A 288,358-nucleotide genomic window follows, 5' to 3' on the forward strand; every position below is an offset into this window, starting at 1 on the left:
GTTTCCACCTCCATGCTTCACGGTTGGGATGGTGTTCTTGAGGTTGTACTCATCCTTCTTCTTCCTCCAAACACGGCGAGTGGAGTGTAGACCAAAAACCTCTATTTTTGTCTCATCAGACCACATGACCCTCTCCCATTCCTCCTCTGGATCATTCAGATGGTCATTGGCAAACTTCAGACGGGCCTGGACATGCGCTGGCTTGAGCAGGGGGACCTTGCGTGCGCTGCAGGATTTTAATCCATGACGGCGTAGTGTGTTACTAATGGTTTTCTTTGAGACTGTGGTCCCAGCTCTCTTCAGGTCATTGACCAGGTCCTGCTGTGTAGTTCTGGGCTGATCCCTCACCTTCCTCATGATCATTGATGCCCCACGAGGTGAGATCTTGCATGGAGTCCCAGACCGAGGGTGATTGACCGTCGTCTTGAACTTCTTCCATTTTCTAATAATTGTGCCAACAGTTGTTGCCTTCTCACCAAGCTGCTTGCCTATTGTCCTGTAGCCCATCCCAGCCTTGTGCACGTCTACAATTTTATCCCTGATGTCCTTACACAGCTCTCTGGTCTTGGCCATTGTGGAGAGGTTGGAGTCTGTTTGATTGAGTGTGTGGACAGGTGCAGTTAATACAGTTAATGAGTGGAGAACAGGAGGGCTTCTTAAAGAAAAATTAACAGGTCTGTGAGAGCCGGAATTCTTACTGGTTGGTAGGTGATCAAATACTTATGTCATGGAATAAAATGCAAATTAATTACTTAAAAATCATACAATGTGATTTTCTGGATTTTTGTTTTAGATTCCGTCTCTCACAGTTGAAGTGTACCTATGATAAAAATTACAGACCTCTACATGCTTTGTAAGTAGGAAAACCTGCAAAATCGGCAGTGTATCAAATACTTGTTCTCCCCACTGTAAGTATTCACACCCCTGAGTCAATAAATGTTAGAATCACCTTTGGCAGTGATTACAGCTGCGAGTCTTTCTGGGTAAGTCTCTAAGCGCTTTGCACTCCTGGATTGTACAATATATTTAAATTCTTCAAGCTCTGTGAAGTTGGTTGTTGATCATTGCTAGGCAGCCATTTCCAAGTCCAGCCATAGATTTTCAAGCCGATTTAAGTCAAATCTGTAACTAGGCCACTCAGGAACATTCAATGTCGTCTTTGTAAGCAACTTGAGTGTATATTTGGGCTTGTGGTTTAGGTTATTGTCCTGCTGAAAGGTGAATTTGTCTCCCAGTGTCTGTTGGAAAGAAGACTGAACCAGGTTTTCCTGTAGGATTTTACCTGTGCTTAGCTCAATTCCGTTTCTTTTTATCCTAAAAAACTCACTAGTCCTTGCTGATGACAAGCATACCCATTACATGATGCAGCCTCCACCATGCTTGAAAATATGAAGAGTGGTACTCAGTGACGTGTTGTGTTGGATTTGCCCCAAACATAATGCTTTGTATTCAGGACATAAAGTTTATTTATTTGCCACATTTGTTTGCAGTTTTACTTTAGTGCCTTGTTGCAAACAGGATGCATGTTTTGGAATGTTTTTAGTATGTACAGGCTTCCTTCTTTTCGCTCTCTTTTAGGTTAGCATTGTGGAGTAACTACAATGTTGTTGAGCTATCCTCTGTTTTCTTCCATCACAGCCATTCAACTCTGTAACTGTGTTAAAGTCATTGGCCTCATGGTGAAATCCCTGAGCGGTTTCCTTCCTCTCCGGCAACTGAGCTAGGAAGGACGCCTGCATCCTTGTAGTGACTGGGTGTGTTGATACACCATCCAACGTGTAATTAAATACTTTACCATGCTCAAAGGGATATTCAATGTCTGCTTTTCTTTTTTTTACCCATCTACCAATAGGTTTTCTTCTTTGCAAGGCATTGGAAAACCTCCCTGGTCTTTGTGGTTGAATCTGTGTTTGAAATGCACTGCTCGACTGAGGGACCTTACAGATAATTGGATATGTGTGGGGTACAGAGATGAGGTAGTCATTCAAAAATCATGTTAAACACTATTATTGTCAATGCCACTTATTATGTGACTTGTTAACCCATAAGAGACTAAGCCCTGTCTAAAAAAAATCTAAAGGAAGTTTGTTCTGAATTGTCTGTCCTATATCTGAGAGATCGGGAAACATAAAAAATACATGTATTTAACCCCTTCTTTTTGGCACTAAACTGTCTCCATATATACTTCCATTCATTTTTTCAACTGGTACCTATAGCAAAACAACTGACGCTACAGACGATTGTGTGAGAAGACCGATTCTCGTGATGTCTCATGGTCTGACAACACTACTCTAGCTCTGTCACCTTTCACCGCAGATGCAGAAGTGCGACATAGGCGGATGCGGTGGAATGAGACGCATCCAATGCTAATTAGATTTCCGCGGGGCGCGGACATCAACCTTTTTTTAAAGCACATTTTTACTCCTGAACTTGTTTAAGCATGATATACAAGGGATTTAATACTTATTGACTCAAGACATTTCAGCTTTTTATTTTAATTCATTTCTGGAAAGAGAATTCCACTTTGACATTATGGGGTATTGTGTGTAGGCCAGTGACACAAAATCTCAATTTAATCCATTTTAAATTCAGGCTGTAACACAACAAAATGTGGAAAAAGTCAAGGGGTGTGAATACTCTGTATGCTTTATCTGGAAACTATGTTTCATATATGAAGAAAAATGAGTAAATTATGACTATACCATTACAATACCAAAAGCAAATTGTGGAAGTGATTTTGTAATGCTTCTAGCTAATTCTGGAAATGGTTTAAACCAGCATATAGAGTGTACAAAACATTAGGAACACCTTCCTTGTATTGAGTTGCACTCCCTTTTGCCCTCAGAACAGCTTCAATTTGTTGGTGTCGAAAGCATTACACAGGGATGCTGGCCCATGTTGATTCCAATGCTTCCCACAGCCATTCTTGACACACACAGGAAACTGTTGAGCGTGAAAAACCTTATCCAGAGCGACTTACAGGAGCAATTAGCATTAAGTGCTTTGCTCAAGGGCACAACAACAGATTTTCACCTTGCTAGCTCGAGGATTCGATCCACCGACCTTTCAGTTACCTATAGCAAAAGATATGCTCTTAACCACTAGGCTACCTGCCGCCCATACACAATCCATGTCTCAATTGTCTCAGGGCTTAAAATCCTTCTTTAACCTGTCTCCTCCCCTTAATCTACACTGATTTGAAGTGGATTTAACAACTTAAGGGACTGACCAGGTGAAAGCTATATCATGGAAAAAGCAGGTGTTCCTAATGTTTTGTACACTTAGAATGTCATTAACATAGCTTTAACACATGCATTCCTTATGAAACCTTGTGCCTAAAACTTTCCCTTGTGATTTGCCATACATTTGTTATTAACTACCAGATGAGGAAACCTTAGGAGATATCTGTATTATATTTGGGGTGGGCTTTCGCAGACGAATAAAGAAAATTTATAATTTCACAAATAATGAGCAGTATGACGTAGACAGGGGAATGTCATTATGGAACTACAGTTTTTGAACGTTATCGTTTTCCAAAAGGGCTCCTCAAGCAAGTGTAAATTCTCCAGTAAGACTCAATATATTCATTTTGCAAGTGTTGTTTTCTTTATTTTCTCTTGCCTCTAAGTATTTGTTCCCTCGTGTAATATATGGGACGTTTCTAAGTTTCTCAGGTGTGTGTTATCCACTACTTAAATCCCCTTGAGGTTTCATTTTACATTTTAGTCATTTTAGCAGACGCTCTTATCCAGAGCGCCTTACAGTTAGTGCATTCATCTAAAAATAGCTAGATTGGACAACCACATATCAAAGGCATAGAAAGTACATTTTTCCTCAATAAAGTAGGCATCAGTAGAGTCAGAGCTAGAAAGGGGGGGGGGGTCAAGGTGAGGAGGAGGATTATTTAAGATACTGTTTGAAGATACTGTTTTCGGAAGATGGGCAGGGAGGGACTCTGCTGTCCTAGCTTCAGGGGGAAGCTGGTTCCACCATTGGGGTGCCAGGACAGAGGAGAGCTTGGACTGGGCTGAGCGGGAGCTGCCCTCCCATAGGTGTGGGAGGGCCAAGAGACCTGAGGTGGCAGAATGGAGTGCTCGGGTTGGGATGTAGGGTTTGAGCATAGCCTGAAAGTTCCTCTTGCTGTTCCATAGGTAAGCACCATGGTCATGTAGTTTCCATTTTTATTACTCTTAAATCTCATAAACACATTTACCTTATAAAGTCATTACACAAACACGGATTGTTTTAGTCTTAGACTGTTTTGTTTAGCCAGAGGTTTTACCTAGCCAGGTCAGATATCTGGCAGGACTGCCATTTCTCCCTGCAGTTTTCTGCAACTGTCATGATTTACAATGCCTGAATCTACCAACTTGCCTGGCAAGGTTTCCTATAAGATTCACTGAAGCTGATTCATTTAATTAAACTGGTTATTTAATTAGAGTGAATGGCCACTGCAATCACTGCCAGTTGGCCAAAGGTTTTTATATAAAACTTGCTGGCCAGTGACGTCGAGACGAAGGCAAAGTGGAAAGACCTGCTTGAAATAATGAAGCAGGGGATTTCTGGCTTCCTTACACATTCTGCTGGCATCTTTCCCATTCTCAGTTCTCCCTAAGTCATAACCCTGACATTGCCTCACAACACAAAGAAATTAGAACAATTACTGTCTGCCTATTCTCACAGGGTTGCTGTGTGTCAACAGGGTGCCGTTTATGGGCCTAATTGTGTGAGTGAATATCCCTTATGGCCTTCACATGACCAGACCGGGTAAACAGACAACTTGTACCCATGGTATGGCTATATAAAATGGATGGTCATTATGTAATTCTATCATACTTCCTGTCTGGGTAGTAGGCCTGGGATTGGGGAGAAGGGACTCACATTCCTTTCAATCTTTTACCTAGATTTTAGCAGAGATGCAGAGAAGCATATCATATTTAGTTTCTCAAAAAAAATAACCACCAGTCAGGATACAGACAGCTCAAGATGTATGCTTAGATTTGCTGAAAAATACCAAATAAAATAAAATATACACTACCAGTCAAAAGTTTGGACACACCTACTCATTCAAGGGTTTTTCTTTATTTTTACTATTTTTTACATTGTAGAATAATAGTGAAGACATCAAAACTATGAAATAACACATGGAATCATGTAGTAACCAAAAAAGTGTTTCATATTTGAGATTCTTCAAATAGCCACCCTTTGCCTTGATGACAGCTTTGCACACTCTTGGCATTCTCTCAACCAGCTTCATGAGGTAGTCACCTGGAATGCATTTCAATTAACAGGTGTGCCTTCTTAAAAGTTAATTTGTGGAATTTCTTTCCTTCTTAAGGCGTTTTAGCCAATCAGTTGTGTTGTGACAAGGTAGGGGAGATATACAGAAGATAGCCCTATTTGGTAAAAGACCAAGTCCATATTATGGCAAGAACAGCTCAAATAAGCAAAGAGAAACGACAGTCCATCATTACTTTAAGAGATGGTCAGTCAATCCGAAAACTTTGAACGTTTCTTCAAGTGCAGTCGCAAAAACCATCAAGCGCTATGATGAAACTGGCTCTCATGAGGACCCAGAGTTACCTCTGCTGCAGAGGATAAGTTCATTAGAGTTACCAGCCTCAGAGATTGCAGGCCAAATAAATTCTTCACAGAGTTCAAGTAACAGACACATCTCAACATGTTCAGAGGAGACTGTGCTGCAAAGAAACCACTACTAAAGGACACCAATTAGAAGAAGCGACTTGCTTGGGCCAAGAAACTTGAGCAATGGACATTAGACCGGTGGAAATTTGTCCTTTGGTCTGGAGTCCAAATTTGAGATTTTTGGTTCCAACCGCCGTGTCTTTGTGAGACGTGGTGTGGGTGAACGGATGATCTCCGCATGTGTATTTCCCACCGTAAAGCATAGAGGAGGAGGTGTTATGGTGTGGGGGTGTTTTCTGGTGACACTGTCTGTGATTTATTTAGAATTCAAGGCACACTTAACCAGCATGGCTACCACAGCATTCTGCAGCGATACGCCATCCCATCTGGTTTGGGCTTACTGGGTCTATCATTTGTTTTTCAACAGGACAATGACCCAACACACCACCAGGCTGTGTAAGGGCTATTTTACCAAGACGAAGAGTGATGGAGTGCTGCATCAGATGACCTGTCCTCCACAATCCCCTGACCTCAACCCAATTGAGATGGTTTGGGATGAGTCGGACGGCAGAGTGAAGGAAAAGCAGCCAACAAGTGCTCAGCATATGTGGGAACTCCTTCAAGACTGTTGGAAAAGCATTCCAGGTGAAGCTGGTTGAGAGAATGCCAAGAGTGTGCAAAGCTGTCATCAAGGCAAAGGGTGGCTATTTGAAGAATCTCAAATGTATTTTGATTTGTTTAACACCTTTTTGGCTACTACATGATTCTATATGTGTTATTTCATAGTTTTGATGTCTTCACTATTATTCTACAATGTAGAAAATAGTACAAATAAAGAAAAACCCTTGAATGAGTAGCTGTGTCCAAACTTTTGACTGGTACTGTATATATACAGTGGGGGAAAAAAGTATTTAGTCAGCCACCAATTGTGCAAGTTCTCCCACTTAAAAAGATGAGAGAGGCCTGTAATTTTCATCATAGGTACACATCAACTATGACAGACAAAATGAGAAAAAAAAATCCAGAAAATCACATTGTAGGATTTCTTATGATTTTATTTGCAAATTATGGTGGAAAATAAGTATTTGGTCAATAACAAAAGTTTCTCAATACTTTGTTATATACCCTTTGTTGGCAATGACACAGGTCAAACGTTTTCTGTAAGTCTTCACAAGGTTTTCACACACTGTTGCTGGTATTTTGGCCCATTCCTCCATGCAGATCTCCTCTAGAGCAGTGATGTTTTGGGGCTGTCGCTGGGCAACACGGACTTTCAACTCCCTCCAAAGATTTTCTATGGGGTTGAGATCTGGAGACTGGCTAGGCCACTCCAGGACCTTGAAATGCTTCTTACGAAGCCACTCCTTCGTTGCCCGGGCGGTGTGTTTGGGATCATTGTCATGCTGAAAGACCCAGCCACGTTTCATCTTCAATGCCCTTGCTGATGGAAGGAGGTTTTCACTCAAAATCTCACGATACATGGCCCCATTCATTCTTTCCTTTACACGGATCAGTCGTCCTGGTCCCTTTGCAGAAAAACAGCCCCAAAGCATGATGTTTCCAGCCCCATGCTTCACAGTAGGTATGGTGTTCTTTGGATGCAACTCAGCATTCTTTGTCCTCCAAACACGACGAGTTGAGTTTTTACCAAAAAGTTCTATTTTGGTTTCATCTGACCATATGACATTCTCCCAATCCTCTTCTGGATCATCCAAATGCACTCTAGCAAACTTCAGACGGGCCTGGACATGTACTGGCTTAAGCAGGGGGACACGTCTGGCACTGCAGGATTTGAGTCCCTGGCGGCGTAGTGTGTTACTGATGGTAGGCTTTGTTACTTTGGTCCCAGCTCTCTGCAGGTCATTCACAAGGTCCCCCCGTGTGGTTCTGGGATTTTTGCTCACCGTTCTTGTGATCATTTTGACCCCACGGGGTGAGATCTTGCGTGGAGCCCCAGATCGAGGGAGATTATCAGTGGTCTTGTATGTCTTCCATTTCCTAATAATTGCTCCCACAGTTGATTTCTTCAAACCAAGCTGCTTACCTATTGCAGATTCAGTCTTCCCAGCCTGGTGCAGGTCTACAATTTTGTTTCTGGTGTCCTTTGACAGCTCTTTGGTCTTGGCCATAGTGGAGTTTGGAGTGTGACTGTTTGAGGTTGTGGACAGGTGTCTTTTATACTGATAACAAGTTCAAACAGGTGCCATTAATACAGGTAACGAGTGGAGGACAGAGGAGCCTCTTAAAGAAGAAGTTACAGGTCTGTGAGAGCCAGAAATCTTGCTTGTTTGTAGGTGACCAAATACTTATTTTCCACCATAATTTGCAAATAAATTCATTAAAAATCCTACAATGTGACTTTCTGGATTTTTTTTCTCAATTTGTCTGTCATAGTTGACGTGTACCTATGATGAAAATTACAGGCCTCTATCATCTTTTTAAGTGGGAGAACTTGCACAATTGGTGGCTGACTAAATACTTTTTTCCCCCACTGTATATATATTTCTTTACATAGAATTAAGCATAATGATTATGGCTCTAGATTGCAGGAATATGTTTCAGGTGTTTAAAAAATGCTAAATTCTCCAACTTCACCACCCCCCAGCCATCCTTACATACTTTGTGCCCCCTCAGACTTTTGGGGTGCATGACGCCCCTGAGAAGGGGAGCAGTGTGTGCTGGTCCAGTGAGAGCTCAGAGCCCTTTCCTATATTTCCTGCAGCTGCACAAACTCTGGGGGCTCTGATCTCACTGGTAGACCCCTCGAAGCAGCATGGTGATGTGTGATTGGGTATGAGTGTGTTAGCCATAACATTTCAGATGTCAGGGGATTGGTGGGTGGAGAACCAGGGAGAAGCTAAAGGCTCCATACAATGAGGCAGGCCTTATACAGCCAGGCTGGGGGAATGACATGCATCATTATTACTGTACAGTAAAAATAGTTGGTACTGCCTCCCAACTATAGGTACTACAAATAAAGACGCAGCCTTTCTGAGCAGCGCACTGTCTGAGCAAGGAATGAAGTGCAGTGTTTGTTGGGGTATAGACAGTGTATTGGTGTGGTGTACAGGTACTAGTATTGGCTTGGTGGAATTGACAACGGGTGAGATGGAAAAATGTCAGGAACGATTTCACAATGTGCAACTATGGCCTTTAATAAAGGTGACTCAGGTGTTTTGTATTCTAAAGGAGAGAGAAGTCTTTCACTGAAATATGTTTAACAAAACGCATGGTATTCAGTGAATGTACTAACCTTCCAAGATCTTATTGCATCACTGAAAACCTGTAATTCCTGTCAGTTAAGTATTGAAAAGTTCAGCAGAATAGAATGGCTTGTTGTAGGATGTGAATCACTGAGAACTAACACGTTCAATTAATTCAACTCCATAAGGTAAAGCTAAGTAAACTAATCTATCAACTAATATATAATGAGTTGATTTGATTCTGTCCAACTAACAATTTATATCAAGATTGTTTAGGGAGGTCCCAGAAGAAGCTACAATGGCTACCATTTATGCATGCATTTGTTATAATGATGTTTGCTCAGGGTGGGAAAGTAATGTAGAATTATGGGGCGTATTTCTGTAGAGTTATTGTATGGGGGTAACAATGTTATATAGTTATGATAATACACCAGCCTGCCGTTGTACAGCAGGTCAATCAAGATCTGCATTATTGTGTTTGTCACGCATATGCTGTTATAGGAATAGGAAATTGCTTCAAAATACAGTGCCTTCAGGAAGTATTCACACCCCTTGACTTTTTCCACATTTTGTTGTTACAGCCTGAATTTAAAATTGATTAAATTGAGATTTTTTTGGTCACTGGCCTACAGAGAAAACCCCATAAAATCAAAGTGGAATTATGTTTTACAAATGAAAAGCTGAAATGTCTTGAGTCAAGAAGTATTAAACCCCTTTGTTAAGGCAAGCCTAAATAAGTTCAGGGGTAAAGATTTGCTTAAAAAGTCACATATTAAGTTGCATGGACTCACTCTGTGTGCAATAATAGTGTTTAACATGATTTTTGAATGACTACCTAATTTCTGCTGTACCCCACAAAAACAATTGTCTGTAAGGTCCCTCAGTTGAGCAGTGAATTTCAAACACAGATTCAACCACAAAGACCAGGGAGGTTTTCCAATGCCTCACAAAGAAGGGCACCTATTGGTAGATGGGTAAAAAATAAAAGAGCAGACATTGAATATCCCTTGGAGCATGGTGAAGGTATTACACTTTGGATGGTGTATAAATTCACCCAGTCACTACAAAGATAAAGGCATCCTTCCTAACTCAGTTGCATGGGATTTCACCATGAGGCCAATGGTGACTTTTTGTAATTTTTTATCCCCTTTTTTTCATGATATCCAATTGCGATCCAATTACGGTCTTGTCTCATCGCTGCAACTCCCCAACGGGCTCGGGAGAGGCGAAGGTCGAGTCATGCGTCCTCCGAAACATGACCGCCAAACCACGCTTTTTAACACCCACCTGCTTAACCCGGAAGCCAGCCGCACCAATGTGTCGGAGGAAACACCATTCAACTGACGACTGGGGTCAGCCTGCAGGCGCCCGGCCCGCCACAAGGAGTCGCTAAAGCGCGATGAGCCAAGTAAAGCCCCCGCCCCGGCAAAACTCTCACGACACTGGGCTAATTGTGCGCCGGCCTATCGGACTCCCGGTCACGGCCGGTTGTGACACAGCCCGGGATCGAACCCGGGTCTGTAGTGACGCCTCAAGCACTGTGATGCGCCACTCGGGAGAGGCCAATGGTGACTTTAAAACAGTTAGAGTTTAATGGCTGTGATAGGAGAAAACAGAGGATGATCAACAGTATTATAGTTACTCTACAATACTAACCTAATTGACAAGAAGGAAGCCTGTACAGAATAAAAATATTCCAAAACATGCATCCTGTTTGCAACAAGGCACTAAAGTAATACTGCAAGAAATGTGTCAAAGCAATTAAGTTTTTGTCCTTAATACAAAGTGTTATGTTTGGGGCAAATCCAATACGACACATTACTAAGTACCACACTCCATATTTTCAAGCATAGTGGTGGCTACATCATGTTATGGGTATGCTCGTAATTGTGAACGACTGAGGAGTAAAAAAGAAACGGAATGGAGCTTAGCACAGGCAAAATCCTGGTCCAGGGAAACCTGGTTCAGTCTGCTTTCCACCAGACACTGGGAGATAAATTCACCTTTCAGCAGGACAATAACTTAAAACACAAGGCCAAATCTATGCTGGTATTCAGACCCTTTACTCAGTACTTTGTTGAAGCACCTTTGGCAGCGATTACAGCCTTGAGTCTTCTTGGGTATGACGCTACAAGCTTGGCACACCTGTATTTGGGGAGTTTCTCCAATTCTTCTCTGCAGATCCTCTCAAGCTCTGTCAGGTTGGATGGGGAGCGTCGCTGCACAGCTATTTTCAGATCTCTTCAGAGATGTTCGATAGGGTTCAAGTCCGGGCTCTGGCTGGGCCACTATAGGACATTCAGAGACTTATCCCGAAGCCACTCCTGCATTGTCTTGGCAGTGTGCTTAGGGTCATTGTCCTGTTGGAAGGTGAACCTTCGACCCCTGTCAGGTCCTGAGTGCTCTGGAGCAGGTTTTCATCAAGGATCTCTCTGTTCTTTGCTCCGTTCATCTTTCCCTTGATCCTGACTAGTCTCCCAGTTCCTGCCACTGAAAAACATCCCCACAGCATGATGCTGCCACCTCGCTTCACCGTAGGGATGGTGCCAGGTTTCCTCCAGACGTGACGCTTGGCATTCAGGCCAAAGAGTTCAATCTTGGTTTCATCAGACCAGAGAATCTTGTTTCTCATGGTCTGAGTCCTTTAGGTGCCTTTTGGCAAACTCCAAGTGGGCTGTCATGTGCCTTTTACTGAGGAGTGGCTTCCGTCTGGCCACTCTACCATAAAGGCCTGATTGGTGGAGTGGTGCAGAGATGGTTGTCCTTCTGGAAGGTTCTCCCATCTCCACAGAGGAACTCTGGAGCGCTGTCAGAGTGACCATCGGGTTCTTGGTCACCTCCCTGACCAAGGCCCTTCTCCCCCAATTGCTCAGTTTGGCTGGGCGGCCAGCTTTAGGAAGTCTTGGTGGTTCCAAACTTCTTCCATTTAAGAATGATGGAGGCCACTGTGTTCTTGGGGACCTTCAAAGCTGCAGACATTTTTTGGTACCCTTCCAAAGATCTGTGCCTCGCCACAATCCTGTCTCGGAGCTCTACGGACAATTCCTTCGACCTCATTGCTTGGTTTTTGCTCTGACATGCACTGTCAACTGTGGGACACTATATAGACAGGCGTGTGCCTTTCCAAATAATGTCCAATCAATTGAATTTACCACAGGGGGACTCGAATCAAGTTGTAGAAACAACTCAAGGATGATTCATGGAAACAGTATGCACCTGAGCTCAATTTCGAGTCTCATAGCAAAGGGTCTGAATACTTTATGTAGCTTTTATAAATGTGTAAACATTTCAAAAACCTGTTTTCGCTTTGTCATTATGGGGTATTGTGTGTAGATTGATGAGGAAACATTTTTATTTAATCAATTTTACAATAAGGCTGTAAAGTATCAAAATGTGGAGAAGGGGTCTGAATACTTTCCGAATGCACTGTATACCTTAACTCTGATTCGTTCAGGGGACGTACTTACACAATGTGCATGATGGCAGTGCATATAATCCAATATGATTTTACACAAGTAGTGATACATAAATTATTTGACATCAATTATTACCTGAAGTAGTTCTCTTGTGATTTTAGTGAAACTCATATGATTATTTGGGATAGATGAAGTACCATTGTCTGCATTGTGGATCACCACCTGCTTCATTAGCTTTTCGCTAATTTATCCTCTCCCCTGTTCACCCCATCTTGTTCCCCCCTTGATGTAACAGCTCGACAACCCCTCTGATGTATGAGGAGGTACTGTAATTGCAAGGGTTCATACTGCTGCTCAGAAGTCACTCTAGTCTGGACATCCCTTCAATATTTATTAACCTGTGTCTTTCTAATAGTCCTTGAAGTCCTCCAATAGTCCTTGAAGTCTACTTGACAACCCTCGGTAAGCCCTCTTACTTTAATGAGGGGAACCTACATTTCTGGCAGAACTACCATGCAGCCTCTTGTCAATGGCAATTACAGCTCTGGAACCCTGCTTGTCCTACTTGCTCTGTCTTTGGGAGTGGCTTGGGAATCCTGGGATCAGAGACTCCATCTTCTGTGTTTTAATTGGGAGTTTGGAAGTCCTGCCTAGACATGCAGGCCTCTGTGAGTCAGTAACTCTGTAGTAACAGATACCACCTGTCCATAGGTGTTGATTAATTGCATGGAAAAGCTCTCTGACCCTGCATACAGGTTTGTGGTTTTACAGCAAGGAACCAAAGTAGGCCTACAAAGTAACTTGCAGTATACAGTTTTCGCTGTCTCCATTTCATCTATTGACAAAAAAAGCCCAATTTAATAATGAAATCCATTTTCATGTGGGCTTACCTCTCACTGATGCTCTGATGTTGATTTGTATGGAGCCTAATGGATTCATTAAGCTGTTTGTATGCTAAGCAAAATGCACTGAGATCAATCAGAGGTGTGTTAAACCTTCTATTCTTCCTTTTCATAATAGGAGATGGAGAGAAATACTACTTCACTGTGTGCCCTCAGCACAAGGGAAAGGTTATTTAGAGAGATGCCTTCTCTGATGTCTGGAAAATGGCATGCAAAAATAGATTTTCGTTGATACTGCTAGAATGTATTATGTATACAGTGAGGGAAAAAAGTATTTGATCCCCTGCTGATTTTGTACGTTTGCCCACTGACAAAGACATGATCAGTCTATAATGTTAATGGTAGGTTTATTTGAACAGTGAGAGACAGAATAACACAAATGTCAAAAATGTTATAAATTGATTTGCATTTTAATGAGGGAAATAAGTATTTGACCCCCTCTCAATCAGAAAGATTTCTGGCTCCCAGGTGTCTTTTATACAGATAACGAGCTGAGATTAGGAGCACACTCTTAAAAGGAGTGCTCCTAATCTCAGCTTGTTACCTGTATAAAAGACACCTGTCCACAGAAGCAATCAATCAATCAGATTCCAAACTCTCCACCATGGCCAAGACCAAAGAGCTCTCCAAGGATGTCAGGGACAAGATTGTAGACCTACACAAGGCTGGAATGGGCTACAAGACCATCGCCAAGCAGCTTGGTGAGAAGGTGACAACAGTTGGTGCGATTATTCGCAAATGGAAGAAAAACAAAATAACTGTCAATCTCCCTCGGCCTGGGGCTCCATGCAAGATCTCACGTCGTGGAATTGCAATGATCATGAGAACGGTGAGGAATCAGCCCAGAACTACACGGGAGGATCTTGTCAATGATCTCAAGGCAGCTGGGACCATAGTCACCAAGAAAACAATTGGTAACACACTACGCCGTGAAGGACTGAAATCCTGCAACGCCCGTAAAGTTCCCTTGCTCAAGAAAGCACATATACAGGCCCGTCTGAAGTTTGCCAATGAACATCTGAATGATTCAGAGGAGAACTGGATGACATTGTTGTGGTCAGATGAGACCAAAATCGAGCTCTTTGCCATCAACTCAACTCGCCGTGTTTGGAGGAGGAGGAATACTGCCTATGACCCCAAGAACACCATCCCCACCGTCAAACATGGAGGTGGAAACATTATGCTTTGGGGTGTTTTTCTGCTAAGGGGACAGGACAACTTCACCGCATCAAAGGGACGATGGACGGGGCCATGTACCGTCAAATCTTGGGTGAGAACCTCCTTCCCTCAGCCAGGGCATTGAAAATGGGTCGTGGATAGGTATTCCAGCATGACAATGACCCAAAACACACGGCCAAGGCAACAAAGGAGTGGCTCAAAAAGAAGCACATTAAGGTCCTGGAGCCAGTCTCCAGACCTTAATCCCATAGAAAATCTGTGGAGGGAGCTGAAGGTTCGAGTTGCCAAACGTCAGCCTCGAAACCTTAATGACTTGGAGATCTGCAAAGAGGAGTGGGACAAAATCCCTCCTGAGATGTGTGCAAACCTGGTGGCCAACTACAAGAAACGTCTGACCTCTGTGATTGCCAACAAGGGTTTTGCCACCAAGTACTAAGTCATGTTTTGCAGAGGGGTCAAATACTTATTTCCCTCATTAAAATGCAAATCAATTTATAACATCTTTTACATGCATTTTTCTGGATTTTTTTGGTTGTTATTCTGTCTCTCACTGTTCAAATAAACCTACCATTAAAATTATAGACTGATCATGTCTTTGTCAGTGGGCAAACGTACAAAATCAGCAGGGGATCAAATACTTTTTTCCCTCACTGTATATTAGGAAAAAGGCCTCCTATAAGAGGACAACAGTGTGCTACAATCATTTGTATTCCTTTTTATGTTAACTGAATAGCTGAATACATGTTGTAAAACATTTAATTGGGAAAGACTGGCTATTAGGCAGTGTTGGGCCAAGTATTAGAGATGAGTACCAAGAGATGTTGTGGCTACAAAGCCTTGATGATGAGGAGAATATTAACTATAATTGTGTGAACTTCTATGATCAGTAGCCTAGGCTAGGTTGTGATACTTTGAGAGTGAGACCACATGAATTAGGCCACTATAATTAATTATATTAGTGCCAATGAAGGATTAACACACAACATTTAAGGTTTAAGACATGTCAATCATTATCATGAAATTGCGGGGAAACAAATAAATGACATACTATTCGCTTGTTACATTAGCCAAAATGCTCAATGAGCCTCTTCACTGTGGGTCAACAGTTTGTTGATATGAGAAAACTTGTGAATAAATATTGGAAATAATACAAATAGAATCTCCAGTCACTGAAGACTAATGGATTCAATACCATCTGTCTGTGCTCAACTTATGAAAGGACCACAATGGAAATAAGCCTGCAGGTTTTATTGTGTATCCCAGATCATTTGATGTAGGCCTATTCACTGTTGGGCTGGAGCAGCCTTCTATGTACTTTTAATGATCAAATAAATTAAATAAAAAATATATGAAAACATGGGGTAACCAACAGTGGTCCAATTGGAAAGCCAGTAGGATGCTAGTTGTATTTAAAAACAATAATCTGTACGAAAAAAAAATACAAAATAGAACTATTGTAAAATAGACTGTGTCAGTAAAATGTATATAGTATGTTTTAAGCTGGAAGTAGAAGCCTAAGTGTTGTTGTTCATTAGTTTACTCCAATTAGGGGAGGGGTGGTAGGGTTAGTGGAGAATAATAAAGGAAAATCTATTTAAAAAGATATATACAGTACCAGTCCAAGATTTGGACACACCTACTCATTCCAGGGTTTTTCTTTATTTTTACTATTTTCTACATTGTAGAATAATAGTGAAGACATCAAAACAATGAAATAACACATGGCTTCATGTAGTAACCAAAAAGATGTTAAACAAATCAAAATATATTTTATATTTGAGATTCTTCAAATAGCCACCCTTTGCCTTGATGACAGCTTTGCACACGCTTGGCATTCTCTCAACCAGCTTCATGAGGTAGTCACTTGGAATGCATTTCAATTAACAGGTGTGCCTTGTTAAAAGTTAATTTGTGGAATTTATTTCCTTCTTAATGAGTTTGAGCCAATCAGCTGTGTTGTGACAAGGTAGGGGTGGCATACAGAAGATAGCTCTATTTGGTAAAAGACTAAGTCCATATTATGGCAAGAACAGCTCAAATAAGCAAAGAGAAACGACAGTCCATCATTACTTTAAGACATGAAGGTCAGTCAATACGGAACATTTCTCAACATCAACTGTTCAGAGGAGACTGCGTGAATCAGGCCTTCATGGTCGAATTGCTGCAAAGACACCACTACTAAAGGACACCAATAAGAAGAAGAGACTTGCTTGGGCCAAGAAACACGAGCAATGGACATTAGACCGGTGGAAATCTGTCCTTTTGGTCTGATGCGTCCAAATGTGAGATTTTTGGTTCCAAACGCCATGTCTTTGTGAGACACAGAGTAGGTGAACGGATGATCTCCGCATGTGGGGTTCCCACCGTGAAGCCATTTCCTGGTTGCTAAAATTCTAATAGTTTGCCAAATGTCAGTTTGTGACAAAACAAGCAGAGAATCATTGTATCATCTAAACCGCTGTGAAATATATTTTCAGTAACCACAAATATTGTATTTTCAGCTGTTTTGAAGCTGGTGTAAAAACCTAAAGTAAAAGACACAAAAACTGAACTTCAGAACAGGAAGCATAGAAAGACTTAGTCTTAGACTTGCTTTCAACCAGTGTTGATCAAAGCTCAGAATGCTTATTCTTGATCTGACTGCGTTATAATCGTGCCTGCCTCTTTGCGAACGAGTGGAATCATGAACAGTGGTTTGTTCGCCTGTGTTCCCCGGATTTGCCTTTTTAGCAGCACATTCACCACTCCCTCAAATGTCTAACTCAGCTCTCTCATGACACAGGTAGAGGGCCTGAGACGTGAAATTAACTACCCCAACTCGCAGTCGGCTCAAGTAGGCAACTCGCTGCTGACAATGTGTTTGTGAGGTGCCTCACAAAAGGCCATTTTAAAACTGTCCAGCGACTCCTGCCGCTGGACGGCATCCCCCAAACAAACAAAAACCGACTCTTGGAGAATGAGTGCACAACTGGTAAATATTCACTTATAGATATGTCAATCAGGTGGCCAGCTGCCGGCAGAGACTTCTATTGCAGTAACGTTGAAGGGCTCTGGCTAGTATTACTTAGCCAGCTAGAAGGATGAAGTAAGAAGCTTACGTTAAATGGAGCCTACCTCAGCAGGAATAAAAAATATGCTACTAAGTTCTCATAATAACTTTGCTTTACAGAGAGTAGGCTACTGAGACAGACAGTGACATGGCGCTCAGTGGTGAAGCTGAGGCAGGCTGCAATGTATGCAGGTGGAAGCAGTGGAGACCGAGAGAGAGAGGAAGCAAGCAGAGAGAGGTTAGTACAGTGGTTCCTAAACGTGGGGTCCCCTGAGAAAATCTGTGCTAACTTATCAAACAAGTTAGGGACTTTACTTTTTTTTTTTTTATATATAAACATCTCCACATGGCACATCTTCCATATAGGCCTAGGCTACATCAATGCAAATAGGCTACAGTTAAAAACAATTAATACATTTTCGTTGTCACTGATGCTACCTGTCAGTGTGAATCATATCTCATATTTCCCCTCCTTCAGGGGTATAACATTACAATTGTATAGCTAATAGGCTTTGTGTTTGTAGATGACTGAGGTGCATGAACCAACAGCAGCCAAGGTGATAATGGCTGGCGTAAATTTTCTATAATGGCTGAGCTAGCTTGAGGACGAAAATTGCATTTTACTTAAACTAACAGTCATTCAATCTTCCCAGTGTAGCAGTTGGGATAATGAGCAATTGGGAGTACAACACATTTCTCATTACTGGATTAAGGTACGTTTTCTGAGCAATATTTCGCACCGGTCCGTGGTCTCTTAATATACACAGGAATGCTGTCCGACCCTATTGCAGTTGTAAGAAAGCGGGTCAGATCTGCTGGCTACCACCTCATCGACACTGACCATGGAGGTAGGCTCCGCCTAATCTGTTACACAAACTGCTGGATCGTTTTAAAATCCGCTGCGACAATGTTGCAAACGCTCAAATAATACATTCTCTGATAAATCGCTACAATATTCTAAACAATGTTTATTCTGTCAGTCGAGAATGCATGGAGGAGCGTCTCAACACCCATCACTCCTCCTTCGATGGTGTCTCCACGGAGTGTGATTGGATTAGAGACGGTTACCCTTTCCCCTCTAACCCGGTGATTTTGGCTGTTTCCTGCTCTCTCTACTCGACTGGCGAAGCTGAACTGAACACAGCTCAGATACCGGACGCTTTAATCAAAGCCTATCAGACAATTATTTCACATTCAAACAGACAGCAATGCGAAGGAAATCGAGGATATTACTATGCTTCGCGGTCCTCTGGGTGCTTGGCATAGCATATTATTTCTATTCGGGAACAACGTTGAGTCGAAAGGTAGGTTTCCCCGACTCTTTTCTGATCTTATTGAAAATTCATTAGAGCTCGCTTCCTCGAGAATTCAGTCCAAGGAATGCTTTCAAGACAAAAGCGAAGCATGTTGTGTAGATTTTTAACATGGCTATTTTGATAGTGTGCTAATATTATGGAACGCACATTTTTATTGTATACCGTTCATAAATCTATTGTTTCCATGATCAGCTAGATCTTTTTATTTGCTTGAAAATAGGAATACAGCTATTGCATGCTTTGAACGTTGCTCTGTCTGGTAGCTAATCGTAGCGTAGTTTGATTAATCAGGCTGTAATACAGAATTAATTGGTATATACAGCCTGAAGCTAATGCCTGCAAAATCGTCTAAATGTTCCTAACAAGCAATAATTTTGAATAAAATTACATTTAAAACTTACTCAACGGGTTGTCTTTGTGGTTTGTCCTTCAGTTGCTCGAAATTTGAGACAAAATGTCCCAAGTAAAGTATTGTTTAGCCGACTTCTCAGAGAGCGGGTAGGTAGGCTATATGGTTGGTTCTGCACCGATATAAAATTTGTTTTATATTGGATATTCGGTTTTCTTTCGTCAATAGGTAATGAACCAAGCTTGCCATGAAAATTGTATATTTAAACAGTAAGGCATGTGGTATATGGCCAATATACCAAGGCTAAGGGCTATTCTTATGCAATGCAGAGTGCCTGGATACTGCCCTTAGCTGTGGTATATTTGCCATATATCACAAACCCCCGAGGTGCCTTATGGTTACCAACGTAATTAGAGCAGTAAAAATACATGTTTTGTTATACCCGTGGTATACGGTCTGATATACCACGGCTGTCAGCCAATCAGCATTCAGGGCTCGAACAGCACAGTTTATAATCTGTTTTAGAGGATAGTGGAGAACAATCCACACTTTTATTTTGGGGGATAGTAGATAAAAAAAAATAAAAAGATTGTTCTCCATCATCCCCTGATTCCGGATATTCCATTTTCATGGCATGCTTGGTTCATTAGCTATTGACGAGAGAACCGAATATCCAATATAAAACTAATTTGACCTCAGAACCAAACATATAACCTACCTACCTCTCTAAAAAGTTGGGTAAATAATACTTTCCTGTGGATATTTTGTCTCTTATTTTGAGCAGCTGAATGACAAACCGCACAGACAACCGGTAGAGTAAGTTTAAATGTAATTTTATTCAACATTCTGGCTTGTAAGGAACATTTACACGATTTTGCAGGCATTAGCTTCAGGCTGTACATAGCAATTATTTGTGTATTACAGCCTGACTAATCGTAGCCTATCCCTGCTTATCTATGGTCATATAATTACAAGTGAGGAATAGGCTATTGCATGTAGTTTATAACCTAAGTACTGTATAGCTCTCTCCCAAGCCTTTCACAGTTCTTTCTCTGTTACCGTTAATAAACAGGAATGAGGATGTCAAACATGTCACTTATGGTTAAGTTGTGCATTCAGCAAAGATATTAAAGTGGTGTATCATGTAACCAACCGCTGTGATAACACCTGTCCCTTTTATCATTATTTGCTCTCCTCTTGTCAATGTGTGCTCTGTCATTTGGCCCCTTTCATTTGACATTAGGCTGATAGGTGGTGCAGCTAGATAAGGAAGCTATTGACATTCTGATTTGATTAACAAAGGCCCAGTCTCCACTAAAGGCAGTTATCAGTGAGTAGTTACCCATTTCCCTGGCGAGTACAAGGCAGAGGGACGCCTCAAGGCCAAATCACAAGGTACCGCTCAGGAACGACACCACTGTCATAAGCGCCCACGTTGGACTCAAATAGGGGTGATAGCAATGCTGCTGGTTTCCTGTCTGTGGGAAGGGGGCATCTGATGTAGGAATACCTGGGATAGGATAAAGTAATCCTTCTACCCCTCCCTTACCCCAACCCCCCCCCCCCCCAAAAAAAGAAACACATTGTAAAGTGGTTATCCCACTGGCTATAAGGTGAATGCACCAATTTGTAAGTCGCTCTGGATAAGAGCGTCTGCTAAATTACGTAAATGTAAATGTCTGACTTTTGTTGTGGCGGGAGATGAGCCCACAACAGAATTAGGGCTGGGAATTGCCAGGGACCTCACGATACGATATTATCACGATACTTAGGTGCCGATACAGTGCCTTGCAAAAGTATTCATCCCCCTTCGCGTTTTTCCTATTTTGTTGCATTACAACCTATAATTTAAATGGATTTCTATTTGGATTTCATGTAATGGACATACACAAAATAGTCAAAATTGGTGAAGTGAAATGAAAAAAATAACTTGTTTTCAAGAAATTCCAAAAAATAAAATAACGGAAAAGTGGTACGTGCATATGTATTCACCCCCTTTGCTATGAAGCCCCTAAATAAGATCTGGTGCAACCAATTACCTTCAGAAGTCACATAATTAGTTAAATAAAGTCCACCTGTGTGCAATCTAAGTGTCACATGATCTGTCACATGATCTCAGTGTATATATACACCTGTTCTGAAAGGCCCCAGAGTCTGCAACACCACTAGGCAAGGGGCACCACCAAGCAAGCGGCACCATGAAGACCAAGGGGCTCTCCAAACAGGTCAGGGACAAAGTTGTGGAGAAGTACAGATCAGGGTTGGGTTATAAAAAATTATCCGAAACTTTGAACATCCCACGGAGCACCATTAAATCCATTATTAAAAAATGGAAAGAATATGGCACCACAACAAACCTGCCAAGAGAGGGCCGCCCACCAAAACTCACGGACCAGGCAAGGAGGGCATTAATCAGAGAGAATCAGAGAGGCAACAAAGAGACCAAAGATAACCCTGAAGGAGCTGCAAAGCTCCACAGCGGAGATTGGAGTATCTGTCCATAGGACCAAAAGGCATGTGGGAGACTCCCCAAACATACGGAAGAAGGTGCTCTGGTCAGATGAGACTACAATTGAGCTTTTTGGCCATCAAGGAAAACGCTATGTCTGGCGCAAACCCAACACCTCTCATCATCCCGAGAACACCATCCCCACAGTGAAGCATGGTGGTGGCAGCATCATGCTGTGGGGATGTTTTTCATCGACAGGGACTGGGAAACTGGTCAGAATTGAAGGAATGATGGATGGCGCTAAATACAGGGAAATTCTTGAGTGAAACCTGTTTCAGTCTTCTAGAGATTTGAGACTGGGACGGAGGTTCACCTTCCAGCAGGACAATGACCCTAAGCATACTGCTAAAGCAACACTTGAGTGGTTTAAGGGAAAACATTTCAATGTCTTGGAATGGCCTAGTCAAAGCCCAGACCTCAATCCAATTGAGAATCTGTTGTATGACTTAAAGATTGCTGTACACCAGCGGAACCCATCCAACTTGAAGGAGCTGGAGCAGTTTTGCCTTGAAGAATGGGCAAAATCCCAGTGGCTAGATGTGCCAAGCTTATAGAGACATACCCCAAGATACTTGCAGCTGTAATTGCTGCAAAAGGGGGCTCTACTAAGTATTGCCTTTGGGTGGGGGGGTGTTTCACAAAAAAAAAAATTTTGCATCTTCAAAGTGGTAGGCATGTTGTGTAAATCAAATGATACAAACCCCCCAAAAATCCATTTTAATTCCAGATTGTAAGGCAGCAAAATAGGAAAAATGCCAAGGGAGGTGAATACTTTCGCAAGCCTCTGTATATGATATGTATTACGATTCTATATGTTTAGCGATTCGATACTGTGATTTTATTGTGATTCGATGTTCCAAACATATTTCTCACCATATGTCTGCTGCACAGAGATGAGAGAGCCATGAAAAAACGAGTTTTGATCAGTCATGGAAAGAAAAGTGCTGAAAACAAATTTGCTCCCAATTTTTTTTAAAGAAAATGGAGAACAAGCTATGAAGGAAAAATACTGGAGTTTTGGTGCATGTACAGCAAACTAGCACTACTGTCAAAACGATACAATATATTGTCAAACGTAATATCCCGATATGTACAGGGCCTTCAGAAAGTATTCATACTCCTTGACTTATTCCACATGTTGTGTTACAGCCTGAATTCAAAATTGATTAAATTGATATTTTTTCTCATCCATCTACACACAATACCCCATAATGACAAAGTGAAAACATGTTTTTAGAAATGTTTGCAAATGTATTGAAAATAAATACAGTAATATCTAATTTATTCAACCACCTGAGTCAATGCATGTTAGAATCACCTTTGGCAGGGATTACAGCTGTGAGTCTTTCTGGGTAAAAGGTGCTGCATTGTCAATCCAACATCTGCATTGGCCATGCAGCATTTATGGTGATACGGCCTCTGCAGAAGTCAGGGCATTCATACTTCTTGTGCTTCAAGGAAGGCACATGGCGATGCAGTACGGAGCTCAATTTGGCCTCTGCCTGCCTCCGGAGGCTCGGCAATTGCGTCACACCCTCCATATGGATCCTCCGACCAAATTAACGGATCAAGCATAAATTGGCTTTTAGTCTCTAAGAGCTTTGCACATCTGGATTGTGCAACTTTTGCCCATTTATTCTTTTAGAAATTCTACAAGCTCTGTCAAATTGGTTGTTGATCTTTGCTAGACAACCATTTTCAAGTCTTGCCATAGATTTTCAAGTAGATTTAAGTCAAAACTGTAACTTGGCCACTCAGGAACATTCTCTGTCTTCTTGGTAACCAACTCCAGTGTAGAGTTGGCATTGTGTTTTAGGTTATTGTCCTGCTGGAAGGTGAATTCATCTCCCAGTGTCTGGTGGAAAGCAGACTGAACCAGGTTTTCCTCTAGGATTCTGTCTGTGCTTAGCTCCATTCCGTTTTCTTTTTTATCCCCAGTCCTTAACGATTACAAGCAACCCCATAACATGATGCAGCCACCACTATGCTTGAAAATATGGAGAGTGGTAGTTAGTAATGTGTTGTATTGGATTTGCCCCAAACATTTCTTGCAGTATTACTTTAGTGCCTTGTTGCAAACAGGATGCATGTTTTAAAATTGTTTTATTCTGTACAGGCTTCCTTCTTTTCAGCCTGACAATTAGGTTAGTATTGTGGAGTAACTACAATGTTGTAGATCCATCCTTAGTTTTATACTATCACAGCCATTAAACTCTGTTTTAAAGTCACCATTAGCCTCATGGTGAAATCTCTGAGCAGTTTCCTTCCTCTCCGGCAACTGAGTTAGGAAGGACGCCTTTATCTTTGTAGTGACTGGGTGTATTGATACACCATCCAAAGTGCAATAATAACTTCACCATGCTCAAAGGGATATATTCAATGTCTGCTATTTTTATTTTTACCCATCTACCAATAGGTGCCCTTTTTTGCGAGGCATTGGAAAACCTCCCTGCTCTTTGTGGTTGAATCGGGGTTAGTAATTCACTGCTTGACTGAGGGACCTTACAGATAATTGTCTGTGTGGGGTACAGAGAACACTATTATTGCACACAGTGAGTCCATGCAACTTATTATGCGACTTGTTAACCAAATATTTAATCTTGAACTTATTTAGGCTTGCCAGAACAAAGGAGTTTAATTATTATTGACTCAAGACATTTCAGCTTTTCATTTGTAATGAATTTGTAAAAGAAATTGATAAACAATTCCACTTTGACATTATGGGGTTTTGTATGTAGGCCAGTGACCCAAAAAATCTAAATTCAATCAATTTTAAATTCAGGCTGTAACACAACAAAATGTGGAAAAAGTAAAGGGGAGTGAATACTTTCTGAAGGCACTGTAACTATCAGTTCTTTCCCCCCATCACTAAACAGAATGCACTTTCATTGTATTTCTATCCATATGTAAGACAGGCTAAGTCTGCATCTTAGTTTGAATTTACATACAGTCATGTGTGCATACATTTTTACGTAAGTCGCTTTGGATAAAAGCGTTTGCTAAATGGCTTATTATTATTATTATTATTATAATTTAATTGTGTGATATGGAATATACAGCAGATAGGCTTCTAACTGTATGACAGCTCAAAAGGCCTCTTTAACCATTGTAATTGAATTTTATTTATTGCTCTCCACCGAGGAAATTCTTGTTTACAGACATACATTTTACACAAACAAACATCACCCAGACATTTACAGTTCCAACCCTACAGTTTCACTGTGAAGATGCCAGATAAACTTAACATGGAGAGAGTGGCTGCCTTGAACAGACTGAGGAAACTATACACTGAGAGGCCTAAAATTAGGCCTATGTAGTCATGGCAGGTTTGAGATCCTCAATGTAAGCAGCCATGTCAGCTGATGGATGCGTTCCCCAACCTCCCACTTGATTCTATTGGGAGCTGCTGCGGCTTGGTGAGAATGCGCTCACTGGATGTGTATGGTAACCAGATTGTCAGCTTTTATCTCTTGCTCCGATGTGTTTGATCTGATTTCCGCTCTGCAACACAATTACTGACAAACTGATTGTTCTGCTTTTGCTCAGTGGCCAACAGTGTAGCTGCGCCCACGAGTGTAAAGAAGGGCCATGCTGTCCTTCCTCAGCTTTTGTAATCAAAGTTCTCTTTGGAATTTATTCATTTGCATTAAGAAGTGTAAATTAAAAAGTTCAAGTGTTTTTGAAGCAAAGGTAGAGAATTTCTTAATGTGTACGCGTACGCACAGCAGCGTTCTAGAATATTGGACCGTAGGCTTTCATACTTTTCTCCGCAGCTCATGCAATTTCTCCATCCATCAATACATTAAAATGAAAAGAGGACTCATACCGGAGTCACATTCATTGGGAATGGTGGGAGGTGCGCATTCGGGTTGTGCATCCCCGTCCCCTGCGGATGGTGGTCTGAGCCGCGTAGCTATGTCACATAGTGACGCCGGACTATCGCATCTGTGGACTATGATTTATGCTTCACAGAGAGCATCATAACTGATAATCTTCAGGTAAAAAATAAATCTGCAGTTTTTTTTTACTTTGAACAGGATACTGGATGTTTGATTTGCTAGAATAATTGTCATATCATATTTGCACAAGTATTCAGACCCTTTACTCAGTACTTTGTAAAAGCACCTTTGGCAGCAATTGCAGCCTTGAGTCTTCTTGGGTATGACGCTACAAGCTTGGCACACCTGTATTTGGGGAGTTTCTCCAATTCTTCTCTGCAGATCCTCTCAAGCTCTGTCAGGTTGGATGGGGAGTGTTGATGCACAGCTATTTTCAGGTCTTTCCAGAGATGTTCGATCGGGTTCAAGCCTGGGCTCTGGCTGGGACACTCAAGGACATTCAGAGACTTGTCCCGAAGCCACTCCTGCGTTGTCTTTGCTGTGTGCTTAGGGTTGTTGTCCTGTTGGAAGGTGAACCTTCGCCCCCAGTCTGAGGCTCTAGAGCAGGTTTTCATCAAGGATCTCTCTGTACTTTGCTTAGTTCATCTTTCCCTCGATCCTGACTAGTCTCCCAGTCCCTGCCGCTGAAAAATATCCCCACAGCATGATGCTGCCACCACCATGCTTCACCGTAGGGATGGTGCCAGGTTTCCTCCAGACATGACGCTTGGCATTCAGGCCAAAGAGTTCAATCTTGGTTTCATTAGACCAGATAATCTTGTTTCTCATGGTCTGAGTCTTTAGCTGCCTTTTGGCAAACTCCAAGTGGGCTGTCGTGCCTTTTATTGAGGAATGGCTTCCGTCTGGCCATTCTACCATAAAGGCCTGATTGGTGGAGTGCTGCAGAGATGGGAGAACCTTCCAGAATCACAACCATCTCCACAGAGGAACTCTGGAGCTCTGTCAGAGTGACCATTGGGTTCTTGGTCAACTCCCTGACCAAGGCCCTTCTCCCCCGATTGCTCAGTTTGGCCGGGCGGCCAGCTCTAGGAAGAGTCTTGGTGGTTCCAAACTTCTTCCATTTAAGAATGATTGATGCCACTGTGTTCCTGGGGACCTTCAATGCTGCAGACATTTTTTGATACCCTTCCTCAGATCTGTGCCGCGACACAATCCTGTCTCGGAGCGCTACGGACAATTCCGTTTTAGAGGCTGTATCGTAACAAAATGTGGATAAGGTCAAGGGGCCTGAATACTTTCCGAATGCACTGTATGCATTCCTTTTGCCCAGGTGGGTGAGGGCATTGTGCAGTTCTATGGCGATTGCGTCGTCTGTGGATCTGTTGGGGCAGTATGCGAATTGGAGAGGGTTGAGTGTATTGGAGAGGGAGGAGGTGATATGATCTTTGACTAGCCTGTCGAAGCACTTCATGGTGACGGAAGTGAGTGCTACAGGTCAGTAGTCATTCAGTTCAGTTACTTTCCCTTTCTTGGGCACAGGGATGATAGTGGACATTTTTAAGCAGGTGGGGATAACAGCCTGAGATTGCAAATATCAGGAAACACAACAGCTAGCTGGTCTGCACATGCTCTGACGGCGTGGTTAGGGATGGCGTCTAGGCCTGCAACCTTGCGAGGGTTAACACGCTTGAATAACTTACATACGTCCTCTGTGGAGACCGTAAGCACATAGCCCTCATTGTCCTCATGGGCTCTCTTTGGCAGCTCAGAGTAATTATGCTCCAAGTGTGAGAAACAGCAGTTTAGCTTGTTCGGTAGGGCGGCATTGGTGTCCACGACGTGACTGGCTTTCTTTTTGTAATCCATGATCGTTAGAAGCCCCTGCCACATACACCTCATGTCCGACCCCCGCTGAATTGCTCCTCCACTTTGTCCCTATACTTGTCTCGCCATCTTGATCGATCTGCGTAGGTCTCATTTGTGATGTTTAACCATACAATTGTCCCCAGTCACCTTGCCATGTTTTATAAGCAGCATCTCTCTCCTTCAGTGTCCCGACAAGGCTGCCATCAGTCCATGGTTTTGGATTTGGGTAAGTTTTGAAAGACCCCATCAGTATTACATCATATATGTATTTTTTGATGAATCCGGTGACTGAGTCTGCGTATTCGTTGATGTTATCCCCAGAAGCGCCCCGGAACGTATTCCAGTCCATTTAATCAAAACAGTCTTGGGAGTATGGATTCTGATTGGTCAGACCAGCGTTGTACACACCTGACCACCGGAACTTCCCTCTTGAGTCTTTGTTTGTAGGCGGGGAGGAGCAAAATTAAGTCGTGCTCAGATTTGCCGAAAGGAGGACTGGAGAGGGCCTTATACCCTTGCAGAAAAGGCATGTAGCAGTGGTCAAGAGTGGAATTTCCGCGAGTTGGACAGTCAATGGGTTCATAGTAATTCGGTATCACGGACCTGAAATTACTTTAATTTAAGTCCCCCGCGACATAGAACGCTGCCATACTTATTTGTTTGAAAACTGAACATGTCTTACCAAAGTAGCCTCACCAAAATCCAACCAAATGCGCATGCAGTTATTTTATAAAGACTTCCATATGCCATTGAAACCAGTAGCCTGTTTTTCTCATGTTCTTTTGGTTTTCAAATCAACTTTCTTTCATTGTCCAGTAGCCAAAGGCACACTCCTAGTCATATTAGCAACCCATGCTAGTTGTTGCATATTTTGAGCTCCCCTCTTTCTAAATTTTGAACATATATTTTCATCTCAGTCACATGAAACCGCTCACAATGGTGTTTTTCCCGCTAATTGCATTATGGAACTAACATTCGCTCGTAGCCTATTGCCTTGTGAGCGTTGCTATGCTTATAATGTAAAGAAATACTAGTTTATCAGCATTTTATGCTAAACGTTCTGATCTGTTGCATGAGCCTCATTGCTTTTTAATGTTTTCTTTGGATGCAGCCTAGGCCTACTGGTTGTATGAATTTGGGATCTATTGTCCCACAACTGTCCCAGAGTCTGTTTGGAATAGGCTATTTCGTTCTCTCACAGAACGACAAGCTGACCGATAGAATAGGTAAACTTTTCTACTATGGGGGATAGTAGATTGACATAAGCTAGTGATTTTGCAGTTCGTTACTTGGCTGAGGAAAATAACATGTGGGCAGTTATTCTAACATAGGCAGCGCGTGGATTTCAATTTTGGGGAAACTCATTTTAATAAAGCATTCCATGCATCCTTGTATTTGCAGACTTATGTAAGAGAGCCTACTATTCCTAATGTGATGATTAGATTGGATAGTCATAATTTAGGCTAATAATATAACTCAATCACTGTTCGCAAAAAGTATATTCAATGCAGCACGTAGTGGCTTAGAGGAGGCTATAGGCTATATCAGATAGTCTAAAATGTTTCCCCCTTTCTTTGCACAGGAAAATGTTGGCCTTTTATAAACATATTTCATGCAATTCTACGACACTTTATATGACTGGAGACATTATCAGAATATTTTTCTATATGACAAAAATTACTATGTGGCCTACTCTGCTAACACTGACAAATGTATTAGGCCTACGAAAAGGGGAGGCACAAATACAATATGACGTCCATCTAACCTGGAGGAGGAAATTATTTTCCAAAAACAAACAAAAGTGGCACTGACCCAATGATAAAGACAGTGAATATGCTCACTTACCGGGGATAAGTATAGGATTTTGATAACTAAAAGACGGATTGGAGTCTTTTCATCGTCTTCTCTTTACAGCAATAGCCATTTGTTTTCCAAACTGTTTTTCTGCAATTGTATTTTTAAATATTGCGATATGCCTTGCTGGGTCTCTTTTTGAGTTGCGACTGTTAGTGAATTACAATCATTGATTTGGTATTTGCTGTGTGCTCTGCCCAAATTGTGGGCCGTTCTGACTGTAGGCTATGCGATTTAAAACTATCTAGTTTTATTTTATTTTAATGAATCTAATTATCCTCTGTGGCCAAATCATGCTTTCTGGTGTAGTAGCCTATTTTGAATGATTTTATGCATTTCTGTATAGACAGGAGTAAGCTAATTAGGCTATATAATTTTGGCAATTCAATTTACTTTAGGGAAAGCCTTGCTTCCCCTAGCCTTATGGACGCGTATTCTAACATCTTCAAATTGCTCATCGGAGTTCGGTAAGAATGATGCACGCCGTTGCATCAGAGTTGCTTGTTTAAATGAATTACCATAAACTAAATGTGATTTCTGTCATTCTGAGATCCGTGGGTGGATGCCCTAATCAGGTTACGCAACCAATGCATATGGGTCCGGTAAATTAAAATACTGCCGGTCAAACGGAAACCCTGGGCGGGATATGCACAGTTGTGGTGATAGTCCCTGAGAACTCTCTCGGAAGGTAAAAAGGGCAACATTTGATGACCAAGTATTCCAACTCAGGAGAGCAGAAGCTCGCAAGTTCCTGTACATTTCCCCTATTGCACCGCTTGTTATTGGTCATGAAGCAGGAACCACCGCCTTTGTTCTTGCCTGAGAGAGCCCGCTTCCTATCCGCTTGATGAACTGTAAAACCTGCTGGTTTTATATAATCCGTTTGGATGTCGGAGGAAAGCAAAGTCTCAGAAAAACGGATAACTACTTTGTTGCAGTATGAGTATGTTGTATAATCTGATGTCCCTCTGGAAGGAGATCCTCGAGTTTGTCAAGTTTATTCACTAATGATTGAACATTGGCGAGTAGTATGCTCGCTAATGGAGGATGGGTCGCCCGGCGTCTCAATCTCACAAAGACCCCTCCACGTCTGCCTTTCCGTCGGCATCTTCGTTTCATTCTCTCCGGTAGGACTCCCAGGCTACCCGGCGCCTCACTGAAGAGGCTAGACCATTGTTCCGCCATCTCCGGGAATTCAGGAAGGTCGGTTGGATGGTGAGTACCCAGCGATTCATATTCCAATAGTTCTACCCGGGTGTATGAAGTAATGCACAAAACAAATGGAGTAAGAACATTAGAGTAAAACACAAGAAAAAGTAGAAACCTGCAAAGTTTTGTAGGAGCTCGAGGCGAGGCTACCTTTGTTCGTTGGCGACATCTTGCCAGAACATAATCTAGGACCTCAGCCACCAGAGACAGTGCCTGTTCTCCCCCCTTCTATCATTCAGAAGCGGGCAGTATAGGAGCATCATGGCAAAAACCCTGTCCCCACCCTCCAAAGGACATTTACAGTGTCATTGTTACAGCAACCCTCTTTTTGACCTGCACTGTTGGAGCTTTTCACTGTACCCTGCAATTACATGTGCATGTGACTAATAAAGGGCACACTGGACCACTGTTTTTTGTAGGTTGTTTGTGTACTTTTCTTTATCTGATATGTGTTGCTCTTATCTGCTTATAGGCTAAGCCATACAAATGGACCTGGTTTGGAGCTGCAAAATCTGGACCCCTACAAATCATCTGGGCTAGACAATCTGGACCCTTTCTTTCTAAAACTAGCCGCCGAGATTGTCGCAACCCCTATTACTAGCCTGTTCAACCTCTCTTTCGTAACGTCTGAGATCCCCAGAGATTGGAAAGCTGCTGCGGTCATCCCCCTCTTCAAAGGGGGTGACACTCTAGATCCAACCTGTTACAGACCTATATCCATCCTGCCCTGCCTTTCGAACGTTTTTGAAAGCCAAGTTAACAAACAGATCACCGACCATTTCGAATCCCACCGTACCTTCTCCGCTATGCAATCCGGTTTCCGAGCTGGTCATGCGTGCACCTCAGCCACGCTCAAGGTCCTAAACGATATTATAACCGCGATTGATAATAGACAGCACTGTGCAGCCGTCTTCATCGACCTGGCCAAGGCTTTCGACTCTGTCAACCACCGCATTCTTATTGGCAGACTAAATAGCCTTGGTTTCTCAAATGACTGCCTCGCCTGGTTCACCAACTACTTCTCAGATAGAGTTCAATGTGTCAAATCGGACTGCCTGTTGTCTGGACCTATGGCAGTCTCTATGGGGGTGCCACAGGGTTCAATTCTTGGGCTGACTCTTTTTCTCTGTGTATATCAATGATGTCGCTCTTGCTGCTGGTGACTCTCAGATCCACCTCTACGCAGACGACACCATTTTGTATACATCTGGCCCTTCATTGGACACTGTGTTAACAAACCTCCAAACGAGCTTCAATGCCATACAACACTCCTTCCGTAGCCTCCAACTGCTCTTAAACACTAGTAAAACTAAATGCATGCTCTTCAATCGAACGCTGCTGGCACCCGCCCACCCGACTAGAATCACTACTCTCGACGGGTCTGACCTAGAGTATGTGGACAACTACAAATACCTAGGTGTCTGGTTAGACTGTAAACTCTCCTTCCAGACTCACATTAAGAATCTCCAATCCAAAGTTAAATCTAGAATCGGCTTCCTATTTCGCAACAAAGCCTCCTTCACTCATGCTGCCAAACATGCCCTCGTAAAACTGACTATCCTACCGATCCTTGACTTTGGCGATGTCATTTACAAAATAGCCTCCAACACTCTACTCAGCAAATTGGATGTAGTCTATCACAGTGCCATCTGTTTTGTCACCAAAGCCCCATATACTACCCACCACTGTGACCTGTACGCTCTTGTTGGCTGGTCCTCACTACATATTCGTCGCCAAACCCACTGCCTCCAGGCCATCTATAAATCACTGCTAGGCAAATCCCCGCCTTATCTTAGCACATTGGTCTCCATAGCAACACCCACCTGTAGTATGCGCTCCAGCAGGTATACAGTGGGGAGAACAAGTATTTGATACACTGCCGATTCTGCAGGTTTTCCTACTTACAAAGCATGTAGAGGTCTGTAATTTTAATCATAGGTACACTTCAACTGTGAGAGACGGAATCTAAAACAAAAATCCAGAAAATCACATTGTATGATTTTAAGTAATTCATTTTCATTTTATTGCATGACATAAGTATTTGATACATCAGAAAAGCAGAACGTAATATTTGGTACAGAAACCTTTGTTTGCAATTACAGAGATCATACGTTTCCTGTAGGTCTTGACCAGGTTTGCACACACTGCAGCAGGGATTTTGGCCCACTCCTCCATACAGACCTTCTCCAGATCCTTCAGGTTTCGTGGCTGTCGCTGGGCAATACGGACTTTCAGCTCCCTCCAAAGATTTTCTATTGGGTTCAGGACTGGAGACTGGCTAGGCCACTCCAGGACCTTGAGATGTTTCTTACGGAGCCACTCCTTAGTTGCCCTGGCTGTGTGTTTCGGGTCGTTGTCATGCTGGAAGACCCAGCCACGACCCATCTTCAATGCTCTTACTGAGGGAAGGAAGTTGTTGGCCAAGATCTCGCACAGCTCTCTGGTCTTGGCCATTGTGGCGAGGTTGGAGTCTGTTTGATTGAGTGTGTGGACAGGTGTCTTTTATACAGGTAACGAGTTCAAACAGGTGCAGTTAATACAGGTAATGAGTGGAGAACAGGAGGGCTTCTTAAAGAAAAACTAACAGGTCTGTGAGAGCCGGAATTCTTACTGGTTGGTAGGTGATCAAATACTTATGTCATGGAATAAAATGCAAATTAATTACTTAAAAATCATACAATGTGATTTTCTGGATTTTTGTTTTAGATTCCGTCTCGCACAGTTGAAGTGTACCTATGATAAAAATTACAGACCACTACATGCTTTGTAAGTAGGAAAACCTGCAAAATCGGCAGTGTATCAAATACTTGTTCTCCCCACTGTATATATATATTTTTTTATATCAAGTGAGTGTAAATCAAGTCCAATGTATTATGACTGTAAAGATTAGGCATACCAGTATAAAATATGGTCATAGTAATTTGTAATAAATAAATATCCTCAGTGCTTACTATGAGGTATTAACAAACTATACAAAAAAAAATATATATATGCACTCACTAACTGTAAGTCGCTCTGGATAATAGCGTCTGCAAAATGACTCGAATGTAAATGTATTACAATAATCAGTCTCTCTATAATAGAGGGCAGTAAAACGGCTTGACTTAGACACTGGTGACCCACACATGGTTGTGATACTTGGATAAAAGAGGAGATTGTCTCCCTGACAGTATTACGTCTAACAGGGGGCTCATGTGCAGTAATAGGACTCTGAAGGGACTGGCCAGGGATGGCACTAGCAGGAATGTGTACTTTGGCATGAGAACTTAACACGCAGGCCACCCTCACTACTCCGCTGATAAAACATGTTTTTCCTCCTGGGCTTTCACTGTTTGTGTTAAGAGCTGTGTAGAGAGAGAGAGAGCCACCGCCCTGAAAAGTCTCACTTTTTGTTTGTTCACACTTGACAGAGTGTGAAATACATTGTGAACAGTGTGTCTTTGTTTTGTCATAGCTGAGAATGTGTTTGAGAGTAGACTTTCCAGTAGAGTTTGGGATTGTGTGAAGGCCACAGGCCAGTAGTGTAATAGAGCCTCTTTGTGCTTTTAATGACAGTGCTGCTGCCTTTAGACTTGCCCTAAGACCCCGTTGCAATTTATTTGCCTTAGACTAATCATGCATATTGAAGTTTATGGAACATGGAAAAGGTTTGATCCCATTCCTAGCCTTCTTCAACAATGACGTGCTTTGTTTTAGTGCTGTGTGTGGATGTTTCCCTTCACTGTAAATTGAAAATAATGCACCCATTACATTCTAGCACTCGTGACTTGCTGCTCTCACCCCTTGCCCCTGGCCATATACGCTTCTTACATTTTACATTGACATTTTAGGCATTTAGCAGACTCTCTTATCCAGAGAGACTTACATTAGTGCATTCATCTTAAGATAACTAGGTGAGACAACAACAAATTACAATCGTAGCAAGTACATTTTCACTCAACAAAGTAGTTATCAGCAAAGTCGGTGCTAGTAGAAGTTTGGGGGGTGGTGGTGTGTATTTCTGGATCTACGGTACCTAGCTTACCAGATGTTGAAGATCTATGAGGACCAAAGTCTCTTTTCATATAGCTTGAATTACTTACTTATTACTGTTAATCTTTACAGTATCTAAGATTTTTTTAAATGTATGCAGTTATTGTATGGATGTGGTTTAGAGACAGTGTTGGGTTTTCTTTCCTTCCTTTACAACATTGAAGTATTGTTTTACTACCCCCCCACCGCGCTGCCCAGATCTTAGTTACTGATGGCACTCAAAAATATGCTGGTTGCCTTAGACACAACAAAAGCACTGTTTGAAGAACATGATGGCTTGCAGACAGCCTAAGTGAAGATATGTTGGCTTGTTAGTTGTTCTAGTTTTCCACAGTGGTAAACTAAGGCCATGCAAAAAAGGAACAAATGTGAGAACAAATCAACCGTAACTGTGTGGTGTGTTTTATATTGTCATCTGTGGGAATTCGATATTGAATGACGGTTAAGGCTACTGTTTGGTAGTTCGGTAGAGTTGTTCAGAAGACTAGAAAACTATACTGAACAAAAATATAAACGCAATATGCAACAATTTAAACGATTTTACTGAGTTACGGTTCATATTAGGAAATCAGTCAATTTAAATAAATTCATTAGGCCCTAATCTATGGATGTCACATGACTGGGAATACAGATATGCATCTTATTGCCATCAATAAAATGCAATTGTGTTCATTGTCTGTAGCTTATGCCTGCTGCCCATACCATAACCCCACGTCACCATGGGGCACTCTGTTCATAACGTTGACGTCAGCAAACCGCTCGCCCACACAACGCCATACACATGGTCTGTGGTTGTAAGGCCCGTTGGATGTACTGCCAAATTCTCTAAAACTACGTTGGAGGTGGCTTATGGTAGAGAAATGAACATTAAATTCTCTGGCAACAGCTCTGGTGGACATTCCTGCAGTCAGCATGCCAATTGCACGCTCCCTCAACTTGAGACATCTGTGACATTGTGTTGTGTGACAAAACTGCACATTTTAGAGTGGCTTTTTATTGTCCCCAGCACAAGGTGCACCTGTGTAGTGATCATGCTGTTTAATCAGCTTCTTGATATGCCACACCATTCAGGTGGATGGATTATCTTGGGAAAGGAGGAATGCTCACTAACAGGGATCTAAACATATTTGTACACAAAATTTGAAAGAAATAAGCTTTTTATGCGTCTGGAAAATGTCTGTGAAATTTTATTTCAGCTCATGAAACATGGGACCAACACTTTACATGTTGCGTTTATTTTTGTTCAGTGTAATTTCTAGAGCTGTAGTATCTGTGGCCTCTCTTAATTTTTCTTCATTTAGGTAAAACCTGTTTTTAAGGCTTGAGTCATACCTTGGCCAGATAACTACTTTTTGTGCTGATGGCGTCCTCCTTTGAATTAGTATTACATTTACATTTAAGTCATTTAGCAGACGCTCTTATCCAGAGTGACTTACAAATTGGTGCATTCAACTTAGGATAGCCAGTGGGACAACCACATCTTGATCACAGTAAGTACACTTCTTCAAACAAGCAGCTGTGAGCAAAGTCAGTGCAATCAGGGACAACTACATCTCGATCACAATAAGTACATTTCTTTAAACAAGTCATGCATACTTTACATGTTTGCTGTGTTCGTCCTAGCCAAAACACCAGATAAATTAGAAAGGGTTAGGAAAATGTTTGGTCGGAAAATTTACTTTTACGTAAATTCTCTGTGCAGGCTAGTATTTTATCCACAAAGTGGTCAACCAATGAGAGGAGGGCACATACAGTGCATTCGGAAAGTATTCAGACCCCATGACCTTTTCCACATTTTGTTACGTTACAGCCTTATTCTAAAATGGATTAAATAGCTTTTTTCCCTCATCAATCTACACACAATACCCCATAATGACAAAGCGAAAACACGTTTTTAGAAATGTATTAAAAATAGAAATACCTTATTTACATAAGTATTCAGACCCTTTGATATGAGACTCAAAATTGAGCTCAGGTGCATCCTGTTTCCATTGATCATCCTTGAGATGTTTCTACAACTTGATTAGAGTCCACCTGTGGTAAATTCAATTGATTGGACATGATTTGGAAAGGCACACACCTGTCTATAGAAGGTCCCACAGTTGACAGTGCATGTCAGAGCAGAAATTAAAGCCATGAGGTTGAAGGAATTGTCCGTAGAGCACTGAGACAGGATTGTGTCGAGGCACAGATCTGGGGAAGGGTACCAAAAAATATGTGCAGCATTGAAGGTCCCCAAGAACACAGTGGCCTCCATTCTTAAATGGGAGAAGTTTGGAACCACCAAGACTCTTCCTAGAGCTGGCCGCCCAGCCAAACTGAGCAACCGGTGGAGAAGGGCCTTGGTCAGGGAGGAGACCAACATTTAACATTTAAGTCATTTAGCAGACGCTCTTATCCAGACCGACTTACAAATTGGTGCAACCAGTGGGACAACCACATCTTGATCACAGTAAGTACACTTATTTAAACAAGCAGCTGTGAGCAAAGTCAGTGCAATCAGGGACAACTACATATCGATCACAATTTCCCTGTATTTAGCGCCATTCATCATTCCTTCAATTCTGACCAGTTACCCAGTCCCTGCCGACCAAGAACCCGATGGTCAATCTGACAGTGCTCCAGAGATCCTCTGTGAAGATGGGTGAACCTTCCAGAAGGTCAATCATCTCTGCAGCACTCCACCAATCAGGCGTTTATGGTAGAGTGACCAGACGGAAGCCACTCCTCAGTAAAAGGCACATGACAGCCCGCTTGGAGTTTGCCAAAAGGCACCTAAAGGACTCTGAACATGAGAAACAAGATTTTCTGGTCTGATGAAACCAAGATTTGAACTCTTTGGCCTGAATGCCAAGCATCATGTCTGGAGGAAACCTGGCACCATCCCTACAGTGAAGCATGGTGGTGGCAGCATCATGCTGTGGGGATGTTTATCAGTGGCAGGGACTGCAGATCTTCTCCAAGTCATTAAGGTTTCGAGGCTGACGTTTGGCCACTCGAACCTTCAGCTCCCTCCACAGATTTTCTATGGGATTAAGTTCTGGAGACTGGCTAGGTCACTCCAGGACCTTAATGTGCTTCTTCTTGAGCCACTCCTTTGTTGCCTTGGCCGTGTGTTTTGGGTCATTGTCATGCTGGAATACCCATCCACGACCCATTTTCAATGCCCTGGCTGAGGGAAGGAGGTTCTCACCCAAGATTTGACGGTACATGGCCCCGTCCATCGTCCCTTTGATGCGGTGAAGTTGTCCTGTCCCCTTAGCAGAAAAACACCCCCAAAGCATAATGTTTCCACCTCCATGTTTGACGGTGGGGATGGTGTTCTTGGGGTCATAGGCAGCATTCCTCCTCCTCCAAACAAGGCGAGTTGAGTTGACGCCAAAGAGCTCGATTTTGGTCTCATCTGACCACAACACTTTCACCCAGTTCTCCTCTGAATCATTCAGATGTTCATTGGCAAACTTCAGACGGCCCTGTATATGTGTTTTCTTGAGCAGGGGGACCTTGCGGGCGCTGCAGGATTTCAGTCCTTCACGGCGTAGTGTGTTACCAATTGTTTTCTTGGTGACTATGGTCCCAGCTGCCTTGAGATCATTGACAAGATCCTCTCGTGTAGTTCTGGGCTAATTCCTCACCGTTCTCATGATCATTGCAACTCCACGAGGTGAGATCTTGCATGGAGCCCCAGGCTGAGGGAGATTGACAGTTCTTTTGTGTTTCTTCCATTTGCGAATAATCGCACCAACTGTTGTCACCTTCTCACCAAGCTGCTTGGCCATGGTCTTGTAGCCCATTCCAGCCTTGTGTAGGTCTACAATCTTGTCCCTGACATCCTTGGAGAGCTCTTTGGTCTTGGCCATGGTGGAGAGTTTAGAATCTGATTGATTGATTGCTTCTGTGGACAGGTGTCTTTTATACAGGTAACAAGCTGAGATTAGGAGCACTCCCTTTAAGAGTGTGCTCCTAATCTCAGCTCGTTACCTGTATAAAAGACACCTAGGAGACAGAAATCTTTCTGATTGAGAAGGGGTCAAATACTTATTTCCCTTATTAAAATGCAAATCAATTTATAACAATTTTGACATGCGTTTTTCTGGATTTTCTTGGTGTTATTCTGTCTCTCACTGTTGAAATAAACCTGCCATTAAAATTATAGACTTATCATTTCTTTGTCAGTGGGCAAACGTACAAAATCAGCAGGGGATCAAATACTTTTGTCCCTCACTGTAAATCAATGGATTGTTGTTACAATGCTGTTGTCACAGTTGAGACACAATTCAAATGTAATTTTTTTCTCATTATATGCTAATTGAACAGCAAATGAAAGTTAAGTAATGAAGATGGATGTTTAGGCTAACCAGTGTTCTAGAGGCCATGATTAGATTGAGCAATGAAGATCACAAGCGGAAGTCATACATTTCACCTATCTTTTGCTTGGTGTCCACAAGAACACAAATGCATTAAGGCACAACACAAAAATATTTTTAGACTATCTCAGGCGTGTTGTCAATTAATATCACATCTTCGAGGAGTCCCTTCTTTCCCAAAACAAAACAATAGAAAGTGATGTTGTGTTTGCATTTGGCTTGATGGAAAACGTTTATTTTGTTTCCCTCCGTAGCTGCAACAACACAATGAGGCAAAAGCTCTTGCCCCGTTCTTCCAAAATCATTCTGATTGAAACAAGTAATTCCATTGCAGAGAAAAGGTTGAACAGCCTGTCTCTACTTTACTTGTGCATACAAAATGAATATTAACATAATGTCCGTAATTCCCATCTTATTCTATCGATTACTTTAAGCCTGACTGAACTCTCACTCCTAAAGTAATAGGGCTGGGAATTGCCAGGGACCTCGATACGATATTAGCACGATATTTACAGTAGGTGCCGATACGATATGTATTGCGATTCTCACAATTCAATGCTGTGATATTGTTGCTATTTCATGGTCCAAACATATTGCTCACCATAATATTGTATTTCATGAACATGTGTACATGTCTAGACAATAGTGACCCATCCACTTAGCTGGATTTGGCTGGGGGGTGGTTATAGCATTTCTTTCACATGGCTCATCAATTTAGACAAGTGTGTCTGTCTGGGTAGGCGTCATCTAATAATTATAAAAGATTTGTATCTGGACATGTTCTATTTTTGATATTGCTACTATGCAAATATGCAAGTAAATATTTCACTGTACAGTTTACAATTTCTGTATCCTGTGCATGTGACAAATAAACTTTGATTTTATTTGATATTATGTGTCTTTACCAGAGACCGTAATGTGAACAACAACATGACCTGCACCAAAGTCAAATTAGGATATAGTCCAAGGACTAGATAGTGTATTTTTACCTGGAGTTTTTCCTTATTGTAGGCTGCTACATTCGCAACTTTTAGTCTATCTTTAGTTGTTTACTACACTACCTTACTTACTCTGTTTAGCACATGGCCTCATGTGAATCCTTAAAGAGATGGGTGGGGCTAAGGCTTAAGAGGGTGTGAAAGATGCTGAATAGGTGTAGACGAAGAGCTCTCCAGTAGGTGTAACAAAACATTCAAGGGCCATTTTCTCAAAAGTGGGGTCAACATTCAAGGCATAATTGCTTTCCAATTGCTCCTCAACTGCAGTGTATGATACTACATTTTGTAGCTCTGAGTCTACTTTTATCCTATGTAAAAAAAAAACACAATTTCAAATGTCGAGGTGGTCAGTCGCATATATCTGCTGCAGGGGGACGAGAGAGCCATGAGAAAACGAGTTTTGATCAGTCATGGAAATAAAAGTGCTTAAGTTTTGGTGCAGGTATAGCCAACTAGCACAAAAACAATATTGTCAAAGAGTGAGGTTATTTTGTCAAAAATAATCTCTATACATGAAAAATCTAAAAGATTTTAATTGGCATCTATTTAGAGGGAAAGTTATTCTAACTTGGCTCTGTGTTTTATATATGGGGATGAATAAGAATTAAGATCTTAATTGTATCTCATGGAATTAATACTAAATCAAATCAAATTGTATTTGTCACATGCTTCATAAACAACATGTGTAGACTAACAGTGAAATGCTTACTTATGGGTCCTTTTCCAACAATGCAGAGTTAAAGATAAGCAAATAATCAAAGCATCTGGAGTTTTTATTCAAATTCTATTGTTCATCCAAAATAGTTTTAATTGAATCCTTTTTGGTAGTCATCCTGTGCTCGGAAGGTGTCTAATCACTATCATGTTATGGATATGCTGTACATGCATGCTAACTTCTCATTGGAGTTTATAATCTCTTTTGTTTATTGCTATCAACCAATCTGCCTCTTAAGCGGTGACCTTACCCATCCACAGTCCTCATCTAATTATACTGTCCCTCCAGTGATTTTTCCCTTCTACAGTCCTCAACCAAACTACACTTAGTCACTCCAGTGATTTGGTCTTTGTATCTGAGTTATTTTCCCTTCCACTGAAGTGCCTATTTGTATCCGCCACCACTCATTTGGATACAATCTGGTCTTTCCCAAGACTATCAGCCGGGGAGTGTCTGCTGTATTTTCAGGGCTTATCTGATGCTTGCAGCAGATGTTTGTCGGGAACGGGAGCTGGAGCCAAGCCTGCGACTTCCTTAGTGCTGCCCATGCTTCATCACCTGACAACCCCTTTCCGCCCAAACGTTTCGCTTTCTTCATATAGAGCGTGACCGCTGCCTCCCCCCGTTCCACAGACCCGACTCATCTTCACAGCCTTGGCTGCCAGCACAGAGCTCCTTGCTCCTCACCAATCTACACAAGCTGTTAAGAAATAATCAACAACATGCCGTTACCTTGAGAAGGTGAACAAACGTGCCGTGAATTATTCAGTCATGATTATGAAATACCGCCTTTAAAGAAAATGTTTTAAAAACTATCTACCTACTTGATGGCTCATGACTCCCAATCAGTCCCCTGTGGATTGATTGCACTGTGTCTGCTGGTTCTACCAAAATGATGTGGATATTTTATTTTATTTTATCCCTGATCATCTCCTTTTTGTGATCTTGGTGGAAAATTGGGGGCTTTTATTCAGTGCCATTTTGGATAATGAGAGTTGGCCTTGGTCAATCTAGGCTCTTGCATTCCACAAGTGAGCTCTGCTTCATGCCCATTGCCAATGGCTAGAGTTTAAAGAGAATATTGGCCAATCTCAACCTATTACATTGGATTGAATAAATTATTGGAATCCCAGAAGGCATTGAATCACAAAAGCGGATGCTCTGTGGAGTTGAATTATGAAAACTGAGAAACTCTATTGCTCAAAGTCAACGTGATGAATCACCCCAAATAATATTTTATGTTCTCTGTTAGTTGGTAACGGAGCGCCAAGTCTAGGTCCAAAAGGCTCCTTAACAGTTTCTACCCTCAAGCCATAAGACTGCTGAACAATTAATAAAATGGCCACCCGACTATTTACATTGACACCCCTGCTACTGCTGTTACTCGCTGTTTATTATCTATGCATAGTCACTTTACCCCTACCTACATGTACAAATGACCTCGACTAACCTGTACCCCCACACATTGACTTGGTACCGGTACCCCCTGTATATAGCCTCTATATTGTTATTTTATTGTGTTACTTTAAAAAAGTAACTATTTCTTGAACTGCATTGTTGGTTAAGGGCTTGTAAGTAAGCATTTAACTGTAAGGTCTACACCTGTTGTATTTGGCGCATGTGACAAATACAATTTGATTTGATTTGTTTGAAGTATCCCTTTGCTATCAACATCAGCTTGCTAGACGTGTAAGGATTTTTTTCCCTTTTGAGGCAATCAAGGAATGGAGTAGCCTACTAGTTACAACCTTGATTGAGGTTAGGCCTGTTCCAAAAACCCCATGCCTCTGAATATGTCATCCTTGCTATTTGCAAGGACTTATTTATAGGAATCACTTGCACAGTTAAAGCCTTTGTACCTGCCCTTGCTCTTCTCCATCTCCAGAATATTTTATATTTTTGAACAGTTTGGTTAGAAAGACCTTGTATGAATGAAGTAGTCTCATTGAAATTCAGGTCGTCTTCCCCTCGGCACCACATTTCCTATTCCCTGAGTAATCCACAGCTACACATCAGAGTGCAGGAGATTATTTGGATTTCTGTTAGATGGAGGAAGGACAACACCTTTTGGATCAGCGATCAGAGAGAGTGAGGAAAAGGCCAGGCCTGATTGACACACTGAGGAGGAAGGCCTCCAATTTCCCCTCGTCTCCATTAACAAAATGAATGCCCCACGTGTGCGCCCAATATAAATTCATCCTCCCGCCTGCTTCTCTTTCCTTTCAGAACCAATCTGCCCCTTATCCGTGTTGGCGGGATCCGCTGACAAGGTGTCTGATTCAGTTTGGCGTAATACCACAGTGTGTTTAGCATGTTTCATTTCATCCTGATTTGGTAGTGGCTGCTGACTAATAATTGCTCCAACTGTAGGATTGGAAGAATGTCTTTCATGCTCCACAGGCCCTGGCTTTAACAGAGCATTTAAATCATTCTGATTTACAAGAGACAAGGTGCTCAAAAGCAGAGAAGTTGCTCCCAAGTGCAAGTCTGAAGATAACACTGACTCTGTGTGGCTGGATGTGCAGTGACGAAGCAATTGGCTGTATCTCTGCAGCCATCAACAGCAAAATTAAAATGGCTTCATCAGCATTTAACCTAGCCCCGTTCCTTGCCAACCTTCACAGAGAAGGCAATTTACAATGAAATCTATCATCTTTAATACTGCTGGGCATGAGCCGATGCTCTGATGGATGCTTCCTCTTATTACGTCAACTGTGAGCCTGCCTGTCACTGTGAGTGGGGGGAGACATTGCCTAGATGTGGTTGAATATGGTTTAGGGTGCTGTCAGAGAATTATATAGTTTGATAATAATAGGGAAAAAAGGAGCATATCCTGCTGTCCTTTTACTAATGAAAAAAATAATCCTTACCGATGTGCAAAAAAGGTAAGGCTTGCCTATGTAATGGGAAGTAAGATTTCATTTCTAAAGGTATCCTAGTTTACACAAAAAAGAGCCCCGCTTTCAAAAAGGAAATACTGTACATAACAATAATTGATCAAACGTGGCTATGTCATACATGGCGTTTTCGCCGAAGGCAGGTTCCACAGAGAAATAGTTCTAAAATGGTGTCTGAACCATCCACTTTTCCCCTTGCGTTTCCACTTCAAGTATAGTAGTGAGTGATCCAAACCAAGACGTTCCTCCTTTCCACCTCGTACTGTGTGAGGACTATGAAAACAGTGTTCTTCTGAAGAGGTTGAAGGCTTCCTGATGAGCAGCTAAGGGTCCCAGAAAGTGTTTATTTTCTCCAAGAATATAAAATATCTGACTGTCCCTGTCTTGAAATTTCTATGATCAGTATTCAAAAGAAATTGCTCTGTGAAGCGGACAGAAGTTCCCCCAAATGGCTCATTGTTTTAGTCCTTGGGGAAGAACACTGGCTAATGTAGATAAGAATATCCAGATTTAAAACCATCCTGTTAGTAGTTGGCTTGTATTGCAAATGCTTTACTTGATTTCATAGCAGCATATTGTTATCAACAATGTGCTTACCCATTCAAATTCATAACACATTTTCGAACACAAACACATCCTTCAATGTTAATTTCTGAATAGTCAAGCCAGATGCCGCCATGTCTCCAGATGATCAACCTTTCTTTGGTTGGTTGGGTCTAAGGCTGACACTAATTAGTCGACTGGTCGATAGGCTGTTGGTCGACCAATATTTTTTTTAGTTGAGCAGTAGCAAATATATATATTAATTTTTTATGGCACAAGAGACACCTGTCTTATTCACGGCCATCTCAGTGAATGAATCCATTGCGGAGGCCACAGGGATGGCACAGTGCAAGAAGAATGGGAGTGTGGCTAAGATGCACAATGCATGTCTCTCTCCAGAATGCGCTCTCTCCCACCAATTTGTGTACATTCATTGTTTCATAACTTCATTGTGTGAATTGTTTGTGTTTGATTGTTAGTGTCTCTCAATTCCCCATTACATACAGTGGGGAGAACAAGTATTTGATACACTGCTGATTTTGCAGGTTTTCCTACTTACAAAGCATGTAGAGGTCTGTAATTTTTTATCATAGGTACACTTCAACTGTGAGAGACGGAATCTAAAACAAAAATCCAGAAAATCACATTGTATGATTTTTAAGTAATTAATTTTCATTTTATTGCATGACATAAGTATTTGATACATCAGAAAAGCAGAACTTAATATTTGGTACAGAAACCTTTGTTTGCAATTACAGAGATCATACGTTTCCTGTAGGTCTTGACCAGGATTGCACACACTGCAGCAGGGATTTTGGCCCACTCCTCCATACAGACCTTCTCCAGATCCTTCAGGTTTCGGGGCTGTCGCTGGGCAATACGGACTATCAGCTCCCTCCAAAGATTTTCTATTGGGTTCAGGTCTGGAGACTGGCTAGGCCACTCCAGGACCTTGAGATGCTTCTTACGGAGCCACTCCTTAGTTGCCCTGGCTGTCTGTTTCGGGTTGTTGTCATGCTGGATGACCCAGCCACGACACATCTTCAATGCTCTTACTGAGGGAAGGAGGTTGTTGGCCAAGATCTCGCGATACATGGCCCCATCTATCCTCCCCTCAATACGGTGCAGTCGTCCTGTCCCCTTTGCAGAAAAGCATCCCCAAAGAATGATGTTTCCACCTCCATGCTTCACGGTTGGGATGGTGTTCTTGGGGTTGTACTCATCCTTCTTCTTCCTCCAAACACGGCAAGTGGAGTTTAGACCAAAAAGCTCTATTTTTGTCTCATCAGACCACATGACCTTCTCCCATTCCTCCTCTGGATCATCCAGATGGTCATTGGCAAACTTCAGACAGGCCTGGACATGCGCTGGCTTGAGCAGGGGGATCTTGCGTGCGCTGCAGGATTTTAATCCATGACGGCGTAGTGTGTTACTAATGGTTTTCTTTGAGACTGTGGTCCCAGCTCTCTTCAGGTCATTGACCAGGTCCTGCCGTGTAGTTCTGGGCTGATCCTTCACCTTCCTCATGATCATTGATGCCCCACGAGGTGAGATCTTGCATGGAGCCCCAGACCGAGGGTGATTGACCATCATCTTGAACTTCTTCTATTTTCTAATAATTGCGCCAACAGTTGTTGCCTTCTCACCAAGCTGCTTGCCTATTGTCCTGTAGCCCATCCCTGCCTTGTGCAGATCTACAATTTTATCCTTGATGACCTTACACAGCTCTCTGGTCTTGGCCATTGTGGAGAGGCTGGAGTCTGTTTGATTGAGTGTGTGGACAGGTGTCTTTTATACAGGTAACGAATTCAAACAGGTGCAGTTAATACAGGTAATGAATGGAGAACAGGAGGGCTTCTTAAAGAAAAACTAACAGGTCTGTGAGAGACGAAATTCTTACTGGTTGGTAGGTGATCAAATACTTATGTCATGCAATAAAATGCAAATGAATTACAGTGGGGGAAAAAAGTATTTAGCCACCAATTGTGCAAGTTCTCCCACTTAAAAAGATGAGAGAGGCCTGTAATTTTCATCATAGGTACACGTCAACTATGACAGACAAATTGAGAAATTTTTTCTCCAGAAAATCACATTGTAGGATTTTTAATGAATTTATTTGCAAATTATGGTGGAAAATAAGTATTTGGTCACCTACAAACAAGCAAGATTTCTGGCTCTCACAGATCTGTAACTTCTTCTTTAAGAGGCTCCTCTGTCCTCCACTCGTTACCTGTATTAATGGCACCTGTTTGAACTTGTTATCAGTATAAAAGACACCTGTCCACAACCTCAAACAGTCACACTCCAAACTCCACTATGGCCAAGACCAAAGAGCTGTCAAAGGACACCAGAAACAAAATTGTAGACCTGCACCAGGCTGGGAAGACTGAATCTGCAATAGGTATGCAGCTTGGTTTGAAGAAATCAACTGTGGGAGCAATTATTAGGAAATGGAAGACATACAAGACAACTGATAATCTCCCTCGATCTGGGGCTCCACGCAAGATCTCACCCCGTGGGGTCAAAATGATTACAAGAACGGTGAGCAAAAATCCCAGAACCACACGGGGGGACCTAGTGAATGACCTGCAGAGAGCTGGGACCAAAGTAACAAAGCCTACCATCAGTAACACACTACGCCGCCAGGGACTCAAATCCTGCAGTGCCAGACGTGTCCCCCTGCTTAAGCCAGTACATGTCCAGGCCCGTCTGAAGTTTGCTAGAGTGCATTTGGATGATCCAGAAGAGGATTGGGAGAATGTCATATGGTCAGATGAAACCAAAATATAACTTTTTGGTAAAAACTCAACTCGTCGTGTTTGGAGGACAAAGAATGCTGAGTTGCATCCAAAGAACACCATACCTACTGTGAAGCATGGGTCTGGAAACATCATGCTTTGGGGCTGTTTTTCTGCAAAGGGACCAGGACGACTGATCCGTGTAAAGGAAAGAATGAATGGGGCCATGTATCGTGAGATTTTGAGTGAAAACCTCCTTCCATCAGCAAGGGCATTGAAGATGAAACGTGGCTGGGTCTTTCAGCATGACAATGATCCCAAACACACCGCCCGGGCAACGAAGGAATGGCTTCGTAAGAAGCATTTCAAGGTCCTGGAGTGGCCTAGCCAGTCTCCAGATCTCAACCCCATAGAAAATCTTTGGAGGGAGTTGAAAGTCCGTGTTGCCCAGCGACAGCCCCAAAACATCACTGCTCTAGAGGAGATCTGCATGGAGGAATGGGACAAAATACCAGCAACAGTGTGTGAAAACCTTGTGAAGACTTACAGAAAACGTTTGACCTGTGTCATTGCCAACAAAGGGTATATAACAAAGTATTGAGAAACTTTTGTTATTGACCAAATACTTATTTTCCACCATAATTAGCAAATAAATTCATTAATAATCCTACAATGTGATTTTCTGGATTTTTTTTCCTCATTTTGTCTGTCATAGTTGACCTGTACCTATGATGAAAATTACAGGCCTCTCTCATCTTTTTAAGTGGGAGAACTTGCACAATTGGTGGCTGACTAAATTCTTTTTTTCCCCACTGTACTTAAAAATCATACAATGTGATTTTCTGGATTTTTGTTTTAGATTCTGTCTATCACAGTTGAAGTGTACCTATGATAAATATTACAGACCTCTACATGCTTTGTAAGTAGGAAAACCTGCAAAATCGGCAGTGTATCAAATACTTGTTCTCCCCACTGTATATCACCAATAGTATATTTATCGTTAATTCCTATCATTTCTAATCTACAATGTTTGTTTGGTTACCGTAATTTCTGTTAATGCATTCAATATATTATTATTTCAGTCTGTTACTGTTCTCATTGTCAGAGTGGACATAAATGTGCCCATTTGGGGATCTGATAGTAAGTAATGCTTCTCAAAATAATGTTTTCTTCACCTCAAACAGCATGCAAACAAAGTCTGCTTTTACATCCATTGAGAATGACAATATTTGAAAAATATTCCTTTTCGATAACCATTCAGCGTGAAAGGGAAAAATGTAATGCTCTGATCCAGTGGAACCGTCATAAAATAGGCCTACCTGATTACTTATTATCCCTTGCGCAAATAGGCTACAGCTGTGTCTGTCCCAAGCTCACTAGAGCAGGAAACTCTGAGGGCCCAGAATATTTTATGCAATGTTGCAAGTTTGTTAGCACAAGTTTCACTGGACCCAACTTAATAGTTGATACAATGTTTCAAGTTCGTTGCAGACAGGCCATGCGTAGCCAATGTGATTTATAGGATATTTCTTTTCTACCTGCAGGCTGCAATGTTTTTATTTGTTGGCTTTATAGGCTATTTCTACATAGTTGGCAATGGCAATAGAAGTTACATTTTTTAGGTTTGTATAATTTTCATTTAGATTTTTATAGAATTTTGATTAACCACATGACAATGATTTTGAGATACGAAGACATTATAAATTAAATGAATGTGCATATGAAAACGATAATTGGCAGGCAGATTGGTAGAAATGTTAAGATAAATTGGCATTCCACATGAGAAAGGTTGCCGACTCCCTGTGCAGCCTATTACCGGCAACTTCAGAAAAGTAAAGCCAGAATCTGTGAAAGTCAGTAGGAGCTGGAAGAGGATGGTCGGGTCAGGTTAAGTTTTTTTATTCTGGTTATCTTGATCTCTGGCTCCCTCTTGAGTCATTTGTGTCTTATTTCATCAAACAGTGTGCTTAAAGCATCAGACAAGAATGCATATATAGTTGATTTTATTAAAACACATATAGTGTGTGTTATATATATATATATATATATAGAAAAATACAAGTGTAAACATTTTGACCAATCGATTGGTCGAAAGAACAGACTACTTTCGGTCGACCAAGATTTATTTTAGTCGGGGACAGCCCTAGTTGGGTCACATGTTAACATCATTCAACATTATCATAAATGTAGTCCTCCAGTGTTGAGCCGTATACTTGATGCCAGATGTATGATCAGCATGAGGGGAGGTAGACGGGTAGTCTGGCACAGTGTATGTAGCAGTGTATGTAGCAGTTAGAAATGCTTTGTCAGGCTATATTTCACTGAGAATTGATGTAATAAAAGCTTTAGTTACCCTGAAATGTGCTCTGTGAAAGCTGCTAAAGTTGGTGTGGCAAACCTCGCTGAATGTTATTTTCGGAGCTGCCAGACTTGTGAAAAGAGGAGAAAGAAAGGCCCCAGTTTGGATGCCAGTAATTTTGTGTTTTCTACCTTTAAGAGTTTTTTTGTCATGTGTTACATCATCACTGGCAAGATTGACTTTGTTTCTGAACCAAAATGTCCATCTGCGCTCTGTAGACTTTCAATTGCCCCAACATTGAATACCCTCTCTGTAGGTTGTCTATTTCTGGTCGCAAACAATTTTAAGGCTTCATGGAGTCTTCATAAACCCTTTCATAGATTCTTCACAAGTAATTTATAAGCAAATGTCATGCTAAATGGTAGCAGAAATAGCATTTGCCACATTTTGCAACGAGCCAGATGTAAGGACCTGTTCTAACTAACCCATTTTTTATTATGAATTTGTTCATGAATAACAGTACTCCAGCACATAGGCATTACATCACAGTGCATATGGTCGTTGGTTAGCCACATCACTTTACCGCCTTTTATAGAGGAGGTGCCTTGTTTGAAGCAGTATACTGAAGAGCTGTGTTTTGGGTAGATATTTGCCTCCACAGCCATAGGGCCCATGTGAGAACAGCTGACGGAATGTCGGCTCATTAAGCTAAACCTGATACTGGAGACCGTGCTGTACCCCACAAAAGGGTTTTCCTTTCCTTTTCCAGCTTTTTTGATGTATGTTTGTTTTCCAACCAAAGTTGTTTGGGAGAAGTGGTTCCACCCCCACTTACATAGAATGTGGTAAACGATGATAACTGCTATTATTGTATTTTTCCTTTAGATTGTGTTATGGCTATCTGAAACAAAACAAAAAAACAGTGCAATGCCACAAAAATAGCCGCTCTAGTCAGAGCTGATTGTTTTAAACAGACGACCTCACAGCCTTTTAATTGCAAGATACAGCCTTTTAGTTTTGACAGTGCTTAATAATTTTATGTACTCCATGCCTTTTTTTCACATTATTTGTTCCCTCAAGGACAGTTCAAATGACGAAAGCAGGGGGTGGAATCATGAACTAAATGGCCAAACTATTTGCTCCCTGAAAAGTTCTGCATCAGAGCTCTTGGCACAAGACTCTGCCTTGTCATGACATGGTTGGATTAGTCAAGATGGTGACTCCTGAGGATGGAACTGCAGGCTGGTGTCTGCTATCCACTGAGTCAAGCAAGAACTTGGAATGCTTTATCATAACAGTCTGGCTGTGTGTGTGAGTTATTGTTAACAACAGCTTGGGTTAGTCTAAACTGTTATAATTGAAAAGGAAAAGGTGCACCATTAAAAACATATTATTGTATTTAAGAAAATATTAAAAGCTGGGCTCATTCTACCGCTCCTGACAGGACATCTGGTGACAGGGTCATTCTTCAACCATAGATCCAGTTTACTCCTTACCTAACATGTGAGCCTTTGAAAAGTTTACTTCTTCAGGAGACTTTTACTTTGAGGAAAGTGCTCTGGCATACTTCCATCTCCCTACCCTGCTACCCTGCCTGGGCCTAGCTGAAGCAGGTTTGCTCACTGACCTTCAGGGACTGCCTGCCTGCTTGCCTTGCCTTGCCTTCCCTAGAGGAGGTAGCCCTCAGGGGCTGAACTGTGGGTGTAACATTCACACTCCACTGCACATGTCTGAGTGACTCCCACACAGCCGGAGCCACTGACTGGGGAGACAGACAGACAGACAGACTGCTCTTTCTTCCTCTCTCCTTCTGTTCCCTCTGTGAGAGTCTCAGCAGAAGCTTCTAAAAGGTGTGGCGGGAGGCAGCTAAATGTCTGTCTGTCTCAATTGTCACACTTCCTTTTTTTCTCCTCCATTTGGGCAGAGCAAGAGATGGGGAGTGTGACATTAGATTACTGTACGGCTGAATTGGGCACCTGAATTACTACTTTTTGGGGCTTATCTCGGGCTATCACTTCCTGTCACTGTGATCATGGCTGGAATATTAATTAGATGGCCCTTTGGGCACAGGGGTGTGAAATATTCAATTGGGCAATGATCTGTCTCTCAAAACAATCTGCTGTATGATATGTTGTGTAATATTAATATGTATTTATTGCTAAATGGATGTTCACAATATACATGGTCAGATTCCAGAGAAAAGACTGTTCCACTGCCATATGGATGAGGTGGGGTGGGGATAAGTGTTGCAATGATCACAATATGGATGATACATTTTTGTCCATGGATATTGAACAGCGCTAACAGTATGTCAACTTGTAAAAAACCATTGATTTAAAGTAAATTCATGTACCGGTATGTTTGTAGCCAGTTAAGTGGATGCTTTTCCAGGCTTCCAGAGCCATTGACATTTGACACTAAAGGGCAAATGTCACTCTCCTCTAATCTGGTCAGTCCAAATGGTTGAACATCAAAGAGCTAAGTGCCATTTCATCAGCACCATTGGCACCTATGACTCCAGCCACACATATGTAAATAAAGATTTGTTCTGCTGAACAATTAGCAAGTGCCACTTTATACAGCATCGTACACAGCTGCCAGAAGGAATCAAAGAAAATTAGAAGCAAAGTACAGTGGGGGGACCTACCCCTCCATTCCCCACCCTCACCATGACCTACTTTCTCTCTATGCTGACACATAAATGATTCATCTCTCTCTCTCTCTCTGCCTGTCTCTCTGCCTCTCTCTCTCTCTCTCTCTCTATCTCTCTCTGTCTCTTTCTCTCTCTCTGCCTCTTTCTTCATTGTGATGTGGTTGCACTGTGAAACATTCATTACACCATGTTGTGTCTCCAGCCCTGTTGCCACCTGTCACATTGTGTCAGTGGTGAGGATTGTTCCCGTGGGGACCTTCTTTCTCTCCCCAGTGCTGGTGGGAGTAGTGACAGGGATGAGATGTTCGTACCATTCCCTGGCGGGTTGAGAAGGTGCCAGAATGCGCTGGGAGAACTCTGACCTGCTGATTCAGTCCAGTTCATTACTCACTGTGTGTGCTTTTGGTGAAGAATCAGTTTTTTGGGTGCATGGAAACATTGCCCAATAATCAGATCATTTTGCAACTGGAACTAGTAGTGTCACGATCGTCGGATATAGAGGACCAAGGCGCAGCGTGGAAGGTGAACATACTTATTTATTAAATGATACACGAACAAAACAACAAATCGATACGTGACGTCCACAGGTGTAAAACACGGAACAAGATCCCACAAACACTGTGGGAAAACCACCTGACTAAATATGGTTCCCAATCAGAGACAACCAGCAACAGCTGATACTCGTTGCCTCTGATTGAGAACCACTCTGGCCAACATAGATATACAAAAAAACTAGACTAGACACAACGAGCACAAAACATAAACTCTACACACCCTGGCTCAACTTAAAAGAGTCCCTAGAGCCAGGGCGTGACAAGTAGGCTATATTTGCCATAGCTTTTTTTCAGGGCTTGGTGTCAGTTCAGGAAATTAAGCAATCTCCATCCCCGAGTTTCAAAAGCATATTTTCTGCAGCAAGTGAGTTTTGTGTTTGATACTAATAAATAAGAAAAGGAACTACATTTTACCTGTAAAGGAAGGATTAGTCAGACAGAACATGTTATTTTCTATGTAGGCCGGTCCCAGGCTGGCTGTGGGAATGAGAGCGAAGCCAAGCTCTTCAATGACAGGCTGTCATTAAATGTCCTTGGGTTTCCGCTTGCCGGCTGTAATGACGAGGGGCCTGATTGTCAGTGACTGTCCTTAGGACTCTTGTATTTCTGTCTGCAGAAATGTTGTCTGAAATTCCAGTTCCTCTGACCTGCTACATCTCTCATTCAGGCCACTCATAGACAGGCATGGTGAAAGATCTGCTTTTACTTTGTGCCTCGCTGAACATAAAACGATGTCTGTGTCGGTTGGGAAGAAGCGAGGATATGGATGCATCTAACAATGGCCGTAATGTAAGCCTCTTGTAAATCAGCTCAGTTTTTTAGTTAGCTCTTCGTTTGCTGAAGATGTATCTAATATTTGGTAATTTAGTAAGTGCCTGGCTGTGCTTCTATGGTGTTCCTAGTCAATTGCGTCTGGTAGGCCTAGACATTACGTGAGCCTTCAAAGGACAATACTCATTCGATCTTCCAAAAGGTGAGGCTCCAGCGAACACACGGCTATTCTTGTGCCACACAAATCTTCCCCCAAGTCTTGCTGTGTGCAAAGCAGGGTGGTATTGATGGTTAGTTTGGGTTGCCATATGTTTTGCCTCAGTCTTGGTTCCACTTGTACTCCCTTGACTCTGCAGTCTGGTTTCCTCACGCAGATGGGGGTCCGGGCGGTGGGCCAGCACACACAATTGCCCCATTGAGTTGCCTCACTCCTAGCTTTGCACGCCAGCATGACATCTCACAGTTTGCTCTGCAGAGTCTTGAGTTTCAGCAGGGCGTTATGAAGTGCTACACTACGCTGTGGGCTCCCAGCTCTGCTACACCTTGATAGGGGAAGGCCATTCACTGCACTGTTAGGGCTCCCCTATTTTATGACCCTCCATTGTGTATTTGAAACGCAGAGAAGCAATTTGAAATGCAGAGAAAAAATGATAATTTGTAATCCCTGCCTGGCTGGGTCTGGGGTTTGTCCAGGCAGTGTGTGTCGGTGCCCTGCCCTGAAGGTAGAGCTGTAATGGTCTTCCATTGCAGGGATTCCAAGATAGCCCAGGCTGCTCTCAGATCATCTCGCTACTGAGTATCCAAATGGCTGTGCTGCTGAGATCTCTCTTGATCAATTTCATGCCCAACTGAGCAACATATTGGAGCTATTTTGTGTCCTAAGTATTTACAATTGCACTGAATGTTTGTCTTGAATTGCTCAGGGTGTAATAAAGGCGTATTAGTATAGGCCTAGTTGGAATTTACGTGCAATGAGATCATTTTGCGCTTTTTCACCCATTCTAAAACTTTAGTTATGATGATATAGTCCAACATTTGGCATTTGTTTTGCAGTATCACTGCGAGTCAAGCGAGAAAACTATTATTACTTTTGTGATCTGAAAATACACTATATATACAAAGGTATGTGGAAACCCTTCAAATTAGTGGATTGGGCTATTTCAGCCACACCCGTTGCTGACAGGTGTATAAAATGGAGCACACAGACATGCAATATCCATAGACAAACATTGGCAGTAGAATGGCCTTACTGAAGAGCTCAGTGACTTTCAATGTGGTACCGTCATAGGATGCCACCTTGCCAAGTCAGTTCATAAAATTTCTGCTCAGCTAGAGCTGCCCTGGTCAACTATAAGTGCTGTTATTGTGAAGTGTAAAGTCTAGGAGCAACAACGGCTCAGCCGTGAAGTGGTAGGCCACACAAGCTCATAGAACGGGACCGCCAAGTGCTGAAGCATGTAGCGTGGATAAATCGCCTGTCCTCGGTTGCAATACTCACTACCGAGTTCCAAACTGCCTCTGGAAGCAAGGTCAGCACAAGAACTGTTCGTCGGCAGCTTCATGAAATGTGTTTCCATGGCCGTGCAGCCGCACACAAGCCTAAGATCAATGGAGTGGTGTAAAGCTTGCCACCATTGGACTCTGGAGCAGTGGAAACGTGTTCTCTGGAGTGATGAATCACGTTTCACCATCTGGCAGTCCGACAGACGAATCTGGGTTTGGCGGATGCCAGGAGAACGCTACCTGCCCCAATGCATAGTGCCAACTGTAAAGTTTGGTGGAGGAGGAATAATTGTCTGGGGCTGTTTTTCATGGTTCGGGCTAGGCCCCTTAGTTCCAGTGAGGGGAAATCTTAACGCTACAGCATACAATGACATTCTCAATGATTATGTTGCTTCCAACAGTTTGGGGAAGGCCCATTCCTGTTTCAACATGACAATGCCCCCGTGCACAAAGCGAGGTCCATACAGAAATGGTTTGTCGAGATCGGTGTGGAAGAACTTGACTGGCCTGCACAGAGCCCTGACCTCAACCCCATCGAACACCTTTGGGATGAATTGGAACTCCGAATGCGAGCCAGGCCTAATCGCCCAACATCTGTGGCCGAACTCACTAATGCTCTTGTGGCTGAATGGAACCAAGTCCCAACATCTAGTGGAAAGCCTTCCCACAAGAGTGGAGGCTTTTATAGCAGCAAAGGGGGGACCACCTCCATATTAATGCCCATGAGTTTGGAATGAGATGTTCGATGAGCAGGTGTCCACATACCTTTGGTCATGTAATGTATTTCCCGGAGTGCATTTTTGACCTTCTGAATAGCCGTAGTAGATGTTATGTGGTGTTTTTGTTGAGTGGGGAGTAGTTTTCTATTGAAATGTATGCAGCTGAGCTGATTACACACAATATAACATGCAGCCTCAAAATGCCCATTTGATGGGCTGGTACAGTGAACTGTGTTGGAATTTATCCTCCCGTTTTCTATAAATCAGGTATCAATGGGCTGTTTTTACTCCTAAAGGGTGTGAAGGATGTACCTCACCCATTAATGCGGCCATTAAACTTAACAACATCATGTTGTGTGTTAAGTGAAGATGACAGCGAACAAGGGCTGGAAGCATCTTTATTTAATTGTTCATTTTTTGGCTGCCATTCCAGATCGACATTAGATTGATGTCTGCTCTTCGGCTGGCGGGTGACCGCTTGACATGCACCATCACTCCAAAGCACTGTGACTCATTTGATGTCTTTTAAGATGTCACTCTTGAGGCACATTTTCATAAGTGTGGCAGCCTCTATTCACCCTGTATAATATGATAAAAGCAGTGATGAAGCCTTAGTGGAGCCCCTACGCGCTTGCGCTTGCAATGTTAAAAGCGTTAGTTAAATACAAGCATCTGGTACGCTCTGTGTGTTTTCTTCCCACTAATCCTTTGAAAAAACCTGACAAAGACTTTAATTCAGAAAGTATTGGTCAAGCTAATCAAAGGCTATAAACAGACTAAGCTGGAAAATGCACAAGTGTAACTTCTTGTTTCATTGATAATTTCAGTCAGTGAGGCAAGACATTTTAACTTGAAATGCCAGGCCTTTGGTTTTGACTGCCACTCACTGAGCTGTAGCCTTCAGTAGCAGCCCATGCATCCTGCACATCTGAAATAACCATGAGGGCAGTGGAAAGATCGCTTTCATTAGACCTGTAGAAAATGACAGGCTTTTGAGATCCTCTCAGTGGGACTATACTTTTGGATGTTTCAGTCAAATTAGACCGTCTGTCACCCACTCGATGTGTAGCTTACTTAACTCAACATAGTATTTTTAACTTTGATCTGTCCTCACACCTGACGTGTGTCCCATGTATTGACCTGCCAATAATGATTACTGTCCATCAGTACTTCCTTCCTTTTCCCTGTAAACCAACATAACACAAGCAGCTCTGCTGTCTCTGCGCTTTAGTGAGCAGCCAATCTGCTCTAATGGCTCCAATGGGAGGAGGTGAGGAGAGGCAGGAAGAGGGACAGAAGACTTTGTACCCACTCTAAGAAAAAGAGTTGTCCGTTATACAGCTGCCATATTTCAACAAGGGAAATTACCCCGCTGTTATCACCAAAATGGTAAGTGGAGTGAGCTTTAGGGTTAGTGGAGTGGGGGACTGGGGATTGAGCTCTCTCCTAAGTCCTGTGAGGAAAAGGAAGAGGGAGATTTCCCCGTTAAGCTGCTGTAATCAAGCACAAAAACAGCATTACTGGGCAGAGCTTTGAACAGGTGGGCACTGCAGTCCCAGCAGAGTTACAAAGAAAAAGCCATATCTCAGACTGGCCAATAAAAAGAAAATATTAAGATGGGCAGTCTGAGATATGGCTTTTTCTTTGCAACTCTGCCTAGAAGATCAGCATCCTGGTGTCGCCTCTTCACTGTTGACGTTGAGGCTGGTGTTTTGCGGGTACTATTTAATGAAGCTGCCAGTTGAGGACCTGTGAGGCGCCTGTTTCTCAAACTAGACACTAATGTATTTGTCCTCTTGCTCAGTTGTGCACCGGGGCCTCCCACTACTCTTTCTATTCTGGTTAGAGCAAGTTTGCGCTGTTCTGTGAAGGGAGTAGTACACAGCGTTGTACGAGATCTTCAGTTTCTTGGCAATTTCTCGTATGGAATAGCCTTCATTTCTCAGAACAAGAATAGACTGATGAGTTTCAGAATAAAGTAATTTGTTTCTGGCCATTTTGAGCCTGTAATCGAACCCACAATTGCTGATGCTCCAGATACTCAACTAGTCTCAAGAAGGCTAGTTTTATTGCTTCTTTAATCAGCACAACAGTTTTCAGCTGTGCTAACATAATTGCAAAAGGGTTTTCTAATGATCAATTAGCGTTTTCTAATGATAAACTTGGATTAGCAAACACAACGTGCCATTGGAACACAGCACTGATGGTTGCTGATAATGGCCTCTGTACGCCTATGTAGATATTCCATTAAAAATCAGCCGTTTCCAGCTACAATAGCCATTTACAGCATTAACAATGTCTACACTGTATTTCTGAACAATTTGATATTATTTTAATGGACAAGAAAATAGCTTTTTCTTTCAAAAACAAGGACATTTCTAAGTGACCCCAAACTTTTGAACGGTGGTGTAGGTTTACTGTAAGGCAGGGACGTATCCCAATTGGTACCTCTGAAAATGCGAGGTTACGTTATTTGTTACCTACCATTTACTATCGTCAAGGTGGTGCCTTGGAAATAATCTATAGGTATAGAAGCCTACTCAAGCTCGGTCATTCAACCATTTCTCTGAAGTGTAAATGTAGACTTCAACTTGGGTATTATTAGCGTGATCTGTTCTCACATTCACACGCATGATGGGATTCTGATGTGATGAGGACAAGGTAGGAGCAGAAAAAGTAGACTCCTCAAAAAGCAATTTTTGTTGAAATGAAATCCCAGTAGGTTTGGTATTTCTGAAGAGGTAATGGGGTACCTGGCACCCTGATGTGCAGCTGATGGTGGCAGCTCTTCCTGGTTCCTTAGGCCTCCCGACTCCTGATTTGGTTGTTAAATTAAGTGAAGTCGACCTCTCAGGCAGCTCATTTTTAACTGCCCCCAGCTCCAACTGTGTTCAAAGGCCTCAAGGGTCCCATTGAAAATGCCTTTAGTGATAAATTAGAAACAGCAGGGGGCTTGAAGGAATATCTCTGTGTTTATTCCAAAGCGGCGGATGTCGAAACATGAGGTGGAGTTGGTAACCATAGTTACAAGACTTCTCAGTGAGCTTTGTGTGGACCCTGAGGTGCAGTGTATGCTTTGACGATTTCCCCTGCACGAAACATGCACCACATCTCCGAGATTATAGCTTTACATGCAAAATATGAAACACCAATGATGAGGCTACATTTTAGATGTTCATTTCACTCTCCATCTCTAACATCTGTTTCTATTGCACTTTGACATGAAGAGTTTGATATGGTAAAAAAAAAAAAACATATCAAACTATTATTTATTATTACAAAATGATTAATTGCATCAGACTCTTATTTGTATAAAGGGTTTGTAATACCTATGTTTTATGAACCTAAGCATGTCATGGGTAGGCTATATAAGTATATTAGGCTGATGCCATAGCCCTGATCATCATTTTGACTAGTGTTATTTTTTCTGTAACATCCAGGGAAGAGTCCTCCGTTTTAACAGGCACTTGCAGGTTGTCATAGCTCAATCCATTCTTGGTTTCTGTGAAATGTCATTACCGCTATTATTGTAGTGGGGTGACAGGTAATTTTCTGCTGTGGTTTTTAACTGCAATTCACATAGGAATTACGCTTCAGTAATCTCACTGACTTGGAAGGACATGAAAGAATCGGAGGAGACGAATTAAAATTAAAAGTGATAGCCTTATTACTTTTTAAAGTACTTTTTCAGCACTATACTGTTTAGCGGTTGTTATCCTTTTTTAAATATTAAAAACATAGAAATTCATTAATAACAGTTATCATTATGGGTATTATTCAAATAGTTCAACAGGATTAGGATGCTGTAGTTTAATATTTTACCATAAAGTGCTTCAAAAGACTATAAAATCCTATTCATAAAGATGGTGCTGTTCTGTCTCCCACATGGTAACAAACTGTCAGTCAGCCGCTTGCCCTCCAGCAGTAATATTTACATTTACGTCATTTAGCAGACGCTCTTATCCAGAGCGACTTACAAATTGGTGCATTCACCTTATAGCCAGTGGGATAACCACTTTACAATATGTTTATTTTTTCTTTCTTTCTTTGGGGTGGGGTAAGGGGGGGTAGAAGGATTAATTTATCCTATCCCAGGAATTCCTTAAAGAGGTGGGGTTTCAAGTGTCTCCGGAAGGTGGTGAGTGACTCCGCTGTCCTGGCGTCGTGAGGGAGCTTGTTCCACCATTGGGGTGCCAGAGCAGCGAACAGTTTTGACTGGGCTGAGCGGAAACTGTGCTTCCGCAGAGGTAGGGGGGCCAGCAGGCCAGAGGTGGATGAACGCAATGCCCTAGTTTGGGTGTAGGGACTGATGAGAGCCTGAAGGTACGGAGGTGCCGTTCCCCTCACAGCTCCGTAGGCAAGCACCATGGTTTTGTAGCAGATGCGAGCTTCAACTGGAAGAACAGCATCTAGTAAAGATGAGGTCAAGCGTATTGCCTGCCTTGTGAGTAGGGGGGGACGTTGAGAGGGTGAGATCAAAAGAGGAGAGGAGTGGAAAGAAGGAGGCAGAGAGAAATGAGTCAAAGGTAGACGTAGGGAGGTTAAAGTCACCCAGAACTGTGAGGGGTGAGCCATCCTCAGGAAAGGAACTTATCAAGGCATCAAGCTCATTGATGAACTCTCCAAGGGAACCTGGAGGGCGATAAATGACAAGGATGTTAAGCTTGAATGGGCTAGTGACTGTGACAGCATGGAATTCAAATGAGATAGACAGATGGGTCAGGGGAAAAAGAGAGAATGTCCACTTGGGAGAGATGAGGATTCCTGTGCCACCACCCCGCTGACCAGATGCTCTCGGGGTATGCGAGAACACATGGTCAGACGAGGAGAGAGCAGTAGGAGTAGCAATGTTTTCAGTGGTAATCCATGTTTCCGTCAGCGCCAAGAAGTCGAGGGACTGGAGGGTAGCATAGGCTGAGATGAACTCTGCCATGTTGGCCGCAGAACGGCAGTTCCAGAGGCTGCCGGAGACCTGGAACTCCACGTGGGTCATGCGTGCAGGAACCACCAGGTTAGAGAGGCAGCAGCCACGCTGTGTGAGGCGTTTGTATAGCTTGTGAGGAGAGGAGAGAACAGGGATAGACAGAGGCATAGTTGACAGGCTACAGAAAATGGCTACAATAATGCAAAGGAGATCGGAATGAAATGAACTAAACATCTGGGAAAGCGAGAGAGCGGGGCCTCCCTCACTTACGTTTCACTGAAACACCCAAATATAACTCTCCCAACTTCCACCTCAGAAACTATAATTGTTGTAAACTACAGTGGTTCAATGTTTTCTAGGAATAGACTAACTTAGTTTATTCAGCTAGCTAACTTGGTACAGTATTCTTCCGTGAAAACCGTCCAGGGCACCTAGTCCTATGACGCCACAGCCAACTAGCATGCCAGCCTCCAACAACATGGTTTAGCACCAATACTCGGTCACAACAAACCACCAGTGTGTCAACACGCCAAGCAGATCATTTGTGTCCGTGTCTAACGTTGTGGGTTAGTCCCGACAGCTTGAGCGAGTCCGTCGTCAACTTATTCAGCCAGTTAGTTAGCTAGAATAGTTAGCATACTAGCTAGCCATTTCTTTCTGCCAACGAAAAAACCCCTCCACCCACGGCACGAACACACAGAGAGAGCCAAGCTAACGTTAACTAGTCACCCATGTCCCAAATTCCCTTGAACGACTCTGGCTACCAGTATGTAAAAACAAAACACAAATGTAGGTTATAACTTACCCCTAGCAGCTACTGTTAGCTAGCCAAGTGCAAAGCTAGCCACTGAATCGACTCAGCCAGTTCGCGTCTGTTCGCTAGGTCGTTCCAGCTATTGTTTAGTTAGCTATCCAGGTAGCAACAAGCTAGCTACATTTCGAGCACAGTAGCTACTTAACGTTAACGCTTCAGACAATGAGGTTAGAAAAACAGCTGAATGGTAGGCATTATTGTATGTAATTATTGTAGGCAGCTAGCTGGCGTAATTACAGGCACTCTTAAGCGTGAAACAACTATCCACAGTTGCTAATAGTTACCAGTAGCTACCCGCTAGCTAGTCCAGGTAGTGGGTTAGCTAGCCCCGTGCTTCACCGGGCTAAGCCGAATACAATACTTACCTACAATAATTACATACAATAACCCACGATAACTACCTACAATACCTAACTACAATCTAACTACATAGTTTAAGCTTTACTCGACACCATATAAGCCAAGCTTACCTCCCGCCAGAGAGAGACACAACCTCACCCAAGGAAACTTTAATACACTTAATACGTCATGTTGGTGACTGACTGACTGTCAATCCAGACAACAATAGTGCTTTGACAGAGACTGCTTCTAATAAAGTATAACCTAAAGAACGTGTAATAGTCATGTGAATAAAAGGTGTGGTGTTAACACCTGCCCACTCCCCCTATGCCCCTCCTCCAATCCGTGACTCAAAAAAAACAAAACACTTACTCATCAGCAAAACATAATGGGTAGGTTTTTGCTCAGTTTTGTCTCATGGTTTGTTTAAGGTGTTGATGGCCAATATGACACGTCAGTCTGTTTTCTGGCTCTAAAGCCGTGAAAGAGTCCACCTCAAATGCTTCCCAGAAATTAGATTTAGTGCAGAATTCTATCCAAAATCATTTTCTTTAGCTACTGCACTGGACTACTTTCTTTCATCTTCTTATTACAAGGTTCTGATCACATTACGACATCCTTGGTACTAAAGTAACTAGCAAATTTTACTCATTTAACATTGATTTGTACTTCAAAATGATACATTGCTTGGGATTTTGTTGGGCTCTATGATAACATCTTGGTTTAAGACACTAAAGCCTTGTTTATCTCCTAACAATAGAACATCTATTGCGCTAAATTCCTAATCTGAGTAAAAAATAAAGCTTGTTTTGTCCACAGCGTATTTGCTGCACTCACTTTTCTGCCACATGTAGGTTCATTTGAGGGTCAGAGTCCTAATTCAACATCAGCCTGTGTGACTGTGCATGCAGCCCAGACCGCTAAAAACTATGTTCATACGTTCAACTGAGATCCAACTGAAGATGCTTTCAGTTTCAATTCTGTGAAAATTCATTAAACATGTGCCAGTACTAAGCACACAGTTAGTTGACGTTGTCGTAAGCAACTTACAAAAAAAAACACCCTATACTTGGTCGTGTTGGCTCAAATCTAATTTCATGAGCATAGTCGACAGTCAATAAGCTAGCTAGACATCAAATGCAATTATGTCTGGTTACAACATGCAATACAATCCCCACAAGCAATCCCGCGGTCTCGTGTTTTATGGCGTAATCAGTGTGTAAAGTCTCTGTTGCATTCCAGAGATGAGGCGACATCATGTTGAAGCTCAAGGTAGGGAGGCCTTTGTGATGACATACAGGAATCACTGTGATTCCAGAGGTCAAGCTGAACTGACTCAGTGGGTCGTCACATGAGAACGGATCCTTCCATTACTCAAGATTATAGGCTAGCGGTTTTAGAACCCTACGAAGTAAAAGCTCTCAAGAAAGAACCGTGACTGATTTTAAGTCCTGTCCCCTGGTGATATACTGTAACTGTATGGCAGCTTCATATTCACACTCATCCTGTACTGTATTGGTTTGACCATGAGTGGTGGGATTGTTTGTGTATGTGTGTGTCATCTGGACAAAGTCTCTGAAGGATACGGATGGGGTTTGTGTTCCAGGTTGGCTCTTAAACTGTAAATGGAACAGACTGGATGCCAGGCGTTAATCTCTGAGAAAGATTGACTGCAAGAAGATTTAGAGTGGCTTATTCATTTAGTCTCTGTCTGCCCCTGAGCTAGGACTAAATTGAGGGGAGACTCTTTGTGTTCTGTGTTTTTTTCACGTCTGCATGTGGTCTTGATGTGGTGACACTACACTCCTGAATCCTGCTGGCCCCAGAGGCTCCTCTGTTGTTTTCTGGTTTTGGTGTTTAAATGGGATGGTATCGGTTTCTCTCAATGGGAAAGTTGCCCTCCTCCCCTTGTGCATTAGTGATAGTCTGCTAATGGACAACTCCAATTTTTTACTCATGAACAGCGAGTCTGTGGCAATGCACCGAGCACAGATCCAAACTGACAGGGAAGCGGCCTCCTACCACAGACTGTTATCACCCAGGTTAATAAGAACTCAGAGAAAGTCATTACACCAGCCAACACACCAATCTGCTCCGAACAGAGCCTTAAGGAACAGAATGGAGTATAACAGCTTCAGATTGTTTCATTACAAAAGATGCAGATTTACAAAAGGGTGAACAAAACGTCTACTATTATCATGGGTGTTGCATTTGCAAACTTCAAGTGAGTCTTTACAATATGGAAATGAGTGTCTCTGTTTACCATTCTAGCTCTTAATTAGAATAGCAAAAATGTGAATCCTATTTGCATCGATCGAGGGTACGAAACTCACTTGACAGGCCAGAGCATTCCATTTTAATTAGTACTGTATCTTCGGGTCACAGCCGCCGCCTCCATTGTCATCCCGGCTGACATTCTCAGGTCAAGCCGGACTCTGGCGGCTCAACACAGGGCTTAAGTGGCTTTCAGCCAGAGCGAGTTGGGAAGTGAGAGCATTGAGGTGGCTTGTCACCATGCGGAGGAGACAGAGGATGCCTTGGCCTGATCTACTGACTGTGGCCATTACAGTAATGCAGTTGTTCTGGACCTGATTAGAGGCTCTGTCTCTGGGCAGGAGTAAGGCAGCCATGCCTGAGCTCTTCAGTGGCTCAGTGTTAAGTGTCTGGGCCAGGTGGTATTCATTAAGCCCTCTGCTTTCTCAGCACCAGGGCCCTGGGCAGAAAACTGATGGTTGTTTCTTCTCTCTCGCTCCTCCATTCCATCACTTGAAAAGATTTCCAGAAGATTCCGACCCTACCGTTACGCTTGTTTACACTGAGCTGCACTGAGGTCGGAACGCAATCATGGTTACGTTAAGACACTGTGATGCCGGCGCTAGATATGGGTCGGAAAACGTACCTCAATGCAGGGATGGGATATGCCACTGTACTCCAAATTGTACCTTTATCCACATCGCTATATCAAAAAGCTTGAAATACTACAATTTTTGTCATCCTCATGCTAATTGGCGGTTAATCTATTATTGATATCCTAGCTGTGATAACATTAGTGATATAATTCCTCATGTTCCTCCAACAAAGCCATCCAATTATACACCACTATACCAATGGACTGCCAAGTATCCAGATGACAATCACTGAGGCTCGTGGCGATGAATGAGCCAAAAGAGACTCCGTTGTGGTGTGCCCAAATGGTGGCCATAAGAATGTGTAATGTTAGATCACAGTCAGCCCAAGGCGTCCTGCTGCAAGTGATTTGGCTAATAATCTTCAATTGTTGGGGATGAGTCAAAGACTTGCTGAGCAATCAGTGAGGGAGATAGCCTGTTGGCTAACATATGCAAGAAACAACCCAATTTTGCTCAAATGACTTTGAGTGACGTCTGATTTCAGAGGAAGTTTGATTCATTTTTCGTTAGTCTGTCCAGAGTGCACTGCAGATTACTCCACCATCTGTTTGAAATCAGCCCCAGAACCGAGGACTCGTCAGATTGACTTCGCTAAAAATAAAAAAGAGAACAGAAGAGAAGTGAAAGACCTTCTCTGTCTGCTGAATGTCAACATTTTAGCCATGATTACTTGTACCGAATAATTTTGCCATCAGAGGCAGCGTTTTGGCAGAAGACAGCCTTTCATAAATGTATTTTTCTAATTGATTCCTTGATTAAGTTAAGCTTGTGCTGACCATTTCACCTGCCCATGCCAGAGGAGTCATTAATGAGGGTTAAATATAGCTAGGCATTTTTTTACACAGAGTTTATAGAGTTTTCTGGTTAGCTAAGGTGCTGTATATACACTACCAGTCAAAAGTTTGGACACACCTACTCATTCAAGGGTTTTTCTTTATTTTTACAATTTTTTACATTGTAGAATAATAGTGAAGACATCAAAACTATGAAATAACACATATGGAATCATGTAGTAAACAAAACAGTGTTAAACAAATCAAAATATGTTATATTTGAGATTCTTCAAAATAGCCACCCTTTGCCTTGATGACAGCTTTGCACACTCTTGGCATTCTCTCAACCAGCTTCATGAGGTAGTCACCTGGAATGCATTTCAATTAACAGATGTGCCTTCTTAAAAGTTAATTTGTGGAATGTCTTTCTTTCCAAGTCAATATTATGGCAAGAACAGCTCAAGTAAGCAAAGAGAAACGACAGTCCATCATTACTTTAAGACATTTGAACTTTGAAAGTTTCTTCAAGTGCAGTCGCAAACACCATCAAGCGCTATGATGAAACTGTCTCTCATGAGGACCGCCACAGGAATGGAAGACCCAGAGTTACCTCTGCTGCAGAGGATAAGTTCATTAGAGTTACCAGCCTCAGAAATTGCAGCCCAAATAAATGCTTCACAGAGTTCAAGTCACAGACACATCTCAACCTCATCTGTTCAGAGGGGACTGTGTGAATCAGGCCTTCATGGTCAAATTCCTTCAAAGAAACCACTACTAAAGGAAACCAATAAGAAGAAGAGACTTGCTTGGGTCAAGAAACACGAGCAATGGACACTTGACCGATGGAAATTTGTCCTTTGGTCTGGAGTCCAAATTGGAGATGTTTGGTTCTAACCGCCGTGTCTTTGTGAGACGCGGTGTGGTTTGAATGGATGATCTCCGCATGTGTAGTTCCCACTGTAAAGCATGGAGGAGGAGGAGGTGTTATGGTGTGGGGGTGCTTTGCTGGTGACACTGTCTGTGATCTATTTAGAATTCAAGGCACACTTAACCAGCATGGCTACCACAGCATTCTGCAGCGATACGCCATCCCATCTGTTTTGGGCTTAGTGGGACTATCATTTGTTTTTTAACAGGACAATGACCCAACACACCTCCAGGCGGTGTAAGGGCTATTATACCATGAAGGAGAGTGATGGAGTGCTGCATCAGATGACCTGGCCTCCACAATCCCCCGACCTCAATCTAATTGAGATGGTTTGGGATGAGTCGGACGGCAGAGTGAAGGAAAAGCAACCAACAAGTGCTCAGCATATGTGGGAACTCCTTCAAGACTGTAGGAAAAGCATTCCAGGTAAAGCTGGTTGAGAGAATGCCAAGAGTGTGAAAAGCTGTCATCAAGGCAAAGGGTGGCTATTTGAAGAATCTCAAATATAAACTATATTTTGATTTGTTTAACACTTTTTTGGTTGCTACATGATTCCAAATGTGTTATTTCACTATTATTCTACAAAATAATAAAGAAAAACCCTTGAATGAGTAGGTGTATCCAAACTTTTGACTGGTTTTGTAGTGTTCTGGGCATAGCAGAAAGGTCCACGTCTAAGGCCGCATTCACCAAGACACATTCATGAACATTAAGATATAAATATATTGTGTGCAACAGAACATGCGTATTGGACATCGTGTCGGTTCTATTCATCGCATTTCTATCTGCAACTTTCAGTATGTTTGAACGAACCCTCCTGAACCCGATTTTCAGGTGAAGTGTGAAGCAGGTTTTCTTGTTTGGTTTTCCATCTGTGGTGAGCTGTGGTGGTTAGGTCTGGCTGTGGTGGTTTGTCACATTCATGGCATCAGTGAATGTCTGTCTGAGCAGTCTGGCTGACTGCGTGGTTCATGAGAAGTACACAGAGAACTGTTTAGCTAAATTAGAAAATACAAACTTTGTCTGAGGTCTGCTATTGCTCTGGTGCTGTTTGATCACTTTGTATGGCTGTTTACGTTTGAATAAGCCTAAATGGTTGACTTCTCTCCATCACCATCTCGTAGCTTGTCAGCATCTTGAAATTACCTTTGCAAATCACTCCATTGCTGTCAGTGGGTGACGCAAATACCTTTTCAGTTGTCCATCGGTAAAAGCCTGCACTGTGTGAGAGATGAGCTATAAGAACTGAGAGATGAGCTATAAGAACATTTAAAGATTCCAAGTCTGTTCACAGATATGTAGACACTTCACCTTGTGTTTTTATGCCGAAATGTGAAATGTATGAATAACATAATTCACACTACATGCTTTACATCATATAGCCTAGTCATCATAGTGTTGCCTGGCTCCTACATTTCAGCATCTGCAGCACCATAAACCAGTGTGTACAAGAATACCCTCAAGATGCATACTTTGTCATTAACCTAACCGAAGTTGGCAACCGAAGATGGTGTTGGCGGTCTCTTTCAATGTATCTTTGAATAACGGGACTTGTGTGTGCTGTACATGCACATGCTGTAGTCCAGTTCTGCAGCCCTGTCTAGCCAGGCAAATATAATCCATCTGAGCACAGTTGGTGTGAGGCCAACCTTCCTTTGCCTCCTCTCTCTCTCTCTCTGGGATGTTCAGGCTGATGTTATTAGGGGGAATGGTTCTCCTCCTCCCAGCTCTAAGAGGTGTGCTCACTGTTCATTGCAGGACTTTCAGCCATGTATCTAGAGACACCATCGAAACCCACTTAAGGCTTCAGGTTCCACAGATCCTAACCTCTTAACAAAGCTGGCTTCATCTGCAGATGTGGACATTCAGTCTTCAGTCTCTCCCCTAAGAGTAGCTTACTATTGGCTATGATGGCATTGGCAAGCAATATGTTAACTCCATGCATACTGTATAATTCAGAGCTTGTATGTATTCTTACTCCTAAATGGGTACACCTGTTATTTAAAGCAATTATGTAATTTACTCTCCGAGACACAACCCTGGGATTGACATCTGATTTTACTGTGCAAGTGTTTTTCTCCTGTCACTGGTTCACAACGTTCTGAGGAAACGTATTTGTTTCGCGCTGATGAACCCGGTAACACAACTATTTTAGTACCGTATGACAAGGACAGTTCAGTTAAGACAAGTGCTAGGTCATCCTACCTGTTCTATCAGCAGGGCTTGTAAATATTTAAATGGATTTTAGTGTTAGTGGCAGACTCTTCTTGAGGAATGCATCTGTGTTCTTTTAACCGATACATTCTCTGCTTGTCTCTACAGTAGTTCAAGCTTGTCATGACCCCACATATTCCTACATAACCCTAACAGCTGTGTCGGATACATAACATTTCCTGATCTCTGAAGAACACTCCAAAGCTACTCTTCTACTCTCTTCCATATCCTCTACTCTCTTCTACTCTCGTTCTACAGTTCCCGGTATCAACTGAAGCTGCAGCCCCCCCCCCAGCATCCTCAGAGAAGAGGGGCAATTCTTGGTTGAATTTTGCTTCTCTTCATCCTCTGCACCAGCCTGCCTTCCACAGACTAGCCTGAAAGAGCCTCCAGTCTGGCTGCTGCCTGCTAATGCCTCCTGGCAGTGCATGTATGGCTCAGCGAGGGGGAACAGTTGCTGTGGGGTTACACCATGCCAACTGAGATGGATGTTCCTCTTGGCTCTCTGCATTCACACCTGCTTTCTCCCCCGATTGGCTCCCATACCTGAAATGGCCCTGAATCACAAAGATTACATAATGGGAGTCAGGCAGGCCAAAAACTAGAATAGAATTTACTGTAGTAGTCTACATTTACATTTACATTTTAGTCATTTAGCAGACGCTCTTAGCCAGAGCGACTTACAGGAGCAATTAGGGTTAAGTGCCTTGCTTAAGGGCACATCGACAGATTTGTCACCTAGTCGGCTCGGGGATTAAAACCAGCGACCTTTCGGTTACTGGCACAACGCTCTTACCCACTAAGCTACCTGCCGTCTACTACTGTACCAGATCAGATCAATGATGTACCAGATAGATGGTAGCATTGCTGTTCATAGCAGGGCGTACATACTACAGTGTCTAATGTAATAGCAAAGCACAGCAGGGAATAGCAGAGCTAAAAGCTTAGTTTAGTCAAATTGATTCAATTGAGTTTTTTTGTCACTGGCCTACACACAATTCTCCATAATGTCAAAGTGGATTTTATTTTTTACAAATTACTTAAAAATGAAAAGCTGAAATGTCTAGAGTCAATAAATATTCAACCTGTTTGTTTATGGCAAGCCTAATTAAGTTAATTAATAAGTTATTAATTACACTACAAAGATATAGGCGTCCTTCTTAACCAGAGCATGTGAGCAGAGTTGAGCGGTTGGAAATCCAGCTCAGCGCTCACAGAAAAAAAAAAATGGCGCTACAAATTCGCTCCATTCATTAAGATCCCAATTTAACCAGCACCCATCTATTTTTGTCACTACCTGGACCTACCAATTGTTTTTTAAGTATTGAAACCAAACCATATGGATTTGAATGAAAAGTATTTGAATAAACATGAAAAGGTGAATGTAAGAAACAAACATAATTTCAAATAGGCTACATGTTATATTAAACAGCATATAAACACTCTAAATAGGTCAGGAGCCAGACAGGGAGCATGAGAAGGAACGTAAATGAATTATTTAGGCTATTTTATTTCAATTATTTCAAGGCTATAGCCTACAAAGAAATACATTGTGAAGCATTTGCGAGTGTAACACAATAGTCTGGTAGGGACATAAAGGGCTCAGCATTTAAACAACATTTTGTTGTATTCAATCATTATAGTCTATAAATTGCACATATAGGCTGTGACTTACTTATAATTAAATACAAATTAAATGAAAAACAACTTTTTGAAATCATTTTTAGAATTCATTTTTTGAAACACGAGTTTGGCCAGTCTGTGGCTTCAGGCTCATGCGACTGTGCCTGGAGAGCAGGCCAGCAGCGGAGAATATCCTCTCCACCCCTCCAGAGCCGGCCAGCAGCAGAGAATATCCTCTCCACCCCTCCAGAGCCGGCCAGCAGCGGAGAATATCCTCTCCACCCCTCCAGAGCCACTGGGGATGCTAAACACCCTTTTGGCCACTCTTGCCAGGCTGGGCAGAGATGCAGAGTTGTTTTTTAATTTTTCTATAGGTAGGCCTAAAGGTTTTTAGGCAAAATAACCCAATCAAAACGGAAAGCTCCTTGAACGTGGGAATATGCCAGGCCTATTGGGCCAAAATCAATTATGGGCTATTGTATAGATAATAGAACAAAAATGAACGAAACGTTTAAGAGATCTGATTTTTAGTTTATAAATACTTTGCTACAATGACATACTTAGTTATCTACCCACTTCATTCCTTTATTTTAGCATGTGCACTTAGTAAGTACACAATCATGCTTTTGGGATAAGTGTCTTTTCAGATTCTTTAGTTGTGGACACTACATCACCGCACTCCCTCTCTTGCTCTTGGTCCTCATCTTTGTAAGTCACCTTGATTTAGCACCTGTGTGTTTTATCAGTTTCTTAATGAAAATATTTAGCGAACTACATGACAGTAGCTAAAGCAAGGGGCTATAGCAGCACACAAGTAGACTACAAATGCATGCTTGGTTTGGCATGCCCTGAGCTCATGAAGTGAGTGCTACTAGAGCGAAATTGGAGCGGGCGAGAAGCAGACGCTCCAGCCTTTGCGAATTGGGCACGCTCCGCTCCTCACTCCGCTCCAGCTCTGCTCACATACGCTGTTCCTAACTCCGTTGTCGGAGAGGAAGGAAACCGCTCAGGGATTTCACTGGGGCCAATGGTGACTTTTAAAACAGTTACAGAGTTTAATGGCTGTGATAGAAAACTGAGGATGGATCAACAACATTGTAGATACTCCACAATACTAATCTAATTGACAGAGTGAAAAGAAGGAAGCCTGTACATAATACAAATATTCCAAAACATGCATCCTGTTTGTAACAAGGCACTAAAGTCATTCACTTTTTGTCCTGAATACAAAGTGTTATGTTTGGGGCAAATCCAATACAACACATTACTGAGTACCACTCTCCATATTTTCAAGCATTGTGGTGGCTGCATCATGTTATGGGTGTGCTTGTAATTGTTAAGGACTGGGGAGTTTTTCAGGATAAGCAAGAAATGGAATAGAGCTAAGCACAGGCAAACTTCTAGAGGGAAACCTGGTTCAATCTGCTTTCCACCAGACACTGGGAGATGAATTCACCTTTCAGCAGAACAATAACCTAAAACAAAAGGCCAAATCTACACTGGAGTTGATAACCAAGAAGACTGTGAATGTTCCTGAGTGGCAGTGTTACAGTTTTGACTTAAATCTGCTTGAAAATCTATGGCAAGACTTGAAAAAGATTGTCTAGCAATGATCAACAACCAACTTGATACATTTTTTTAAATAAAAATGGGCAAATATTGTACAATCCAGGTGTGCAAAGCTCTTAGAGACTTACCCAGAAGGACTCACAGCTGTAATCGCTGCCAAAGTTGATTCAGGGGTGTGAATACTTATGTAAATGAGATATTTCTGTATTTCATTTTGAATAAATATGCAAAAATGTCTAAAAACATGTTTTTACTTTGTCATTATGGGGTATTGTGTGTAGATGGGTGAGAAAATCAATTTTAATTTCAGGCTGTAACAAAACATAATGTGAAATAAGTCAAGGAGTATGAGTACTTTCTGAAGCCACCTTAAGAAATATTATCAGAACGCATAATTATGCTCTAAAAGAAATGCATCACATTTTTCTTAATTGTTGGTGATTCACAGGACATTAAGTACTCATTCATGCTCCTCTGTCTAAATATATAGCTTTTTGATAAGATATGATAATAGTTAATATGTTCAAATGCTGAGCATCTAAATGCTTTTCTTTGCCACAGCCACCTGTACATTTTGGCCTGACTGAGGGGACCAGTCGAACAGACCAGATGCTGATCGTGTTTTGCAATGCGTGGGCTTCTGGACAGGGCTTCAGTAGCTTGCTCTCTGTCCATACCATCCCGCCTGTTTTGTTTATTTACTGCTAATCTTGGCAAGAGCCCTTCTTCTTGAGTTATTACCAAGCCAGCCCACGTTGTGTTACAGGCTTGCAGTTCTGCAGTGGGTCACCGTTTGGCTTGGCCCATGCTCTCATTGTCAGCGCGGCCATATTTCCCAACAGTTTGTCATGGAGGCAGGCGAGAATGAACAAATGGGCTCTATGCTGATTCCAAAGCCTCGTGCAGTGTGGGGAATCTTCACTGGCTTTGTGCTGGCACACAACTCCTGTGTGTTCTAATACTGATGGAAATCCCTTTGGCTGTTTAGTCACTGACTGTCCTTCTGCTTTTGTTTCTGCCGTGACATCAGATTGGCAGCCACTCCTCATAGGCAATTTACATTTCCTCTCCTTCGCATTCTGTTCTGTGAATCCTCATATAAATTATTGTTGTGGATCCAATGATGCACCTGGCGATGATTGGAATGTTCAAGAGCACCTGCATCAGTTTTTGTAGTCTAGACAGTTTCTATCAGTTTCTCCTGATGATGGTAATAGACAAGGAGACAACATGTGTTTTGTCCATTAGATTGTATCAAACATGCAGTTTTTTTGTATATGGGTGTAATTTATACTCTGTGTGTCTGACCCAAAATACCATACAGAAAAACTTTTTGTCTGACTCTTGAGAAGGTCTAATGCAGGGGTGTCAAACTCATTTTAGCTCAGGGGCCACATGGAGGAAAATCTATTCCCAAGTGGGCCGGACCGGAAAAATCATGGTGTATATATATAACTTAAAAACAACAACTTCAGATTGTTTTCTTTGTTTTAATACGATCAACATACAACATAAAGCTGGAGCCTGAGGACAGTGTGTCCAAAATAGTACAAGCACAACATCACTATTAATCATAAAACACGTCAAGTTTATTTGAAAATTCTAAAGAAAAAGAACACACAAACACACAATGCCTCAGTGATTAACAGAACTGTTTCACAGATCACAGAACTATATCAGGGGGTCATTTCTCAGGCAGAAATGTAGATAAAAAGAATGAAATCCTGTTCCCCAAACAAGTGCAAGAACCACAGAGTCAAGAATAGGTTAAATATACAAATAAAATCAATTAAAAACAATAGCACATCAACATAAAAACATATAAACATAAAGCTGGAGCCTGAGGACAGTGTGTCCAAAAGCACAACATCACTATTAATCATAAAACACCTCAAGTAATTTGAAAGTTCTGAGGACAAAGAACACACAAACACACAATGATTCACAGAAGTATATCACAGATCACATAACTATATCAGGGTGTCTCATGTAGCACTTTAAGTGGGGTTGCATAGTTTATTTGACTCCTGATACCTGGCATCTTTTAACTTTCACCAGCGCATCAATATCAGGCGTCACATCCTGAGTGGCAGCCAACTTCAGGATGTGATTCAAGTGCTTGTGCGTGAGCCTTGAGCGCAGCTTTGTTTTATTTATGCTCATTACAGAGAAAACTTGCTCACAAAGATATGTGGTTCCAAACATATGACGGCGCACCATCTGTAGCCAGGCTGACAGCGCGGGACCAGTCCACTCCGACCCTGTCCAGCGCGCCGACGAGTGCGGTAAAAATATCAGCTGCTGTCGTTGTATCTGTCATCGGCACCAACTCCACGAACTCCTCGGTGACGGTCAATGTGTCATCAACTCCACGGATGAAAATGGCCAGTTGTGCAACATCTGTAATGTCCGTGCTTTCATCAATTGCAACCGAAAACGCAATAAATGACTTTGCTTTTTGCTTCAACTGGCTGTCCAAATCCACTGAAAGATCGGAAATCCTGTCTGCAACTGTGTTTCTTGTCAGGCTGATATTTACAAAAGCCTGGCGCTTTTCAGGGCACACAATCTCAGCTGCCTTCACAAATTCACCCTCACTAAATGGTTTTGAAGCCACTGCGATTTCATTAGCAATGAGGTAGCTAGCTTTCACTGCAGCGTCACTGATGTCTCGGCTGTGAGTAAACACAGACTTGACCTACTTGCTCTGACCCGGTATAAACAGTTTGCTTGCTTAACACAATTGCTATTGCGCCATCCAGTGGACACAATTGGAACAGCAGTTTATTTTATTGAAAAATTGCAGCGCATTTTTATACTTTACAAAATCATCTCGCGGGCCGGATTAAACCCGTTTGCGCGCCTGATCCGGCCCGCGGGCCGGACGTTTGACACCCCTGGTCTAATGCATGACTCAACGTACAAATTGTGAAGTTATTTGAATCGCTGTGAGTCCTAAGCTGAATAAGACATGCCCTCTGTCCTTCCTCTGTCCATCTGGTTTGGATAAGTAGCCTGCGTTCTAAGTTCTTGAATGTAAATTGAATGACAGTGAACTGTCTGTCATCGGATCACTGTTCCTTTTTCTTCATCAAGATGCTTGTGAGAAACACACTTACATTTTAAAAGCTTCTCGAAGCAGCGCAATGCCAGGTCAGGGGCATCTCGTTGCCAGAGTAACATGATGATGCAAATCATGCATTTGTAATTCCACAGTTAACCTTGAACAAATAAATCAATAACACCAACTGGGAACTAGAAAGACTAAAGTATTCTAAAAGCTTTTTCTAACCATTTGCTTTCAGAATTAGTCTGGGAAATGTGCTTAACATTCTCGGTTTAAACTACTCAGACGACATGTCATTGTGTGTCATTGAGGGACACTGCTATTTATGAAACATGGGGTGAACATTTTCTATCTTTAGATCATCCTTTTCTGAGGAGGGCAAGAATATATTTTCCACTGAATGTAAAAAGTTACCTTCTCTATGTGTTTCTATATTCATGTGTCTTTGTGTTTCTTTGACAGGATGACTGGAACGCTATTGACTCATCAAATCAGGCCCAGGCCCACAGCAACGCAGATGACAAAACCCACAGCCTGGAGACACTCCCCCCAGGTAAGAGACAGATATCCCAGCCCAGCCAGGCATCCCACAGTGCCATCCTTTCTGATTAGCCCTTCCATTTACACACAGGCACAGGAGAGTCGCGTTGAGAAAATCAATCGACATGTTGTTCAACCTACTTTGCAATAGAGCAGGGTGTCAGCTGTGGCTCTGTTTAAAACGAGTAAACTACCTTTACTGTTTACAAGGTCAGGGCTAATTATGCAAGGTGTGTGTATAGGAATGCTATGAAAAGCGCCTGAATTCATCTTGGCGTTTTTAAGTGTGTCTGATCTTTGTCCCCAAGTAGAAAAGCCCCTGTCGTACCAATTTGCCAGCCCATGCGCTCAACCGAACCGGGATCCAATTTAGCAGGGCTGCTTAATGCATTAAGCCTCAGGTGTAAGCATATGCTGACTTTATAGGCTTTTCCTGCATTTAAAAAAGCAACATGCAATGTATGGAGGGACATAAATTGCAGTATTTTTACAATCAGAACTGTGACTGTCACATTCTCTCCTTGGCAAGGTAGTCCTGGGAGAGCTGTTCCATTTCATTTATGTCATAAACATTCCTTGTTTTCTGTAAAGGTAGGGCATGGAGAAAAATCATTCCCATCTGCTTTTGTTTCCTGTACATTACAGTGAGGGGAAAAAAGTATTTGATCCCCTGCTGATTTGGTATGTTTGCCCACTGACAAAGACATGATCAGTCTATAATTGTAATGGTAGGTTTATTTGAACAGTGAGAGACAGAATAACAACAACAAAATCCAGAAAAACGCATGTCAAAAATGTTATAAATTGATTTACATTTTAATGAGGGAAATAAGTATTTGACCCCTCTGCAAAACATGACTTAGTACTTGGTGGCAAAACCCTTGTTGGCAATCACAGAGGTCAGACGTTTCTTGTAGTTGGCCACCAGGTTTGCACACATCTCAGGAGGGATTTTGTCCCACTCCTCTTTGCAGATCTTCTCCAAGTCATTAAGGTTTCGAGGCTGACGTTTGGCAACTCGAACCTTCAGCTCCCTCCACAGATTTTCTATGGGATTAAGGTCTGGAGACTGGCTAGGCCACTCCAGGACCTTAATGTGCTTCTTCTTGAGCCACTCCTTTGTTGCCTTGGCCATGTGTTTTGGGTCATTGTCATGCTGGAATACCCATCCACGACCCATTTTCAATGCCCTGGCTGACGGAAGGAGGTTCTCACCCAAGATTTGACGGTACATGGCCCCGTCCATCGTCCCTTTAATGCACTGAAGTTGTCCTGTCCCCTTAGCAGAAAAACACCCCCAAAGCATAATGTTTCCACGTCCATGTTTGACGGTAGGGATGGTGTTCTTGGGGTCATAGGCAGCATTCCTCCTCCTCCAAACACGGCGAGTTGAGTTGATGCCAAAGTGCTCGATTTTGGTCTCATCTGACCACAACACTTTCACCCAGTTCTCCTCTGAATCATTCAGATGTTCATTGGCAAACTTCAGACGGGCCTGTATATGTGCTTTCTTGAGCAGGGGGACCTTGCGGGCACTGCAGGATTTCAGTCCTTCACGGCGTGGTGTGTTACCAATTGTTTTCTTGGTGACTATGGTCCCAGCTGCCTTGAGATCATTGACAAGATCCTCCCGTGTAGTTCTGGGCTGATTCCTCACCGTTCTCATGATCATTGCAACTCCACGAGGTGAGATCTTGCATGGAGCCCCAGGCCGAGGGAGATTGACAGTTATTTTGTATTTCTTCCATTTGCGAATAATCGCACCAACTGTTGTCACCTTATCACCAAGCTGCTTGGCAATGGTCTTGTAGCCCATTCCAGCCTTGTGTAGGTCTACAATATTGTCCTTGACATCCTTGGAGAGCTCTTTGGTCATGGCCATGGTGGAGAGTTTGGAATCTGATTGATTGATTGCTTCTATGGACAGGTGTCTTTTATACAGGTAACAAACTGAGATTAGAAGCACTCCCTTTAAGAGTGTGCTCCTAATCTCAGCTCGTTACCTGTATAAAAGACACCTGGGAGCCAGAAATCTTTCTGATTGAGAGGGGGTCAAATACTTATTTCCCTCATTAAAATGCAAATCAATTTATAACATTTTTGACATGCGTTTTTCTGGATTTTTTTATTGTTATTCTGTCTCTCACTGTTCAAATAAACCTATCATTAAAATTATAGACTGATCATTTCTTTGTCAGTGGGCAAACATACAAAATCAGCAGGGGATCAAATACTTTTTTCCCTCACTGTATGTAGAAAATAATGCCCTGGGGTGTAGTTCCAGGGATTTATCACTATTCAATTGTTTCTTGTTTCAATGGCTCATGTTATTTAGGTCACTCGGCTTAACACTCAAGTTTGAGTGAAACAAAGAATTCACAGAAGGATGCCCATTTTTAATTAAGCTCATTTCTAGATGGCCTAATGTACAATTACTCCTTTTTTGGCTGCGAGAGTAAGTATAATGGAATGTCTGTGAAAATTGCCTTTTAATTAGCCTGTTCTCTCTGCTATCAAATCAAAATCAAACCAAATTGTATTTGTCACATGCGCCAAATACAACTGGTGTAAACTTTACCATGAAATGCTTGCTTAGGAGCCCTTCCCAACAATGCAGAGTTTAAAAATAAAATGGTAACACAAGGAATAAAATAAAATACACAAGAATGGAGCTACAGTGAGGGAAAAAAAGTATTTGATCCCCTGCTGATTTTGTACGTTTGCCCACTGACAAAGAAATGATCAGTTTATAATTTTAATGGTAGGTTTATCTGAACAGTGAGAGACAGAATAACAAACAAAAAATCCAGAAAAACGCATGTCAAAAATTATATAAATTGATTTGCATTTTAATGAGGGAAATAAGTATTTGACCCCCTCTCAATCAGAAAGATTTCTGGCTCCCAGGTGTCTTTTATACAGGTAACGAGCTGAGATTAGGAGCACACTCTTAAAGGGAGTGCTTCTAATCTCAGCTTGTTACCTGTATAAAAGACACCTGTCCACAGAAGCAATCAATCAGTCAGATTCCAAACTCTCTACCATGGCCAAGACCAAAGAGCTCTCCAAGGATGTCAGGGACAAGATTGTAGACCTACACAAGGCTGGAATGGGCTACAAGACCATGGCCAAGCAGCTTGGTGAGAAGATGACAACAGTTGGTGCGATTATTCGCAAATGGAAGAAACACAAAATAACTGTCAATCTCCCTCAGCCAGGGGCTCCATGCAAGATCTCACCTCGTGGAGTTGCAATGATCATGAGAACGGTGAGGAATCAGCCCAGAACTATACGGGAGGATCTTGTCAAAGATCTCAAGGCAGCTGGGACCATAGTCACCAAGAAAACAATTGGTAACACACTACGCCGTGAAGGACTGAAATCCTGCAGCGCCTGCAAGGTCCCCCTGCTCAAGAAAGCACATATACAGGGCCCGTCTGAAGTTTGCCAATGATCATCTGAATGATTCAGAGGAGAACTGGGTGAAAGTGTTGTGGTCAGATGAGACCAAAATCGAGCACTTTGGCATCAACTCAACTCGCCGTGTTTGGAGGAGGAGGAATGCTGCCTATGACCCCAAGAACACCATCCCCACCGTCAAACATGGAGGTGGAAACATTATGTTTTGTGGGTGTTTTTCTGCTAAGGGGACAGGATAACTTCACTGCATCAAAGGGACGATGGACGGGGCCATGTACCGTCAAATCTTGGGTGAGAACCTCCTTCCGTCAGCCAGGGCATTGAAAATGGGTCGTAGATGGGTATTCCAGCATGACAATGATCCAAAACACACGGCCAAGGTAACAAAGGAGTGGCTCAAGAAGAAGCACATTAAGGTCCTGGAGTGGCCTAGCCAGTCTCCAGACCTTAATCCCATAGAAAATCTGTGGAGGGAGCTGAAGGTTCGAGTTGCCAAATGTCAGCCTCGAAACCTTAATGACATGGAGAAGATCTGCAAAGAGGAGTGGAACAAAATCCCTCCTGAGATGTGTGCAAACCTGGTGGCCAACTACAAGAAACGTCTGACCTCTGTGATTGCCAACAAGGGTTTTGCCACCAAGTACTAAGTCAATGTTTGCAGAGGGGTCAAATACTTATTTCCCTCATTAAAATGCAAATCAATTTATAACATTTTTGACATGCGTTTTTCTGGATTTTTTTATTGTTATTCTGTCTCTCACTGTTCAAATAAACCTATCATTAAAATTATAGACTGATCATTTCTTTGTCAGTGGGCAAACGTACAAAATCAGCAGGGGATCAAATACTTTTTTCCCTCACTGTATATACAGACTGCCAATACCAGATCAATGTGCAGAGGTATGAGGTATTTGAGGTATACTGAACAAAAATATAAACGCAGCATGTAAATTGTTGGTCCCATGTTTCATGAGCTGAAATAAAATATCCCCAACATTTTCCATCAGCACAAAAAGCTTATTGCTCTCATTCTGTGCACACATTTGTTTACATCCCTGTTAGTGAGCATTTCTCATTTTCCAAGATAATCCATCCACCTGACAGGTGTAGCATATCAAGAAGCTGATTAAACATCATTATCATTACACAGGTGCACTTTGTGCTGGGGACAAAAGGATACTCTAAAATGTGCTGTTTTGTCACACAACACACTGCCACAGATGTCTCAAGTTTAGAGGGGGCGTGCAATTGGTATGCTGACTGCAGGAATGTCCACCAGAGCTGTTGCCAGAGAATGTAATGTTAATTTCTATACCATAAGCCGCCTCCAACGTCGTTTTAGAGAATTTGGCAGTACGTCCAACCGGCCTCACAACCGCAGACCATGTGTAACCACGCCACCCAGGACCTCCACTTCCGGCTTCTTTACCTGCGGAATCGTCTGAGACCAGCCACCTGGACAGCTGATGAAACTGAGGAGTATTTCTGTCTGTAATAAAGCCCTTTTGTGGGGGGGAAAACACATTCTGATTTGCTGGGCCTGCCTCCCCAGTGGATGGGCCTATGCCCTCTCAGGCCCACCCGTGGCTGCACCCCTTCCCAGTCATGTGAAATCCATACAGTGCGGAAAGTATTCAAACCCCTTGACTTTTTCCAAATGTTGTTACGTTACAGTCTTATTCTAAAATTGATTAAATCGTCTACACACAATACCCCATAATGACAAAGCAAAAACAGGTTATTTGAAATTTTGGCAACAAAAACGTTAATCACATTTACATAAGTATTCAGACCCGTTACTCAGTACTTTGTTGAAGCACCTTTGGCAGTGATTACAGCCTCGAGTCTTTTTTTGGGATGACGCTACAATCTTGGCACACCTGTATTTGGGGAGTTTCTCCCATTCTTCTCTGCAGATCCTCTCAAGCTCTGTCAGGTTGGATGTGGAGTGTCGCTGCACAGCTAATTTCAGGTCTCTCCAGATTGGGTTCAAGTCCGAGCTCTGGCTGGGCCACTTAACGACATTCAGAGACTTGTCCCAAAGCCACTCCTGCGTTGTCTTGGCTGTGTGCTTAGGGTCATTCTGCTGTTGGAAGGTGAACCTTCACCCCCTGTCTAAGGTCCTGTGTGCTTCAAGGATCTCTCTGTACTTTGCCCCTTTCATCTTTCCCCTCAATCCTGACTAGTCTCCCAGTCCCTGCCGCTGAAAAACATCCCCAGAGCATGATGCTGCCACCACCATGCTTCACCGTAGGGATGGTGCCAGGTTTCCTCCAGACGTGACGCCAGGCATTCAGGCCAAAGCGTTCAATCTCGGTTTCATCAGACCAGAGAATCTTGTTTCTCATGGCCTGAGAGTCCTTTAGGTGCCTTTTTGGCAAACTCCAAGCGGGCTGTCATGTGCCTTTTACTCAGGAATGGCTTCTGTCTGGCCACTCTACCATAAAGGCCTGATTGGTGGAGTGCTGCAGAGATGGTTGTCCTTCTGGAAGGTTCTCCCATCTCCACAGAGGAACTCTGGAGCTCTGTCAGAGTGACCATCGGGTTCTTGGTCACCTCCCTGACCAAGGCCCTTATCCGCCGATAAGTTGCTCAGTTTGGCCCGGACAGCCAGCTCTAGGAAGAGTCTTGGTGGTTCCAAACTTCTTCAATTTTAAGAATGATGGAGGCCAGTGTTCTTGGGGACCTTTAATGCTGCAGAAATGTTTTGGTACCCTTCCCCAGATCTGTGTCTCGACAATCCTGTCTCAGCGCTCTACGGACAATTCCTTCGACCTCATGGCATGGTTTTTGCTCTGACATGCATTTTCACTGTGGGACCTTATATAGACAGGTGTGTGCCTTTCCAAATCATGTCCAATCAATTGAATTTACCACATTGGTGGACTCCAATCAAGTTGTAGAAACATCTAAAGGATGATCAATGGAAACAGGATACACCGGAGCTCAATTTTGAGTCTCATATCAAAGGTTCTGAATACTTATGTAAAGAAGGTATTTCTATTTTTTATTTTAAATATATTTGCTAAAATCTCAAAAAATCTATTTTCACTTTGTCATTATGGGGTGTTGTGTGTAGATGTATTAGTTTAAAAAAAGTTTTTTAAAATCAATTTTAGAATAAGGCTGTAACATAACAATGTGGAAAAAGTCAAGGGGTCTGAATACTTTCCGAATGCTTAGTGAATTTATTTCAATTGGCTGATTTCCTTTATATGAACTGTAACTCAGTCAAATTGTTGTATGTCGTGTTTATATTTGTGACTCATTTCAGGAAACTAGGCGTATGTCGCGCGTCACTACTTCACAGGAGAGGCATTTGAAAGTAAACATTCATTTTTGATCAAAATGCAGGCTGGTACTCTAGCTAACGTTACTTGTATGATCTGTGTAGTAATATTATTTGTATCTCAGAACCATTTGCATTGCTAGTTATAGCCCAATGTTAGCTAGCTAGCTAACATTGAACCTAGTTGATTTGATATAGTGTGTGTTTACCAGAGATGGTAATGTGAAGAACAACATGACCTGCACCAAAGTCGGTAGAATGTCCTGCTTATATTTCGTTACAGTCACAACCGTGAACTATTTTCTGTAATTACTGTAGCTCACCATTAACTTGTAAATAAGGATCTTGTTGTGAGTTTATTTTCCTGTGATAATTAAGAAAAATTAGCTAAAGTTAAGACGTTGTCAGCTATGATATGGTCATTATTTGAACTGGCTAGCCAGCTAACTGAATGTTAGCTAGCTAACCTACAAGCTAGAAATGAACCAAAACATTGTTTAGAAAGTAGCTTTTAGTTGCCTGGTTAAAGAATGGGTTAAAATACACCAGTTATGCTATTTTGGACCACCAGGCTGCTAATGTCATGCAGCCTGTCATTTTTGTTTTTATACTTTTTCATAACGACAACGACAAGTTTGATGTTGGACGACAATAGAATGTTCATGACGTCACTGCAACAACTGTCTACAGATAGACGTAGCATAAACCAGCCTTTAGTCTTAATCTTTGGTTGTTTAGTACACTACCGTACTCACTCTGTTTAGCACATGGCCTCACGTGAATCCTTAAAGAGATGGGTGGGGCTAAGGCTTAAGAGGGTGTAAAAGATGCTGAATTGGTGTAGACGAAGAGCTCTCCAGTAGGTGTAACAAAACATTCAAGGGCCATTTTCTCAAAAGTGGGGTTACAAGTTTATCAACTTTCATTCCTCCTCCACCAAACTTTACAGTTGGCACTAAACATTCGGGCAGGTAGCGTTCTCCTGGCATCCACCAAACCCAGATTCGTCCGTCTAACTGAAAGATGATGAAGCGTGATTCATCACTCCAGAGAACTCGTTACACTCATCATTTGCTGCTGCTATCCTGTTCTTTATTATCTATCCTGACGCCTAGTCACTTTACCCTGCCTTCATGTCCATACACTATATGGCCAAAAGTATGTGGAAACTCACTACCGAGTTCCAAACTGCCTCTGGAAGCAACGTCAGCACAATAACTGTTCGTCGGGAACTTCATGAAATGGGTTTCCATGGCTGAACAGCCGCACACAAGCCTAAGATCACCATGCACAATGCCAAGCATCGGCTGGAGTGGTGTAAAGCTCGCCGCCATTGGACTCTGGAGCAGTGGAAACGCATTCTCTGGAGTGATGAATCACGCTTCACCATCTGGCAGTCCGACGAATTAATCTGTGTTTGGCGATGCCAGGAGAACGCTACTTGCCCGAATGCATAGTGCCAACTGTAAAATTTGGTGGAGGAGGAATAATGGTCTGGGGCTTTTTTTCATGGTTCAGGCTAGGCCCCTTAGTTCCAGTGAAGTGAAATCTTAATGCTACAGCATACAATTACATTCTAGACGATTCTGTGCTTCCAACTTTGTGGCAACAGTTTGGGGAAGGCCCTTTCCTGTTTCAGCATCAAATCAAATCAAATCAAATGTTATTGGTCACATGCGCCGAATACAACAGGTGCAGACATTACAGTGAAATGCTTACTTACAGCCCTTAACCAACAGTGCATTTATTTTAAACAAAAAAAAGTAAAAATAAAACAACAACAAAAAAGTGTTGAGAAAAAAAAGAGCAGAAGTAAAATAAAGTGACAGTAGGGAGGCTATATATACAGGGGGGTACCGTTGCAGAGTCAATGTGCGGGGGCACCGGCTAGTTGAGGTAATATGTACATGTGGGTAGAGTTAAAGTGACTATGCATAAATACTTAACAGAGTAGCAGCAGCGTAGAAAGGTGGGGGGGCAGTGCAAATAGTCCGGGTAGCCATGATTAGCTGTTCAGGAGTCTTATGGCTTGGGGGTAGAAGCTGTTGAGAAGTCTTTTGGACCTAGACTTGGCACTCCGGTACCGCTTGCCGTGCGGTAGCAGAGAGAACAGTCTATGACTAGGGTGGCTGGAGTCTTTGACAATTTTGAGGGCCTTCCTCTGACACCGCCTGGTATAGAGGTCCTGGATGGCAGGAAGCTTTGCCCCAGTGATGTACTGGGCCGTACGCACTACCCTCTGTAGTGCCTTGCGGTCGGAGGCCAAGCAGTTGCCATACCAGGCGGTGATGCAACCAGTCAGGATGCTCTCGATGGTGCAGCTGTAGAATTTTTTGAGGATCTGAGGACCCATGCCAAATCTTTTCAGTCTCCTGAGGGGGAATAGGCTTTGTCGTGCCCTCTTCACGACTGTCTTGGTGTGTTTGGACCATGATAGTTCGTTGGTGATGTGGACACCAAGGAACTTGAAGCTCTCAACCTGTTCCACTACAGCCCCGTCGATGAGAATGGGGGCGTGCTCAGTCCTCTTTTTTTTCCTGTAGTCCACAATCATCTCCTTTGTCTTGGTCACGTTGAGGGAGAGGTTGTTGTCCTGGCACCACACGGCCAGATCTCTGACCTCCTCCCTATAGGCTGTCTCATCGTTGTCGGTGATCAGGCCTACCACTGTTGTGTCGTCGGCAAACTTAATGACAATGCCCCCGTGCACAAAGCGAGGACCATACAGGAAAGGTTTGTCGAGATCGGTGTGGAAGAACTGTCCTGCACAGAGCCCTGACCTCAACCCTATCGAACACCTTTGGGATGAATTGGAATGCCGACTGCGAGCCAGGCCTATTCGCCCAACATCAGTGCCCGACCTCACTAATGCTCTTGTGGCTGAATGGAAGCAAGTACCTGCAGCAATGTTCCAACATCTAGTGGAAAGCCTTCTGTGTAGCTCAGTTGGTAGAGCATGGTGCTTGCAACGCCAGGGTTGTGGGTTCGATTCCCACGGGGGGGGCAGTATGTACGTCGCTCTGGATAAGAGCGTCTGCTAAATGACTAAAATGTCAAATGTAAAAGAGTGGAGGCTGTTATTGCAGCAAAGGGTGACCAACTCCATATTAATGCCCATGATGGTCGACAAGCAGGTGTCCACATTATTTTTAATTTTTTACTGCTACAGTCGAGATGAAGAGAAAACAAGTTGTTTATTTTTGCCTCAAGGTTGTCTTAAATTAATTCAGTTCTGCTCTGAACTTCATTAGGTCAATGGGAAGTCCTAACGAATTTGGTTGTTTCTTAAAATCAATTCTACATAGAGGTTTATGATTGTGTTGTGTAACACTGTCATTATTTCTCTGAATTATGTTGCTTAGTGTGTGCGCGTGTGCTCGTGCACACACGCGTGCATGTCTGGATGAAAGTGTTGTGGAGGTCACAGCCTAGCGGCTCCATTCTCTTCAGAGAAGCTAATTATACTGATGACGGCTCTATCCTCTGCTGCAGGTCCTGTTCTCTCCCTCTTAACTTCTTCTGTACAGAACATGCTTCATTTGACTTTGATTGAGAATGATGCTCACAGTCCCTGCAGGAATGTCTTTCTCCACTAATGGTGGTTTTAATTATTATGATGCTGCTAGCTGTTTCTCTGACCGCAGCTGTGTGCTTTGTGCTTTTGATACAGTACTGTAGTGTACAGTGTATTATGTGCTGTGAGTGAGTTTCCTCTTGGATCAAGATGAGAAGACCACTCAGTTTGAGTCATCATTCTATGCTTTGTACCAGTTTTCTTACTTATTGTCAATGCTATTATATGCAGTGTTTTGATATGTGAGGAATCTGCTGCACAGCACACCAGCCCACAGACCCAATTAGCCTCCGTCTGCCTCCACTATGGCTGCGCTGCTCAAGAGGTGCGATGGAACCTTCCTCTTTAGTTATAAGGCTTCATTGATGGCCTGTACAGTGTATACAGTGCATTCGGAAAGTATTCAGACCCCTTGACTTTTTCCACATTTTCTTACATTACAGCCTTATTCTAAAATTGATTAAATAAAACATTTTCTGATCAATCTACACACAATACCTCAAAATGACAAAGTGAAAACAGGTTTTTAGAAATGGTTGCACATTTAAAAAAAATAAAATACAGAAATACCTAATTTACATATATATTCAGACCTTTTGCTATGAGACTCAAAATTGAGCTCAGGTTCATCCTGTTTCCATTGATCATCCTTGAGATGTTTCTACGACTTGATTGGAGTCCACCAATGTGGTAAATTCAATTCATTGGACATTATTTGGAAAGACACACACCTATCTATATAAGGTCCCACAGTTGACAGTGCATGTCAGAGAAAAAACCAAGCCATGAGGTCGAAGGAATTGTCCGTAGAGCTCCGAGACAGGATTGTGTCGAGGCTCAGATCTGGGGAAGGGTACCAAAAAATGTCTGCAGAATTGAAGGTCCCCAAGAACACAGTGGCCTCCATCATTCTTAAATTGAAGAAGTTTGCAACCACCAAGACTCTTCCTAGAGCTGGCCGCCCGGCCAAACTGAGCAATTGGGGGAGAAGGGCCTTGGTCAGGGAGGTGACCAAGAACCTGATGGTCACTCTGACAGAGCTCCAGAGTTCCTCTGTGGAGATGGGAGAACCTTCCAGAAGGACAACCATCTCTGCAGCACTCCACCAATCAGGCCTTTATGGTAGAGTGACCAGACGGAACCCATTCCTCAGTAAAACGCACATGACAGCCCGCTTGGAGTTCGCCAAAAGGTACTTAAAGGACTCTCAGACCATGAGAAACATTCTCTGGTCTGATGAGACCAAGATTGAACTCTTTGGCCTGAATGCCAAGCGTCACGTCTGGAGGAAACCTGGCACCATCCCTACGGTGAAGCATGGTGGTGACCGCATCCTGCGGTGGGGATGTTTTTCAGCGGCAGGGACTGGGAGACTAGTCAGGATTGAGGGGAAGATGAAAGGGGCAAAGTACAGAGAGATCCTTGATGAAAACCTGCTCCAGAGCGCTCAGGACCTCAGACTGGGGCGAAGGTTCACCTTCCAACAGGACAACAACCCTAAGCACACAGCCAAGACAACGCAGGAGTGACTTCGGGACAAGTCTCTGAATGTCGTTGAGTGGCCCAGCCAGAGCCTGGACTTGAACCTGTTCGAACGTCTCTGGAGAGACCTGAAAGTAGCTGTGCAGCGACGCTCCCCCTTCAAGTCTTGCCATAGATTTTCAAGCCAAAACTGTAACTAGGCCACTCAGGAACATTCAATGTTGTCTTGGTAAGCAACTCCAGTGTATATTTGACCTTGTGTTTTAGGTTATTGTCCTGCTGAAAGGTGAATTTGTCTCCCAGTGTCTGTTGGAAAGCCGACTGAACCAAGTTTTCCTGTAGGAATTTGCCTATGCTTAGCTCTATTCCGTTTATTCTTATAAAAAAGAAAAACTCCCTAATCCTTGCTGATGACAAGCATACCCATAACATGCCCCAAACATAACGCTTTGTATTCAGGACATAAAGTTAATTTCTTTGCCATATGTTTTGCTGTGTTACTTTAGTGCCTTATTGCAAACAGGATGCATGTTTTACAACATTTGTTATTATTTCTCCCATTACAGCCATTAAACTCTGCAACTGTTTAAAAGTCACCATTGGCCTCATGGTAAAATCCCTGAGCAGTTTCCTTCCTATCCGGCAACTGAGTTAGGAAGGGCTCCTGTATCTATGTAGTGACTGGTTGTATTGATACACCATCCAAAGTGTTATTAATAACTTCTCCATGCTTAAAGGGATATTCAATGTCTACTTTTTACTTATTTTTACCCATCTACCAATTCAGTGGCTTGCGAAAGTGTTCACCCCCCTTGGCATTTTTCCTATTTTGTTGCCTTACAACCTGAAATTAAAATATATTTTTTTGGGGGGTTGTATCATTACACAACATGCCTACCACTTTAAAGATGCAAAATATTTTTTATTGTGAAACAAATAAGAAATAAGACAAAAAACAGGAAACTTGAGTGTGCATAACTATTCTTTTTTTATTTTTATAACCCAACCCTGATCTGCACTTCTCCACAACTTTGTCCCTGACCTGTTTGGAGAGATCCTTGGTCTTCATGGTGCCACTTGCTTGGTGGTGCCCCTTGCTTAGTGGTGTTGCAGACTCTGGGGCCTTTTAGAGCAGGTGTGTATATATACTGAGATCATGTGACACACAGGTGGGCTTTATTTAACTAATTATGTTTATTTTATTATGTGACTTCTGAAGGTAATTGGTTGCACCAGATCTTATTTAGGGGCTTCATTAGCAAAGGGGGTGAATACATACAGTGGGGAGAACAAGTATTTGATACACTGCCGATTTTGCAGGTTTTCCTACTTACAAAGCATGTAGTGGTCTGTAATTTTTATCATAGGTACACTTCAACTGTGAGAGACGGAATCTAAAACAAATATCAAAAAAATCACATTGTATGATTTTTAAATAATTAATTTGCATTTTATTGCATGACATAAGTATTTGATCACCTACCAACCAGTAAGAATTCCGGCTCTCACAGACCTGTTAGTTTTTCTTTAAGAAGCCCTCCTGTTCTCCACTCATTACCTGTGTTAACTGCACCTGTTTGAACTCGTTACCTGTATAAAAGACACCTGTCCACACACTCAAACAGACTCCAACCTCTCCACAATGGCCAAGACCAGAGAGCTGTGTAAGGACATCAGGGATAAAATTGTAGACCTGCACAAGGCTGGGATGGGCTAAAGGACAATAGGCAAGCAGCTTGGTGAGAAGGCAACAACTGTTGGCGCAATTATTAGAAAATGGAAGAAGTTCAAGATGACGGTCAATCACCCTCGGTCTGGAACTCATGAGGAAGGTGAGGGATCAGCCCAGAACTACACGGCAGGACCTGGTCAATGACCTGAAGAGAGCTGGGACCACAGTCTCAAAGAAAATCATTAGTAACACACTACGCCGTCATGGATTAAAATCCTGCAGCGCACGCAAGGTCCCCCTGCTCAAGCCAGCGCATGTCCAGGCCCGTCTGAAGTTTGCCAATGACCATCTGGATGATCCAGTGGAGGAATGGGAGTAGGTCTTGTGGTCCGATGAGAAGATGAGAAAATATAGCTTTTTGGTCTAAACTCCACTCGCCGTGTTTGGAGGAAGAAGGATGAGTACAACCCCAAGAACACCATCCCAACCGTGAAGAATGGAGGTGGAAACCTCATTCTTTGGGGATGCTTTTCTGCAAAGGGGACAGGACGACTGCACCGTATTGAGGGGAGGATGGATGGGGCCATGTATCGCGAGATCTTGGCCAACAACCTCCTTCTCTCAGTAAAAGCATTGAAGATGGGTCGTGGCTGGATCTTCCAGCATGACAACGACCCGAAACACACAGCCAGGGCAACTAAGGAGTGGCTCCGTAAGAAGCATCTCAAGGTCCTGGAGTGGCCTAGCCAGTCTCCAGACCTGAACCCAATAGAAAATCTTTGGAGGGAGCTTCAAGTCGGTATTGCCCAGCGACAGCCCCGAAACCTGAAGGATCTGGAGAAGGTCTGTATGGAGGAGTGGGCCAAAATCCCTGCTGCAGTGTGTGCAAACCTGGTCAAGAACTACAGGAAACGTATGATCTCTGTAATTGCAAACACAGGTTTCTGTACCAAATATTAAGTTCTGCTTTTCTGATGTATCAAATACTTATGTCATGCAATAAAATGCAAATGAGTTACTTAAAAATCATACAATGTGATTTTCTAGATTCCGTCTCTCACAGTTGAAGTGTACCTATGATAAAAATTACAGACCTCTACATGCTTTGTAAGTAGGAAAACCTGCAAAATCGGCAGTGTATCAAATACTTGTTCTCCCCACTGTATGCACGCACCACTTTTCTGTTATTTATTTGTTTTACTTTTTTGAAACAAGTTATTTTTTTCATTCCACATCACCAATTTCGACTATTTTGTGTATGTCCATTACATGAAATCCCCAAAAAATCAATTTAAATTATAGGTTGTAATGCAACAAAATAGGAAAAACGCCAAGGGGGGATGAATACTTTTGAAATGCACTATAGGTGCCTTTCTTTGCGAGCCATTGGAAAACCTTCCTGGTCTTTGTAGTTGAATCTGTGTTTGAAATTCAATGCTCTGCTGAGGGACCTTACATATAATTGTATATGTGGGGTACAGAGATGAGGTAGTCATACAAAAATCATGTTAAGCACTATTATTGCACACAGAGTCCATGCAACTTATTATGTGACTTGTTAAGCAACATTTTTACACCTGAACTTATTTAGACTTCCCATAACAAAGGGGTTGAATACTTATTGACTGAAGACATTTCAGCTTTTAATTTTAAATTAATTTCTAAACATTTCTAAAAACATAATTCCACTTTTACGGTATGTGGTATTGTGTGTGTGTGTGTAGGCCAGTGACCAGTAGACACTCTGAGATCCTGTTCAGATTGCTATTATATATGAATAGATTCCTATTACCCAAGAGCAACTTTTTAAACATCTTTCACCCTTACTGACATGTTTCAAAGCTTTTTGGCAAGTAAACACAGCCAGAGGAGGAATGTTGCAGCCGAGGAGAGATGGATGGATGAACTGTTGAACTTTCACATCAACAAGTAAATGCAATAAAGGAGACACATAACCTGTTCTTAACTGGTATCTGAGGGCAGGATCACGGATCTGGGCAAGAACCAGTTCCTCAGTTCTGATAAAGTAAAGTAAAGCAACTGTAATAAGGGATCGTTATATACAGTTGAAGTCGAAAGTTTACATACACTTAGGTTGGAGTCATTAAAGCTATTTTTTTCAACCACTCCACAAATTTCTTGTTAAGAAACTATAGTTTTGGAAAGTTGGTTAGGACATCTACTTTGTGCATGACACAAGTAATTTTTCAAACAATTGTTTAAAGACAGATTATTTCATTTATAATTCACTGTATCACAATTCCAGTGGGTCAGAAGTTTACATACACTAAGTTGACTGTGCCTTTAAACAACTTGGAAAATTCCAGAAAATTATAATGGCTTTAGAAGCTTCTGATAGGCTAATTGACATCATTTGAGTCAATTGGAGGTGTACCTGTGGATGTATTTCAAAGCCTACCTTCAAACTCAGTGCCTCTTTGCTTGACATCATGGGAAAATCAAAAGAAATCAGCCAAGACCTCAGAAAACAATTGTAGACCTCCACAAGTCTGGTTCATCCTTGGGAGCAATTTCCAAACGCCTGAAGGTACCACGTTCATCTGTACAAACAATAGTACGCAAGTATAAACACCATGGGACCATGCAGCCGTCATACAGCTGTCACGATCGTTGTAAGAGGCAGACCAAGGCGCAGCGTGATAGGCGTACATCTTTTAATAGGTACTTTACAACAAAACAACAAAACAACAAAACGATACGTAAAGTCTAAAGGTTCACCAACACAAACCTATACAGAACAAGATCCCACAATCAACTGTGCAAAACAGGCTGCCTAAGTATAATTCCCAATCAGAGACAACGAGCAACAGCTGCCTCTGATCGGGAACCACCCTGGCCAACATAGATCTAAACGATCTAGACAGAAAACAAGGACAACTAAACATAGGAACTAACACCCTGGCTCAACATTAAAGAGTCCCCAGAGCCAGGGCGTGACAGTACCCCCCCCCCAAAGGCGCGGACTGCGACCGCGCCAACCAAACACCACAGGGGAGGGGCCAGGTGGGCATTCCGCCTCGGAGGCGGATCCGGCTCCGGGCGTGACCACCACTCTCTCTCTCACCCTCGTGGTCTGGCCCTGCTGGCCGGAGCTGGATTGAACACCGGTGGAGCGGATTGCTCTGGCTCTGGCGTGGAGCAGCTGACCGGTGCCGGACCAGGCACAGGTGGAACAGGCACGGACCGTGCTGGACTGACGATGCGCACCACTGGCTTGGTGCGGGGAGCGGGAACGGGCCGGCCCGGGCTGACGGGCTTGGTGCGGGGAGCAGGAACGGGCCGGACCGGGCTGACGACGCGCACCACTGGCTTGGTGCGGGGAGCAGGAACAGGCCGAACCGGGCTGGCGACGCGCACCACTGGCTTGGTGCGGGGAGCAGGAACAGGCCGGACCGGGCTGGCGACGCGCACCACAGGCTTGGTGCGGGGAGCAGGAACGGGCCGGACCGGGCTGGCGACGTGCACCCCTGGCCTGGTGCGGGGAGCAGGAACAGGCTGGACCGGGCTGGCGACGCGCACCACAGGCTTGGTGCGAGGGGCAGGAACAGGCTGGACCGGGCTGGCGACGCGCACCACAGGCTTGGTGCGGGGAGCAGGAACAGGCCGGACCGGGCTGGCGACGCGCACCACAGGCTTGGTGCGGGGAGCAGGAACAGGCCGGACCGGGCTGGCGACGCGCACCACAGGCTTGGTGCGTGGAGCAGGAACAGGCCGGACCGGGCTGGCGACGCGCACCACAGGCTTGGTGCGTGGAGCAGGAACAGGCCAGACCGGGCTGGCGACGCGCACCACAGCGTTGGTGCGAGGGACAGGAACAGGCCGGACCGTACTTGGAACACACACCACTGGCCTTGTGCAGGGATCAGGAACGGGCCGGACCGGACTGGTAACACACCCCAGTACCTCTCGCCGTGCCTCTACACTCTCCTTCCCCCTCATGACCAATGGCCCCCGTAACCTGGTGGCCTCCTCTCCTAGTCCGCAAACTCGCCCTGTAGCTGCCTCCAGCAGCCCCGTCGTTCATGCCGTGTGCCCCCCCAAAAAAATTACTTGGGGTTGCCTCTCGCCTGTCCGACGACGGCCCGGTTGGCGCCGCTTCTCCTCTCCTGCCTGGGCATCCTCCCTCATCGCCCTCAGGTAGCGGACGGCCTCCTCCTCTGTGATTCTCCCCCAACCGAGGAGGACATCTACCAGAGTAACCTCCTGTTCCATACCCGGCGTTTGGTCCTGCACACGCTGCTTGGTCCTATTTTGGTGGGATCTTCTGTCACGATCGTTGTAAGAGGCAGACCAAGGCGCAGCATGATAGGCGTACATCTTTTAATAGGTACTTTACACCAAACAACAAAACAACAAAACGATACATGAAGTCTAAAGGTTCACCAACACAAACCTATACAGAACAAGATCCCACAATCAACTGTGCAAAACAGGCTGCCTAAGTATGGTACCCAATCAGAGACAACGAGCAACAGCTGCCTCTGATCGGGAACCACCCTGGCCAACATAGATCTAAACGATCTAGACAGAAAACAAGGACAACTAAACATAGGAACTAACACCCTGGCTCAACATTAAAGAGTCCCCAGAGCCAGGGCGTGACAACCGCTCAGGAAGGAGACGTGTTCTGTCTCCTAGAGATGAACGTACTTTGGTGCGAAAAGTGCAAATCAATCCCAGAACAACAGCAAAGGACCTTGTGAAGATGCTGTAGGAAACAGGTACAAAAGTATCAATATCCACAGTAAAACAAGTCCTATATCGACATAACCTGAAAGGCTGCTCAGCAAGGAAGAAGCCACTGCTCCAAAACCACCATAAAAAAGACAGACTATGGTTTGCAACTGCACATGGGGACAAAGATCGTACTTTTTTGAGAAATGTCCTCTGGTCTGATGAAACAAAAATAGAACTGTTTGGCCATAATGACCATCGTTATGTTTGGAGGAAAAAGGGGGTTGCTTTCAAGCCGAAGAACACCATCCCAACCGTGAAGCACGGGGGTGGCAGCATCATGCTGTGGGGGTGCTTTACTGCAGGAGGGACTGGTGCACTTCACAAAATAGATGGCATCATGAGGAAGGAACATTATGTGGATATATTGAAGCAACATCTCAAGACATCAGTCAGGAAGTTAAAGCTAGGTCGCAAATGGGTCTTCCAAAGTTGTGGCAAAATGGCTTAAGGGCAAGAAAGTCAAGGTATTGGAGTGGCCATCACAAAGCCCTGACCTCAATCCTATAGAAAATGTGTGGGCAGAACTGAAAAAGCATGTGCGAGCAAGGAGGCCTACAAACCTGACTCAGTTACACCAGCTCTGTCAGGAGGAATGGGCCAAAATTCACCCAACTTATTGTGGGAGCTTGTGGAAGGCTACCCAAAATGTTTGACCCAAGTTAAACAATTTAAAGGCAATGCTACCAAATACTAATTGAGTGTATGTAAACCTCTGACCCACTGGGAATGTGATGAAAGAAATAAAAGCTGAAATAAATCATTCTCTCTACTATTATTCTGACATTTCACATTCTTAAAATAAAGTGGTGATCCTAACTGACCTAAGACAGGGAATTATTACTAGGATTAAATGTCAGGAATTGTGAAAAACTGAGTTTAAATGTATTTGGCTAAGGTGTATGTAAACTTCCGACTTCAACTGTATGTTTCGGAATATACTGCAGCCTATCATGGGTCTTCAGGAATGGCAGTGGGCGTGGAGGATTTGATTTCCTCTTTAGAAGTCTAGAACATTATTACCACCAGACCATACACAGACTTAACTGCTGCTATTAGCTAAATTAACAAGTGACCTAATAACGTAATGAGGGTTATGTATGTGACGATATTTTATATAAAAAAAACAGATGACAAAAAGAGATGTTGTGCTCGTGCTACTGCCCATCTATTTAGATCAAGCTCCAGAACATGACGTGAGACTGAACCATTTAATAGATTGCAACATTAATTTAATAAAATAATAATCTGTTGCTCATGTTAATCATGGAAATGACAAGGTCATCTGCTTTCCCTTTTTAAGCTTAGCTAGTTATAATGCCCCCGGCATGCAATTCACCATTACATTTCTGTGGTACAATTAGCATCAGTGACAGATTATTCTCATACCCTCCTAATTATCATGCTGAAGACAGGCTGCCAGAGCTCAATGAGATTAATTGCTCATGGTCTTTTTTCTCTCCGTGCCCCCACAGTCTGACAGATAATGTAATCGAATGCTGCCATATGTTTTAGAGGCTACATTCTCATAACAGTGCATTAGTTTTTAGCTGCACTGTGGGAACATATTTTGTTTTCATACGTTGTTGTGACAAGCATTACAATTAAATATGGCAGTTTAAAAATATACAGTACCAGTCAAAAGCTTGGACACACCTACTCATTCCAGGGTCTTTCTTTATTTGTACTATTTTCTACATTGTAGAATAATACTGAAGACATCAAAACTATGAAATAACACATACGGAATCATGTAGTAACCAAAAAAGTGTTAAACAAATCAAAATATATATTTTATATTTGCGTTTCTTCAAAGTAGCCACCGTTTGGAAAAGCATTCCAGGTGACTACCTCATGAAGCTGGTTGAGAGAATGCAATGATGTCATCAAGGCAAATGGTGGCTACTTTGAAGAATCTAAAATATAAAATACATTTTGATTTGTTTAACACTTTTGGTTACTACATGATTCCATATGTGTTATTTCATAGTTTTGATGTCTTCACTATTATTCTACAAGGTAGAAAATATTAAAAATAAAGAAAAACCCTTGAATGAGTAGGTGTGTCCAAACTTTTGACTGGTACTGTGTATCTTTTTATGTATAATAATCTGACTAGGCTGTGTGAGTGTGCGCTCCTGCGAGAGAGAGCGAAAGAGACACAGACAGTTTGTAATGCAGGCTCTTATTACAGTTCGGGAATGTGCAAACTAAACACGATGCTCGCTTGTGATGAAGTGCTAGCAGCTGTTTTTTTGCCCAGTAAGAGGGAAAGAGGTTAGAATATCTTAATTTACTGTGCTGCTGTCCACTGTACCAGTGTTTCCCCTATGAGTTTTTTCAGCAGTGGTGGCAAAGGTAGCGGGAGATTTTTTTTGTAGAATGACTTATGGCGACTTTTTAAAAATACATTCTACTCCAAAATGCATAAAAATTGAAATATGTTGACACCATCTGAAATATAACTGATAAGCGCCACTGCACTGTAGGGAGATGATGGCTGTGCGCTCGTGGCTCTCATTCAGGCCACTGCTCACTCTGTTTGCTACAAATATACATTGTAACTTGTCACTCTGATCTTAAAGGGATAGTGTGAGATTTTGGTAATAAACCAGATGAACTCATGGATACCATTTTTATGTCTCTGTGTGCAGTTTGAATTAATTTGAAGGTAGTTTCACAAACCATTGCTAACTAGCGTTGGCACAATGATTGTAAATGGTTCATCTGACTATGGTAAGTAGAGAAAGGGCTTAATTGCCAAAATTGCACTATCCATTTAAAAGCAAAATTACATTTTTTGGAGTGGTGGCAACCGCTGCTAAATGAATATAGGTGTAACACTGCTGTACTGTATATTTATTTCCTCTCCTGTGTCTCTGCTCTGGTTGGCAGGCAAGGTGAGGTGGCAAGACTTTGACCAGGACCTATATGTTGGTGCTACGGTGGTGCGGCCGGGGCAGGATCCCTACGCTCGCAACAAGTTCAACCAGGTGGAGAGTGACAAGCTCAGGATGGACCGCGGAGTCCCTGACACCAGACATGACCAGTAAGTCTCCATTCAACCTCTGTCATGGGTGGAATTAAGTAATGAAGAAATGGGAACAGAATGAAATAATTTTCGCTGAATTCCTGATGATTTTACTGCAGTGAGTAGTAGAGTGATTAATCAGTGAACTTGCCCATTAGTAATGTCCTATGGGGAAAAACTGGGAGCTCATGCTGTCATCTGATTATCAGGAGGGCAAAATTAATCAGAGACAGAAGTATATAGTGTACATCTTTCTTGTTCCTCCCCCTTAACACTTAACAGGGTTTCTTCTGCTGGTGCCTCAATATAACCTAACTAAACCTCACAATAACACTGGACAGTCTAGCAGAGACCTCTGGCACGATCATCTGAAGCTCCCAATTGGCTCGCTCACTCACTATCTTATTTTCAAAGACAAACTGCTCAAAGATCAAAGTAAGTGCAGGTCCTCTGGGAAAAATACAGGCGTATAGATGGCTTATTGTGGGGGGCACGATGGTAGATTGATAGTGAGTTACACTTCCATTTTCTTCCTTGTTGGAGCAGTTGATGATGACTCGATGGTGCCTGTAGTTCTTTATACAACGGGTGGGCCTAATCCTGGATGCTGATTGGTTAAAACCGCATTCCAGCCGGTGTCTATTCCACAAGTTACCACCGGCTAAATCTATGCCGTTGATTTCTTTTAGACTAGCATTTGATTTTCAATATTGAAATTCGATCTCCAGCTGTCCCATAGTAATTAAAGTATCGGGACGAGACAGACAGGCAGGCAGCTTTTCTCAGTCAGTCGAAATCATGAATCAGCTGGCATCATTTTTATGGATATATACAAAGAAAATGTCAATAGAAAAATGAAATGAAGTGCAGCTAGTTTGATGTCTTTCCAGCTTCAGTTTGAAGTGATTGTGTTAGGTGTGTTGTTGGCCAGCTCCTCTGAACAACAGTGTCCTGACGAGAGAGCACATTTTCTATGCTAGGCGAAATCGTTCATCATTATCTCATTGTTATGCGTGTATCCAAGTAAATGTCACTAGAAAACAGCTTAAACAAATGCAAATGCAGCTACTTTGCTGATATTCTGGCTGCGCTGTTTGACGTGACTGTAAGTTAGCTGTAGTTAGCTAGCTAGCAAGCAAGGGATAAGGACTATATCTTGTGTAAGGATTAAATAGTATGAATAAATTCATCAAAACATTTTTTTTATGAAAATATGTTAATCATTATTTGAATATGTTGGTAATCCATTGTATAAAAGTGATAATGCCCTCGAAGCTGATGTTTGGAGAATATATTGGCACGGTTTGCTGGCCCTTGACTTAGTCTCGGCCTAACAACACCCGTGCCAATATATCCTCCAAACACCGGCATCGAGGGCATTATCAGTTAATTGAGGTCCAACGATGTCAATGTCCTGCTTGATTTATGTCTGTGGATGGGCCAGGTCAATAGAGCTTAGATGGATACTCCAGAGAGAACCTTCAGATAACAGGAAGCCCACTCTGGAAGAGCTTCATCCATTATCCCTGTCAGTTTAACATATTCATCTCACTCTCATCATCCAGTTAGAGAATCACTGCTTTTTTATTTGCCCGGGAGCCTCTGTGGCCCCTCTCTTATACCCTCGGATGTCCATAACATTTGAATATCGGACAATGCAAAGCGAATTAGCATGAGATTTATCTTCATGCGTGTAATGGATTCTTTATCTCTTTGGGAGGGTGTACATGGCCAAGTGGGTCGTTTTGTGAGGGAAATGGCTGTGACTAAGGTAGGTGCCCAGGGACTTCCCCAATAGTGCAATATCAGATTGATGGAAGTGCCCCTTTTTATCTCTGATGCCCAGTCATCCACCACTGCTTTGGGTATTCTGAGGTTGAGGCCTTTTGGCCCTGTGGCACACAGCTTGTTACAAGAGAAAATATCGAAGAGAGTGAAGGGGTGGCATGGGGCAGGATGATCCATCAAAGTGGATACAATTGACAAGGGACAGGTTGTGGAAGAGTGGGGGAGCACAGAGGCCAATGTGTTGGAATGCTAATGAGAGGGAGCGGTCGGTGGCTGTAACAAAGTGGCTTTCCCTCTGGCATTCTGATTAATGTTTTCAGGGGGCCCAGGAGTCGCCCCTGCTCCTCTGGTCGTCAACTTTATTTGCCACATTGGTACCCTCATGTCAGCCCGAGGAGCGATGCTCAAAGGTACAATTGATTATCCTGTGGCCTTCCCCCCTGTGCTCCCTGGGACCTGGAGCACTATCCCTGCCCAGATATCAGGATAGGAGGGCCAAATCCATATGTCATGAGTAAGTCTGAACGTTGTGGTTTTGGGCCTCAGCAGTGGATTCAAATGTCTACTACTCCTGTCTGGTATAGGTACACGAGTTTTCCCTATAGGGCTTGTGTATGTTGACTCATAAGATTACACCACTGATTTCTGGCAGGTTTTCGTGCTATTTTCCTGATACTCTACACAGCATGGACCAAATATGACATTGGCCAGATGCAGCAGGCATTGAAGCAATGTTGATTTAGCTACAATATAACATCTGATCAATATTCTGTTGACTGCAGTGTTCTTCAGTGGCCACAAATGAATATATTCAGCTAAGCATTTCTGCCACTCTGTGAAAACACTTTCTCCTGCTTTCCCATCCGGCTGATGCAAATATAATAGTGGGTGGGCACTGGGCGGTAAACAAAACAAAAATCTCTGGAAGTCGATCCATATTTATAAGTCATTGCCGTCTGCAATTAAAGCCTGATTATTCAAAAGCATGATTATGGTATGGGTGTGAGTAAAATATGTATTTGTGTGTCACTCACAGCAGTCTAGACAACTGCTCATACTGTACCTGCATATCTAATTGGAATTGGGCAATCGTTCAGTTGACAGTAACAAATGTAAAATGGCCATTTTTAACCATCCACAGGTTTAATCATCATTTTCTCTCCATAATGATTTAATTTATTTTCCTGTTCATTTCTCATGACATTTTTGCTGGTCTTGGACAAACATTCTTGTTTCTGCATGTACTGGATGAATCAGTAGCTTGTTTACGGTTGTTCCTGGAGCTGCAGGACAAATACATTCCAGTCTAAAAAAATAAGTAAATGGTACTGCTTACATTACATGGTGTTCCCAGAATTAACTTAAAATATCAAATTTAATTACAGATTTTGGAATCACTAGGGAGAGCAGTATAGTATGACTTAATTCACCAGTAAGTAATGGTTTGGGGAGGCCTGTGGTGTTCTTAGCTAACACAGAGTTCACCATCTCTCATTATCGTCTGTGGGTCCCACTAGCAAAAGAGCCTGGAGTTTGATGTTACTCAACTCTGTCTCCACAAAGACCTTAAAGACCCCTTAAAATACCTAAATATGCTCTCGGAGTTGTAGCATGTGACTACTATCTCATTCATGTGTCATACACTAAGCATTTAGCCACATCACCATACTGTACATAGGTCTCCTGTGAGCGCCTGTGGTTTATGACTGGGGCGAGTATGCAGGAAGTCTTGTCAGGAAGGTCTGTGTCCGAGCACAGGCTTCCTATTGATCCTTTGACAAGTCTGCCCATACTTTGTCAGGAGTTGTAGTTCAGTAACTGACGCGTGCTTCTGGCTGTGGTCAGTGCATCTGCAGGAAAGTTCTCCAAATGGAATGCAGGGTCACTTCTACTGCCAATAAAGCAGTCATCTGGAACCAGGCTAAAATATTGCAGTCATCAGGAACCAGGCTGAATGTGAACATCGATATTTCAGCTTTTTGTCTTCTCTCCTCTTGTGTGGATGAGTATTGCGATGAATGCTACAACAACGGCACACCAAATGCCCTCTTTCAGCTTTCACCCTGTCCTGTTAGTTTTAAGAAGGAAATGGGGAAGAATTCACAGTGATTGATTTGTTTATTCCAGGGGTACCGCATTCTGATTTAATTTCCCCTGTGTCTGTAGAGAGCTGTAACTTTTAGGAGGGGATTGAATTGTATCTCTCACCAGTCAATGTGCCAGGTTCACAGTATGTGCTCCAGTGCTGAGGTCTCTGTATACATAGTGGCTGGATATCAGTGCCAGGGGGTGGCACATTGATTTGTTTGCTTCACCAGCTTGGCTCCTCTCACTGTGTGTGTGTGGGTTGAAGTGTGTGGGAGTTAAATCCACGCCGGTTCACTATATATGGCCGTAGTTGTCTGTGTATTTGAATCAGGGATAGGTTTCCTCTGTAGTTGACATTAAAGTAGTTTCTCAATTGATATGATTCTGTGAAAACTATCTTTATTGTACATATTGGTTTCCATGACACTCTACAGGATTAGGCCAGTGTCTTTGAAAGTGTCATGTCTTCTTCACTGAGAATTGAGTTTGAGCTCTCCCAGTGTCTCTGGCTGAAACTGTTGGCATGCGAGTGAAAGAGGACGATTCGGAGGACCATTTCTCAACGGAGCACGTCACGGGTACTTCCTGTTTGAGCTTCTGCTTGTAGACAGGAAGCAGGAGTATAGAGTCATGATCTGATTTTCCGAATGGGGGATGAGGGAGGGCCTTGTATGCTTGCTTGTGGTCTAGGACTTTATCGCCCCTAGTTGCGAAGGAGACGTGTTGATGGAAGTTGGGAATTATGTGTCTTAATGACGCAGAATTAAAATCACTGGCAACAAGGAAAGCCGATGCATGGTTTCCTGCTTGTTTATAGCCTAGTACAGCTTGTTAAGTGCCAGCTTGTTGTTTTTCTTGTTCTGAGGTGGAATATATACAGCAGTCACGATAACAGATGAAAACCTTCTCTGGAGGTAGAAGGGGCGGCATTTGACCATCAGGTGTTACAAGACGGATGAACAATGGGTTGAGACTTCCATTGCGCTGGAGTCGGCACACCATTTGCTGTTGATGAAGAGGCATACCACTCCCCCTCTCGATTTCCCTGAATCCAATGTCCTGTCTGCTCTTTGAATGGAGAATCCATTGAGTTGGATATCCATGGGGGGTATTTTGTCCGAAAGCCATGTTTCAGAAAAGCAGAGGATATTGCAGTTATGAGAGTACTGTTGATAGCAAATCAATTTTATTATCAAGAGACTGTACATTGGCCAATAGAATGGAGGGAAAATGTGTCCGGTTTTCCCTTCACCAGGGCTCGCCCTCTCCTGCCTCTTTTTCGCCGGCGTTTCCTTTTGGATAGCCTGAAAATTGGATAGGAATTACACAAAGAGCCCAGGGCAGATGAGTTGAAGTTGAAGCCAGAATTTAGGTTAGTAACTACCGATCTGATGTACGAAAGTTCTTATCGATCATAAGAAATGTTAGTGGATACATGTTGTGCAAAAAGATAAACGACAGAAGAATCACAAAATAGCAAAGTTGGGTCGGAGCTCGCAAGACGACAGCCATACAGTACGGAGCCATCTTCCCTGTCTCTGCACTACCTGGTGCTGTCCGCCCAGCACCATCGGACACTTAGGTGGGAGATTCTGCCTCCTCTGATTCTCGTCACAACAGAGCCTTGTGTCTGTTTAAAACCAATCAAAATGGATGCCTTTTATTTCGGTGTCCTTTTTTTGTTGTTGACCATCTTAAATTGCTTGGCTTCTTGACTCTTCAGACAGACCATTAACTTGGATGGCAGGAGGCATGCTGGAGGCCGCTGGTCTTAATTTGAATGTTTTATGTATTGTCTGTTGTCCACCCAGCGGGGACTCTGTAACCGCTGTATGCATTTTGGCCACTCTCTCCAATTCTAATGAAGTGTTCTCAGTGTACACTGCCGCATACATATTTAATGAGAAAGGTGAGCGGGTTACATTATGAAGTGCTGAATGGCGTGCACGCGAGGAGGGCACCAAAGGACCAGGCAGTAGGCTATACAAAGCAACTCGTCAGCTGTGCTTGTTTTTTATATCCCCTCCCTACAGTATCTTGTTACTGACACCTCATTTCTATTACGGAGCTCAGAGGGATCTACATTACATGCCATACATGAAGTATGAAGCCTAATTGTTGTCTGTGCAATGAAAAGGGAGTGCCACAGTTTGTTTGTTTGGTACAGCAAGCCGGTGTCAAGGGCTTGGTTAAGCCGGGGATGGTTTACTAGACTAGTTTACATCCATTTGAAGAACAGAGAAGCAGCCTTCAGCATGGACTTTAATGTGAATGCAGTCCTAAAGGTAATGTGGGTTAGGAATTCAAGTATTTCTATTTTAAATACTTATTTTCTGTGTATTTTAGTATTTTCAAATTATGTGGCCAATTCACCTACTTCTTCTATTTTCAAATAGCCTACTTTTTTCCAAATACATGTCTAATACTCCTAAGACCAACCAGACCTGGGTTCAAATGCATGGGGTATTTAAATATTTGTATTTGAAAATACACTGAGTATTTTCAGTATTTGAGGATGTATTTCAGTATTTTTCTTGGCCCAGATGATACAGTACTCGCTGTGCTCTGTACTGTGTGGACTAGTCCCATAGTTGACCTTGTAACTCCTATAGGAAGCATTGATTGACGTCAAAGCCTCTAGTCTTGTCCCTCCATTTCTCCATCTCCTCTCTCTCTCGCTCTCTCTCTCCAAGGAGGCTCGTCGTGGGCACTCTCTGTGTCGATGGCTTTGACGTGGGGAACCGCTGCGCTCTCTCACCCCTACTCAAAGCCGAAGCTGCTGGTGACTGAGCTCTAGCGGATTAGCCCATCTCTGTCATATTGAAATCTTAAGGGTCTGAGCCTCCTTCGCTTAAGCAAGCAAGACTTGCTGTCAATCACATCTTCACCAAACCGTCACAAGAGTGTGTGCAAAATAGAGCCTATTTTTATATAGGTTACAGATAGAATACATTTGTCTGGGCCCGGAGATTTAAACTCCAAAAGCTAGTTATTCAGCCAGCGTACTGGAGCACACAACACCAGCTAACTTTTGTTTCTCTTGTTTAAAGGTAGATAATTGGTCCTTTTTGGCCATTGAGTGTGTTTTCAGTGCCCTAATGAATTTGCGTGTTTTCCTGTCTCCCTCAGCTGCCGGCATAAACAGTGGAAGACCGAGCTGCCTGCTTCTAGTGTGGTCATCACCTTCCACAATGAGGCCCGCTCGGCTCTGCTCCGCACCGTGGTCAGGTGAGCACACACACACACACTAACAGGCTAGGCCTAGAGATACTATCCCGTCTAACACTCTCCTCTGCCGTCCCTCCCTCCCTCCCCCTCCAGTGTTCTTAAGAAGAGTCCCCCGCACCTCGTCAAGGAGATTATCCTGGTGGACGATTACAGCGACAACCGTGAGTTGCTGTTTGATGAGTTGTCATAACTCTCTCTCTTTTGACCTGTGCCTCTGTCACTCTGGATCAGTACTGGCACTGGTTTAGAGGTTCCAGGCCCTTCTCTCCCCCACCACCCGGTCTGTAAACTAAAGCCCCTGTCCTGAACCATCGCAGAGCCTCCCTCCCTCTTAACTCTGGGTGACCCCAATCCTAAGGGCACATGCCTCTTGCTTGGGCTTTGATGGCTGTGCACTCCAGACACTTTAACATGTGGTTTTTTATAGAGGTCTCTTGTTGTACATAGATAGATAGATTGAAGCGACTTTGATCTTTGAGTCGTTCTAGAGTTGTTGTCCGTCAGACAGTGTCTGGGCCACTGAGTAAACCATTAGTCCCGCTTTAAATGAAACCAAACTTTTAAGGCTGAATAAAGTCTTCATAAACCCGTTATAATGCCTATATAGATGTGTATTTGACATGTATAAAGATGGTTTATTTTAGTAACCAAAAGTTTTGTGGTTCAGCTGAGGATGGAGCCTTGTTGGGGAAAATTGAGAAGATCCGGGTTCTTCGAAACGATCGACGAGAAGGTGAGTGGACGAATGGGAAAAGGAATACAACTGCTAGTTGGAAATGAATAGTCAGGCTTCATTCATCATAGTATTTGATGCCCATTTTTATTGACCTTGTCCAACACTGCATGTACCCTAATCAGTGATTTGCCAGTTGTAAAAGCAGAGAAGGATCATTAGGGCTAGGAAAGGGTTTAGAGACTTTAAAACAGAGTCCTGATTGTTAGGTCAATTCTCATGAAAAGCACTGAACAGGTTTATAGGGGCCAATGGGGAGAAAATATACACTCCAAAACAATGAAGAGTTTGTAACAAGCAGAGTATGTTTTTGGAAAGTGCTTTGTGTGCTGTCCAATAGAAAGAACATTGGGCCAAAAATACCTGGCTGCAGTCCTCTGTTCATTATCACTATCTCTACAAAACTGATTATCATTTACAACTCCACAATAGCACACTGCACCTCTCAACCAACTAAGCATTAATTTGATGATCTAACCTGGGGTCAAAGAAGTTAATATGAGCTAGCACTTCGGCAAAGATGACTTCAAACCAAGTCCATTAAAACATACTAATTAAAAACACTGAGTGTACAAAACATTAAGAACACCTTCGTAATCTTTGACCTCAGAACAGCCTCATTTCTTGGAGCATGGACTCTACAAGGTGTCTAAAGCATTCCACAGGGATGCTGGCCCATGTTGACTCCAATGTTTCCCACAGTTGTATCAAGTTGGCTGGATGTCCTTTGGGTGGTGGACCATTCTTGATACACACAGGACACTGTTGAGCATGAAAAACCCAGCAGTGTTGCAGTTCTTGACACAAACCGGTGCGCCCGGCACCTACTACCATACCCCGTTCAAAGGCACTTAAATCTTGTCTTGCCCATTCACCCTTTGAATGGCACACATAAAGTGGGGGAAAAAGTATTTAGTCAGCCACCAATTGTGCATGTTCTCCCACTTAAAAAGATGAGAGAGGCCTGTAATTTTCATCATAGGTACACGTCAACTATGACAGACAAATTGAGAAAGAAAATCCAGAAAATCACATTGTAGGATTTTTAATGAATTTATTTGCAAATTATGGTGGAAAATAAGTATTGGCTCTCACAGACCTGTAACTTCTTCTTTAAGAGGCTCCTCTGTCCTCCACTCGTTACCTGTATTAATGGCACCTGTTTGAACTTGTTATCAGTATAAAAGACACCTGTCCACAACCTCAAACAGTCACACTCCAAACTCCACTATGGCCAAGACCAAAGAGCTGTCAAAGGACACCAGAAACAAAATTGTAGACCTGCACCAGGCTGGGAAGACTGAATCTGCAATAGGTAAGCAGATTGGTTTGAAGAAATCAACTGTGGGAGCAATTATTAGGAAATGGAAGACATACAAGACCACTGATAATCTCCCTCAATCTGGGGTTCCATGCAAGATCTCACCCCGTGGGGTCAAAATGATCACAAGAACGGTGAGCAAAAATCCCAGAACCACACGGGGGGACCTAGTGAATGACCTGCAGAGAGCTGGGACCAAAGTAACAAAGCCTACCATCAGTAACACACTACGCCGCCAGGGACTCAAATCCTGCAGTGCCAGACGTGTCCCCCTGCTTAAGCCTGTACATGTCCAGGCCCGTCTGAAGTTTGCTAGAGTGCATTTGGATGATCCAGAAGAGGATTGGGAGAATGTCATATGGTCAGATGAAACCAAAATAGAACTTTTTGGTAAAAACTCAACTCGTCGTGTTTGGAGGACAAAGAATGCTGAGTTGCATCCAAAGAACACCATACCTACTGTGAAGCATGGGGGTGGAAACATCATGCTTTGGGGCTGTTTTTCTGCAAAGGGACCAGGACGACTGATCCGTGTAAAGGAAAGAATGAATGGGGCCATGTATCGTGAGATTTTGAGTGAAAACCTCCTTCCATCAGCAAGGGCATTGAAGATGAAACGTGGCTGGGTCTTTCAGCATGACGATGATCCCAAACACACCGCCCGGGCAACAAAGGAGTGGCTTCGTAAGAAGCATTTCATGGTCCTGGAGTTGCCTAGCCAGTCTCCAGATCTCAACCCCATAGAAAGTCTTTGGAGGGAGTTGAAAGTCTGTGTTGCCCAGCGACAGCCCCAAAACATCACTGCTCTAGAGGAGATCTGCATGGAGGAATGGGCCAAAATACCAGCAACAGTGTGTGAAAACCTTGTGAAGACTTACAGAAAACGTTTGACCTGTGTCATTGCCAACAAAGGGTATATAACAAAGTATTGAGAAACTTTTGTTATTGACCAAATACTTATTTTCCACCATAATTTGCAAATAAATTCATAAAAAATCCTACAATGTGATTTTCTGGATTTTTTTTCTTCTCATTTTGTCTGTCATAGTTGACGTGTACCTATGATGAATATTACAGCCCTCTCTCATCGTTTTAAGTGGGAGAACTTGCACAATTGGTGGCTGACTAAATACTTTATTTCCCCACTGTATATTCAATCCATGTCTAAATTGTCTCTAGGCTTAAAAATCATTTTTTTAACCTGTCTCCTCCCCTTCATCTACACTGGATTGAACAAGTGACATCAATAAGGGATCATAGCTTTCACCTGGTCAGTCTGTCATGGAAAGACCAGGCGTTCCTAATGTTTTGTACACTCATTGTAGCTATCACATTTATTTAATCATATTTTGGTGATATGCACATCCCAAATGTCAGAGAACCGGTGCTGGGCAACTTAGATAAAGAAATTAGAGGCCTGCATACATATGAATAGCCCTTTGTGTATTTTGTAGATGACATCATGTTGTTGACACTCTCCTCCACAGGTCTGATGAGATCTAGGGTGAGGGGGGCTGACGCAGCCACTGCCAATGTTCTTACCTTCCTGGACAGCCATTGCGAGTGTAACGAACACTGGCTGGAACCGCTGCTGGAGAGAGTGGCTGAGGTCAGTGTGTCCAACAGTCATCCCTGTTATTTAGCCCCGCAGTCAGGGACACTGAAACATACACACACACACCCCTGACATTTAGCACACACACACCAGAACACAGACACACACCAGAACACAGACACACACCGGAACACACAATGTTTAGCATTGTATTGAAGCTGCAGCCACCGCTGACTTTGGCCTGAGCTCAGACGCTTACCGTTATCGTGTTATTAGCATTTTATCTGCTGGTCACTGCGCTGATCTGTTGAGTTGTGTTGGCAAGTGGAGACAGAGAGAGGAGAGCACACCTGGAGATTTCTCAGACAGGCAGGAAGACAGACAGACATGCATACGCTGACAGATGGGCAGACAGACTGACAGGCAGGGGGGCAGGCGGGCATGCGGGCAGGCAGGCGGACAGAGAGACAGACAGACACACACACACTGACACACTGACAGACGGACAGGCAGGCTGACAGGCAGCCGGACAGAGGGACAGACAGACTGACAGACACACTGATGGATAAACACACTGACAGACATTGGGGATTCAGAGGGGCTGATATGAGCACAGGTAACTCCTGTAGCTCAGTTGGTAGAGCATGGCGCTTGCAACGCCAGGGTTGTGGGTTCGATTCCCACGGGGGGCCAGTATGAAAAATTTATGCACTCACTAACTGTAAGTCGCTCTGGATAAGAGCGTCTGCTAAATGACTAAAATGTAAATGTAAAAATGTAACATTAGACACACTCACTCAAGGTTCTTAAATAGATAGACAGACAGAGGGACAGTTTGGGGTTCAGCCAGGTAGGGTAAACATGACTAGAGTTACTAAAGAATGCAATATCGACGAGCTTTAAGAGTATTACCTACGTGTCACTCAGGTGTGGGGAGGAGCTGCCACACTGGCCGTTAGCAAACAAGTGCATTGCACCAGGACATGCATCCTGTTGGGCACCTGCCCAGCAAGGACAGTTCAAAGAGACAAACACACACTTACACACACACTTGCTAACAAACAAAACAACCCAGCCTTTCAACCCCTCTGAATTTTCCATTCTTTTTTACTGCATACACTTGGCTTCAACACTTGTTTAATGCTGTCTGGTCTGAACACAGTTTAGGAAAAACGAACTAATATGATTTAATGAGCTCTAACTCACCATTGGTTTGACAAAACTTCCATGGAACACAGTCACTGCTGTAGTTCTTTGCTGTTCCATTAAAAGACTTGGAATAGTTCTGAAATGATGCAATCCATCTGATTTATGTCACTCATCAAATCATCCACTTCCCTCTTGGAAATCTATTTGTGTTCTGGCTGCGTTAGGCTCATATATTTAAGTACAAATTTGGACAAACGTTTGACTTGCCGTAGATCTGTTTTGGACTAACTTTGTTAAGGCTTTTTTCCAGTGCCTGGTTGTGAAATTATGCAGTGGTTTTACTGAATATTTCAGTCCTTCAGTAATGCTGAGTTCAGATCCAGTGGACTGTCTCTCAATTGGCTTGAATTGAGAGACCACCTACCTCTGTTGCCCCCATGCCCAACCAATAAAAGACTTGGCTTCTTTTGGTTTAAATTAACAGTTTTGGTGGCAGAGGGGCCTGGATGTTGGGGGTCTTTGCGCACCGCCTGGAAAATAGTCAGCAGAGTCTAGCGAAACACTGTATCTTTGTGTCCCATCTTAATCTCTCTTTACTTCTCCCACAGGACAAAACGCGAGTTGTTTCCCCCATCATCGACGTCATCAACATGGACAACTTCCAGTACGTAGGCGCCTCGGCTGATCTCAAAGGAGGTAAATCCTACTCATCTACGCCAGCAGCTTTCTTTCCTCTCCAGGGCAGGCTGGCCTTTGGGAAAATCACACTGCAGTTTTCCACTCGGTACCCAATGTCACTTTCTGCCAAAGTCTAGGTTTTTTGGTGTGTGGGGCTGGCTGGCTGACTGGCTGTGCGTGTGCATGTGTGTGAGAGCAAAGAAGAGAATAAGTACGTGACAAATCTTGAAAAGGGGAATGCCCTTTGGAATGGAAACTATTTGATTGATTCGTCTAGGGATATAGGCAGATAACATTAGCACAGTGTCGTTGTGCATTCCCAAGGCTTTTGTGTTCTATAGGGCTTATGAGAAGTGTAATGTACAGCCATAAGAAAATATACGGAATGCCACAGATATGTGATATAATATCTATCAGATAGGCATTGTGTGTGATAGTGTGAGGATATAAGTGTTAGTAGGAATACAATCACATCTAACAACCAGCACAGCTTTTTCCTGTTGTCAAAATGACTCAACTCTTGTTCACTTGAAACCTAATCTGTACCTGGTGTGTGTTTTTGCGCCTCTAGGATTTGATTGGAACCTGGTCTTCAAGTGGGACTATATGACCCTGGAGCAGAGGAGGGCTCGTCAAGGAAACCCCACTGCTCCAATCAAGTAAGCCGCCCTCTGCTCTGTCTGTTCTTTCTGCTGCCCTCTCCTGCCAGCCTCACCTCTACTAATAATTCATAGCCACGCATCTGGGCCCGCTGGAGGAGATGCTGAGGCAGGCAGCATTAGATGTCAGTAGCGTCAGAACTGAGCACTCTGGGGAATACGGGCCAAAGCTCCTCAAAAAGACCCGGAGCCTTTGAGCCTCTGTCCTGTTTTCTCCCTGACATCCACGGTGCTGTATGATATCGGAGAGTGCAGTAAACACAGGCAGAGGTGATTGAAGATGTTCGTATTATTATCTTATCCAGCTTTGTCTTAAATGGTGTACGGTGATGATAAGGGAGAAGAGGAGATTTGATGGGGATATTGCTGTGAAAGGATATATTTGGTACATTGACCTATTTTGCTGCAATTCCATCGATTGTAGATCAGAAGAGAGGGCAAAACTTTGATTTGTTCAATCAATATGAGCTCACAGAAATGATTCTGTTTTACTAAGTAACCCAATGTCAGAAGCATTCTCAGTAAACCCATTCAATTGTTCCATGGTTTACCAACAGAGGGCAGCATTTCATCGATATCCAAGGCTAGAATATGAATTTGGCTCTTCGTTTCCTATAATTCATGTTGTTCCTCTTCGCTAGGTGATGGTAATTAACCCAAAGGGTAACTCAAGTCATTAACCCAAAGGGTGACTCAAGTAATTTTTCATCATTTGTTTAGTCTGAAATCTTCCACTAGAGCCATGGATTTCCCAAAAGTTCATTTGAGAGAACAACAACAACAACAGACTTTTGTTCAAGATGCTCATTATGTTTTTCTTCCTTTTTGAAAACAAAATGGCCTCTGAGGAGAAGTGAAGTGTATTATTCCCTCCAGACAGCCAGAGGACAGGACACCACAGCCCCCTGTTGCTGCTGGGTTACAGGGCCAGGCTCTGTGCATCACATGCTGATGACAGAACTGTAGGAGAGCTGAACTTGGCTTGACTTTGCTTAGTCTGTCTCACTGTTTTGTCTTATGGCCCTGATGAACTGTACTTTCTGTCCTACCTCTTTCTCAGGACTCCCATGATTGCCGGCGGACTCTTTGTCATGGACAAGGACTACTTTGAGTTGCTGGGGAAGTACGACATGATGATGGATGTGTGGGGCGGAGAGAATCTAGGTAATAGGACACAGAACACTAGGAACGCTTGAGCTTGTTTGTCATTGTGTGCCTAGGGAATGGTAGAGGGAGTGGGCCCCACTCTGCCTTTTGTTGGATTGGTTTACGATGTCAATATGTCAACTAAGAGTTGAGGAGAGACGGGCTGCATCACTTCTTCTTTTTATAAGAAACATGAATGTGTTGAAAATCCCAAATTGTTTGCATAGTCAATTTACACACAGCTCCAACACACACACTTACTGCACCAGACATGCCACCAGGGGTCTTTTCACAGTCCCCAAATCCAGAACATATTCAAGAAGGTGTACAGTATTATATAGAGCCATTATTGCATGGAACTCCGTTCAGATAAAGCAACACCTCACGGCACAACGTCTCTCCCCTATTTGACCTAGATAGTTTGTGTGTATGTATTGATATGTAGTCAACATGTGCAATTTATACATTTATGTAGTTCTTTCCTTGAGCTGTTCTTGTCTATTAAATGTTCTTAATTATGTCATGTTTTGTGTGGACCCCAGGAAGAGTAGCTTCTGCTTTTGCAACAGCTAATGGGGATCCTAATAAAATACCAAATATTGACATTGAAGGTACCAACCGTGGGAAGTTATAGCACAGTGAAATGTGACTCTAAAACCTTGCCCTAAACCGTTATATTAATGTGTTTTGTGTTTTGACATTGCAGAGATCTCTTTCCGCGTGTGGCAGTGTGGCGGCAGTCTAGAGATCATTCCCTGCAGTCGAGTGGGACACGTCTTCAGGAAGCAGCACCCATATACCTTTCCTGGGGGCAGTGGCACCGTGTTTGCTAGGTGACTATTTATTGTCCCTGCGATGTGATTTAGACTTGACTAAAGTCTGCCCTCTTCGGTCCAATATGTGTAAAAACCTTTTCTACATAGTGTCATATAACAACCAACCAGAGTGATGGTACATTAGGGTTTTGAAATTTGAGCCATAAAGAATGCCCACTGTACAGGCTAACAACTGGTAATTTAGTTATACCACTAACTTTAACTTTACCCTGATTTTGCCCTTAACTTTACCGTTCTCAAAGATCCAATGAAATTCAAGCTGAGGCGGCGGGGCGAATACCTGCTAGCCAATCAAATTACATAACTTGCGGTTGTAGCCCGTAGAGAGCGCCTGTTTCATTCCTCTGAAATTCACATCATAATACCGCTGTTCAAGTCTAGCTGAGCTGCAGTCATTCAAATAGAGGCGCAGTCAGCTCAGTTGGTAGAGCATGGCGCTTGCAACGCCAGGGTTGTGGGTTCGATTCCTACGGGGGGCCAGTATGAAAAAAAAATAATAATTATGCACTCACTAACTGTAAGTCGCTCTGGATAAGAGCGTCTGCTAAATGACTAAAATGTAAAGAAAAATGACATCTTGGCTTCACCCCTGCAGTGTCAACACTGTTCCAGTACGCATGGCATCGGGGTGATTCATCAATGCGACGAGAGAGAGCGAACATTCTCTCACTGGCAGTCTGTCACGCAGCACTGAAAACCCCACAGATTGCCATGTCTTAGGATGTGTGCTCATATCTCAAAATAGTTTAGAGGATTGTCACTCTCCCCCTGTGTTTTCTGAAGCTTGAACCGCCACATCACTTTCTTTTGCCCTGTTCAAATTATTTTAACAGGCATCCTTCATTGAAGAAATAACAGATATGATCAAATGAATAGGTGCAAGCAGAGGTTCTATAACGTTGCCTATAGTTTTTAGGCTACTGTACCATAACATGATCAAATTATGTCAGACCAGTGATTATTTCAAGGACTGGAAGAAGGACCAGGAAGGACACGTTTTTATAAGTATTCTAACATGGTGTCTATCTGTCTGTCCACAGGAACACGAGGCGAGCAGCAGAGGTGTGGATGGACGAGTTTAAGAACTTCTACTACGCCGCTGTGCCCTCGGCCCGAAACGTGCCCTACGGCAAGTAAGTGTCCTTTCAGATACCCTTCTTCCCATGATGGCATCGCAGACGGCCCTGCTGTCCTTGTATAGAATATCAAAACACATTTCCCTTTTTCTGACACCTACAGAATGTCAGATAGTACACCGTGAGTTATAATATGATGTACTCTGTTCTTTGATGTAGTGATCTCAGTTGCTGCTGTCTATCTCTCTGAGATGGCTGGTAATTAGATGAGTCATGGGTTTCCCTTCTATTTGTCTGGCAGCATTCAGAGCAGAATGGAGATGAAGAAGAGGCTGGGCTGCCAGCCATTTAAGTGGTACCTGGAGAACGTGTACCCTGAGCTGCGGTGAGTAGAGAGACCACAGTGGACCAGCAATAAATTGCTTTGAAAACGGCCAAAGTTGAATGGAAAGACATAGCTGTTGACTGTGTTTCCCCTACCATTGTATAGGCGGGACAGACTTTGGGGGCCTTTGTGCGCCACTTGGAAATTAAACTAGGGGAAAGACTGCGGTGGGTGGCATATACCCACATCTTGTGATTTGACATCCCCTTGACTTGTGGTGTGTGTCTGGCCCTTCAGGGTCCCTGACCATCAGGACATTGCCTTCGGCGCTCTGCAGCAGGGAGGTAACTGCTTAGACACGCTGGGACACTTTGCAGACGGAGTGGTGGGGGTCTACGAATGCCACAACGCTGGGGGAAATCAGGTATCATTCAGGGCTCAGGTACTGCTCAGATCCATACATAACCAAGCTGTGCACTGGGCTGGGTAACACACAATGAGGTGGGTTTGCTTTATAAATAAAACACCGCCGCAGCTTTTCAGAGGGTCACATTGCACATGGCAAAGAGTTGGTCAGGTACTGTACTGGACAGTCAACTATTGCTTTGATTGGGTGTCTCCGATTCATACTGATGAAATCCATTTTGATGTCCCACTTACCTCCTTTATATTGATCATATACTGAGCTGGAGGAGGGGATTCTGGGAGAGTCAAGCCACTGTTGGTGTATATATGTGTGTTTTACAACATACAACATATATACACCACATATTCACACTTGACAAAGACAAACGCATAAAAAATTGATCTGCATAATCATTCAGAGGAGTACCCTAAACTGTGCAAATGTAGCAATTTGACTGTGATACTCTCTTTGTCCTCAGGAATGGGCGCTGACCAAGGACAAGTCAGTAAAGCACATGGACCTCTGTCTGACGGTGGTGGACCGCACCGCAGGCTCACAAATCAAACTGCAGGGCTGCAGGGAAAATGACAGCAGACAGGTGAGCGAGGCGCACACCGAGTCATGCACCATGGATCAGATCGATCAAAAAGCACTAGTAGTAAATGAAAGTGACTGACTGCAGTTAGCATGGTAATATAACATTAATTTTGTTTTGCCATGGAATGTGGATTATGATGCTTTTTTGGATATACACTATAGATAATGCACCATAAACTCACTATCAATGGAAACCATTAGTGATTATAGTACTCACAGTACATACAAACCTGACACTGATTTGTACACCCTTGTTTCCCCCATGTCCCAACTCTCCTCGCTGTCCCCACCTCGTGTGTCGCCAGAAATGGGAGCAGATCGAGAGCAACTCTAAGTTGCGGCACGTGGGTAGCAACCTGTGCCTGGACAGCCGCAGTGCACGCACTGGGGGGCTGACAGTGGAGGTGTGCAGCCCCAACCTCAACCAGCAGTGGAAGTTCACTCTCAACCTCCAGCTCTAGAGAGAGAGACAAACAGACAGAGACCGACAGAGAGAGTCCCCACCAACACCACCTCCCCCACCACCACCTCCTGCTCTCCTCCCCGGAGCCACATAGACTAGAGCCACCCAGCACCAACTACGGACAGACGGACAGACTGAGGCCCCCGGAGGAGCCACAACACACAGAGGGAAGAAGGATATGAAATTACAGACCACCAAGTGGGATGATGATAATGCTTTCCATCCAACTATATACCTCAGTGTTTCATCTTTAGTCCTGCTCTTTGGAAAGTGAATTAGTTATTTTTCTTAATGCAGGTGAAATGGAATGAACTTTCTGGATGTTTTTCTTTTTTACATTGTTCGTTTAAATTTTTTCTCTCTTTCCACTGAGTTTCTGAAATGGATGTGACTATTATTTTGTTGTCCTTTTTCTCTCTCAAGTAATCTATCTTTGTTGACTGTAAAAGACGTATTCCATAGAGGTTCCCTGACTAGACCGAAACGGCCCAGGAAGAAAGCTGATGGTTTTGGTATGGTTCCAGTTGGGTTTGGCCCCTTAAAAGTCCTGCTGGTAGAAGGGAAAGGACTCTACGCACTGTTCCTTTCGTTCACTGAAACGCTTCACTCCTGATTGGTGGGCTGTTCTGACGGAGTGAGCGGTAAAGAGATGGCGAAAACAAAATCAGTTTTTTTTTTCCTTCTACAATTTATACCACATTTTCATTCTGCTCCTGTCACACGTGTTGTAAAAAGGTGCGTCGTCCGATCAGAAGGGTGTTCTTCACGGGTCTCTCATGGATACTTGTGGGGCCAGGAGTTGTCGAGGGTGTGGATATTTCACTGCTGGGTCATCACAGATTGTAGCACTTGCTGCTACGGCTCTTCAGTCTTTGTCCCGTTTGTCCATCACAATTGAATGGAAAACATACAAAATAAATCTATATTTCAGTCAAGTATTTTTTTTCTTTGCAAAAGCATTACAGTGTCCAAGTTTATTGATTTATTTTATTTCTAACAGACATTTAATTATTTGTGTTCAATTATACTGTAGAATAATCAACTGAGTTATACAGTAAATTGAACTGATTTCTTTATACTCTTGTTGCTTTCTGACTGTGCTCGTGAGTAAAAACGTATCTACTTACTGTATAGATTTTTTTCCTTTTCGGTGTCGGTGTTACCATAGTAACTACCCTGTCATAACCTCATACAAATTATTATTGGTGAAGAGTTTATTACAGGATAATATTGGAACCATAATGTCCATTCTCAGAAGTTCTACAAGTGTTCTTGAAATGTTGTCTCACACACAGTGTATGTATACATTGGAGTCCTTATTGTCAATATTTGTGATTTGCCATTTTAGAAAATTACACTTCATCTGAGGTAAGCGACAAAGACAGCATTTACATGGGAGGGCCTTGTGTTGCATGTTGTACCAATACTTGAGCATCTTTATTTTTTTCCATCTTCTTTTTCTGTCCTTTTGTTTTTCTTAACATTGCACGCATGCTTTGTGAATGATGTCTTTGCCTTTTTTGATATCCATCATACTGTAAAGGAGAATGTGTTTTTGTGTGCGCTAGTGAACAGGTTTCTTGAAGGAGGGCAGGTCATTCGGCAATCGTTAACTAGACTCACAAGGGAGAAAAGCAATACGATTTTCTTATTTCAGTATCATTGTTGTGCATTTAGCTCACATCTGCTTTGGGTGTATTCTGATTGGGTTAATACATGTAGCTTGTGATATGTGGTACTTTAAACGTTGCTGTTTGTTTCTGAGGGGCAGCAGAACCCACCGTTAATGTGATGGCCAAAGGAGCCTATAATGACTTATGAAAGCTAAGATTCATCCATTGACATGACATTGTTTTTGTCTCGGTTGGGATGCCCCCGATTTCAATAGAGATTAATTTATTATAGAATAGCAAATTACTAATTATTCAGTAATATTTGCTGTCTGTATTTTGAGCCCTCATTATATATGCATATATCCCTTTGTGTTCTACACCATTCTGGTCAAACTTCCGTATACATAGGGAGACTCCAACCACCATCAGTATAGAAACAAGCATCACAACATCAAAACAGATGCAGCAGCTCCCATCTCTAACTTGTGTGGAGGTATTGCATTTCAAAAATGCCAAAGAGATGAGGTATCCCACAGTAAGAGATGTGGAGCAGGGGATAGAGGTAACATCCCATATTTTACCTGCAGTATCTGCAGTTCAGAATGTGAGATCTGTGCGTGAGCAGGACTATGGGATCAAGAGGAGAATTGGATGTTTTAACCTCCCATGTGAGAGAGGTTAGTAGGATTATGACAAGTTGCAAATGGTAAGAGCTCTGTCTGCCATCACGTCACTGTTGAAATTGTAACAATTTCGGAGTTCATGTCAATTGTACCAATTCAAATGTGAAAGTTCAGATGGTTAGAGGGAGGCCTACAGTACTAAATGGAATTGCTTGTGTGAACATTGTCTACATACATGGTGGCAACAGTTGTTCAAGTATTGAATAAAGCCTTTTTAGTAAGATGTGTGAAAATGAAGTTTGCTGTTCACTTTAGGATATACGGAGATAAAATCATGCTAGAATTACAGCCACATTTTAATTGGATGAAACGTTTACATAGCACAATGTGCCAAAGTTATTTACTTATTTGATTTGCATTGTCAATACAATTGGTGATTCAAGTTTAGGAGAGGAACGTGCATTGTCAATATGTGGACATTGACTAAATGATTACTGATAATAAACCAAATTATTGATCACAAGAACATTTTGAATTTGGGATATCGAATACGGATTGTTCCTCTAACTATCTTTTGCTGTAGGAAAATGGGGTTAATTACAATTCAGATCAGTGGCAAGGGAGGAGGCAGCATGGGGGTAACATTTAAAAGTGTATATCTTTGTATATATAGTACGTTTGTCTATGTACATATATACACATACTGTAAGCAACAGCAGTTACTAGTGAGTTGATCTACTGTACAGCGTCATTCTTCATTGTTTTATAGTTATGGCAAAAATTCAACTTTGAGGAAAAAATGATTAACTTAAATAAATGCATTTATATATAAAAGAGGTGTGGACTTTCTTTGCATTCTTTGAAGACTCTTAAGTAGCAATGAGAACTAATAAAGCTTTAGGAGCCAAAGTTTTGTTAATTTTGTTGGATTTTAATGACGACTGTAACTAAACAATTCAGTCAGTTTTCCTGGCCTGCTTGCTCTCATTGCTATGCAGAGTAATTATCTGGGGGAAAAGAGGCCAGTATTCTCATGGAACATAAATAGCCTCTAACAAAGAGATCCAGTGTCTGATTTCCAGTCTGCACATTCTGGACAGCATACTTGTTAAGTCTTTTGTGTGTGTGTGTGTGTGTGTGTGTGTGTGCACAAGCACACACACACACACCTCTCTCTTTCTATCTCTCCCTCGTGTGTGTGTGTGTGTGTGTGTGTAAAATAATGCCACTGTTAATGGATATGTTTCGATTTAAGTGCAATGGGAGCTACAGTATAGATCAAATGGTTGTGTGTAAGTATGGAATAAAGGTCCAGCTCCTTGCATGTACACGGCCAGTGGGAACTAAAGGGTTTGTACTTACGAATGTGTAATGCTCATCACATCCCAGGGTAATGTAACAGACATTAAGGCTGCTGGGTCATCAACCAAAGATGAGCAGCTCTACTAAACAGACCATCTGTCACCCACTACTACCTACAGCACATTAAACATATTTTGAGACTAGACATGCACCATACTCCTAGCCTACAGGGGGTGCTAGCGTGATATGCCCATATTGGTCACACTATCTAAAGTATAATTTATAAGGTTTATAATGTTAAGAAAGCCTTCGTAAACCTTTACAAGGCCTACATAAACTCTTGACACTGGTGGTGTATAAAATCATGAACATTTATTAGATGTGTGCAACATGGTGTAAACTCTCATCAACAGAGGTGGTATACGTACGATTCACAAAGTCCATCAGGATGGTGTACTGTTAACATGAAGATCAGATAGAGGGAAGGTTTACAATAGGCTACATACACACTCAATGAGGAGAAATAACAAACACGCACTATACAGCAATCACTTTTCCTCCACCGATGAAAGACACAGACAGGACAAGAAGCAGTTCCTACAACAACATTCCCAGAGCAGTCATACGTTGCAGTTTATGTATAGTTTTTTTTTATATTAAATTCGTATAGAATTAATCCGATACATTAGGAAGTTTGGTCCAGCTTACATGAGCTATTTACATATTACTAGTACAATGTCAAATGCACCATTCTGGAACTAGATTTCATTTTACCAACTACCCTTATTATTAGTATTGACAACTTTACTACTGACCATTGATTGAGCACATTATGATATTAAATATTTCGAACTATTTCAATATTATCTATTATCATTCTTTACAGTATTTTGATAGCACCTTATCAGGTTATTGTATTTATTTTGTATTTTTAATTAATCTTTGAATATCAAATAATGAAGCCCTGAGGTCAGAAAAGTTCATTTCCATACATTTTTAGATCCCAGCTTTAGACTTTCAATTGCCACTGTGCACGATAGGCCTACAGAAAGATATGTTTCATTACACTGTAGTCCACTTTAACATCTTGTAATCTCTCACTGCGTTTTAGTATGGCAATTATTAATAAATTGTGTCCAAAATTACAATATTACATATTAAAATGTATTTCAGCAGTCTTGATCACTAATGCAGAGTGGAGGCTGAATTGAATGAAAAACATTCACAAAATGTCTTTGTTTTTTGCTAACTATAAAGGACTCAATGGGCATTGGGGCTGCCTGACTAGCCAGCTTGTTTGCATGCAGTCTCGGTTTGTCCATTAACAGCTAGGGGTGGAGGCGGGTGCACGAGTGGTACCGCAGTATTGGAGCTGCACTCAATATGCTTTATGGGTCTGAAAACAGCAGTAAATACCAGAAGGAAAGAAGATGGTGTGTGGCAATAGACTGAGTGGGCTGTCAATCAACTGACCTCATTAATTTTACAGAGGAATGGTAAATGAACATTGTCTCTCAGAAGCTAGGGAATTACAGTGACATCAGATTGACACAAAGACATTTCAGGCAATGAGAAATGGCCAATGATGATAATAATTGGATATGGCTTGGCTTGGTTATCTATTGATATAGTTTATGTCTGTTGTCTTTTCTAATAGGCTGCTTTTAAGAACCAATTATTGTAAGGGTTGAACAATAAACCTAATAATCTAATCCTAGAGTGAGAAAATAATATGAATTTCGTGAACACAGACGCACTATACAGATGGTAAACTGTCATTTATTTTATCTATCTTGAATAAATGATAAATTTAGATATTCTCTGCAAAAGTCATCTGAAGTTGCCACATGATACTGGCATCAAATGCCTGGTAAGACAAAAGGAGATGTTCTATGTAAAAGGCACTGAGAATATATCTAATACATGGCTGAGCAATAAAATAAAATACAACTTTTGTCATATTTTATCTTACTGTAAATTGTAGATAAGATCACACAATTTCAACCTGAGAATTGAAACTCTTTAAAACAGTTTTGATTAAAACTGAACACAGAGTGATCTACCTTACCTCTACTGAAATATAGAACATACTCTGTGTCAACAGGAAGTTGTACATTTTCAAGAGATGGAAAAATAACTTTCCCCCAAAACCTTTCATACAGAACTTTGTATACCTGTGATTATAATTGGTTCATGAATCACTCAGAGTAGCAATAACGGATCACCACACATGAGAGTAATCTGCCATGGTGCCATGGTGGTATTAATAACATTAAATATGGCCTAATAGACTTAGTAACACTACACTTACAGAACATTTTAGAGCACATCCAAGGACTTGAGGACTAATTAAGATATACCGCAAACAGACAATAATTTAAAGATATTGTATATTTGATTTTGAAGTATTTACTTTGAAAAGTTGTTGACTGTATCATGCATACTTCTTGGTGTCTATCAATATAACAATTCAGAACAAAATAGCATTGTTATGAGCAACATTAACATACTTATGGCATGTCAGAGAATCTTTCAGACAGTGATCAGTGCACAGAACTAGTGATCTCACACAAACATACACAAGAATGACAATGTTTTTTGGGGAAAGATAAAAGGTGAAAAATCACAATCATGTGTCTTACCTATAAGTGAAGACTCTGATAGAACTATAATCATATATACAGTACCTTCTAATCTGTACACAAAAACAAAACAAATGTGCCTCAATAGCCTATGCACATGATATATTTAGGTAAATATTCATAACGCTTTTAGAATATAATTCACTTTCATTGGCTTGTAGTATTCATCATCTTAGTGTACTTTTGTTGATCAGCAATATCCCCATTAAATCATTCCTGCATAAATATTGTAGCACATGGTTGCAGAAGTCAGCACTCATTAGACAATAATTTCCCTTTCTATTAAAAATTGATTTCCTGCTTCTTCATAGAATGGTCGAGCTCTCAATAATTAGAAAGGAAACATAGGCGATACCAATGAAACAGGATTAAACCTTCAGTATTCTGCGACAACACAGATTTACACAATAGTTAGAGTGTCAAAGTGCGTCATTAACGCATCTATTTTCTGGGGAAGCATTTAGTACCACCATTAATTAAACATCAATAGACCGTTATTGAATCGCTTTAAAGTGCAGGACCATCGAAAGTGCATGAGTAGTGCCCTAGCTAGGACAACTCTGCCTCAGTAGTACAAATCTCTCAAACACTTCACACATCAATAACACAGTCACAGTGGCAAGGAGTGGACAAGCACGAATGTATGTCATCGGCCAAGGGATAAAACAGGCCTTTGTGTGTGGACTTTGGAATTGCACACAGTTGAAAACGTTTTGTACAAAGCTTTGATTTCACATGTACACTGACATTACATTCTCTATTGGCCAAAAATACATTATTAATCCACGGTGACATTCACTTCACTAACTTAAACAGCTCAACATACAGCACAGTGGGGTACTATTCTGTCCCCACACAAGAGGCAAGACCACACCCTCACAAAGTCATTATGGCAGATCAGGAGGATCCAATAGGAGGATCCATTCTCCGAAGCCCATTTGGAAGGAATGACATTGACAAACTTCTGTGGGTCTGGTGTTTTCTTCTGTCCATCTTTTAGTGACATCATTGGAGCGAGATAGTCATTGGCTGACGGTACGTAATGTTTCATTTAAACTCAACTTACATACTGTATAGATCAACTTCCAGGGAATGTGCGGTGGGTGTGACTACAGTACATTAGGCCTATATGATGATGTGGGCCACACTGGCATAACTCATGTGGAGAAAAGCTCTTAGCACCCCAGCTGAGCCAGAGGCCCAATTCATCATACATCATCAGATTAACTGAACTGGAAACAGTCCATGTCTGTGTGGTCTGTCAGTGAGTGAGGGTTTGGCTGTAGACATTTCAGATATGGTTGTGGACGGTTCAGAGTGTTTATCTAGAGTTGACCTGAACTGACCCCTGCAGCTCTTGATTATCCAAGACTACGCCACATGGAGACGATCGTCATGTTGTACAGTAACAGTAGGCTTCATCCAAATAAACGTTCATGTGGCCATCATTGGCAAGAACTGGTATAATTTATATAATCAAACCTTCCCTTTGCTGTCTGAAAACCTGACCACAAGTCACACCATCCAGAATGTCCAATGATGTTGCAAATACACAGCGATTGACCCATTGGCTGAGAATAGGGACTGCCAGTCATATGATCTGATGACCTGTTGCATAGTTCCTATTGACTGAGATATGGAGTTAGAGTACAGTAAGCATTACCCTGGTAAGCAGGAGATTTCCCATTCCAGGTATTAACCATCTGCAGGATAACAAGTGCTCTGGAAGGGGGATAGTAATGAAATGTAGTGCAGACTACTACTCCATATTTAATTTAAACATAATGGAAGGATCCTGGGCTTGCTCACACACACACACTCACACTCACACTCACACTCACACTCACACTCACACTCACACTCACACTCACACTCACACTCACACTCACACTCACACTCACACTCACACTCACACTCACACACACACACACACACACACACACACACACACACACACACACACACACACACACACACACACACACACACACACACACACACACACACACACACACACACACACACACAACCGTTCAAAAGTTTGGGTTCACTTAGAAATGTCCTTGTTTTCCATGAAAACATACATGAAATGAGTTTGAATAGGAAATATAGCAAAATGAATAGGAAATGTAGTCATTGACAAGGTTAGAAATAATGATTTTTAATTGAAATAATAATTGTGTCCTTCAAACTTTGCTTTCGTCAAATCCTCCATTTGCAGCAATTACAGCCTTGCAGACCTTTGGCATTCTAGTTGTCAATTTGTTGAGGTAATCTGAAGAGTTTCACCCCATGCTTCCTGAAGCACCTCCCACAAGTTGGATTGGCTTGATGGGCACTTCTTACGTACCATACGGTCAAGCTGCTCCCACAAAAGAGCAATAGGGTTGAGATCCGGTGACTGTGCTGGCCACTCCATTATAGACAGAATACCAGCTGACTGCTTCTTCCCTAAATAGTTATTGCATAGTTTGGAGCTGTGCTTTGGGTCATTGTCCTGTTGTAGGAGGAAATTGGCTCCAATCACGCGCCGTCCACAGGGTATGGCATGGCGTTGCAAAATGGAGTGATAGCCTTCCTTCTTCAAGATCCCTTTTACCCTGTACATATCTCCCACTTTACCACCACCAAAGCACCCCCAGATCATCACATTGCCTCCACCATGCTTGACAAATGGCATCAACCACTCCTCCAGCATCTTTTCATTTGGTCTGCGTCTCACAAATGTTCTTCTTTGTGATCCGAACACCTCAAACTTTGATTAGTCTGTCCATAACACTTTTTTCCAATCTTCCTATGTCCAATGTCTGTGTTCTTTTGCCCATCTTAATCTCTTCTTTTTATTGGCCAGTCTGAAATATGGCTTTTTCTTTGCAACTCTGCCTAGAAGGTCAGCATCCCGGAGTCGCCTCTTCACTGTTGACGTTGAGACTGCTGTTTTGCGGGTACTATTTAATGAAGCTGCCAGTTGAGGACCTGTGAGGCGTCTGTTTCTTAAACTAGACACTCTAATGTATTTGTCCTCTTGCTCAGTTGTGCACCGGGGCCTCCCACTACTCTTTCTATTCTGGTTAAAGCCAGTTTGCGCTGTTCTGTGAAAGGAGTAGTACACAGCCTTGTACGAGATCTTCAGTTTCTTGGCAATTTCTCACATGGAATAGCCTTCATTTCTCAGAACAAGAATAGACTGATGAGTTTCAGAATAAAGTTATTTGTTTCTGGCCATTTTGAGCCTGTAATCAAACCCACAATTGCTGATGCTCCAGATATTCAACTAGTCTCAAGAAGGGCTGTTTTATTGCTTCTTTAATCAGCACAACAGTTTTCAGCTGTGCTAATATAATTGCAAAAGGGTTTTCTAATGATAAATTAGCCTTTTAAAATGATAAACTTGGATTAGCAAACACAACGTGCCATTGGAACACAGGACTGATGGTTGCTGATAATGGGCCTCTGTACGCCTATGTAGATATTCCATTAGAATAGCTTTTCTTTCGAAAACAACAAAATGTCTAAGTGACTCCAAACTTTTGAACTGTAGTGTATATATTTGGACACATTTACTCATTCAAGGGTTTTTTCGTTATATTTACTATTTTCTACATTGTAGAATAATAGTGAAGACATCAAAACTATGAAATAACACATTTGGAATCATGTAGTAAGCAAAAAAGTGTTAAACAAATCAAAATATATGTTATATTTGAGATTCTTCAATAGCCACAGGAAAGGAAGACCCAGAGTTACCTCTGCTGCAGAGGATAAGTTCATTAAAATAACTGCACCTCAGATTGCAGCCCAAATAAATGCTTCACAGAGTTCAAGTAACAGTGTCACAATCGTCGTTAGATGAAGCGGACCAAGGCGCAGCGTGATATGCGTACATTCTTTATTAGTACTTAATACACGATACAAAAACAACAAAACAAACGATACGTGAAGTCCTAGGTTAAACACCAAAACAAACCTTACGGAACAAGATCCCACAATAAACAGTGCCAAACAGGCTGCCTAAGTATGGTCCCCAATCAGAGACAACAAGCTACAGCTGCCTCTGATTGGGAACCACCCTGGCCAACATAGAAATACACGAACTAGAACAAAACATAGAAAATAACACATAGAAAATCCACACCCTGGCTCAACATTTAAGAGTCCCCAGAGCCAGGGCGTGACAAACAGACACATCTCAACATCAACTGTTCAGAGGAGACTTCATGGTTGAATTGCTGCAAAGAAACCACTACTAAAGGATACCACTACGAACATGAGACTTGCTTGGGCCAAGAAACACGAGCAAAGGACATTAGACAATCTGTCCTTCGGTCTGATGAGTCCAAATTTGAGATTTTGGGTTCCAACCGCTGTGCGGAGTAGGTGTACGGATGATCTCTGCATGTGTGGTTTCCACCGTGAAGCATGGAGGAGGAAGTGTGATGGTGTGGGGGTGCTTTGCTGGTGACACTGTCAGTGATTTATTTAGAATTCAAGGCACACTTAACCAGCATGGCTACCACAGCATTCTGCAGCGATACACCATCCCATCTGGTTTGCGCTTAGTGGGACTATCATTTGTTTTTCAACAGGACAATGACCCCAAACACACCTCCAGGCTGTGTAAGGGCTTTTTTGACCAAGGAGAGTGATGGAGTGCTGCATCAGATGACCTGGCCTCCACAATCACCCAGCCTCAACCCAATTGAGATGGTTTGGAATGAGTTGGGCAGCAGAGTTAAGGAAAAGCAGCCAACAAGTGCTCAGCATATGTGGGAACTCCTTCAAGACTGTTGGAAAAGTATTCCAGGTGACTACCTCATGAAGCTGGTTGAGAGAATGCCAAATTTGTTTAACACTTTTTTGGTTACTACATGATTCCATATGTGTTATTTCATAGTTTTGATGTCTTCACTATTATTCTACAATGTAGAAAATAGTAAAAATAAAGAAAACCTCTTGAATGAGTAGGTGTGTCCAAACTTTTGACTGGTACTGGTACTGTACACACACACACACACACACACACACACACACACACACACAGTATATATATATATATATATATATAGTATTTCTGCTCAGTGGTTCAGGTCTATCTTGGAGAGAACACACCAGATGTTGCTCCATAGGTGGTCGAATAGAATCATAGATTTACATTACAGTGACATTGCACTACATGGAAGCAATGTTTAACCTGATCAAAAAAAAGAAAAGAAATCTGCACATTGAACAAGAGTACATTATCCAACTGCGTTTTTGTCATGCAGCCTGTGACACTAACAATATTGAGGCATGTGTACTGTACAATGGCTCTGCTTTGTGCCTCAGTAAAGAAACATGAATCTATAGACCGTTCCGACTCAGATATAGAGACCTGCTTCCCAGACCTGGAGGTTTGGTCCCCCAACCCATTTAACCCAGACTTGGCACTGTTAAAATAGGGTTTCATTTAAGGAGTGACCTATCCCAGTGTCTACAATTATAAAGAACAAATCTATTAGTGTTTTGGTTAGTGTGTGTTAGTGTTTTGCATGTGATGAACAGTGTGCGTTTGTGGGTACGTGTGAGACGTGTGACAGTGTGTGTGTACAGTATGTGTGTGTACAGTATGTGTGTGTGTATATTACAAAGATTATGTGGTCACCTCACTGGGTAGGAGAGCAGTCATCTAAGTCCAGTAGCTCCCTCACCAGTCTCTCTCCAAACTGTGCTCGGCTGTAGCACTTGACGTGGTAGGCATCGGACATCTTGTACAGGATATAGGCGTTGTTTATGGCGATGCTGATGGTCAGCCAGAACACCTGCTGCCATGTCTTGTTGGGCTTGTGGAAGATGAAATACCTGAGAGGAAGAAAAAAGACCAACTCTGATTGGCTATCTGGGATCTTGGAAAATTGGTTATTTGATCATACGTGTCAGATGTTGTAGTCCATCACATACCGTATTCTGACTGGATAATCTGAAATTAGACAGAGTTACGACCGAAGGAAGGGAAGACACATAGACAGATAGTTAGGAGGATATCTTGTCTCCATGACTAAGTTTGAGGCATTGGTTAGTGGTGAGGAGGAGCGATATTCAGCAAACGTTCCCGTTTCTGGCTCTCCAGATGTAATCTGCAGTCCTGCAAGCCCACAAGTGTTGTCCTCTGAGCTACAGAACACCATCTCATTACTGTCCAAACTAATTGGAGGCAGTGAGAGGTTAGAGAGGGAGAGAAGTAAAGTGCCATTCTTCCTGGTGTGTGTGTGTGTGTGATGAGCCATCCCATCTATTACTCTGCTTGTGCCCTTCATTTAAGTCTTCTATCTTTGACCAGTGTTAACATCGTTTGGCACTGTTCTCAATTTAGGACATAGAAATCTCTGGGTGGGCCCTTGACAGTAGCCAGTCTATTGCACTGTAATGAAGAAGTGTTACTTCTAGTTGATTAGGAACTCCAGATTATTAAATGCGTGTTCCACTTGATGGAATCGTAATGCAGGTGGATTTACTATGGATGTATTTACTGTCCCATGCTGAAAAGGGATTATGTTTTTCATGGTATCTTCTTATAAAATGCAAATGCAACAAGTATCGGTCACACTTCATTTGGATAGTCCAGATATTCCATCTGTAGCTGCTCTACAAATGGTCATACTATCAACAAACTATCTGTTGATAAGCAAATGCTTGCTATTGTTACGAATAGGGTTTAGAATAACGGTTAGGGTAAGGGTTAAGTTTAGGATTAAGTTTAGGGTTAGGATAAGGGTTAGGGTTAGAGCTATGGTTAGTAGATACTTAGTTGAAATGTTACTGATGCTCTATAGACTATCTACAGAGGGACTATCCAAATTGTTACCCAAATATCATTGGCATTCCAATGGATATCCAGTATTCAGCTTATCTTACCATTGCATGACTAGCTTTGTATTTGTATATGTATTTATTATGGATCCCCATTAGCTGCTGCCAAGACCAGGGGTCCAGCAAAATTAAGGCAGTTATACAATTTTAAAAACATTACAACACATTTCACAACACATTAAGTGTGTGCTCTCAGGCCAATACTCTACTACCAAATATCTACAACACAAAATCCATGTGTACGTGTGTATATTGCATATGTTATCATGTGTGTGTATGCATGACAGTCCCCACTGTTCCATGTAGTATGTCGTACTGTGTGCCTCCCATAGTCTGTTCTGGACTTGGGGACTGTGAAGAGACCTCTAGTGGCATGTCTTGTGGGGTATGCATGGATGTCCGAGCTGTGTGCCAGTAGTTCAAAACAGACAGCTCAAGGCATTCAACATGTCAATACCTCTCAGCCAATCATCAGTCATTTGTGTAAGTGCCGTACTTGTTTAATGTCCATCCCTATAATCATACTGAAAGTCTGTTGTCAATTTGTTTACTGTGAAAAAGCATTGTATCTGGTCAAACACAATTTTTCCCAAAAGTTTACTAAGGGTTGGTAACAGGCTGATTGGTCGGCTATTTGAGCCAGTAAAGGGGGCTTTACTAGTCTTAGGTAGCGGAATGACTTTTGCTTCCCTCCAGGCCTGAGAGCACACGCTTTCTAGTAGGCTTAAATTGAAGATATGGCAAATAGCCGTGGCAATATCGTCCGCTATTATCCTCAGTAATTTTCCATTCAAGTTGTCAGACCCCGGTGGCTTGTCATTGTTGATAGACAACAATAATTTGTTCACCTCTTCCACACTCACCTTACGGTATTCAAAATTACAACGCTTGTCTTTCATAATTTGGTCAGATATACTTGGATGTGTAGTGTCAGCGTTTGTTGCTGGCATGTCATGCCTAAGTTTGCTAATCTTGCCAATGAAAAAATCATTAAAGTAGTTGGCAATATCAGTGGGTTTTGTGAAGAATGAGCCATCTGATTCAATGAATGATGGAGCCGAGTTTGCCTTTTTGCCAAAAATGTCATTTAAGGTGCTCCAAAGCTTTTTACTATCATTCTTTATATAATTTATCTTTGTTTCATAGTATAGTTTCTTCTTCTTTTTATTCAGTTTAGTCACATGATTTCTCAATTTGCAGTACGTTTGCCAATCGGTTGTGCTGCCGGACTTATTTTCAAACCTTTTGCCTCATACCTCTCAACCATACCATTTTTTAATTCCTCATCAATCCAAGGGGATTTAACAGTTTTTACAGTCATTTTCGTAATGGGTGCATGCTTATTAGTAACTGGAATAAGAAATGTCATAAATGTGTCAAGTGCAGAGTCTGGTTGCTCCTCATTACACACCACAGACCAGCAAATATTATTTACATCATCAAGATAAGAATCACTACAAAACATATTGTATGACCTCTTATACCCTATATTAGGCCCAGCCTTTGGAAGTTTGGTGTCCCTAGATATGGCTACTATATTGTGATCACTACATCCAATGGATTTGGATACTCCTTTAAAGCATATTTCTGCAGTATTAGTAAAGATGTGATCAATACATGTTGATGATTTGAACAGAAACTTGTGAGATAACTGTGCAATTAAGAGTTCAAATCTCCTTCCATTATACAGTGCATTCGGAAAGTATTCAAACCCCTTGACTTTTTCCAAATGTTGTTACGTTACAGTCTTATTCTAAAATTGATTAAATCGTCTACACACAATACCCCATAATGACAAAGCAAAAACAGGTTTTTAGAAATGTTTGCAAATTTATAAAAAATAAACACCTGAAATATCTCATTTACATAAGTATTTAGACCCTTCACTCAGTACTTTGTTGAAGCACCTTTGGCAGCAATTACAGCCTTGAGTCTTCTTGGATATGACGCTACAAGCTTGTTACACCTGTATTTGGGGAGTTTCTCCCACTCTTCTCTGCAGATCCTCTCAAGCTCTGTCAGGTTGGATGGGGAGCGTCGCTGAACAGCTATTTTCAGGTCTCGCCAAAGATGTTAGATCAGGTTCAAGTCCGGGCTCTGGCTGGGCCACTCAGGGACATTCAGAGACTTGTCCCGAAGCCACTCCTGCATTGTCTTGGCTGTGTGCTTAGGGTCGTTGTCCTGTTGGAAGATAAACCTTTGCCCCAGTCAGAGGTCCTGAGCACTCTCGAGCAGGTTTTCATCAAGGATCTCTCTGTACTTTGCTCCGTTCATCTTTCCCTCGATCCTGACTAGTCTCCCAGTCCCTGCCGCTGAAAACCATCCCCACAGCATGATGCTGCCACCACCATGCTTCACCGTAGGGATTGTGCCAGGTTTCCTCCAGACGTGACGCTTGGCATTCAGGCCAAAGAGTTCAATCTTGGTTTCATCAGACCAAAGAATCTTGTTTCTCATGGTCTGAGAGTCCTTTAGGTGCCTTTTGGCAAAGTACAAGCAGGCTGTCATGTGCCTTTTACTGAAGAGTGGCTTCCGTCAATTGAATTGACCACAGGTGGACTCCAATAAAGTTGTAGAAACATCTCAAGGATGATCAATGGAAACAGGATGCACCTGAGCTCAATTTCGAGTCTCAGGGCAAAGGGTCTGAATACTTATGTAAATAAGGTATTTCTGTTTTTAATTTTTTATACATTTGCAAAAAATGCTAAAAACCTGTTTTCGCTTTGTCATTATGGGGTATTGTGTGTAGATTGATTAGGATTTTATTTTTTAAATCCATTTTAGAATAAGGCTGTAACGTAACAAAATGTGGAAAAAGGGAAGGGGTCTGAATACTTTCCGAATGCACTGTAGTGTATGGTTCTAAACAGGGCATCTGAGTTCCTGGTGTTGTCCCAGGTCATCTTTATTGCCGTCACGCTGTGCATCTCAGAAGATTGCTATATCATATCAATGTGATTCCTGAAACAATACCTTCTCCAGGTGTTGTACGGAACGCCATCCCTGGATTGAGGCTGATATGGAATGCTATAGAGTGATCCTCCTCCATTAATGTCTGGCTGTGATTGAATTATGAATTAAGGATTCACTTGAGCCTGAATTGCATGGCGAGAAGTGTGTGAGCACCCAGCTTGGGCCCAACACAGGGGGAGTCAGGCTGACTCTCTGTTTAGCAGCACAGTAGGAGGAGAGTTTAGAGCTGACACTGTCGTCGTGTCCCAATGCAGTCTGAAAGACTGAAATAAGCCACACAAAGCTGTAAACAACGGAATACTTTGCCATATTAAAATCTAACATTTGACCTACAAAAGACCAGGGGTGGAAACCCTCATGGAGAGCTACTGGGTCTGCAGGCTTTTGCTCCAACCTCTTTGTAACACAGCTGATTCAGCTAATCAATGTCCTTGTTAGCAGCTAGTAGAATCAGGTGTGCTAGCTAGGGTTGGAGAAAAAGCCTGCAAGAGGGTAGCTTATCAGGAGGAGGGTTGGCCACCCGTGTCCTATGATGATGAACATTCATATAGGCTAACACCTTTCTCCCAGGATGACAACTGACTACAATACATCCAGTATTCACTCACTTGCTGTACTTGTCGTCATACTTGCAGATGTAGCTGAGGTGTGCAGCGAAGGCCTCCACAGCCAGCGGACAGGGTATCTCACCACTTTTCCTCTTGATGATCATCCCTAGAACCCAACACATGACTCAAACAGGACTAATGGGAGCTGGGAATCAAATTTCACTGAGTAAAAAAACAAAAGTATTATGTAATCATATTTTCAGATTGCAACTCAGTGACAAAGTAAACTCAGCAAAAAAAGAAACGTCCCTTTTTCAGGACCCTGTCTTTCAAAGATACAGTGCTATGAAAAAGTATTTGCCCCCTTTCTAATTTTCTCTACTTTAGCATATTTGTGATACTGAATGTTATCAGATCTTCAACCAAAACCTTATATTAGATAAAGGGAACATAACTGGACAAATAACACAACAATTACATATTTATTTCATAAACAAAGTTATGCAACACCCAATTCCCCTGTGTGAAAAAGTAATTGCCCCCTTACACTCAATAACTGGTTGTGCCACCTTTAGCTGCAATGACTCCAACAAAATGCTTCCTGTAGTTGTTGATCAGTCTCTCACGTCACTGTGGAGGAATTTTGGCCCACTCTTCCATGCAGAACTGCTTTAACTCAGTGACGTGTGGGTTTTCAAGCATGAACTGCTCGTTTCAAGTCCTGCCACAACATCTCAATTGGGATTAGGTCTGGACTTTGACTAGGCCATTTCAAAACTTCCAATTTGTTGCTTTTTAGCAATTTTCATGTAGACTTGATTGTGTGTTTTGGATCATTGTCTTGCTGCATTACCCAGCTGCGCTTCAGCTTCAGCTCACAGACGGATGGTCTGACATTCTCCTGTAGAATTCTCTGATACAGAGCAGAATTCATGGTTCCTTCTATTAAGGCAAGTCGTCCAGGTCCTGAGGCAGCAAAGCATCCCCAAACCATCACACCACCACCACCATGCTTGACCTTTGGTATGATGTTCTTACTGTGGAATGCAGAGTTTGGTTTTCGTCAGGCATTACTGGAACCATGTCGTCCAAAAAGTTATACTTTTGAATCATCTGTCCATAGAACATTCTTCCAAGAGTCTTGATGATCATCCAGGTGCTTTTTGGCAAACTTGAGTCAACTTTTTGGACGAGATGGGTCCCATTTTCCCTTGCGAAAACCAAACTCTGCATTCCACAGTAAGAACATCATACCAAAGATCAAGCATGGTGGTGGTGGTGTGATGGTTTGGGATGCTTTGAAGACAACCTCCTCCCTCATGTGGTACCCTTCCTGCAGGCTCATCCTGGCATGACCCTCCAGCATGACAATGCCACCAGCCATACTGCTCGTTCTGTGTGTGTTCTGCCATGGCCAGCGAAGAGCCCGGATCTCAATCCCATTGAGCACGTCTGGGACCTGTTGGATCGGAGGGTGAGGGCTAGGGCCATTCTCCCCAGAAATGTCTGGGAACTTGCAGGTGCCTTGGTGAAAGAGTGGGGTAACATCTCACATCAAGAACTGGCAAATCTGGTGCAGTCCATGAGGAGGAGATGCACTGCAGTACTTAATGCAGCTGGTGGCCACACCAGAAACGGACTGTTACTTTTTATTTTAACCCCCCCTTTGTTCAGGGACATATTATTTCATTTCTGTTAGTCACATGTCTGTGGAACTTGTTCAGTTTATGTCTCAGTTGTTGAATCTTGTTATGTTCATACAAATATTAACACATGTTAAGTTTGCTGAAAATAAACGCAGTTGACAGTGAGAGGACGTTTCTTTTTTTGCTGAGTTTATAATACAATTAAAATTTAGGCATATAATCTTGCACATAACAGTAAAATAAAGCCTATTTGTAACTGGATAAAGAGTGCAGTTGCGATGCTGTAAATAACTAGACTGAATGCCTCAAAATCTCATAATTATGGTTTCTCACTATAGTTTCAAAATAACCAATATATTCTGCGGAAAATACCTTGCTCTCTAACAAGCCAAATATGACTGCGTGCTTACTAGTGTAGCTAGGATAAACACCTTTTATAAAGTATCAACCTAATACCTAAATTAAACAGATTATGGATGTACCACATGAAAAATAGATGAACATGAGGAGTTGTAATTATGGAGGTAGCTGCGAGGGAACGAGTCTAGTAGTCACCTGGATCACATATGAAAAATTAGCTGGTCTTTGATATGGTTTTCTTGACTGAACCTCCATCTGTCGCTGACTCGCTTCCACTAAAATGATCCTCAGCTATCTTATGCTAATTACGCTAGATTTCACTCAGGTCCTACAGTGTAATGTTGCATGGAAATTGGAAAGTTACAGGAGGGTAAATTGAAAAAGAAATGCAAGATCAAAGAGTAAGCGCATATTCAGAAAAGTCAATGGAAAAATTGAACAGAATTTAAGATTATAATTGGGCAGCAGACTTGATAAGGTCTCAATTTGTAAATATATCTCTGACTTGCCGTCACCATTCTCTAGGCTTCAGTCGTTCACATGATTACTTAATTTCACAGCCATTTCACCAATGATACAGTGGTATATTTATTCAAAGGTCAAATAGTTCTCTCTGTAGCTATAATGAACTGTTATGACCACCACTTACCCATCCAAACAGTATAGAGTATAGTCTGTACAAGAAAAGATTGTAGGGACACACTGAAGGTTGGGGTGGGAGGGGGTTGTGTTTTGCTGTATTTTGGGTTCTTATATTATCTGTAGTCAGATAAAATTTGTACTGGATTAAGGGACAATGAGAACTAACAAAAAATAACCTACATCCTCTATAGCAGTGGTCACTAACCTTTTCTGAGTCAAGATCACTTTCTGAGTAAAAATGCAAGCCGAGATCTACCGCTCTGATAAAAAAAAACATGACTTAACAAACGTAAGCCTATACAACATTAACCAATTAAAAACAGTTCTGTAGCAATGAGGTTTGTGCAGTAGGCTATAGGCCCAATACATTATCACATTTACATTTTTACATTTACATCATTTAGCAGACGCTCTTATCCAGAGCGACTTACAAATTGGTGCATTCAACTTATGATAGCCAGTGGGACAACCACTTTTCTTCTTTTTTTTTATGGGGGGGTGGGGGGTAGAAGGATTACTTTATACTATTCCAGGTATTCCTTAAAAGAGGTAGGGTTTCAAGTGTCTCTGGAAGGTGGTCAGTGACTCCGCTGTCCTGGCGTCGTGGGGGAGCTTATTCCACCATTGGGGTGCCAGAGCAGCGAATAGCTTTGACTGGGCTGAGCGGGAACTGTGCTTCCGTAGAGGTAGGGGAGCTAGCAGGCCAGAGGTGGATGAACGTAGTACCCTCGTTTGGGTGTAGGATCAGAGCCTGAAGGTAAGGAGGTGCCGTTCCCCTCACAGCTCCGTAGGCAAGCACCATGGTCTTGTAGTAGATGTGAGCCTCAACTGGAAGCCAGTGGAGTGTGCAGATGAGCGGGGTGACATGAGAGAACTTGGGAAGGTTGAACACCAGACGGGCTGCAGCGTTCTGGATAAGTTGTAGGGGTTTAATGGCACAGGCAGGGAGCCCAGCCAACAGCGAGTTGCAGTAATCCAGGCGGGAGATGACAAGTGCCTGGATTAGGACCTGTGCCGCTTTCTGTGTAAGGTAGGGTCGTACTTTGCGAATGTCGTAGAGCATGAACCTGCAGGATCGGGTCACCGCTTTGATGTTAGCGGAGAACGACAGGGTGTTGTCCAGGGTCACGCCAAGGTTCTTTGCACTCTGGGAGGAGGACACAATGGAGTTGTCAACCGTGATGGCGAGATCATGGAGCGGGCAGTCCTTCCCCGGGAGGAAGAGCAGCTCCGTCTTGCCGAGGTTCAGCTTGAGGTGGTGATCCGACATCCACACTGATATGTCTGCCAGACATGCAGAGATGCGATTCGCCACCTGGTTATCAGAAGGGGGAAAGGAGAAAATTAATTGTGTGTCGTCTGCGTAGCAATGATAGGAGAGACCATGTGAGGATATGACAGAGCCAAGTGACTTGGTGTATAGAGAGAATAGGAGAGGGCCTAGAACTGAGCCCTGGGGGACACCAGTGGTGAGAGCACGTGGTGCAAAGACAGATTCTCGCCACGCCACCTGGTAGGAGCGACCTGTCAGGTAGGACGCAATCCAAGAGTGAGCAGCGCCGGAGATGCCCAACTCGGAGAGGGTGGAGAGGAGGATCTGATGGTTCACAGTATCAAAGGCAGCGGATAGGTCTAGAAGGATAAGAGCAGAGGAGAGAGAGTTAGCTTTAGCAGTGTGGAGAGCCTCCGTGACACAGAGAAGAGCAGTCTCAGTTGAATGACCAGTCTTGAAACCTGACTGGTTTGGATCAAGAAGGTCATTCTGAGAGAGATAGCAGGAGAGTTGGCTAGAGACGGCACGTTCAAGAGTTTTGGAGAGAAAAGAAAGAAGAGATACTGGTCTGTAGTTGTTTACATCTGAGGGATCGAGTGTAGGTTTTTTGAGGAGGGGTGTAACTCTCGCTCTCTTGAAGACGGAAGGGACATGGCCAGCGGTCAAGGATGAGTTGATGAGCGAGGTGAGGTAAGGGAGAAGGTCTCCGGAAATGGTCTGGAGAAGAGAGGAGGGGATAGGGTCAAGCGGGCAGGTTGTTGGGCGGCCGGCCGTCACAAGTCGCAAGATTTCATCTGGAGAGAGAGGGGAGAAAGAAATCAAAGCATAGGGTAGGGAAGTGTGAGCAGGACCAGCGGTGTCATTTGACGTAATAAATGAGGATCGGATGTCATCAACCTTCTTTTCAAAATGGTTGACGAAGTCATCCACAGAGAGGGAGGAGAGAGGGGGAGGAGGAGGAGGATTCAGCAGGGAGGAGAAGGTGGCAAAGAGCTTCCTAGGGTTAGAGGCAGAGGCTTGAAATTCAAAGTGGTAGAAAGTGGCTTTGGCAGCGGAAACAGAGGAAGAGAATGTAGAGAGGAGGGAGTGAAGAGATGACAGGTCCGCAGGGAGTCTAGTTTTCCTCCATTTCCGCTCGGCTGCCCGGAGCCCTCTTCTGTGAGCTCGCAATGAGTCCTCAAGCCACGGAGCAGGAGGAGAGGACTGAGCCGGCCGGGAGGATAGGGGACAAAGAGAGTCAAAAGATGCAGAAAGGGAGGAGAGGAGGGTTGAGGAGGCAGAATCAGGAGATTGGAGGGAGAAGGATTTAGCAGAGGGAAGAGATGATAGGATGGAAGAGGACAGAGTAGAGGGAGAGAGAGAGCGAAGGTTGCGACGGCACATTACCATCTGAGTAGGGGCAGAGTGAATAGTGTTGGAGGAGAGCGAGAGAGAAAAGGATACAAAGTAGTGGTCGGAGACTTGGAGGGGAGTTGCAGTGAGATTAGTAGAAGTATAGCATCTAGTAAAGATGAGGTCAAGTGTATTGCCTGCCTTGTGAGTAGGGGGGGACGGTGAGAGGGTGAGGTCAAAAGACGAAAGGAGTGGAAAGAAGAAGGCAGAGAGAAATGAGTCAAAGGCAGAAGTAGGGAGGTTAAAGTCACCCAGAACTGTGAGGGGTGAGCCATCCTCAGGAAAGGAACTTATCAAGGCGTCAAGCTCATTGATTAACTCTCCAAGGGAACCTGGAGGGCGATAAATGACAAGGATGTTAAGCTTGAATGGGCTAGTGACTGTGACAGCATGGAATTCAAATGAGGAGATAGACAGATGGGTCAGGTGAAAAAGAGAGAATGTCCACTTGGGAGAGATGAGGATTTCTGTGCCACCGCCGCGCTGACCAGATGCTCTCGGGGTATGCGAGAACACATGGTCAGACGAGGAAAGAGCAGTAGGAGTAGCAGTGTTTTCTGTGGTAATCCATGTTTCCGTCAGCACCAAGAAGTCGAGGGACTGGAGGGTAGCATAGGTTGAGGTGAACTCTGCCTTGTTGGCCGCAGAATGGCAGTTCCAGAGGCTCCCAGAGACCTGGAACTCCACGTAGGTTGTGCGCGCAGGGACCACCAGATTAGAGTGGCAACAGCCACGTTGTGTGAAGCGTTTGTATGGCCTGTGCAGAGAGGAGAGAACAGGGATAGACAGACACATAGTTGACAGGCTACAGAAAACGGCTACAATAATTCAAAGGAGATCTGAATTAAATGAACTAAACATCTGGGAAAGCGACTTCCACTTTAGAAATTATAATTGTTGTAAACTACAGCGGTTCAATGTTTTCTAGGAATAGACTCTAACTTAGTTTATTCAGCTAGCTAACTTGGTACAGTATTCTTCCGTGAAAACCGTCCAGGGCACCGAATCCTATGACGCCATAGCCAACTAGCATGCCAGCCTCCAATAACACGGTTTAGCACCAATACTCGGTTACAACAAACCACCAGTGTGTTAACATGCCAAGCAGATCATTCGTGTCCGTGTCTAACGTTGTGTAAAGTTTTGGGTTAGTTTTGACAGTTTGAGTGAGTCCGTCGTCAACTTATTCAGCCAGTTAGTTAGCTAGAATAGTTAGCATACTAGCTAGCCATTGCTCTCTGCCAACGAACCAACCCCTCCTCCCATGGCACGAACACACAGAGAGAGCCAAGCTAACGTTAACTAGTCACCCATGTCCCGAATTCCCTTGAACGACTCTGGTTACCAGTATGTAAAAACAAAACACAAATGTAGGTTATAACTTACCCTTAGTAGCTACTGTTAGCCAGTTAAGTGCAAAGCTAGCCACTGAATCGATTCAGCCAGTTCGCGTCTGTCCCAACGGAGAGAAAGCGTCTCCAAATATTAAAGCTAGGTCGTTCCAGCTATTGTTTAGTTAGCTATCCAGGTAGCAACAAGCTAGCTACATTTCGAGTACAGTAGCTACTAACTACCTAACGTTAGCGCTTCAGATAATGAGGTTAGAAAAACAGCTGAATGGTAGGCAGCTAGCTGGCATAATTAATTACAGGTACTCTTAAGCGTGAAATAACATTGGAAACAACTATCCACAGTTGCTAATAGTTACTAGTAGCTACCCGCTAGCTAGTCCAGGTAGTGGGTTAGCTAGCCTCATGCTTCACCGGCCTCAGCCGAATACAATACTTACCTACAATAATTACCTACAATAACTATCTAGATAAACTACCTACAATACCTAACTACAATACCTACCTACAATCTAAATACATGGTTTAAGCTTTACTCGACACCATATAAGCCAAGCTTACCTCCCGCCAGAGAGAGACAACCTCACCCGACGCCTCCGCTGTCACAATGTGCAATCACTGCTTATTGGATATGCTTGAATTGCTCTGCAATGTTGTTCTTCTCAGACCATTTTGGTATATCATCACACTGGTAATATATAATTTGTTGTATTACTTGTGAGGCCTGGCTAAGTGAGCATAATCATTCGCTTTTTTTTTTCTGGACTGATGGCCTGCATTTGATGGTCTGCCTCTCACCTCACTCACCGTCCCTCTGCTCTCCCTCCCTCCGCTGAGAAAAGGGGACACAGTCTTCCAGCTGATGGTGAAACTCAAGTCGCACTGCATTATTTCTGCCTCATGCACTAATTCATGTTGTTACTCCTACGACCAGAGAAAGTGAAATATTCCTTGATCTAAAAAAAAGACACAAGCCGCTAATAATAACAACGCAAGCTTATCGGAACACTATACTCATTCATTGCAGCTGCAGTGCTGGTTGTAGCGTGAGTGGAAGTAGGGAGAACGCACATTTTATGGCTTGTTGAACAAAGTGTTGACTGACAGTGCTGAATAACAACTTAAACATGAACTTACTCATAAAAACAGCAGCTCTTTGCTGTATTCATTGAGTCGCTCTCTAGTCATGGTTTTAAAAGTTTTGAATTCTCACAGTATCAACTTTCTGTGCATTCAAGGTTTCTTTTTACAGTCTATGGCTCGAGAAAACTGTGCAGACACGGTAATCTGAGCTATCTGATTGGCCAGCCGTAGGCCTATAGGTGCACTTGATTTGCTCTCTGGGCCTGCCGGGTAGGTGGAGTTCTACCTTCAAATAAAATAAATGGTTCAAAATGTGAATACTTTGCCTTCCTGGCTGCTAAATCAAGTGCACCTACCGCCAACAGCGCGAAACGAATAAAAAAAAAAGAATGCAAGGCTTTATCGTTGAGTTTTTTATAGAAATGTTTGGTGATCGACTAGGAATGACTTGGAGCACTGCTCTATAGTTTTAATTCACATTGTGAGGATTTTCATTGTTGAATCCAAACACTCCCTCAAATTCAGCCCTTCTTTTAACACAGTCCATGAACAGAATCCAAACTCTCACTCGATTCCACTAATCTACTCTGGATACTCCTGTTTATCTATCCAGATTTAATGCATTTTCCCACCTAATTTATTTTACAAATGGGATTAAATGTGTCTGAGGTGAGAGAGCCTTTCACATGCCACGCAACAGGGATTTTCTCCCATTCCCATTATCTCTGAACATCACTCCATCCTCATACAGGGAGAGACAGAGTGATGAGGTGTTACAGTGGCTTGCATAAGTATTCACCCCCCTTGGCATTTTTCCTATTTTTGTTGCCTTACAACCTGGAATTAAAATGGATTTTTGTGGGGGTTGTATCATTTGATTTACACAACATGCCTACCACTTTGAAGATGCAAAATATTTTTGTGTGTGAAACAAACAAGAAATAAGACAAAAAAAACAGAAAACTTGAGCGTGCATAACTATTCACCCCCCCAAAGTCAATATTTTGTAGAGCCACCTTTTGCAGCAATTACAGCTGCAAGTCTCTTGGGGTATGCCTCTATAAGCTTGGCACATCTAGCCACTGGGATTTTTGCCCATTCTTCAAGGCAAAACTGCTCCAGCTCCTTCAAGTTGGATGGGTTCCGCTGGTGTACAGCAATCTTTAAGTCATACCACAGATTCTCAATTGGATTGAGGTCTGGGCTTTGACTAGGCCATTCCAAGACATGTAAATGTTTCCCCTTAAACCACTCAAGTGTTGCTTCAGCAGTATGCTTAGGGTCATTGTCCCGCTGGAAGGTGAACCTCTGTCCCAGTCTCAAATTTCTGGAAGATTGAAACAGGTTTCCCTCAAGGATTTAACTGTATTTAGCGCCATCCATCATTCCTTCAATTCTGACCAGTTTCCCAGTCCCTGCCGATGAAAAACATCCCCACAGCATGATGCTGCCACCACCATGCTTCACTGTGGGGATGGTGTTCTCGGGGTGATGAGAGGTGTTGGGTTTGCACCAGACATAGTGTTTTCCTTGATGGCCAAAAAGCTCAATTTTAGTCTCATCTGACCAGAGTACCTTCTTCCATATGTTTGGGGAGTCTCTCCCTTTTGGCATGTGAGAGACTTTGCTTATTTTTTTCTTTAAGCAATGGCTTTTTTCTGGCCACTCTTCCGTAAAGCCCAGCTCTGTGGAGTGTACGGCTTAAAGTGGTCCTATGGACAGATACTCCAATCTCCGCTGCGGAGCATTGCAGCTCCTTCAGGGTTATCTTTGGTCTCTTTGTTGCCTCTCTGATTAATGCCCTCCTTGCCTGGTCCGTGAGTTTTGGTGGGCGGCCCTCTCTTGGCAGGTTTGTTGTGGTGCCATATTCTTTCCATTTTTTAATAATGGATTTAATGGTGCTCCGTGGGATGTTCAAAGTTTCGGATATTTTTTTATAACCCAACCCTGATCTGTACTTCTCCACAACTTTGTCCCTGACCTGTTTGGAGAGCTCCTTGGTCTTCATGGTGCCGCTTGCTTGGTGGTGCCCCTTGCTTAGTGGTGTTGCAGAGTCTGGGGCCTTTCAGAACAGGTGTATATATACTGCGATCATGTAACAGATCATGTGACACTTAGATTGCACAGAGGTGGACTTTATTTAACTAATTATGTGACTTCTGAAGGTAATTGGTTGCACCAGATCTTATTTAGGGGCTTCATAGCAAAGGGGGTGAATAGATATGCATGCACCACTTTTCCGTTATTTATTTTTTAGACTTTTTTGAAACAAGTTATTTTTTTAATTTCACTTCACCAATTTGGACTATTTTGTATATGTCCATTACATGAAATCCAAATAAAAATCCATTTAAATTACAGGTTGTAATGCAACAAAATAGGAAAAAAACGCCAAGGGGGATGAATACTTTTGCAAGGCTCTGTACATCAGGGTTTCGTCTACAGAGTAGATTATGAGTGCATTAACAACTAGGAGTTACTGTGGTCTGTGAAATCCACATCATGTCAATCATGGGTGGTGACTCATACTGTGTCAGTCAGCCCTAAAGTGCTTAATAATGATGCTCCATTTCAGAGCATTATAGTGATACAGTAGGTTTTGCTACAAACGTTTTGCTTTAAAATTGAAGGCTGTTCACTCTAGAATCTATGCTTCATCATGATTAAATACTGTTTAAACATCCACCTCCAATTCATGAGGAAAAAAAACATGGGTAATATCACACCGGTCCCAGAGCGGGTCTTCTTACCTTCCTTGGTGGGTGAGTAGGCGTTGGTAAGGAAGCGGAAGTGTCCCTTGTTGTACCAGCTGATGAGGGAGGTGTTACCTCTCATCATGGTGCGGGACTGGCCCCTCTGCTGGGGGCTCTCAGGGTTCACCAGCATGGACTGGGGCAGGCCGGTGCAGTCACTCTTCTTGGTGCTCAGCAGCCCACAGCAGTAGATGTCTGGCAGAGGACAAACACACACCTTTAGACTTTTAGACATCTGGGACACGTTCAGGATGGTGCAACACAAAGAACGTTAGAGATATCCAAAATGTATTTGTCACATGCGCCGAATAAAACAGCTGTAGACCTTACCGTGAAATGCTTACTTACAAGCCCTTAGCTAACAATGCAGTTTTAATAAAATAGAGTTAAGAAAATATTTACTAAATAAACTAAAGTAAAAAAATAAAAAAATAAAAAAGTAACATATTAAAATAACAATAATGATGTACATAATGGAGGTACAGGGGGTACCGGTACCGAGTCAATGTGCGGGGGTACAGGTTAGTCGAGGTAATTTGTACATGTAGGTAGGGGTAAAGTGACTATGCATAGCTAATAAAAAGCGAGTAGTAGCAGTGTAAAAACAAAGTGTCAATGCAAATAGTCCGGGTGGCCATTTGATTAATTGTTCAGCAGTTAATTGTTTAGCTTATGGCTTGGGGGTAGAAGCTGTTACGGAACCTTTTGGACCTAGGATTTGGCACTCCGGTACCGCTTGCCGTGCGGTAGCAGAGAGAACAGCCTATGACAATTTTTTGGGCCTTCCTCTGAAATCGCCTAGTATATGTGGTCCTCTGTAGCTCAGCTGGTAGAGCACGGCGCTTGTAACGCCAAGGTAGTGGGTTCGATCCCCGGGACCACCCATACACAAAAATGTATGCACGCATGACTGTAAGTCGTTTTGGATAAAAGCGTCTGCTAAATGGCATATTATTATTATTATTATATAGGTCCTGGATGGCAGGAAGTGGCGCCGGAGGATGACCAGAATGGCGCCGGAGGAGATGGCTGCCATTTTACGGGCTCCTAACCAATTGTGCTATTGTGTGTGTTGTTTCGCGTTATTTGTAACTTATTTTGTACATATTTATAATGTTTCTGCCACTGTCTCTCATGACCGAAAAGAGCTTCTGGATTTCAGGACAGCGATTACTCACCTCAAACTGGACAAAGATTTTTTCTTTAACGAGTCGGATGCGAAGGATTTTCTTCAGACACCCGACAAGGCCCAAATCCCCGTCATTCGGCATGAGAAAGAGACAGAGATATCGGGGACGTAGGTCGGGGTGCCTTGCAAGGGTCCGACGGCGAGTGCGTAATCTGCCTCTACCATCAGTCCTATTAGCCAACTTACAATCATTGGATAACAAAATAGACTAACTAAGATCACGGATATCATACCAACGGGACATTAAAAACGGTAATATCTTATGTTTCACAGAGTCGTGGCTGAAGGACGACATGGATAACATACAGCTGGCGGGATATACGCTGCATCGGCAAGATAGAACAGCTGCCTCCGGTAAGACAAGGGGTGGCGGTCTGTGTATATTTGTAAACAACAGCTGGTGCACAAAATCTAATATTAAGGAAGTCTCAAGGTTTTGCTCGCCTGAGGTAGAGTATCTCATAAGCTGTAGACCACACTATTTACCAAGAGAGTTTTCATCTATGTTTTTTGTAGCTGTCTATTTACCACCACAAACCGATGCTGGCACTAAGACCGCACTCAATGAGCTGTATAAGGCCATAAGCAAACAGGAAAACGCTCATCCAGAGGCGGCGCTCCTAGTGGCCGGGGACTTTAATGCAGGGAAACTTAAATCTGTTTTACCTAATTTCTACCAGCATTTTAAATGTGCAACCAGAGGAAAAAAAACTCTAGACCACCTTTACTCCATACACAGAGACGCGTACAAAGCTCTCCCTTGCCCTCCATTTGGCAAATCTGATGACGTAGATGCTAAGCTACAGGACTGTTTTGCTATCACAGACTGGAATATGTTCCGGGATTCTTCCGATGGCATTGAGGAGTACACCACAACAGTCACTGGCTTCATCAATAAGTGCATCAATGATGTCGTCCCCACAGTGACCGTACGTACATACCCCAACCAGAAGCCATGGATTACAGGCAACATCTGCACTGAGCTAAAGGTTAGAGCTGCTGCTTTCAAGGAGCGGGACTCTAACCCGGACGCTTATAAGAAATCCCACTATGCCCTCCGACGAACCATCAAACAGGCAAAGCGTCAATACACGACTAAGATTGAATCGTCCTACACCGGCACCGATGCTCGTCGGATGTGGCAGGGCTTGCAAACTATTACACACTACAAAGGGAAGAACAGCTGCGAGCTGCCCAGTGAAGCGAGCCTACCAGACAAGCTAGATTACTTCTATGCTCGCTTCGAGGCAAGCAACACTGAAGCATGCATGAGAGCATCAGCTGTTCCGGACGACTGTGTGATCACACTCTACGTAGCCGATGTGAGTAAGACCTTTAAAAACAGTTCAACATTCACAAGGCTTCAGGGCCAGACGGATTACCAGGACGTGTGTACTCCGAACATGCGCTGACCATCTGGAAAGTGTTTTCACTGACATTTTCAAACTGTCCCTGACTGAGTCTGTAATATCAACATGTTTCAAGCAGACCACCATAGTCCCTGTGCCCAAGAACACTAAGGTAACCTGCCTAAATGACTACCGACCCGTAGCACTCACGTCTGTAGCCATGAAGTGCTTTGAAAGGCTGGTCATGGATCACATCAACACCATTATCCCAGAAACCCTAGCGTAGCGCCCCAACAGATCCACAGATGATGTAATCTCTATTGCACTCCACACTGCCCTTTCCCACCTGGACAAAAGGAACACCTGCATGAGAATGCTATTCATTGACTACAGCTCACTGTTCAACACCATAGTGCCCTCATCACTAAGCTAAGGACCCTGGGACTAAACACCTCCCTCTGCAACTGGTTCCTGGACTTCCTGACAGGCCGCCCCCAGGTGGTAAGGGTAGGTAACAACATATCCGCCACGCTGATCCTCAACACGGGGGCCCCTCAGGGGTGCGTGCTCAGTCCCCTCCTGTACTCCCTGTTCACCCATGAATGCATGGCCAGGCACGACTCCAACACCATTAAGTTTGCCGACGACACAACAGTGGTAGGCCTGATCACCGACAATGATGAGACAGCCTACAGGGAGGAGGTCAGAGACCTGGCCGTGTGGTGCCAGGATAACAACCTCTCCCTCAACGTGATCAAGACAAAGGAGATGATTGTGGACTACAGGAAAAAGAAGAGGACCGAGCACACCCCCATTCTCATCGACGGGGCTGTAGTGGAGCAGATTGAGAGCTTCAAGTTCCTTGGTGTCCACATCACCAACAAACTATCATGGTCCAAACACACCAAGACAGTCGTGAAGAGGGCACGACAAAGCCTATTCCCCTTCAGGAGACATGGGTCCTCAGATCCAGTACATCACTGGGGCCAAGCTTCCTGCTATCCAGGACCTCTATACCAGGCGGTGTCAGAGGAAGGCCCTAAAAATTGTCAAAGACTCCAGCCACCCTAGTCATTGCCTGTTCTCTCTGCTACCACACGACAAGCGGTACCGGAGCGCCAAGTCTAGGTCCAAAACAGATTCTACCCCCAAGCCATAAGACTCCTGAACAGCTAATCAAATGGCTACCCGGACTATTTGCATTGTCCCCCCCCCCCCCCCCCCCACCTCACCCCTTCTTTTACGCTGCTGCTACTCTCTGTTTATTATTTATGCATTGTCACTTTAATAACTCTACCTACATGTACATATTACCTCAATTACCTTGACTAACCTGTGCCCCTGCACATTGCCTCTGTACCGGTACCCCCTGTATATAGCCTCTCTACTGTTATTTTACTGCTGCTCTTTAATACTTAAAAAAAATATATTCTTTACTTATCTATTTTTTACTTAACACTTATTTTTCTTAAAAACTGCATTACTGGTTAAGGGCTTGTAAGTAAGCATTTCACTGTAAGGTCTATACCTGATGTATTCGGCGCATGTGGCAAATAACATTTGATTTGATTTGATTTTAAGCTTGGCCCCAGTGATGTACTGGGTCGTACGCACTACCATCAGGATGCTCTCGATGGTGCAGCTGCATAACTTTTTGAGGATCTGGGGACCCATGCCAAATCTTTTCAGTCTCCTGAGGGGGAAAAGGTATTGTCGTGCCCTCATCACGACTGTCTTGGTGTGTTTGGACCATGTTAGTTTGTTGGTGATGTGGACACCAAGGAACTTGAAACTCTCGACCCGCTCCACTACAGCCCCGTCGATGTGAATGGGGGCGTGTTCTGCCCTCCTTTTCCTGTAGTCCACAATCATCTCCTTTGTCTTGCTCACATTGAGGGAGAGGTTGTTGTCCTGGCACCACACTGCCAGGTCTCTGACCTCCTCCCTATAGGCTGTCTCATCATTGTCGGTGATCAGGCTTACCACTGTTGTGTCGTCAGCAAACTTAATGATGGTATTGGAGTCGTGCTTGGCCAAGCAGTCATGGGTGAACAGGGAGTACAGGAGGGGACTAAGTACGCACCCCTGAGGGGCCCCCGTGTTGAGGATCAGCGTGGCAGATGTGTTGTTGCCTACCCTTATACAAATGTACTGTAATGTAATGAATGGAGTTGACATGATTCCTTACTTTAAATGTCGGAGGCACTTCTGTTCTACATAAATTATTTATATTTGAGCGAACCACCACACTGTATAATCTGTACACTGTACTGTACATGTGAGAGTCTTGAGCCTCATGTTTGCTGAATATAATCCCCTTCTTTCCTAAAGCCTGTCCTCTGCAGTAATGATAGATGGCCCAGATTACAGGTGGCCAGTATGTGTTCAGATTGAGATCAGAGGATAAAGCCTAGAGGAGGACACCAAGAGGACAGACTAGCTCTCACACTACCTCTTACTCAGCAAGGGGTGAAAGAAAGACAATGGCGTTTGTAATTGTCAAGGAGCTGAAAATGATTAATATCTCTGTGTCAGCTGCTGCAGGGCTACAGACTGGTTTACTGTGGCATCACTTCCCCTCTCACCCCCTGTTCACTTTGTTAATTAAAACAGTAGGATGTACTGGTGGTCTAGGTTTCCAAAATAAGCATTTGGAGAATTTACTGTACGTCATCTTTACAGTTTACTGTATGGCTGGTAGCGCAGCCTAGTGGGTGGTAGGCATGGACACAGCAAAACAAACACAATTCACATGTTGGTTCTCAGGGTTTCAATTGACTGTCTTCTTTTTCATTGCTACAGTAGCAGGGGGACATGTATGGTAATTAAAAACTGCAGGGGATGAGCAGGGAGTGATGAGAAAGGAGATTACAGTACATACTGTACAGCGAGAAAGAAGAAGATAGAGAAAGGAAGAGGATGGAGAGGGTGAGAGCGACAGAGAGCGAGACAGAGATTATTGTTGGGGCGATAGCAACAACACAGCTGCTTGCACCAGGCTGCCAGTAATAAGAAGTGTATGCAAACAAACCTAGGCTACTGTGGATAGCTAGCTATATGGTGGTATTCAAGGGGAGTAAATGCAAACAGTTATTTAGATTAGCTAGGTAGCTAGCTAATGTTAGGTTGCTTGTCCAAAGTCCAGCAGGTAGCCTCTGTAGCTAGCTAACACCAGTCAGCTGATAGCTAGCTAGCTAACAAACAAACAGGCAAAGAAAGGTAGCTAACTAGCCAATGAATGTGGGTTTGTTTTAATTAGTTAGGTAACGTAATGGTATACCAGTCAGATGAGCGCTAACGTTGGCTAGGTAGCTAACCAACAAGCAAAGAACGCTAGCTATATTTAGCCAAGTAAGGTTTTTCATATAAGGCTGAAGTCATCATGTGTAAAATGCTGACCTAGACACTTGCGTGTAATCAGAGCACAAAAGCGAACGTCCTTGGCCGCTATGATAGCCAGTTAACGTTAGCCTACTAGAAAGTGTGTGCCCTCATGCCTGGAGGGAAGCTAAAGTCATTCCGCTACCCAAGAATAGTAAAGCCCCCTTTACTGGCTCAAATAGCCGACCAATCAGCCTGTTACCAACCCTTAGTAAACTTCTGGAAAAAATGGTGTTTGACCAGATACAATGCTATTTCACAGTAAACAAACTGACAACAGACTTTCAGCACGCTTATAAGGAAGGACACTCAACAAGCACAGTACTTACACAAATGACAGATAATTGGCTGAGAGACATTGATGATAATATGATTGTGGGGGCTGTCTTGTTAGACTTTAGTGCAGCTTTTGACATCGATCATAGTCTGCTGCTCGAAAAACGTATGTGTTATGGCTTTACACCCCCTGCTATAATGTGGATAAAGAGTTACTTGTCTAACAGAACACAGAGGGTGTTCTTTAATGGAAGCCTCTCAAACATAATCCAGGTAGAATCAGGAATTCCCCAGGGTAGCTGTTTAGGCCCCTTACTTTTTTCTATCTTTACTAACGACTTGCCACTGGCTTTGAGTAAAACCAGTGTGTCTATGTATGCGGATGACTCAACACTATACACGTCAGCTACTACAGCAACTGAAAAAACTGCAACACTTAACAAAGAGCTGCAGTTAGTTTTGGAATGGGTAGCAAGGAATAAGTTAGCCCTAAATATTTCAAAAATGAAAAGCATTGTATTTGGGACAAATCATTCACTAAACCCTAAACCTCAACTACATCTCGTAATGAATAAACCGGAAATTGAGCAAGTTTAGGTGACTAAACTGCTTGGAGTAACCCTGGATTGTAAACTGTCATGGTCAAAACATATTGATACAACAGTAGCTAAGATGGGGAGAAGTCTGTCCATAATAAAGCGCTACTCTGCCTTCTTAACAATACTATCAACAAGGCAGGTCCTACAGGCCCACAAAGTGGGACTTGGGAAAATTGCAGTTGGCTCAGAACAGGGCAGCACGGCTGGCCCTTGTCAAATCAAATCAAATTTTATTTGTCACATACACGTGTTTAGCAGATGTTATTGCGGGTGTAGCGAAATACTTGTGCTTCTAGCTCCGACAGTGCAGTAATATCTAACATGTAATATCTAACAATTTCACAACATATACCCAATACACACAAATCTAGTAAGGAATGGAATTTAAGAATGTATACATACAGTGGGGTGAACAAGTATTTGATACACTGTCGATTTTGCAGGTTTTCCTACTTACAAAGCATGTAGAGGTCTGTAATTTTTATCATAGGTACACTTCAACTGTGAGAGACGGAATCTAAAACAAAAATCCAGAAAATCACATTGTATGATTTTTAAGTAATTAATTTGCATTTTATTGCATGACATAAGTATTTGATCACCTACCAACCAGTAAGAATTCCGGCTCTCACAGACCTGTTAGTTTTTCTTTAAGAAGCCCTCCTGTTCTCCACTCATTACCTGTATTAACTGCACCTGTTTGAACTCGTTACCTGTATAAAAGACACCTGTCTACACACTCAATCAAACAGACTCCAACCTCTCCACAATGGCCAAGACCAGAGAGCTGTGTAAGGACATCAGGGATAAAATTGTAGACCTGCACAAGGCTGGGATGGGCTACAGGACAATAGGCAAGCAGCTTGGTGAGAAGGCAACAACTGTTGGCGCAATTATTAGAAAATGGAAGAAGTTCAAGATGACGGTCAATCACCCTCGGTCTGGGGCTCCATGCAAGATCTTACCTCGTGGGGCATCAATGATCATGAGGAAGGTGAGGGATCAGCCCAGAACTACACGGCAGGACCTGGTCAATGACCTGAAGAGAGCTGGGACCACAGTCTCAAAGAAAACCATTAGTAACACACTACGCCGTCATGGATTAAAATCCTGCAGCACACGCAAGGTCCCACTGCTCAAGCCAGCGCATGTCCAGGCCCGTCTGAAGTTTGCCAATGACCATCTGGATGATCCAGAGGAGGAATGGGAGAAGGTCATGTGGTCTGATGAGACAAAAATATAGCTTTTTGGTCTAAACTCCACTCGCCGTGTTTGGAGGAAGAAGAAGGATGAGTACAACCCCAAGAACACCATCCCAACCGTGAAGCATGGAGGTGGAAACATCATTCTTTGGGGATGCTTTTCTGCAAAGGGGACAGGACGACTGCACCGTATTGAGGGGAGGATGGATGGGGCCATGTATCGTGAGATCTTGGCCAACAACCTCCTTCCCTCAGTAAGAGCATTAAAGATGGGTCGTGGCTGGGTCTTCCAGCATGACAACGACCCGAAACACACAGCCAGGGCAACTAAGGAGTGGCTTCGTAAGAAGCATCTCAAGGTCCTGGAGTGGCCTAGCCAGTCTCCAGACCTGAACCCAATAGAAAATCTTTGGAGGGAGCTGAAAGTCCGTATTTCCCAGTGACAGCCCCGAAACCTGAAGGATCTGGAGAAGGTCTGTATGGAGGAGTGGGCCAAAATCCCTGCTGCAGTGTGTGCAAACCTGGTCAAGACCTACAGGAAACATATGATCTCTGTAATTGCAAACAAAGGTTTCTGTACCAAATATTAAGTTCTGCTTTTCTGATGTATCAAATACTTATGTCATGCAATAAAATGCAAATTAATTACTTAAAAATCATACAATGTGATTTTTTGGATTTTTGTTCTAGATTCCGTCTCTCACAGTTGAAGTGTACCTATGATAAAAATTACAGACCTCTACATGCTTTGTAAGTAGGAAAACCTGCAAAATAGGCAGTGTATCAAATACTTGTTCTCCCCACTGTATATGGACAAGCAATGACAGAGCGGCATGGACTAAGATACAGTAGAATATTATAGAATAGAATACAGAATATACATATGAGATGAGTAGTGCAAGATATGTAAACATCATTAAAGTGACTAGTGTTCCATTTCTTAAAGTGGCCAGTGAAGTACACGGAGAGTACACGGAGAGCTAACATTAATGACATGCATGTCAATCTCTCATGGCTCAAAGTGGAAGAGAGATTGACTTCATCACTACTTGTTTTTGTAAGAAGTGTTGACAAGCATACCCCACAAGACATGCCACCAGATGTCTCTTCACAGTCAACAAATCCAGAACAGACTATGGGAGGCGCACAGTACTACATAGAGCCATGACTACATGGAACTCTATTCCACATCAGGTAACTGATGCAAGCAGTAGAATCAGATTTTTAAAAACGGGTAAAAATACACCTTATGGAACAACGGGGACTGTGAAGAGACACACACAAAGGTACAGACACATGGATATGCACACATTGTGATATTGTTGTATGGCGGTATTAAACATTTTATATTGTAAATATGTAGTGGCGTAATAATGTTATATGATGTACTGTTTTATCTTTTGTTTTATATGTAATGTAAGTGCTTTAATATGTTTGGACCCCAGGAATAGGCATTGTGGTGCTCGTGAATTTCCTTTCTTTTTCAGTTTCAGATCAATGCCTCCTCCCCTTAGGTTTTGGTTTTAATAGAGAGAAAGGATGGAGAGAAAGAAAGTGATGGAGAGACAGACAGACAGACAGACAGACAGACAGACAGGACAGACAGGACAGACAGGACAGACAGGACAGACAGACAGGACAGACAGACAGGACAGACAGACAGGACAGACAGACAGGACAGACAGACAGGACAGACAGACAGGATAGACAGACAGACTGAGATTAACATATACCCTGTTTCTCAAACTCCTGGTACAGGTTGAGGCTAGTGATGCTGGGCCCGGTGAAGATGATGCTGTTGCGGCCTGAGAGGTTCTGACACAGCTGTTTGGCCACCATACTGTGGAGCTGAGGCTTGTTCTTCAGGGTGGCCAACCCATCAGGACCCTGGCCCTCCTTCAGATGCACATAGATCTGGAAGAGCGATACAGACAGTCAATGCCACGATAATGTCATGCACTGACATACAGAAATCAATACATAAATGACCTCAGGAATGATCTGTGTAGCAGCTATCGTTCCAAGTGTTCCAATTAACAACCTTGATGTGGCTCCTACAATCTGAATTGCTGGCCTGGCTTAGCTCCATTGATTACAATTTACATTGAAATATTACTCTGATCAGACAAATTGATTGATACGCTAGTTATCATCACACAATGTAATTTATCATTTATAATATGAACCCTGTTGTTTAGTAATAGATGAGCCAGAAACAGTCGTGGTCTTGCGAACTACGCAAGAAAATACATAATAGATTAATTCTTCTTCCCACCAATCCATTAATTATCATGCCTTCCTGGGTCTGTTTGAGGCTTGGGGCAGCAGTCATTTGGCGTATTATATACCCACCAAGAGCAGAGAGCAATTATACTAAGTGGACTGGCGCTTTATTTGCCAAGCAGTGGCTGGGCATTGCACTAATGGGATCCCATTGAGTCACTCTATTAACTATTCATTTTTATTTGTTTTTTTTCTTATTTTCTCCCTATGGCACATTTCTGCTGTAAAGGAAGGCAATTCAGAGCCAAAAGAAACCGATCAGCTTGTAAAAACCAAACTCCTGGGAAACAACAACAGGACATTGGGTCTGGAGACTGATTGAGGCACTGGATGGTCCCATTTCAGTCATCCAATCACACAGTTTGCCTGGATCTCTCAGCTGTCTAAGTGAGTGGGAAGGGCATGCCCTGATTGCACTAGTCCTGTCCTGCCGTATTCTAGAGTCTAGACAAATGGCAGGCAGTCTTGTGTAAATCCCGGTGTGGTTGCACAGGGGGTAATTGAAGGTGGACAGTCTTTGTCACAAAGTTGGCAAGGCACTAGCTCCCGGATATAAGAGTATAAATCCAAGAGGCTACAGTACAGTCCCTCCCCCCATTTTTTCATTTTTGTAAGAGGTGCTTGTCAACACCTCTTACAAAAACAAGTAGTGATGAAGTCAATCTCTCTTCCACTTTGAGCCATGAGAGATTGACATGCATCTCCCTTTCTCTCATTTTCTTCTTTTACACAAACATAACATGATGCAAGTATACGCACACGCACACACCCACACTGTACCTGACAGATGAAGCCAGTGGAGGTGCATTGGCGGACCCACAGACTGAACTTCCTCTTCCTCCTCTTCCTCAGCTCTCTCTCCGTACAGGTGGTGATGAACACCGGGTCCTCATCAATCAGAGGCTCATGGAGCACCTATGGAACAGTGGGAATATACAGTTCATATTCAAAGGCATCCATTCAGCCAAGACCAGGTGTATAACCAGGGATGTGGGGGTACTGAACCACTAAATACCAGAGGGTGGCAGCATGGCAACTGTTTCTGACTGATTGTACTATATAATATGCATGTGTGTGGACTACAGACTAAGGCTAGGTAGCATCTTATCACAGAATGTAGGATATCAAAGTGGATGGAGGACCCAGGCATGTGTTGCCACAGTGATTTTCCAACGGGACCAAGGAGACACAACGAGGCACAGGTGGTGTTTGTTTTGCCCAGAACAAGCAAGCCATATTGAGTACTGTATATGTACTGCCTGCTACCTCTCTGTTAACTCACACCTCCTACCACTGGGGAGCCTGCCAGAGGAAGTACCTAGAATGTCTGCTAGGTCTGCAGGAGAGCCTGAACTGATTAGGGAGCAGGGATTTCCGACCTGCAACAGAGGCGAGCTTGTGTATCAGATTGAGCACATAAGGTGTGATGAGGTTGTTCCAGGTTGATTTTCACCCCTATCGATTTGTTTTGATGATACAATAGAAACACCTGGCTTCTTTACAGGGAGTCAAAGAGGTAAATAAGACACAGAGACAATGTTGACAAGAGGAGTTTGCGACATTAATTATTCAGTTGCAAACAAACAGCCCCTGCACATTGACTTGGTACCCCCTGTATATAGCCTCATTATTGTTATTTTACTGTTGCTCTTTTATTTGTTTTACTTTAGTTTATTTAGTAAATTTTTCTTAAAACTGCATTGTTGGTTAAGGGCTTGTAAGTAAGCATTTCACGGTAAGGGACTACACCTGTTGTATTTGGCGCATGTGACAAATAACATTTGATTTGATTTGAAACAGCAACTGTTCATATCTATCCACAGGTCTCCCTCGTTAAAGAGATCTTGATTCTGAAAATGATTCACAAAATGATTTTTTAAAAGAATTCACAGTTATTCCTGCATGGGTGAAATCAGTCACAAGTGAACACATTCTGTTTAAATGTGTCTTGTCTGACTTTTCAATACTGCCTCAAATATTACAGTATGGTTATAGACCTGTCCTTCTACTAAGTGCTCTACTGGTAAATTACAACCATCAGTTATACTCCATTGGTCTTTGGCCTGTGGGGGCTGGATGTCTATCAAACCCATTTCTCAACCCCAACGACTTAACTCAGTGGAGGCCATGATACAAATTAATTATATCGGTCTTCTCTCTCTGTTTGTCTCTTGCTGACAGCTACTGCATTAGCTAAGATAAGTGGCAGTTTGAGAACCATTAACTGAGGGAAATACACAGTGTCTAAGAAGATAGAGATGGAAACAAAAAGGTACACCTATTTGCCACACCTTCTTTGCTAGATCTCTAAACAAAGTTGTTTGTGTTGTCTATGTTAATGAGGGTGAGAAACAATGTACAGCTAGCTAAGCAGAATTGTTAGTGCCACAAAGCTCAGCAATTTGAATTTACTTTCCAAAGAACCCCTGCTATGCCAGAGATGCACTGGAAGGCACTTTCTGCTTTGACATGCACCTTTCCTTTTTTATTGAAGTAGAAACTTCACTTAACACATTTCTAAAGGCTTTTGTTACAGTGCATTCGGAAAGTATTCAGACCCCTTCACTTTTTCCAAATTTTGTTATGTTACAGCCTTATTCTAAAATGTATGAAATTGTTATTTTTCCTCATCAATCTACACACAATACCCCATAATGACAAAGCAAAAACAGCTTCTTAGAAATTGTTGCAACTTTATAAAGATAAATAAACTGAAATAATACATTTACATAAGTATTCAGACCCTTTACTCAGTACTTTGTTGAAGCACCTTTGGCACACCTGTATTTGGGGAGTTTATCCCATTCTTTGCAGATCCTCTCAAGCTCTGTCAGGTTGGATGGGGAGCATCGCTGCACAGCTATTTTCAGGTCTCTCCAGAGATGTTAGATCGGGTTCAAGTCCGGGCTCTGGCTGGGCCACTCAAGGACATTCAGAGACTTGTCCCGAAGCCACTCCTGCGTTGTCTTGGCTGTGTGCTTAGGGTTGTTGTCCTGTTGGAAGGTGAACCTTCGCCCCAGTCGGAGGTCCCGAGCGCTCTGGAACAGGTTTTCATCAAGGATCTCTCTGTACTTTGCTCTGTTCATCTTTCCCTCGATCCTGACTAGTCTCCCAGTCGCTGCCGCTGAAAAACATCCCCACAGCATGATGCTGCCACCACCATGCTTCACCGTAGGGATGGTGCCAGGTTTCCTCTAGACGTGACGCTTGGCATTCAGGCCAAAGAGTTCCATCTTGGTTTCATCAGACCAGAGAATCTTGTTTCTCATGGTCTGAGTCCTTTAGGTGCCTTTTGGAAAACTCCAAGCAGGCTGTCATGTGCCTTTTACTGAGGAGTGGCTTCCGTCCGGCCACTCTACCATAATGCCTGATTGGTGGAGTGCTGCAGAGATGGTTGTCCTACTGGAAGGTTCTCCCATCTCCACAGAGGAACTCTGGAGCTCTGTCAGAGTGACCATCGGGTTCTTGGTCACATCCCTGACCAAGGCCCTTCTCCCCCGATTGCTCAGTTTGGCCGGGCGGCCAGATCTAGGAAGAGTCTTGGTGGTTCCAAACTTCTGCCATTCAAGAATGATGGAGGCCACTGTGTTCTTGGGAACCTTCAATGCTGCAGAATGTTTTATTACCATTCCCCAGATCTGTGCCTCGAAACAATCCTGTCTCGGAGCTCTACGTACAATTCCTTCAACCTCATTGCTTGGTTTTTGTTCTGACATGCACTGTCAACTGTGGGACCTTACAGTTGAAGTCGGAAGTTTCCATACACCTTAGCCAAATACATTTAAACTCAGCTTTATTTTAAGAATGTGAAATGTCAGAATAATAGTAGAGAGAATGATTTATTATTACTTTTATTTATTTCATCACATTCCCAGTGGGTCAGACGTTTACATACACTCAATTAGTATTTGGGTGCATTGCCTTTAAATGGTTTAACTTGGGTCAAACGTTTCGAGTAGCCTTCCACAAGCTTCCCACAATATGTTGGGTGAATTCTTTGCCCATTCCTCCTGACAGAGCTGGTGTAACTGAGTCAGGTTTGTAGGCCTCCTTGCTTGGACACACTTTTTCAGTTCTGCCCACACATTTTCTATAGGATTGAGGTCAGGGCTTTGTGATGGCCATTCCAATACCTTGACTTTGTTGTCCTTAAGCCATTTTGCCACAACTTTGGAAGTATACTTGGGGTCATTGTCCATTTGGAAGACCCATTTGCGACCAAGCTTTAACTTCCTGACTGATGTCTTGAGATGTTGCTTCAATATATCCACATAATTGTCCTTCCTCATGATGCCATCTATTTTATGAAGTGCACCAGTCCCTCCTGCAGCAAAGCACCCCCACAGCATGATGCTGCCACCCCCGTGCTTCACGGTTGGGATGGTGTTCTTCGGCTTGCAAGCATCCCCCTTTTTCCTCCAAACATAACGATGGTCATTTTGGCCAAACAGTTCTATTTTTGTTTCATCAGACCAGAGGACATTTCTTCAAAAAGTATGATCTTTGTCCCCATGTGCAGTTGCAAACCGTAGTCTGGCTTTTTTATGGTGGTTTTGGAGCAGTGGCTTCTTCCTTGCTGAGCGGCCTTTCAGGTTATGTCGATATAGGACTTATTTACTGTGGATATAGATAATTCTGTACCTGTTTCCTCCAGCATCTTCACAAGGTCCTTTGCTGTTGTTCTGGGATTGATTTGCACTTTTTGCACCAAAGTACGTTAATCTCTAGGCGACAGAATGCGTCTCCTTCCTGAGCGGTATGACGGCTGCGTGGTCCCATGGTGTTTATACTTGCGTACTATTGTTTGTACAGATGAACGTGGTACATTAAGGCGTTTGGAAATTGCTCCCAAGAATGAACCAGACTTGTGGAGGTCTACAATTGTTTTTCTGAGGTCTTGGCTAATTTATTTTGATTTTCCCATGATGTCAAGCAAAGAGGCACTGAGTTTGAAGGTAGGCCTTGAAATACTTCTACAGGTACACCTCCAATTGACTCAAATGATGTCAATTAGCCTATCAGAAGCTTCTAAAGCCATGACATCATTTTTTGGAACTCCAATCTATGTGTATGTAAACTTCTGACTTCAACTGTATATAGACAGGTGTGTGCCATTCCAAATCATGTCCAATCAATTGAATTTACCACAGGTGGACTCCAATCAAGTTGTAGAAACATCTCAAGGATGATCAATGGAAACAGGAGCTCAATTTCAAGTCTCATAGCAAATGGTCTGAATACTTATTATTTCTGTTTATTATTAATACATTTGCAAAAATGTACTTTGTCATTATGGGGTAGTGTGTGTAGATTGATGAGGAATTGTTTTATTTAATCCATTTTAGAATAAGGCTGTAATGTAACAAAATGTGGAAAAAGTCAATGGGTCTGAATACTTTCCAAATGCACTGTATGGTTATTATACAGATGTAGGGTCTTAATTTGATCAACCTGTTGAAGGAGAACTTTCCTGCAATGCAGGAAATTTAAAAACGCGTAGTGTATTTGAGGTTTAAAAATACTTCTGAAGTTAGTAATTTCCACGTTGACATTTCAGACTTGATTTTTACCTTACGAAAAATGTATCAACCCCTACAAAAATGTCCATTAATTATAATCCACATAATAATTAACATTTCCTGTTGCTGCAGGATTCATTTCCTGCTGTAGCAAACTGGCTCAAATTAAGATCCTACTGTAAATCTGTAACAGGCAGAGGCTGAAGAAGGTAGGCTTCACAGACAGCAAAAACAGTACATGGAACATTTTGGGTAGACACTTTTTCTTCACCACAGCCAGGGAAAAGGCATTCATTATTCAGACAGGACATCCACCCCCAGTCTGTGCTGATCAGAGCCCCAGACAGAGGCAGCCCAATCAGAGACAGGTTAGCAGCACATCCCCACTGTGGAGCTATGGAGGGCATGTTTTACCTCATACCTCTACAGCTACTGGACTTACTGATATAGATGGCACTGGGCAGTAAGTGCAGATAATAAGAAAGTGAATGTCTGGGTGAAAGTATTTGCATTGGCAAATGATAAGGGTCGTGTACAGTGCCTGCTGGTTTTTACACAGAGAGAGAGACAGAGAAAGAGAAAGAGAAAGAGAAAGAGAAAGAGAAAGAGAAAGAGAAAGAGAAAGAGAAAGAGAAAGAGAAAGAGAGAGAGAGGTGGAGGAAAGAGAGAGAGAGAGAGAGAGGGGTGGGGGGGAGCGGGAGAGGAAATGAAACAACCAGAAAACCAGAGAGAGACATAAACACCCTTATCTGAGCTGAGATACTGAGGCTGTCAGCAGTGCTGTGCTGTGTCCAGACTCCAGCCTTGGAGGCTGTGGTGTGAAGGTGCATTCCCTATCCCTCAGCTCTGACTTAGTGTGTTTGCCTCATTTCCATTTAAACTCCTAGGAGTGAAGCAGAGCGGAGGGGAAGGAAGATGCCCTCTCAGCACTCCTCTCCTGTCAGCTTCGGGAGGTGCCCTGCTTTGATCCGCCATGTCTGACAGGGAATTTACATGCAATGCGGAACGCCTGATCACCAGGGAGCACGCTGAGGAAAACTCTGTCAGCCTCCTGTACACTGTGTATATAGCTGAGAATACACTACTTCTTGACTGACACATTGGGCGCATCCCAGAGTTATTCTCAGATACAAGTGTTAGAGCCGGGATGATACCAGTATCGCGATACTCGTTAGTATCGTGGCAAGGAAACAAAACACGAAGCAGATTTTACTTCTTTAGGAAAACAGCCCTAATGTTGGAAACAAACATCATTATGTTGTCATCCAGAGTTACATGTATTTATTTTCCAAGCTATAGTACACAATATTTTACATACAGCAGGTTTTTAAAGAGCGAATGAATGTACCGATTCCACATGTTTCTCTGTTGCTCATTAAGAAAACCTAGATTTCAGTCTTGGGGGTGTGGTTCAATGTGGCAGTTACTGATGTTTGTCCCCCATGAGACACCATAGGAACAAAACCAGTATTACTTCCTCAAAATACTCAGAATGAATCTAAGATACACTATATATACAGAAGTATGTGGACACCCCTTCAAATTAGTGGATTCGGCTATTTCAGACACACCCATTGCTGACAGGTGTATAAAATGGAGCACACAGCCATGCAATCTCCATAGACAAACAGTGGCAGTAGAATGGTCTTACTGAAGAGCTCAGTGACTTCAACGTGGCACCGTCATAGGATGCCACCTTTCCAACAAGTCAGTTCGTGAAATTTCTGCCCTGCTAGAGCAGCCCCGGTCAACTGTAAGTGCTGTTATTGTAAAGTGGAAACGTCTAGGAGCAACAATGGCTCAGCCGCGAAGTGGTAGGCCACACAAGCTCACAGAACGGGACCGCCGAGTGCTGAAGCGTGTAGAGCGTAGAAATCGTCTGTCCTCGGTTGCAACACTCACTACCAAGTTCCAAAACTGCCTCTGGAAGCAACGTCAGCACAAGAACTGTTCGTCAGGAGCTTCATGAAATGGGTTTCCATGGCAGAGCAGCCGCACACAAGCCTAAGATCACCATGCGCAATGCCAAGCGTTGGCTGGAGTGGTGTAAAGCTCGCCGCCATTGGACTCTGGTGCAGTGGAAATGCGTTCTCTGGAGTGATCTGCCAGTCTGACGGACTAATCTGGGTTTGGCGGATGCCAGGAGAACGCTACCTGCCCCAATGCATAGGGCCAACTGTAAAGATTGGTGGAAGAGGGATAATAGTGTGGGGCTGTTTTTCATGGTTCGGGCTAGGCCCCTTAGTTCCAGTGAAGGGAAATCAACACTACAGCATACAATGACATTCTAGATGATTCTGTGCTTCCAACTTTGTGGCAACAGTTTGGGGAAGGCCTTTTCCTGTTTCAGCATGACAATGCCCCCGTGCACAACGCGAGGTCCATACAGAAATGGTTTGTCGAGATTGGTGTGGAAGAACATAACTGGCCTGCACAGAGCCCTGACCTCAATCCCATCGAACACCTTTGGGATGAATTGGAAAGCCGACTTCGAGCCAGGTCTAATCGCCCATCAGTGCCCGACCTCACTAATTGTCTTGTGGCTGAATAGAAGCAAGTCCCCGCAGCAATGTTCCAACATCTAGTGGAAAGCCTTCCCAGAAGAGTGGAGGCTGTTATAGCAGCAAAGGAGGGACCAACTCCATATTAATGCCCATGATTTTGGATGAGATGTTCGACGAGCAGGTGTCCACATACTTTTGGTCATGTAGTGTAGCTCAAGGAATCTGTAATACACTTTGAAATTTTTGCCGAAGAGGTTTTAGTCGCGCAATTTTAAATCTAGCTAAGGTGTTTGGTGCAGTATTTCTCAAGTAACAAAATGCACAACGTGTTGTCTTACATAAACAAAGTCAGATCCGCTGCGCTGATGGGCAGGTCTGTCTCACGGTCTATGTGTTCTGCGTTAGGATTGGATAGAGTGCAATCACCGCAGCTGTGTATGCCATGTTATTGGGAAAGTTAGCATTGTCAAAATAAAAACCAAAGTCATGACAAACTCTCTTATAAAACTCAGTTTTGGACAAGACTGACTTTATGACCAAAATTATCCTATTTACACTTAGTAGTCAATTTTGACACTAGAATAAATGTTTCTGGCTAAAAGCGATGCTACATATGCTGTTTTCTATCAGAGAAGTTGTTCATTGCCTTTAGTTGAGCTTTAAGGGACCAAAGAGTTTGGTCTGCTTCGTGTTTTAATTTTGGCATAGAAAAAATATTGCGATACTGTATCCTTACAGCCCTAACAAGTGTTATACAATTTACAAAATTTTATTGGGAATTTGCATTTCAGATAATACAACGAAGCCTTTTTATTTCTTTACTAAAATGTCATATTGGTTGTCACATTGGTTGTCACATTGGTTGTCACATTGGTTGCTATATCGAGTGTTATATCAGTTGTTATATTGGTTGTTATATTGATTGTTATATCGGTTGTTATTTCAGTTGTTAAATTGATTGTCATTTTGGTTATTATATCGGTTGCTATATTGGTTGCTATATTGGTTGTTATATCGGTTGTTAAATTGATTGTTATATCGGTTGTTATATTGGTTGTTAAATTGATTGTTATATCGGTTGTTAGATTGATTGTCATATTGGTTGTCACATTGGTTGTTATATTGGTTATTAAATTGATTGTCATATTGGTTGTTATATTCGTTGTTATATTGGTTGGTTATTTGGGTATGTCTGTTTCAAAGTAGTACTTAAAACTGAAGTAGAATGGAGGACTGGTGGAGAAATCCCTGCCATGGCCTGACACAGTGGCAGTCACATGTAATTATTTCTGTAAGGTCAACAACATTTCAACTTCGTATCCTCCCAGCCCACTTCTTCCTCCCTGTACACTTCTTCCTCCCAGCCCACTTCTTCCTCCCTGTACACTTCTTCCTCCCAGCCCACTTCTTCCTCCCTGTACACTTCTTCCTCCCTGTACACTTCTTCCTCCCTGTACACTTCTTCCTCCCAGCCCACTTCTTCCTCCCAGCCCACTTCTTCCTCCCTGTACACTTCTTCCTCCCTGTACACTTCTTCCTCCCTGTACACTTCTTCCTCCCAGCCCACTTCTTCCTCCCAGCCCACTTCTTCCTCCCTGTACACTTCTTCCTCCCTGTACACTTCTTCCTCCCTGTACACTTCTTCCTCCCTGTACACTTCTTCCTCCCTGTACACTTCTTCCTCCCAGCCCACTTCTTCCTCCCTGTACACTTCTTCCTCCCAGCCCACTTCTTCCTCCCTGTACACTTCTTCCTCCCAGCCCACTTCTTCCTCCCTGTACACTTCTTCCTCCCTGTACACTTCTTCCTCCCAGCCCACTTCTTCCTCCCAGCCCACTTCTTCCTCCCAGCCCACTTCTTCCTCCCAGCCCACTTCTTCCTCCCTGTACACTTCTTCCTCCCTGTACACTTCTTCCTCCCTCTACACTTCTTCCTCCCTGTACACTTCTTCCTCCCAGCCCACTTCTTCCTCCCTGTACACTTCTTCCTCCCAGCCCACTTCTTCCTCCCTGTACACTTCTTCCTCCCAGCCCACTTCTTCCTCCCTGTACACTTCTTCCTCCCTGTACACTTCTTCCTCCCAGCCCACTTCTTCCTCCCTGTACACTTCTTCCTCCCTGTACACTTCTTCCTCCCTGTACACTTCTTCCTCCCTGTACACTTCTTCCTCCCAGCCCACTTCTTCCTCCCTGTACACTTCTTCCTCCCAGCCCACTTCTTCCTCCCTGTACACTTCTTCCTCCCTGTACACTTCTTCCTCCCAGCCCACTTCTTCCTCCCTGTACACTTCTTCCTCCCTGTACACTTCTTCCTCCCTGTACACTTCTTCCTCCCAGCCCACTTCTTCCTGGCACAGAAACACAGAAGACAAGTTGTCCTCCTTTCAGAAAAGTTCACATTGCCAAGATTCTGAAAGAGTTGGTGGAATCGTCATGGGAGGGTGCAAATTGGCTCATGTCAATCAATTCAAAATGAAGCAAGGATTTTCAGTGTGCATTGGCTTGTTTCTTAACTTAATCTGAACCAATCCCTCTTGATTAGACAACCCAAATACACGTTATTCAGCTGCTGCCAGATGTGAGATTAACATTTGAATAGAAAACAAGTTTACTCTCAACAGAACACTGCTTTGGGAGCTGAATATTAAACTGTGAGTCTGTTATAAACTAGGACAAACATGGACACAATGTACTATTGTTCCAGGAATGTTTTTCCAAAAGACAACCTAACTACCTGAACACTGTTGTATTTTGAGTTTGTTCTAAATGTACCCAGAGCTGGGCACACCAAGCTGTAATATCCTGTTTCTGTTTGTGTTGACAGTGCAGGATACTGAACTGTAATATACAATAACTGATGTGTATCATCTAAAAGGTGATCTAAAAGGTGTTATGATCTAAAAGGGTTCATTAAACTCTATATACTGTAACTGTCATCTGCAGGTGTTGGAACCAGTTCAGGGAACAGAACAGAAAACTGGAAAATAACTACATTTTTCAAGGAACAGAAACAGAACTGGGAACGAAAGTGATTCATTTTACATTTTAGTAATTTAGCAGACGCTCTTATCCAGAGCGACTTACAGGAGCAATTAGGGTTAAGTGCCTTGCTCAAGGGCACATCGACAGATTTTTCACCTAGTCGGCTCGGGGATTAGAACCAGCGACCTTTCGGTTACTGGCACAACGCTCTTAACCACTAAACTACCTGCCGCCTCGGCGGAACAGAACCATTATTTTAAAAGCATGGGAACCGCTTAATAATGTTATCTTACGTTCCAGGCATTTTTTTCTAGTCCCACAAAAAAAATGCTACAAAATGCCTATGCAAAGCCTTCACTCTGTCACTCAGAAACCTATTCCAGTGTCTGCCCGCAAGCTAAAAATCTTTACAGTGTGTGTGTGTATTTAGGCTACATGCCCCTCCCCTACTGTACTGACGTTACAAGTGTAATTCGAGAAGAGAAGAATGGATTCATTTTCAATGCTAGTTAAGGATACTATAGGACTAGTTATCACGTTTCACGTTGGATTTATTAACTACAACAATATGTGTTTTTAATTCTGGTGCCCCTCTACACACACAAGCTTTATAGCTAGCTAGCTCAAGCTTGTTAGCTAGCTAGCTCAAAGGACATTCCAAGTTCCTCCATAGAAGCCGCTCCTCCTAGGTATAATTCTGTGGACCTAATTCAGATAATGCATGTCATAACAAGATGCCCAACGCTTCAAGCCTCCTCCTCAACCCTCTCTTGCTCTCTCCCCACCCACAACATTTCAGTCGCATCTTGCGCCATAGGATACACTTGTCTGCCCATCACGCATGATAACAACTAGCTTGCCTGCTCTATCCACACTGATTGGTGAAGTAAATTAATGAGCTAACTGTAAAGAATGGTTTATTTCACGGGTTAAAAAAGGAACAGAAAGAAACCATATAAACCATACTTTTTTTTTTATTAGAACCGGTTCAGAATTTTATATTGCTGGTCGGAACAGTGTAACCGAACAATGTTTATTTTTTTATTTTTTTGGGGTTACAACCCCTAGTCATTTGTACTAAACATGTCCAAAGCTAAACAGTTTACACAGCAGCCCAGCGCCATACCTGAGTCTGAGAGGGGCGGAATGTGCTGCAGCCGAACGACTGCTGCAGTGAGTCCAGGAAGGGCTGGATCTTGTAGAGGCCATGGCTGCCGTGGCTGGAGCGGAAGGCCACGATATGGAAGTACTTGAGGATCTTCTCGAAGCGCGCCTGGCTCATCTTGAGTGCGATGCTGCGGTTGCTGAAGAAGCCGCTGCTCCAGATGCTGAGCACTGACTCACAGCGGTGAACGCTGGTGGAAGTCACGAAGCCCAGGAAGGCCTTCATCTCAGCCACGGTCACGTTCTGCCAGCCCTCGTCACTGCCGAAGCGCTCCTGGTACTTCTTGGCGTACATGTTGGTCTGCGTCAACATGTTCTGGATGGCGTTGTCGGGCACAAAGAGCTGGAAGAAGTCCATGCAAGTGGCTGTGGCTGGCATTCTCTGGGTAGGGCCTGGTGACAGGGAGAGAGACAGAGACACGGATGATGGAGCTGCAGTCAAAGCATCACTCGCCCATTTCAAAACCTGCCTCAGATTGTTATTTTCATTTGACAGCATTAATCACACATTACTTGTAAATGGAGTCTTACTGTTTAAACGACTATGATTTCTAAAAAAGTGAATTACAGTACTTTGACAGTATCGAGCTCTTTTGTGCATCGAGTTATTTTGTACTCTAAAAAAGCACAACGCGTAGGCCTGCATATGAACCAACATTTCTTTCCAGTCTTTGTCATCTGGATTGTGGGTCGCTGTCACCCCTAGGGTTGCAATCAACTTCTATTCAACATGACAGTAACCATAATGTCATCGAAACAAGAATACCGCTTTTTGGGCTTGAGGAAAGGGTTCATTAATGTCATTTGTTACAACACTATCGTGAATGAAAACAGCCATTGTCTTGTCTCAAACAATTAATTCCTGCTTATGCAAGCCGACAGCTATAACCTTGTTAGGTCAAGCCCACTCATCAACATTGACATACTAGTTTCCCATGCATGTTAATCAAGTCAAGGCCAACTTGGTGAATAAAAATCTTACCTTCTCATTTGACTAAATTGGCAATGTGTAAGATTAAACACACCTCAGGTAAGGCAGTCCTCCCTTAAAACTGACTTAGACAGTCTTACAGACAGTGAACTCTAGCATTTAGAGAGCCAATTAATAGAGAATAGAGCCCAGATTAAACTGCAGCACTGAGCTGTCACAGGTCATCATCACATCTGTTTGTTACAGTGGGGAAAAAAAGTATTTAGTCAGCCACCAATTGTGCAAGTTCTCCCACTTAAAAAGATGAGAGAGGCCTGTAATTTTCATCATAGGTACACGTCAACTATGACAGACAAATTCAGAAAAAAAAATCCAGAAAATCACATTGTAGGATTTTTTATGAATTTATTTGCAAATTATGGTGGAAAATAAGTATTTGGTCACCTACAAACAAGCAAGATTTCTGGCTCTCACAGACCTGTAACTTCTTCTTTAAGAGGCTCCTCTGTCCTCCACTCGTTACCTGTATTAATGGCACCTGTATGAACTTGTTATCAGTATAAAAGACACCTGTCCACAACCTCAAACAGTCACACTCCAAACTCCACTATGGCCAAGACCAAAGAGCTGTCAAAGGACACCAGAAACAAAATTGTAGACCTGCACCAGGCTGGGAAGACTGAATCTGCAATAGGTAAGCAGCTTGGTTTGAAGAAATCAACTGTGGGAGCAATTATTAGGAAATGGAAGACATACAAGGCCACTGATAATCTCCCTCGATCTGGGGCTCCACGCAAGATCTCACCCCGTGGGGCAAAATGATCACAAGAACGGTGAGCAAAAATCCCAGAACCACACGGGGGGACCTAGTGAATGACCTGCAGAGAGCTGGGACCAAAGTAACAAAGCCTACCATCAGTAACACACTACGCCGCCAGGGACTCAAATCCTGCAGTGCGAGACGTGTCCCCCTGCTTAAGCCAGTACATGTCCAGGCCCGTCTGAAGTTTGCTAGAGTGCATTTGGATGATCCAGAAGAGGATTGGGAGAATGTCATATGGTCAGATGAAACCAAAATATAACTTTTTGGTAAAAACTCAACTCGTCGTGTTTGGAGGACAAAGAATGCTGAGTTGCATCCAAAGAACACCATACCTATTGTGAAGCATGGGGGTGGAAACATCATGCTTTGGGGCTGTTTTTCTGCAAAGGGACCAGGACGACTGATCCGTGTAAAGGAAAGAATGAATGGGGCCATGTATCGTGAGATTTTGAGTGAAAACCTCCTTCCATCAGCAAGGGCATTGAAGATGAAACGTGGCTTGGTCTTTCAGCATGACAATGATCCCAAACACACCGCCCGGGCAACGAAGGAGTGGCTTCGTAAGAAGCATTTCAAGGTCCTGGAGTGGCCTAGCCAGTCTCCAGATCTCAACCCCATAGAAAATCTTTGGAGGGAGTTGAAAGTCCGTGTTGCCCAGCGACAGCCCCAAAACATCACTGCTCTAGAGGAGATCTGCATGGAGGAATGGGCCAAAATACCAGCAACAGTGTGTGAAAACCTTGTGAAGACTTAAAGAAAACGTTTGACCTGTGTCATTGCCAACAAAGGATATATAACAAATTATTGAGAAACTTTTGTTATTGACCAAATACTTATTTTCCACCATAATTTGCAAATAAATTCATTAAAAATCCTACAATGTGATTTTCTGGATTTTTTTCCCTCATTTTGTCTGTCATTGTTGACGTGTACCTATGATGAAAATTACAGGCCTCTCTCATCTTTTTAAGTGGGAGAACTTGCACAATTGGTGGCTGACTAAATACTTTTTTCCCCCACTGTACCTGTGTGAGCTGTGGTTGTGAAGTATCTCTGGACTTAAGCAGATCCTGACACTTCACAAAAACAGAAATGAAACTAATTTATCTGTTGCTCTCTCCTCTTGTAAAGTCAGTAAGAGAGTAGAGGAGCACCTCAACCAACATGTGTCAAGGTGCAGCCAAAAATCACACGAGAGCTCATCTAGAAAAATAGGCGTGACTCTCTCAATTCAAAGTGGATGAACCATAAGGTGTAATAAAATCATCAGCTTTTAATTGTGTGAGAGAGTCAGACCTATTTTTCTTGGCACACTTATAGCAAGCACATTTACTGGAGTGAGAAAATGTCTCTAAACCGCAGTATAAATTCAGGCCCAATTAACCACATCTGGAATTCCATGTCTGGAAGACTGTTTGGGTTAGCTATTTGGCTAAAAGGAAGACTCATGTCCTCTCTAACGTCCCTAAGAGATAAGGAAATTGTTGGGTCTTTAAAGGACCAAAATGAACTAACTAGTTTGGTTTGCTGAAGAAATACAGTAGATTTTTACATTACTACTCTTGCGCTGAATGTACAGGCCAGGTTGACCGTGCTACAAATTGTTACTTTTGGGCACTTAGTACTGTATAGTTTGTAAATATTGTAGCTCACCAATTCCTCAAACCCAGACTGTGAGAGAGATACATCTAAGTAGGCTACAGGCCAAAGGGTGGCTCACACTGCAGAAATTGTTTTAAGAGACCACTCATTTAATCCAGTAGACTTTCAAACTTCACAGCAAAATGCAAAATACAGCATGACTGCCTTAGATGCATGGATTTCCAAAGACAGATTCATTCGGGTTGCCATAAAAGCAATACAGTAAACAAAAGTCAGGCAAAAAATAATATGCATAATAAATATTTTTTATGGAATATAATTGTTTTATTCCCATGATTAAGAATTCCATTCTGAAAAGAGTTTTCCCACATTATGTTAAATTCCTACTATCCCACACCATTGACTGATAGCATAGGATTAAGGATTTTAAGAAGTCTTCTGCTACTAAAGACATCAATAAGAGGAGCCTCAAAAGCATTCACTAACCACTGCATATATTATTCTCCCATAATCCTGCCTTTATAGCTCATATTTAAACTAGGGTGCAAGTTATTTTGTCAGGCAACAAACAACCACATGGCAGAGCTCCACACAATACATATAATGGTACATATTCTGTAAGAGATACATTTGTATTAGGATAGATTAAGCATTCAGATTGAAAGGATCACTGTGTTGGCTGCGTTTACCACAAAAGTAACCCACTGGGCACACACTGGTGTTGTTTCCACATAATTTCAACTAAATTACGTTGAACCAACGTGGAATAGATGTTGAATTGACGTCTGTGCCAAGTGGGAAGACACTGATTCTTCAGCTGCAGTAATGTACACTAAATGCAGTGGGTTGGTATTCAGATTATGTGGGTTTTGAAATCAATCGGAATGTTAGTCTTTCAGGCATGGAAACAGACTGGCACCTTTTTGACATTAATAGGAAAAAAACAAACAAAATATAATTATTGTAAAATTGACTGTGTCCATAAAATGTATATAGTAAGTATAAGCTGGAAGTAGAGGCCTAAGCATTGTTGTTCACTAGTTTACTCCAATTAGGGAAAGGGTGGTGGGGTTGGAAAGTAATAAAGGGGAATATATTTTAAAGAAAGGATATGTATGTGTATGCATGTATGTATGTATGTATGTATGTATGTATGTATGTATGTATGTATGTATGTATGTATGTATGTATATGTATGTACAGTGGGGAAAAAAAGTATTTAGTCATCCACCAATTGTGCAAGTTCTCCCACTTAAAAAGATGAGAGAGGCCTGTAATTTTCATCATAGGTACACGTCAACTATGACAGACAAATTGAGAAAAAAAAATCCAGAAAATCACATTGTAGGATTCTTTATGAATTTATTTGCAAATTGTGGTGGAAAATAAGTATTTGGTCAATAACAAAAGTTTCTCAATACTTTGTTATATACGCTTTGTTGGCAATGACACAGGTCAAACGTTTTCTGTAAGTCTTCACAAGGTTTTCACTCACTGTTGCTGGTATTTTGGCCCATTCCTCCATGCAGATCTCCTCTAGAGCAGTGATGTTTTGGGGCTGTCGCTGGGCAACACAGACTTTCAACTCCCTCCAAAGATTTTCTATGGGGTTGAGATCTGGAGACTGGCTAGGCCACTCCAGGACCTTGAAATGCTCCTTACGAAGCCACTCCTTCGTTGCCTGGGCGGTGTGTTTGGGATCATTGTCATGCTGAAAGACCCAGCCACGTTTCATCTTCAATGCCCTTGCTGATGGAAGGAGGTTTTCACTCAAAATCTCACGATACATGGCCCCATTCATTCTTTCCTTTACACGGATCAGTCGTCCTGGTCCCTTTGCAGAAAAACAGCCCCAAAGCATGATGTTTCCACCCCAATGCTTCACAGTAGGTATGGTGTTCTTTGTATGCAACTCAGCATTCTTTGTCCTCCAAACACGACGAGTTGAGTTTTTACCAAAAAGTTATATTTTGGTTTCATCTGACCATATGACATTCTCCCAATCCTCTTCTGGATCATCCAAATGCACTCTAGCAAACTTCAGACGGGCCTGGACATGTACTGGCTTAAGCAGGGGGACACGTCTGGCACTGCAGGATTTGAGTCCCTGGCGGCGTAGTGTGTTACTGATGGTAGGCTTTGTTACTTTGGTCCCAGCTCTCTGCAGGTCATTCACTAGGTCCCCCTGTGTGGTTCTGGGATTTTTGCTCACCGTTCTTGTGATCATTTTGACCCCACGGGGTGAGATCTTGCGTGGAGCCCCAGATCGAGGGAGATTATCAGTGGTCTTGTATGTCTTCCATTTCCTAATAATTGCTCCCACAGTTGATTTCTTCAAACCAAGCTGCTTACCTATTGCAGATACAGTCTTCCCAGCCTGGTGCAGGTCTACAATTTTGTTTCTGGTGTCCTTTGACAGCTCTTTGGGCTTGGCCATAGTGGAGTTTGGAGTGTGACTGTTTGAGGTTGTGGACAGGTGTCGTTTATACAGGTAACAAACTGAGGTTAGGAGCACTCCCTTTAAGAGTGTGCTCCTAATCTCAGCTCGTTACCTGTATAAAAGACACCTGGGAGCCAGAAATCTTTCTGATTGAGAGGGGGTCAAATACTTATTTCCCTCATTAAAATGCAAATCCATTTATAACATTTTTGACATGCGTTTTTCTGGATTTTGTTGTTGTTATTCTGTCTCTCACTGTTCAAATAAACCTACCATTAAAATTATAGACTGATCATTTCTTTGTCAGTGGGCAAACGTACAAAATCAGCAGGGGATCAAATACTTTTTTCCCTCACTGTATATATATTTTTACTACCAAATATGGTGATGAGAGGAAACCCAGTGGCCGGCAGTAGGAGAAGATGGAGCGAGATGGATTTGGGTGACATTCTGCTAAGTTTCTCATCGATGAAACATTCGATCTCAATACAGTTTTCTTTTTCCAAAACTAGAATCTGTTACTGAGTGGACTAAGTTTTGTATACTTTACCCTGTGCCAAAGTTCTTAAAAAATGACATGAATAGGTCTGAAATGCCTGAAAACTACAATACTGCTGTAGAGTGTGTATAATAGGAACACACTGTAGATAACGTATGTGCCATTCAATAAAGTGAAATGGAGCTTGATTGATTATATAGCCTTTCTATTATAAAGAATGTACATAATATACTGTAATAAAATATACTGTAATATAATATACTGTAATATATGATATTGTAATATATTATACTGTAGTATATTATACTGTAATTTAATATACTGTAATATACTGTAATCCATGGGGGGTTGTCCTAATGTGCATACGCATCACTGCAGGGATTTTACTAGGATAATGAAGTAAACCAATACGATGACATTTCAGACCCATGGCCATGCTTACTAAGTACTGCCTATCCCTTTTATAGCTGTGTGATTTTCATAATAGACTAAATATCAATCATACAGATGCCCTCTCTCATTTTGCCTATGAAAAATGCATGTTGTGCAGACATTTTTCAAAGGTTTTATTTATGTATTTATGAGTTATGTTCTCCTATTTACTCTGTCAGCAAAGTCAAACCCACATCTCAAGCTCCACATTAACATTTTATTTCTCTAGTTGGACCTTGCACTGGATATCCTTGTCCTCAGTGAGCACCAGCTTGCTGCATGGAAACCTTCAGTTGATCTAACCTTACGACAGAACCACCTCATGTTCATCTTTCCTGGCCACACCAGCCCTGTGTCCTCCCTATTTGCTCATCTCCTAATGGGTTTGATGCACTCAAGCTTTTACTGCTCATTCAATACACCTGCCAGCACTACCATTTGTGTCAACAGTCTCAAATAACTTATAGGGAATGGGGGATACCTAGTCAGTTGCCCAACTGAATGCAATCAACCGAAATATGTCTTCCTCATTTAACCCAACCCGTCTGAATCAGAGCTGTGCGGGAAGCTGCCTTAATTGACATCCATGTCATCGGCGCCTGGTGAGTAGGTGTTGTTGGGGGGTTAACTGCGTTGCTCAAGGGCAGAACGGCTGATATTTCCACCTTGCCAGCTCGAGGATTTGAACCAGCGACCTTTCGGTTACTGGCCCAATTCTATTAGCAGTGAATGTGAGGAAACAAACCAGCTCTAGTGGAGACAGCGACAGCCACACATACTGTACACGTACAAATACTTCTTTATGCTGAAGTGATTCCCAATGCAATGCCTTGTGCCTGAAATGCATTGGCTAACACCACCACCTGTCATTGCCTGTGTTGAAGCCCATACCAAAGCCTACAGGCAGATGGCATGATTTTTTCTCAAGTCGTGACAGTGGCACAAGGCACCACCAGACCACCTTGTAGAGAGAGGGAGGCATTTATTTGCAAGTCACATCTGGTCTCAGTGACAGAGCGTTCAAACAGAGTAATGATGAAGGGAGGAACCTCAACCTACACTTACGTGTTGTAGGCTACATCAATTAAGTTTCTACTTCTATTCCATTTGAAATGCAGTATATATTCAATGTAATAACACCTGTTATATGACTGATCACAACTGTAATACATTGATCATTTTACTGGACGTTTGTAAGGATAAGAATATTACATATTTGGTTAGGTTGTTGCTGGTACTAGTATGGGTTTACCGCTTTAAGTATGACATGCAACTGCTCTGTATTCCTTTACAATGGCAGCTGGTCCAAAACATGCATTGGCATACTAAAATGCCTTAGTTGGCAAATACATGTGGCCAAACTGGCAAAGATGTTGCACAGTGTTATTTGTATCTGGAGAGAGAGGAGAGAGGCAGAGAGTGCTCAAATGTGTGTTCTGTGCCAATATTATGTCTTTAATTAACTTAGGCTCTTCTGCAACTTGTCCTCTATGACCATTTCCTGTTTGGTCCCCAGTGCAGTTCAGTGTTACAGTGTGGGCTATTTAATTTGGAGGAGCAGCATGATGTCTGTCTGCTCATGGTTGACTCATTGTCCTGTGCCTCCACCACATGCCCAGACTGCCCCTTCACCGTTTCTGAGATTCTGACCAATCATATAAGCCACAATTCTCCAAGCAATTCATCCATATTGTGACATGATCCTTTACTGAAGGAGTCTTGGGATTTCTCTCTCTCACTCTCCCTCTCTGGGCCTGCTGTTCAATCAGGTCCTACAATCATAGGCTACTTACTAGATGGACGCGCGCGCGCACACACACACACACACACACCAAGCAAAGCCCCCCTATCTTATATATTGGAGATAATGACCTTAGCCTATTCATTATGTCAAGCGAGGCTTTATTCTTTAAATGACATACCATATGTCTCGTTGTAGGGGGCCAACGTGATATCTTGCAGTGTGTCGCTCCAGCCATCCTCCTCTGCTTGAGTCTTTGAGACAGAGCCGGGTGGACCTCCGTTTTGACAATTCCCAGTCTCCCCTGCCCTTTGATCGTCGCCGGTCTCCAAGCCACAGTTATCCGAATTCGAGTCACCCGAAGTGCTGTAAAAGGGATTGTCGCTACTGTCATCTCCCGATTCCCCAAAAACATCATCTGAGATCTGCAAACTCTCGTAGCGGGAGCGGGCCGCCTCCAGGACAGACAGCGCCTTCATCCCACATTCCGCCATCGCTTGTCGATGCTCTTGGTAGCTTACCACACCGCACAGTATTCGGCATGAAACTATACACGGCTTGGAAAAACCAGTGCCACACACACCTACCCACGGGAGATGACACTCCCACTGTGCGCTTTTACAATTATGCTAGGCCTACTGCAGACTTGACTTCTGATGCGATAACTTCGACACTCCCCTTTCTTCAAAGCATCGACCGGAGGGGAGCTGTCCTCACCAAGGGTTACAGAAGTTTCCCTATGCGCTGCGCACAGAGACAGAAATTATCAATATTTATCACCCTCTGCGCATCCGGGTTGGGCCAGCTATTTCGTTGGTGGCTCGTACTGTGTAGAGATCTCAATGAATACGCGGCATCTACATGATCAGCCGACCTGGTTGCTCTCCTGTACTGGCCAATAGTGTTGATATCTCACTGCAACGTCAAATCTTATGGTATTAAAGCAGAATTGTGTTCTGATGCGGTTAGAAATTGCATATACCCCATAAATTGCTTATTGCTTATGATACGAATATAAAATACATGTATGATTAATGGATTCGTTTATTCAATGACAATACAATTACAGGATCTCTTTAAAGTCTTTTTTGAAAACGTTTAATGATATCCTGTGAAAATGAGAGCAACAGCAGGACAGGATTTGTATGATGAAATCTATTTTTGACCACCATGCTTAGAATAAAACAAACAGCGTTCCCCTTGGCGTCCTGTGGGAGGTGCAATATACGGGTTCGACGCAGCCATCTTGCTTGTTGGATTGGTACCAAAGATTTTTATAACTAACCCAAGATAGCAAATTAATCATAGTGTGCGGAACACATATCACGAGATAGTGAGAGCCTATTGGCGCGTTCTAGAATAGATTTGCATATTTCTGTTAGGGAACGCCTACTCTGTGAAGTGCGCGTGTGCATTAACTCAAATCGCCCTTGCACTCCTAAACAACGCCATTTTAAAAGAACTTTGGCACAGGGTAAAGTATACAAAACTTTGTCCACTCTGTAACATATTCTAGTTTTGGAAAAAGAAAACTGTATTGAGATCGAATGTTTCATCGATGAGAAACTTAGCAGAATGTCACCCAAATCCATCTCGCTCCATCTTCTCCTACTGCCGGCCACTGGGTTTCCTCTCATCACCATATTTTGTAGTTTATATATATATATATATATATATATATATATATATATATATATATATATATATATACATATGTATGCACACATGACTGTAAGTCGCTTTGGATAAAAGCATCTGCTAAATGGCATATTATTATTATTATATACATACACATATATACACACATACATACATACTTACATACATACATACATACACACATACACATACACATACACATACATACATACATACATACATACATACATACATACATACATACATACATACATACATACATACATACATACATACATACATTCATACACATACATACATACATACATACATACATACATACATACATACATACATACATACATACATACATACATACATACACATACATATCCTTTTAAAAAAATATATTCCCCTTTATTACTTTCCAACCCCACCACCCTTTCCCTAATTGGAGTAAACTAGTGAACAACAATGCTTAGGCCTCTACATCCAGCTTATACTTACTATATACATTTTATGGACACAGTCAATTTTACAATAATCATATTTTGTTTGTTTTTTCTCCTGAACTTCTACTCTCAACCTCTCCGATCATTTTCATGATGTCCATCCGGTTTGCTTCTATATGCCATATCTTTCTAACTGTGCTCTTTCACAAAAGCTCCCAACCTACAACCTATATACTTATTATGGACACAGTATGCTTACATTATTAGTTATCTTGTTATTAGTTGTTGTTAGTTGTTATTAGTCCCATCCTTCCACTCCATTCAACACCACCCATCTATCTCTTAACACCATCCATATAGGATTTCTATTTGCCATATATTTTTCAACTGTACTGTGATGTTTTACAAAAGTTCTGAACCTTTCTTTCTCATTGTTTCTACAGATTGTAAATTGAAAATAAACATTTTTGCTAAAAGTATTATTATATTATTGATCGATTATACTTTTCAGATCACCCATATTTGGTAGTTAGCGGAAACACCAACCGGATGCTTCACCATTATACATCCGGTGAAATATCTGTCTCACTGTTCTATCTGTGGTGGTACCCTGCCATGTTTGCGGAAGTATAATTTGAGTATTTTCCCCTCTGTCATTCTTCAGAAATTATTTAGCAACCTTTTTTACTTTATATTATAACTACATTTCAAGCCTTTGCCGATTCCAAGGATAGTACGAAAGAAAAATGAATCTGCCAAAGGGGCCGGATTCCCTCTGTTTCGACAAGGACGTGTTTATGAAGGTAGTTAGCTAACAGTAGCTAAGATAATGTCACATTTTCCTAGCTAACGTTAGATAGTATTGCCATAGGTTAGCTAGCAGTGATCAGCCAAACTGGCTTCATCCCATGTTATCACATCTTGGAAAGGCACGAATTTTATACGCCTAAATTTGTCTCCTCATATTTAGCTATCTAACTTCTTCATCAAACTGTTAATGCCCGATTAGAAATGGCAAGCAGCTTGCAAGTTATATTCTGCTGGACATCATTTGCATCATCTTGGCTATCTAACTACATTATCAATCATGTTACATTTTCTTCTTCTTCTTGTGTTGCATTCAGGATGACTTCGACGTGGATCAGTTTGTTGCTGATTGCAGAAAGCATGTCCAACTGGAGGAGATGCGCGAGGACCTTGAGATGTATTACAAACTGCTCAAAACAGCCATGGTGGAGCTCATCAACAAAGACTATGCAGACTTTGTCAACCTCTCCACCAATCTGGTAGGTTCCTATGGCTGTCACGTCCAAGATGCTGCAGTGTTCCCCACCCATAAGTGGCATTAATGAATGTTTACAACCATGCATTTGTAGCCAAATAACAAGATGGCAATCATATTTTATGATTTCACTCAAAAGAAACTGGGAGCAACAGCAGGAATCAGTTCAATACGGATGTAGCAATCTAAATGGGTGTGATGATGTTTGTTCTTCCAAACAGTTGCTCCAGCTAGGATCAGGACTTTTAAATGTCAAATAGGCCTAATAGCTACAGTAGTAGTTAGAGAATAATGGACATACTTGATGTATCATCTATTTAGGTTGGAATGGACAAAGCCCTGAACCAGCTATCAGTGCCACTGGGTCAGTTGCAGGAAGAGGTACTGGTATGTGCTCTGTTTGACTCTTTTTTTTCATATGATGAATTGATTTCACCTTCATTGATATTGACTTGGTCACACAGTTTGTCCTATTTATGTGTGTTGTATCTTTCTCCCTTTATTACAGAGCTTGAGAACGTCTGTAAGTGCGGTGATCCAAGCCATTGACAACCAGCTATCAAAGCAAGATGACTTGCAAAACAAAAAGGTTTGTTAACCTGGCTTTATACACTACATGACCAAAAATATGTGTTTGACCGCTAGGTTTTATGGGTATTATGACTCATAACGTAAAATCTAAATTGTAAAATAACGTGGCACTCTATGGACGAGGTTATACACTACAGGACCAAAAGTATGTGGACACCTGCTCGTGGAACATCTCATTCCAAAATCATGGGCATTAATATGGAGTTGGTCCCCCCTTTGCTGCTATAACAGCCTCCACTCTTCTGGGAAGGCTTTCCACTAGATGTCAGAACATTGCTGCGGGGACTTGCTTCCATTCAGCCACAAGAGCATTAGTGAGGTCGGGCACTGATGTTGGGCGATTAGACCTGGCTCGCAGTTGGTGTTCCAATTCATCCCAAAAGTGTTCAATGGGGTTGAGGTCAGGGCTCTGTGCAGGCCAGTTATGTTCTTCCACACCAATCTCGACAAACCATTTCTGTATGGACCTCGCTTTTTTCACGGGGGCATTGTCATGCTGAAACAGGAAAGGGCCTTCCCCAAACTGTTGCCACAAAGTTGGAAGCACAGAATCCTCTAGAATGTCATTGTATGAAAAACAGCCTCAGACCATTATTCCTCCTCCACCAATCTTTACAGTTGGCATAATGCATTCGTGCAGATATCGTTCTCCTGGTATCTGCCAAACCCAGATTTGTCAGTCGGACTGCCAGATGGTGAAGCGTGATTCATCACTCCAGAGAGCGCTTTTCCACCGCTCCAGAGTCCAATGGCAGCGAGCTTTACACCACTCCAGAGTCCAATAGCAGCGAGCTTACACCACACATCTTAGGCTTGTATGCGGCTGCTCGGCCATGAAGCTCCTGACAAACAGTTATTGTGCCGACGTTGCTTCCAGAGGCCGTTTGGAACTCGGTAGTGAGTGTTGCAACCGAGGACAGCACTTGGTGGTCCCGTTCTGTGAGCTTGTGTGGTCTACCACTTCGCGGCTGAGCCATTGTTGCTCCTACACGTTTCCACTTCACAATAACAGCACTTACAGTTGACCGGGGCAGCTCTAGCAGGGCAGAAATTTGACGAACTGACTTGTTGGAAAGGTGGCATTTAATGACGGTGCCACGTTGAAAGTCACTGAGCTTTTCAGTAAGGCCATTCTACTGCCAATGTTTGTCTATGGAGATTGCATGGCGGTGTGCTCGATTTTATACACCTGTCAGCAACGGGTGTGGCTGAAATAGCTGAATCCACTAATTTTAAGGGGTGTCCACATACTTTTGTGTATGTAGTGTATGTCTACCATTTCAGACATTTGTGTTTCTGTAACATACAGTACATTTGTATGTGTGTAGCTGGATGCTAGAGATGCTTACACTTTTGCAATTCATTTTCACAAAAGATTATGATTAAAAAATACTTAGATTAGTTTGTTTAAACAGTCATGTTTCTCATGTTTTTTTTGTTCCCCTAAACAAGATGTGTGTCATGAGACTCATCCAAGTTGTTCGATCAGTAGAGAAGATTGAAAAAATCCTACATTCTCAGAACTCAAAAGACTCAACATCTCTTGAGATAAGCAGGTACGTTAAAAAAATGATTGCATCAGCTTTTTGCTGATTTGACATATTATAATCTCTATGTTAATGATGAGGTAAGGTCACAGAAAGAAGCCATTTTCCCCATTTAAAGTGATGCTCCGGAACTTTTGTATAATTTCAGCCAGTAGAACTTTTGTATAATTACTGGTCCCTGTTATTTGTGTACTATTTCATCCAACTGTGTATAGTCTCTCATGGACAGATGAAACGACAAGCATCTGTCAAGGCTCACGTAGAATGATGTGATTACGAGCAGCAGTAGTTCCTGCTTTTGGGTTTTGGTCATTGATTATTTGGGCGAAGGCGGTGCGTAAACTGGTGCAGTGACTTTCAAGCCTGTGTGCGGATGATAAATGTTTCCGTTAGATTCCACAGCCACAAAGTCAAAATTGGCTATATGGAAAAAATTCATAAAAACCTAAATTAGCTTTTTGGCCATGATAAACACAAATTAAATTAGTGTGAGGGAGGGGTTTGGCTGAGAGTTTTTACGTTAGCGAGGGAGGAGACTTCGCTTCCTTCCTTTCCACAAAGGTAATCACAATTATTAACGGCATTTCCCCCAGAAGTAAAACAGGAAATTGCAAACTTCTGGGTAACCTTGCTTTTAATATTTTCTGAGAATATGGCATCCAGCCAGCATTTCAGGGCCTACCCCTTTCCCTATAGCTACGTCAGCTATATTCTTCATGTTATGTACTCTATATATATTGGTGTATGTTTCAGTTTCTATGTTTGCTGTTTCTTTTGCTTTGTAGTCCTCTCTTAGCTGGCCAGATTCTGGAGAGGATTGCCACAGAGTTCAACCAGCTGCAGTTCCATGCCGTCCAAAGCAAGGGCATGCCCCTGCTGGACAAAGTCAGGCCTGTAAGTCCAGTCACATCATTCAACACTGACGGCACCATTGCATTTCTGGGGTCGATTTTCAATACACAAACTAGATTAAGGTTAATGGTTGAAAATGGCCATGCCTGCCCATTGTAACCATCCCTTTGCTGACATTGTGTCTGTGTACGATCTGTGTTGTAGCGTATTTCCGGCATCACGTCCATGCTACAGCAGTCTTTGGAGGGGCTCCTTATACAGGGCCTCCAGACCTCCAACGTGGACATTGTGCGTCACTGCCTACGCACCTACGCCACCATCGACAAGACCAGGGATGCAGAGGCTCTGGTGGGACAAGTCCTGGTCAAACCCTACATGGACGAGGTGAGGTTGTGTGGCAGCGGAACCGTCATGATTAGGTCCTGTATGGCTCAGTTGGTAGAGCATGGCGCTTGCAATGCCAGTAATGTGAGTTAAATTACCGGGACCACCCATATGTATGCATGCATGACTGTAAGTCGCTTTGGATAAAAGTGTCTGCTAAATAGCATATATAGAAGAGCATTTAGGGCTGGTGTCCCGTATCCAGTTTAAACCTACTCCTGGACTAACGATCATTATTTTTTTATTGCTTTTAAATCCAGGAGTAAGCTTTATCTGGTTTCTGGGAAACTCTCTCTTAGTATCCAGCTCACCAATATATTTACGAAATTATGTGGAAATGGACAATTCAAGAACTTTATGTACTGTGTTCTGCTTCAGAGATGAAGTCTATGCTTCCTCCTCTACATAAACAGTACTTCACATGACTATTTTGTTGTCAACAGGTCATCGTTGAACAGTTGGTCAAGTCCACCCCCAATGGCCTTCAAATAATGTACACCAAGCTCTTAGAGTTTGTGCCCCATCACTGTAGACTGCTGCGCGAGGTGACTGGAATGGCCATTTCAAGGTACCCGCCATAGCTGACCTGGAAGTCAAAGTTCTGAAGGCATTTCTCCCTACAGATATAAGAAAGTACATGGTAGAATGGCCGTAAGGCGCTACAGAGGGTAGTTCGTACAGCCCAGTATATAATTGGGGCCAAGCTTCCTGCCATCCAGGACCTATATACTAGGCGGTGTCAGAGAAAGGCCCCAAAAATTGTCAAAAGACTCCAGTCACCCAAGTCATAGACTGTTCTCTCTGCTACCACACGGCAAGTGGTACCGGAGCGTCAAGTCTAGGTCCAAAAGGCTCCTTAACAACCCCCAAGCCATAAGACTGCTGAACAATTAATCAAATGGCCACCCGGACTATTTGCATTGACACTTTGTTTTTACACTGCTGCTACTCGCTGTTTATTAGCTATGCATAATCACTTTACCCCTACCTACATGTACAAATTACCTCGACTAACCTGTACCCCCGCACATTGACTCAGTACCGGTACCCATTGTATATAGCCTCATTATTGTTATTTTATTGTGTTATTTAATTTTTTATATTTTTTAAAATATATTTTTTACTTTAGTTTATTTAGTAAATATATTCTTAACTCTATTTTCTTAAAACTGCATTGTTGGTTAAGGGCTTGTAAGTAAGCATTTCACGGTAAGGTCTACACCTGTTGTATTCGGCGCATGTGATTTGAGTTACACATTCATTACCTATGAATTTCCTATTTGTTCTTTCTCATGTCTTTGCTTTCTGCTGTCTGTCCAGTGAAAAGGCAGACATAGTGCCAGGATACGACTTCTTGGTGAACTCAGTTTGGCCTGAAATCATCAAAGGTATCGAGGAGAGAATCCCCTCTCTCTTCAACGCTGGCAACCCTGACACCTTTTATGAGGTACGTACTGTAACAACTCAATCTCGTTCTTCTGGCATCAAAGTAGTCCTATGAGTAGTCGTCTGGCATCATTACTGTCATATAAAACTATTAGAAGCCAATCTCTTTTTGGCTGGGTTGAACAGAGCTTGGAAATACAATAGAAATAGTAGTGGAACACTGACCCTGACAAGTCCTACTCTCTACTAGTAGGATAGGGACACCAGATTCTCATTCGGTTCATGTCTGTTTCTGTTTTGCAGATGTACACAATCAGCATGGACTTTGTGAGGAAGTTTGAGAGGCAGTGTGGCTCCCAAGCCAGTGTGAGGAGACTGAGAGCTCACGCCTCCTATCAGAGCTTCCACAACAAGTGGAACCTCCCTGTCTACTTCCAGCTCCAGTGAGTAGCTGCGTGCTCCATGACCTTTGACTTCTGTGCTTCCTGTACTGATCTGTGCTTGATTTTGCGCCCTTTATAATTGTCACCTACCCCGCTGATGTCCAGTCATCCGTTTTACTTCCTCGATATTGTGTTGATATCATGTTACACATATAGATAAGAAGAGGACATTTACAGGTTATAAGTAACTGTGTCCAACACAAGGCCTCTTGATGAATACTCCCTCTAAGGGAATATTGATCCTCTATAGAGTCAACGTGAAGGTTGTTGGACTCTCTGTGCCTTGCACTGTTTGTCAACCAGCCTCTGAACATTTCACAATGGAAAGTCCATCATGCTGCACATGCTTAACATTGTGTACTTTCATTTCCATCACAGCTACATGTTGTGAAATGGCTGTTGCTATCTGTTTTACAGTCGAGACTGTTTTGAGAATGCACTATGCTATTTATCTTATTGCAAAGAATAATGGTCATCCTCTTTTGCAATGCCATTTCTACGAAAATTGAGAATGGAAAAATATTTATATTGATCAATTCCAACTGTTTTGCTCATAAACAGCAAGCTAGCTTAAACGTGTTCAACAGCGATCCATTGACTTGTTGTTCCCGAACTCTGTCACAGGTACAAGGAAATTGCTGCATGTTTAGAGAATGCTGTTGCTGATGGGTTAGAGGCAGCACCAGGTTAGTAGCTATACTCAACTATAATGTATGAATGGATAAGTTATATTTCATTAATCATTACCACAAAAGGCACTATTACCTGCTGGCTTGTATTGATCATTCCATTCCTCCCTACACACTCTCCCCCTCCTTACACACACTCTTCTTCAGCGGGCAGCTGCTACCACCTGCTGGTGTCCCAGGTGCTGTGGAACAGCTTGGTCAGGTGCTGGGCGGAAAAGGTCTACCTTCCCCCGCTGGCTCACCGCTTCTGGAAGCTCACCCTGCAGCTCATCTCACGTTACTCCAAGTTCCTCACTGAGGTACACCCTCCAACATGGCAACCCAACATTCCTCCAACACGGCAACCCAACCTTCGTCCAACAGGGCAACCCAACCTTTCCACTACAATATTAATGCTAGTGTAAATAGTGTCTATGGATTCAGTGATACCTCTATTAATCTAGTGTTCAACATAGCCTGCAACATATGTCAGTATTCCAGTATTTTAAAGCAGCAGGAATAGAAATGTGAATACTATGAAAGGAAATGCTGGTCCTATTAAGTTGTCATGATTGGTGTTTCTGTACCCTGTTTCCTAGATGCTGACTAAATCTCCCACCACGGAGGTCTGTAAAGACCCTGTGAGGCCCCTCCCCAGCTCCGCCTCCTCCACGTCCAGTCGCACCTCTCAGGATGATGGGGGCAGTGAGAGCGGCAGCCCAGCAACCCTATCTACCAAACAGCTGGTTTTTATAGCCTCCGATGTGGACAAACTACAAGACCAGGTAGTGACATGGACCAATCATGACCAAGATCCTGCAAAATAAGCCAATGTAGTTTTATACTGTATTTACCTTCCAAAAAGACAAACAGAATATACATATTTCTTAATAGATGTGGTTCTTAATTGTAAGAATTACTTTTAGGGGTAGGCAACATTACATTGATATGCTATTGCATTAACCTTATTATTTTTGCATCATAGTTTTCTTTACCATTCAAGTTTTGCCTTTCTCACAGATTCCTGAACTTTCTAAGATGATTAAGCAGAAACTGGAGGTCATTGGGTACAAAAACTTTGTAATTGTTGGAGGTATGTCGTCATCATCATGCTTAAAAGATTAAATGCACAAACTGATACGTTGTTCCAGACAGTGTTCAATCATGATGTGGTCCTCTGTAGCTCAGCTGGTAGAGCACGGCGCTTGTAACGCCAAGGTAGTGGGTTCGATACCCGGGACCACCCATACACAAAAATGTATGCACGCATGACTGTATGTCGCTTTGGATAAAAGCGTCTGCTAAATGGCTTATTATTATTATTTATTATATTAAATTATTATTATTATTATATTATTATTATGATACTTATTCCATCAGCTGTTACTGTACTCTTACTGCAAGTCAGTTGATATAGTGCCTTTTGATTGCCTTTTTGACAAGTGTCCTTCCATGCTTTGTGTTCTCTCCCCAGAGGCCCTAGAAGACTCCAAAGCCTCCCTGTCTGGCTGCATTCCCACCCTGAACAGCAAGATGACTCAGCATTTAACCGAGAGGTGCTTTCGCTTCCTGAAGAGTGCCTCTGAAGTCCCCCGACTGTACCGCAGGACCAACAAGGTGAGAAGGCCCGCCCCTCAGGCCTCATCCTCCCAGGACAATGGAGCAGTGCTCCCATTAGGCTTCAACGTTGCTGAGATGATTAGAGAACATCTGCTGTATAGTACCAAAATATTGAAAAGTGCACCACACTCACAACAGTCACAAGCTTGAAAACATGTGCCTGTTCTTCATCTCCTGTATAGGAAGTGCCCTCCAGAGCCTCTGCCTACATGGAAAACGCCCTGCGGCCGCTGCACCAGCTCTTGAGCGACTCCAAAGACATGGTGAAGCCCTCCATCGCCCAGGACTGGCTACGGGTCGCACTCAATAACTGCACTCACAGGTAGGGGGTCTCTGCTGTCTGTTAGAATTCCTGTGTAGGCAAGTACAGTATACTGTAAGAGATGGCTGGAGACTACTTCATGAATGGGAAAAGGAGATCCTGTGAAATTAATTGTTGTCCACATATACAGCTTCCAATTTGAATGCATGCCATAGTTTTATGTACTGGTATCGTGTTCTAATAATATTTTATAAAATTAGTTGACCCTTCTGCTTACTATGTCTAGGGTCAATGCAGTGAGTCACAATGTTATGTCCTAAGAATTGCACCACACAAGGACACAAACTAACAATTGAATTGAATTCAAGGTCAGTCATCCTCACTAACTTATGTAGCTTTTTGTTCTGCTCCACCAAGCACAAAATACTGTAATTTTCCATCTTGACATTGGGCAGATATTTTGAAACCATATCAGACGTTTTGAGTTCCGTAAAAAAAATGGAGGAAAGTTTAAAGAGACTGAAGCAAGCGAGGAAAACAGCAACCACCAACATGACAGGAACCACCGGAGGCCCCACGGACGACAGCAAGATCCGCCTGCAGCTGGCCTTGGATGTGGAGTACCTGGGAGAGCAGGTAGGGCTCCCATTAGAGAACGCCAACCTTATCTTGTAGTTGTCCTTTGACTATGTTATAGAAAGACAATATGTTTAACTCAAACAGTGGGAAGGAAGTAAGGCAGGTCAGGAAAATCCCCAGAATGATTGTTGTGATGGTAAGCCTCGATTACCATATTGATGTTTTGTTTCCCATAACAGATTCAGAAGATGGGTCTGCAGCCTGCCGACATCAGCATGTTCTCAACACTAAATGACTTGGTCCAAGGAGCACAGGACGTGGCTCCATCAGAGCAGGCGGTACCATAATCCTGCACCGATATGAATGTATCTGTATGCTTGTAATTAGGAGGAAGAAAGCACAATGAGGGACTGGGTCTTTTTATTTTGAATGCTAATCATATGGGAGATGGTATTGAAATCAGGAGAATTTCAAATTTTTATTTTCAATAGTAATTAAATATTTCCTACTGGCCCCCTGACTGTTCATAACAGCGACTGTCTAATGTAATGGGGTCAAAGGGGGTTAACCCTAACCCTCTATGCCTGCCTGAGAATTCACAGTACGTCCAATAATGCAAGTTATGCCATCATACAAAGAGATACTGGCAAAAAGTAGACCAGGGCAGCATTCTGGTCTTTACTTTTTTGTTGAAGGATAAAGAGATTGTACATTGTGAACAGAGTTGGTGAAGGATGAGATGGATGTTGTACATTTTTAAATGAAGTGAATCAAAGTTGTAATAACCTTGATAAAAGAAGCTTTGGATTTTTTTATGTTGTGTAAATGTGATTCAAGTTCAGCTGTTATGAGGGGTGACCTAATAAGGCATATCTTAAAGTTCAGTGACATTCAGTTAATTTGCGAGATCAGCCTTCATTATTTCGGTCTGGTTTTGGGAAGAGGTCGGTCATTATTAGTCCCATGTTATCTAAACCTTTAAGTCTCAGGAGGAATTTAGTCACCAGCTATTCACTTTTTTAAAAGGATTTCTCAAGACAAATGGACATTTCCACAATATTGAGAAACAATGTTTTATTCATGCAATCACAAATCACAACAAAACAAATAAACTCTTAGCATAATAGAAATATACAAATTCAGACCTTTCAATAATCCTATCAACCATGTATACCTTTATCATAGCAAACAGTAAGTACACTGCTGTAATTCTACAATGTACATTAGACACAAAGATCTGCATAATGTGCTCTATGTGAATACATTACCTCTTAATTCAGCGTAATACTGTGTTTTTTCACAAACATGATACATAATGTATGCATAAGTTCTTAACTCCAGGAATAAATTATCATACCAGTAAGGGAACATGCACTATTGCATTGATCTGTCGGTACAAACCCGCAAGTCTGCTGATCCAGGAGGGTTTCATGTGCGTTCTTCTGCAGATTTGTTATGTTGGTGTAGAAAGCCCTAAAGAGTCGGGTTTCTTATTTTTCCCAGCATGAGAATGGCATTGGAGTTTCCCTCTACAATAGCGAAGAAGAAGGGCCTGTTGACAGTGAATTTGAGGGGAACCCCTCCATCTTGGGTCTTGTCTTGAGTCTCAGCACCACCTTCAGACATCTCAAACGTGACTTTGTTGAACACCTGGAAGAGATGCACTACTACAATGAGCTCCAAGTCACCATTAGATTAAAACAAATTATTGCAAAAGACGATAAGAGTACTAGAGTACCAACAGTTTTCCCCCCCCCATTCTCTCTCTTTTGTCTATTTGCATTCCCCACACATAGTAGACTACGGTTAGTATCTATCTGCTCCGTATCACAGGTTTATGTAAACATATTTCACTCATAGGGTTAACAGATGTTTTGTTCCTATACCACTAAGGGGAAAATGTAGATCTTACCTTATCAACACTGAACGGCTTCTTACCGCTGAGTCTCTCAAACTCAGCATCTGAACCCAGCAGACTTTTCTCAATCTCAGCTGCCATGTCAAAAAGCAACGACCTTAGGTCAGTCAAGGCTGTCATGGAGAACTTGGGCAGAGACAGTTCCAGGAACCTACAGGGAAAATAACAGACCAGTTTGCACAGTGCTTATTTCTGTCCCAATTCCTGATAGCTGCTACAGTACATGTTCCATTAAAGCTGGAATCCTTAGTTGCTACATCAATTTTTTTACTTATAAATTAATGATATATACCCATTGATTATTGAAGAATATAACTTATAAATGCCTCATGAGCTTAGTTCAACTGTCATACCCTATCAGAACCCATAATATAAGCTTATTTTACTCCAGTGTTTGCAAACAATGTAATTGTAAACAAACACTGTATGGCCTCCAAACATGGTTAAAATTATAATGTTGATATAATTGCACCCATAGCTCTGTCTTTGAATTTGAGTGGCTACATTTCTCCAGGCCCATCTCTCAGCTTTTTACCAAAACACAGGAGGGGTGAACGCTTTGTTATTGTTTCAATTAAGGATTCTAGCTTTAAGATGGCTTACTATTGATTGATAGTTTATTTGTCTTTCCACAAATCTTTGTGGAGCAAAGTGTGAAGTGGTGTCAGTTAACAAACAATTGATATTCTCCTCGGGACAGTAAAACATTGAGCTCCAATATTGCAGTAATAGTTATTAATGTTTAATGCAGCACATAATACAGCACTTGTAGGTGTCATCATAGGTAACATAAATCTGTCAGAAACATTGCAAGATGTAGCTCAGATATTTTCTGACTTACCCCTCCTTCAGATGCCTGTGCCAGCCAGAGATGATGTCAGACTGTAGTCGAGACTCCATGTCATGCAGGCTGCTCCCCTCGTGAGGCAGTACCAGCAGCATGTATGCCCGTTTGCTCAGAGCCAGTTTCACCACCGTGCACTTCCTGTCCTTATCATTCAGGTACTTGTAGGTGCCTGTGTGGGTCATGAGAGGGACCATGACAGTTGTTGTCGCATCAACCATGAACTCCTGCATGGTAGTTTTCTCTGGCTGGAATGCCTTCCTCCAGTTGCCTGAAAAAGGGAAGGATAGCTTTTGTTGCTTATGATGTGGATTTTGTAGTATTGTTTTTGTATGCTGCTGCAGTATTTTGACACTGCTATTGTACTGAATGTGTTTTTTGGCTTGTGTGAAAACTATGAGTGCTTACCTTTGAAATGGACAGAGCTGACAAACAGTAGATCTGTGGTTGCGCTAAGGTCCTTGAACACGTTCGTGATTTTCCTGTCTGACGTCTGCTGGATGAAGGTGTTGACCTGGGTCTCAGCCTCCTGGGGCTGGGAGAAGTCCACTGCTCTGATGTACGAGGCATCAGAGAAGTCCTGGGTGCCTTGGACAAAGTCCTTCGAGAGGTCAGCGCCCTTGCGAGCAAAGGCCCACACCCGGGTGTTGATCTCATCCTTGGGCCCATCCACCAGGGAATTGATGTCCTGCAGAGTACGGAGAACATTGTGGCCGTCCACTAAGGAGACACAGTCGTCTCTGTCCGTGTCCCTGTTCAGGCCCAGCAGCTGCTGGTAAGGGATGGCTGTTTTCTTGGAGGCCCCCAGGTACAAGGTGACCAGAGAGCCAAAGGAATTCATGGGCGAGAGCAAGGTGTTGGAGTCCTTTTGTTTGCTGCTCAGAGCCTGGTACATCCGGAGGCCCAGAGAGTTGAGCAGCTCTGCCAGTACAGCAGTGCGCTGAGTGACGTTCTGTTTCAGTCGGTCAGTGCCCGAGCGTTCTCGAGTGTCAGGCGCCACACTGTCATTGTTAATGGGGGTCAAAGTGACAGTCTCCAGGGGTTTCATCACTTCAGTTTTGATGGTCTCACAGCTGACATTCTCAGAGGCAAAGAGGTTAAACGGGTGGACGTATACACGGTTCGCCAGGCCTACCGAGAGGCAGGAGAGCAGGAGGAGAGGGCTAAATATATGACGCATGTTCCGTCTTTTTGGACGAAATTTCCTTTGAATAATTCTGTGAAGAGATAGAAAAGGGTCATTGGGTTAATTCTGTCAGTGCCTGTTCCTATTTCAAGCCATGGCTTTGTTATCAATGTTTACCATCTCAATTCATGATTGGCTTCCTGGAACATTGAGCTGAGGTCACTGGCGTAGAACACACCCCCGCAGGTCAGGCCCACCAGATAGCATATGAACACGTCATAAGCCATCAAAAACATGTTTAGAATGACAGGTAATTAGCTCTAAAACAGCAACATGTTCTCTTAGCCTCATGGCAAAATGTGGGCTTGCTTGGATTTTGCGGGGGGGGGGGGCACCCCAAAACTGCACTACGCCACTGGCTGAGGTCTGACTGTCAGTGATTTATTTATTTAGACTTTATCTTTCCTTTTCCTTCCGGATAGTGAATGGGAGCCTGGCTCGCCTTCAGCTGCAGAGGTCAGTGTGTTAGAGGTTAGGCCATAGCAAGTACATAGGGAACTGACCACTAAGAAAAACCGCATAGCCACTATCCAAACATACGTCCAACCCTAAATTCTGATTGTATAGAGCTGCTAAGGAGAGCTAAGTAATATCTTGGCTTAGACAACTCGTACATCCCAGTAAGCAAAATGACGTTGAAAAGTCGTCTAAAATACGTTTATTTTAGGTTCTGAATGAAAGGTGAAAATACATACAGTATTTTCCGTGCGTTGAAAATACATATTTTCCAGACATTGAAAGGACAGATTTTCTGGACATTGAACATTTGTATTTTCTGGACGTTGAAGATACGTATTTTCCGGACGTTGAAATTAGGTTCATTTTCTGTTCTAGATGAATGTTCAAAAATACGTAATTGACAGGCGTGACTCTATTGCCAAATTTCAACTACACATACATTCTCAATAATTTATTTATCTACCTTAGTTGAATGCACTGACTGTAAGTCGCTCTGGATAACAGAGTCTGCTAAATGATCAAAATTGACACTTGTAAATCATGCTGGGTATTATTCTAATGAGCTCAACCCGCAAACAAGTACAAATTTGGTCGGTCACCACATCTAAACGAATCATAGACGTCTAGGCTACGTTTCACAAGTTTGAACAGCACAGTACAGTACGGCACAGTTCAGTACAGTAGAACACACTAGAGCACAGTAGAGTACAGTAGAACACACTAGAGTACAGTAGAGTTTAATTCAGTAGAGTACAACACAGTAGAGTTTAATTCAGTACAGTTTAGTTCAGTAGAGTAGAGTACATTAGAGTAAAGTAGGGTACAATACAGTACATTATACTGTTATATACTCTAATGTGCTGAACTATACTTTACTGTGCTCTACTGTACTGTAGTATGCTCTACTTTTCTTTACTGTACTGTAATGTACTCTGCTGTGCTGTATTGTGCAGTACTGTAATGTACTCTGCTGTGCTCTACTTTACTGAACTGTGCTGTCTAAACTTGTGAAACATAGACGCCTATGTTTGGGCCAAATCAAGGTCGGTCGGGACCGGACCAAATTTGACCAATTATAGACGTCTATGTTTGGCCCAAATATAGGCCGGTCTGTACCGGCCTTGATTTCAACGTCCACCGACGTCCGGACCGGCCTATATTTGGGCCAAACATAGACGTCTATAATTGGCTAAATTTGGTCCGGTCCGGACGTGAACAAATCTGAATCAAACATGGACGTCTATGTTTGGGCCAAATTAAGGCCGGTAGGGACGGGACCAATCAAAAGACGTCGGCGTCGGTCCATGCTAAGTGGGATAGGCCTACTTATCCATAGAAACCACTTTTTTCAAATGATCACTCCATATTGTTACTTAAACATAGCCAACGAAATGTACTTTATTCTTTGTATTGGATGACTGCCAAATGATGAGAGTTCTGGAAGTACCGAACAAACACAAGAGCCTCCTCTTTCTGGGAATACATGGCCTGGATTAATGATTAGGTTTACAGCAAGCAAAGATATGAGGTTGTACACTATGTTTGAATGCTTCTTCTCCTTACCTTTTCTAAAACAAGGTACACAATACGTTTCCAACAAATACAGTATTATGTAGTAAAACCCTGAAGTGTTGCTAGAGTAAATCTTCTTATTTTAATTTAAAACTTGAAGACATTCAATATCTTGATAAGAGGTCAATATTTTCTTAAGCGATTTTTAAGATAAATCATATTTCCTCTCTCATATCTCCTTAATCCCAACTTTATGACACACTATAAACTCAAATAATGTACTTCTGTACAAGTACATTGAAAGTGTATTGAGAAAGCTTTGTCTTACCTTGTGATGGCTTGCTAATGCTATAGCCTAACTGAGATCAGCAGCGGACTTGCTGTCTGTTTTAAAAAAACGAATAGCTCTGAACCCCTGAGTTACTCATTAACCAGATCATTGAGTCACTGAGTATTCTGTGGTGTTCCAGAGTGGCTTTTGTACTTGCTGATAAATAAATGGGTCAGAGCAGAAGACCACCCTGTTGTCCTTGTGCCCAATTTATTTACTCAAAATATGATGCAAGCAGGGGTTTGGGGAATTAACTAACTTTCACAAGAGGAAACCAGGAAATTGTGTCAGACAGGTCTTCTATCTCTTGGGTTGGAGTCATAAAGTGTGTAAGAAACTGTGTGTTTGTGGGAAGGTGAATGTTATTGATAAATTGCACAAGTTCTTGGTTCATTGCAGCAAACCTTTATAGGAAAAGGTCAACATTATAGTTTGGCTGCACCCTCTGAACATCTATTGTTTTTACATCACAAAATATGATAACACTTTGTTGTCAGGGCCCTAAATAAGGTTTATATCACACATTTTATTTATAGATATAATAAAGACTAATTTTACATTTACATCATTTAGCAGACGCTCTTATCCAGAGCGACTTAAAATTATGTCAGTTTATGTCAACCACTACATATTATGTATTACTTGTTAAAGAATGTGTAACATACACTGAGTATAGCAAACATTAGGAACACTTTTGCCCTCAGAACAGCCTCAACTCATCAGGGCGTGGACTCTACAAGGTGTCGAAGGTGTTCCACAGGGATGCTGGCCCATGTTGACTCCATTGCTTCCCAAAGTTGTGTCAAGTTGGCTGGATGTCCTTTGGGTGGTGGACCATTCTTGATACACACGGGAAACTGTAGAGTGTGAAAAACCCAGCAACCCGTTCAAAGGCACTTAAATATTTTGTCTTGCCCATTCACCCTCTGAATGGCACACATACACAATCCACGTCTCAATTGTTTCAAGACTTAAAAATCATTCTTTAACCTGTCTCCTCCCCTTCATCTACACTGATTGAAGTTGATTTAACAAGTGACATCAATAAGGGATCATAGCTTTCACCTGGTCAGTCTATGTCATGGAAAGAGCATTTATTAATGTTTTGTATACTCAGTGTACATAGCCCCATATGAAGGGCCACCAATAGCGTCGCCCAAAATTGTAAGTTAAAATAATAACTATCAAAAAGCAGAGTCCCTTTTTGCTGAAACAATACTGCCACCAAATGAATTGTTTTGGTAACTTCACTTCAATTCAACGTCTATTCCAAGTTGGTTCAACTTAATTTAATTGAAATGACCTGGAAACAACATTTATTCAACCAGTGTGTGCCCAGTGGGATGTTCCTTATTGATGAAATTATTGTAATATGAAGATGGGCTATGGTGGATTATGTTAATCGTTTATGGTGGATTACGTTATTTTGTCTATCATTCATCTAGATATTATTACTCTGAACATACATTTACATAAGTATTCACACCCCTGAGTCAATACTTTGTAGAATCACCTTTAGTGATTTACAGCTGTGAGTCTCTAAGAGCTTTCCACACCTGGATTGTGCAACATTTGCCCATTATTCTTTTCAAAATTCTTCAAGCTCTGTAAAATTGGTTGTTGATCATTGCTAGACAACCATTTTCAGGTTTCGTCATAGATTTTCAAGTAGATTAAGGTCAATAACCTAAAACACAAGGCCACTCAGGAACATTCACTGTCTTCTTGGTAAGCAACTCCAGTATAGATTTGGCCTTGTGTTTTAGGTTATTGTCCTGCTGAAAGGTGAATTCATCTTCCAGTGTCTGGTGGAAAGCAGACTGAACCAGGTTTCCCTCTAGGATTTTGCCTGTTCATTGCTCTATTCTGTTTATTTTATCCTAAAAGAAAACTCCCTAGTACTTGCTGATGACAAGCATACCCTTAACATGATGCAGCCACCACCATGCTTGAAAATATGAAGAGTGGTACTCAGTGATGTGTTGAATTTGCCCCAAACATAACATTTTATGTTCAGAACATGAAGTTAATTTCTTTGCCACATTTTTTTCACTTTTACTTTATTGCCTTATTGCAAACAGGATGCGTGTTTTGGAATATTTTTTATCTGTACACGCTTCCTTCTTTTCACAATGTCATTTAGGTTAGTATTGTGGTTTTCTCCTATCACAACCATTAAACTCTGTAACTGTTTTAAAGTCACCATTGGCCTGTGTATTGATACGCCATCCAAAGTGTAATTAATAACTTTACCATGCTCAAAGGGATATTCAATGGAGGGTTGCTGTCAAATGTATTTATAAATGTAGGCTACACTGTCCCGTGAATGTCCCACAAAATCATCCTGTTGTCCCGCATTTGGGTATTTTAAACGTGGTCACCCTAGTGTAGGCCAGTGACACATTTTTTGTATTATATTATATTATAAATTCAGGCTGCAACACAAAATATGGAAAAAGTCAAGGGATGTGAATACTTTATGAAGGCACTGAAAGTGAATTGAGTGAATTTTACAGCAATCTTTTAGGACAGAACAACAACTGGAGGGGAGGGGTTGTTATAGAAGTACAGTGCCTTCAGAAAGTATTCATACCTCTTGACTTTTTCCCCATTTTGTTGTGTTACAGCCTGAATTTAAAATGGATTCAGATTTGTGTCACTGGCCTACACACAATACCCCATAGTGGAATTATCTTTTTAGACATTTTTACAAATTAATAAAAAATGAAAAGCTGAAATGTCAAGAGTCAATAAGTATTCAACCCCTTTGTTATGGCAAGCCTAAATAAGTTCAGGAGTAAAAATTTGCTTAGGTCACATAATAAGTTGAATGGACTGTTTAACATGATTTTTGAATGACTGCCTCATCTCTGTACCCCACACATATACAATTATCTGTAAGGTCCCTCAGTCAAGCAGTGAATTTCAAAGACAGATTCAACCACAAAGACCAGGTTGGTTTTGCAATGCCTCGCAAAGAAGGGCACCAATTGGTAGATGGGTAAAAAAAATAAGCAGATATTGAATATCCCTTTGAGCATGGTGAAGTTATTAATTAGCCTTTGGATGGTATATCAATACACCCAGTCACTACAAAGATACAGGCGTCCTTACTAACTCAGTCACCAGAGAGGAAGGAAACCGCTCAGGGATTTCACCATGAGGCCAATGGTGACTTTAAAACAGTTACAGAGTTTAATGGTTGTGATAGGAGAAAACTGAGGATGGATCAACATCATTGTAGTTACTCCACAATACTAACCTAATTGACAGAGTGAAAAGAAGGAAGCCTGTACAGATAAAAAATATTCCAAAACATGCATCCTGTTTGCAATAAGGCAAGTAAAACTGCAACCATTTTGGCAAAGAAATGAACTTCATGTCCTGAATACAAAGCGTTATGTTTGGGGCAAAACACAACACATCACTTAGTACCACTCTTCATATGTTCAAGCATGGTGGTGGCTGCATCATGTTATGGGTATGGTTGTCATTGGCAAGGACTAGGGAGTTTTTTAGGATAAAAATAAACATAATTGAGCTCAGTACAGGCAAAATCTTAGAGGAAAACTTGGTTCTGTCAGCTTTCCAACAGACACTGGGAGAGAAATTCACCTTTCAGCCGGACAATAACCTAAAACACAAGGCCAAATATACACTGGAGTTGTTTACCAAGACGACATTGAATGTTCCTGAGTGGCCTAGTTACAGTTTTGATTTAAATCCGCTTGAAAATCTATGGCTGTCTAGCAATGATCAACAACCAACTTGACAGAGCTTGAAGAATCTTTTAAATAAAAATGCGCAAATATTGTACAATCCAGGTGTGCAAAGCTCTTAGAGAGTTACTCAGAAAGACTCACAGCTGTAATCGCTGCCAAAGGTGATTCTAACATCTATTGACTCAGGGGTGTGAATACTTATGTAAATGCGATATTTCTGTATTTCATTTTCAATACGTTTGCAAAAATGTCTAAAATCATGTTTTCACTTTGTCATTATGGAGTATTGTGTGTAGATGGGTGAGAAAATAAATCAATTTAATCAATTTTGAATTCAGGCTGTAACACAACAAAATGTGGAATAAGTCAAAGGGTATGAATACTTTCTGAAGGCACTGTATGTGGTTCTGATAATGATCTTCTAAAAAGCCATCACTGTCCCCTGTCATTTTCAGTACACCAAAATACTGTCTAGATTTATCTCGCCATTCTATGGATCAGATGGCCAATGAAGACAGTTTCCCCGATTTGAAGACATTCTCTCCGATATGCAGAGTTCGTTCTCACAGTGACACTTCTGGTTTCAGGTCGAGAATATTGTTCAGACTGCGAGATGCATATTCAGGTGAGTATTTCAAAAGCCTATATGTGCCAAATATGTACACTATATATATATATATATATACAGTGGGGCAAAAAAGTATTTAGTCAGCCACCAATTGTGCAAGTTCTCCCACTTAAAAAGATGAGAGAGGCCTGTAATTTTCATCATAGGTACACGTCAACTATGACAGACAAATTGAGAAAAGAAAATCCAGAAAATCACATTGTAGGATTTTTAATGAATTTATTTGCAAATTATGGTGGAAAATAAGTATTTGGTCACCTACAAACAAGCAAGATTTCTGGCTCTCACAGACCTGTAACTTCTTCTTTAAGAGGCTCCTCTGTCCTCCACTCGTTACCTGTATTAATGGCACCTGTTTGAACTTGTTATCAGTATAAAAGACACCTGTCCACAACCTCAAACAGTCACACTCCAAACTCCACTATGGCCAATACCAAAGAGCTGTCAAAGGACACCAGAAACAAAAGTGTAGACCTGCACCAGGCTGGGAAGACTGAATCTGCAATAGGTAAGCAGCTTGGTTTGAAGAAATCAACTGTGGGAGCAATTATTAGGAAATGGAAGACATACAAGACCACTGATAATCTCCCTCGATCTGGGGCTCCACGCAAGATCTCACCCCGTGGGGTCAAAATGATCACAAGAACGGTGAGCAAAAATCCCAGAACCACACGGGGGGACCTAGTGAATGACCTGCAGAGAGCTGGGACCAAAGTAACAAAGCCTACCATCAGTAACACACTACGCCGCCAGGGACTCAAATCCTGCAGTGCTAGACGTGTCCCCCTGCTTAAGCCAGTACATGTCCAGGCCCGTCTGAAGTTTGCTAGAGTGCATCCAGAAGAGGATTGGGAGAATGTCATATGGTCAGATGAAACCAAAATATAACTTTTTGGTAAAAACTCAACTCGTTGTGTTTGGAGGACAAAGAATGCTGAGTTGCATCCAAAGAACACCATACCTACTGTGAAGCATGGGAGTGAAAACATCATACTTTGGGGCTGTTTTTCTGCAAAGGGACCAGGACGACTGATCCGTGTAAAGGAAAGAATGAATGGGGCCATGTATCGTGAGATTTTGAGTGAAAACCTCCTTCCATCAGCAAGGGCATTGAAGATGAAACGTGGCTGGGTCTTTCAACATGACAATGATCCCAAACACACCGCCCGGGCAACGAAGGAGTGGCTTCGTAAGAAGCATTTCAAGGTCCTGGAGTCTCCAGATCTCAACCCCATAGAAAATCTTTGGAGGGAGTTGAAAGTCCGTTTTGCCCAGCGACAGCCCCAAAACATCACTGCTCTAGAGGAGATCTGCATGGAGGAATGGGCCAAAATACCAGCAACAGTGTGTGAAAACCTTGTGAAGACTTACAGAAAACGTTTGACCTGTGTCATTGCCAACAAAGGGTATATAACAAAGTATTGAGAAACTTTTGTTATTGACCAAATACTTATTTTCCACCATAATTTACAAATAAATTCATTAAAAATCCTACAATGTGATTTTCTGGATTTTTTTTCCTCATTTTGTCTGTCATAGTTGACGTGTACCTATGATGAAAATTACAGGCCTCTCTCATCTTTTTAAGTGGGAGAACTTGCACAATTGGTGGCTGACTAAATACTTTTTTTCCCCACTGTATATATATATATATATATATATATATATATATACAAAAGTATGTGGACACCCCTTCAAATGAGTGGATTCTACTATTTCAGCCACACCCGTTGCTGACAGCACACAGCCATGCAATCTCCATAGACAAACATTGGCAGTAGAATGGCCTTACTGAAGAGCTCAGTGACTTTCAACGTGGCACCGTCATAGTATGCCACCTTTCCAACAAGTCAATTTGTAAAATTTCTGCCCCGCTAGAGCTGCACCGGCCAACTGTAAGTGCTGTTATTGTGAAGTGGAAACGTCTAGGAGCAACAACGGCTCAGTTGCGAAGTGGTAGGCCACACAAGCTCACAGAAGGGGACTGCCGAGTGCTGAAGCGCGTAAAAATCATCTGTCCTCGGTTGCAACACTCACTACCGAGTTCCAAACTGCCTCTGGAAGCAACGTCAGCACAAGAGCTGTTCCTCAGGAGCTTCATGAAATGGGTTTCCATGGCTGCACACAAGCCTAAGATCACCATGCGCAATGCCAAGCGTCGGCTGGAGTGGTGTAAAGCTCGCCGCTATTGGACTCTGGAGCAGTGGAAACGCGTTCTCTGGAGTGATGAATCACGCTTCACCATCTGGCAGTTCGAAGGATGAATCTGGGTTTGGCGGATGCCAGGAGAACGCTACCTACCCGAATGCATAGTGCCAACTGTAAAGTTTGGTGGAGGAGGAATAATGGTGTGGGGCTGTTTTTCATGGTTCGGGCTAGGCCCCTTAGTTCCAGTGAAGGGAAATCTTAACGCTACAGCATACAATGACATTCTAGACGGTTCTGTGCTTCAAACTTTGTGGCAACAGTTTGGGGAAGGCCCTTTCCTGTTTCAGCATGACAATGCCCCCGAGCACAAAGCGATGTCCATAAAGAAATGGTTTGCCGAGATGTGGAAGAACTTGACTGGCCTGCACAGAGTCCTGACCTCAATCCCATCGAATACCTTTGGGATGAATTGGAACGCCGACTTCGAGCCAGGCTTAATCGCCCAACATCAGTGCCTGACCTCACTAATGCTCTTGTGGCTGAATGAAAGCGAGTCCCCGCAGCAATGTTCCAACATCTAGTGGAAAGCCTTCCCAGAAGAGTGGAGGCTGTTATAGCAGCAAAGGGGGACCAACTCCATAATAATGCCCATTATTTTGGAATTAGATGTTTGACGAGCAGGTGTCCACATGCTTTTGGTCATGTAGTGTACAACCTCGTCCATAGAGTACCACGTTATGAGTCATAATACCCATAAAACCTAGCGGTCAAACACTGAATTGGTTCCAATAGTTTTTTCACCATTCATTTTTCCCCATAGGGGATTTTAGAACCATTTCAAATAAGGTCTGTGTTTCATGTAGGCTTACCGTGGCGTGACGTTTTGATAACCGTGTAAATCTCTCTTGGACAATGTGACATTCATCAATAGATTCGCATGTATTTACCCCCCAAAAATGAAATGCTAATTAGCCACTAATGTGGCTATCACACAGAACTAACCTTATGAAAAAAGATTGCAGTCAGAGTGCAGTATAACTGCAGTACACTGTAGTATAACTGCAGTATGCTGCAAATACTGCATCCAAAATAACACTTTATTTTACTGCAGTTCTATCACACGCATCACATAATCCCCCACCCGCTATGGAGTCAGCGGGAGAAGAGCGCATGCCTGGAGTCGTGGCACGGGTCCAGGAGCACTCCACGATGCTGGCCAGCTTGGGGGAAGCGATGGATCGGGTTCTTCAGGTCGTCCAATGCCTGGAGAGGACCAGACCCGATCTGTCGAGACCAGCTGGCCAACCGGATCCAGCCACCTACACCCCAGCACCAGGAGGGATCCATATATCCCGACCACAGACGTTTGAGGGGACAGCGGCACTGTGCCAGGGATTCCTCCTCCAATTGGAGCTTTACTTCGCCAGCATCAGGCCGGCACCATCAGAGCGGGAGAAAGTGTCCGTCCTCGTTTCCTGCCTCTGTAGGAAAGCCCTGGAGTGGGCCTGAATACCTAGATCTGGCGCAAGAGTTCTCTAAAACGCAGGCTACTAAATTACCACCTCATCGGGCGGGGGATTGCGCGATAAACCCCAGGGTAGACGCTGTACCTCCCAGGAGTCATATACCCCCTGTCACATGCTGAAACGGTGGCTATGGAAACATATGTCACGAGTCCCTGCGCCATGGGTATATACGTCCCTCCACTTCACCCGCCTCCTCAAGTTTCTTCTTTGTGAAGAAGAAGGACGGAGGTCTGCGCCCGTGCATTGATTATCGACCACTGAACAGGGAGACGATAAGATTTAGTTATCCTCTCCCCCTCATTCCTTCAGTGATTGAATCAATGCATGGGGCGCACTTCTTCACCAAATTAGATCTCAGGAGTGCGTACAACCTGGTGCGTATCTGAGAGGGAGATGAGTGGAAGATTATGAATACCTGGTGATGCCCTATGGTTTGATGAATGCTCCCTCAGTTTTCCAGTCCTTTGTGAACGAGGTGTTTCGGGACATGCTTGGTCGCGGTGTAGTGGTCTACATCGATGACATCCTGGTTTATTCTGCTACGCGCGCCGAGCATGTGTCCCTGGTTCGCAAGGTGCTGGCCCGACTGTTGGAAAATGACCTTTATGCTAAGGCAGAGAAGTGTATGTTTTTCCAGCAGTCCATCTCCTTCCTTGGATATCGCATTTCCACCTCAGGTGTGGAGATGGAGGGAGATCGCATTTCAGCCGTGCGTAATTGGCCGACTCCAACCACGGTTAAGGAGGTGCAGTGCTTCCTTGGCTTTGCCAACTATTATCGGAGGTTTATCCGGGGCTTTGGCAAGGTCGCAGCTCCCATTACCTCCCTGTTGAAGGGTGGGCCGTCCCAGCTCCGCTGGTCTGCTGAGGCTGACCTGGCCTTTAGCAAACTGCGGGGTCTGTTCACCTCAGCCCCAGTACTGGCCCACCCCGTTTGTAGTGGAGGTGGATGCGTCTGAGGTTGAGATAGGAGCTGTCCTGTCTGAACGCTCGGGTACGCCACCCAAGCTCCGCCCCTGTGCGTTCTTTTCGAAGAAGCTCAGCCCGGCGGAGCAGAACTACGGCGTTGGTGATTGGAAGCTGTTGGCTGTTGTTCGAGCCTTGACCGTGTGGAGGCATTGGCTCGAGGGGGCAAAACACCCTTTCCTCGTCTGGACGGACCACCATAACCTGGAGTACATCTGGGCAGCGAGGAGGCTGAATCCTCGCCAGGCCAGGTGGGCCCTATTCTTCACCTGGTTTGATTTCACTCTATCATACATCCCGGGTACAAAGAACGTGAAGGCAGATGCGCTGTCCCGGCTGTATGACACAGAGGAGAGGCCCAGAGACAACACTCCCATACTGCCGGCCTCCTGCATTGTAGCGCCGGTAGTATGGGCGATGGACGCGGATATAGAGCAGGCATTTCGCACGGATCCCTCTCCACCTCAGTGTCCAGATGGGCTGCAGTACGTGCCTGCTCTTATCCGTGATCGTCTGATCTACTGGGCACACACGTCACCCTCCTCTGGTCACCCAGGTATCGGCCAAACAGTGCGCTGCTTGAGCGGAAAGTACTGGTGGCCTACCTTGGCTAAGGACGTGAGGGTGTACGTCTCCTCCTGCTCGGTCTGCACCCAGAGTAAGGCACCTAGGCGCCTCCCAGCGGGTAAGCTACAACCGTTGCCAGTTCCACAACGACCATGGTCTCACCTTAGCATTGATTTTCGAACAGATCTTCCCCTCTCCCAAGGTAACACCACCATCCTGGTCGTTGTGGACCGCTTCTCCAAGTTCTGCCGCCTCCTTCCTCTGCCTGGTCTCCCCACGGCCCTGAAGACTGTGGAGGCCATGTTTACTCACGTCTTCCGGCACTACGGGGTACCAGAGGATATAGTGTCTGACCGAGGTCCCCAGTTCACGTCCAAGGTCTGGAAAGCGATCATGGAACGTCTGGGGGTCTCGGTCAGCCTGACCTCTGGGTTCCACCCCGAGAGTAATGGGCAGGTGTAACGGGTAAATCAGGACGTGGGTAGGTTCCTGCGGACCTACTGCCAGGACCGGCCGGGGGAGTGGTCGGTGTTCTTGCCATGGGCAGAATATGCCCAGAACTCACTCCGCCACCCCTCCACTAACCTAACACCTTTCCAGTGTGTTCTAGGTTACCAACCGGTTCTGGCACCGTGGCACCAGAGCCAGACCGAGGCTCCTGCAGTGGATGACTTGTTTCAGCGCGTGGAGGAGACGTGGGATGCTGCCCACGTTCACCTCCAACGCACCGTGCGTCGTCAGAAGGCCAACGCTGACCGCCACCGCAGTGAGGCCCCCGTCTTTGTACCGGGGGATCGGGTCTGGCTCTCGACCCGGAATCTGCCCCTCCGCCTGCCCTGCCGGAAACTGAGCCCGCGGTTTGTGGGGCCGTTTAAAGTCCTGAGGAGAGTCAACAAGGTCACATATAGGTTATTACTTCCCCCTGATTACCGTATTAACCCTTCGTTTCATGTGTCTCTCCTCAGGCCGGTGGTAGCTGGTCCGCTCCAGGAGTCTGAGGTGCGGGAGGTCCCTCCACCTCCTCTGGACATCGAGGGGGCCCCGGCGTACTCGGTCCGTTCCATCCTGGATTCGAGGCGTCGGGTGGGGGGCCTTCAGTACCTCATGGAGTGGGAAGGGTACGGTCCGGAGGAACGGTGCTGGGTCTCGGTGAGGGATATCCTCGATCCCTCCATGTTACGGGATTTTCACCGTCGCCATCCGGCTAGCCCTGCTCCGCGTCCTCCTGGCCGCCCCCGAGGCCAGGGTCGGCGCGTTGCTGGAGCCACGCGTCAAGGGGGGGGGGTACTGTCACGACTTCCGCCGAGGCTGCCTCCCCTCCTTGTTTGGGCAGGTTTCGGCGTTCGTCGTCACCGGCTTACTAGCTGCTGCCGATCAATTTATCATCACTCCACTTGTCTTGTCTAATTAATCACACACACCTGGTCCTTATCCCCAATTAGTCATTGCATAAGTGTTCCGTCTGCTTCCTTCTCTGTGTGGGTGATTGTTTGTAGTGAGCTGTGTGTAGCTCGGTTGAGCTACCCTTACCTTGTTGTTGCCAGGGTAGATATTTCCCCTGTGCCTGAGTTTTGTTGTCGCATGCTTGCGCAACTGTTTATCGACGGAATAAACTTTTGGATGCGTACTACTCTCCTGCGCCTGACTCCTTCTATCACACGCATCACAAGCTAGCTAAGTCATTGTTAGGTAGGATTGATTACCATCCTCTCTTGAGTCAGCAGTGTGCTAACTTTACTGCAGGAAGACATTGATCTGTTTTCTGTTACCCTCTGGACAGCAGATCATTGGTATAGCTAGTAGGCAAGGTTATGTAACCTCATTTAGTCCTACCTGCTATGGTGGGTTTTAAATTAATTGGTATTCACACATTAGTTTTTTAGGTAAAATTACTGTCATGTTGTTGATGCCAAATTGCAAACCTTCTATATTCCAGAACCAATGGGTGTGCCTGAGTCTTATCACCTCTCAACTAGGTTAGCTGTTTCAACCTGGAACACTGTTCTCCTGCTTTGGTCTGTTTCAGTCATTGCAGAAAGTCCTGAAGAGGGTTATGTCCTAGCTGTAACACCTGAACTAAATAATCAACTTAATGATTCACAACGATGTCCTATGATTAGTAATATGGTATGAGCTGGGATGGAAGAAAAGCTCACACACACTCCTGCCATTCAGATCTGTGTGGGGGGGGGGGGGATTCATGTAGATGGTATTGATCACAGGTGGTTGGTGGCAGCTTAATTGGGGAGAACGGGCTCATGGTAATGACTGGAGCGGAGAAGGTGGAATGGTATTAAATACATCAAACACATGGTTTCCAGGTGTTTGATGCCATACCATTTGCTCCGTTCCGGCCATTATTATGAGCCGTTCTAACCCTAACCCTAACCCTAACCCTCAGCAGCCTCCTGTGGTATTGATATACAGTATAACCATGCTCCACTCTCAAGTTGATGGTGAACTTGTTGACTGATGCCAAGGCGGCGGCTGCTAAAAAGAAGGAAGCAGCTGCGAACCAGAAGACTGCAGCCAAGGCAGCACTGGTCCACACCTCCCCTGTGTGTCGGGTGAGAGGTATGGAGTTGACCTAGTATTTTATATGATACCTACCTTACGCATCCAGTTGTTTCCCCATTTGTAATTCACCCACCAAAAATACTGTTTTACATTTTGTGTTATTTGTGCTGGTCTATTTCCTATAATGGAAAACAGAAGAATCTGTGCGCTCTCGGATAGTAATAATAGTTTATATTGTGCTCTTCGATGTCCCAGGTTTGTGGCATTGATTAATAAATAATGTAGTCTTTACTTCAAGTCAGATGTTTATATGTTATGTATAAAAGGCATATCAATGCATTTTTTACTATTTTGTTGGAGTTTATGTGTTTGACGTGATTGATAGGTGACTAAATGCATTCTTGTTAAATAAATATGCTTATTCATTCATGATTATGGATACATTCTGCAATGAGTTCATCTGGCTTTAAATCTGCAGCAGAACATGTAAACAAGTTAGTTCTGAATTGCTTTAATACAGCAGTGCATTCTGACACCATGAATTGAAATAGATTTCACCTCATTCATATAGTTGGCAAGAATTATAAAGGATTAAATATAGACCTCCACCGGCGGAAAGAGAAGAGGATCTGGTAAAATAAGGGCATGTTGCTAATATCATTAGGTAGCTAGCTAGCTAGCTTCTTTCCTATATTCATAGAACATTGTAAATATCTGACTGCTACTAGGATAGTATTATGTACAAGACAAGACCAAATGCATAAATAAGCCAACAAATATTAGTTCAATAAAATAAGTGGTCGATTTTAGCATGTAAATCTTGTTGGGGCAAACTCACAAAACATTTTAGTGGATACACGCCAGCAAAGCCACTACACAACACAACACTAAATAATACATTAATTGCACTATAATGGTGACAAACGGTGCCCACAAACTGTTAGGGCCTACATAAAGCTGTCCCAACAGCAGAGCTGTACTCTTTTCAGTACCATGGAGTGAATCCTTACCAGCACTACACCTGGCTATCAGCGGAGCCTTGTCTGGCAGCGAAACAGTTAATTCAGCCTCATTTACTGCCTTTTTAAAAAACATAGCTGATATGACTGACTTGCTTAAACAAATGGGGTTGTACAAACTATGGCATAAGGGGACGACAAGCGGATAAGAGGCAATAGGATGGACGTAGTAAATACAACTATTTGTTCAGCACTTTTGAAATGTACAGCAACAGAATTCAGAACATGGGCCGTTCTTACAGTATTCTCCCTGTACACCAAGTCAGAACCGTAGGATAAATAAAGGGGGCATATAAGCAGACAATGAGTATGAAAAAAATATTATAATAATGTATGCACTCAGTAACTGTAAGTCGCTCTGGATAAGAGCGTCTGCTAAATGACTAAAATGTAAAATGTAATGAAAGCTCTTAAAATATTTGAAGATTACATTTCTCTAAAACAGGCTATAGGCTACATGTGCACCGCCAAGTCAGAACAGTAGGCTTTAGTTATGAGGGGGAGAGGGACCAAATTATTAGGGTGAGGCACATGGGCTACTAACAGCTTACTACACAACATACACGTAGTATTACTTTCTTAGCTACAGTATACATATCTCCCTGGCATAATATATCATTTATGCAGCAGCATACAATACATTTTTGGACTCACCTTGTTGTGCTCACTTGAACAGGAAGGTGGCGCGGCGGTCCTTCTTGTGGGCAAATTCTGTCATCAAAGTCTGTCATTCTCTGGATTTATGCTGCTTTCAAGACAACTGGGAACTCTGAAATAAACAAGGTCGAATCATGACGTCAGTGATCTTCAGGTCGGAGCTCTAGAAAGAGGCCAGAGTTCCCGACTTGGAATTCCAAGTTGGATGACTGTTTCCCAGTCAGAGCTCGTTTTCCCAGTTGTCTTGAACTCACTGAAGTCTGAGATTTCCCAGTTCCGAGTTTCCAGTTATTTTGAACGCGGCAGAAGTCATGCTGTCAATTGACAGCATGGCCAATGTATTCAACCTTTTTTGGCCAATGGTGTGTTGCGAGTTAATGTTTATCCTTTTAAGCTTGGAAAATAGACCCTTAAACCCAGACTTGGACCCTCTCCACTGAATAGCAGGCTACTGATTGCTTTGCAAAGCTTGCAGTTAGCCACTGATTCCTTCCAAACCACTCATTGTTGAATTTGCGATTTCCAACTTGTTGTGTAACTTTATGTCCAATGGCCGATGAGCACCCATACGTTTTATCTATAATTTCTCTTCATATGACAAGGATTGAAAAGGATTTGCCAGTAGACTGTTGACTTGATTCATGATGATGACCGCTTGTCTAGCTTGCTAGCTAAGATTTTGAAAGTATGATGTTGACATGATCAGTCCAGTCAAAGCTACGTTAGATATAACATGATTTCACGTCATTTTATCAGTGGCCAATGACCTTGAGCCTTCTTGGATTGGAACTTCTAATGTAACTCTATGGCAGCACCCAAGGGGCTTGAATTTTCTAGCTCTACCCGTAGATTTTGCGTTGACGTAGCGTCCCCATTAGTGACAGAACGCTGAGCCAATCACGGCGGAACTAAAGAACATTACCAACCCCTACACTCCATATTTTCCGCTGGCTGCCCCACCACAGAAAGCACTGAGCTAGGCTGAAACACTTGCATTTTGGAGCTGCCTTACTCAAGAAAGCAAAAAAGAGACCATGTTTGTATGCGGCTTTATTAACTCAATATTTTTTTTTTTTACATTGTTTGCAAACTGATATGTGACACATAATAATGCCAAATTAACATGCAATAAAGGCAACAAATAAAAGTATATATACAGTGCATTCGCAAAGTATTCAGACCACAAATCTTTTTTTCTCCACATTTTGTTACGTTACAGTCTTATTCTAAAATTGATTAAATGTGGGGGGTTTTCTTCTCATCAATCTACACAAGATACCCCATAATGACAAAGCAAAAACAGGTTTTTATAAATACTGAAATATCACATTTACTTAAGTATTCAGACCCTTTACTCGGTTTTCATCAAGGATCTCTTTGTACTTTGCTCCTTTCATCTTTCCCTCGATCCTGACTAGGCTCCCAGTCCCTGCCGCTGAAAAACATCCCCACAGCATGATGCTACCACCACCATGTTTCACTGTAGGGATGGTGCCAAGGTTTCCTCCAGACATGACGCTTGGCATTCAGGCCAAAGAGTTCAATCTTGGATTCATCAGACTAGAGAATCTTGTTTCTCATGGTCCTTTAGGTGCCTTTTGGCAAACTCCAAGTGGGCTGTCATGTGCCTTTTACTGAGGAATGGCTTACGTCTGGCCACTCTACCATAAAGGCCTGATTGGTGGAGTGCTGCAGAGATGGTTGTCCTTCTGGAAGGTTCTCCCATCTCCACAGAGGAACTCTGGAGCTCTGTCAGACTGACCATTGGTTTCTTGGTCACCTCCCTGACCAAGGCCTTTCACCCCCGATTGCTCAGTTTGGCGGCCAGCTCTAGGAAGAGTCTTGGTGGTTCCAAACTTCTTCCATTTAAGAATGATGGAGGCCAGGGCCTCCCGAGTGGTGCTGCGGTCGAAGGCACTGCATCGCAGTGCTAAAGGGGTCCCTACAGACCGGGGTTTGTTCCCGGGCTGTGTCACAACCGGCTGTGATCGGGAGTCCCATAGGGCGGCGCACAATTTGGTCCAGCGTTGTCCGGGTTAGGGGAGGGTTTGGCCGGGGGGGCTTTACTTGGCTCATCGCGCGATACCGACTCCTTGTGGTGGGCCGGGTGCCTGCAGGCTGACCTCAGTCGTCAGTTGAACGGTGTTTCCTCCGACACATTGGTGCGGCTGACTACCGGGTTAAGCGGGCGGGTGTTAAGAAGCGCGGTTTGGTGGGTCATGTTCCGGAGGACGCATGACTCGACCTTCGCCTCCCGAGCCCATTGGGGAGTTGCAGCGATGAGACAAGATTGAAGTTGGGGAGAAAAAGGGGGTAAAAAAATATAACAAATTAAATGAATGATGGAGGCCACTGGGTTCTTGGGGATCTTCAATGCTGCAGAATTTTTTTGGTAACCTTTCCTAGGTCCGTGCCTCAACACAATCCTGTCTCGGAGCTCTAAGGACATGTCACGATCGTCTTCAAAATGAGCGGACCAAGGCGCAGCGTGATAAGCGTACATACTTTATTATGTAAAGCGCACACACGAAAACAAAACAAAACACGATCGTAACGTCCTCAGTGACTACAACTGAACAGGAACACGTAACATAGAACAATGGAACACTGAAACACAGGAACAACAGGAACAAAAACCCACCAACACAAGGTGAAAAACACACAGATAAATATGGCTCCCAATCAGAGATAACGAGCCGACAGCTGACACTCGTTACCTCCGATTGGGAGTCATTGACCAATCACCACTAAACACAAACAAATGAAACACACCCAACCCCAACACCACCAAATGAAATACACCCTGGCTCTAACACACAGTCCCGGAGCCAGAGTGTGACAGTACCCCCCCCCAAAGGCGCGGACTCCGACCGCGCCTAACCCAAAAAATGGGGAGGGCTGGGTGGGTGTTGCTCCTCGGAGGCGGCTCTGGCACTGGTCGTGGTCCCCACCCCACCATAGTCACTACCCGCTTTAGTAGCCTCCTCCATTTGACCACCCTACAACCTAACCCACCTGGATTAAGGGGCAGCACCGGACTAAGAGGCAGCACCGGACTAAGGGGCAGCACCGGACTAAGGGACAGCACCAGGATAAGGAGCAGCACCGAGCTAAGGGGCAGCACCGGACTAAGGGGCAGCACCAGGATAAGGGACAGCACCAGGATAAGGATCAGCACCGAGCTAAGGGGCAGCACCGGACTAAATGGAGGATCCTGGCTGGCTGGCTCTGGCGGATCCTGGCTGGCTGGCGGATCCTGGCTGGACGGCTCTGGCGGATCCCGGCTGGACGGCTCTGGCGGATCCCGGCTGGACGGCTCTGACGGATCCCGGCTGGACGGCTCTGGTGAATCCCGGCTGGACGGCTCTGGCGGATCCCGGCTGGACGGCTCTGGCGGATCCCGGCTGGACGGCTCTGGTGGATCCTGGCTGGACGGCTCTGGCGGATCCCGGCTGGACGGCTCTGGCGGATCCCGGCTGGACGGCTCATGGCTGGCTGACGGATCTGGCTGCTCATGGCTGGCTGACGGATCTGGCTGCTCATGGCTAGCTGACGGATCTGGCTGCTCATGGCTAGCTGACGGATCTGGCTGCTCATGGCTGGCTGACGGATCTGGCTGCTCATGGCTGGCTGACGGATCTGGCTGCTCATGGCTGGCTGACGGATCTGGCTGCTCATGGCTGGCTGACGGATCTGGCTGCTCATGGCTGGCTGACGGATCTGGCTGCTCATGGCTGGCTGACGGATCTGGCTGCTCATGGCTGGCTGACGGATCTGGCTGCTCATGGCTGGCTGATGGATCTGGCTGCTCATGGCTAGCTGAAGGCTCTGGCTGATCCTGTCTGGCGGAAGGCTCTGGCTGATCCTGTCTGGCAGAAGGCTCTGGCTGATCCTGTCTGGCAGAAGGCTCTGGCTGATCCTGTCTGGCAGAAGGCTCTGGCTGATCCTGTCTGGCAGAAGGCTCTGGCTGATCCTGTCTGGCGGAAGGCTCTAGCGGCTCCGGTCTGGCGGACGGCTCTGATGGCTCATGGCAGACGGGCGGCTTTGCAGGCTTTGGGCAGACGGGCAGTTCAGGCCCCGTTGGGCAGACGGCAGACTCTGGCCGTCTGAGGCGCACCGTAGGCCTGGTGCGTGGTGCCGGAACTGGAGGTACCGGGCTGAGGACACGCATCTCAGGGCTAGTGCGGGGAGAAGCAACAGGGCATGCTGGACCCTGGGGACGCACATACGGCCTAGTGCGTGGTGCCGGAACTGGTGGTCCCGGGCTGAGGACACGCATCTCAGGGCTAGTGCGGGGAGTAGCAACAGGGCATGCTGGACCCTGGGGACGCACATACGGCCTAGTACGTGGTGCCGGAACTGGTGGTCCCTGGCTGAGGACACGCATCTCAGGGCTAGTGCGGGGAGCAGCAACAGGACGCACAGGACTCTGGGGACACACAGGAGGCTTGGTGCGAATAGCAGGAACGGGCTGGACCAGGCTGGCGACTCGCACCCCTGGTTTGGTGCGAGTGGCAGGAACAGGCCGGGCCGGGCTGGCGACGCATACCGTTGGCTTCGTACGTGGCACAGGAACCGGCCGGGCTGGGCTGGCGACGCACACCGTAGGTTTCCTACGTGGCGCAGGAACAGGCCGGGCTGGGCTGGCGACGCACACCGTGGGCTTGATGCGTGGAGTAACAACAGGCCGGTCCGTACTGGGAACACACACCACTGGCCTTAACCGGGGCTCAGGAACGGGCCGGACCGGACTGGTAACACACCTCAGTCTCTCACGCCGTGCCACAACAACTTCCCTCCCTCTACTCGCCAATGGCTCCCGTACTCCGATAGCCTTCTCTCCACGTCTACCTGTGGCAGCCTCCTGCTGCCCAGCTGCCCAAGCCATGTGCCCCCCCAAAAAAATTTCTTGGGGTTGCCTCTCGTCCTTCCGACGATGGCCCTGCCGACGCCGTTGCTCCTCTCTCCGTCGCCTCTCCACAGTTTCGCTCCATGGACGGCGATCCATCCCATCCAGGATCTCCTCCCAAGTCCAGGACCCTTTTCCGTCCAAAATCTCCTCCCATGTCCAGACCCTAGGCTCCTGGACACGCTGCTTGGTCCTTTGATGGTGGGTTTTTCTGTCACGATCGTCTTCAAAATGAGCGGACCAAGGCGCAGCGTGATAAGCGTACATACTTTATTATGTAAAGCGCACACACGAAAACAAAACAAAACACGATCGTAACGTCCTCAGTGACTACAACTGAACAGGAACACGTAACATAGAACAATGGAACACTGAAACACAGGAACAACAGGAACAAAAACCCACCAACACAAGGTGAAAAACACACAGATAAATATGGCTCCCAATCAGAGATAACGAGCCGACAGCTGACACTCGTTACCTCCGATTGGGAGTCATTGACCAATCACCACTAAACACAAACAAATGAAACACACCCAACCCCAACACCACCAAATGAAATACACCCTGGCTCTAACACACAGTCCCGGAGCCAGAGTGTGACAGGACAATTCCTTCGACCTCATGGCTTGTTTTTTAATTTTTTATTTAATAAATTTCAGAATAAGGCTGTAATGTAACAAAATGTGGAAAAAGTCAAGGGGTCTGAATACTTTCCTGACGGGTCGCCACTGAATAAAATATGGGACAATAGATGAAAATGTTCAATAGAGCTGTCAACTAGAGGTGATGTGCAGGAGCTTGCATTGATTTGTAGTCTTGCATGATGTCTACTTTGATCCTAATTAGCATTTTCAAATCTGAGAGTAAATAGAGCTGAATATATTGATAAAAGTCACCTTTTCCGAGAGAGATTTACACAGATTTAAAAAACGTCACACCAGGGAAAGCCTACATGAAACACAGACCCTGTTTGAAGCAGTTAAAAAATGTCCTATGAGAAAAATGAATGGTAAAAAAACGATTGAAACCATTTCCGTGTTTGACCATTAGGTGTTATGGGTATTATGACGCGTCCACTGTGGGGCTCTATATCCCCTAATTTATACTGATCAAATATATAAATGCAACATATAAGGAAATCATTCAATTTAAATAAATTCATTAGGCCCTAATCTATGGATTTCACATGACTGGGCAGGGGTGCAGCCATGGGTGGGCCTGGTAGGGCATAGGCCCACCCATTTGGGAGCCAGGCCCAGCCAATCAGAATGAGGTTTTCTCCACAAAAGCGCTTTATTACAGACAGAAATAATCCTCAGCCTTCCGTCATGTTTTTCAATGAATTGATGTAGTTGATGTCATGAACTGACAATGACAGCATCATGAGATCACGTTGCCATGTGTCACGCCCTGGCTTTGAGAGCCCGGTTGTCTTTAGTTGGTTTGGTCAGGGCGTGAATTTCTATGTGTATATCTAGTTTTGTATTTCTATGTTGGCCGGGTGTGGTTCGCAATCAGAGGCAGCTGTCTATCGTTGTCTCTGATTGGGGATCATACTTAGGCAGCCATGTTGCCTACCTTAGTTGTGGGATCTTGTTTGTGTTCCTGTTAGGCTTGTTGTGTGTATAGCCCATACGACTTCACGTTTTCGTTGTTCTGTTATTTTGTCAAGTGTTTATTCGTCTTAATAAATATGTACGCATATCACGCTGCACCTTGGTCTGACCCGTCTCTCAACGATCGTGACACCATGAGAGAAGGGCTGAGGCCCCTTCTCTAGAATGACCCTTACATTGAACTAAGTTGCCCAATGCAGCAGTGGTTTCCTTTAGTCATTTCTGCAAAGTGCACAGACCTTTAAAGAGCTATAATACCTCTAGTCTTTATGGAGCTGTGTTCCATAAATAGCCTGTTAATCGTCACAGTAAAAGCCATGTTCTTTATTCCACCACAGAGTATTATGTTAGTTTTCTATTATTTCTATTTTTTTCTCTCTGCATTGTTGTGAAGTAAGTAAGCATTTCACTATTAGTTCGACTACACCTGTTGTTTACGAAGCATGTGACAAATACAATTTGATTTGATTTGAGATGGTTAGGGAAGACAGACTTTGTTTGTGAGATATTCCATATCGTTCAGAAGTGCAGTACATATCTGTTTTTATTTCTTGATTTAACCCACACAGGTGTGACAATGTTTACATATTTCACAAGACCATTGATGTGGTCATAATGTTCTCATACAGTACGTACGTACAATATCAAGGCTTTTGCCAATATGGTAATATGATCTACATAATTTTGTTTCAAATTATTTTTATCAACAGGAGAAGGCAATATCACCCCCAATATCAACCCCTACAAAAATGTCCATTAATTATAATCCACATAATAATTTATATTTCCTGTTTCTGCAGGATTATTTTCCTGCTGTAGCAAACTGGCTAAAATGTTGTTCCTACACCTGTACTGTAGAGTAATGGCAGGAAATGCTGGATGTTGTCTGGGAGATGTGGTAGTTTCTGAAATAGCCACAAGAGGGGGAAAAGCTTATTCTGTTTGAGCTCACTGCCTGTGTCTGTTGTATCTCAAATGTATCTCAAGCAGTGGAGGCTGCTGAGGGGAGGATGCCCCATAATAATAGCCAGAATGGAATGGTATCAAACACGTCATGTGTTTGATACCATTCCATTCACTCCATTCCAGCCATTACACACCATTCCAGCCAATATTATGAGCCGTCCACCCCTCTAAAGCCTCCACTGATCTCAAGCCAACATGTCGGCAGGCACCCTAGTGGTTAAGAGCATTGGCCAGTAACCGAAAGCTCACTGGTTCGAATCCCCGAGTTGACTAGGTGAAAAATCTGTTGATGTACCCTTGAGCAAGGCACTTAACCGTAATTGCTCTGGATAAGAGTGTCTGCTAAATGACTAAAATATATCTGTATAATTTATTCGATAAAAATGATTCATCTAGCACTGTTGTGGTCTTCTTATAAACATAACAAGGTAGTGGGTTTGATCCCCGGGACCACCCATACACAAAAATGTATGCACGCATGACTGTAAGTCGCTTTGGATAAAAGCGTCTGCTAAATGGCATATTATTATTATTATTATTATAATAGCACAGGGCCACACATCACCACAATACATGTCTACTTGGAAATAATAGAGAATTATCTAAATAATATACCATTTAGATATTGTTTTGCTTAATAAGAACTTGTCTTGAAAGCGTAATCGTTGTCTCCCATTTTAGTATCTCTGACCGTTCCATCTCTGAGTTGTTTTCCTCTCTCATATGGTAATCAAAGGGGTTTCTGAGTTTAGACTTTCAGAGAAGCTCTGGGGTATATCTGCTTGAACAGAGGATGATTTGTTTGTGATAATTGTAGGTTTGTGCCCCTTCAGGATCCGTGAGAGGTTGAATACTGTTCCTCCTTACACTCAATTAGTCATGTAATTATGCAGTCAGGGAGGCAGGCAGTGTAGCCCACTGTGCACATTGTGCCCTTTCTGTAAAATACTCCCAAAATAGACATTCAGTTTCAATTTTACACCCCAAATGACTATGTATCAGACTTTCTGTGCCCTTTGCCAGAGAGGAACTGAAAGTGAAAGAGAGTAATCTAAGCAGTTAGCCCAAAAAATTGAATTAGAACATTATAAGCTATATACAGTATCTCTATGCAGGCAGCTGTGTGGGTACAGATGGCTGCCTCTAACTAAGATAATTTCAGAGTGATTCGGGCTGATGCGCTCTATTAATTGTCTCTAGCTGGCTGGGACAATTTCAACACAGCAGAACACCCTCCCATAATTCCCCTGCCCTGAAATGATCTTCCCTCAGCTGTTGATCATATCCGCTCATGGATTGGAGGACCTGGCTGATGTCTAATTTGAGAGCAGATATTTATGTCCGGATCAAGTTGTCACACTACATTCCTGTTTTATTGTCATTGTTTTCGAGTCATATCATCATCTTGAGTTGTGACCGACACGCATAGAGGGAAGCTTCTGGGATAAAGTAGGACAAGTATTTTCACTCAACTCATTGAAGTTCCAACTTCAGTATCTCTTTGTGAAGTAGCTTACAGTTGTGCCAGAGAGTCACTGTTAGACAATTTATCTGAGTTCAATTTGTTTTGAAGGGCCTGCCATTGTGACGTGTTCAGTCCGCCGGCATAACGTCACAGTAAATGAGTATTATTGAGCCTGTACCTCAGGCAGCGACATGAACAGACATCTATTCCTGGCTTTACCCCCACTAACCTGCGGGGGAGGCAGGAAAACGGCTCCAACATCTTCCTTGCTCATGTTTCCAAGCGTAAAGTGCTCTCTTGAATGCAAAATTGTAGCCCTGTGAAACGCCGATGCCATCTCACAGGGCCACAAAGTGTGCGTGGGTGTCATCATCAAACACACAAAGGGTAGATTTGTAAGCGGGGTCTTATGCTTTCATTACTGATTTCCATGCTGCCCTGGTTATCTTTGAAAGCCTTATGTTTTTCAATTGCTTATAAAAGGTTTATTTCGTTTTGCTGTCTTTATAGATATAGTAATGACTAATCATCATGGGTCAAGTTACTAAATAGTTCTGAATGTCTGCATCTATGCTGCTGCCACATATAATTTGTTCCATGACCATGGTTTATATGTTCCAGCATAGTAAAACTCAACCTTTAAAAGGTACAGTGTGACTTAAGGTTATACAACACGTCAGTGGCTCACTGTGTTTATCATTCCTTGAAGAGCCTCAAATACAAAGTTGTTTCCACTGTCACTGTCAAACATATGTACAGGGCTGCCATGTAATTTCCTCCCACATGAGCTGACCCAATTGTCAAACAGTAACCCAGCTCAGTTAATGTCACACTTTAGGTAATTAATATCTGGAAGACCAACAGGACATGGAGGATATTGTCGCCATGTTGTAATGATTTAACTTGTAATAATGCTGTTCACACAATAATGATTAAATACATTCAATTACATTTTGTTGAAACACTGGCGGAAATTTAACATGGACTTTGACTCTCAAATATGGCCTATGTGAGCATTGAGAATATGCAGCTACTTTAATAATGCGGTTCAGTTGTAGCACCATCAGGGATGGGAGTGTTAGCGGGGCACAAGTTGGCACCTTGTTGGGGTTTATTTTCAGTGTGTATAATTTACACAATGTTCTAAATTGGGCATCAAGCTGCTCAGGGGCAATAAAGGGCCAAGGACTTGGCAGCTCTTTGAAGCCTTTGATGCCTCTTCTCATCTCAACCCCCATGGCTATTCAGCCACTACCTAACCAGGTGCTGGTTCCTGGGAGACAAGACGGGTTGTGAGTGAAATATGTAAGTGGCAGTACTTGCAGTCGTTATCTTGTCAATAGCCTAACAATAATTGATGACACCAGAACTCAAATATTACATAATCGCATCAGATGCTCTATTATGGTACGTGCATCTGTCCATGAGAGATTAATGTAACAATTACGTTTATCATAACCTGCCCAGGGTTCCCATGCTTGCTCATTTCTAGAGTAACATGCAATCTACAGCCTTCTTAAATACTCCTGGCTGAGCCAGAGATGAAAATACCCTCAAGTATGACTCATTCCTTTTAGAACAATGTCCAATTTCAGCACTGAGCTTCAAAATAGATGAAAAACCTTTTTTCTGAGATTTTTCACACAGTGGAGAGTGGATCGCTCAAACCCTCTTGTTCACAGACTTCAACCATCAAGCATCCTCACATAACTTTCCCATTCTGCCTCTGATGATCGTGATGGGTATTGACACAGAGATCATCTAAAAATCTAGGTGAATAGCAGTAATGGAATTAGTCTGGCTTTAATGAAGGTTGCAGAGCTCCCTCCCTCCCTCCCTCTCACTCACTCTCCCCCTCTCTCTTTCTCTCTCCCTCCCTCTCTCTTTCTCTCTCCCCGTGGCCTCAGGCTGCAGCTAAAAGCCCCAGTGGACAGGGAGGTTCCAGACTGGCTCAATCAGGCCCTGCTAATGGTGGTAATGGTTGTTGTGTCATCCCCCTGTGCTCCCTGGGCTGCTTCATGGTCAGGTACACAGCAGAGAGGCAGGCAGCGAGGAACGCAGATGAATGTCAGAGAGCCATCTCCCTGCACGGGAGGGGTTAGAGGGAGATAGTGAGGGAGATAAAGCGAGAGAGGGAGGGAAAGAGAGTGACGAGGAAAAGAAAGGATCCGCTTACAAGGGTGATCGCTTTCTCCTCTTCCAGTCATGGAACATGCTCGTGAGTGCCCTTTACTCTGTGTGTGTGTGTGTCTATGTTGTTACTGTGTATATTTGAGTCTGTCTGTGTGTGTGTGTGTGTGTCTATGTTGTTACTGTGTATATTTTAGTGTGTGTGTGTGTGTCTATGTTGTTACTGTGTATATTTGAGTGTGTCTGTGTGTGTGAGAAAGTTGATTTTCTTTGTGCTTGTTGTCAAAGTCACTGTGTGTGTGTACTGTACAGTAGTTGGGAGTAGGAGCTCTCTAAATTGCCCCTGGACTGTGCATGAAGAGGGCCGCCTAGAGCCAGTTGTGATTGATAAGTACCCTACTTATTGAAGAGGAACTTTATGAGTTTCCCTCTGTGTATTCAGATCCGCTGTTCAGGGAACAATAGACCCGTTCCTGTAATGTGATTTTGTTAGATTACAGTTGTTTAAATTACTTAGTTGTGCCTAAATTGTTTCAAAACCTGGTTTGTGTTGTAGTTATATAAAGACAAAACACACAGCTGTATCACTTTGAGAGATTACATTTTTTAATATTACATGCATCATCATCACATAACGTATCATATAGTCATAGCTAGTGGCAAGGTATGATGACTAAGTCTCTAGTAGTGCATTAAGGTCAGTCTATATTTTGTTGATTGCCCACACAGAAATATATCAACTGCCACTATGATAATACTACAGTAGTAAAAAACAATGACGTAATGTATACAAAGACACGATACAAAGCTATTCCTCATGACTTTGTGTGTCTGTTATAGCTTTGTATATTTCTTTACACATGATTTCATATGGTCCAGGTGGATTCTTAACAGTAGATTGTGTTCTTCAATCTGTGTTTTACAATGCAAAAAATAATTTGTATGCTGTATCATATGAGGCAGGTTGTTCACATTTGCACAGCCTCAGACAACAATGAATCAGCAGTGTCATAGTGATGTAGAAAACCCCAATGCTTGACAAGGCTAAAGGCATTTAAAGTAAATGACAGGATCTGCTTAATAATTTGTTTATTTCACAAAACTCAATGAAGTGAAAACTGATTTCTCAACTTCCCTGTGGCATTACTAATGCTGCAAGTCTGTTTATTCTGTCAGAATCAACCATATCCCAAAATAGATGTACTCAATGGCGGGAAATGTTGTACGATTTCCATTGGTTAATGATTGAATGCCTTCTTACAAATGTTTGCTTATTTTACCTAGTTTTATGTTGTACTTTCAATTGAACTTTTAATTGAAACAACAGGACTCATTGTGGCAGTGTAATGGTTCAATCTTGGAAAGGGACCAAAGTAACTGTAATAATGGTAAAAGTCAATGACACTAAGCACTGCACATCTTCAATGTACAAAGCATCAATAAGCTTAGCAGCATGAAACATCTGAACAAACACAATTGGATTCTAATTGAGGAAGATCAGATCTCTCATTTGCTACAGGTAGTGATGGGGATTTTTCAATAAAGACAAACAGTCCTACATTGTTTTGTTTTTTGTGAATGAGCAATGGGTGTGTAGACTGTCTCTGGCTGAGTCTGTTGTTGCGCTCCTCTCTCTCATAGTGAACCTGTACGTGATCATTAGCCCTGATTTAATGCTCTCGATTCTCTCTGCAATGGGCTATTATTAAGATTTCAAAATAAGAGCCATCCAGACCAGGGAAAATAAGCTACTTACTGACAGGATGCCATGTATTGATTTGTATCTCTACAACATTTAAGTGTAGGAAGTGAAGTGGTCCCGTAATGACAGATTCACGCCATACAAACAGTAACTGGTATCAGTTTCAATAATAGTTTGCTTGTGGAGAAGGTCAAATCTAATCATGCTGTGTATCAAGTAGGTCATTCTGATATGTCAGTGTTAGGTTTTTTTCTCAATGTACCATACAGGTATATACAGTATTTGTATGTAATCACTTTTGATTTGTGTATGTACTGTGGTATGAAAGGTTGAGGTTGCAGCATACTTTGAATTGTCCCACAATGGTGGGACAATTCAAACTACGGTGCAAACTGCACATGCAAAACATAGTTAAAATGTTATGACCTTGAGGTTAACACATTGTGTTGCATGCACAAGTACCATTACGTCTCTACCATTGGAAGTATGAGTACGTGCTTGCACCTCTCTAGCTCATATTATGCCATTTTCATTTTTGCCTTTTAACTGATGCTAGCTATGGAATGGCATGCCAAAATGGTATAACATAAACTCTTAAAAACCTCTATAACAGCCAATATTAGCTGGATCCATCACATAAATTCACATCAATGTGTACTGTACTGCAGCTGGTAATCTGAATGCACTCACTGACATTTAGCTCTGTGTGATTAGACTATAAGCAACTAGACAAATTCAACGACCATACAATTATTTCCCAGTGCTTGATATCGAAACTAGGCCTTTGCTTTTTGGATCTAATAGCAATTACCTGTATGGGCAAACGGTCCTGTCTGCTCCACTCAATCCTTTATGCAGAACAGGTCCTATAGTCTGGGACCTATCTCGATTTAGAGCACTGAATGTATCAAATTTGTTATGACATAGTCAGAAATGTTCATCATGGTTTTGCTGTCATTTTATACAGATAGAGCCTAGGTTATATAAAATATTGTTTACCAACACTTTGGAACTCACTCCCTTTGGTACCACATTTGAGGTTAATAAATAAATAATCTAAAAGGAGGAAGAACTAAAAAGCACCACTTAAACAATAATTACCTTGTATTTTTGCTGAGATTGCTGCTTAATAATGTATGACTCTTTCTCTTTTTCAACCACATGTCGATGGAATGTGTGCCCATTGAGCTATTTTCTCAGACATCCTGTTACAGTGCAGTTCCTTTTTTTATCCTTGGCAATTAGTCAATGAGTGAGGTATACTGTAACAATACAAAGACATATACAGTCAGTATCCATTACGCTATTTCACTTCCTACTATCGGGCCTTCTTCATAATGAATAACTAGGATAATACTGAGTAGTAATTTGTACTAGAATAGAAAAGTGATTAGGCCATACATAATTACTTGTCAAGTATTGAAACAATATAAATGTTGGACTATTTATAACTTAGTATTTAAAGTATTTACCTAGTGATTTGTAAAAGTAGGCTATGTGTTCTCAACATACCTATCAATACATTCAGGAACTGAATAAGTAGTGGGGCTGGCTGGGGAATATGTGTATTAGCACTGATAGATTCATGGGGCTGTATTTGTGTTCTTGTGGAGAGGTTGATAAGTAAAGAAAATACTCTTGGCCAATCAAACATAAATTCCCTTCCATATGCACTTAGACTGCACATTGGTTATAGTCCTCAGGGATTTCCTCCCTAAGCCACTGCAGGCTTTCATCTCTAGAGCAATGTTTGGTAACACTTTCTTAAAGCTGACTAGTAATGCTTTAGTACAGATGTAGGATCTTAATTTTACCTGTATTGTCGCCGCATAATAATCCTGCAGCAACAGGATTTTAACGTTTAGTCCATAATGTTGCTTGATCGGTGGTTAGGCTATTGGCTGGCCAAAATTAGGCTACATGAAAAGTGCAATACTGTTAATATAACCGTGTGTTAGTGTGAGTTTTCAGTGAATTTATGTCAATCACAAAGCTCATCTGCATTTCCTGCGGTGTAGGAAGATTCTCAGCAACAAGAGTGATCAAATTAAGATCCTACACCTGTAATTGTTATAAGCATATATAATAATAATAATAATATGCCATTTAGCAGACGCTTTTATCCAAAGCGACTTACAGTCATGCGTGCATACATTTTTTGTGTATGGGTGGTCCCGGGGATCGAACCCACTACCTTGGCGTTACAAGCGCCGTGCTCTACCAGCTGAGCTACAGAGGACCACTATATGAGCCACGATAGTGTTCAATATTATAAGGCTAATGTTACGTTTCTCCATCTATTGTGGGACATTTTGGTAACACTTATCTTAGGTCTGATTTTGATTTTGAGTTTCTAGAATATCCTTGTATACAGAACATTGTTTATTAAACAGTAGATGGCAACCTTGCACCTAAACCAAACAGTCAATGAATTTTTACAGACTCTTTTCATTAGGCTACTCTGTATATCATGTCACCATAGACCCTATTGTGTACATACATTCTGGCCATTAATCATGATTCTAATTATCCTACATGTCAACACTACCTGGTCCTTTAATTGAGCTTCTATATATAGTAGTTTGCACATTTCACTTTATCTACACTCACAGTTTCCCTAAATGTACAATGCCAATGCTCTTACTCAAGGTATGTTGTAGTCAGTGTGTGCGTCAGTGCTGGACTGTTTAGTATATCCCTGTTTTGGTATGTGAAGGTATTTTATCTGCTGCTAACAAACATCATGCAGCCAGGGTGTCAGCTGAGCCCCTGCAGAGCACTCTATGACATAAGAATTGCTTCATGGGTTGAGCCTCTTGCCTCGAAAGGAAATAGAGTCAGCCATCTTTGGTGTATTTTTAAATGGTGTGAGTGAGCTCAGGGTTGGTCATCTCATAGTCTATTAGCATTTAGGGTCAAAGTAACAGCATATGCTTATTGTACAGCGCTGGCTTTGCCAATTCAAAATGATTGTGCTGTAATTTTAGGACATACACTATTGACTAGGAGTAAGGTTTAGGAGGTGGGAGGACAAAGAGATGGATTATGGTGATAAATTCACCATGTAGCTGCCTGTGAGACAATGCTCAGAGAGGGTCTGGAGGCAGGAGAGGGCTGGTTTCTTTCAGCTCTGGGCAGGAATTGGAGAGCCTTCCTGAGAGGTCTCCACCCACAGGCAATACAGCTCACTCAGGGCTTTTTTCTTCTTCTCAGGAAACCATAGCCTACAGCTAAAGAGGAACTATTTGGATGGCTGTTACACTCTAAGAAAGTTGTGAGAAAAAAAAAAGAATAATAAAGTAGTGCAGGTAGTAGCCTAGGCAGCCGATATTGGCCGCTAAATCTGCACTATCGTCTAGGATTGATGTGCATTCCCGGTAATACACTCGTGTCCCCTGTTGACCGGCTCGTCCATAAAGCATCCTCCATTCAGGCTCCAAAGGCATCATTTTCCTCCTTAACTAACTTTAGTGGCAGGCCGTCAGAAAGAAAAACAGGGAAAATATGTGTACTGTCTTAATAAAACATAATTTTCCACCACAATTTTCAGATTTTCAGACAATTTAGGATGATTTATGTAGATTTAAGCTTTCCATTGGCAAAATACATTATTAAACAAACTTTCTATTCAGTTTTCAAATACCTATTTTAAGATTTGTGGTGAGTTCATATTTATTTTAAACTAGCTAAGTTAAAAACAACAAAAAAACAATACCATGATTGTGATTTTAGAGATTTAAAAAAAAAATGGTCATGTGCCGAATACAACACGTGTAGACTTTACCGTGGAATGCTTACTTACGTAAGAAAAGATTAGCAAAAAAATAAGGAAATAGTAACACAATAAAATAACAATAACGAGGCTACAGTACAGTTGAAGTCGGAAGTTTACATACACCTTAGCCAAATACATTTAAACTCAGTTTCACAATTCCTGACATTTAATCCTAGTAAAAATGCCCTGTCTTAGGTCAGTTAGGATCACCACTTTATTTTAAGAATGTGAAATGTCAGAATAATAGTAGAGAGAATGATTTATTTCAGCTTTTATTTCTTTCATCACATTCCCAGTGGGTCAGAAGTTTACATACACTCAATTAGTATTTGGTAGCATTGCCTTTAAATTGTTTAACTTGGGTCAAACATTTCGGGTAGCCTTCCACAAGCTTCCCACAATAAGTTGGGTGAATCTTGGCTCATTCCTCCTGACAGAGCTGGTGTAACTGAGTCAGATTTGTAGGCCTCCTTGCTCGCACACGCTTTTTCAGTTCTGCCCACAAATTTTCTATAGGATTGAAGTCAGGGCTTTGTGATGGCCACTCCAATACCTTGACTTTGTTGTCCTTAAGCCATTTTGCCACAACTTTAGAAGTATGCTTGGGGTCATTGTCCATTTGGAAGACCCATTTGCGACCAAGCTTTAACTTCCTGACTGATGTCTTGAGATGTTGCTTCAATATATCCACATAATTTTCCTTCCTCATGATGCCATCTATTTTGTGAAGTGCACCAGTCCCTCCTACAGCAAAGCACCCCCACAGCATGATGCTGCTACCCCTGTGCTTCACGGTTGGGATGGTGGGGGCGGCAGGTAGCTTAGTGGGTAAGAGCGTTGTGCCAGTAACCGAAAGGTCGCTGGTTCTAATCCCCGAGCCGACTAGGTGAAAAAATTCTGTCGATGTGCCCTTGAGCAAGGCACTTAACCCTAATTGCTCCTGTAAGTCGCTCTGGATAAGAGCGTCTGCTAAATGACGTAACTGTAAATGTAAATGTGTTCTTCGGCTTGGAAGCAATACCCTTTTTCCTCCAAACATAACGATGGTCATTATGGCCAAACAGTTCTATTTTTGTTTCATCAGACCAGAAGACATTTCTCCAAAAAGTACGACCTTTGTCCCCATGTGCAGTTGCAAACCGTAGTCTGGCTTTTTTATGGCAGTTTTGGAGCAGTGGCTTCTTCCTTGCTGAGCGGCCTTTCAGGTTATGTCGATATAGGACTCGTTTTACTGTGGTTATAGATACTTTTGTACCTGTTTCCTCCAGCATCTTCACAAGGTCCTTTGCTGTTGTTCTGGGATTTATTTGCACTTTTCGCACCAAAGTAGGCTGCGTGGTCCCATGGTGTTTATACTTGCGTACGATTGTTTGTACAGATGAACGTGATACCTTCAGGCGTTTGGAAATTGCCCCAATGATGAACCAGACTTGTGGAGGTCTATACATTTTTTTCTGATGATGTCAAGCAAAGAGGCACTGAGTTTGAAGGTAGGCCTTGAAATACATCCACAGGTACACCTCCAATTGACTCAAATGATGTCAATTAGCCTATCAGAAGCTTCTAAAGCCATGACATCATTTTCTGGAATTTTCCAAGCTGTTTAAAGGCACAGTCAACTTAGTGTATGTAAACTTCTGACCCACTGGAATTGCGATACAGTGAATTATAAGTTAATTAATCTGTCTGTAAACAATTGTTGGAAAAATTACTTGTGTCATGCACAAAGTAGATGTCCTAACCGACTTGCCAAAACTATAGTTTGTTAACAAGAAATGTGTGGAGTGGCTGAAAAACGAGTTTTAATGACTCCAACCTAAGTGTATGTAAACTTCCGACTTCAACTGTATATACAAGGAGTACCGGTACCGAGTCAATGTGCAGGGGTACGAGGTAGTTGAGGTAATTGAGGTAATATGTACTTATGTAGCTAGGGGTAAAAGTGACTAGGCAATGAGGGTAGATAATAAACAGAGTAGCAGCAGTCTTATGGCTTGGGGGTGGAAGCTGTTCAGGAGCATTTTTGGTCCCAGATTTGGCGCTCTGGTACCGCTTGCCGTGTGGTAGCAGAGAGAACAGTCTATGACTTGGGTGGCTGGAGTCATTGACATTTGTTAGGGCATTCATCTGACACCGCCTGGTATAGAGGTCCTGGATGGCAGGGAGCTCAGCCCCAGTGATGTACTGGGCCATATGCACTACCCTCTGTAGCGCCTTGTGGTCGGATGCCAAGCAGTTGCCATACCAAGCGATGATGTAGCCAGTCAAGATGCTCTCAATGGTGCAGCTGTTGAACTTTTTGAGGATCTGATGGCCCATGCCAAATCTTTTCAGCCTCCTGAGGGGGAAGAGGCATTGTTCGTCCCCTCTTCACGACTGTGTTGGTGTGTTTGGAACATGATAGATCTGTAGTAATGTGGACACTGAGGAACTTGACCCCCGCTCTACTACAGCGCTCCACTACAGCCCCGTCGATGTGAATGGGGGCGTGCTCGGCCCTCCTTCTCCTGTAGTCCACGATCAGCTCCTTTGTCATGCTGACGTTGAGGGAGAGGCTGTTGTCCTGGCACCACACTGCCAGGTCTCTGACCTCCTCGCTGTTGACTGTCTTATCGTCGTCGGTGATCAGGCCTGCCACCGTCATGTCGTCAGCAAACTTAATGATGGTGTTGGAGTGGGTGAACAGAGAGTACAGGGGGGACTAAGTATGCACCACTGAGGGGCCCCCGTGTTGAGGGTCAGCGTGGCGTATGTATTGTTGCCTACCCTCACCACCTGGGGAGACCCGTCAGGAAGTCCAGGATCCAGAGGGAGGTGTTCAATCCCAGGGTCCTCATCTTAGTGATGAGCTTGGAGGGCACTATGGTGTTGAACGCTGAGCTATAGCTCATGTAGGTGTTCCTTTTGTCCAGGTGGGAAAGGGAAGTGTGGAGTGCACTGGAGATTACATCGTCTGTGGATCTGTTGGGGCTGTATGCGAATTGGAGTGGGTCCAGGGTGTCTGGGATGATGGTGTTGATGTGAAGTCTTGACCAGCCTTTCAAAGCATTTCATGGCTACAGATGTGAGTGCTACAGGGTGATAGTCATTTAGACAGGTTACTTTGACATTATTGGGCAAAAGGACTATGGTGGTCTGCTTGAAACATGTAGGTATTACAGACTGGGACAGGGAGAGGATGAAAATGTCAGTGAAGACACTTGCCAGCTGGTCAGCGCATGCTCTGAGTACGCGTCCTGGTATTCCGCCCTTGTGAATGTTAACCTGTTTAAAGGTCTTACTCACATCAGCTACGGAGAGCGTGATCACACAGTCGCCCGGAACAGCTGGTGCTCTCATGCATGGTTCACTGTTGCTTGCCTCGAAGCCAGCATGGAAGGTATTTAGCTTGTCTGGTAGGCTTGCGTCACTGGACAGCTTGTGGCTTAGTTTCCCCTTTGCAATCCGTGATAGTTTGTAAGCCTTGCCACATCCGACAAGAGTCAGATCCGGTGTAGTAGGATTCAATCTTGGTCCTGTATTGACGCTTTGCCTGTTTGATGGTTCATCGGAGGGCACAGCGGGATTTCTTATAAGTGTTCGGATCAGTGTCCCGCTCCTTGAAAGTGGCAGCTCTAGCCTTTAGTTCAGTGAGGATGTTGCCTGTAATCCATGGCTTCTAGCTGGGATATGTACGTACAGTCACTGTGGGGACGACGTGGTAGATGCACTTATTAATGAAGCCGGTGAATGATGAGGTAAATTCCTCAATGCCATTGGATGAATCGCGGAACATATTCCAGACTAGGTCTGGGCGGTATACCGTATTTTACTATATACCGGTATTGCTGCACGGACCGGTTTGGGTTTTACATGATCTTTTATAACGATATTTGAATGTTTGGTTTGTTAAATGTGATACGCCTTGTGTAACGTACATTTTTATAGTTTACTTTGCTACTTAAGTAATCTCTCTCGATGCCGCTTTCCACACAAGACCTAGCCCTGCCCCGTCACTCAAGGAGCGCATTTGTTGTTGCTCGACCACGAGACACTTGCGTTCAGTCAGCATGGTAACAATGTTGATGACTACGATGCTGTTTCCACTTTGCTTCTTAATATAAATCGACAAGCATTCTATAATTACACTATTAGTTTGTTTTTCTTTCCTAGCAAGTTGTGGCTAAATCGTGTTAGCCGCTAATGCTAATAACTGTACTGAGTCAGCGTAAACGTAGCTAGCTATACAGCCTGATACCTGTGATAGTGTTTTTTTTTGCCCATATCGTGCAGCCCTGCGTGTCAGTGTGGACATGATCTCAAATGAGTGCTGGAAATGCAGAAATGTATGAACATTATTTTTGGTTGAAGTTTAATTGAACTGTATAAAACAATCACAATGGAGAGAGACCCTGAAATAATTTAGAATGTATGTGTTGCCACCCTAGGGTCACACACTACTCAAAGAAAGTTTATAACGTGTATTATTCAAAAACATCAAATACCATACCTTCAAAAAATTTAAAAATACCGTTATATTATATTTTGGCCATTTCGCCATTGGGGCGGTTTAGCAGAGATTGTGGATATAATGACGAGATGCTCGTGTCTCCGCCCTAACAATGGGAGTCGTTGTTCACAAAGGCGGAAGACAGGCATGAGGAGGCAAGATCACGTGGGAACATTCTAGCCAATGAGAGGGCAGATACGCGTGTGAACAATGGACACAACTCCCAATATCAAATATTTTTTCAAAGTTGCTGGAATGCCACGTGCGTCCACTTATATCAGTACACTTGTAACAACCTAAGCATTACGAAACTTTTATTCGATCAAATAAACCTCACGTAGAAAATTTGCAATTACATTTTTTGTTTACCAAATTCGACGCTCTCATTGTTCTCCATACACAAATTCCTCACCTCGTGGTCTTATTTTCGTAGACAGATTTTGGGCGGAGAAAACCCTCTCGCTTCGCCTCTTCCTCTCTTGGTATAGAGACTTCCTCCCCTCGACCTCTGACGTGTAGTAGCCTAATCTGCATAAAGAAATGACAGACATTCTTGAGCTGAATCGGAGAGAGGTTACACAGTGGTTTTCAGACCCAGTGGAGTTTTTTTCCAAGAGTTTTAACCCAACAATTGGCCGGAAGTAGGTGAAATGATTTGGCGATGGCGACGATTTTGTGGTGAAAGTTCATCTGGGACCGCGTGATTGTTGCTTTGGCGGTCCATTGAAGACAGAATGGGACAGACGTCTGTCTTCACCTTGTCTGAAGATGCGAGTGGTGAGTCTTTCCTCGTTCACGCCGAGATATCTTATTGTTCAGGAAGTCGATCATGTCTGACAATTTTTCTCGTCTTACTTTTCTAACTTTACCCATTTTAAATGCACATATTCAACAAGTTTGAGTTCGTTTGCTGAAAATGTGTCTTATTTTCCGTTTACTCCAATGTGATCGTGTATATGCATCTACATCATTGCAACTGATTCTGAATGCATAAAGCTGTTAGAGTAATTGACTTGCATTAGGCGATAGTAACATTTTACTTTGACATGAATCGGATACATTGTATCACAAACGGTTACGTTATGCTCATCAGTCATGGAACTAATGAGTCAACAATGACTCATCTTTGAAACCAGTTTTCAATACCCAAACTAAATCACAATGCAAACTGGAAGACATGCAAAACAGATCATTTGTGCAATAGTGAACTGTTATTGCATAATAAAGAATCCAGTACCACACTGCTCTGGCTCTCCTTTTGACCGGTTTGAGTACTATCAACTACATATTCAATGGGAGAAATACTGATCAGCACATCTGTTGTCTTTTCAAAAGAGAGCAGGGGCATGTAGGTTTGGTGAATTATCCTACACACAATGAGTCACGAAACCTTGACTGAGACCAGTGGGATAACACAGTAGTCTTGCAGAAGACATGGGTTCAATACCCGGTTGGTCACACATGCTCAAGCAAACTGACATTACTGTATTCATGTCAAAGTTAGTATGTGGGTGGTGAAGAAAGTTGCATGGTCCCTGAAGACATGCCACCCTAGGCGAGACAAAAAAAATGCGGCCCTCTTCCTATCCCGCAAAGTAGAATAGTAGCCTAGGCTATACAGTGTCGGCCCACAGTGCACTTTAAATAATGCCTTTCCATTTGTAAAACAGGCAGTTGCACTGGCTTTATAGTCCTGATACCTGACAAAGACTTAAGACATCATTTTGGTTATTCAAGCTCTAAATATCAGCTACCATAGGCGCCGCTTCCTAAAGTAAATAGAAAAACATTTTCCAAAACTATATACAGTGCATTCGGAAAGTATTCAGACCCCTTTACTTTTTCCACATTATGTTATGTTACAGCCTTATTCTAAAATTGATTAAATAAATATTTTTCCTCCTCAATCTACACACAATCCTTGATGTTTCTTCAACTTGATTGGAGTCCAGCTGTGGTAAATTCCATTGATTGTACATGATTTGGAAAGGCACACACCTGTCTATGTAAGGTCCCACAGTTGACAGTGCTTGTCAGAGCAAAAACCAAGCCCTGAGGTCGAATGAATTGTACATAGGGCTCCGAGACAGGATTGTGTCGAGGCACAGATCTGGGGAAGGACACCAAAAAATGTCTGCAGCATTGAAGGTCCCCTAGAACACAGTGGCCTCCATCATTCTTAAATGGAAGAAGTTTGGAACCACCAAGACTCTTCCTAGAGCTGGCCGCCTGGCCAAACTGAGCAATCGGGGGAGAAGGGCCTTGGTCAGGGAGGTGACCAAGAACCTGATGGTCACTCTAAAGGAGCTCCAGAGTTCCTCTGTGGAGATGGGACAACCATCTCTGCAGCACTCCACCAATCAGGCCTTAATGGTAGGGTGGCCAGACAGAAGCCACTCCTCAGTAAAAGGCACATGACAGCCCGCTTGGAGTTTGCCAAAAGGCACCTAAAGGACTCTCAGACCATGAGAAACAAGATTCTCTGGTCCGATGAAACCAAGATTGAACTCTTTGGCCTGAATGGCAAACGTCACGTCTGGAGGAAACTTGGCACCATCCCTACGGCGAAGCATGGTGGTGGCAGCATCATCCTGTGGGGATGTTTTGTGCGGCAGGGACTGGGAGACTATTCAGGATCGAGGGAAAGATGAACGGAGCAAAGTACAGAGATATCCTTGATGAAAACCTTCTCCAGAGCGCTCAGGACCTCTGACTGGGGCGAAGATTCACCTTCCAACAGGACAACGACTCTAAGCACACAGCCAAGACAACGCAGGAGGGGCTTCGGGACAAGTCTCTGAATGTCCTTGAGTGGCCCAGCCAGAGCCCGGACCTGAACCCGATCGAACATCTCTGGAGAGACCTGAAAATAGCTGTGCAGCGACGCTCCCCTTCCAACTTAACAGAGCTTGAGAGGATCTGCGGAGAAAATAGGAGAAACTCCCGAAATACAGGCGTGCCAAGCTGGTAGCATCATACCCAAGAAGACGCGAGGATGTAATCACTGCCAAAGATGATTCAACAAAATACTGAGTGAAGGGTCTGAATACTTATGTAAATAAATGTGATATTTCAGCTTTTTATTTTTAATACATTTGCTAAGATTTCTAAAAAACTGTTTTTTTGTTTTGTCATTATGGGGTATTGTGTGTAGATTGATGAGGAACAAACATGTATTTAATCCTTTTTAGAATAAGCCTGTAATGTAACAAAATGTGGAAAAATTGAAGGGGTCTGAATACTTTCCGAATGCACTGTAATTACTCCTGTCTACATTAATAAAATATTAACAATACTTAACCAGAGAGCATGACTTAGCCACAGAGGATCATTAGCTTCTTAATTTTTTTTTGCTGTGGATTGTTTCAAATCACAGGCGAGTAGGCCTATGCCTAGTTGGGCAGTCCGCAATTTGGGCAGCATGCATGGCAATAGACCTAGCTGATTATTGATTTGCGCCTGTCAGTGAAAAGTATCTAAAATATGTGTGAAGATGATGTGTCTTGAGTATAATTTGAAATGTTGAGACAAGAAGGGGAGGTTTGGGTGGCGAAGATATAGGCGCATCACTCTCCAGAATGTGCTCAGCTGTCTCCCGTCAATTCATGCACATTAATTGTTTAATTGTGTGAATTGTTTGTCCTTTGTTTATTTTTAATAAATTCCTCATTACATATGTCATCTGTAGTAAATGTACTGTTAATCCCCGTCATTTGGTTACATAAATTTATTTTAATGCATGGATTAGTTAGTCATTTACCGTTCTCATTCTCAGAGAGGAAACATCGTTTGCAGAGTTCACAACCTGCTACAGTTATGAGAAACAAGTTTTGGTTTATTGCGTACCATGATTGACGAGTTTTGTAAAAATTTTTCATTGTCTTTTGTTTGGAGCGCTCCGTGTGAGCAATGAGCATGTGTCTGGTTGTTTCTCTGTCCTGTTAATGTTGATGGAGTGTGCGAGCCTGATCACGCATAAAGTAGGATACCTGGCCTGCAGCGCGCAAATGTAGGAAAGTGCCCATTTGGGGATTTCTGACCACCACTAATAATACACTGAGCTTCTGTCATTTTTGTAACCATGTGACAATAATTTTGAGAAACGAAATGTGGGTATGAAAATCATAACTGGCACGCAGATCGGTAGAAATGGTAGGATACATTCTTAGCTTCCCCAAACGTGAAACTCACGTGCTGCATATGTCAGCTGCCCAGGTTTATCATGCATTGCGTTATCTTGGAAAATGCAGTTCGTATTTTCTTCTTCGCCTTGATCAGATCAGAAATTGACGAATAGTCCTACAAACTTGAAATCGCTAATTTATTAAATCAAATCATGACAGTTTAGCCCACTGAGTGAAACTCCCGGACAGCAGTAGTGAGTAGCCTGATTTCATTCCATAGGCTACTGTCCATTTTACGTTGACCTGTCCTGTTTTTAGAATATAGTGTGTTTGTTAACATGTTAATTAATATTCACATCGAAGCAAATGTTTTATCTGATAGGGCACCATTTAGGCTATTTGATCGGAAACACACATGATGTAAAAACTGTCTCTCTCATGACATTGTTATAAATTTGGTCGCTCTGTATGCTACAGAAAAGGTCACAGAGGCTATATACTCTTTCTACTGTATAGGCTACATGATTTGACTGAGTATTGGTGAAGTGCCGCAGCACTGCGTCTCCGACAGCACCATGGAGAGGTGTGCTGTGCATGGACAAGCTACATATTTTGCGCCCCTGCCTTTGGCAAAGTGCACTGCTTATCATGGGGAGGCATCAGTGTTCACTTTAATAGCCCATATGCCACTGGGTGAGATACGTTTTCATTGTTTTGGGGCAGAATTATGTGAGGTGGTATGTGTTGGAGGTGCGTCTTGGTCAGTTTAGCTGGGAAAATGCCTCTAGGCGTCCGCCTAATCCTGCGTAATGGGCGGGCCGGCCCTGCTGTCGGCACAGGGTGGAACAGGGATGCGACTTCTGTAGCATACTAACCACAATGCTTACTTAACAATAACATTACTCACAAGTTAATGTATGCCTGACATTTCAACTCTTCAAGGCCTAAAGAACCTTATAGTGCAGCCACATAACCCAAGGTGTTATGGTTGAGTGTACCTTGCAAGGCATGTATTCTCTTTAACAACATTGTTCTCTCCCAGTTCTTTCCCCTCTTATAAGCAATCATAGTCCATCATTTTCACTGTTCATAATACAACATTTCAGCTTTTTACATGTTTGGTCGATTACACTAAATTTGAGAAAATTCTTCAATGTCAAATAGCATGGGATCTTAAAATACCTTGATGTTTAAGTGCATAAGCCCTCCCCAGTGGCTTCCGCTGAGGAAACTTCTCCTTATTTCCCCTTGACCAAATATCTTTCTTGTTGCCAGTGGTACATAAAGCAAGACAAAGGGGAAAACATCTGGTGAGCAAACAGCATGTCTGATCGAATTTAAAGCACACAGATGGATGTGAAGCATTTGAATGCTTTTTGATTTGGTGTGTACACTGCTCAAAAAAATAAAGGGAACACTTAAACAACACATCCTAGATCTGAATGAATGAAATAATCTTATTAAATACTTTTTTCTTTACATAGTTGAATGTGCTGACAACAAAATCACACAAATTATCAATGGAAATCAAATTTATCAACCCATGGAGGTCTGGATTTGGAGTCACCCTCAAATTAAAGTGGAAAACCACACTACAGGCTGATCCAACTTTGATGTAATGTCCTTAAAACAAGTCAAAATGAGGCTCAGTAGTGTGTGTGTGGCCTCCACGTGCCTGTATGACCTCCCTACAACGCCTGGGCATGCTCCTGATGAGGTGGCGGATGGTCTCCTGAGGGATCTCCTCCCAGACCTGGACTAAAGCATCCGCCAACTCCTGGACAGTCTGTGGTGCAACGTGGCGTTGGTGGATGGAGCGAGACATGATGTCCCAGATGTGCTCAATTGGATTCAGGTCTGGGGAACGGGCGGGCCAGTCCATAGCATCAATGGCTTCCTCTTGCAGGAACTGCTGACACACTCCAGCCACATGAGGTCTAGCATTGTCTTGCATTAGGAGGAACCCAGGGCCAACCGCACCAGCATATGGTCTCACAAGGGGTCTGAGGATCTAATCTCGGTACCTAATGGCAGTCAGGCTACCTCTGGCGAGCACATGGAGGGCTGTGCGGCCCCCCAATGAAATGCCACCCCACACCATGACTGACCCACCACCAAACCGGTCATGCTGGAGGATGTTGCAGGCAGCAGAACGTTCTCCACGGCATCGCCAGACTCTGTCACGTCTGTCACGTGCTCAGTGTGAACCTGCTTTCATCTGTGAAGAGCACAAGGCGCCAGTGGCAAATTTGCCAATCTTGGTGTTCTCTGGCAAATGCCAAACGTCCTGCACGGTGTTGGGCTGTAAGCACAACCCCCACCTGTGGACGTCGGGCCCTCATACCACCCTCATGGAGTCTGTTTCTGACCGTTTGAGCAGACACATGCACATTTGTGGCCTGCTGGAGGTCATTTTGCAGGGCTCTGGCAGTGCTCCTCCTGCTCCTCCTTGCACAAAGGCGGAGGTAGCGGTCCTGCTGCTGGGTTGTTGCCCTCCTACGGCCTCCTCCACGTCTCCTGATGTACTGGCCTGTCTCCTGGTAGCGCCTCCATGCTCTGGACACTACGCTGACAGACACAGCAAACCTTCTTTCCACAGCTCGCATTGAAGTGCCATCCTTGATGAGCTGCACTACCTGAGCCACTTGTGTGGGTTGTAGACTCCGTCTCATGCTACCACTAGAGTGAAAGCACCGCCAGCATTCAAAAGTGACCAAAACATCAGCCAGGAAGCATAGGAACTGAGAAGTGGTCTGTGGTCACCACATGCAGAACCACTTCTTTATTGGGGGTGTCTTGCTAATTGCCTATAATTTCCACCTGTTGTATATTCCATTTGCACAACAGCATGTGAAATGTATTGTCAATCAGTGTTGCTTCCTAAGTGGACAGTTTGATTTCACAGAAGTGTGATTGACTTGGAGTTACATTGTGTTGTTTAAGTGTTCCCTTTATTTTTTTGAGCAGTGTAGTTTCATCATATGTCATTTGGCTACTCAAAGTTCTGTTTGAGGCGCAAACGGTATTGCTGTTTTTGGTTATGACACTCCTTTCCAATGACGTCATCATAGAAATAGAATCTATGGATGTCATCTGGTCAGTACGAGTCACACAGCCTCAAATAAAACTCCAGGCCTGGAGTTTGCGAAAAGTGTTTACTAAACAATATGTAAGTGCCTCAATAATCACATAGGAGCAGACAATGTGCTTTGACCCTCCTACGCAGCATTGTGGTAGACCAGGTTGAGGCTGAGTACTTTGAACCATTTTGCTGCTGTGTTGATATAATGCCCTTTCATTACTTTAGAAAAAATTATGATATTTCTTTTGCAAGGAGACTCATTGGTTTCAGAGTAAATGTTTCTCTTGGAGTAGTGACGACTGACTGTCTGTATTCTTCTCTTTGTGTGCTCCATTTGTGATGTTTCTTTTGTCTGATTCAGTTCTATTTCCCATCTCACTAGACACCCCCCAAACAATTATCAACCTGACTGAGGCACACTGGACCTTTTTTTTCTAAGTCTTATAGGCCTCTTCTTTTCTCTGAAATGTCTTGATTGTTGTGTCATTACAACTTAAGCTGATATAGACCTACTGGTAACTTAAATGTAATCTTAAATCTAAGACTCTGTATAGTAACAGTCATACATTTGTCTATGGCTGCGTTTAAACAGGCAGCCCAATTCTGATCTTTTTTTGTGTAAATGCAGCCATAGCCCTATTTGGACGGGATACGTTTTACTGGGGGAGCTCAGGTAATGTAATTATCTGCACGAGCACAAATCACCACATCCGTAATTTTAGTCCCGTCCGAATCTACCATGTCATTAATTTTTACTTGGCAGGAAGGCTATTATCCCAGCCGTAAAAACATACTGTTTTTTGGCAAACTCCAAGGTCCTCTGATAATACTTATCCCATGTGAATTGTCATCCCTGTGTTTTGAGGGATATTACAGAGTTTAACAGGTGCTGCACCCAGTTTGGGTAAGAACATGGGAACAAATGTATGCTTAAAACAAAGTGCTATGCACTTAGCCGACAGATGAATGATCTGTTTCGTCATATATCAACTTTCCTATTGCCATACTTCTCTTTTAAAAGATCAAGTGGACGATATTGTGCCAATGACGTCAGGTAATTAAATGTCTGCGTAGCTTACAGTTCATGGTTCTTATTGATATGCATTATTATTTAGACCTTCTCTTAACTGAAGGCCATCAGGCCAATATTAGGCTATCCCTAGACATTTGAAATATCTTCACACCTAGAAGAGCCTCCAGGTTTCCGTCATAGCGGAAAAAATATAATTACAGGGGCAGTTTGGTCAAACGAATCCCGTCCGACTCGTCCACTGGAAAAACGGACATGCTGGGGTAATAATTACATAACCGACGTTCTATATTAATACTAGTCCCGTGCGAATAGGGCTTATATACAAATGTATGACTGGAACGGTACAGAAGTGGCATTTTCTGTGTCTTTCATTTCGTTATGGCTCCAAGTAATTCTCCTTGACTCTGAAGGGAGGCATTGTTAAAGCTGGGGACTATTAACTTTGTTTTTGCATCTCTGTGTCCCTAAACCATTTTCTCAATTGTCAAATAGCTGTTTGAATGATTATTGTCCTGCAGTACTTTGTTTGATACTGTCTGTGAGTTATACCTAAACCCAAACTAGCTGCTGCCTGGACTATAACAGAGATTAACTCATCTAATTTTAGGCTTTGTATACTGTATGTGTTAGGAGATCCACATTGACAACAAATTATTAATAATGTTTTTCTCCTAGCAGGTTGGCATTCTGCTGTATGTGGCCTAGATGTTTCTGTTGTCAGTGCAATCTCAATCATTGTCTGTTTGGTTGGTTTAGCACCATCAATTAATTCACAAGATAATCAAATAAATTTGAGGACTAATGTTCCCTCTGTCAATTAAATTTGCTCGTCTAAGAACGGAAGAAAGTTGGTACTGTAAATCTCAATGTCTGTCAATTGATTTTAAATATAGAGCTCTGTCCCAAATCAGTTCTCCCTAATAGTCAACCTCTCTAACTCTCTCCACTGAGTAGCAACAAGTGAAGCCATTGTCCATTCGCTCCCAGGCAATTCTAGTCTTTTTATTGAAGTGATAATTGTGAGCATTACAGATTTTTCTGTCATTAACCACACAAAGAACCTGCTGTAACAGTCCCATTGTTCCTATTTGATATCAATCTGGGAATGAAACCATGGGATCGGAGGTTTGGAGTGCAGCTGGCCCCTCATGGGCTGCACCTCTTTCATATTTGGTTGTAAGCTTAGCTTGATTGATTGAGGCTAAATGTGATTATTGTAGAAGATCTTTATAATGAGTCCTTCAATAGGCTTACCCCAAAAGGCCCCAAACAGTTTGTGGTTGTTTCAAACTTTCAGGTTTTCTTTGGTAGCTGTTTGGGATATTGTGTGTCATTCTGGGTAATTAGTATGACTCCCATCCATCCATCTATCTACCGTGCCTTCGGAAAGTATTCAGACCCCTCAGACCCTTTACTCAGTACTTTGTTGAAGCACCTTTGGCAGTGATTACAGCCTGGAGTCTTCTTCGGTATGACGCTACAAGCTTGGCACACCTGTATTTGGGGAGTTTCTCCCATTTTTCTCTGCAGATCCTCTCAAGCTCTGTCAGGTTGGATGGGGAGCGTCACTGCACAGCTATTTTCAGGTCTCTCCAGAGATGCTCAATCGGGTTCAAGTCCGGGCTCTGGCTGGGCCACTCAAGGACATTGAGACTTGTCCCGAAACCGCTCCTGCATTGTCTTGTCTGTGTGCTTTGGGTTGTTGTCCTGTTGGAAGGTGAACCTTCGCTCTGGAGCAGGTTTTCATCAAGGATCTTTCTGTACTTTGCTCCGTTCATCTTTCCCTCGATCCTGACTAGTCTCCCAGTCCCTTGCGCTGAAAGACATCCCCACAGCATGATGCTGCCACCACCATGCATCACCGTAGGGATGGTGCCAGGTTTCCTCCAGACGTGACGCTTGGCATTCAGGCCAAAGAGTTCAATCTTGGTTTCATCAGACTAGAGAATCTTGTTTCTCATGCTCTGAGAGTCCTTTAGGTGCCTTTTGGCAAACTCCAAGCAGGCTGTCGTACGCCTTTTACTGTGGAGTTGCTTCCGTCTGGCCACTCTACCATAAAGGCCTGATTGGTGGAGTGCTGCAGAGATGGTTGTCCTTCTGGAAGGTTCTCCCATCTCCACAGAGGAACTCTAGAGCTCTGTCAGAGTGAACATCAGGTTCTTGGTCACCTCCCTGACCAAGGCCCTTCTCCCCCGACTGCTCAGTTTGGCCGGGTGGCCAGCTCTAGGAAGAGTCTTTGGTGGTTCCAAACTTCTTCCATTTAAGAATGATGGAGGCCACTGTGTTGTTGGGGACCTTCAATGCTGCAGACATTTTTTATTACCCTTCCCCAGATCTGTGCCTGGACACAATCCTGTCTCGGAGCTCTAATCAAATCAAATCAAATCAAATTTTATTGGTCACATGCGCCGAATACAACAGGTGCAGACATTACAGTGAAATGCTTACTTACAGCCCTTAACCAACAGTGCATTTATTTTAAACAAAAAAGTAAGAATAAAACAACAACAAAAAAGTGTTGAGAAAAAAGAGCAGAAGTAAAATAAAGTGACAGTAGGGAGGCTATATATACAGTAAAATAAAGTGACAGTAGGGAGGCTATATATACAGGGGGGTACCGTTGCATAGTCAATGTGCGGGGGCACCGGCTAGTTGAGGTAGTTGAGGTAATATGTACATGTGGGTAGAGTTAAAGTGACTATGCATAAATACTTAACAGAGTAGCAGCAGCGTAAAAAGGATGGGGTGGGGGGGCAGTGCAAATAGTCCGGGTAGCCATGATTAGCTGTTCAGGAGTCTTATGGCTTGGGGGTAGAAGCTGTTGAGAAGTCTTTTGGACCTAGACTTGGCACTCCGGTACCGCTTGCCGTGCGGTAGCAGAGAGAACAGTCTATGACTAGGGTGGCTGGAGTCTTTGACAATTTTGAGGGCCTTCCTCTGACACCGCCTGGTATAGAGGTCCTGGATGGCAGGGAGCTTTGCCCCAGTGATGTACTGGGCCGTACGCACTACCCTCTGTAGTGCCTTGCGGTCAGAGGCCAAGCAGTTGCCATACCAGGCGGTGATGCAACCAGTCAGGATGCTCTCGATGGTGCAGCTGTAGAATTTTTTGAGGATCTGAGGACCCATGCCAAATCTTTTTAGTCTCCTGAGGGGGAATAGGCTTTGTCGTGCCCTCTTCACGACTGTCTTGGTGTGTTTGGACCATGATAGTTCGTTGGTGATGTGGACACCAAGGAACTTGAAGCTCTCAACCTGTTCCACTACAGCCCCGTCGATGAGAATGGGGGCGTGCTCAGTCCTCTTTTTTTTCCTGTAGTCCACAATCATCTCCTTTGTCTTGGTCACGTTGAGGGAGAGGTTGTTGTCCTGGCACCACACGGCCAGATCTCTGACCTCCTCCCTATAGGCTGTCTCATCGTTGTCGGTGATCAGGCCTACCACTGTTGTGTCGTCGGCAAACTTAATGATGGTGTTGGAGTCGTGCCTGGCCATGCAGTCATGGGTGAACAGAGAGTACAGGAGGGGACTGAGCACGCACCCCTGAGGGGCCCCCGTGTTGAGGATCAGTGTGGCAGATGTGTTGTTACCTACCCTTACCACCTGGGGGCGGCCCGTCAGGAAGTCCAGGATCCAGTTGCAGAGGGAGGTGTTTAGTCCCAGGATCCTTAGCTTAGTGATGAGCTTAGAGGGCACTATGGTGTTGAATGCTGAGCTGTAGTCAATGAATAGCATTCTCACGTAGGTGTTCCTCTTGTCCAGGTGGGAAAGGGCAGTGTGGAGTGCGATAGAGATTGCATCATCTGTGGATCTGTTGGGGCGGTATGCAAATTGGAGTGGGTCTAGGGTTTCTGGGATTATGCTGTTGATGTGAGCCATGACCAGTCTTTCAAAGCACTTCATGGCTACAGACGTCAGTGCTACGGGTCGGTAGTCATTTAGGCAGGTTATCTTAGAGTTCTTGGGCACGGGGACTATGGTGGTCTGCTTGAAACATGTTGGTATTACAGACTCAGTCAGGGACATGTTGAAAATGTCAGTGAAGACACTTGCCAGTTGGTCAGCACATGCTCGGAGTACACGTCCTGGTAATCCGTCTGGCCCTGCGGCCTTGTGAATGTTGACCTGCTTAAAAGTCTTACTCACATCGGCTACGGAGAGCGTGATCACATAGTCGTCCGGAACAGCTGGTGCTCTCATGCATGCTTCAGTGTTGCTTGCCTCGAAGCGAGCATAGAAGTGGTTTAGCTCGTCTGGTAGGCTTGTGTCACTGGGCAGCTCGCGGCTGTGCTTCCCTTTGTAGTCTGTAATAGTTTTCAAGCCCTGCCACATCCGACGAGCGTCAGAGCCAGTGTAGTATGATTCAATCTTAGACCTGTATTGACTCTTTGCCTGTTTGATGGTTCGTCGGAGGTCATAGCGGGATTTCTTATAAGCGTCCGGGTTAGAGTCCCGTTCCTTGAAAGCGGCAGCTCTACCCTTTAGCTCAGTGCGGATGTTTCCTGTAATCCATGGCTTCTGGTTGGGGTATGTACGTACGGTCACTGTGGGGACGACATCATTGATGCACTTATTGATGAAGCCAGTGACTGATGTGGTGTACTCCTCAATGCTGTCTGAAGAATCCCGGAACATGTTCCAGTCTGTGCTAGCAAAACAGTCCTGTAGCTTAGCATCTGCGTCATCTGACCACTTTTTTATTAACCGAGTCACTGGTGCTTCCTGCTTTAGTTTTTGCTTATAAGCAGGAATCAGGAGGATAGAGTTATGGTCAGATTTGCCAAATGGAGGGCGAGGGAGAGCTTTGTATGCGTCTCTGTGTGTGGAGTAAAGGTGGTCTAGAGTTTTTTCCCCTCTGGTTGCACATTTAACATGCTGGTAGAAATTAGGTAGAACGGATTTAAGTTTCCCTGCATTAAAGTCCCCGGCTACTAGGAGCGCTGCATCTGGATGAGCGTTTTCCTGTTGATTAATGGCCTTGTACAACTCATTCAGTGCAATCTTAATGCCAGCATTGGTTTGTGGTGGTAAATAGACAGCTATGAAAAATATAGATGAAAACTCTCTTGGTAAATAGTGTGGTCTACAGCTTATCATAAGATACTCTACCTCAGGCGAGCAAAACCTCGAGACTTCCTTAGTATTTGATTTTGTGCACCAGCTGTTGTTTACAAATATACACAGACCGCCGCCCCTTGTCTTACCAGAGTCAGACGTTCTGTCCTGCCGATGTAGCGTATAGCCTGCTAGCTGAATGTTGTCATTGTTGTCGTTCAGCCACGACTCCGTGAAACATAAGATATTACAGTTTTTAATGTCCCGTTGGTAGGATAACCGTAATCTTAAATCGTCAATTTTATTCTCAAAAGATTGAACGTTGGCTAATAGGATTGATGGGAGAGGCAGTTTACTCGTTCGCCGTCGGATCCTTACAAGGCACCCGGATCTGCGTCCACGATATCTCCGTCTCTTCCTCACGCGAATGACGGGGATCTGGGCCTTGTTGGGTGTCTGTAGAATATCCTTCGCGAACGCCTCGTTGAAGAAAAAGTCTTCGTCCAACGCGAGGTGAGTAATCGCTGTCCTGATATCCAGAAGCTCTCTTTGGTTATAAGAGACGATGGCAGAAACATTATGTACAAAATAAATGACAAATAACGCGGAAAAACACACATAATAGTACAATTGGTTAGAGGGCTGTAAAACGGCAGCCATCTTCTTCCGGCGCTGTCTTTACGGACAATTCCTTCAACCTCATGGCTTGGTTTTTGCTCTGACATGCACTGTCAACTGTGGGACCTTATATAGACAGGTGTGTGCCTTTCCAAATCATGTCCAATCAATTGAATTTACCACAGGTGGACTTTTTACATGAAATTGTAGTAACAGCCTGTTACATTCTGAAATTGTCGCCATAGCTTTCCATTTCAATAGTGTTTTCTGCTTGACTGCACTGGGCCTCTACCGAGAGAAGCAACTCCCCAGGGAATTATCAACGTTTTCAGTCGCAATTTGCTTTTCCCTCATATTATGACTTCCATGATACTGATCAAATGAAGCCTGGCTTGTTCTAAGGTAACTTTAATACGGTAGCTAGTGTAAGCCTAAGAGCTCCTATCTAGCTATGGTTCAGCTAAACGTCAGCATTCAGCTACAGCCAGCACGTTTATGTTTGGATGCAGAAATTATTTTGTTTAGCTAGCTAGCTTGCTAGCTAACATTACCTAGCGGTGTAGCCTATCATATAATATGAATGACACTGTATGATAACGTTACTGTACTTTTATATTCGTATGGGAGGGGTAAACGTTCATTATCGATATGCTAACATTACTTGATCATGACACATGTTGTTAATGTTAGTTAGTTAGCTAGCGAGCAGGAGTTGGTTGTTTGTTATCAGCTAATTTAAAGCTGCAATATAACTTTTTGGGCGACCCGACCAAATTCACATTGAAATGTGAGTCATAGATCTGTCATTCTCATTGAAATCAAGTCTAAGAAGTGGTAGATCTGTTCTATGTGCACTATTTCTATGCTTCCCGTTCTTAAGTTTAGCTTTTGCATCTTTTAATTTCAGTTTTGTACACCAGCTGAAAATACAATATTTGTGGTTATGGAAAATATATTTCACAGCGGTTTAGATGGTGCAATGATTCTCTATACCATACTTGCTTGCTTTGTCACATAAACTGAAATTAAGTGAACTATTAGAATGTTAGCAACCAGGAAATTGCGGAGCGATTTCAGCGTAGTGCATCTTTTAATGTGTACGGACGAGAAAAGAAACCCTTTAATTGTCTGCACATGCTTGTGGATTGTTGCTTTATTCAAAAGTGTAATATGGTTTGGTTGCAATATACAGTATTGTAATATGTTTTAGAAGAAAAGTTGCTTGGATTGTTAAATAGTTTGTGAACTGTGATATGTATGGTCAATTTGAGCTGTGGACCAAGAATGTCACGTTGCAAGCCGCAATGAAAGGTAAGGCAAGTATGTAATGTGAATTGAAAGTAGAAATCTCTTTGGCCCCTTCGCTTCTTAGACTCTCCTTCATCTCTCGTAGTTGGAATAGGGCCTACATCTTTGACACTTCCTATGTTTCTCAAGCACATCATTTTTACACTGTGTGATGTTTCCTTTGTGTCAATGGGAACCTCCCATGTGTTGCTCTTGTGTTCCCTTTTTATTTGGACAGGCCTCACTTCACTTCCCCTCCATCAGACAGAGACTCATGCTTTCATATTACAGTAGTGCTGCTTATTTACAGCTACCTGGAGATTAAATGAAATGGAGCTTGAATTGTTCTTGAGATGGTCAGGGATTCTATCCCACCATGTTTAAAAAAAAAAAACACCTTTCTTTCATTCAATTTATTAAATCAGCCTTAATGTATTAACAGTGGTTTCTCCTGAACAAGGATGTGCTCCTTCAGCAATCAAAACAAACATCAAACATACTGTAATAATAATAATAAATTGCATTTGTAGAGCGCTTTTCATTTACAGAAATAAATCAAAGCTCTTTACGTTGAGAGCAACCATTAAAAGGAAAACACTTTAATAAAAGGGCTAAAAAACTTTAAGCGAGAAATTAAAAGATAGCGAGCAGCCTAGTACTATACAAGATACATACGTTTAATAAAGGAGGTGACAAGGACAAAATAATAACTTGAAACTAATGTATAAGACCAACAACATTTACATTTTTAGTCATTTAGCAGACGCTCTTATCCAGAGCGACTTACAGGAGCAATTAGGGTTAAGTGCCTTGCTCAAGGGCACATCGTCAGATTTTTCACCTAGTCGTCTCTGGGATTAGAACCAGCGACCTTTCGGTTACTGGCACAACGCTCTTAACCACTAAGCTACCTGCCGCCCCAGACACCACAACAATCACATTAAGCAAAAGCCAGTTTGAAGAAGTGTTTCTTGAGCTCAGACTTAAAGGCAGAGGTGGTGGGTGGGAGCTCGTTCCAGAGCCGGGGGCCAAGACAGCAGAATGCTTGTCACCCATTGTTTTTAGGTGCGTCTTTGGGACTGCAAGGAGTCATTGATCATTTGACCGGAGTGAACTTGAAGACTGTTTGGGGCTGAAGAGTTCACTGAGGTATTGGGGGTTATGAAGGAGAGGGAGTCTGGGGTTGTTTTTATGTTACAGTGGAATTGGATGTTGTGTTTCCTGATTAGGAGACCAAGGGGGAGCTTGTAGATTATGAAAAGGAATGGAGCCTCGAGGGACGCCACAGTTGATCGTGGAGGCGATGATTCCAATTCTTATGGTGTTAATCTTTTCAACAAAGTAGGTAGAGAATCTTCCTCTGTGGTAGCAGCGTTTTATGTACTGTATGTACATAAAACATGCTTTCGGAAAGTGTTCAGACCCCTTGACTTTTTCCACATTTTGTTACGTTACAGCCTTATTCTAAAATTGATTAAAATGTTTTTTCCTCCTCATCAATCTACACACAATACCCCATAATTTAAAAATGTATGCACTCACTAACTGTAAGTCGCTCTGGATAAGAGCATCTGCTAAATGACTAAAATGTAAAATGTAAATAATGACAAAGCAAAAACAGGTTTTTAGAAATGTTTGCTAATTTATATAAAATAAAAAACTGAAATATCACATTTACATAAGTATTTAGATCCTTTACTCAGTACTTTGAAGCACTTTTGGCAGCGATTACAGCATCAAGTCTTCTTGGGTATGACGCTACAATCTTGGCACACCTGTATTTGGGGAGTTTCTCCCATTCTTCTCTGCAGATCCGGTTGAATGGTGAGCGTTGCTACACAGCTATTTTCAGGTCTCCAGAGATGGTCGATCGGGTTCAAGTCCGGGCTCTGGCTGGGCCACTCAAGGACATTCAGAGACTTGTCCCGAAGCCCCTCCTGCGTTGTCTCATCTGTGTGCTTTGGGTGGTTCCTGTTGGAAGGTGAACCTTCACCCCAGTCTGAGGTCATGAGCGCTCTGGAGCAGGTTTTCCTCAAGGATATCTCTGTACTTTGCTCCGTTCATCTTTGCCTCGATCCTGACTAGTCTCCCAGTCGCTGGCGCTGAAAATCATCCCCACAGCATGATGCTGCCGCCACCATGCTTCACCGTAGGGATGGTGCCAGGTTTCCTCCAGACGTGACACTTGGCATTCAGGCCAAAGAGTTCAATCTTGGTTTCATCAGACCAGAGAATCTTGTTTCTCATGGTCTGAGAGTCTTTAGGTGCCTTTTGGCAAACTTCAAGCGGGCTGTCATGTGCCTTTTACTGAGGAGTGGCTTCCATCTGGCCACTCTACCATAAAGGCCTGATTGGTGGAGTGCTGTAGAGAGGGTTGTCCTTCTGGAAGGTTCTCCCATCTCCACAGAGGAACTCTAGAGCTCTGTCAGAGTGACCATCGGGTTCTTGTTCACCTCCCTGACCAAGGCCCTTCTCCCCCGATTGCTCAGTTTGGCCAGGCGGCCAGCTCTAGGAAGAGTCTTGGTGGTTCCAAACTTCTTCCATTTAAGAATGATGGAGGTCACTGTGTTGTTGGGGACCTTCAATGCTGCAGACATTTTTTGGTACCCTTCCCCAGATCTGTGCCTCGAGACAATCCTGTCTCGGCGCTCTACGGACAATTCCTTCAACCTCATGGCTTGGTTTTTGCTCTGACATGCACTGCCAACTGTGGGACCTTATATATACAGGTGTGTGCCTTTCCAAATCATGTCCAATCAATTGAATTTACCACAGGTGGACTCCAATCAAGTTGTAGAAACATCTCAAGGATGATCAATGGAAACAGGATGCACCTGAGCTGAATTTCGAGTCTCATAGCAAAGGGTCTGAATACTTACGTAAATAAGATATTTCTGTTTTTTATAAATGTGCCAAAAATCTAAAATGCTGTTTTCGCTTTGCTGAGATGTTTGTATTTATTTAATCAATTTTAGTATAAGGCTGTAATGTAACAAAATGTGGAAAAAGTCAAGGGGTCTGAATACTGTATGGACTGCATGTATTTATGGTGCAGTGAAAACATTCAGCAGCCATGGGCCATGGAACCTCCCTATTCCTGAGAAGTGAGACATGAGGAAACGCCACACCTCATCTTTTCCCCTCCAGCCTTAGCATTCCAGCCTGTTCCCTTTCCCCTGGCTTCTTACTTTCAAACAGGAAAGGAAAGGATTAGGGAAGGACATGAATCTGGTTGCTAAGGCCAAGTACAGCAACAAATGAATCACTGTGAATGCCCTAGTGCAGCGCTGTATCAGAAGGTTTTATCTGCTATTTTGCTTTGCTTTGGAGATGATGATTTATTTTGCAAAGAAGAGACATTTCTAAATGCAACAAAGTTGGGATAATTGTTGACAAAATGGTTGGCCTAGAAAATCTAATTAAAGTCATGTGAAAGTACATGTTTATTTCTGACACATACTGAAGTGATTTCACCATTGTGCAATATCCACTTTCTCATTTTGTGTTTAGTAATTCGTAAAGCATAATGTTCCAATAGTGTTGCAAATGGAGGGTATATTACCGGTAACTTTCAAAGTTTATAAGTAAACTACCGGAATTTCGGAAACATTCAGGATTGTATGGAATTTTCATAACATATCAAATATATTTATTTATTTTACTATGTCAATATGTTTTTGTAAATGTTTTGGCGCCAAACTGTTGGAATAGTTGCAGAGTTAATCGAAAATTATGCCATTGTTGATTAGATGTTTTTTCATTAAGTAGGCTCTTTTCTCTTGAACCACATGGTCTATCCACTAGAAACTCATGGACAATATGGACACAGATATAAGGATTTAAGAAAAAAAATGTTTTAATATAAATGACCAAAGTTACCATAGATTACCTGTTAATTACAAAATTACAGAAAGTTCCGATAACTTTGGTAAATTACCGGTAGTTTTGCTACCCTATGTTCCACATGGCTAAGTAAATAAGTTCATTAATTTCTGATCAGGTGTCCTTGTGTGATTTCCCCGCAGTTGACGGACTGGAAAAAGCTTCTCTGTCCAACTGTGATGTTGTGGTGGGTAGCACCCAGACTCCTCCACTGAAGCAGAAGGGGAAGCTCTCCACTATAGGGAAGATCTTCAAACCCTGGAAATGGCGCAAGAAGAAAACCAGTGACAAGTTTCAGGACCTATCCAAAGGTACAGTACGTCTGAAGTAGTCTGATCACATACTGTTTCATTATGCTGTAGCCAACTATTCCATCGTTGCCATGCCATATGTTTTCATGCCAAACATGAATCTTGTTCTATTCCCTATCCCCTCACATGATTTTTCACCCCCCACAAAGCCATTGGTTTGTATCTTGTATGACGCTGCCATGCCCTAACTAATGTAAATCTTGTGATATTGACAATTGACATTTATGTAAAGATCTCGAGCGATAGAATATAGGCTGGCTAGGGGCAGGTTGGAAATTAATTTGGATATGCCACATCAGTTCTGCCAAAGAATGTGAGTGTGATCATGGATCATGGGTTTAATTTCTCAAACATCCTCCACTGTCTGTACTATGTAACACATAACTAAATGAAGTGATATCTGATCATCATATGCAGTCATGTTGAGCTCTTCATGTCATACTAGACCTGGCTTCAAATAATTTTAGTTTTCTTTCAAATACTTTCACCATTTGATTGAGCCTGTCTGAGTGCCAACTGTGCGGGGTTTACATTGTTTGTTCTAACCCATTTGTTCCATTGTGCCAGGCAAGCTCAATCAAGTGCAGCTATTTGAAAGAAAACCAATACTATTCGAACCCAGGTCTGTCGTCTGTGTCATGCCTGTCTGGCTAGTAGTGCAAAGGCCTTCTCAGGTTCAACTCTTGGTGTGATAATCGTCTTTAGAACACAAATGCTCTCCATTAGCCGTGTTACAGTGGAAGTGATTGTCTGGCAGCATCTAATTTGAACAAAAGCAGCTTTGTGCGCTCTTGCATGGCAAAAGTGTTAGATGGCTGTATTTGGGCCGCCATTAGTCAGCAGTGTATCCCCAGTCTATGGCAGCCTATCGAAATATCTGTCACATGCAAGGTGGTATAGAGCCCAACCTTCTCTTGTATAACTAGTATGAGTGAAACTTTATGCTCCCAAGTCAGTCGCTTTTTCTATGGAAAACTAGAAGAACTAGGCCTAAATGAAAGTTGCAAGCAGATTACATTATCTAAAGGCTTCAGTTCTGAGAACACTCCTCTGGTGTGGACTGAAGACGATTGGTCATACCTAGGACTGTTGCGGTGACCGTATTACCGCCACACTGGCAGTCATGAGTCATGACCGCAGTAAAATTCCACGTGACCGTTGAGTCACTGTAATCTTTTATGCACTCTGGACATGCGTTGGTAGTACCCAACTCGCTAACGACCGTCAGGTTGCTAATGGCCTGATACTCAGCGCTCTATTGTCCCTCTAACCACTCTGACATCAATGCAAATGCAATCGAAAATCACATCAAACACTTATCATCAAAACAGTATCATGCTTTTAAAACTCACTTCACTGTGATCGATCAATTTGAAGAAAGAAGTTCAACAACAGGTTGAAACTGAGTGGAAAACATGGTCATTGTGGATCTCGTTTCAAAGCCTAATACAACTAAATGGACAGCGCTTTCTAAGGGGATGATTAATTCAAACACCCATACGCATATTAAAGCTTATACATATGAGCCCAAGCCCTAAAGAAAAACAGAATTATGATTGTGCCGTTATACAACACATAGCCTAATAACCTACCGCATATTACGCACGGCAAATTTTTTTTATAAAAAAACTGATGTAAGATGTCTTTGGTATTCTCCAAAATTAAACACATTCTAGTAATCGCCTTTGAGTGTGGACTGTATTATTATGCATACTGGATGGACTGGTTACCTTATGCTATGCTCCAAACTTTCTATCAACGAGTCTAGGAGAGAACCTGTAGGCCTAGGCGATGCTGTTGGTTCATTGATTGTGCAGGGCAGCTTCCAGAGTTAGCCTACAATTATAGTGAATTTGTATTCGATTTAAAATAGCCTGGTAATAGGGCATTTTTTATATTTTCTTAATTAATAGGCTGACACTTTACCCCTAGTGTGACGAGTACTGAGGATACGAAGAGGCAGGACGCAGACACAGGAATCAACAATGTAAAGGTTTACTTAACACTGAGCAAGAGAACAACAAAGAGCGAGTACACGACAAGACACTAACAATCACACACAGCACATCACTGAACAGTCCAGGGTTATATAGGGGTGGTGATGAGATGATGAGGTGCAGGTGCGCTGGAGGTGATTAGGGTGCGTTGGGTTTCCATTCCGGTGTTGCCGAGGTGGTGCGCTCAGACCGGTGGCTCAGTAGACTGGCGAATCAGAGCGCCGGACGGGAGCAACAGGAGGAGACGTGACAGTACCCATACCTGAGTGTCCTGCCGTAAGGGTGGTGTGCGCCCAGATCAGCAGGCGGTCACGGACCCTGGTGGGTACATACACGCGCCCCGGAGGGGCGTTGGCAGGCGCTGGGTCCTCCTGAGCCGGCAGGCGGATGTCTTCGTCCACATCCCAAACGACAGGTGCCACGATGAGAGACGGAGGCAGGATAGGACCCCCCAGAACCTTCCTTTCTCCGGTATGGTGCGTCCTGGAGAGGATGGCTTTCTTCATTCTGGGATCCTGGGTGGTAGGACAGAATAAACTGAAAGCGAGTAAGAAATTGGGCCCACCTGGCATGACGAGATTTCATCCGTTTCGCTGCCCGTACGTGCTCCAAATTCCGGTGGTCAGTGAGAATCCGGAATGGATGGACTGCGCCCTCCAGCCAGTGTCTCCATTCCTCCAGAGCGAGGACCACCGCCAACAGCTCCCTGTCTCCAACTCCATAGTCCCTCTCTGCCGCGGTAAGCTTTTTAGAGTAAAAGGCACAGTGATACATTTTCTCTGGCTTACCTTGCAGCTGGGGGAGGGGACGCCACCCACGCCCTCCTCAGATGCATCCACCTCCAGGATGAAAGGACGAGCTGGATCTGGGTGTTTTAGGAGGGGCGCTGTGGCGAACCTCTCCTTCAGCCTCTTGAAGGTAGCGTCAGCCTCAGGGTTCCAGGCCAGCTTCTGAGGCCCCCCCTTAAGGAGAAAGGTGAGCGGGTGGCTATGGAGCTGAAGGACCTGATGAAAAGCCGGTAGAAATTTGCGAAGCCCAGGAAGCTCTGTAGGCCCTTGATGGTGGTGGGGACTGGCCATGACCTGACGTCGTCCGTCTTCGCTCTTTCCATGAACACCCCCTGAGGACTGATCCTGTGTCCCTGGAAGGAGATGGCCTGTTGTTGGAATTCACATTTCTCCCCCTTCACCAACAGGCTGTGTTCCCGGAGGCGGAGTAGGACCGCTCTGACGTCCCTGACGTGCTCCTCGAACGTAGCCGAGCAGATCAGGATATTGTCGAAGTACACCACCACCTGTCAGCATGTCTCGGAACACGTCATTGGCGAAGGACTGGAACATGGAAGGTGCGTTGGCGAGGCCGTAGGGCATGACGCAGTATTCATAGTGGCCTGAGGTAGTGCTGAATGCCGTCTTCCACTCGTCTCCTTCCCAGATTCGGATCAGGTTGTAGGCACTCCTCAGGTCCAATTTGGTAAAATACCGGGCCCCTCGCAGCTGCTGGCCGACGGAACCAGAGGGAGGGGGTACCGGTACTTGGTGGAGACTGCGTTCAGCCCCCGGTAGTCAATGCACGGCCTCAGTCCTCCGTCATTTTTGGCCAGGAAGAAGAAGCTGGCGGAGGCAGGAGAGGTAGAGCGTCTGATGAACCCCTGTTTCAGGGTCTCCGCCACATACTTCTCCATGGCCTCAGTCTCCGCTATGGAGAGGGAGTAAATGCGACTCTTCTGGGGGTGTTGTCCCTCCAGCAGGTCAATGGTGCAGTCCAAGGGCCTGTGAGGAGGGAGACACATAGCCTTGGAGGCAGAGAAGACATTGGAGAGATCTGTGTTCTCACGTGGAATGTTGGGCTGGGCGGACTCCAAACAACAAACCACCGGCAGGCAGGTCCTCCTGCATGAGGGGGACCAAGATGTGATCCTCTTGGTGATCCAATTGATGGTGGGGTTGTGTAGTCTGAGCCAGGACAATTCCAAGACTATCTGGTGAAGGGTTATGTGACGATGTGGAAGGACAGCTCCTCGTGGTGCTCCGGTAGTGTGGGAATGGTGATGGGGAGAGTGACGTGCGTAATGGTGCCTGATCCAATTGGTTTATTTTCCAGCGAGGTGACGTGTAGCGGAGAAGGCAGTGGCACGGTGGGAAACCCCCATTCAAAGACCAGCTCCCTATCTATAAGGTTCCCCGCTGATCCGGAATCTATCATTGCCGTGGAAAGTTAAGAGAAGGAAGAACCATTCACCGTTAGGGGAACTAAAAACAATGGATTGGTGACAGGTGATGAAGGAACATTCACGGAGTGGCGACGGGAGTCATACCGCCTAGATAAGGAGCCGCCAGGAGATCTGTGGTCCTTGGTGGTGTAGGGGGTGCTGCCCACCTCCATGGGTGAGGACTCGGAGGCAGGGCGGCTTCCATAGCTCAGATGGGGTGAGCGTCGAGGCTCCGGGAGGTGTTGGGAACGCCGTCAGTCTCTCAACATGTCGTCAAGACGAATGGACGTGGCAATGAGGGTGTCAAGGTCCATCTCGTCGTCCCGACATGCGAGTTCCATCGTGATGTCCTCCCGTAAGTCTCTCGTGAAGGCTGTGTGCAGAGCACGCTCATTCCAGCCGGAAGACGCTGCCACAGTGCTAAAGCTCAGGGCGTACTCGAACGCGGCCCCCTCTCCCTGTTGTAGCCGGAGGAGACGCTCACCCCCGTCCTTTCCCTCCGTGGGATGATCAAACACCACCCTGAACCAAGCGAGGAAGGTGGAGAAGGGAAGTGTTGCGGCCTCACCTCCTTCCCAGACTGCCGTGGCCCAATCCAGCGCCTTTCCCTTCAGTAGCGAAATCACCAGCGCTATCCTGGCTTGGTCCGATGGAGATGCCCCACGCTGACGCACCAGATGCAGTGAAACCTGTAGCAGGAAGCCTCTACATTTCGTTGTTTTCCCATCATAGCACTCCGGCAGCGCGATGGGTCCCTTAGACGTTGGTGATAGCATGGGAGGAGGTGGACTGGGTGCATTCACCGCTCCCTGAGGTTAGGAGCACTTCCTGCATGGCAGCGTTCAGCTGGGCAATCTGCTGCTGGTGCTGGTCGAGGCACTGGGAAACTCCAGGAGGATTACCTGCTGCATCCATCTTCGTGATTGGTGTGTGATTCTGTGACGAGTACTGAGGATACGAAGAGGCAGGACGCAGACGCAGGAATCAACAATGTAAAGGTTTACTTAACACTGAGCAAGAGAACAACAAGTGCACGACAAGACACTAACAATCACACACAACACAACACTGAACAGTCCAGGGCTATATTTATATTTTTATTTTATTTTATAAGTCAGTTAAGAACAAATTCTTATTTACAATGACGGCCTACACCGGCCAAACCCAGATGACGCTGGGCCAATTGTGCGACAGGAGGAGACGTGACATCTAGCTACAGAATATCTTACCACAGTGCGTTTCTCTCTCAATAGTTTTATGGAATATGTTTTGTTGCGAAAACAAGTTACTATCGATGTTCCCTAACAGATTTTACTTGGTTTCCCAAATTAAGCACAGAGTAGCTGCAGGAACAGGGTTGGAGAGCCCATGGCATACAGAGTTTGGGCGGAATATCACCTGTCGCGCAGCGAGAGGCTGCTCCTCAAACAGTGCGTGGAGTGAAATAAGTGTTACTATGAGCCCAGACCTTTCTATATGCAATCCAGTGTGAAAGCAGAGTTTTGATTGTTGCCACTAAAAAGAGGAGGATCCCAGCTGCTACTATATTTATTTCTCAGCTTCTCATATTAAGCACATGCTCCATTATAAAACCGGTGTAGCCTACCCTGCATGATTGAAAAACAATCTGCGGGAAAGCGGCCTCCATTCACTATTCGAGTTCATATGGATGACATGTCTTTTTTCCCCTGCCCCTGTTCCTGCCCATTTTATAATGTGTAATTCTAAATCGAAACAAATTTGACATATTAATAAAGACAATATTAAATTGAGAATATTGTGATGGGTGAAAATATGGTCACCCATCACAGAGTGTGTGCAGCCTGAGGCAAGGAACAGAGTGCAAGCTTTATTTTGTGACTTTCTCAAATCTTCAATAGCCTGTAGTCGCATCATGCAGTCCCATGTATGTTTTGATTTCTAAGACATTCTAAGGTTTGTATTATTCACAACTAAAGTTGCCAAATAACTCTAGCATATAGGACCTGTTTCAAATTATCACTCAACATAGCCACTTCATATGCTCACTCATATATATATTTTCTATTTTATCCAGCTAAGTTCAATTATATTCTTCTTACTATAAAATCATATAATATAAAATAATGGCACAGGATTTATAAGCATATATTGTCTGCTAAATGAACTAGCCTACAGCCTATGGCATGGAGCATAGCCAGATAACATACAGTAGGCCAACTCATATTCTGTTCTTCTGAAATACATTTTCTTCATATCATAATTTTTCTTTAGACCTGCTTACAATAATGGATTTATTGTCATTTATTCTAATTTTTTAAAATGTAGATGTTCCAAAGACGCGCATCAGCAGCTTGTAGGCCTATGCGTGGAGGCCTGGAGATGCTAAATGTGTTTTATGTTAATTTGAGGTCAATTACCATGAGACCGGCAGGCACCGTGCTTCTACATCTGCATTGCTTGCTGTTTGGGGTTTTAGGCTGGGTTTCTATATAGCACTTTGTGACATCTGCTGATGTTAAAAGGGCTTTATAAATACATTTGATTGATTTGCATGACAATACCGGCTGACAAAATGTCATGACCTCCACAGCCCTAGTCATACCAGGTATTGTATTAGTCCTATGCAGTTTACTCCTTTTTATCTCACCTTGGACAGCCTCTAGTTAGTACTAATCCGTTCTCTTCACCACAATCTCTCCTCAAGGCTCGTGTAACAGTTCACTGTGGGATTGTCATGCAAGTACTATTAATGATAGAGAATAGGAGTTCCATAAAGCCTTAGAAGGATCATCATTTACATATTTAATGCTACTTTCCCTCTACTGCATCACAGCTCCATGCCCCTAAGCTGTCCATCTTTCACATGGCCTGTTCTCATTGATTCCTCTGTGGAATTGTTCCTGTACTTTTATTTAATCCCTGATTTGTATTCTGTGTTTGTGTGTGTGTGTGTGTGTCCTCCCCTGTCATTGCAAAGGGCACATAATTAATGACTGTATCTGGTCAATGATTAATAACTCTGCCTTGCTCATATCCGTAGTTCTGGAGAGGAAAATATCCACGAGGCAAAGTCGAGAGGAGCTGATAAGACGAGGCGTTCTCATTCCCGATCAAGGTGAGTTACGGCGGGAAAATTAATGAAATCTAACAGTGTGCTGAGTGTTCCATTTTTGTTTATTTTAGGCCTTAAATTGTATTGAGCAGAAGTCCCACCCCAAACCCTGGTTTCCCTCTGTGGCATTGTGATGCCAAAAAACGCTCTCACAGGAGCTGCTGCCCTAGACTAGTGTTTAAGAAATGTACCTGCAGCAACAAGTTTAATAGTGTTTTTATAACCAGCGGGATACTCCCTGATGTTAGCTGTTGCTACGATGGGGAAGAAACCCAAACTGCAGTCCCATCTAAGTTGTTTGTGTCCTCCTGGTACACTGTACTGTAGTTCCCACCCCTGCATTGTTACACTCCAATGTAACAATACCTAAATTCTGCATCAATGAAGACACATTTAATTTTGTTCTTATGGGGACCTAAGCTGATGGGAAATGTCTCAAGATGGAAGCCTCCTTTCTTCTTACATTCCTTGTGTGTACTGTATAATTAGTGGATGTAGTAAAATAGCTTTCAGTTAAATGTCAGGTAATGTCAGATAAAATGTGCCCCATTCTCACCCCCTGCTAACACTTAAATGTTTCATTTGCACCAGAGGAGCCAGTGAACTCTGAGAATCTAAATGGCCATGCCACGCCTAGTGTGGGGTCAGATGAGGTCAAAGTTGACATAGAGTCGACGCAAACGCCTTCGGAGGAGAAGACAGAAGGGTCGGAGAATGCTGAGGACAAAGCAGGTATACTGGAATGCTTTTAACACGTTTGTCTGCAAGCAGGCCAAAGCGAAATGAAATGGCATGGTGTAAATCCATTCGGTGAGCTCCAATTGAATAATGTGTCCACTAGCGCTTCCTATTTTGGCTTTGACCTCCAAGCAGGAGTCTGGACAGAGCAATAACCCATCCACTAATGGTCAATATCACCATTTTAGACCTGCAGGAGTATTGCCATCTGAAGCTTTTAAAGTGTTGTGGGGGTTCCTCAATTCAATTTTTCCATCCCATATCCATTAACACGTCTCCATCGCTGTTGATCTTTTAGCAGAAGCCCCTGACCGATAAGCACAATGCTGCACACTCCAACAGAATGTATCCAGAAACACCTATGTTAAATCCCCTTGACAGTCCGATAGAGAAACGAAAGAGCAGAAATCCCCTATTCTTAAGCCATGCAGATCAAAGGAAGCTGTAACTTCTGCAGTGATCAAAGGCCCTCTACTCTACTGACCATAACAATGTGGGCCTCTATTGAACCACTGGAGCCAGAGCTCTGGCCTCTTCAGATCAATAGTAAGCCACTCAACTGCTCCCCACTTAAGACCAAAGACAAACTGGGATGACCAGCTAGATCTCTCTCCAACAACACATACAGAGTGGTTCAGCTGGTCAGTGCGGGTCAGGAAGACTGATTGAAATGAGGCCTCAGTTCATTATGGAGCCATTTGGCGCCCTGTCAGGGCAGATACCCAGATAATGCCTCATCTACAGTACCCGGGCACTGAGGGCTCTGCCTGGCAATAATGTGTTGCTTTATTGAAGGCATCATGAGCTTGGTCGTGATAGCTCAGATGAGAGGAATGTGAAGAGAAATCATACTATAATGACTCAATAAAATATACTTTATTAGTCCATACTAGATGGACATTTGTCTTCTGCTTTTTTCCCCAACCCCTCAGAGATGGATGGATACAGTACATACATACATACATTTTGTGTGTGTGTGTATATATATATATATATATATACACACACACACTATATATATATATATATATATATATATATATATATATACTCAACAAAAAAAGAAACGTCCTCTCACTGTCAACTGCGTTTATTTTCAGCAAACTTAACATGTGTAAATATTTGTATGAACATAACAAGATTCAACAACTGAGACATAAACTGAACAAGTTCCACAGAAATGGAATAATGTGTCCCTGAACAAAGGGGGGGTCAAAATGAAAAGTAACAGTCAGTATCTGGTGTGGCCACCAGCTGCATTAAGTACTGCAGTGCATCTCCTCCTCATGGACTGCACCAGATTTGTCAGTTCTTGCTGTGAGATGTTACCCCACTCTTCCACCAAGGCACCTGCCAGTTCCCTGACATTTCTGGGGGGGAATGGCCCTAGCCCTCACCCACCGATCCAACAGGTCCAAGACGTGCTCAATGGGATTGAGATCCGGGTTCTTCGCTGGTCATGGCAGAACACTGATATTCCTGTCTTGCAGGAAATCACGCACAGAACAAGCAGTATGGCTGGTGGCATTGTCATGCTGGTGTGTAATGTCAGGATGAGCCTGCAGGAAGGGTACCACATGAGGGAGGAGGATGTCTTCCCTGTAACGCACAGCGTTGAGATTGAGATTGCCTGCAATGACAACAAGCTCAGTCCGATGATGCTGTGACACACCGCCCCAGACCATGACAGACCCTCCACCTCCAAAATCGATCCCGCTCCAGAGTACAGGCCTTGGTGTAACGCTCATTCCTTCGACGATAAACGCGAATCCGACCATCACCCCGGTGAGACAAAACCGCGACTCGTCAGTGAAGAGCACCTTTTGCCAGTCCTGTCTGGTCCAGCGACGGTGGGTTTGTGCCCATAGGCGACGTTGTTGCCGGTGATGTCTGGTGAGGACCTGCCTTACAACAGGCCTACAAGCCCTCAGTCCAGCCTCTCTCAGCCTATTGCGGATAGTCTGAGCACTGATGGAGGGCTTGTGTGTTCCTGATGTAACTCGGGCAGTTGTTGTTGCCATCCTGTACCTGTCCCGCAGGTGTGATATTCGGATGTACTGATCCTGTGCAGGTGTTGTTACATGTGTTCTGCCACTGCGAGGATGATCAGCTGTCCGTCCTGTCTCCCTGTAGTACTGTCTTAGGCGTCTCACAGTACGGACATTGCAATTTAATGCCCTGGCCACATCTGCAGTCCTCATGCTTCCTCCTCATGCTTCCTAAGGCACGTTCACGCAGATGAGCAGGGACCCTGGGCATCTTTCTTTTGGTGTTTTTCAGAGTCAGTAGAAAGGCCTCTTTAGTGTCCTAAGTTTTCATAACTGTGACCTTAATTGCCTACCGTCTGTAAGCTGTTAGTGTCTTAACGACCGTTCCACAGGTGCATGTTCATTTAATTGTTTATGGTTCATTGAACAAGCATGGGAAACAGTGTTTAAACCCTTTACAACGAAGATCTGTGAAGTTATTTGGATTTTTACGAATTATATTTTTTTGCTGAGTATGTATGTATGTATGTGTGTGTATGTATATGTGTGTATGTGTATATATATATATATATATATATATATATATATATATATATATATATATATATATATATATATATACATACACTACGTGCAAAAGTTTGGGGTCACTTAGAAATGTCCTTTTTTTTTGTCCATTTAAAATAACATCAAATTGATCAGAAATACAGTGTAGACATTATTAATGTTGTAAATGGCTACTGTAGCTGGAAACGGCTGATTTCTTTATGGAATATCTACATAGGCTACAGAGGCCCATTTATCAGCAACCTTCAGTCCTGTGTTCCAATGGCACGTTGTGTTTGCTAATCCAAGTTTATCATTTTCAAAGGCTAATTGATCATTAGAAAACCCTTTTGCAATTATGTTAGCACAGCTGAAAACTGTTGTGCTGATTAAAGAAGCAATACAACTGGCCTTCTTGAGACTAGTTGAGTATCTGGAGCATCAGTAATTGTGGGTTCGATTACAGGCTCAAAATGGCCAGAAACAAATAACTTTCTTCTGAATCTCGTCAGTCTATTCTTGTTCTGAGAAATGAAGGCTATTCCATGTGAGAAATTGCCAAGAAACTGAAGATCTCGTACAACGCTGTGTACTACTCCCTTCACAGAACAGCGCAAACTGGCTTTAACCAGAATAGAAAGAGGAGTGGGAGGCCCTGGTGCACAACTGAGCAAGAGGACAAATACATTAGTGTCTAGTTTGAGAAACAGAAGCCTCACAGGTCCTCAACTGGCAGCTTCATTAAATAGTACCCGCAAAACACCAGTCTCAATGTCAACAGTGAAGAGGCGACTCCGGGATGCTGACCTTCTAGGCAGAGTTACAAAGAAAAAGCCATATCTCAGACTGGCCAATAAAAATAAATGATTAATATGGGCAGTCTGAGATATGGCTTTTTCTTTGGAATTTAAGAAATTCCACAAATTAACTTTTAAGAAGGCACACCTGTTAATTGAAATGCATTCCAGGTGTCTACCTCATGAAGCTGGTTGAGAGAATGCCAAGAGTGTGCAAAGCTCTCATTTAAGGCAAAGGGTGGCTACTTTGAAGAATCATGATTCCATATGTGTTATTTCATAGTTTTGATGTCTTCACTATTATTCTACAATGTAGAAAATAGTAAAAATAAAGAAAAACCCTTGAATGAGTAGGTGTGTCCACACTTTTGACTGGTGCTGTATAAACAGTGCCTTGCGAAAATATTAATCCCCCTTGGCGTTTTTCCTATTTTGTTGCATTACAACCTGTAATTTAAATAGATTTTTATTTGGATTTCATGTAATGGACATACACATAATAGTCCAAATTGGTGAAGTGGAATTAAAAAAATAACTTGTTTCAAAAAATTCTAAAAAATAAATAACGGAAAAGTGGTGCGTGCATATGTATTCGCCCCCTTTGCTATGAAGCCCCTAAATAAGATCTGGTGCAACCAATTACCTTCAGAAGTCACATAATTAGTTAGATTGCACACAGTTGGACTTTATTTAAGTGTCACATGATCTGTCACATGATATCAGTATGTATACACCTGTTCTGAAAGGCCCCAGAGTCTGCAACACCACTAAGCAAGGGGCACCACCAAGCAAGCGGCACCATGAAGACCAAGGAGCTCTCCAAACAGGTCAGGGACAAAGTTGTGGAGAAGTACAGATCAGGGTTGGGTTATAAAAAAATATCCGAAACTTTGAACATCCCACGGAGCACCATTAAATCCATTATTAAAAAATGGAAAGAATATGGCACCACAACAAACCTGCCAAGAGAGGGCTGCCCACCAAAACTCACGGACCAGGCAAGGAGAGCATTAATCAGAGAGGCAACAAAGAGACCAAAGATAACCCTGAAGGAGCTGCAACGCTCCACAGCAGAGATTGGAGTATCTGTCCATAGGACCACTTTAAGCCGTACACTCCACAGAGCTGGGCTTTACGGAAGAGTGGCCAGATAAAAGCCATTGCTTAAAGAAAAAAATAAGCAAACACGTTTGGTGTTCGCCAAAAGGCATGTGGGAGACTCCCCAAACATATGGAAGAAGGTACTCTGGTCAGATGAGACTAAAATTGAGCTTTTTGGCCATCAAGGAAATCGCTATGTCTGGCGAAAACCCAACACCTCTCATCACCCCGAGAACACCATCCCCACAGTGAAGCATGGTGGTGACAGCATCATGCTGTGGGGATGTTTTTCATCTGCAGGGACTGGTCAGAATTGAAGAAATTATGGATGGCGCTAAATACAGGGAAATTCTTGAGGGAAACCTGTTTCAGTCTTCCAGAGATTTGAGACTGGGACGGAGGTTCACCTTCCAGCAGGACAATGACCCTAAGCATACTGCTAAAGCAACACTCGAGTGTTTTAAGGGGAAACATTTTAAATGTCTTGGAATGGCCTACTCAAAGCCCAGACCTCAATCCAATTGAGAATCTCTGGTGCGACTTAAAGATTGCTGTACACCAGCAGAACCCATCCAACTTGAAGGAGCTGGAGCAGTTTTGCCTTGAAGAATGGGCAAAAATCCCAGTGGCTAGATGTGTCTGAATAAAAGTGCTGAAAAAATAGTGCTAAAAGAAGATTGTGAACAAGATACTGGAGTTTTGGTGCCAGTATAGCCAACTAGCACATAAATAATATTGCGATATTGTCAAAACAATAATATATATCGTCTAAAATAATATCCTGATATGTAACTGTATCGATTTTCTTCCCCCCCCCATCACTATAATACACATTAGGTTGGAGGTCAGGTCATATCACTTCGCTTCATACCTTGGATATGCACGGAATGCAGCCACTTTACGTTCCCCACTTTTACGATTATTAGCTAGACACATTTTTCTTCATGGTCTCTTCTTTCCCCTGATCAGACGTAAGCCTTCCTATCCATTACCCTTGTGTTTGTCTCTCCCTGAGTCCCTCCCTCTGGATTTTGGTAAATTACAGGAGAGGTTGTTCTGCTCCCCTCTCCTCTACCCCCCCTTAGTGAGGAATGAAAGCAAAGATACTCCAAAAGGAAACCAGGCCAGAACGCGGGAGGCTAAAAAACACCCCACCACCACCGCTCCTCCCAAATCAACTGGTGGGGCTACAGCAGGGCGCAGGGACGGGACTGCGGCTGGTAAAAAGCTGCCCAAAAGCACAGCCAAGCAAGCTTCCGCTCCGCCGCCCAAACAAAACCCTCGAAACAATTACATTGGGAACGGTGAGTATCAGTGGCACTGGTTGGTTGGGAGAGAGAACCCTGTTGGCATGGAGAATTTACCTGTTTTCGCATGTGGAAGGCCTCCCTCCGCCCATCAGTCCATCCCTCCTGGTCCCCCTTCAGGAATTAATGGTGTTGTCCATACTAGACGGCTAGGGATTTACAGTAGTTGAGAAGTTTGATTGTTCTTGTTGTGAAATGGGAAGTGAGGAGAGTGTGTACAGAGAGTTGCCTGCAGAGACTTCTCAATTTTTAGACAGCATAGCACTACAATAAGATGCACTGTGTACTGTGTGTCCCATCTGTGTTCCCCTGCCTGCCTGCCTCCGAGGGTTTCTGAGAACCCTTGCTTTTTTTGTCTTTGGTGCATGATGATCTGGTTCATGGATCGTTTGGTTTCCCAGGGAGGTGTGGCCATGTCTCGTGTCTGTGTGTGCACCAGCGTCTGTGCACGTGACTTGTTTGACCCCACTGGAGTAAACTATGCTACCCAGGGCCAATTGTGTTGCATGTGATGGGCATGCCTAACTTGGTATTTTATGAGTTTCTTTGAAGAATTGCCAGATTTTGGGCTCTTGATATTTCTGTTTCTGTTTAATATCCATTGTTATCCTCTGCCTATAATCATTTTGAGTGCACATTGTTCTCTTTTTCAGTGTCAGTAGTTTATTTGGTTTTGAATAGCTTTTGTATATTTGCCAAATGGCTTATCCACAATACGACCTCTTTCACAGCCACTAATAACATTTTACTGTTAGACCCTGGCCATGACCCCACTCTCCGAAGGTGTCACAGGGAGAGTTGGGAAATGCAAAAAAACGAATGCTTATAATACACACTTGTACATGTGTGAAATAGGACAAATATAAGCACCCACCAAATTATTATTATTATTATTATTATTATACTCCTCTTATTCTGTCACATGACCCCAACATTCTATAGAACTAATAAATGTTTTCTGTCAGGGACAATGCGTCATTGACTGTTAATGTGTCAGACTTAGACAAAAGGCTCACGTTTGTCTGTAGTGCCTGGGCAGGTCATTTGAAATGAAGGCACTAACAAAAGCGCATAAAATGCTACAGGACATATGCCCGTTTTTGCTGTTGTGTTTAACATAAATCTAATGAAGTTTCCTCTCCTCTTAGCCAAATCCTCTCATCCTAAGAAAACTGGAGGCACATCCAAGAGCACAGCCCAGTCCTCATCCTCCTCATCGTCCACACTGCGTACCACAAAGACCTCCCAGGACAGGCTTTCCAACCCAACTGGGACAGAAAAGACCAACAAGCGCGTCCTCCAACCAGCACCTGACCCTTCCAGCTTCTCTGGAGCTCCCAAGGCCTCCCCAGAGACAGACAGCCTTTCTGGGGAGAGACGGGTCCCGGGCCCTGGGGATGGGCATGGGAACCAGGGGTGCAAGGAGGAGCCCTATTCTGGCCCAGAGGGCAAGCCTGCTGCTCAGAATGACTCCTCTCTGACTGGAATGGATAAAGACAATGCCTCAGGAGCCAGTCCTCAGGACCCTGGGGAGAAGGCCCCTCTGGTCAACAACGCCACTGAGGACACTTTCTTCACCGAGTCTCATAGCGAGAGCTCCACGGAGGAAGCCCTGGGGACTGGGGAAGATGGAGGTGGTGACCGTGGGCAACAGTCGGGGGATGCAGACCATGAGTTAGAGAAATGTCAGTGGTATGTATCGATACTGCAACACAGATCTATAGGCTTCTAGTGCAGAAAAACCCTATAAGAAGACCCTGGTCAAACACACTTTCAAGTATTTAAGATATTTGAGGTACACTTGATGTAGCTTGAATCCTGCACTTTTGGGACCGTTCCATTGAACCAGGCCAATTAAATCAAGTGCATTTCAAGTATTTGAAATTAGTTGTTTGACCCAGGTTGGCATTAAACATCTCCTCCTAACTGAAGAAAATAAAATGCCGTCTTACATCATAATTGCTCTTATGAAACTTTAGAATGAAACCTGGTGGCATTGGTTGGAAAGCTCTTTACCGCAATCATGATTCCCAAAATAGTACAGTATGCTTTAGAAAACTCCATTGAAGGCATGGTGTAATTCTTACTGCACGTGTAAATGGATCGAAACGTTTCAACTGTATTACATGATGTGGCAACATTGTTCGTCATTGTCAGTGTTTTGCATTTGAGATGGTTAACATTGGGAGTCATACAGTACTGCAAAAGATGGCAGAGGAGTGTAAAAAGCTATCCTGTGTGGGAACATAACTATGAGAGATTTGTACTGTATTGTTTTGCTTTACTGGTACACTTATTCTCCCAGAGAAGATGGATTATTTCCCAGGGGCATTGCACTTGCTCATGTGTTCAACAGTAAGGTCAACCCAAAAGTCAAAGTCTATAAATGTACAGTACTCTACCTTATAGTCACTACTACTCACAGTATGCATTCTTAAAGCTGTTGTTTCTTAGTTTTCAACCTTCACATACAGTGGGGAGAACAAGTATTTGATACACTGCCAATGTTGCAGGTTTTCCTACTTACAAAGCATGTAGAGGTCTGTAATATTTATCATAGGTACACTTCAACTGTGAGAGACGGACTCTAAAACAAAAATCCAGAAAATCACATTGTATGATTTTTAAGTAATTAATTTGCATTTTATTGCATGACATAAGTATTTGATACATCAGAAAAGCAGAACTTAATATTTGGTACAGAAACCTTTGTTTGCAATTAGAGATCATACGTTTCCTGTAGGTCTTGACCAGGTTTGCACACACTGCAGAAGGGATTTTGGCCCACTCCTCCATACAGACCTTCTCCAGATCCTTCAGGTTTCGGGGCTGTCGCTGGGAAATACGGACTTTCAGCTCCCTCCAAAGATTTTCTATTGGGTTCAGGTCTGGAGACTGGCTAGGCCACTCCAGGACCTTGAGATGCTTCTTACGGAGCCACTCCTTAGTTGCCCTGGCTGTGTGTTTCGGGTCGTTGTCATGCTGGAAGACCCAGCCACGACCCATCTTCAAATGGGTCCCATCTTCAAATGGGACCCATCTTCAAATACAACAATCCTTCAGTAGCCTTCAACTGCTCTTAAACACTAGTAAAACTAAATGCATGCTTTTCAATCGAACGCTGCTAGCACCCGCCCACCCGACTAGAATCACCACTCTTGACGGGTCTGACCTAGAGTATGTGGACAACTACAAATATCTAGGTGTCTGGTTAGACTGTAAACTCAACTTCCAGACTCACATAAAGAATCTCCAATCCAAAGTTAAATCTAGAATCGGCTTCCTATTTCGCAACAAAGCCTCCTTCACTCATGCTGCCAAACATGCCCTCGTAAAACTGACTATCCTACCGATCCTTGACTTCGGCGATGTCATTTATAAAATAGCCTCCAACACTCTACTCAGCAAATTGGATGTAGTCTATCACAGTGCCATCCGTTTTGTCTCCAAAGCCCCATACACTACCCACCACTGTGACCTGTACGCTCTTGTTGGCTGGTCCTCACTACATGTTCGTCGTCAAACCCACTGGCTCCAGGCCATCTATAGATCACTGCTAGGCAAATCCCCGCCTTATCTTAGCTCATTGGTCACCATAGCAGCACCCACCCGTAGTCTGCGCTCCAGCAGGTATATCTCACTGGTCATTCCCAAAGCCAACACCTCCTTTGGCCGCCATTCCTTCCAGTTCTCTGCTGCCAATGACTGGAACGAATTGCAAAAATCTCTGAAGCTGGAGACTCTTATCTCCCTCAATAACTTTAAGCATCAGTTGTCAGAGCACCTTACCGATCACTGCACCTGTACACAGCCCATCTGAAATTAGCCCACCCAACTACCTCATCCCTATATTGTTATTTAATTTGCTCTTTTGCACCCCAGTATCTCTATTTGCACATAATCTCTTGCACATCTAGCATTCCAGTGTTAATACTATTGTAATTATTCTGCACTATAGCCTATTTATTGCCTTACCTCCATAACTTGCTACATTTGCACACACTGTATATATATTTTCTGTTGTATTTCTGACTTTATGTTTTTTTTTACCCCATATGTAACTCTGTGTTGTTTTTGTTGCACTACTTTGCTTTGTCTTGGCCAGGTCGCAGTTGTAAATGAGAACCTGTTCTCAACTGGCTTACCTGGTTAAATAAAGGTGAAATAAAAAAAAATAAAAAATGCTCTTACTGAGGGAAGGAGGTTGTTGGCCAAGATCTCGCGATACATGGCCCCATCCATCCTCCCCTCAATACAGTGCAGTCGTCCTGTCCCCTTTGCAGAAAAGCATCCCCAAAGAATGATGTTTCCACCTCCATGCTTCACGGTTGGGATGGTGTTCTTGACGGGCCTGGACATGCGCTGGCTTGAGCAGGGGGACCTTGCGTGCGCTGCAGGATTTTAATCCATGACGGTGTAGTGTGTTACTAATGGTTTTCTTTGAGACTGTGGTCCCAGCTCTCTTCAGGTCATTGACCAGGTCCTGCCTTGTAGTTCTGGGCTGATCCCTCACCTTCCTCATGATCATTGATGCCCCACAAAGTGAGATCTTGCATGGAGCCCCAGACCGAGGGTGATTGACCGTCATCTTGAACTTCTTCCATTTTCTAATAATTGCGCCAACAGTTGTTGCCTTCTCACCAAGCTGCTTGCCTATTGTCCTGTAGCCCATCCCAGCCTTGTGCAGGTCTACAATTTTATCCCTGATGTTCTTACACAGCTCTCTGGTCTTGGCCATTGTGGAGAGGTCGGAGTCTGTTTGATTGAGTGTGTGGACAGGTGTCTTTTATACAGGTAACGAGTTCAAACAGGTGCAGTTAATACAGGTAATGAGTGGAGAACAGGAGGGCTTCTTAAAGAAAAACTAACAGGTCTGTGAGAGCCGGAATTCTTACTGGTTGGTAGGTGATCAAATACTTATGTCATGCAATAAAATGCAAATTAATTACTTAAAAATAATACAATGTGATTTTCTGGATTTTTGTTTTAGATTCCGTCTCTCACAGTTGAAGTGTACCTATGATAAAAATTACAGACCTCTACATGCTTTGTAAGTAGGAAAACCTGCAAAATCGGCAGTGTATCAAATGCTTGTTCTCCCCACTGTATGTGCTGTATTTGTAGATGGCTCCTCATTGCCAAAGTACTGTTCTGATGATGAACGGCACCACAGCTTCAGTTCAAAGCCCAGAAAATGCTGTAAATATTTTAGCAGCATAAGCAGCCTAGTTTACCATTTACCGCTACCTGGATACAGTATTGTCATAATTCATAATGGCTGCGGTGTAATAGGGAGTAACCTATTTTAGCCCTCTATTTAAACATTGGTGGTGTGGTAAATGGTTGTCTCTCTCACACACACACACACACACACACACACACACACACACACACACACACACACACACACACACACACACACACACACACGTCTGAGTCAGCATAGATGTCATAAATGGCCGTCATAGCCTTGAGCTGAACTGGTTTAACTTGAATTGGGACAGTAAGTCACAGAGCCCTGTCTGTGTTGTAGGCCTTAAACCAATTAGAAATATGATAGTTCACATGACTTTCATGATACCAGGTTCATGTGGAAAAGACCGTTGGGAAAGAAAAGGCCTGTTTTCACCAGCGTTTTGGTCTATACACCCTTCATTAGTAGGAAAGTGTATGCACTCACTAACTGTAAGTCGCTCTGGATAAGAGCATCTGCTAAATGACTAAAATGTAATTAGAGTTTGTTTATCAACGTTTTCCATTATGCAACAAGGACAACAATGGACATGATAAATAAATCAAAAGACAAGAAAATCAATCAGGTAAGAATGCTTAATCAGGGTTTTGATGATGTGACTCCAGGCCTACCAATGGGATTGGAGAGAAGAAGCTCCACAGTGTTAACCTGGAGAGCCCAGAGGTTACAGTCATCCCAGACAGCACTATGGAGTCTGACTACCAGTCTACAGTCAGCGACTCCGACTCAGATGGGCCCATCCTCTACCGAGACGAAGATGAGGATGAGGAGGACGAGTATACCACAAGTAAGGAATCCGTCGCAGATATAGAAGCATACAGCTAATTGTATTCTAGCCTTTTAAGTCAGTCAGTCAGCATGTGTTAAATGTCTTTGTCTGTCCAGCCCTTGCAACAAATTCATCCGTAGCCACTCGTGCACTAGAAACAAGGAAAATAACCTTGAAAACAATCTCACTTTATTGTGTTTCCACACTCTTTATGGTTGGTTTTATATTTACTTCTTGACTTATATTTTATCTTTACTGCACAGCACGCATTCCTATAAAGCCGTACTCTTGTCCTCTGACTCAGACCATTTTAATACTCTCTGGATTCAGCCTGCATGGCGTAGGCTGGGGGAGGGCTAGCTAGATTTTCATTATTATTATTGGTTTTGTAGGCTCCCTAGCCAGTAAGATCCGCCGCAGGGACACCCTGGCCATCAAACTGGGCAATCGGCCCAGCAAGAGAGAGCTGGAGGAGAAGAACATCCTGCCTCGCACATCTGAGACCGAGAGGCAGGAACTCCGGCAGCAGATTCACTCCAAGCTAGTGAGGTACGGAGTACACCTATGGAGTCATGCACACACACACACACGCCAACACACGCTTTGTGTGTATTTAAGATTGTATTTAATCTGAAATAACTGTTCTGGTGTGAGATTCCCGAGAACTTGGTAGCACTGAAATCATCTTTCATCCAAGGGATTTAGGATGTTCTTAGTGCTACAAAGCTTTTGGGGAACTGACCCCTGTTCCCAAAGCACTGAGGTATTGTCTCGTTTCATTCTCCCTCTGTCCCTCACAGACGACTTAGTCAGAGGCCCAGCACTGAGGAACTGGAGCAGAGGAACATTCTGAAACGTGAGTGACAATAGACAGACGCCACCACAGACAGACTGCACCACATTGTCCCCAGTCAGACCACAGCAGCGCAACAACCCCTTAGTACTGTACAAGACATTTCCCCCACACAAGGTCTGTTTGTCTTCTGGTTTTGGTCATGTGTGTTTTTCAGATTATATACTGAACAAAAATATAAACGCAACAGTCAAATCTTTGAAATGGTTGCATGAGTTACAATTCATATAAGGAAATCAGTCAATTGAAATAATTTCATTAGGCCCTAATCTATGGATTTCACATGACTTGGAATACAGATATACAGTTGAAGTCGGAAGTTTACATCCACCTTAGCCAAATACATTTAAACTCAGTTTTTCACAATTCCTGACATTTAATCCTAGTAAAAATTCCCTGTCTTAGGTCAGTTAGGATCACCACTTTATTTTAAGAATGTGAAATGTCAGAATAATAGTAGAGAGAAATTTATTTCAGCTTTTATTTATTTCATCACATTCCTAGTGGGTCAGAAGTTTACATACACTCAATTAGTATTTGGTAGCATTGCCTTTAAATTGTTTAACTTGGGTCAAACGTTTCGGGTAGCCTTCCACAAGCTTCCCACAATAAGTTGTCCATTTGGATGACCCATTTGTGACCAAGCTTTAACTTCCTGACTGATGTCTTGATGTTGCTTCAATATATCCATAATGTTCCTTCCTCATGATGCCATCTATTTTGTGAAGTGCACCAGTCCCTCCTGCAGCAAAGCACCCCCACAGCATGATGCTGCCACCCCGTAGCCGGCCGGTGACCGGGAGACCCATGGGGCGGCGCACAATTGGCCCAGCGTCGTCCAGGGTAGGGGAGGGAATGGCCGGCAGGGATGTTGGTAGAGCATGGCGTTTGCAACGCAAGGGTTGTGGGTTCGTTTCCCACGGGGGGCCAGTATGAAAAATAAAAAAATGATGTATGCACTCACTAACTGTAAGTCGCTCTGGATAAGAGCGTCTGCTAAATGACTAAAATGTAAAATGTGCTTCACGGTTGGGATGGTGTTCTTCGGCTTGCAAGCATACCCCCTTTTCCTCCAAACATAACGATGGTCATTATGGCCAAACAGTTATATTTTTGTTTCATCAGACCAGAGGACATTTCTCCAAAAAGTACGATCTTTGTCCCCATGTGCAGTTGCAAACCATAGTCTGGCTGTTTTATGGCTGTTTTGGAGCAGTGGCTTCTTCCTTGCTGAGCGGCCTTTCAGGTTATGTCGATATAGGACTCGTTTTACTGTGGATATAGATACTTTTGTACCTGTTTCCTCCAGCATCTTCACAAGGTCCTTTGCTGTTGTTCTGGGATTGATTTGCACTTTTCGCACCAAAGTACGTTCATCGCTAGGAGACAGAACGCATCTCCTTCCTGAGCGGTATGACGGCTGCATGGTCCCATGGTGTTTATACTTGTGTACTATTGTTTGTACAGATGAACGTGGTACCTTCAGGCGTTTGGAAATTGCTCCCAATTATGAATCAGACTTGTGGAGGTCTACAATTTTTTTTGGCTGATTTCTTTTGATTTTCCCATGATGTCAAGCAAAGGCACTGAGTATGAAGGTAGGCCTTGAAATACATCCACAGGTACACCTCCAATTGACTTAAATTATGTCAATTAGCATCTCAGAAGCTTCTAAAGCCATGACATCCTTTTCTGGAATTTTCCAAGCTGTTTAACGGCACAGTCAACTTAGTGTATATAAACTTCTGACCCACTGGAATTGTGATACAGTGAACTATTATTGAAATAATCTGTCTGTAAACAATTGTTGGAAAAACTACTTGTGTCATGCACAAAGTAGATGTCCTAACCGACTTGCCAAAACTATAGTTTGTTAACAAGACATTTTGTGGAGTGGTTGAAAAACTAGTTTTAATGACTCCAACCGAAGTGTATGTAAACTTACGACTTCAACTGTACATCTGTTGGTCACAGATACCTTTTTTTTTTAAAGTAGGGGCGTGGATCAGAAAACTAGTCAGTATCTGGTGTGACCACCATTTGCCTCATGCAGTGCGACAGCTCTCCTTCGCATAGTTGATCAGGCTGTTGATTCTGGCCTGTGGAATGTTGTCCCACTCCTCTTCAATGGCTGTGCAAAGTTGCTGGATATTGGCAGGAACTGAAACACTCTGTCTTACACGTCGATACAGAGCATCCCAAACATGCTCAATGGGTGACATGTCTGGTGAGTATGCAGGCCATGGAAGAACTGGGAAATGTTCAGCTTCCAGGAATTGTGTACAGATCCTTGCAACATGGGGCCGTGGACATGCTGAAACATGAGGTGATGGCGGCGGATGAATGTCACGACAATGGACCACAGGATTTCATCACGGTATCTCTGTGCATTCAAATTTTCATAGATAAAATGCAATTGTGTTCGTTGTCCGTAGCTTATGCCAGCCCATACCATAGCTCCACTGCCACCATGGGGCACTTTTTTCACAACGTTGACATCAGCAAACCGCTCGCCCACACGACGCCATACATGTGGTCTGCGTTTCTCAGGCCAAATTCTCTAAAATGACGTTGGATGAGGCTTATGGTAGAGAATTGAACATTCAATTATCTGGCAACAGCTCTGATGGACTTTTCTTCAGTCGGCATGCCAATTGCACACTCCCTCAAAACTTGAGACATCTGTGGCATTGTGTTGTGTGACAAAACTGCATATTTTAGAGTGGCCTTTTAATATACCCCAGCACAAGGCGCACTGGTGTCATGATCATGCTGTTTAATCAGCTTCTTGATATGCCACACATGTCAGTGGATAGATTATCTTGGCAAAGGAGAAATGCTCACTAACAGGGATGTAAACAAATTTGTGCCCAAAACTTGAGAGAAATAAGCTATTTGTGCATATGGAACATTTCTGGGATCTTTTATTTCAGCTCATGAAACATTGGACCAACACTTTTTTACATGTTGCGTTTATATTTTTGTTCAGTGTAGATAGTTCAGTTCCACATGACCTAAACAAGCTGATTACTTTATCCCATTCTTCAAAGGTTGATGCTAGACTAGGTACGTTTTCATAAGGAGATGGTGTTTGTGAATGAATTAGCCCGGCTGGAATCCAAGACAAAGGTGAAGTTGTTCTTCTGGCTTGGACAGCTGTGCATCAAGGTCTAATGGTGCATTGATGTGGAGGGAGGCCAGTTATCGACTAATGGCTCATCTGCTTGCCCAGTTTATTGGTTAGTAAATCAATTTGGTGAAACATATTACGCCAGATTGAGCATGACCAGTGAAATGTTTTAATTTTGAAGAGGATAACATCTTGAGCTCTTATTGTGCCAGACAATGTTTTACATTTTTGGCTCAGAGAACGTAATGATAAAAGTCAATAGGAATGTGTTAATGTTTACCTGATCATTCTCTCTATCTGCTAGCTCACTTTGTTCTAATCAAGTCAAACTTCATCTAAAGTGCATCGGAACACACTTTACAGAAAAATCAAAGGAGTACAATTTGATCAACAGGCTTAAAACATGTTCCTGTAATACGGTCAATGTTCACATGGAGACTTCCTGTCTATTAAACAGGAAGCAGTGAAAGAAGGGGCCATTTTGTTGTTGTCATCTTGCTGGGGTGTTTACTGCATTATGTATGAGGTCTTTGTGGTGGAATCATAATGCATGAGGCTAAGAGCGAGAGAGAGCAGTTAACCGACTGTTGCCTCATTGAAAGCAGATGAGTAGGCTTCCAGTGGCAAAGGTCGCTGCCTCCCAGGGATTCTATACACATCTGTCACACACTCAACTCAGCAACTACCTGTTGAAGAATAGAACACAGGTCTACACTGTGCTCTGGTTTAAAGAGTTGACTATGTATGGTTAAGAAAATACAACTCCAAATCAAAGTTTGTCAGATGTTTTCAGACCTCAACAGCAGACTTCTGTTGAGATAAGTCTATGTCCCAGGCCATCTGTTTTGTAGATGCAGCCATATGGCACGATCCAAAATCAATGGGAAAGATAAGCACCTTATCATTTCCATTAACCGTATTGCTTAATTAATAATCACTATATTAGGTAGTGAAGTACCACCTTAGCCTACTTATAACTTATTTTCAATTTCACTGCAGAGACGAATGAGGCTGATAAACATGAAGCCATACAAGAGATTAAAAGGAGACTCTCCCGAAAGGTACTGTCATTTATACTTTATTTATGTACACCAATACTTGGCCTGCATCTCATAGATTTTTATGTCTAATGTAATTACTCGTGTTGATTATATGCGGTACACAGATCCATCTGGTGGACACAGCTGGAACTGAATTAACTGGAACCAAACACACGTCGAACTCATATAGACTGAATTACCGAACAATGTCTTGATTTCTGAATTACCAAAGACATTTCGAACTCATTTGTCCCTTGTCAATTAGTTGAATGAGTTAACTTTTTGACAAGCTGAAATGCAGCAATCATATGACTGTTGCCACTGTGCATACTGTAGGGCAGGACTGCCCAACCCTGTTCCTGGAGAGCTACCGTCCTGTAGGTTTTTGCTCCAACCCTAATCTAGCACACCTGATTCTAATAATTAGAAGGTTGATAAGATGAATCAGGTTAGTAACACCTGGGGTTGGAGCAAAAACCTACAGGAGGGTAGCTCTCCAGGAACAGGGTTGGGCAACCATGCTGTAGGGCATTCCAATTCTGTGTGAGCAGCATGCCTCAAAGTGTAGCATCAGGCTGCTTGAAATTCCTCAGATTGCTCGCTCCCTGTGGTGGCAGGGGGGGAAGAGGGGATTGGCCAGGGTTAGGCCAACGAGGCTTGACCTCAGATATAATGAGAACTGGAGTCTAGTTTCAAGACTGCTCCTGTATGGCTCTGTGGAAGGAGTTAAACTTTACCCACAACTCTCTATCCATCTTCTCCCATGCCCCAGCTGTCTTGTCTAGAAGTCCCAATTTACAGTTGTCAATCACTGGTTACTTATTGTGTGTGTGTGTGTGTGTGTGTGTGTGTGTGTGTGTGTGTGTGTGTGTGTGTGTGTGTGTGTGTGTGTGTGTGTGTGTGTGTGTGTGTGTGTGTGTGTGTGTGTGTGTGTGTGTGTGTGTGTGTGTGTGTGTGTGTGTGTGTGTGTGTGTGTGTGTGTGTGTGTGTGTGTGTGTGTGTGTGTGTGTGTGTGTGTCTAGCTGAGTGTGAGGCCCACAGTAGCTGAGCTGGTGGCTCGGCGGATTCTGCGCTTCAATGAGTATGTGGAGTGCACAGATGCTAAGGACTATGACCGCCGTGCAGACAAACCCTGGACCAGGCTCACTCCAGCTGACAAAGTGCGTCCCAGACTCCTACTGTATAATGTTATTGCAAGAGAACCTAAAATACATGACATTCATAATGTGATTAAATACTTGGACTAAGATAGGTTATAAAAAGGCATCATTCAAAAAAGTTGTATTCCTCATGCATGCCACCGACTGGCCAGCACCTGAACCATACTCTAAATACATTATTCACAAAAACTCATTATTATTAATCATTTAAAGCTGCAATATGTAACTTTATGGGCGACCCGACCAAATTCCCAAAGAAATGTGAGTTAAAGATCTGTCATTCTCATTGAAAGTGATCTGTTGATCTATGTGTGCTATTTCTATGCTTCCCATTCTTAAGTTTTGTTTTTGCACCTTTTACTTTCGGTTTTGTACAGCAGCTTAAAACAGCTGAAAATACAATATTTTTGGTTATTGAAAATATATTTCACAGAGGTTTAGATGGTACAATGATTCTCTACACTATGAATTGCTTGTTTTGTCACATAAACTGAAGTTAGGCGAACTATTTAGAATTTTAGCAACCAGGAAATGGTGGAGCGATTTCTGCATATTGCATCTTTGATCTTCAGTTATATGAAATATGTTTACCTGTCTGAAAGTATTGATGTTCTGACTGTTTGATAAGGACATTACATTTTAGTATTATTTTTAATGAGGTGTTGTTTTGGTAGTTTTTCTTTGTAAATGAAGACTTTGATCTTGAATGTTTATATTCCCTCAGGCTGCTATCCGTAAAGAACTGAATGAGTTCAAAAGCAAAGAGATGGAAGTTCATGAAGAGAGCAAGCAATTCACCAGGTAATGACAACTTTGATCTTATTTATCCCCAGCCATTACACTTCATTATATTATGAGTCATACAAGATAATAAACTGCTGTTTGATTTATTCCTAGTATGCAGTGTACTATAGTGGGCAGACTGCAGTTCTGAACCAACAGCATCTGTTTTCCCTGTGCCTTGGCAGGTTCCATCGGCCCTGAGGCGTCTATCTCTCCAGTGGGGGTCCTGGTCGGCTGCCGGCCCTGCCTGAGGGCTCTCTCTTCCCACTGCCCTGTGTCCCGCTGTGGGCTTCACTGTCGGGCTTCTCCCTGAAGCCTGGAGCCGAGATGCCCCTAGGCACGGACACATGGACAACGTCCCCTGGGGCCAACCGGTCTCCAGCTATAGAGATCAATGACATTGGACACACCTGGTTACACAGACCAGACTGGGCTTTAGTGTTGTGTGGAAAGATGCAGAGACCGAGAGAGAGGCCAATATCCATCCAGAGAATGTGAATGGGCCGAGCCCATGCCCATTCACCGTCTTTGCACACCCTGAAGAAAAACAACTTTTGCACTTTGTAACACAGCGCTGATTGAATTACCCACATACTGTACCTTTTGGCTTCCCTAACGCCCCCTAACAGGCTTTGACCAAGCAACTATGGCGATGTTGTAGGTTAGGCAAGTCCCGCCAAGAGTAACGGTAATCAAATCAATACAGTGTAAACAGTGCAATGAAATGCTTACTTGCGAGCTTCCTCAACAGTGCAATGAAAAATATACACAAATCAAAAAGTAAAACACATAGTCATAAGCTTAACATAAGTGCATGGGAAGGTGTGTTTAAGAAAGAATTGTCACTTTTACTGCCATGTGGTTTTGATGGTGGAAATGAAGGTGTTTTAGGTCTTGTTTTAAGGGGTGATTGTTAATGCTAATCTTAAAGTGGCTGGGACTACATTCATTGTGCCTAGATACTAAGGATTATGTATCATTACTATACATGTCATGCTTTTTGGAACTGTAAGTTACCATTATTGAGCATATCTTTATGGTGACAGAGCAGAGTGGACCCTATTGATCGGTGTAGGCTATTCTTTGCAAGTTCCCCTCTATCTGAAAGTCATCCAGTGAGTTTCCAAATTTGAGCATGTTCAGACAGAATTGGTCTGTACTTTTGATTGGTTGAGCTGTTCATAATGGATGGTCCGTGTAGTTTGAAAGGATGTGGTAAATGTTAGCATTTTACAGACCCAGATAAATCCAACAGGAGCTTATTCCTGTTCATAAAATGTCCAAAATGCCTTTTGTAAAGTATTTCTTTGACATTTCTGTGATAAGGTGCACCAATCCATCAGAATGTATATTCATTTCAGACTGCTAAGGGCAGGTGTAGAATATGGGAGGAGAACCACAGTATTCATGTCCATTTCTATCTCGTTCTGTAGATTTTGTGTACAAAATCTACATCTGATGCATGATCACAACTTTACTGCCAATTACCTGATAGATTTTTACATTGATGTGATGTACATGACGATTTTCGTAGTTTCTTTTTAAACCCACCCCAATCTCGATTGATGGCGCTATGTGCTGTTCATATGTGAGTACTGTATCTTTTAATTATGTAATGTACATAATATTAATGTATTTGCAGTTATTGCCACTCCCATATCTATCATGCATATAGGTCTATACGTGCATTATATGCCTCTAAATTGCTTTATTGTTCAGTTGTTGATCACGTACATACTGTAGATACCATTTATGTGAAACATCAACGGTGTATGCTCAGGAGGAAGATGCCATAACCCTTCAGTATTAGCTACATAGACTGACAGTGACCCCATGGCCACTGAATTGGTGTTACATGTTGACTTAGACATCCATTAGGATGTCATGTATATTGATGAAAATACACACACTGTATGTCTCACCGTCATTGTGTATTGGTTTGTATGAGCTACTTTTTTTTCGTACTGCTTCTGTGATCATTGTGCACAATGGCTTTAAAGTGGCCAGGATCCAAATGTTGTAGAAGTGTGTTTGTGTTGAAAATCATCTGTGCAGTGGAAAGTAATGTCTGCCTGGCCTGAGCCCACTGTGCAGTCAACTGTGAAGCCATTGAGTGGATCAATTAAAAGCTGAGCAGGAGGGGGTGGCACTCGGTCTCAGTGGCATATGTATTTTCTCTGGTTCTTGGCCATTGATCACGGTTGAGAAGGGATAGTCCAAAGCACCTCCTGTGGATCTAGGCAGCAGCAAGTGCCAAAAGTAAAAATGTCAGTCTCTTAGAATGGTCAAACTTACAGGCAGGGCCGCACACTTGAACAAAGACCACACGTCTCTCAAGTAATATTCATTGTCATATTTTGAAGCGGCATATCTCTGTGCTGGAAATATGAGTAGCTAATATGTGTGTTACTTTCGAGCCGTTTGTGATACCTGCTAAACTCACTAGCTAATATGTGTGTTACTTTCGAGCCGTTTGTGATACCTGCTAAACTCACATTTTATGCAAACACACAGATGGTTTAAAAGTTGCTTAAATGTCTCATTTAACATTTTACTAGAAGACAGATGCAGCATGTCAATTTTTATCACTTTCCATTGGGTTACAGCAATACAACTCACACGGATGAGGGTTTATTTGTTTCGGTTTGTGGGTTAATGTAGGAGATTGTTTGTACTTACATCAGTGCACATACAGTGGGGGAAAAAAGTATTTAGTCAGCCACCAATTGTGCAAGTTCTCCCACTTAAAAAGATGAGAGAGGCCTGTAATTTTCATCATAGGTACACGTCAACTATGACAGACAAAACGAGGAAAGAAAATCCAGAAAATCACATTGTAGGATTTTTAATGAATTTATTTGCAAAATATGGTGGAAAATAAGTATTTGGTCAATAACAAAAGTTTCTCAATACTTTGTTATATACCCTTTGTTGGCAATGACACAGGTCAAACGTTTTCTGTAAGTCTTCACAAGTTTTTCACACACTGTTGCTGGTATTTTGGCCCATTCCTCCATGCAGATCTCAGTGATGTTTTGGGGCTGTCGCTGAGCAACACGGACTTTCAACTCCCTCCAAATGTTTTATATGGGGTTGAGATCTGGAGACTGGCTAGGCCACTCCAGGACCTTGAAATACTTCTTACGAAGCCACTCCTTCATTGCCGGGCGGTGTGTTTGGGATCATTGTCATGCTGAAAGACCCAACCACGTTTCATCTTCAATGCCCTTGCTGATGGAAGGAGGTTTTCACTCAAAATCTCACGATACATGGCCCCATTCATTCTTTCCTTTACACGGATCAGTCGTCCTGGTCCCTTTGCAGAAAAACGGCCACAAAGCATGATGTTTCCACCCCCATGCTTCACAGTAGGTATGGTGTTCTTTGGATGCAACTCAGCATTCTTTGTCCTCCAAACACGACGAGTTGAGTTTTTACCAAAAAGTTCTATTTTGGTTTCATCTGACCATATGACATTCTCCCAATCCTCTTCTGGATCATCCAAATGCACTCTAGCAAACTTCAGACGGGCCTGGACATGTACTGGCTTAAGCAGGGGGACACGTCTCGCACTGCAGGATTTGAGTCTCTGGCGGCGTAGTGTGTTACTGATGGTAGGCTTTGTTACTTTGGTCCCAGCTCTCTGCAGGTCATTCACTAGGTCCTCCCGTGTGGTTCTGGGATTTTTGCTCACCGTTCTTGTGATCATTTTGACCCCACGGGGTGAGATCTTGCGTGGAGCCCCAGATCGAGGGAGATTATCAGTGGTCTTGTATGTCTTCCATTTCCTAATAATTGCTCCCACAGTTGATTTCTTCAAACCAAGCTGCTTACCTATTGCAGATTCAGTCTTCCCAGCCTGGTGCGGGTCTACAATTTTGTTTCTGGTGTCCTTTGACAGCTCTTTGGTCTTGGCCATAGTGGAGTTTGGAGTGTGACTGTTTGAGGTTGTGCACAGGTGTCTTTTATACTGATAACAAGTTCAAACAGGTGCCATTAATACAGGTAACGAGTGGAGGACAGAGGAGCCTCTTAAAGAAGAAGTTACAGGTCTGTGAGAGCCAGAAATCTTGCTTGTTTGTAGGTGACCAAATACTTATTTTCCACCATAATTTGCAAATAAATTCATAAAAAATCCTACAATGTGATTTTCTGGATTTTTTTCCCTCAATTTGTCTGTCATAGTTGACGTGTACCTATGATGAAAATTACAGGCCTCTCTCATCTTTTTAAGTGGGAGAACTTGCACAATTGGTGGCTGACTAAATACTTTTTTTCCCCACTGTATTTGTCATATTGGCCATTGGTTTCACAGGCTCAGCAATATGACATGACATCATCATATGGTACACAGTGAGGCGACTTCCTGTTTGCAGCCATGAACAACAACAGAGTGTGTGAGCTCGTTTTGCACAGCCGGGGGATGCCGAACTATGTAAGGCGGAGTTTGCTGTTGTAATCGATTGCTGTAGAGCCGGGGGCGGCAAATGTTGGTCACTAACTAAAACACAACAGATAAGGACAAATTATCAGACAGATCAAAAAAGCAAGACTTGTTTCTCAGACAGCACCAGGACACTGTTCCATTTGTCTCTGATTAAAATGGCTGTTAAAACGTTTGTTAATCAATGATTAGAAATTAGGGCTCTATTCAATCTGTATCGCTGAAGTGCTAACTCCGCCCACCCGGGCAACAGCCAGGGGACCTGGCCTTGCAAAACAAGCTTGCCCGATTCCTATCTGCCAAAACTGCTTCTATTGGCTGTTTCCAAATTTTGCCCTCCTTTGCGGCATGCCTACACTGGGAAGAGCAAATAGTAGTAATAATAATACACTTATATAGCACTTTTCAATTACCCAAAGTCGCTTTACAATTGTAGAAACAAAACAAAAAAACAACAACGCCAGACTAACAACAGGAAGAAACATGAAACAAAGAGAAGGGTGTAGGGCTTAAAGAAGGGAAAATTATGGGGCGGCTAAGGCAGATTGATCAGTCACTAGCCCCGTTTATACCTGGTGCTAACGTGTCCTTTCTCCTAATCTTGTCCACATTCTGATTGTGCCCATATTTTTAGACAGGTGTAGACGATTAAAATACTTATTGTGATCAGATCTTATAAGTGTAAACGGACAGGATCAAGACAATATCAGGATGAAGGACGCATGTAAGAAGCAGGTATAAACAGGGTTAGTAAAAAGTTTATTTTAGGGATCTCGTCCTTTGAAAAACTGAAGGAAGGAGTGGCAGACTTGGCAGATTCGTTATTGACATCTTTAAGCATTACGTTGCCCCGCTGTGTGAGATGATGTCATACTAATGAGTAAGCTGTAATCAGTGGAGCAGCCTAGCCAGTAAAGGACACAACATTCATATTGTACACCCTCACCTTGAAATATTGAAACTATTTTCTACTAAGTCCCCTATCAAATCTCTTTTGATCAAAACAGCGTAGCCTTCTATCGTCAGAGGCACCAGGCCTGTAATAGAAGATTTAATGGATATTTAGAATGTGTTTTTCTCGCTTCTTGTTTACTCCCATGCTCCTGCAATGTCCACAATTTGTTCAGGTGGAGATCGAGTGAAATCAAATGTCAAAAAATGGGGTCCTGGCTTGATAATTTGATGTATTGTAAGAATTATTTCACAACTGTAGAAGGTTTTATTTTACCTCCTAGACCTAGACTATGCATTGACCTTGACGTTGTTTAGTGTTTCATGGTCATTTAACGCTTTTCTAATCATATCTAGAACACAGTGTAGCTACTATTGTAACTTATAATTGTATAACGCAGACCTAGGGTTGCAAGATTCTGGTAACTTTCCCCAAAATCCCAGGTTTTACAGAAATCCTGGTTGGATTATTCCGGATTTTCGGCTTGTTCTTAATTCCGGGAATCTTCCAACCAGGATGTATGGAAAACCTGGAGAATTTTGGGAAAGTTACCAGATTTTTGCAACCCTACACAGACCACAAATGCTGATACAAATAGTTATAATATTCTTCATAGAATTGTGTAGTTCATATTTGAATAAAAACAGTCCACATTCGTTGACTAATAGTTATACAAATGCAATGCGGCCTACTCTAATTGAAGTTGATAAAGCCAGGCATTACATCCATGTTTCAATTGTCTCAAGGCTTAAAAATCCTTCTTTAACCTGTCTCCTCCCCTTCATCTACACTGATTGAAGTGGATTTAACAAGTGAAATCAATAAGGGATCATAGCTTTCACCTGGTTAGTCTTGGAAAGAGCAGGTGTTCCTAATGGTTTGTACAATCAGTTTATACACCAATATATGACAAATCCCTCAGGATGGCCATAAAAATAATTTCTGTGCTTTCCCATTATCAATTGACCTTTTAATTAAATGAACAACTGCAATAGAGTGAAATGAATCAAATGGAAAAATGACAATCAAAGTCGATACAAATCCAGCTTGAATATTAATAGATGTTCTTGGTAGCAATGTCATTTCAGACCAGGATAGCTGAACCTATGGTATGGGTTGTTAAATTATGCTCTGAACAGGTTGCAAATGGCTTTCACGATAAATCAAGTCTTGTTCCCCTACTATATACCGCTATACAAGTTTAATTTGCTAAATGAACCGCAAGTTCTCTTTGTGCTCCTCACAGACTGCGTGTCACTTTAATTGGTCACAGACCGCTACCAAATTACATTAAAGGATAACTTGATAACCCAATTTTGCACAGCTCATCTGCCATACCAGCCTGCCAGCTATCTGTCGAGGTGTCGGCGGCGTGTGTGTAATGAAAGTGCCTCTGTGAACGGGTTGAGGGAAGCAGCTCATCCTAGCTAAGGCTCTGTCTAAATGATTATACGTTCGATCAATCTGCCCTCAGTCTGTCTTGTAGATGTCATGCACCTGGAAAATGGGATTTCACTAGCAGGATGACTTTCGTCCTCTGGACTTTCGTCCTCTAGGTTTATATTCCATCTTGATCTAGTAATAATTCATAAAAGGCAGTGTTCAATCTGTTTTTCTCCCAGATGGATGTACCTCTTTGTGAACCTGGGATTTATCAATTTGAATGTTTTCCAATACTTCCTAATGAGTTTAGAGAACAGAGAGAAAAAGTGAGATTAAAGGGCTGTGCTTTTCGTGTCGCTCTGAATTCACGATATGGCAGAGGTTGAAAAGCCATAGCACCTACGTTTTCTCAACAACAGGTTATGGTCAATAATATCAAAGGCTGCACTGAAATCTAACAGTACAGCTCCCACAATCATCTTATTATCAATTTCTTTCAACCGATCATCAGTCATTTGTGTCAGTGCAGTACATGTTGAGTGCCCTTCTCTATAAGCATGCTGAAAGTCTGTTGTTAATTTGTTTACAGAGAAATATAATTGTATTTGGTCAAACACCATTTTTTCCAACAGTTTGCTAAGAGCTGGCAGCAAGCTGATAGGTCTGCTGTTAGAACCAGTAAAGGCCGCTTTACCACTCTTGGGTAGCGGAAGGACTTTGGCTTCCCTCCAGGCCTGAGGACATAGACTTTCCTCTAGGCTCAGATTAAAGATATGACAGATAGGAGTAGCTATAGAGTCAGCTACCATCCACAGTAGCTTTCCATCTTAAGTTGTCAATGCCAGGAAGTTTGTCATTATTGATCGATAACAATAATGCTTCCACCTCTCCCACACTAACTTTACATAATTCTAACTTGCAATGATTTTCTTTCTTTCTTTTTTTTTTTTTTTTTTTTTGCATGAGTACGATGGCTCACTGTTCGTTGTTGGCATTTCCTGCCTAAGTTTGCCAATGAAGTAATCATTAAAATAATTGGCAACATTAAATGGTTTTGTGATGAATAAGACATCTGATTCGATGAGAATTTGTCTTTCAGTTTTTCAATTCCTCATCAGTTCTAACAGTCAGTTTCTTAACAGGTGCATGTTTATCTTCTAATTGGAAGAAGCAATTTCATAAATTCATCAAGTGCAGCGTCTGGATGCTCATTATTAATCACGTCAGACCAACAAATATTTTTAACATCATCCACATAAGAGTCACAGCAAAATCTTTTGTATGATCTCGGATACAGCTTTTGAACATAGTTCTACAGTATTAGTAAAAATGTGATCAATACATGTGCACGATCTTGTTCCTGTAAGATTTGTAAACACCCTGGTAGGTTGATTAATAACCTGAACTAGATTATAGGCACTGGTTACAGTGAGAAGCAGTGAGAAGCTTCCTCTTGAGCGGACAGCTTGATGAAAACCAGTCAATATTCAGGTCCCCAGAAAAGTAGACCTCTCTGTTTACATCACATACACTATCACGTATTTCACACATTATTTAGATACTGACTGTTATCACTTGGTGGCCTATAGCAACACCCCAAAAGAAAAGAGTTTAGATGTGCCAGGTGAACCTGCAACCACAACACTTCAACAACACTTGACATAAGATCTTCTTTAAGCATTACAGGGATATGGCTCTGAATATATACAGCAACACCTCCCCCATAAGCATTCCTGTTTATTCTATAGATGTTATATCCTTGTATTACTACCGCTGTATCATCAAATGAATTATCTAAGTGAGTCTCAGAAATGGCTAATATATTAATGTTATCTGATGTTAGCAAGTTATTGATTACATGAACCTTATTTCTAAGGCTACATATATGAATATGGGCTATTTTCAGCCCTTTCCTGGGTAGCTTATCAGAGATAGACATAATATGGAAAAGACCAAACAAAGCAAGATAAAAAATATATAAATTCAGCAGTCAATTAATCAGTTGGTGTGTGTGTGTTTGGCTCTCTCATCCCTTCCAGGCTTTTGGGAGGGAGGGTGGACAATGAGCCTGTCATAGTGGATGTAAGCAATATCCCCATACGTTTACCCGACATGGATGAAAATACATTCATATTAAAGCTGACAGTCTGCACTTTAATCTCATAGTCATTGTATCTTTTCAAAACCAAAGTGCTGGAGTACAGAGCCAAAAATTATATATATTTGTCACGGTCCCAATACTTTTGGAGCTCACTGTATCTAAAAAAACATATGAAAGTAAATATCTGAGCCAGCACAATACGGTTCAGATCAGGTTTGAATGGTTAAATAAATGAATCAATTGCACAGAAGTTCATGACACAATGCATTCAATCCATTTAAACAGACAATGAATTGACAATCTCGACATAAGACCCAGCAGTATAATTACAGAAAGCATGATGTTACCTTTTTGTGACCTGTAGACAAGACACAGGGAAATCACTCAGGGTTATATCTGAATCATCATTGTGAAGTAGTGTGAATTAATGCTTCCATTCTGTGGGCGTTTAAATACAGATTAATATGAAGAAGAATACACATACATTTTTATTCAATTGAAAAGTATATTTCCTGTTTCTTGGCAATTTCACGCATGGAATAGCCTTAATTTCTCAGAACAAGAATAGACTGAAGAGTTTCAGAAGAAAGTTATTTGTTTCTGGCCATTTTGAGCCTGTAATCGAACCCACAATTGCTGATGCTCCAGATACTCAACTAGTCCCAAGAAGGCCAGTTTTATTGCTTCTTTAATCAGAACAACAGTTTTCAGCTGTGCTAACATAATTGCAAAAGGGTTTTCTAATGATCAATTAGCCTTTTAAAATGATAAACTTGGATTAGCAAACACAACGTGCCATTGGAACACAGGACTGATGGTTGCTGATAATGGGCCTCTGTACGCCTATGTAGACATTCCATAAAAAATCAGCTGTTTCCAGCTACAATAGCCATTTACAACATTAACAATGTCTACACTGTATTTCTGATCAATTTGATGTTATTTTAATGGACAAAAAAATTGCTTTTCTTTCAAAAACAAGGACATTTCTAAGTGACCCCAAACTTTTGAACGGTAGTGTATATAAATTATATTATAATTATTATACACTCCCCTCCATATGTATTTGGACAGTGAAGATAAAACATGTTTATGGCTCTATACAGTACTCCATCATTTTAGATTTGATATGTTTCATATTAGGCGACAGTACAGAATGGCAGCTTTTATTTGAGGGTATTTTCATGTTTTTTTATTCCGGATCCCTATTAGCTGCCAAGGCAGCAGCTACTTTTCCTGGGGTCCAATCACAATTACATACACTAAAACAATACATAACACAACACATTATTACACTAGTATATTACTACTCTACCATAACATATCTACAATCCAAAATCAATAATACAGCAAATAACAATTTTAAAATGTATGTGTGTGTAGAGTGCGTGTGTTAGCGAATTCTGTGTGTGTGCCTGTGTGTGTGTCTCTTCACAGTCCGCACTGTTCCATAAGGTGTAGTTTTATCTGGGGTTTTAAAAAAATCTGATTTTACTACTTGACTGAGTTACATGATGTGGTATAGAGTTCCATCTAGTCATCATTTAGAAATTATTTTAGAAATGAAAGCACTTTATGTATCTAGTCCCACCCTTTAAAGAAGTCATAAGTATTTGGACAAATTCACTTAGTGTATTAAAGTAGTCAAAAGTTTAGTCCGACATTCCTTGCACACAATGACTACATCAGGCTTGTGACTCTACAAACGAGTTTGTAGGGTCACACAAGCCTGATGTAGCCATTGTGTACAAGGAATATGGGACCAAATACTAAACTTTTCACTACTTTAATACACTAAAAGTGAATTTGTCTAAATACTTATGACTTCTTCACTACTATATACATAAAGTGCTTTCATTTAATTTTTGGTAGAGTGCTGCAGAGATGGTTATCCTTCTTGAAGGTTCTCCCATCTCCACAGAGGAACTCTGGAGCTCTGTCAGAGTGACCATCGGGTTCTTGGTCACCTCCCTGACCAAGGCCCTTCTCCCCCGATTGCTCAGTTTGGCCGGGCAGCCAGCTCTAGGAAGAGTCTTGGTAGATCCAAACTTCTTCCATTTAAGAATGATGGAGGGGCCTCCCAAGTGGCGCAGCGGTCTAAGGCACTGCATCGCAGTGCTTGAGGCATCACTACAGCCCCGTGTTTGATCCCAGGCTGTGTCACAGCCAGCAGTGACCGGGAGACCCATGAGGCGGCGCACAATTGGCCCAGCGTCGTCCAGGTTAGGGGAGGGTTTGGCCAGACGGGATTTCCTTGTCCCATCTCACTCTAGTGACTCCTTGTGGTGGGCCGGGTGCCTGCAAGCTGCCTTCGGTCGCCAGTTGGATGGTGTTTCCTCCGACACATTGGTGAGGCTGGCTTCCCGGGATAAACGAGCAGTGGGTCAAGAAGCAGTGCGGCTTGGCAGGGTCGTGTTTCGGAGGACGCATGGCTCTCGACCTTCGCCTCTCCCGAGTCCGTACGGGAGTTGCAGCGATGGGACAAGACTGTAACTACCAATTGGGGAGAAAAAGGGGTAAAAGTTAAAGAATGATGGAGGCCACTGTGTTCTTGGGGACCTTCAATGCTGCAGAAATGTTTTGGTACCCCTCCCCAAATCTATGCCTCAACACAATCCTGTCTCGGAGCTCTACGGACAATTCCTTCAACCTCATGGCTTGGTTTTTGCTCTGACATGCACTGTCAACTGTGGGACCTTATATAGACAGGTGTGTGCCTTTCCAAATCATGTCCAATTAATTGAATTTACCACAGGTGGACTCCAATCAAGTTGTAGAAACATCTAAAGGATAATCAGTGGAAACAGGATGCATCTGAGCTCAATTTCGAGTCTCATAGCAAAGGGTCTGAATACTTATGTAAATAAGGTATTTCTGTTTTTATTTGTAATACATTTGCAAAAATGTCTAAAAACCGGTTTTCGCTTCATCATTATGGGGTATTGTGTGTAGATTGATGAGGAACAGTTTTTATTTATTCCATTATAGAATAAGGCTGTGACGTAACAAAATGTGGAAAAAGTCAAGGGGTCTGAATACTTCCCAAATGCACTGTAGATTAATCCCATGATCTTGCTCCTTTATCAGAAGCTCTCAGCATGCATCTTTGCGGAATAATGTTTTCAGTGCCTGAAAGGAGAGTAGAGGAAGATGAATAATAAAAAGATGGTAGTAGAGGTGTTATTGTAAACAGCAAATTGGCCAGTGTTACCTAGTGTTGATTTTTCAGTGTAACACTTCTAGTGTTGATTTAGGTGTTAAATGAAAACTCATTGGTGTTAAAGAACCCCAGTGTTGGTGTTAATTAACTAGTGTTAAACCAAAACCACGCCCATCATTATCATATTTCCCAGCATGCTCTATTGTAGGTTGATTTTTAGAATTGTTTGTTTCAATATCTGTTTTTCCCTGTACATTTGTGTAAAATAATTAAAGAATTTCATTTTAATAACATATTTGCTTAGGATCTCACATGGTGAAAGCCACAGGACTGAAAATTTATGAATGCAACAACCATGTTTCTGTCACTAACAAATACAGTCATCGGTGGTAACTACAATTCACTCAAAAGGCAAGGGACTGGGAAATATGCAAATAAAACTTTACAACTTGTTACAGCAGTTGATAAATCATTGATAATAATCTGGCAGTTTGTTTCATGTTATTATATTAAGACATAAGGGTGAACATAGCTATATTTCATAAAATTCACGAGTTGATTTAAAACTTGTTTTTAACCCTTTCTCATGGTTGGTGTCTTGACGGATTTGTTTAAAATTGTGTGACATAAAACATGACTTTCTGTCCTTGCATTTATGGTAGAGTAAATTGTCGTTATATAATATATTAACCATTCATCAGTTAAATTAGACATTGAACTTGAACCCTTTAAGAATCCTGGATCTAGCTATCGGACAGTTTTTTATATAGAGATCTCAGAAATGCAGTGTAACTATGTAACATTTCATGTCTCCTTATGTTACTTGGTGAAAACCTTTTTCATGGGCACACAAATCCCCCCCAAATTATGGAATTGCTAAATCAAATGCTTCTAACGGAAAGAGTCACCTTACCTTGATACTTAAAACATAAATCGATACTGTCATTAACGTGGTTCTTCAATAATTACAGTATGTACATTTGGTGTCGAACTGTTTAATTACACAGTGATCATCTGATGCAGGAAGGAATTTTCTGAATGACAGTCAAGTGAGAAACAGCTGTTGTGATAGCACATGCGATGCTACAAAAGCCCAAGTGCTGAAAAAAAGGTGTTTGCGAGGAATGTCCAGAATAATTTGGTGTCTCACTCGTTAAGTCAGTGAAGACAGTTGTGACTGGATTGATGATGGATCTAATATCCCTACCGAATTGATGTTGATCATCTGTTTTAGTTTGCTTGATTTACAGCAAGGTGTCGTTAGATTTAACAGAGAAAGCATCAAGGTAATGAGTTCATGTTTTCATATGTTTTTGTGCCTCAGATTGGACACCAAGTGTACTGTGCCTAATTGTGTAAAATAGATTATTGCGCAACATCCAAAAGTATTCCCATTAATTATTCTGAATCAGAGCCCCACCTGTTTTGAGCCCCACCTGTTTTGGGTAGAAGGATTACTTTATCCTATCCCAGGTATTCCTTAAAGAGGTGGGGTTTCAAGTGTCTCCGGAAGGTGGTGAGTGACTCTGCTGTCCTGGCATCGTGAGGGAGGTTGTTCCACCATTGGGTTGCCAGAGCGAACAGTTTTGACTGGGCTGAGCGGGAACTGTGCTTCCGCAGAGGTAGGGGGGCCAGCAGGCCAGAGGTGGATGAACGCAATGCCCTCGTTTGGGTGTAGGGACTGATCAGAGCCTGAAGGTACGGAGATGCCATTCCCCTCACAGCTCCGTAGGCAAGCACCATGGTCTTGTAGCAGATGCGAGCTTCAACTGGAAGCCAGTGGAGTGTGCGGAGGAGCAGGGTGACGTGAGAGAACTTGGGAAGGTTGAACACCAGACGGGCTGCGGCATTCTGGATGAGTTGTAGGGGTTTAATGGCACAGGCAGGGAGCCCAGCCAACAGCGAATTGCAGTAATCCATACGGGAGATGACAAGTGCCTGGATTAGGACCTGTGCCGCTTCCTGTGTAAGGCAGGGTCGTAATCGCAGAATGTTGTAGAACATGAACCTACAGGATCGGGTCACCGCCTTGATGTTAGCGGAGAACGACAGGGTGTTGTCCAGGGTCACACCAAGGCTTTTTGCACTCTGGGAGGAGGACACAATGGAGTTGTCAACCGTGATGGTGAGATCATGGAACGGGCAGTCCTTCCCCGGGAGGAAGAGCAGCTCCGTCTTGCCGAGGTTCAGCTTGAGGTGGTGATCCGTCATCCACACTGATATGTCTGCCAGACATGCAGAGATGCGATTCGCCACCTGGTTATCAGAAGGGGGAAAGGAGAAGATTAGTTGTGTGTCGTCTGCGTAGCAATGATAGGAGAGGCCATGTGAGGATATGACAGAGCCAAGTGACTTGGTGTATAGCGAGAATAGGAGAGGGCCTAGAACTGAGCCCTGGGGGACACCAGTGGTGAGAGCACGTGGTGCGGAGACAGATTCTCGCCACGCCACTTGGTAGGAGCGACCTGTCAGGTAGGACGCAATCCAAGAGTGAGCCGCGCCGGAGATGCCCAACTCGGAGAGGGTGGAGAGGAGGAGCTGATGGTTCACAGTATCAAAGGCAGCAGACAGGTCTAGAAGGACAAGAGCAGAGGAGAGAGAGTTAGCTTTAGCAGTGCGGAGAGCCTCCGTGACACAGAGAAGAGCAGTCTCAGTTAAATGACCAGTCTTGAAACCTGACTGGTTTGGATCAAGAAGGTCATTCTGAGAGAGATAGCAAGAGAGTTGGCTAAAGACGGCACGCTCAAGAGTTTTGGAGAGAAAAGAAAGAAGGGATACGGGTCTGTAGTTGTTGACATCAGAGGGATCGAGTGTAGGTTTTTTGAGAAGGGGTGCAACTCTCGCTCTCTTGAAGACGGAAGGGACATAGCCAGCGGTCAAGGATGAGTTGATGAGCGAGGTGAGGTAAGGGAGAAGGTCTCCGGAAATGGTCTGGAGAAGAGAGGAGGGGATAGGGTCAAGCGGGCAGGTTGTTGGGCAGCCGGCCGTCACAAGTCGCAAGATTTCATCTGGAGAGAGAGGGGAGAAAGAAGTCAAAGCATAGGGTAGGGCAGTGTGAGCAGGACCAGCAGTGTCATTTGACTTAACAAACGAGGATCGGATGTCGTAAACCTTCTTTTCAAAATGGTTGATGAAGTCATCCAGAGAGAGGGAGGAGGGGTGGAAGGGGAGGAGGATTCAGCAGGGAGGAGAAGGTGGCAAAGAGCTTCCTAGGGTTAGAGGCAGATGCTTGGAATTTAGAGTGGATCCAAGAAGGCTCAAGGTCATTGGCCACAGATAAAATGACGTCAAATCACGTTATACAGTTGAAGTCGGAAGTTTACATACACTTAGGTTGGAGTCATTAAAACTCGTTTTCAAACCACTCCACAAATGTGTTGTTAACAAACTAAGTTTTGGCAAGTCGGTTAGGACATCTACTTTGTGCATGACACAAGTAATTTTTCCAACAATTTTTTACAGACAGATTATTTGACTTACAATTCACTGTATCACAATTCCAGTGGGTCAGAAGTTTACATACACTAAGTTGAATGTGCCTTTAAACAGCTTGGAAAATTCCAGAAAATGATGTCATGGCTTTAGAAGCTTCTGATAGGCTAATTTATATAATTTGAGTCAATTGGAGGTGTACCTGTGGATGTATTTCAAGGCCTACCTTCAAACTCAGTGCCTCTTTGCTAGACATCATGGGATAATCAAAAGAAATCAGCCAAGACCTCAGAAAAAAAAGTATGGTTCATCATTGGGAGCAATTTCCAAACGCCTGAAGGTACTACGTTCATCTGTACAAACAATAGTACGCAAGTATAAACACCATGGGACCACGCAGCCGTCATACCGCTCAAGAAGGAGAGATGAACGTACTTTGGTGCTAAAAGTGCAAATCAATCCCAGAACAACAGAAACTGACCTTGTGAAGATGCTGGAGGAAACAGGTACAAAAGTATCTATATGCACAGTAAAACAAGTCCTATATCGACATAACCTGAAAGGCCGCTCAGCAAGGAAGAAGCCACTGCTCCAAAACCGCCATAAAAAAGCCAGACTACGGTTTGCAACTGCACATGGGGACAAAGATCGTACTTTTTGGAGAAATGTCCTCTGGTCTGATGAAACAAAAATAGAACTGTTTGGCCATAATGACCATCGTTATGTTTGAAGGAAAAAGGGGGCTGCTTGCAAGCCGAAGAACACCATCCCAACCGTGAAGCACGGGGGTGGCAGCATCATGCTGTGGGGGTGCTTTGCTGCAGGAGGGACTGGTGCACTTCACAAACTAGATGGTATCATGAGGAAGGAAAATGATGTGGATATATTGAAGCAACATCTCAAGACATCAGTCAGGAAGTTAAAGCTTGGTCGCAAATGGGTCTTCCAAATGGACAATGACCCCAAGCATACTTTCAAAGTTGTGGCAAAATGGCTTAAGGACAACAAAGTCAAGGTATTGGAGTGGCCATCACAAAGCCCTGACCTCAATCATATAGAACATTTGTGGACAGAACTGAAAAAGCATGTGCAAGCAAGGAGGCCTACAAACTTAATCCAGCTCTGTCAGGAGGAATGGGCCAAAATTTACCCAACGTATTGTGGGAAGCTTGTGGAAGGCTACCCGAAACGTTTGACCCAAGTTAATCAATTTCAAGGCAATGCTACCAAATACTAATTGAATGTATGTAAACTTCTGATCCACTGGGAATGTGATGAAAGAAATAAAAGCTGAAATAAATCATTCTCTCTACTATTATTCTGACATTTCACATTCTTAAAATAAAGTGGTGATCCTAACTGACCTAAGACAGGGAATTTTTACTAGGATTAAATGTCAGGAATTGTGAAAAACTGAGTTTAAATGTATTTGGCTAAGGTGTATATAAACTTCCGACTTCAACTGTATCTACCGTAGCTTTGATTGGACTGATCATGTCAACATCATACTTTTAGCTAGCAAGCTAGACAAGCAGTCACCATCTTGAATCACGTTGACAATCTACTGGCAAATCCTTTTCAATCTTTGTCATATGAAGAGAAATTATAAATAAAACGGATCGGTGCGCATCGGCCATTGGACATAAACATTAAACAAGTTGGAAATCACAAATTCAACAATGAGTGGTTTGGAAGGAATCAGTAGCTAACTGCAAGCTGCAAAGCAATCACTAGCCTGCTATTCAGTGGAGTGGGCGTGTGGTCCAAGTCTGGGTTTAAGGGTCTCTTTTCCAACCTTAAAAGGATAAACATTCAACACCATGGGCATTGGCCATTCTGTCAATCCAGCATGAATTGTACCGCATTCAAAACAACTGGAAACTCAAAACTGGGAAATCTCAGACTTC

The 288,358-nt window shown here is 43.0% G+C and overlaps 5 protein-coding genes across 9 annotated transcripts; 3 read left to right on the forward strand and 2 right to left on the reverse strand.

Moving 5' to 3' along the window:
• The first annotated feature begins 18,488 nt into the window (after positions 1 to 18,488).
• galnt2 (UDP-N-acetyl-alpha-D-galactosamine:polypeptide N-acetylgalactosaminyltransferase 2) lies at positions 18,489 to 116,616 on the forward strand. 2 transcript variants are annotated; one of them, XM_084142073.1, is made up of 16 exons: positions 18,489 to 18,699; positions 74,749 to 74,839; positions 95,914 to 96,067; positions 103,055 to 103,153; positions 103,247 to 103,314; positions 103,821 to 103,886; positions 106,695 to 106,816; positions 108,520 to 108,607; positions 109,161 to 109,248; positions 110,309 to 110,412; positions 111,101 to 111,227; positions 112,271 to 112,363; positions 112,608 to 112,691; positions 112,929 to 113,073; positions 113,516 to 113,635; positions 113,940 to 116,616. In XM_084142073.1, exons 1-16 carry the CDS (start codon positions 18,604 to 18,606, stop codon positions 114,093 to 114,095), a joined length of 1,701 nt encoding a protein of 566 aa, XP_083998199.1. In that variant the 5' UTR covers positions 18,489 to 18,603; the 3' UTR covers positions 114,096 to 116,616. The 2 variants fall into 2 exon arrangements, with proteins under 2 accessions (XP_083998199.1, XP_083998200.1); XM_084142074.1 differs by having other exon boundaries at positions 18,490 to 18,699; positions 112,929 to 113,055.
• pgbd5 (piggyBac transposable element derived 5) lies at positions 106,798 to 172,790 on the reverse strand. 2 transcript variants are annotated; one of them, XM_084142076.1, is made up of 8 exons: positions 172,242 to 172,790; positions 163,555 to 163,985; positions 152,205 to 152,339; positions 150,875 to 151,055; positions 141,143 to 141,340; positions 130,708 to 130,813; positions 125,919 to 126,115; positions 106,798 to 106,867 (listed from the first exon to the last, which is right to left on the reverse strand). In XM_084142076.1, exons 1-7 carry the CDS (start codon positions 172,552 to 172,554, stop codon positions 125,920 to 125,922), a joined length of 1,560 nt encoding a protein of 519 aa, XP_083998202.1. In that variant the 5' UTR covers positions 172,555 to 172,790; the 3' UTR covers positions 106,798 to 106,867; position 125,919. The 2 variants fall into 2 exon arrangements, with proteins under 2 accessions (XP_083998202.1, XP_083998201.1); XM_084142075.1 differs by lacking the exon at positions 106,798 to 106,867 and having other exon boundaries at positions 124,504 to 126,115.
• Positions 172,791 to 174,740: 1,950 nt separating this feature from the next.
• On the forward strand, positions 174,741 to 184,579 carry LOC311101043 (conserved oligomeric Golgi complex subunit 2-like). Of its 2 annotated transcripts, none has more exons than XM_084142072.1 (18): positions 174,741 to 174,953; positions 175,275 to 175,436; positions 175,754 to 175,813; positions 175,941 to 176,021; positions 177,476 to 177,579; positions 178,356 to 178,464; positions 178,627 to 178,806; positions 179,250 to 179,374; positions 180,127 to 180,253; positions 180,496 to 180,635; positions 181,260 to 181,321; positions 181,472 to 181,623; positions 181,903 to 182,088; positions 182,324 to 182,396; positions 182,778 to 182,920; positions 183,106 to 183,245; positions 183,641 to 183,821; positions 184,004 to 184,579. In XM_084142072.1, the coding sequence occupies exons 1-18, from the start codon at positions 174,897 to 174,899 to the stop codon at positions 184,109 to 184,111; spliced, it is 2,190 nt and encodes a 729-aa protein (XP_083998198.1). In that variant the 5' UTR covers positions 174,741 to 174,896; the 3' UTR covers positions 184,112 to 184,579. The 2 variants fall into 2 exon arrangements, with proteins under 2 accessions (XP_083998198.1, XP_083998197.1); XM_084142071.1 differs by having other exon boundaries at positions 174,766 to 174,953; positions 175,754 to 175,819.
• A 244-nt stretch (positions 184,580 to 184,823) lies between these two features.
• agt (angiotensinogen) lies at positions 184,824 to 190,131 on the reverse strand. The gene is made up of 5 exons (XM_084142077.1): positions 190,012 to 190,131; positions 186,935 to 187,743; positions 186,524 to 186,797; positions 185,677 to 185,833; positions 184,824 to 185,414 (listed from the first exon to the last, which is right to left on the reverse strand). Exons 2-5 carry the CDS (start codon positions 187,704 to 187,706, stop codon positions 185,238 to 185,240), a joined length of 1,380 nt encoding a protein of 459 aa, XP_083998203.1. The 5' UTR covers positions 187,707 to 187,743; positions 190,012 to 190,131; the 3' UTR covers positions 184,824 to 185,237.
• Positions 190,132 to 225,333: 35,202 nt separating this feature from the next.
• On the forward strand, positions 225,334 to 273,128 carry phactr2 (phosphatase and actin regulator 2). Of its 2 annotated transcripts, XM_084141979.1 has the most exons (13): positions 225,334 to 225,595; positions 244,043 to 244,210; positions 251,442 to 251,516; positions 252,105 to 252,245; positions 257,769 to 257,987; positions 259,139 to 259,682; positions 263,850 to 264,031; positions 264,406 to 264,562; positions 264,814 to 264,869; positions 268,996 to 269,057; positions 270,059 to 270,196; positions 270,921 to 270,997; positions 271,165 to 273,128. In XM_084141979.1, exons 1-13 carry the CDS (start codon positions 225,553 to 225,555, stop codon positions 271,178 to 271,180), a joined length of 1,878 nt encoding a protein of 625 aa, XP_083998105.1. In that variant the 5' UTR covers positions 225,334 to 225,552; the 3' UTR covers positions 271,181 to 273,128. The 2 variants fall into 2 exon arrangements, with proteins under 2 accessions (XP_083998105.1, XP_083998106.1); XM_084141980.1 differs by lacking the exon at positions 257,769 to 257,987 and having other exon boundaries at positions 225,336 to 225,595.
• The last annotated feature ends 15,230 nt before the right edge of the window (positions 273,129 to 288,358 follow it).

Source organism: Coregonus lavaretus (assembly GCF_964263955.1).
Source record: "Coregonus lavaretus genome assembly, chromosome: 25".
NCBI classification, from domain to species: Eukaryota; Metazoa; Chordata; class Actinopteri; order Salmoniformes; family Salmonidae; genus Coregonus; species Coregonus lavaretus.

Bases quoted from the DNA above. Each gene is read 5' to 3' on its own strand.
- LOC311101043 (XM_084142071.1), top strand. From the start codon at position 174,897: ATGAATCTGCCAAAGGGGCCGGATTCCCTCTGTTTCGACAAGGACGTG. The intron at 183,246-183,640 runs GTAGGGGGTCTC...GACATTGGGCAG, and splicing joins CTCAATAACTGCACTCACAG to ATATTTTGAAACCATATCAG. The intron at 183,822-184,003 runs GTAGGGCTCCCA...TTCCCATAACAG, and splicing joins TGGAGTACCTGGGAGAGCAG to ATTCAGAAGATGGGTCTGCA.
- agt (XM_084142077.1), bottom strand. From the start codon at position 187,706: ATGCGTCATATATTTAGCCCTCTCCTCCTGCTCTCCTGCCTCTCGGTA. The intron at 186,798-186,934 runs GTAAGCACTCAT...TCCCTTTTTCAG, and splicing joins CAGCTCTGTCCATTTCAAAG to GCAACTGGAGGAAGGCATTC. The intron at 185,415-185,676 runs GTAAGATCTACA...CATCTCTTCCAG, and splicing joins AGCCGTTCAGTGTTGATAAG to GTGTTCAACAAAGTCACGTT.
- galnt2 (XM_084142073.1), top strand. From the start codon at position 18,604: ATGCGAAGGAAATCGAGGATATTACTATGCTTCGCGGTCCTCTGGGTG. The intron at 111,228-112,270 runs GTGACTATTTAT...GTCTGTCCACAG, and splicing joins AGTGGCACCGTGTTTGCTAG to GAACACGAGGCGAGCAGCAG. The intron at 113,636-113,939 runs GTGAGCGAGGCG...GTGTGTCGCCAG, and splicing joins GGGAAAATGACAGCAGACAG to AAATGGGAGCAGATCGAGAG.
- pgbd5 (XM_084142076.1), bottom strand. From the start codon at position 172,554: ATGGCGGAATGTGGGATGAAGGCGCTGTCTGTCCTGGAGGCGGCCCGC. The intron at 163,986-172,241 runs GTATGTCATTTA...CCCTGTCACCAG, and splicing joins CCCCTACAACGAGACATATG to GCCCTACCCAGAGAATGCCA. The intron at 152,340-163,554 runs GTATGGCGCTGG...ACTGTTCCATAG, and splicing joins TCCGCCCCTCTCAGACTCAG to GTGCTCCATGAGCCTCTGAT.
- phactr2 (XM_084141979.1), top strand. From the start codon at position 225,553: ATGGGACAGACGTCTGTCTTCACCTTGTCTGAAGATGCGAGTG. The intron at 269,058-270,058 runs GTACTGTCATTT...GTGTGTGTCTAG, and splicing joins AAAGGAGACTCTCCCGAAAG to CTGAGTGTGAGGCCCACAGT. The intron at 270,197-270,920 runs GTGCGTCCCAGA...ATATTCCCTCAG, and splicing joins GGCTCACTCCAGCTGACAAA to GCTGCTATCCGTAAAGAACT.